Source organism: Callorhinchus milii, unplaced genomic scaffold (assembly GCF_018977255.1).
Source record: "Callorhinchus milii isolate IMCB2004 unplaced genomic scaffold, IMCB_Cmil_1.0 Scaffold5, whole genome shotgun sequence".
In the NCBI taxonomy this organism is placed as follows: Eukaryota; Metazoa; Chordata; class Chondrichthyes; order Chimaeriformes; family Callorhinchidae; genus Callorhinchus; species Callorhinchus milii.
Genome location: NW_024704746.1, coordinates 55,575,145 through 55,828,429, shown reverse-complemented (window position 1 = coordinate 55,828,429; position 253,285 = coordinate 55,575,145). Strand labels below are relative to the sequence as shown.

The 253,285-nt window shown below is 41.5% G+C and overlaps 5 protein-coding genes and 3 non-coding genes across 8 annotated transcripts in view; all 8 read left to right on the top strand.

The window, feature by feature from the left end:
* Positions 1-3,902: 3,902 nt before the first annotated feature.
* On the top strand, positions 3,903-54,438 carry LOC103189554 (mucin-19). Its single transcript, XM_042335447.1, has 40 exons — positions 3,903-3,988; positions 6,796-6,852; positions 8,745-8,849; positions 9,001-9,229; positions 10,819-10,936; positions 11,659-11,722; positions 12,711-12,793; positions 22,880-23,048; positions 23,723-23,848; positions 25,505-25,625; positions 25,718-25,856; positions 25,959-26,051; positions 26,134-26,206; positions 26,293-26,430; positions 27,869-28,021; positions 29,120-29,214; positions 29,682-29,808; positions 30,452-30,683; positions 31,095-31,150; positions 31,269-31,360; positions 36,037-36,185; positions 36,499-36,637; positions 36,841-36,945; positions 37,711-37,875; positions 39,398-39,637; positions 40,109-40,265; positions 41,948-42,070; positions 43,632-43,761; positions 45,791-45,819; positions 46,397-46,441; positions 46,750-46,779; positions 47,168-47,212; positions 48,948-48,992; positions 49,301-49,345; positions 49,733-49,777; positions 51,508-51,552; positions 51,861-51,905; positions 52,293-52,482; positions 54,073-54,117; positions 54,357-54,438. The coding sequence occupies exons 1-40, from the start codon at positions 3,940-3,942 to the stop codon at positions 54,436-54,438; spliced, it is 4,218 nt and encodes a 1,405-aa protein (XP_042191381.1). The 5' UTR covers positions 3,903-3,939.
* Positions 32,276-32,347, top strand: trnav-uac. Its single transcript has one exon. It is a non-coding gene; the product is annotated as a tRNA-Val (tRNA).
* A 2,732-nt stretch (positions 54,439-57,170) lies between the features above and the next one.
* LOC121848058 (mucin-2-like) lies at positions 57,171-80,304 on the top strand. The gene is made up of 13 exons (XM_042334825.1): positions 57,171-57,852; positions 60,723-60,876; positions 61,002-61,228; positions 61,958-62,144; positions 64,315-64,540; positions 65,801-65,970; positions 66,971-67,043; positions 68,012-68,109; positions 69,206-69,237; positions 69,809-69,919; positions 71,789-71,837; positions 78,411-78,516; positions 79,867-80,304. The coding sequence occupies exons 1-13, from the start codon at positions 57,403-57,405 to the stop codon at positions 80,030-80,032; spliced, it is 2,049 nt and encodes a 682-aa protein (XP_042190759.1). The 5' UTR covers positions 57,171-57,402; the 3' UTR covers positions 80,033-80,304.
* Positions 68,799-68,870, top strand: trnav-uac. Its single transcript has one exon. It is a non-coding gene; the product is annotated as a tRNA-Val (tRNA).
* A 25,930-nt stretch (positions 80,305-106,234) lies between the features above and the next one.
* Positions 106,235-126,642, top strand: LOC103189553 (mucin-6-like). The gene is made up of 4 exons (XM_007909984.1): positions 106,235-106,306; positions 114,058-114,111; positions 124,840-124,959; positions 125,689-126,642. The coding sequence occupies exons 1-4, from the start codon at positions 106,258-106,260 to the stop codon at positions 125,916-125,918; spliced, it is 453 nt and encodes a 150-aa protein (XP_007908175.1). The 5' UTR covers positions 106,235-106,257; the 3' UTR covers positions 125,919-126,642.
* Positions 126,643-131,728: 5,086 nt separating this feature from the next.
* LOC103189551 (mucin-19-like) lies at positions 131,729-233,687 on the top strand. Its single transcript, XM_042335446.1, has 82 exons — positions 131,729-131,867; positions 135,173-135,225; positions 135,611-135,683; positions 136,102-136,257; positions 136,929-137,023; positions 139,532-139,658; positions 141,370-141,449; positions 142,133-142,281; positions 142,394-142,532; positions 144,531-144,635; positions 144,742-144,930; positions 145,705-145,944; positions 146,046-146,202; positions 147,340-147,465; positions 148,794-148,935; positions 150,645-150,676; positions 158,256-158,291; positions 158,659-158,700; positions 158,958-159,005; positions 159,980-160,015; positions 169,253-169,288; positions 169,655-169,711; positions 169,806-169,853; positions 170,569-170,604; positions 171,122-171,169; positions 171,877-171,915; positions 172,286-172,342; positions 172,437-172,484; positions 173,193-173,231; positions 173,598-173,654; positions 173,749-173,796; positions 174,512-174,550; positions 174,917-174,973; positions 175,067-175,114; positions 175,836-175,871; positions 176,239-176,295; positions 176,680-176,727; positions 177,445-177,480; positions 177,847-177,903; positions 177,998-178,045; positions 178,545-178,580; positions 178,947-179,003; positions 179,098-179,145; positions 179,861-179,896; positions 180,263-180,319; positions 180,413-180,460; positions 181,175-181,210; positions 181,577-181,633; positions 181,728-181,775; positions 182,366-182,422; positions 182,517-182,564; positions 183,281-183,316; positions 183,683-183,739; positions 183,834-183,881; positions 184,594-184,632; positions 184,999-185,055; positions 185,149-185,196; positions 185,787-185,843; positions 185,938-185,985; positions 186,701-186,736; positions 187,103-187,159; positions 187,254-187,301; positions 187,891-187,947; positions 188,042-188,089; positions 188,819-188,854; positions 189,221-189,277; positions 189,372-189,419; positions 190,157-190,192; positions 209,703-209,738; positions 212,118-212,539; positions 212,961-213,132; positions 213,402-213,634; positions 214,772-214,955; positions 220,851-221,064; positions 224,435-224,613; positions 225,288-225,357; positions 225,499-225,605; positions 227,132-227,163; positions 228,687-228,797; positions 229,865-229,916; positions 231,268-231,370; positions 233,259-233,687. The coding sequence occupies exons 1-82, from the start codon at positions 131,729-131,731 to the stop codon at positions 233,419-233,421; spliced, it is 6,522 nt and encodes a 2,173-aa protein (XP_042191380.1). The 3' UTR covers positions 233,422-233,687.
* On the top strand, positions 149,067-149,138 carry trnae-cuc. Its single transcript has one exon. It is a non-coding gene; the product is annotated as a tRNA-Glu (tRNA).
* A 19,041-nt stretch (positions 233,688-252,728) lies between the features above and the next one.
* The window catches only part of LOC103189555 (mucin-19-like), a 29,387-nt gene continuing 28,830 nt past the window's right edge, over positions 252,729-253,285 (top strand). The window contains exons 1-2 of the mRNA XM_042335445.1: positions 252,729-252,777; positions 252,955-253,002. Coding sequence (XP_042191379.1) covers positions 252,729-252,777; positions 252,955-253,002 — 97 coding nt within the window. The remainder of the gene's footprint in view (positions 252,778-252,954; positions 253,003-253,285) is intronic.

Genomic DNA, 253,285 nt, shown 5'->3' with positions numbered 1-253,285 from the left:
ACACCTTCTGCCTCCACAAGACATTATCCTTTTTGGTCCCTAACCAGCCCAACCCTTCTTTTGACCATCATTTTACTCTTTATATGTGTATAGAAGATGTTAGTGTTCCCTATTATGTTACCCACTAATCTTTTCTCATACACTCTATTTGCCCCTCTTATTTCCTTTTTCTTTTCTTCTCTGCACTTTCTGTATCCTGCTTGAGTTTCTAATGTATTTTGAACCTGACATTTATTATAGCCTAATTTTTCTGTTTCATTTTAATCCCAATTTCTTTAGTCATCATGTAGCTTTAGATGCTCTACTTTTTCCCCTTATGTGTTTGGTCTGTAACCTAACCATCTCCTCCTTGAAGGTTTCCTATTGCTTGTTTACTGTTTTGCACATCGATCTTCCCAATCCACCTGGGCCCGATCCCTTTTTAACTCACTGAAATTAGCCCTCTTCCAGTTGAGGATCTTTACCTTTGATTGCTCCTTGTTCCTTTCCATAATTGCATTAAACCTAATAATGTTGTGATCACTGTTGTCCAGATGCTCTTATAATAATAATAATCCTTGCATTTGATATAGCGCCTTTCACGTCGGGAGGACGTCCCAAAGCGCTTCTACTGAAACCTGCTCCACTTGCTCCATGTCATTCACCAGGATTAGATCCATCACTGCTTCCTTCCTCATTGGACTGGAAACATACTGATCCAGAAAGTTTTCCTGCACACATTTCAGGAATCCTTCCCCCTCCTTGCCCTTTACACTGTTATTTTGCCAGTCTATGTTAGGATAATTGAAGTCCCCCATTATCACTACTCTATTGTTTTTACATCTTTCTGAACTCTGCTTGCCGATTTGCTCTTCAATCTCCTTCCCATTATTTGATGGTCTATCAGTGTGGTCCAACAGGTGGCACGTGGGCCGCCAGCGGCTGGGTGGGTGATTTTATGCGGCCCCGATCATCTCCAACATTCCAACCCGCTCCCTCCCTCCCTGGTGAACATCCTCCAAGGGCAGCGGCAGGAGCTGGTGGTTGGGGAGGATGCAGCGTGGAGACCCTTTACTGCAGTCTGTCAGGAAGGCAAGCGTGTCTATTACCAACCGCATCCTTAGCAACCAACCGCCGGCTCCTGCCACTGCAGATAATAACTTGGGAGAGAGAGGGGGGCAGAGGGATCGGGGGTGGGGGGAAAGAGAGGAGGGGGAGAGAGAGAGAGAGAGAGAGAGGGGACGGAAGAGAGAGAGGGGAAAGAGAGGAGGGGGAGAGAGGAGTGGCTAGAGAGGGGTGGGGGAAAGAGAGAGGGCAGGGAAAGAGGAAAGTGCGTGAAAGGTAAGAAAGGGAACGTGAGAGAGAGAGAGTGATTGAGAGAGGGAGAGCAGAGAGAGAGTGTGAGAGGAGGAGAGGAGGAGTGTGAGCTTGTGACAAGCAGAGAGTGAGAGAAAGTGTGAGGTGGGAGGGAGTGAATGTGAGGGAGAGGGGGAGCGAAAGAAACAGAGGAGGGCGATTGAGAGAGTGTTTGTGAGAGAGGAGGTGGTGGTGGGGGGAAGAGAGAATGAGAAGGGGGAGAAAGCGATTGAGAGTGGGGAGGTGGAATGTGAGAGGGAAGAGAGGGTGTGAGAAGGGGAGTGAGAGAGTAATTGAGAGAGAGAGAGTGTGTGTGAGGGAAGGAGAGAGTGCCTGAGAGAGGGGGGAGAGAGAATGTCCTCCCCCCTACCCCTCTCTGTCCCCTCCCCTCTCTTTCTCTCCCCCTTTTCCCTTGTCTTTTTCGCTCTTCATCCCACCTCCCCACTCTTCCCCCCCCTCTCTATCCTTTCCCTCACCAGTCCCAAGCAGTCCCTTTCCTCCTCTCCCCACTCCTCTCTCTCCCCTCTCCTTGCTTCCTCCCTCTCTCTCCTCCCCCCTCTCGATTGGTAAAGGACACGCTTGCCTTCCTGACAGACTGTTAGTAAAGGCTCTGCGCTGTGTTCTCCCAACTGCCGGCTCCTGTTGCTGCCCTGGGAGGATGGTCATTAGGGAGGGAGGGAGCAGGTCGGAATGTTGGAAATGGCTTTGTGCTGGAATGCGGCCACCGCAGCCAAAAGGTTGGACCACCCTGGTCTATAGTACACCCCAGCAGTGTAACAGCTCCTCTTCTGCTCCTTAACTCTAACTGTCTTTGATCACTCCAGCTCATCATCCTTTCCAGGGCTGTAACAGTATCTTTGATCAATACTGCCCCCCTTCCCCACTCTTTTTCCTTCTCTATACCTCCTGAATACATTGAGGTTGCACATGAACAAATGGCATTCATATAGCACCTTTCAAGTCAGAAATGGCATCCCAAAGTGCTGGGATACCACAGGCTTCCTGGACATCTTTTCTTAAAACCTTCAATAGGCTCAATAATCTAACTTTACAGTTGATATTATCTCTCTGGTACATTTGATCAACATGAAATACACTGCATGCTAACCACCAAGCTACAGGATTTGTGGAATCGTGCAGCATAGTGGATAGCGAGCTCACCTTATAAGCAAGAAAACCCAACTTTGAATCCCGGGTGGGCGATACCTTAGACAAATTTCCTTACTGCATATGCCTCAGATTACTTAGCAGTAAATAGGATCCCTGTTGTTTATTGATTGGTGGAGATAGTCAAAGAAAACAATTTGGTCACTTAATCCACAACTGTTTGTGGACACTGCTGTATGAAATTGGTTGCCACGTTTTGCCCACAAATGCGGAGTCAATCCACTTTACAGTATATTCTGTATTTTGAAATGACTCAATGATGTACTAAGGCGATATATCAAATGGAAGGATTATTATTATTAAATAATATTTTTACAATATTTGCTTTCAATTACCACGTTATAATTTTAATAAAGATTGCGCACAAACATTGCTGAACTTGTGTTGCTGGGAGTGATGAGCATATGTTTCCAGGTTCAGGCATTAATTACGTTGTTGCCGATAAATTCTGTTAATGTTCGTTTAACCTTGAAATAAAATAAACATCTGATCATTTAAACTTGAAATACGATAAATCAGCTAATACAACCTCTGACTGTAAGTGACAGAAATTGCTGTTCACTGTCATATTTCACTTTTGTTCTTTCCCACCATTTATGCAATTAATCCAAATTTCAAGAAACTAACAATCATTGTCAAGAAATATTATTTTTAATTTTGCTCATTCTCTCGGTGTTGGTGCAGTTAGAGGCTTGTTTGTCACAATTAAAAGGTAGAAAATCATTCTAATCATTTAATGACTTGGAATTATGTTACACCAAAGAAGGACGGTAAATATAATCTACACCATTTAGTTCAGATGGGCTTATAAAACAATTCAAGTAAAGTCAGAAAGAATGAAATTTGATAACTACAGTTGATGTGATCCCTAGCTACCGATTTAGGAAGGGGGAGAGTAATTCTCTCCAGGTGGAATAATTTATGATTAGGTTGAAAACTGGTCATTTATTTGTGTTTGTTTTTATTTAATTAATTAATTTTGCCCTACTTGAGAAGTACAATCCATCTTGGCAATCCTTAAGACTTTGGAACATGAAACATAAAACGTGCTCCTTTCATGTAGATGTTCTATTCACCACAATTAAGCTTTTGAGTTTTGTAATATGAATTTTATGTGACATTCAAGCATACAGAAAGACGAAAGGCTGCATTCACCCAATTCAAAAACAGTTCTGTGGTTTTAGTTCTGTGCATAATAATTAACAGAAAATATGGGTATATGCACACTAGGAAATGTACATTTTAACTCCAATGAGTCATTTGAATGAAAATATTTGATAATTATCTCAAACATTTCAACTTCCTCATTCTATTTAAATAGCGTGTCACATATAAATAGTTCACTGAGGTATAAAAGGCTTACACCAATGAGTTTCTGGTGTCAGCAGAACTCAATAGAATGATATTCATTTTCTAGCCCAGTCTCAAATCAATACAATGAAGTACACTGTGTTATTTGCTGCCTGGGTTCTTACCCTTTTCAAGGGTAAGATGTTTCCATCTAGTCATTCTCTTTTTAAAACATTTTGTCTGTTAAAAGACCTAAGGATCTATCTCTTTAACTATGCTTTTAGTCATCTCTAAATCTCAATTTATTATGTGCTTTGAGAAACCGTTTTATGTAATTGATAATTATTTTTTCACTTATTTAGATATTTACTAATTTGTTCAGTCAGTAATGTTTGTGATATTATAGACAACTTTGTAAAAGTAATACCCAAAGAATCTATTGTAAATTAACTTAAGTAAATTAAGTCTTGATCATATATTTTTTATCTTGCAAATTATTTTTATGAACACCTTATTTGACAACAATTCTGTATTAATACTTGTGACTTATTGCTCTAAGATATATTAAGAAAACCATATATTTCATTTAAAATTGAATAGATTTTTTAAAAATTTGTGTGTATTTGTTTCCTTCCAATTTTGACCTGCATTTCTTAAGGTGATTTAGGCTGCAATTTGGCTCATGGTACAAGTAGCTCAAATAAAGGTGTAGTTAAAGTAAATATAGTAAATGGATGTTGTCAAAGGGGAAACTGAAAGAGATCAAGCGATGCCAGTTGACTTGTCACTATGTAAAGTCAAGGCAAACAGGTTGCTGAGCTAAATCAGCTGAGTTATGATCCTCAAATGTCATACTCAGGTTGTACGGTGCTTCGGTCAGACTGCACCTTGAGTATTGCATACATTTCTCATTCATGATATAAAAAAGTGGGCTGTGCAAGTCCAAGAAGTTGTAGAGAGGAGAGCAATGAGGATGATCCCAATATTGGGATGAGCTATGAGCAACAATTAAACAAGCTAGGTTTTTGCAGTCTTGAAAGAAGATACCTCAGAGCAGGCCTCATAAAGGTGTACAACATTTTAAATGTGATTCGAAAAGTGAACCCATATCAATATTTTAGGCTGTATCAATACAGAAGAGCAAGAAGACTTAGGTTCAGAATAATAAGGGGAAATTTCAGGACAGACACCAGGAAGATTTTCTTTACCAGAGGGTAATCAATGATTGGAACAGGTTGCCAGGGAAGGTAGTAGAGGCCAGGACACAAGACTAATTTATAAAGCAGCATGATGCAGTAATTGGGGCATGGGGGTAATAGGGTGGGTATTCTGCTTTGACCTCATCAATCTTTCTGGTCTATCCCTCAGACTCACCAGTTCACAACCTAGGCATCATTTTCGACGCACAGCTGTCCTTCCTTCCCCACATCCGGTCCCTGACAAGGACCGCCTTCCTCCATCTCTGCCACATTGCCGAGCTCCATTCGTGCCTTACCCCAGTTGCAGCCGAAACACTCTTCCGTGTGTTCATCACCTCCTGACTCATCTTTTCAAATGCCCTCCTCGCCAGACTCCCCAGCTTCACCATCCATAAAATCCAGCTGATCCAAAACTCTGCCTCTCACATAGCTGATCCAAAATTCTGCACTCATCCATACTGAACACCGTCCCCCCCATCACATCAGTCCTAGCCAGACTCCACTTGGTCCCTATCGCCAAATGGATTGATTTCAAGATCCTCACGCTCGTTTTCAAATCTCTTCATGCCCGAGCACCTCCCTAACTCTTTGACCTGCTTAGCTCCCAACTGCATGTTCCTCATACCCTCCATTCCACCATTGGTGGCTGCACTTTGAGCCATTATGCCCCAAAACTCTGGAACACTTATTTTCTATCCAAAGCCTTGCCTCTTCCTTCCCAATCTTCAGATTGTCCCTGAAGACCTTCCTCTTTGACTGCGCCTATGGTCACCTCCCCCAGGTTAGGCATCGTGCTCTGCCACTGTCAAATGTTCTGGGACACTACCTTGAGGGGAAATATATAAATGCAAGTTGTTGTTGTTGAGATGAGATAAGATGGGCCAAGGGGCCTTCTTCATCCAGATCAATCTTGTAAACTTATCCTCTTGTGATAGTTTAACTTTGGAGCAGGTCATAAAAGTGTAAGAAGAGACTTCGTATTCAATCTAAAATGTTATACACAACAAATGTCACAACAAATGCATTTCCACTTCAAGGGAATTAATGCTAGAGGTTGTGTTGTGTTGGAGGTGCTGGCCTTCAGATAAGATGTTAACTGAGGCCTTCGTCCACCTGTTCAGGTGGTTGTTAAAGATCTGATGGAAATAATTATAAACAAGCAGCAAGTTGCTCCCGGTGCCCTGGTCAATAATCCCTTAAATAAAAAGAATGGTCATTCATTTAATAGCTGTTTGGGGGTCATTGCTGTGTGCAAATTGGATGTGCATTCACGTACAAAATACAGTCATTAAACACTTTACAGTACATCCTGTGAAACAGTTTAAGATGTCCTCCTGAGGTAAAAAGCATTACATCAAATATAAGAATTATTTACATTGCTATTAAGAGCTTTCCACTGCTTGTCCACCAAGAACCATATTAATTGATAGGGCTTCAGCTGGCAAAGGTAAGCTGAGTTGGAAGAGTGGGAACCTGAATGGGAAGAATTCTTGTTCCTAGTGACTGGTTTGTTCCTCCAACTCCTACCGATAATCGAGGCTAACTAGCCTGTTATCAGCAGTGTATTACTGGCCACCTGGTGCAGGAACCAGACGAATGAGAAAGTCACAGAGGATTGACTTGATCTAACATTCCCTTGCCTTGCCACACCACCTAGAGCCAGCTCAGCTCCAAGGAGATCCCACTTCCCTACCTCGCCACCAGGAGGATAGTCCAACCACAAAGATTGCAGAATATGTTTGAATTGTATAAATTTGTTTCAATTTGCTTCATGTCTGAATTATTGAATAAACTTTATCTTTAGGTAACATGGAAATTGCTGCCACTGAGTTTAGCAGAAACTATTTTGACACTTATTATGGTAAGTTGACATCGACAGGTAACAAACTTGTTTTATAATTTTACAACAATTAAACTTGCATGTATAAGGTTAGAATCATAAAATCCCTTTACGGGAGTTGAATATTACCATTATTTCCTCTTGGGGGCCTTGTGTTTAAAATTGTTTTTGCTCTTTTGTCTATCAAATCTATATTGTTTCAAAATATAACTTACAGTCTCCAATGATTAACTTGTTGAATCTGATCTTGATGTGCAGAGTTAGCTGCTCTCAGCTAATCAGTTATACACACCTAGAGGTAAGTAGGAACCCAGTTGTTACTTGATTGATGGATTGGTTTTTTCAAGGGTAATAGTCCCTTCAAAAAAAATAGCACTAATAATTTGGTCACTCAATCCACAAGCATTTGTGGGACATCGCTGTGTGCAATTGGCTGCTGAGCTTCGCCGACAAAATATGCAGTCAATTCACTTTGCAGTATATTCTGTGAAGTGCTTTCAGACGTCTTGAAGATATGATAAGGCACTATATCAAATTATTATTATACTAGTGGCTAGAAATGTTTTCCGTGTTTCTGGACAAGGCTAGAAAACTAGCAAGACTTCCCATTCATTATTAATCAGGTTATCATTAGCCAGTGACCTTTGGAAATTCTGTGTGTGTGGGTGGGTGGTGGTGGGTGGGGGGGTGGAATTGGGTGAGGACTGTGTTGAGCTGGCTCATATTGCACCCATGGTGGTATAGTCTACAATCAGATGGATACTTGATGGATGCCCCAGAGTAAAATGTTCTATTTCTATTGGAGAGGAAAGATGAAAATAGAATGGAAATCTAATCTCACTTGAAACCAAAATCTCACTTAAAAGTTTTCTGTAAGCATTTGGGATTCCCAACTATTTTCATTTGCTGTGTATTCAGTCTGAAAGTAAACATGTGTACATTAGGAAGGAGGATCCATCCATTGGCAAAATAAAGAAAGAAGGGGATCTAAAATTTCCAGTCAATCAGACAATGATGTCAAAAGAGTAGAGGAAGTATGTAATTGGATGAATAAGTTGCTGGTTAGAAAATATTGATCCAGAATTTTTTTCCAGAGATAGAACAGATAGAGTGTGGTCCATGATGGATTGGCAATTTACAGCCTAGAAAAATGTGACCTTGATGCTCCAAATGACTTTTCCTTCTCCGTATATGGTTTTATTAGTTGCTAACTTCAAATCAATGAGGTAAATTTTCTGTTTGAGGATCAACTTAAAATGATCTTCTTTGGAGATGAAAGGGAGAAGTAAGTAAGCACTCTCTAATAATAATAATAATAATAAACCTTGCATTTGATATAGCGCTTTTCACGTTGGGAGGACATCCCAAAGCGCTTCACAGAACACACTGTAAAGTGAATTGACTGTATATTTGTGGGCGAACGCGGCAGCCAATTGCGCACAGCAATGTCCCACAAACAGTCGTAGATTGAAAATGACCAATTTATTATTGTTTTTGGTTTTGGAGGGATTATTATTAGGCGTGTGGTATAAGGAAACTTGCCCAAGGTTTCGCCCTGCCTGGAATTGAACTCAGGTCTCTCGCTTGCAAAGCGAGTGCTCTAACCACTGAGCTACAGGACTCCACACTCTCTGTGGTCAATATGACTTCACACCTATTAAAGAGCGCATGGAGCTGAGTCTGAAATGGTTTTAGCGATTCAATAAGCTTACAGTGCCTGAGTTATTTATTAAATACAGTATTAGCGCATTCAGACTGAAATTGAATGTTTCTGCTGTAGGAAGGACACATTCAAGGATTGTTAATATGAATCTTTTACCAACACAGTTTTCTTTTTTTGTTAACTGCAGGTATGTTCACTGAAAAGTAATTTAATAATGGATTTTTAAAATAAACTTTATTTTTTTCCCTAGGATATGATGGGTCTATTGTCCACAGAGGCGTGAGATCATTGACTTACAATCATAAACGGTATGAGAGAGATGTCTTCTCATCTTACAGCAGGGATGGCAGCAAGAGTAAGTACAGACTCATCTCATTATTAAGATATTTGAATATTCAATGGTTTAACCTGTTAAATTATGAGGTGACTCAAATTCTATAATTATATCTTTCTTTAGTATTATAACATCTATGAAAGCAATTGGTATTTCTCCTTTTCTTTTTCAGAGATCTGCAACACATGGGGAAGTGGAGGATTCCGGACATTTGAAGACAAATTTTACTATTTGTCATCAGAATGCAAATTTGTAATGAGTCGCCAGTGCAAAGACAGTTCAGAAGATTTTAATGTACAAATCCGCCGTGGATCAAATGGCATCCTGGAACACATTTTCATGAAAATTGAAGGAGTCACAATTATTGTGGATGAAGGGATAATTTCTGTTAAAGACCAAGAGTGAGTTAAATTGTCTGGAAGAGAAATAATTATTTGCTCTTTTATTCTCTGTTCTTTATCTGCCTGTTTTGTAACATTTGATAACATTTTGCTCCACACCCCTCTGTTTACCTAAAGTAAGTAGAAACCTGGTTGTTAGTTGATTGGCGAATCATTTTTCAGGGGTAATAATCTCTCCAAAAAATTAATGATTTAATGTGGTCACTCAATCAATGACTGTTTGTGGGACACTGCTGTGCTGCATTTCGCCTCCAAAATACAGTCACTCCACTTTGAGATATCTCAAAGATGTGATAAGACCTAAATCAAATGCAAGCATTATTATTTTATTTTATTATTATTTTCATACACAGTATTAGGGAGAACATTTGATTTTCACCCTAATAATGTAACATTTGATGCGATGATTATCAAATTTTCAGAAATCTATTCCTGGCAATGTCCAAAATATTGAATAGCTGTGGGTTAAGAATGCTCCCCCTCTCCTCAATTGATGGAAATGGTTGACAATAAATTGCCCACCTCACCATTGAGCCTGTTACTCCATGAATCATAGATTCACAGTTTTTTTTCACCACAGAACATCGGTCCATTGAGTCTAAGAATTATCTCTTTACTCCCATTCCCCTACTTCTCCTCTTACCCTTTTATATTTTTTCCTTTCAATTACAGCATTTCAATGACAGTTCACAGAATGCCATCTTAACTCAATTTTAAAAATTCTATTAATTGTGACTTCTAATATTGGATTGCAAAATTCTCAGAAAAAAACAATTTCTAATCCTAAATGGTAATATGGAATCAGAAAGGCTAGCCACCTTTTACCGAATATTTAATTTAGCGAAATGTTGCTGCCTGCAGTTAGTAAACCCAATCCACTTCTCTAAAGCCATATATATGACAAGACTTAATGGATATCGGTATTGAGACCAGTGTTTGATAAGGTGGGGTGACTCACCTGGTTAATTCTTCTACTTTAGGAATTTGCAAATTTGAATTTAGACTCCAAGAGACTCCAATTAACTCCATGGAGTCCAATAATTATATGTATAGAGCTCGTGTCCTCTCCCGCACTAGCCTATGTGAGAGTTCAAGATCCTGGTCCTCACCTTCAAAGCCCTCCACGGTCTTGCTCCCTGCTACCTCTCCGACCTCCTAACCCCATACCATCCTGTTCACTCCCTCCACTCAGCGGGCTGGGGCCTGCTTCATGTCCCTTGCCTTGCTCGCCCCACTATTGGCGGGTGGGCCTTCCGCCAGTCTGCACCCACCCTGTGGAACTCCATCCCGCAGTCCCGCCATCTCGCCCCCTCCCTCGCCACCTTCAAGACCCGCCTCAAGATCCCATGGTACTATTTGAAGAGAAGGGAGTTTGTCCCAATGTCCTGGCCAGCAAATCCTCGGGATAAAATTGGTCTCTCATTTCATGGCTACATTTCATAGTAAAATCCTGTGAAGATCTTTGAGATGTTTTTGATGATGTGATGAGGTGCCACATGAAACATATTGATTATTATAATATTATTTTAAAAAGTTTAAAAAGTTTTCCTAAGCCTATGTTCAATCTGCTCACAGTGCTTTTTTTATAGGATAACTCTGCCGTATGATGACAAAATGATCAATATTCGTAGATACGGAACTCGCATTAGATTTTTAAGTCGGAAAGGTTTGATATCTGTGATTTGGAACCAGAAAGATGCATTGTCGGTAGGTTTGGTGTAAGGAGTTCTAAAAAGATTTTTATATGGATGGTTATACAGTATGTCTCTGCAATTCATGCCACTTGACAAGCTGAATGGTCTCCCGTGTTCTTATTGTTGTGTTTGCTCTGGTTTTGTAGAAGGTGAACTCAACCCAATCCAATTTATATCCTTAATGACCATATTGAGCCCCGAAACAATAGTTGTACAATAAGTAGGTGGTTTTAAACTTTGAGGAATATTCATGTAGCTGCCTATGTTGAGTGGATTCGATTATTCTTGAGAATAGCCACACTGAGTTTAAAATCCACCATGTTCTAACCTTTACATCAAATTAGATGTTTGTTAATGTGATACATGTTTGTTACTATTTAGAAATATTAGGGAAACAAAATGTTTGATTGTTTTCCTCATGGACTTTTTTAGCTTCTGTCTATTTTCAATTCACATTTTGGGGCCTGTGAATTTAACATGAATTTTGCAAAATGCAATTTACAAACTGTGGATGGTTGTTTTGAAAATGGAAGTGAACAACTGTTTGATAGGGCTAAGAACTGTTTCTGAAAAGAAAGTTGTGATTCACGCTGGCTTTACTCTGATTTGTATTTCACGTTTGGTGTTGAATCACTCCAAAATTCATTTCAGAACATATGACAGTGAATACTTACCGCTGACACATAAAAGGAGACAAAAAAACACCTAAAAGATTGAATCCATTTTGATTTTCAGGTACAAGTTGATGCTGAACAGAAAGTATGTGGTCTCTGTGGGAATTTTTCAAAAGAACCACCAGGTAAATTTTTTAAAATTTGGATGAAAATGTCCCTGCATCTGAAATGCAATATACACTCTCTCCCTGGAGAGACACACCTAATTCCAGAGATTATTAGGCAATGGTGATGAGAAACAAGCATGGGAATTCCCAAGTGGGGTACTGCTGGAGTTTAATCAGAGTTATTTGTCAAGCGAGGACCAACCTACATATTTTCTCTGCAAATTCTTTTCAACCTTGAAATTGTGCTACACATGGTTCATGAATGATTGCCTTTTCAGGTGGACATTAAGATTCCATGGTAATACAGTAAAACTCATATATGTGGTATTAGTCAGGATCATAACATCTAATATGACTTACTCGAAGTCCAAGTTCCAGGTAAACTGTATAAGACGTATAAAATCCAATTTAATCAATAATCTGCACATGCGTAATTCTATACAATACAAAATTTGGATAGCGCCTTTCACATCGGGTGGACATCCATACAGTCTTACTGGCATGTATGCGTTAGTTCGTCCCTGCAAGTACGTTGATGGCTCAAAGCTATGTTTGCCATGATTCAATGCATCACCCCATGCACACTTATCAGCAAGTGCTGGAACTGCATTGAATCGCAGGAATTGAAATTCTTCTGCACATGCGATGACAGATCAAGATTACGTTTCCCATGATTCAGTGCAGTCGGCCGGTAAGTGCGCATGTGTGGACGGGTCAGGACGTCATTTCCTGTAATTTAATATAGCCGGTAAGTGTGGGAGTAATGGAGGGTAGTAGGAGAGTTGGTGTGATGAGTTAGTAGATGATTAATACGAGTAGTGCAAGAAATATAAACTAAGTGGGAATCGGGTGAATGTGAAACTAGGTCTTTGATGAAACCAATTATTGGCTCTCTGTATCAATTAGAAACTTGTGTAAATGACATTCACATTTAAAAAAAATTATGAACATATTGATTTTAATAATACCACATAAAGACTATCACTTTCTTTTTGGGTGTTTGTAGATGTGAAATCTCTCCGAGAACACAAGATGGACGGTTCAGGCTGCTCTACTAAATTAAATCCTAGTAACTGCGAAAATGCCAATGTAAGTATATACTTTTACAAGAACAACAAATTACACTTATCTAGTGCCCTTCACGTGAGAAAGACATCCCAGGGCACTGGACAATGAGGGGTTTTGGACGCGAGCTGGGAGTTGGGGTCAGAAAGGGAGTGGGGTGGGAGGGTGGACCTATAGGAAGTATTTTAATATTTACAATATATTTTAACACCAAGTATGACCAGAGTAAAATCCGGCAATAAAGATTCATGAACTAGGGATTATTATCGCACAATGTGCTTCACAGAGTTGTTGCCATGATATGGTACATTTCTGTGCACTACAGCTATGAAATATGGGCCAACTTATAATAATAATAATAATAATCCTTGCATTTGATATAGCGCTTTTCATGTCGGGAGGACGTCCCAAAGCGCTTCACAGAACACACTGTAAAATGAATTGACTGTATATTTGTGGGCGAACGCGGCAGCCAATTGCGCACAGCAATGTCCCACAAACAGTCGTAGATTGAAAATGACCAATTTATTATTGTTTTGTTTTGGAGGGATTATTATTAGGCGTGTGGAGTAAGGAAACTTGCCCAAGGTTTCGCCCTGCCTGGAATTGAACTCAGGTCCTTCGCTTGCAAAGCGAGTGCTCTAACCACTGAGCTACAGGACTCCACGAGAAGAGAGAGATGCTAAGCGAAGACCCAGTACCTCCAACAGGCAGGGAGCCTTAGTATTTTCATTCAACATTGTTACACAATGCAGAAAAGCATACTGTGGAAGTACCATACAATCTACAAGGCACTTTGAGTATATAACAGCACTTTCAGAATGGGTTTATCTAGAATATTTTTTTCTTGGTGCCTGTCAAACAGGAGAAAAAATAATGTTATATAGAAATGTACAGCACCAGAACCAAATTGCAATGCAGAGGTTAAAAAAATGGTGCTGTTCAGAAATCTAGGGGTGAAATTTTCAATGGTTTAAGCCTGGCATGATATTATTTTTTGCCAATTGGCATTGCTCCTGTCTCGGTTCATGGAACGTTCCTTTTAAAACAACGTGCGATGAGTATTATAATAGATTCTAGCTACAATCAGATGCTTTTCTTAAATATTTGGTCTCTAGGGTTGACTTGCTGATGAGCGTAAAATTCATACCCTCCTTGGCCTCAGAAACATTATTTTACTGATCAGACTTGAGTCTTGGGAGTCTAGGCTGCTTGATAAGTTTCAACAACAACAAAATTACATTTATAGAGCGCCTTTCACGTCAGGAGGACATCCCAAAGTGATGAACAGTCAGTTGTCGGGACCCAAGCATGGGGGAGGGGTGGTGTAGGGGTAAGGCAAGGCAGAGAGGTGGGAGGGAGACCAAAGGCATGATCGAAGAGAAGGGTCTTGAGACCGGCTTTGAAGGAGGCAAGGGAGGAAGTGATGCAAAGGTTCTGTAGGATGGAGTTCCAGAGTGTGGGTGCAGAGAGGCTGAAAGCCCAGCCAATTATGATAGGGCGGTTTGGGCGTTAGACATGGAGCAGGCCGGTGCCTGCTGAATGGAGGGAGCGGGCAGTTTGATAGGGAGTCAGCAGGTCAGAGAGGCAGGAGGCAGCAAGGCCATGGATGGCCTTGAAAATGGGGATGAGGATGTTGAACTCGATCCTCTGGGAGATGGGGAGCCAGTTGAGTCGGACAAGGATGGGAGTGATGGGGTCACGGAGCCTGGTGCACAAGAGTACACAAGGTGCAGATCTGCAGTCTGTGAAGGGAAAAGTTTGGAAGGCCGATCTGGAGGGAGTGCCTTCAGCTCCCCTCTCGACTCTCTTCCCCCTCCTCGCTCCCTCCCTTCCCTCCCCTCACCCTGACCATTTCCCCCTCCTTGCTCCCTCCCTTCCCTCACCCTGACCATTTCCCCCCTCCTCGCTCCCTCCCTTCCCTCCCCTCACCCTGACCATTTCCCCCCTGCTCGGGTCATGACCCAACTGTGCAGCGCCTTGGGACGTCCTCCTGACGTGAAAGGCGCTTTATAAATGGAATCTTGTTGTTGTTGTTGTTGTTGAGTTTACATATTCGAGCCTTGATGTGCCGAATGCATTGATAAGTGTTTCGGCAGCCTGAGAGGTGAGGCAGTAGCGGAGTCTGGCAGTGTTGAGGAGGTGGTGGTGCAGTGCCAGTCTTGGCATAGATGTGGGGGAGAAAGGACAGTTCAGGGTCAACCAAGACACCCAGGTTCCTGACTGGCTTCGTGAGGTTGAGTGTGCAGTCGTGGAGGCTGATGCTGCCAGCGCCCGAGGTACGGAGGTGCTGGCACGAGTCAATCAGGAGGGCCTCGGTCTTGCTGACTTTGAGTTGGAGAAAGTTGTCCCTCGTCCAGGACTTGATGTCGGAGAGGCAGCCAGTCAGGATGTCAGTAGTCCTGGAGTTGAGGGTGTTGGCAAGGAGATAGAGTTGGGCGTCATGGAAATTTACAGCACAGGGTATCAATCAAGAAATCAGTGGAGCATGTAGGAAAGGTAAAGCGATAATAGTGGGTGATTTCAATCTCCACATAGATTGGGAAAACCAAATCGGCAAAAGTAGGTCAGAAGAAGAGTTCATTGAGTGTATGAGAGATAACTTTCTAGAGCAGCATGCCGAGGAACCAAGTAGGGGACAGGCCATCCTAGACCGTGTTTTGTGTAATGAAACAGGGCTAGTTGGCAGTGTAGCTATTAAGAATCCTCTAGGGCAGAGTGATCACAATATGATTGAATTCTGCATTAAGTTAGAGAGGGATATAGTTAAATCCGAGGCAAGTATTCTGAATTTAAATAAGGCTAATTTTGTAGGTATGAGGAAAGATTTAGGTAAAATAGACTGGAGAATAAGATTAAGAGGTAAAAATGCAGACAGACCAACAGTGACAAATATAGAATAAAATTAAGAGGTAAAAATGTAGACAGACCAACAGTGACAAATATTTAAGGATGTAGTGCAAAATTCTCAGCGGTCGCATATTCCCTTGCGGAGTAAGAGTACCACAGGGAAAGCAATTCATCCGTGGCTAACTAGAGCAGTTAGGGAAAGCATCAAATTAAAAGAAAAGGATTATAAAACTGCCAAGAAAAGTGGCAAATCTGAAGATTGGGAGAGTTTTAGAAACCAGCAAAATAAAACTAAAAAACTCATTAAGAGCGAGAAAAATGAGTATGAGGACAAGCTAGCTAGGAACATTAAGTCTGATTGTAAAAGTTTTTACAAATATATTAAGAGGAATAGGCTAGTGAGGGTAACCGTAGGTCCACTACAGTCAGAGACGGGAGAAGTTGTAATGGGGGAAAAGGACATGGCAGAGTCCCGAAATGGGTACTTTGCATCTGTCTTCACCCTAGAAGACACAAGTCTGCAACAATAGGGATGCACCAAAGGGATAAGGACAAGAAGCAACTTAGGGAAATCTTCATTAGTAGAGAATTGGTGGTAGGGAAACTGTTAGCACTAAAAAGTGACAAATCCCCTGGTCCGGATGGCTTGCATCCCAAGGTTTTAAAAGAGGGAGCTTATGAGATAGTGGAGGCCTTATGTCTGATCTTCTAAAATTCCTTGGATTTTGGAACAGTCCCCATGGATTGGAAGATCGCAAATGTCACACCACTATTTAAAAAAGGTGGAAAGGAAAAGATGGGGATCTATAGGCCGGTTAGTCTCACATCAGCGATAGGAAGAATTTTAGAATCGTTGATTAAGGATGTGGTAGTGCGGTATTTAGGGGAGTACAATATAATTAGGCCAAGTCAACATGGCTTTACAAAAGGGAAGTCATGTTTGACAAATCTCATAGAGTTTTTTGAGGATATTTCGAGTAAACTAGATAAGGGTGAATCAGTGGATGTGGTCTATTTGGACTTCCAGAAGGCATTCGATAAGATGCCACATAAAAGGTTAGTCCAAAAGATAAGGGACCATGGAATTGGGGGGAGCATATTAATGTGGATTGGGGAATGGTTAACGGGAAACAAAGAGTAGGGATAAACGGGTCCTTTTCGGATTGGCAGGATGTGACTAGTGGAATGCCACAAGGATCAGTTCTTGGGCCTCAGCTATTTACCATCTACATCAACGATCTAGATGAGGACATCTCGAAGTTAATATATCTAAATTCGCGGATGACACAAAACTAGGAGGAAGTGCCAACACAGAGGACGACATAAAAAAANTGCAGTGAGACATAGATAGGTTAGACGATTGGGCAGTTAGGTGGCAGATGAAGTATAATGTAGGGAAGTGCGAAGTCATCCACCTAGGTCGCAAAAACAGTAGAGCGGGTTATTTTTTAGAAGGGAAGAGATTAGAATGTGTTAGCGTCCAGAGGGACTTGGGTGTCCTTGTACACCAATCACAGAAAGTTAGTCTGCAGGTGCAGCAGCAATTAGGAAGGCGAATGGTATATTAGTATTCATTATGAAAGGATTAGAGTATAAGAGTAGGGAAGTATTGCTGCAACTGTATAGGACCCTGGTGAGACCACACCTGGAATACTGTGTCCAGTTTTGGTCTCCTTATTTAAGGAAGGATGTACTTGCCTTGGAGGGGGTGCAATATAGATTTATTAGGTTAGTTCCAGGGATGAAGGGGATGAGTTATGAGGATAGGCTGACCAATTTGCGCCTATATTCTCTAGAATATAGAAGAATTAGAGGGCATCTTATAAGATCATCAAAGGGCATGACAGAGTAGATAGTGGGAGATTATTTCCCCTGGTTGGAGAAACTATAACCAGGGGTCACAACCTTAAAATCAGAGGCCAGCCCTTTCAACAACAACAACAACAACAAGATTCCATTTATAGAGCGCCTTTCATGTCGGGAGGACGTCCCAAGGCGCTGAATTGAGGAAGAACTTCTTCACTCAAAGGGTGGTGAATATATGGAACTCACAACCCCAAAGAGCTGTTGATGCTCAGTCCTTGAACATATTCAAGACTGAGATAGATAGATTTCTTATTGCAAAAGGGATTAAGGGATATGGGGATAAGGCAGGGTCAGGTTATTAGCTGGAGTTAGATTAGAAGATCAGCCATGATTGAATGGCGGGACAGGCTCGAAGGGCGGAATGGCCTACTCCTGCTCCTACATGTTATGTTATGTTATGTTATGTTATGTTATGTTATGTTACCCCATGTCTGTGGATGATGTCACTAAGTGGGAGCATGTAGAGGGTGAAGAGGAGGGGACCGAGCACAGAGCCCTGAGGGACACCGCACGAGACAACAACAAGAAGAAGATTTCATTTATAGAGTGCCTTTCACGTCGGGAGGACGTTCCAAGGCGCTGGACAGTTGGATCGGGACCCGATCAGGGGGAAAATGGTCAGGGTGAGGGGAAGGAAGGGAGGGAGCAAGGAGAGGGTAGAGTCGAGAGGGGAGCTGAAGACACGGTCAAAGAGAAAGGTCTTGAGACCGGCCTTGAAGGAGGAAAGGGAGGAGGCGGCGAAGGCACTGGGGAATGGAGTTACAGAGCCTCGGGGCTGAGAGGCTGAAGGCCCGGCCACCGATGGTAGGGTGGTTGGGGCGGGGGATGTGGAGCAGACTGGAGCCAGAGGAATGGGGGGTACGGGCAGATAAGTAGGGGGATAGTAGGTCGGAGAGGTAGGAGGGAGCAAGGCTGTGAATGGTCTTGTAGGTGAGGATGAGCATCTTGAATTCGATCCTCTGGTGGATGGGGGCGAGTGGAGGTGAGCGAGGGTGGGAGTGATGTGGTCCCGAAGCCTGGTGCGGGACAGTACATGAGCTGCAGAATTCTGAATGACCTGCAGCTTGTGGAGGGAGGTGCCGGGAATGCCAGCGAGGAGAGAGTTCCCATAGTCCAGCCTTGAGGTGATAATGGCGTGGACCAGAGTTTCAGCAGCGTGAGGGGTGAGGTAGTGCCATAGTCTGGCAATATTCCGGAGGTGATGGGAGGCGGTGCCAGTTGTGGCGCGGATATGAGGAAGAAAGGAAACGGTGCAGGGTCTGGAGAAGCTGTTTGCTGCGATGAAGCGTAGGTGGTGTGGACCAGTCAAGGACAGAACCTTGAAGGTTGAGGTGGGAGGAGAGGTGGTGGAGGAGGATTAAATGGTCCATGGTGTCAAAGGCAGTGGAGAGGTTGAGGAGGACTAGGAGGCAGAGGGAGCCCTGGTCACACATGATCAGGATGTCGTTTGTGACCTTGACCAGCGCAGTCAGATGACAGGAAGAGGTTAATGATGTCGGCAAGTAGTGGAGCAAGAAGGTGGAGTTGGGATTTAAGGAGAGGGGTGGGGATGGGGTCCAGGGAGCAGGTGGTGGGCTTCATGGAGGATATGGTGGTGAAGACAGAGGATGGGGTGACAGGTTCAAAAGTATGGATGGAGGGATGGGTAGTTGTCGGAGTGTGGGCGGGGGGTAGGGAAGGGGTGGAAGTTGGGAGGGCAGTGGCAGCTGAGTGGATTCCCTCGATTTTGGACTCGAGGAAGTTCAGCATTTTCTCGCAGTGGGAGTCAGTGGAAAGAATCTGCGAGGCTTGGCGGGCGGAGGAGCGAGTTGGCAGTGGAGAACAGGAGCCTGGGGTTGCACTTCGCCTCCAGGATTAACCTGGAATAGAGGGACGATTTGGCCGAGGCAAGAGCGGAGAGGTAGGTTTTGATGAGGTCCAGCCAGATGTGCCGGTGGACCATTAGGCCGGATTTGAGCAGGTGTGTTTGGCAGCCCACACCTGGCCCTTAAGCGAGGGGAGGTGACTGGTGAACCAGGGTGTGGATTGGGAATAGGAGGCAGTTTGGGAGGTGAGGGGGGCAAAGGCGTCGAATGTGGTGGAGATGGTGCTGTGGAGAAGAGTAAGCGCAGCGAGTGGGTTGGTGCAAGAAGTGGGCCAGAGGGGGAGGAGTTCAGAGGACTCCACGGCAGCGGAGAGGGACTGCGGTGAGATCTTCTTCCACAGGCAGTAGAAGATGATGGTAGGTTTGAAAGCAGTGAGGAGAGGGATATGAGAGTTCAGGGAGGTGAAATGGTGGTCAGAGATGAACTTGTCAGTGATGATGACATCCAAAATGCTGAGGCCCCGGGTGATCACCAGGTCGAGCGGGTGACCGTGGGTGTGGGTAGCAGAGTGGATGTGGAGGGAGGAGAGAAGAGAAGTCTGAGGAGGTGGAGCAGGAGAGGGTGAAGTGGAGGTTGAAGTCGCCTAGGATGATGAGGCGGTCGGAGCAGAGGCAGATGAGATGAAGGTGGAGGAGGATTTTGGGGGGCCGGTTAACTAGGAGAATTTTTAGAGAGAGGGGGGAGGGATGTCAGAGGGTTAGGTGTTTGAAAGAGGGGAATGAGCCAGTGGAGTAGGAGGATAGGGCAAGTAATGCCCTGGATATGAGGGACACCCCACCACCACGGTGGTTGGGGCATGGGACATGGTGGTAGGTGTAGCCGGGTGGTGTGGCCTCAGTGAGGGGGAAGATGTCACCTGGGGTGATCCAGGTTTCAGTGAGGGCCATAATGTCAATGTTCTCATCGAGGATGAGATCATTGATGGCCAGGGTCTTGTTGCAGATGGAGTGGATGTTTTGAAGACCAATGTGGAGTGGACATTTGGCAGGGGAATATGTGGGATGGGAGGGGTGTGGTGGATTGGTTGGCAGGGAGGGTGGGGATGCCGTTGAGGGAGGAGAGATTAGCCCCCGGGGTCTGGGTCCGGGGTGGCTTGTAGCAGTGGTGGGAAATGTGGCTGTTGATGGACAGCCAACACTGAGTGCCGTGAAGTGCTCCCAGGCTGGAGCAGAGGGAGGCAGTGGGGGGTGTCGAGCAGAGATAGGAGGCAGGGAGGGTGAAGAGAAAGCAGGACAAAGCGGGAAACTTGCAGGGAGAGGGGCATTTTAAGGGAGGGCCAGCTCGAGTCAGGGGCGGCAGCCAAGATGCGCTTGCTGAAACGGGAAGTGGCAGGTTAATGGGACATTGTCAGCCTGCAGGAAGCTGTGGGGGCTAGGGATGCCACAGAGGGGGAGGGCGGTCATTGTAATTCATTTTTGGTCTTTTGGGTTTGACATTGCGATGGTGTCACTAATGATTTTTCTACAAATGCCCCAGCGGAGGATGGCTTACCTCGGTCAGGCTTTACACACTCATTACATTATATTATGAAAGTGGTGTACTGACACCTACTGACTATTTATGCCATCATAAAGTAACACCATGCTAGGCTTAAAATATTGCAAATGTTATCCCTCAAGGTGTAATTAGTAATATTTAATTACTAATTAATAATTAGTAATATTTCTTAACAGGCATAAATAAGGAACAATATATTGCCGAAACATCGCCAGACTACGGCACTACCTCACTCCTCACGCTGCTGAAACCCTGGTTCACGCCTTTATCATCTCAAGGCTGGACTATGGGAACTCTCTCCTCGCCGGCCTTCCCGGCACCTCCCTCCACACTGCAGGTCATTCAGAGCTCTGCAGCTCATGTACTGTCCCGCACCAGGCTTCGGGACCACATCACTCCCACCCTCGCTCGCCTCCACTGGCTCCCCATCCCCAGAGGATCGAATTCCAGATCCTCATCCTCACCTACAGGGCCATTCACGGTCTCACTCCCTCCTACCGCGCTGACCTACTATCCCCCTAATTACATGCCCGTACCCTCCGTTCCTCTGGCTCCGGTCTGCTCTACATCCCCCGCCCCAACCGCCCTACCATCGGTGACTGGGCCTTCAGCCTCTCAGCCCCTCGGCTCTGGAACTCCATCCCCCAGTGCCTTCGCCGCCTCCTCCCTTTCCTCCTTCAAGCCCGGTCTCAAGACCTTTCTCTTTGACAGTGCCTTCAGCTCCCCTCTCGATCTCTACCCCCTCCTCGCCCCCTCCCTTCCCTCCCCTCACCCTGACCATTTCCCCCCTGCTCGGGTTCTGACCCAACTGTACAGCGCCTTGGGACGTCCTCCCGACGTGAAAGGCGCTCTATAAATGGAATCTTGTTGCTGTTGTATATTAATTGTTATTACAAAATAGTGTCTTCGAAATCAGTCCTTAACTTTGGAAGAATACCGTATCTGTCAATAAACAGTTTTGACATTAAAAAAAACAGACTTAGCCCCAAAATGTTTATTCTCAGCCACTAGAATAGTTTTTTTTAACTTTGAGCTTTTATTTTTAGAATGATAAGATAGCATCTGGCAAAAAAAGTGTAAATTTTTTGCTCTGTGAGCCAGATTAAAGACTTTCTGGATTATTATGTGTTTAGCAAGACAACTTTTGAGAACAAGTTTATAATTAGAATCCTGTAGCTAAGTGGTTAGAGCACTCGCCTCGCAAGCAACAGTCCTGGGTTTGATTCCCGGGGAGGGCGAAATGTTGGGCAAGTTTCCTTACTCCACACGACTCTGTTTACCTAGCAGTAAGTAGGAACCCAGTTGTTAGTTGATTGGTGCATCACTTTCCCGGGGGTGATAATCCCTTCAAAAAGATTAATAAGAATAATAAATTGGTCACTTCAATCCATGCTGTTTGTGGGACACCGCTGTCCGCAATTGCCCTCCGAGTTTCGCCCACAAAATATAGTCAATTCACTTTACAGTATCAAAGCACTTTGATACGTCTTGAAGATGTGATAAGGCAATATATCAAATGCAAGGATTATTATTACTATTATTATAATTGTTATATTAGAAATAGCATCTTTCATGTTGGTGCACTTTTTTTTCTGGTGGACATCTCAAAGTGCTTCACAGGGTATACTGCAAAGTCTAGGCAAATATGTTGTAGTGTAGACTGTATGTTTTGTAGGCAAATACAGTAGCCAATTTCTGCGTAGCTGTATCCCACAAACTGCCGTGAAATGAATGACCAGTTTTGTTGGTACGGAAGGATTACTAATTACTTCAGAGGATGTTTGGCTATGACCCAGCGAGAAACTCGCACTTCTTTTTGAATGGTATGATGGGATCTGAACACCAGTTAGATTTGACCTTGGTTCTTTTCATTTGAAAGTTGAGATGAGGTCATGTCCCAACCTGGGGCTTGAACCCTCAACTAGAGTTCGATGAAGAAGATAGTTTACCCTGATATCAGACATCACAAATTTAGTATTCTGTAATAGGTGCCACTCAATGATCTTCTTTCCTGTGATTTTTTTATTCTTAGGCCTGTAGTAAAGCCTTTTCAGAATATTTTTATTCATGTTCACAAAAATATGAAGAAATATGCAAGAAGGATATTTGTAGAAAGGACATCAGCTGTACCACTTTTGAAGAAATTGAATACCGATGTACTGAGGATATCGAGTCCGGATGGAGGAAAGATTTAGATTGCGGTATGTTTTATGTTTTCACTCCAATTTAGAAATAAAATGTAAGTCAGAAAGTCTTCTAAAACATTACATTTTTACTCCAAACATAAAACAAGAAAGAAGACAATTCTACCCCCTGTTTTAACATGGCATCCTCTGCTGTGCCCAACATGTTATGTTCCACTGGTTCTGTTTCAGCAGCTGTGCAAGTGTATGTTCCATTCTTTGCAAGTTTGACCACAAAAGGTCCCATTCTCTCAACTTCCCCATGTTTGCCAACCTTCACTGGTTCTCTGTCTGCAACAGATTGATTCATTTGGAGTTCTCACTTCCATTTTCGAGTACGTAATGTTCTTCGGCTCTAAATCCCAGTCCAAAATTCTACTCTTCTTTGCTTTTAGTTTTCTACTCAACCACTGCTCATTTTACACCACTATACGAGGCCACATCTTTAGTCATCACAACTTGGTCCTCTGAAACTCTTTCAAACTGATTTTGCCACAGCTTCTTTCAAAAAAAACTTTTCCTTTTGACAGTTTCTTTGTTTTTAATTTACTTTTCAATTTCTCTCAAATCTTGCTTGGTGATCACCATTCTCTTTCTTTTATGTGAACAGAGACATATTATCGCAAGTTATTGTTTAGTTCAGGGATGTTATCAGACCTCAAGATGTGAAATAAATAACTTTTATATTTCAGCCGAATATATTTGTCCTGGAAATCAAATCTACAACAAAGCAGGTTCTTCTTGTGTTCAAACCTGTACTGATCCGAATCCTCTACTACATTGTGATAACGGTGTAATTACCTGTGATTGTCCAAAAGGTAATTATGCTTTCTTGACAAAAACATGATGGATTTGTACTTGATAACTATAAGCTTGATATCAATAATTGGAAAAATAAAGGAATCAATCAAAGCAGAAGAATCATAGAATGCATGAAATTATAATCTAGGAGGAATCCATTGAGGCTAGTAATGATCACATGAGATTAGAAAATAAGTTTACTTAGTGTTCGAAAATATGGAATGCATTGCACCAGACAGTTGATTGATTGAATCATTCGTTAATTGATGGGGATCTCTTGTGCTGTATTCATCATCTTGAGAGACATTCGTAGGGGGGGGGTGGTGGGTCTGACACTAACGTTTGCTTGGACATTGTCCTTTGGGACCATCTTGAGCAAAGGACACTGGTCATTCTTGTCCCTCTTCAATGGCAGCATGACCTCAATGCAAGTTATGTAAGTGGAATATAAGATGTATGTCCAAACAGTTCTCTTTCATGGTTTTGAGCACCTGTCTATGCAATGGAAGGGTTTCCTTTTAATCCTTGCATTTGATATAGCGCTTTTGGTTATTTGTGACGTCAAGGACCCATTAGTAAGACTCCTGGATTTGGGGAGGGAGGGCTCCAGCCCACACTCATCTTTTGTTGAGAAACCTAGAAGTGCAGTCAGCTTCACAACAGCCAATGCAGTTCACGACAGTCACATAAGCAGTTGGTTGGTAAGCCTGGCACATGGCATTGATCTTGGACCTCTAGAATAACAAGGTGACTGGCACATCACAAGCGGTCCTGTAAAGATTGTCCCTCAACACTGAAAGCTGATGTCCATCGAATAGCTACAGAGGAAACTCTGAGGCTTGGGATGATAACTGCTGAAAGGTGTGACTGGAATCCAGGTTTGTGAACACATATATCCAGACCATAGTATCCACCTTCATAGATGTACAAGGAAATAAGCAGCAACTGCTCAATGTCAACCCCTCCAAGTTGTGGAACTATTAATCAAAAAGTAGGGATATGTATCGGAGCTATGGGTAGGAGGATGCTCTAAAGCTGGCAATGCTCTCAAGTATTTCATGGTGAGTTGTGCTGCTCACCAGAAAACTCATAAGGAATTCACGATTCCTGCTATCCATAGAGTGGTGCCTCAAACTTGCAAATATAGGATGTCAAATGACCAACTAGTAAGTCAGACAGTCGCGGACACCATGCTTAAGAGTATTCAAACCAGACTGAGAGTTACGTATATTCTTGCCGCCACCACCACATGGAAATACGTATGAAACCCAAATATTGGAATGGGGTGTACCGGTTGGCGAGAGCCAAGGTTTGGGGACTTCAGTTTATGTATTGGGGTACTTCTGGAATTTAATTAACTAAAATCTCAAATCTTCCCTCTGTTTGTCAGTGAGGACCATTAGGTCTTTTGCTTGCAGGATTAATGGGAGCTTAGTGGAAAAAATCCTTGCCCCCAGTGACTGATTTGCCATCCCATGTCCTGCTGATAAGCTAGGCTAACTAGCAAGAAAATACTAGTTCTGGATTGAAACAGTAAATCTCCAATTTCAAAATGTTGTTGAAGCAATATCCAATCCTAAATGTCAAAGTTAGTTCTGGATTTTCAAATAAAAGTCATGCAATTTTTTCATTGTGAATAGACATACTTAGATGTTTTCTTTGATGTACTTCAGGCACTGTTCTTAATAACATAAAAAACAACAACCAATGCATTGACATAGAACAATGTCCTTGTGTATTTGGTGGAGTGATTTTTGAACCTGGGGAAACGAGGAATACTTCCTGTCAATCATGGTAATGACATAAATTTAAATCAAATTTAGATATTTTATCAAATGTCTTGAAAAATTTCACAAAAATATTGACTCGCTTTTTTTCCTTTTTAGCACTTGCAAAAGTGGAAATTGGAACTGCTTTGCTTTCAATTGCCCTGGAAGGTGCAAATTTGAAGAAGGAACATACATTACAACATTTGATCAGAAATGTTACAACTTGAGAGGAGATTGTTCGTATATTGCTGCATCTGTATGTGAGATTTCATTACATTTTTTGTAGATAGTATCTAAGGAGAACCAAAGCTAGTTGCTAGATTTTTGTTTAAATTTTCAAAACCTTATTTTTCTTCAGGCAAATGACTGGAGAGTAATCATCAAGATGCAGTTGTGTGAAAATGCAATGCAAGAGACATGTTTGGATACTGTTGAATTTATTAAAAATAAGGTAAAACATGTAAGATTATTCATTTCTACAATTCCAGTGCACTATATTTTACTTTTCTAAAAAAAANTGTTTTTTTTTACAGACCAGATATGAATTTACCAATGCCGGTTCAGTTTTATCTGGGAACAGCCTAGTGAGCCTCCCTCTGAAGCAGGGTAAAGCTAAATAACAAACAGACTATAAAATAATACATCAATATAATTCTTACACATTATATTAAACTAGAATTTATTTTTTACAGGTGAAATAATAATATTTCAACAGTGCTCAATGTTCATTCAGTTTGCCACAACATTTGGTTTGAAAATGCAAGTACAGATATCTCCAATCATGCAGCTCTATATATCACTACCTACAGATGCACAAGGAACGACAACAGGTTTGGCTAAATAATTAATAATAATAATATTTCTTGCCTCTGACATAGTACCTTATCATATCAATGAAACATCTCAAATCGCTTTACAGGAAAATAATATAATAATCCTTGCCACAGAGGGCTGGCTCGATTCTGACATTCCATTGCCAAGCATGTCATCTTGGAGCCAATCTTTGCATTTGATGCCTTTCATGCGCAATCTAGATGTCTGGTTCAATCCTCAGCTGTCCTTCCTCCACATCCGGTCTCTGACCAGGACCGCCTTCTTCCACCTCTGCCAGATTGCTCACCTCTGACTGTACCTTACCCCAAATGCAACTGAAGCCCTCGTGCATGCGTTTGTCACCTCCCTCTTGGATTACTCAAACGCACTCCTTGGCAAACTCCCCAGCTACACCATGGCACTGGCCTCCTGCTCGTCCCTCGTCCCTGAAAACCTTCCTTCTCAACCGTGTTTATGGTCACCTCCCCCACCTCCACTCACTTGGAGTCAGGCTCAGCCACTGTTAAGAGCTCTGAGACCCCACCCTGCGTGGAGGGCACTATATAAGTACAAGTTGTTGTTGTTGTAGGCTGCTGTGGATTTATGCTTTGCAACCATGGCATTTTAAACGTATTGGAAGTGAACAGAATAGAGTTTATTACCTACTCATATCATATGATCCTGTAGCATATTGATTAGAGCATTCATCTCGCAAGAGAGAGGACCTGGGTTCGATTCCTGGATTTAGTGAAACCTTAGCCAAGTTTCCTTACTCCACACACCTGTTTATCGAGCAGTAAGTAGGACCCCACTTGTTAGTTGATTGGCTGATTGCTTTCTAGGGTAATAATCCCTTCAAAAAAATAATAATAATAATAACTTGGTCACTCAATCCACATCTGTTTGTGGGACACTGCTGTGAGCAATTCGCTGCCTCGTTTTGCCAAGAAAATATACAGTCAATTCTCTACAATATATTCTGTGAAGCGCTTTGAGACGCAATGACATGATAAGACTCTATATCAAATGCAAGGATTATTATATTATTATGTATTATATACAGGGTTGTTGAAACTTTGGGAGTTCCATACATTTGGATGGTCCACACATTTAGCATACTGCATCATGTTTAATTTGTATCTAGTAATGTAATTTTACACCAAACACAGTAAATTGCCACAATAATTAACACCAATGTTAAATTGGTAAAATGCTATAAATTTAAACTGATTTATTGAATATCAATATCATTATTGTTGTCAAATTTAACAAGACTACTATTACTGCAGATCTAGCAATAAATTACTTTTAAGGTACAAACTTCATTAATCTCTTGAAAGAAAGTCAACTATAAAATGATTGTGTTGTCAAATCTGTATAGTGTCAGAATCTAATTAGAACTCTACTTTTTTAATTTGGGTGTTGGAAATGCAAGATTTTTTTTTCTGTTTCCAGGGTTATGTGGGAACTTTAACGGCAATGCAGATGATGATTTCACCTCTTCACAACAGATAATAGAACCAACAAGTGTTGCTTTTGCTCAATCTTGGGAGATTGGTGATTGCACTAAAGAAAGGGATCCTCCCTCTTGTATTAGTTCAGAAAATGGTAATGTTCCAATTAAATACTGTCTTTTGCTCCAATACAGAAATGTTTGTTTTATTCTATCCATTTAAGATAAGCGTTCTGTGTTCTTAAAAACTCGTCCTCCCGACGTGAAAAGCGCTATATCAAATGCAAGGATTATTATTATTATTATTATTATTATTGAACAGGGCAATGGCTTGCTCTTCAGGCCTTAAATATTGGTAAGTATTTTTGCGTGATGACAACAAAAGTCGAGATAATTTGTAATCTGGTTGATTGAAATTGGATCACCAGAGCTGTGCCGATACTGTTCATATGCAGTGAATGCAGAAGTGCTGACCAACTGACCCTGTTATAAGACAAGTTGGGATTTTATGGACTCCACCAGTGTGTTATAACAGGGCCTTACCTCAACTTGTTTATGAATGAGTGTATGTCATTTGTTAGTATCTCTGTATGAATTTTTGTCTTACTCTCCCTCACTTCCTGCCTCTGTCCTCCTCTATTTCCATATTCTCTATCCGTGTGTGTCGGTGTTCTCTGTGTCTCTTACTCTGTCTTTATATCCATTCTTCTCTCTCTTGTCAGTCTTCCTCTGTAAATCTATGCCACCTCTACTCTGTTACAAGTGGTCTCACACATGATTGCTCTTTGCCATATCTCTCTTACCAATTTAACATTGAATCAGTCACACTCTAAAAATCTATTTCACTTTTTTGTGTATGACGCACTCTATCTTGTCTTTTAGCATTCTCTAAACTTCCACTATTACACTCATTTCCACCTTCCATTCTTCTATGTCTCTTTAAGTCTTTCGTCCCGCACATTCACTTACACTCACTCTTTCTTATTCCATCTCCTCTTTTCCTTCACCTTCCTCTCCTTCCACCTCCTCTTCTTCCCGTCCGCTCTTCTGCCTTGTTGCCTCATCTCTGCCGTCTCCTTCCTCCATTCCACTCCTTCCCTCATCGCTCCCTCTTCTTAATCCCGCCTTCTTCTTTCCTGCCAGCTTAATCCCTTCTCTGTCTCCACCTGCTCTCCATTCCATTCCTCCCTTTTTTTCGCACTACCCCTCACTCACTTGCACACACTCATGTGCATGCTGGAATTCTATTGCAGAAAAAATCGCCAAAGAGAAATGTGAATCCTTAAGGGCTTTCATGGGTGTTTTCGTTGAGTGTCATTCTACAGTTGATTACACCAAATATTATGAAGTAAGTAACAATACTTTATGACTAATGGAGATGTTTTGTAAGGATAGTGCAATCATGGGTATTGACACAGATCATCCCTAACATTTGTGGAACATTAGTGCATGAATTAAATTAAAATCATAACTAGGTGTAAATTGTGGTATTTAATGTGAAAAGTATCACCTGCCTTTCAATAACTAAAGACTACCTCAGTGAGCATTTTGCTCTCTGCTCCATAACCTTGGCACAATGGTTGTGTTGAAGCTGATGTGCAGCTGCCAATGGAGTTGCTGCCACAGAACACAGTAGTTGGGCTAATTTCTATGAAGGGAATGTTTGTTGAAATGTATTACGTTTTTAAAAGAAATAAAAATATTTGATTTCTAAAAACTCTTGGAAATGGTACTTATTGCTGTTGTTTTGTAAAATGTATTTAGTGTCACTGAACAACTACTAAAATTATTGTTTTACCAACATTTGTTTTTTAGATATGTAAAGAAACTGCATGTGTGTGTCAAAACATTGACGAGTGCATTTGTGCTGCACTGGGGGCATATGCCCATGAATGTGCTGCACATGGTATAATTGTGGCAGACTGGAATGGAGATACTTGCAGTAAGTTATGTCCATGTCAATGTTAAAACATTTACTATTATTTTCACTACAGCACAATTTGAAAACAACACAGTGGAGTAAAAATCAGATAGAATGGGAATTGGAAATGTTGTATTGAACTTGTTGAACCAAATAATAATATTTGGCATTTGATTCTGTTATCAAAATGTTGCACAGAAGTCCACACGATTGTTTCTTTCTTGTATTGTGACTTGGATTTTACAGAAATATGGCAAAAAACTGCAGGAATTTCCAAAAGCAGCAAAGAGATCAGCGATGAAATTTGATAGTCTTTTGGTGAATTTGAATAATAATATTGGCCATATATTGAATCTTTGACAGCAAAATAGAAGTTGTTAGCAGATGGAAATGATTTGGCTCGTCATGATTTATTATTGAATCCACTTTTCAGCTTTTTCCCGATATCCCTTACTGTTTTTACTGCCCAAGTATTTATTGAGTTTGTTTTTGAACAATTATTCTTATCTAGCTTCAATATCCACATGTAGCAATGAGTTCCAAGCCCTAACAATCTCTTATTTAAGAAGTTCCTTCTACGCTTTTCCTCTTACTTTTCTGCTAATAATCCCGATGTTGTGCTCCTCACAAAAAAAAACTGACATGGTGTTATTGTTTTTTGAAGCAAAATGCCCTGAAACTCAGGTTTTTGGATACGACATGAGAGCCTGTAACCGTACCTGCAGATCATTGTCAGACGACGATTATACCTGTGAAGTTGAAGATGTTCCAGTTTATGGCTGTGGCTGCCCTCAAGGAAAGTACATGAATGAAAATCAAAAGTGTGTTGAAAGTAAAGACTGCGCATGCTACAAGAAAGGCATATTCTTTAAACCTGGATACAGCAATAAAAACTGGTAAATATATTACTTGCATTTCACAACAGTTGAATTAAATCATTGAATATAAAATAATAATAATAATCCTTGCATTTGATATAGCGCTTGTCACGTCGGGAGGACGTCCCAAAGCGCTTCACAGAACACACTAAAGTGAATTTATTGTATATTTGTGGGCGAACGCGGCCGCCAATTGCGCACAGCAATGTCCCACAAACAGTCGTAGATTGAAAATGACCAATTTATTATTGTTTTTGGTTTTGGAGGGATTATTATTAGGCTCTGTGTGGAGTAAGGAAACTTGCCCAAGGTTTCGCCCTCTGCGTGGAATTGAACTCAGGTCTCTCACTTACAAAGCGAGTGCTCTAACCACTGAGCTACAGGACTCCACTTGTTTATGAAATACATACAATTTTTTTTTCTCCTCAGCTATTGCGAAGATGGCAAAATGATTTGTGTTGAACCATCCACCACAACCAAAAANCGTAATCAAGTTTTACTCTTTTAGAATCATTTATTCAATGCTTCTTAAATCAGAATATATTTTTGTTATAAATAGTTATTTTGTACATTAATTGTTTAAAATATAAAATATTTTTCCAGCTAGCTGTCCTGGGAAGAGATATATTGACTGCGATTCTTCCTCAAGCAAGAACATTTGTAACAGGAAATGTGGCAAAATACATCTTCCATGTGTAAGTGATGTTGAACAGTACATTCAGTTTTACATTGGTGACGAGCTTCATAGAAAACCAAACTGATCAAAAATATTTGATTAACTTTATCTATAACCCACCTGAGCATTTTTAAAAATAACTATTTCTATGATCCCATTATTCTATAAGTAAGTTGAAGTGTAATATAGAATAGTGTATTTTCTACTATCCTTCTGCTACCTTGTTCTCCTCCCCTCCCGGTCTCTGGCACTTAAGGCATGACCTCCAGCCCCACTCACCCCCCCCCCCACATCCCCTCACCCCACCTGCGCTGTCTCCTGTAGCCTGCAGGCTGATACTGCCCTGCTGATTGCTCGCTCCCGGTCTCTGCGTGCGGCTTTTAGCCGCCCAAGCCGTTCCCCCTGAAAATGTTCCTGCTCCCACCTCCTACGCTCCGCTACTTCCACTCTATCCTTGTCTCACACTGCCCTCCTCACCTTCTCTCTCTCCTGGACCCCACCACTACCCCACTCTGGTCCAGACTGGGCATCCTCTGCCAGGCCCATTGTGGCTCCTGCCGCTGGTTGTCCCAGAGCAGCCACCCCAACTGTTCCATTGCTCACTCTCTCCATAACAACCGCCTCCGAAAGCAAATACCCCTTCCCCCTCCCATCCATACCCTCTCCAACTCTCCCTGCTCCTCAAACTCCATGGTTACTTCTCCTCCAAGACTCCAAATACTCTCTAGACCATCTCCCCATCACCTCCCCCTACCAGCAAACCTATCCGAATTTCTCTCCAAAATGTCCACTCCCTCTACAATAAAGCCCTTACTATCCATGACCTCATCCTGGATTTTGTTGTTGTTGCGCCACCTCCGCGGATATCACTGTCCTCCTCTCCTCCCTAAACCTCACCCTCCACATCAGCTCACCGACCCACAACTATTCGTGGAGTCCTGTAGCTCAGTGGTTAGAGCACTCGCTTTACAAGCGAGAGACCTGAGTTCAATTCCAGGCAGGGCGAAACCTTGGGCAAGTTTCCTTACTCCACATGCCTAATAATAATCATTCCAAAACCCCCCCAAAAAAAAAAAAATTTGTCATTTTCAATCTACGACTGTTTGTGGGACATTGCTGTGCGCAATTGGCTGCCGCGTTCACCCACAAATATACAGTCGATTCACTTTACAGTGTGTTCTGTGAAGCGCTTTGGGACGTCCTCCCGACGTGAAAAGTGCTATATCAAATGGAAGGATTATTATTATTATTATTATTAATATTCTGCACACTCCCTCGACCTCATCATCACATATGACCTTGACATTTCCAACCTGTCTATCACGGACAAGGTTATCTCGGGCAACTTCCTCATCTCCCTCTCCTCCCACGTCTGCCTCCCCTCCACCAAGCCCTCCACCATTTTGTTCCACACCTGGAAAAAGCTTACTCTTGAGTCCCTCACAAATGTCCTCTCTTCCTCGGACCTCCTCTCCCTCTGGTCCTCCACCCGCAGCGATCCTGATGCAGCCATCAAGCTGCTAAAGGACAGTCTCTCCACAACCTTCAATTCCCTGGCTCCCCTGAAATCCAGGGTTGTTTCCAAATCCACCCACTCCCCCGGTACAACAGTTATCGCCCCTCACTCAAAGTACAAACCTGGACGCTCGAGCGCAGATGGCTAGAAGTAGACTTCTTCACCTCAAAAATTGAAAACATCATTCCCCCACCCGCATGTCCCATTCTCCACCCCCACCCTCTCCCCCCCCCCACTTGCCCTCTCCCATGTCCTTTTCCACCCCACCCAGACCATCTACGCTGCCTTCTCCCTCCACCACGACTCCTGCCACTTCCCTGTTCTTACACTCTTTTGCCTTCATTCCTCCCTCTCACAATTACCCGATGAAGTTCGGCCCCCTTCCCATCCAGCTGCTGGTTACTCAATTCCCCCTTCTCCCCACCCCGCTGGCCAACAATGTTAATCAATCTCTCTCCTCAGGCTCTGTTCCTGAAAACCGCTGATATCACACCCCTCCTCAAAAAACCCATCCTCAATCTCTCTAATCTCTCACACTAACATCCCATCTCCAACCTTCCCTTCCTTGCCAAAGTCCTGGAATGCATTGTTGCAGGTCAACTTTGCTCACACCTCTCCCTCCACTCCCTCCTCGAGCCCCTGTAGGCTAGTTTTTGCCCTGCCCACCACACAGAGACAGCACTTGTCAAAGCCACAAAAAAACATCCTCTCTATCTGTGACCAGGGCTCCCTCTGCCTCCTCATCCTCCTGGATCTCTCTTCCGCATTCGACACAGTTGACCATGCCATCCTCCTCCACCACTTGTCTTTCCTCATCTACCTTTGTGGGACAGCACTTGCATGGTTTGAGTCCTACTTAAGCAACTGCCTCCATTTCATCTCAGCAAATGGTTTCTCCTCCTGCCCCTGCCTGGTCACCTGTGAGGTACCCCAGGGCTCCATCCTTGGGCTTCTCCTTTTCCTTATCTATTTGCTCCCTCTGGGTTATGTCATCTGCAGACACGGGGTAAACTTCCACATGTATGCGGGTGACTCACAAATCTAGTTTGCCTTCTCCAGTACCAACTCCAGGTCCACCGATGTTCTGTCAACTTGTCTGGCAGACATCAAGGTCTGTGTGAGGATAAACTTTATGCAGCTGAATATGGACAAGACGGAAGCCATGCTCCTTGGCTCCCATCAACGTCTTCACCCCTGCGGAACTAAACTCCTCAACCTCCCTGGGCTCTCCCTCAAACTCACCAAACCAGTGTGCAACCTAAGTGTCCGGTTTGACCCCCAGCTATCCTTCCTCCCCCACATACATACAGTCCCTGACCAGGACCCCCTTCTTCCACTTCCACTACATTGCCTGCCTCTGACTGTACCTTATCCCAAATGCAGCCGAAACCCTTGTGCATGTGTTTGTCACCTCCCGCTTGGATTACTCCAACGCACTCCTCGCCGGTCTCCCCAGCTCCATCATTCAAATTATCCAGCTCATTCAGAACTCTGCCGCCCACATACTGACCTGGAGCAAACTCCGTACCCACATCTCACCAGTTCTGGCCAGGCTCCACTGGCTCCCCATCACTGAATGGATTGACTTTGAAATCCTCACACTCGTGTTCAAATCCCTCCACTCTCTGGCACCTCCCTACCTCTCTGATCTCCTCGCTCCCCATTCCACCACCCGGCATCTTCACTTGACTGGCACCGGTCTCCTGCTTGTCCCTCGCACTCTGCCCCCCCACCATTGGAGGTCGCATTTTCAGCCACTACGCCCCAAAACGCTGGAACACTCTTCCTTAATCCATCCGCCTTGCACCGTCCCCCCTTTTTCAAGTCCTGCTTGAAAATTTTCACCCCGCCTCGGAGTCAGGCTCCCACATTGTTTAGCACTCTGAGACACTACCCTGCATGGAGAGCGCTATATAAGTGTAAGTTGTTGTTGAAGTCAAATTCCACAAAAAATGTGAGGAGGGAACCTACCCATACACATATAAAAACATACATGCCTACAAATATATAGTATTTTTTAAGTTCTTATCTACTGCGTCCTTACCAATTGCTGATCCTGACACTGCCATGACAGGACTGTTTGACATGGAGGGAGCGGGGGTTCTGAAGTTGGAAATGGTCTCAGGCCGAATGAAATCATCCGCCTAGCTGAGTGATAGATAGAGGGGAAGAGAGTGATTTTGAGAGAGAGCATGATAGAGAGGGGCAGAGAGAGGGAAGGAGAGAGTGAGAGAAAGAAAGAGTGTGTGTCAGAAGGTGGAAATGAGAGAAAGGGAAATAATGTATGTGAGAGAGTAATTGAGAGAGAGAGTGATTGAGCGATAGAGGTGTGGGGAGAGCGAGAGAGAGAACATGAGGGAGAGGGGGAAACAAAGAGTGTGAGGTAGAGCAGAGAGAGGGAGAGGAGGAATAAGGGTAGTGTTTCATTGGTCATTTTCAGAACAGGCAATCAGAGCATTTACTTCATCCTGTCCCCAACCCCCACCCCATCCTACTTCTGCAACCTTCCGACTTTCCTTTGCTTCATGCTCTCCCACCCCATCTGCCCCACTATCGCCATTTTGCCTCCGCTCTCTGGAGCTCCATTCCCGGAATCCTTCTGATTCGCTTTCTCCCCTCTTTCAAGGCAAATCAAGACCTAACTCTTTGGTCATCTTTTCCCCCTTCCCATCCCACCTCCCTCAGCTCCCACCTCCAGATCAGGTGCCCAGGCTGCAGTGTAGAGCTCTTTGAGACGTGCTTCCGATGTGAAAAATGTCTTGTGTAAATGCTGTTACGTTTCTGGAAAAGATACACAAAAGTACTGCTTATGTGGCCCATGAACATTTCTCAAATAGGGCATCCAAGCCTCGGCAGCCAAAAGGTTGGGCCAACCTACTTTAATATATTAAAACTGATTACAAATATATTTCATACTGGCAAAGCTTTGCAATTCTATATATACTCCTATCATTCTACACCAATAATTCACCCAGGATGCTCAATGAACACATACATACATGCACACTGTGTGGGAATGAAATCAACTCTACATTTCAGGGTTGTTACCAATTGTTAATCATTTCTGAGTACAAAAGTATGTTGGTGGTGAATGAGTATAATTATGCGAAGTACAAATCTCTTCATTCATTAAAAATCAGACAATGAAGATAATGCAAAATATGTTTTCTTTCACAAAGCCAAGTAAATGTGTACCTGGCTGTGCCTGTCCTGAAGGTCTTGTGGAAAATGACAAAGGAGAATGCGTTCAACTTAAAACCTGCACTTGTTCTTGGGGGGGGGAAATTTATTCTGCTGGAAGCACAATCAATCAGGACTGCAATAAATGGTGAGTTTAAATAATAATAATGGGATCGAATTTACAGTCATTCTTTCACAGAATTCCTCAATAAAAATACATGCTAGAATTCTAGTCGTCCTATTCATTCTGATTTGAGTCACCAGGAACTCCATTCCAGAAGTAGTTCATATAAGAGTGGGTTTCCATGGGTCCATTTACTGGAAGCAGTTTCCGTTTACACAATTTAAATTCCTTGTTAAGGAATCTTGTTAAGAAATGCTACACGTTAGACTCCGAAGTAATTTTGCTTGCTTGACATTGCAGAACATTGTTAAAAAAGACAACTTACTTTATATTGCAGTACATGTGAGAATGGAGAATGGAAATGCTCTAAGAAGCTGTGTCCGAAGACCTGTGAAGTTTATGGTGAAGGGCATTACAAAACATTTGATGGAAAAAGATATGCATTTGATGGCAACTGTCGATATATTTATGTTGAGGTAAGTTATGATGAAAAACATTTACCTCAAAATTTAATAGATCTGAACATTTAGAATCTCATTGATAGCCACCTTAAAGTGCATATTGTAGATTTCTGGTTAATGTTCTACCTTCTAAATATTCAGTAGGCACTAGTTGGTGTATGCTTTTAAAAAATATCAGTTTCGTTTTGTGGTTTAACCATACAAATTTAATTCCTTAGGACCAGTGCAAAGGAGAACTTGGTTCATTCCAGATAATAACAGAGAGCCTCCCTTGCTGTGAAAAAGGAGTGATTTGTTCACGAAGTGTCAGAATTTTAATCAAGGCATGTACTTTTATTTGCAATTATTAAATATGTGTTTGCTTTTCAATACAATATTTAAAAATTCATATTTAATTTGAACCATGTTTTCATTCATTCTCCACATATACCAGGCTACAAAGTATTTTGCCATGGACAAGATTAAAGTTGATATCCCTTTAAGATCATTTATTTTTAAAACGTTGTGACAATTGACAAATTTCAATAGGATTTTTCCTGTGCATTTTTTCACAGTATCACTCCCTCCCAAGCTATCAGCAGCTCAGGAACCTCGGGGTTCTGTTCGACCCTGAGCTGTCCTTTCTCCCTCATATCCGCACCACAACTGGCACCACCTTCATCACCTCCGGAATGTCGCCAGACTACGGCACTACCTCACCCCTCACGCTGCTGAAACTCTGGTCCACGCCTTTATCACCTCAAGGCTGGACTATGGGAACTCTCTCCTCGCCGGCCTTCCCGGCACCTCCCTCCACAAGCTGCAGGTCATTCAGAACTCTGCAGCCCGTGTACTGTCCCGCACCAGACTTCGGGACCACATCACTCCCACCCTCGCTCGCCTCCACTGGCTCTCCATCCCCCAGAGGATCGAATTCAAGATCCTCACCCTCACCTACAAGGCCATTCACGGCCTTGCTCCCTCCTACCTCTCCGACCTCCTATCCCCCTACCTACCTGCCCGTACCCTCCGTTCCTCTGGCTCCGGTTTGCTCCCGACGTGAAAGGCGCTCAATAAATGGAATCTTGTTCTTGTTGTTGTTGTTGTAGGACAAAGAAGTGATTCTGAAAGAAGATGAGCATATCAACTGCACTGATGATTTCTGTTCAGTTTACACCGTTGGACTCTATTTAGTCCTTACATTTTCCGATGGAATCACTGTAACATGGGATAAACGCACAAGGCTTTCAGTCACGTTGGATCCCCGTTGGAAAGTAAGTCTGGAGTTTAAATTATGATGAAGAGACTTGAAAGAAGGAAGGACGATAGAGTAGATTCGGATAATTTTTTTCACTGGTTGATCGGTCGATGCCAAGCGCATTAATTTCAAAATAACAAAGGGGGAGATTAAGAGGATTGTTTTTACACAGAGTTGTTAGGAGGTGAAATGTCCATCTGGGTGTGGCACTTAAGGCAGAATTTTTTCTATTTTCAGTTTTCAAGAGAGAACAAAATAGATATCTAAAAAGGAGTAATTTGCAGGAGTATGGGGAAAAGACAGATAAAAGGGATTGAATGTGGTCCTAGCTGGACAAGCAGTGGGAAAGCTTGCCAAACAGTGATACCAATGGCAAGCTATGCAGTTTTAGATGGTCAGACTCCGGCAGTACCCCAACGCACTCTCTGGGTTCCCCAGTTCTTGGCTCTTGTGCCTAATACTTTCCAGAATTAGGTAAACAGGATGCATCCGTCCAGCGAGAGAGTGCACACTCATGGATACACTCGCCACTTCACAGAGCCAATATGGAATCTTGGTGTTCTGTTTTATCCTTTGAATTGTACATCCATGCCATGACTCGTTCTACCTTCCCCCACTTCCTCAACATTGCATGCTCCACCACTGCCTCTCCTCTCAGTTTCCCGAGATCCTCATTCATGCATTCATTACATCCAGGCGCGACTACTCTAACTCTCTGCTCGCCAGATTTCCCAAACCATCCCTCCACAAGCTGCAGATTATTCAGAACTCTGCAACTCATGTCCTCTCCCTTAGCAAGCTCCGTGATCACCTCCATCCTCACCCGGCTCCACTCGCTACCTATCCCTCAGAATCAAGTTTAAAATCCTCGTCCACACTTTTAAAGCCCTCCACAGCCTTGCTCCTTGCTACCTTTATGAACTGTAAACACCATACCAACCTATCCCCTCCCTTTGCTCAGTGAACAATGGCCCGCTTCATGTCTCCTGCCCTGCTCTCCTCATCATTGGAGGTTAGGCCTTCAGCTTTTCTGCCCCCACACTCAGGAACTCCATACCAGTATCCCTCTGCCTTGCCCCATCCCTTGCTTCCTTCAAGGTCTGTCAGCCACCCTCCCCCACACCGTACCCTCCATGCAAACCGTAACTGTCCAGTATCTTGGGACATCCTTCCAATGTGAAAGGAGCTATATAAATATAATTTGTTGTTGTTGTCAGTGATTAATAAAACAATTGCTGAACTAAAATATGTTTGTAAGCTAATGAAAGATATACTAAGGAGCAGTTTCTTCACGTAAATATTGTTCATTGGTCAGCTCTGCAGATTGTTATGACTTACAAGCATACAGATCATAAGAAATGTCAGGTCAAATTACCAGTAAGGTTTTTGTTTAAGATGAGATTAATTTAAAATAACTATTACTGATGTTTTTGGTATTTCAAATGTCAACATTCTCACTCAATTCTTGTATTATCCTCCGGATGTGAAAAGCGCTATAGAAATGAAATTTTGTATTGTATTTGTCACTTTTACTTTAGGACAAAGTTTGTGGTCTGTGTGGGAATTTTAATCTTAATACTGAAGATGATCTAACCACAAAAGGGAATTACTTAGTGGCTGATGTTGTTGAGTTTGGAAACAGCTGGAAGGCTGATTCCATGTGTTCTGATGTGAGTGAACAAAAATTCCCTTGTGAAAGAAATCCGTATTGTGAGGCATGGGCACATAGAAAATGTGGCATAATTAAAGAAAGTACATTTCAACACTGCCATAAAAAGGTGAGAAACATCTTATTACACATTTATTACCTTTGATTTAACAATCTTTACTAGGCATATTTTATAACAGCAAAAATAAATACTGCAACTTTATATGTTTGAATTATAAAATACCATCCAATAATGTACTGTTCACATACTCTGCAACCGACAAAGCTGTGCAGCCACAATTACTGTGACATCAAAGGCACAAAGAAAATCTAATAGGCTACTGGATCCAGAAGACTCACAACTATGACAATCGCTATGCTTTTTTCCCATAATCAGTCACATACTAAAACCAGACATTTTGGATAAGTATGGTATGTTTATTTAGATATATTTCAATCACAAAAACAGTGGACACTCGTAAATTATGGACCTTTCACATATAACATGCTCTACTTATTTATTGCAAATATTAGAAACCTTCCAGCAAAGTGTATATATATATTGATATGTATTCTGATATTAGAACTATATATTTTTCAGGTCGATAATAAGCCATATTATGACGCTTGCATCCAAGAAGCTTGTGCTTGTGACATGGAGGGAAAATACCTTGGTTTCTGTACCTCTGTAGCAGTATATGCTGAAGCCTGTAATAAAGCTGGTGTTTGCATTGACTGGAGAACCCCAGATCTGTGCCGTAAGTATCAATTATTCTATTCATGAGTACTAGCAAGTGCTCCAGGTTTCACCCCCCCACCCCCCACTTTCCCATTGTAAGTAGATAAGGATAAAGCTTGTAATGTTTCAAAATTCACATGTGTGAAATTAACATCTTCAAGGCGGTAACAACCCTTGTAGGAACCATGTGTGTGTGGTCAGATAAACCATGGTGCTGGTTACAATCAGGCTTGGCTGCTTATTTCATTGTTGAATAATCTGTTTACCCCTACTGTGGCCCCTTACAAACAAATAATGATCACTTGTGAGCAAGATACCATAGGACAAGCCCCATTCAATGAATCATACCAATTGAAGATTATGGGAATCAGAGAAATATTGGTGGTGTACTTTCTGGTATCTGTCCTGAAGTTGCCCTTTACAGCTCTAAATCTATGTCCTCTATTCTATGGTCATGGTATATCCTGAAGTAAAGCAGCTTTGCTGTATATGTGCAAAACAATAAGTGATGTTGAAAGGCACATAATGTCCCAGAATTCAGATATTTTTAGCTTCCTACACAAAAATTGTGGGCACTATATGTTTTCCTGTTCAAACAAATTGACAATCAGGAAGCTGTGTGCATGTACAATAGAAAAACACTATTGTGGATCACTATAACATTAATTTATATTTTATATGTATATCTTCACTCTAAACAGCAATAAGAGAAATTTAAAAAGAAAATAGTACAAAAGGGGAAAATTAACTAGTTGGATCCTTCTTCAGCGACAGAGGATAAATTAGAATTCAATTCAAAATTGGAAGGAATAGTCATGTTCAGGAAGTCATCAGAAGTAAAATTAAGAGTAGAACCATTAGAAGTATTGCAAAATGGTTGAAGTAACTGAGTCCTTCAGGAATTGAAACAGGATTATGAAACTCCCATTTTAATGCATGGAGTGGATCAATGTTTAGCAATTCAGCTATACCACCTAAAGTGTGAAGGTTGAGTGCAATATATGCTATGATCTGAAGGAAGGTTATGAGTGTAGAATTGTTGGCAGAATTGGATAGATTTTGGTTAATGAAACAGCCTTGGGGATGCCCAAGTCAGTCAAAAAAGAATCAGAGATTTAACCATCCACCTCAACACCAATGTAACAAGGTGAGAGGAAACTTGATAAGCTGACAGTTCAGTGCATTGAAAATGAATTGCTGACTGTCCATCTTTGCTTCAGTTTTATAGGGCACTCCATCTAGTAACCTGGCACATATGGTCTGTGATGAATATTTTTGGAGTCCTGTGGCTCAGTGGTTAGAGCACTCGCTTTGCAAGCGAGAGACCTGAGTTCAATTCCAGGCAGAGGGCGAAACCTTGGGCAAGTTTCCTTACTCCACACGCCTAATAATAATCCCTCCAAAACTAAAAACAATAATAAATTGGTCATTTTCAATCTACGACTGTTTGTGGGACATTGCTGTGCGCAATTGGCTGCCGCGTTTGCCCACAAATATACAGTCAATTCACTTTACAGTGTATTCTGTGAAGCGCTTTGGGACGTCCTCCCGACGTGAAAAGCGCTATATCAAAAGCAAGGATTATTATTATTATTATTATTATTAATTTAAGTAAACCTAAGTTAGATTAAACACTCTTTATTTTCATGGGTATTGAATGAATCGCTGGTTAACACACTTTATTTTTGTTTTCCATTGCAGCTGTATTCTGTGACTATTATAACAAGGAAGGTGAATGCACGTGGCACTACAAAGCATGTGGAACTGAAATAAAAACATGTTTTCATAATACTATCACCAAGACATATTCTAAAGTGCTTGAAGGTCTCGTTTAAAATTATTTTCTATTTAGATTGTTGCTTTTGTTAACTGGGAAAATATTTCTCAGCTAATTTCAGCAGAGGATTGCTTGTGTTAAATATGTACTGAATGGAATTGTGCATGAGTTTAGAGGAGGATCAAATTTAAAATCCTCGTCCTCACTTTTAAAGCCCTCCAAGATCATGCTCCTCCCTTTCTCTGCGACCCCTTAAAATTATTCCAACCTGTCTACTCCCTCCGTTCGGCAGACATTGGCCTGCTCCATGTCCCTGGCCCTGCCATTGATGGACGGGCTTTCAGCTTTTCTGCCCGTAGCTTCTGGAATTCCATCCCTGAATCCCTCCGACCCGCCCCATCCCTCGCCTCCTTCAAGGTGCGCCTCAAGACCTTCCTCGTTGACCGTGCCTTCAGTCACACTCCCACCAACACTACCCCTTCCTTCCAATCCTCTTGATTCCAAACCCCAGGTCGGGTGCAAGTTCTTAATTATCCAACTCCTTGGGACATCCTTCCATTGTGAAAGGTGCTATATAAATGTAATTTATTGTTGTTGAGTTATCAAAACAGGCGAGAGAACTTGGGCTTTTGATGATTAAGACCAAAAGTATTACAGTATGTTACTTGTACGGAAGAATTAGAGAGAGAGTTGGAGGATTTTCATCACTTAAAAGCTTGTTGAGGTGTGGAATACTTTAACACAAGTGGCTATGAGACTCCAAGAATGGAACCAATCAAAGGGGAACTAGATAAGCTCCTGAGAACTAACAATGATAAGGATATGGAGAAAGCGCTGAAAAGTAGGTTAAATAAAAAGAGCGATTGTTTTAAAAGAAAAAACAAGTGGCAGTGGCAGATTTAGGCTCTCTGCCTAAAACCATCTGTTTCTATGTTTAAAACCAAACAATGTTTTTAGATAGATACAAAATGCAAATACAGTTTCAGATTTTGTATAGCTAAGGTTTAAACAAATATGTTGAAGAAAGAGCAGATTTATTTTATTTAAAAAATATTCAATTGTTGGCAGGAGGAGAGAAATAATAATAATAATCCTTGCATTTGATATAGTGCCTTATCACATCGTTGAAACTCTCAAAGTGCTGTACAGAATATATCATAAAGTAGGTTGACTGGGTGTATATATACATTATATATTAGATATTATATATATTGAAATAAATGAGAACACATAAACTGAATCGTTAGAATAAAACAAATGGTTAGAATACCATAATTGAAAGATTCAGATTATAAATATATTCCCAATTTATCTACAGTAGCTGCAGGATTTTGTGGGTGAGTGACAAGGGTGTCTTGTTGGCTGGATTGTGTGTGTGTGTATGCTGAATTGAGGATGCACTGTTAATTTATTAAATATTCTGTTAATCTTTCTTTGAGCATTACACATCACATGGTGCACTTTCTACTATTTTGAAATTGTATCTTATTTATTTTCTTGGACCATTATATGTGTATCTGTGGAACCTAATAAACTCTGAGCTAATTCATGACGATTCACAGGTAACAGTGCCATATTTGACTTCTGTTACTTTATTTAATTTTCTAGGTTGTTATCCAAAGTGTCCGGTTAGTGCACCGTACCTGCATGAATCTCACATGAAATGTGTTCAGTTGTCTGATTGTAACTGCATCTTTCATGGAAAAGTAATAGAACCACATCAAGTTGATGGCAACTGGTAAAGTATTCATAATTTGTGACTTTCTTTGTCATTAATCCTTATTGATATTGTTAGAAAAATCCAAATAAGAATGGATGGAATGGATTATATTGATTCTTTAATACTCAGAATCCCAATGGGTTAATACGCTTGGTTAATTGCCTGCTACACATTTTGTAGCCCACGCAGGCACGGCCATCGTCCCAACTATCTACTAGTTACGGTCGTACCGGACTCCTAATTTCTGCGAGTACCATGGCCACCGTCCCAACTATCTACTAGTTACGGTTGTACCGAACTCCTAATTTCTGCGAGTACCACGGCCACTGTCCCAACTACTTACTAGTTACGGTCGTACCGGACTCATAAACACGTCAACTGCCGTGTGTATTAATTCAGAGTATCCTGCCGAATCCCAAATTGTTAGAAAATAAAATCAGCCAAATCTGTAAGGAAATAACGACTAAAGCAACTAAAGTCTAATTCCTTTAACCAGATATCAGACTGTTTTATTATTATTCGTTCGTTATTCCCCAATATCCCGATGGGTCAGACCAAAGGCCGGTACAATCAACAGATCTTATAACAGAATAATACCACTGTAGATATCTTGAGTTCAACACTGTGTCATTACAGCACACAAGCTTGATTCTTCATGCTTTCAGTCTTCTTGCTTACAGCTTTCAATCTTCCATCCGATACCCTCAGTCCCAGTGTTTCTAGCTCTCAGTCTTCCATCTCCCGTATCCTTGTCTCTGCGGCCCGGGATGGCCCTATCTACCGTATCCTTGTCTCCGCAACCCGGGACGGCCCCATCTCCCATACCCTTGTCTCTCGTATCCTTGTCTCCACGACTCGGGACGGCCCCGTTCACAAAGTTAACGGAACTCTTATACTGATGTTCGTCCAATCATGGTGCGGACATCACCTGGTCGAAATCATGCTGGGTTCACGTGAACACCTCATGGGGTGTATGTGCCTCAGCACACATACACATTGTCCTTAAGACTCCTGTTATCTGATCTAATTGTCTAAGATAGAGAATTGATCAGTTTAGGGCTGTATCTGGTGCTCATTATTTTGTGGTGTGGGATCATTCGTACATTCCTTTTAGGTGACTGGTTATTTCTTATCAGTATCCCGGGATGGTACCAAGGCCCTCTAGTTTAAGCAACTTGCTCATTAGTTGCTATTCTTGAGGGTTGCCTTCTGTCGCTCGGCAGGCTCTGTCAGAATCTAGCGACTTATTGCTCAGTCGAGATCCTGTGTCGACTGGTACTTTGGACCGTTACCTCTGTGGCTTGTTGTCATTTACTGATAAGAGGTGACCCCCTGCCCCTGTCCGTTATTCTTTCAAAAACAGAGAAAAACAGATGTGTCCTATCCCATGACTGTCAGTCCAGTTGTCCCCCACACTTAACTTAAAAGTTAACCCGTTTGCAACATCTATTATGATTCTAACATTATACAAAAAGTGTAAATTCTAACAATATGGAACACGATGCTATAGGTGGACAGATTGATTTCAAGATCCTCACTCTCAGTTCCACTGTTTGTCGTCCTGTTTTCAGTCCATGAAGGGTACTATATAAATGCAAGTTGTTGTATAATTATAATGCAGCTGACTTCTAGAGCTTGATATTTTTAAAGTTACCAGATAATGGAAAGCTACGTGTTTTTACATGGTTAAACTTCAGCAGTACCCAATTCTATACTCGTGGCTCAAATCCTGGCTCTCACCAATCTGCACCTAATACTCTTTAGAATAAGGTAAGCAGGGTGTGTTCCTTAAGAGAGAGTGTGCATTTCATTCCAGAGTCAGGAAAATTTCCATGTGAACATGCAATACATATGTGGAATTCTCAGTCTGGTTTGGATACTCAAACACGATGATTGGGTGTTTCTGCTTGTGTCAGATATTCACCTGATGAAAGCAAAGCAATATCCATGGTCCATCAGCAGATGTAATCAATTACAGATGAATTATACGAAAGGAAACAATTTTTTTCTCATTGATCAAAGTATCCAAACATTTTATCTTTTGCAGTGCTTGTATTAATGGACGCATTACATGTGGTAAGTAATATTTATGTCGTCGGCAACTTCGGCCACCATCCTACCTCTACCCTCCCTGCTCTCCAAACCTCCTGATCCCAACCCCCTGCTCGGGTCCAAATCCCTGCCTGTCCAGGCCCTGGGACATCCTCGAAACGTGAATGGTGCTATATAAATGTAATTTGTTGTTGCTGGTTACTTTCACCTCTGCATATATCAACAATGTAGCAATTGAGTAAATAAAACTTTGTAAAAGTTCATGTGATCACTGATGCTGTGGACTACAGTGGACTTGCCTGTCTCAGGAACCAAACTACCAAGACCGTCATCGAGGGTTGGCTCGATTCCCACATTGCGTTGCCAGGCACGTCAGTTTAGCTCCAAGGAGACCTCGCTTATCTCCACTCAACCAACTCCCACCCCCCCCACCAGAAGAATAGACTTACTTTACCACCTTGCCTAAGATCATCATGAGTTTGCCCTCAATTGTGGGTGAAACTATGCCATTGTTCAACTCTGAGAGACAACTCCAAATGGAGGGTGCTACATAAATGCAATTTGTTGATGTTGATGTTATTTAATTTGTTTTCTTGTATAGAAACTACAACCCCAACAACTATTACCTCAAGCACTTCTACAACAGGTGAGTACTACAATTGATGTCAAATCTTCTGAAATATTAATGTCATTCTTGTATTGAGTTGTTAAATATAATTTTAAAATGTAAGATAGATTTGAAGACGTGTCTTGGTGGTTTCAATTTTCAAAACTGTTATTGATTTAACAGCTGTGCCTAAGATCACCAGATCACCTCCCGTTGCTCCTCAGTGGGGGAATAAACTCCGCCATTGTTCAGCTTCGAGAAGCAACCCTGCATGGAGAGCGCTACGTAAATGCATGTTGTTGTTGTAGTTGTAAAATGTAATGATTTAAATTTGTTTTCTCATATAGAATCCACAACCACAGCAACTACTACAACAGGTGAATAATGCGTTTTATGTCATATATTCTCTAATATGAATGTCAATTACTGTGCACAATTGGCTGTCACACTGTCCCACAAAAGAAACAGTCCAGTCACTTTGCAATATATTCTGTGAAGTGCTTGGAGATGTCTTGAAGATGTGATAATGAGCTACATGAAAGGCAAGGATTATTAACTGAAACCTCCTCACTCGTAGCTGTTAAATAGTATTTGACAATGTGAGAAACAGTTTAGGAGACCTGTCAACAATTATCGCCCTTTCTCTTTAGTTGGGTTGAAACTCCGCAATTGATCAGTTCCATGCAACATTACTCTGAATGGAGAGTGCATTATACATTCCGGTTGTTGTTAAATGGAATGATTTGAATCTGTTTTGTTTTGTAGAAGGTACAAGCCCAACAACTACAACCACAACAACTTCTACAACAGGTGACAAATTCATTTTATGTCATATATTTTCAAATAGTAATATTAAATTGAATCTATTAAAAGAATTGAGGGAAGAGATAGCAGAGGCACTATTACATATATATAATAACTCATTAGAAAAGCGAGCAGTGCCGAAGGACTGGAGGTTAGCTTATGTTGTACCTATATTGAAAAAGGGAGATAGAAGGGAACTATAGACATGTATAGTTACATCGGTGGTAAGAAAGATAATGGAATCCTTACTGAAGGAGGTAGTAGAAAAGCATCTAGAAACGGGAAACATAATCAAGAATAGTCGGCACGGATTTCAAAAAGGAAGGGGTAGCTTGACCAACCTCATTGAATTCTGTGAAGGGTTAACAGAAAGAGTAGACAATGGTAAGGCGGGAGATGTAATACATTTAGATTTCCAAAAGGTGTTCGATACGGTACCACATAACAGAATAATGAATAAGGTCAGAGCATGTGGTGTCAGGGGAAAAATTGCAGAATGGATAGCAAGCTCGCTTCAAAACATAAAACAGTGAGTAGTGTTAAAGGGTAGCTACTCAGACTGGCAGGGGGTGGCCAGTGTTGATCCTCAAGGATCGGTATTGAGACCACTGATGTTCACAATACACATGAATGATTTGGCCTCGGGAATCAGCAGTAGACTTTCAAAATTTGAAGACGACACCAAATTGGGGGGAATAGTTAATACAGAGGAGGCCTGCAACAATTGACAGCAAGACATTAATAAACTTCCTGAATGGGCATTTCAATGGTCTATTTTGGTAGAAGGAATAAGAAAGTCACATACATCCTGGAAAATAAAAACCTAAATGGCGTAGAGGAGCAAAGGGATCTAGGGGTACCCATACACAATTCACTAAAAGTGTCAAGTCAGCTTAATTAGGTCACACAAAAGGCAACCCAGGCTTGGGGTTCATTTCAAGAGAGATAGGAATGAAAAGCAGGGAAGTTATGGTAAATTTCTACAGAACCTGGGTAAGACTACACTTAGAATACTGTGTGCAGTTCTGGTCCTCACATTATAGATGGGATGTAGAGGCAATGGAGAGGGTGCAAAGGAGATTTACAAGGATGATATCATAACTGAGAGGTGATATCTATCCGGAAAGGCTAAACGTGCTCAGACTGTTCTCTCGAAAAGAGGAGGATAAGGGGTGCCCTGATAGATATCTTTAAAATTATGAAAGGTTTTGATAGGGAAGACGTAGGAAGATGTTTCCACTTGTGGGGGAGACCAAGAATGTGGAACATGCTACCACAATGAGTAGTTCAGGCAAATAGCATAGATGTATTTAAGGGAAAGTTACATGAGGGAGAAAGGAAAAGAAGGCTATGCTTGAAGGCGTAGTTGAAGAAGGGCAGGAGGAGGCTCGTATGGAGCATAAACAGCGGCATAGACCAGTTGGGCTGAATGGCCTGTTTCTGTGCTGTATATTCTAATGTATTCTAATGTAAATGTTATGCAAATTCTTTGAATATATTGTGAAATAACATTCGAAGATATGGGGTAGATTTGAAGATGTGGCTTGTCAATGCTATTTTCAAATTGATCAATGCCATTAACTGATAAAATAATCGTGCTTACAGTCTCCTCCCATTCTCCTCGACTTGGTATGAAACTCTGCCACCTTTCAGGCTCTCAGATGCTACTCAGAATGAAGGGTGCTATATAAATGCAAGTTGTTGATGTTGTTGAATAATTTGAATTTGTTTTCTTGTATAGAACCTACAACCACCAGCACTATTCCCTCAACAACTTCTACAACAGGTGAGTAATGCAATTGATGTCATATATTCTCAAATATTACTATAATTCTTTTAATGAGTTGTTAAATAACATTTGAAAATGTAAGATAGTTTTGAAGACGTGTCTTGGTGGTTTCCATTTTCAAAACTGTTATTGATTTAACAGCTGTGCCTAAGATCACCAGATCACCTCCCGTTGCTCCTCACTGGGGGAATAAACTCTGCCATTGTTCAGCTTCGAGAGGCAACCCTGCATGGAGAGCGCTATCTAAATGCATGTTGTTGTTGTGGTTGTTAAATGTAATGATTTAAATTTGTTTTCTCATATAGAATCCACAACCACAGCAACTACGACCACAGCAACCTCTACAACAGGTGAATAATGCGTTTTATATCATATATTCTCTAATATGAATGTCAATTACTGTGCACAATTGGCTGTCACACTGTCCCACAAAAGAAACAGTCCAGTCACTTTGCAATATATTCTGTGAAGTGCTTTGAGATGTCTCGAAGATGTGATAATGAGCTACATGAAAGGCAAGGATTATTAACTGAAACCTCCTCACTCGTAGCTGTTAAATAGTATTTGACAATGTGAGAAACAGTTTAGGAGACCTGTCAACAATTATCGCCCTTTCTCTTTAGTTGGGTTGAAACTCCGCAATTGTCAGTTCCATGCAACATTACTCTGAATGGAGAGTGCATTATACATTCCGGTTGTTGTTAAATGGAATGATTTGAATCTGTTTTGTTTTGTAGAAGGTACAAGCCCAACAACTACAACCACAACAACTTCTACAACAGGTGACAAATTCATTTTATGTCATATATTTTCAAATAGTAATATTAAATTGAATCTATTAAAAGAATTGAGGGAAGAGATAGCAGAGGCACTATTACATATATATAATAACTCATTAGAAAAGCGAGCAGTGCCGAAGGACTGGAGGTTAGCTTATGTTGTACCTATATTGAAAAAGGGAGATAGAAGGGAACTATAGACATGTATAGTTACATCGGTGGTAAGAAAGATAATTGAATCCTTACTGAAGGAGGTAGTAGAAAAACATCTAGAAACAGGAAACATAATCAAGAATAGTCGGCACAGATTTCAAAAAGGAAGGGCTTGCTTGACCAACCTCATTGAATTCTGTGAAGGGTTAACAGAAAGAGTAGACAATGGTAAGGCGGGAGATGTAATACATTTAGATTTCCAAAAGGTGTTCGATACGGTACCACATAACAGAATAAGAATAAGGTCAGAGCATGTGGTGTCAGGGGAAAAATTGCAGAATGGATAGCAAGCTCGCTTCAAAACATAAAACAGTGAGTAGTGTTAAAGGGTAGCTACTCAGACTGGCAGGGGGTGGCCAGTGTTGATCCTCAAGGATCGGTATTGAGACCACTGATGTTCACAATACACATGAATGATTTGGCCTCGGGAATCAGCAGTAGACTTTCAAAATTTGAAGACGACACCAAATTGGGGGGAATAGTTAATACAGAGGAGGCCTGCAACAATTGACAGCAAGACATTAATAAACTTCCTGAATGGGCGTTTCAATGGTCTATTTTGGTAGAAGGAATAAGAAAGTCACATACATCCTGGAAAATAAAAACCTAAATGGCGTAGAGGAGCAAAGGGATCTAGGGGTACACATACACAATTCACTAAATGTGTCAAGTCAGCTTAATTAGGTCACAAGAAAGGCAACCCAGGCTTGGGGTTCATTTCAAGAGAGATAGGAATGAAAAGCAGGGAAGTTATGGTAAATTTCTACAGAACCTGGGTAAGACTACACTTAGAATACTGTGTGCAGTTCTGGTCCCCACATTATAGATGGGATGTAGAGGCAATGGAGAGGGTGCAAAGGAGATTTACAAGGATGATATCATAACTGAGAGGTGATATCTATCCGGAAAGGCTAAACGTGCTCGGACTGTTCTCTCGAAGAGGAGGATAAGGGGTGCCCTGATAGATATCTTTAAAATTATGAAAGGTTTTGATAGGGAAGACGTAGGAAGATGTTTCCACTTGTGGGGGAGACCAAGAATGTGGAACATGCTACCACAAGGAGTAGTTCAGGCAAATAGCATAGATGTATTTAAGGGAAAGTTACATGAGGGAGAAAGGAATAGAAGGCTATGCTTGAATGCGTAGTTGAAGAAGGGCAGGAGGAGGCTCGTATGGAGCATAAACAGCGGCATAGACCAGTTGGGCTGAATGGCCTGTTTCTGTGCTGTATATTTAATGTATCTAATGTAAATGTTATGCAAATTCTTTGAATATATTGTGAAATAACATTCGAAGATATGGGGTAGATTTGAAGATGTGGCTTGTCAATGCTATTTTCAAATTGATCAATGCCATTAACTGATAAAATAATCGTGGTTACAGTCTCCTCTCATTCTCCTCGACTTGGTATGAAACTCTGCCACCTTTCAGGCTCTCAGATGCTACTCAGAATGAAGGGTGCTATATAAATGCAAGTTGTTGATGTTGTTGAATAATTTGAATTTGTTTTCTTGTATAGAACCGACAACCACCAGCACTATTCCCTCAACAACTTCTACAACAGGTGAGTTATGCAATTGATGTCATATATTCTCAAATATTACTATAATTCTTTTAATGAGTTGTTAAATAACATTTGAAAATGTAGGATAGTTTTGAAGACATGTCTTGGTGGTTTCCATTTTCAAAACTGTTATTGATTTAACAGCTGTGCCTAAGATCACCAGATCACCTCCCGTTGCTCCTCAGTGGGGGAATAAACTCTGCCATTGTTCAGCTTCGAGAGGCAACCCTGCATGGAGAGCGCTACGTAAATGCATGTTGTTGTTGTAGTTGTAAAATGTAATGATTTAAATTTGTTTTCTCATATAGAATCCACAACCACAGCAACTACGACCACAGCAACCTCTACAACAGGTGAATAATGCGTTTTATGTCATATATTCTCTAATATGAATGTCAATTACTGTGCACAATTGGCTGTCACACTGTCCCACAAAAGAAACAGTCCAGTCACTTTGCAATATATTCTGTGAAGTGCTTGAGATGTCTCGAAGATGTGATAATGAGCTACATGAAAGGCAAGGATTATTAACTGAAACCTCCTCACTCGTAGCTGTTAAATAGTATTTGACAATGTGAGAAACAGTTTAGGAGACCTGTCAACAATTATCGCCCTTTCTCTTTAGTTGGGTTGAAACTCCGCAATTGATCAGTTCCATGCAACATTACTCTGAATGGAGAGTGCATTATACATTCCGGTTGTTGTTAAATGGAATGATTTGAATCTGTTTTGTTTTGTAGAAGGTACAAGCCCAACAACTACAACCACAACAACTTCTACAACAGGTGACAAATTCATTTTATGTCATATATTTTCAAATAGTAATATTAAATTGAATCTATTAAAAGAATTGAGGGAAGAGATAGCAGAGGCACTATTACATATATATAATAACTCATTAGAAAAGCGAGCAGTGCCGAAGGACTGGAGGTTAGCTTATGTTGTACCTATATTGAAAAAGGGAGATAGAAGGGAACTATAGACATGTATAGTTACATCGGTGGTAGGAAAGATAATGGAATCCTTACTGAAGGAGTTAGTAGAAAAATATCTAGAAACGGAAAACATAATCAAGAATAGTCAGCACGGATTTCAAAAAGGAAGGGCTTGCTTGACCAACCTCATTGAATTCTGTGAAGGGTTAACAGAAAGAGTAGACAATGGTAAGGCGGGAGATGTAATACATTTAGATTTCCAAAAGGTGTTCGATACGGTACCACATAACAGAATAAGGAATAAGGTCAGAGCATGTGGTGTCAGGGGAAAAATTGCAGAATGGATAGCAAGCTCGCTTCAAAACATAAAACAGTGAGTAGTGTTAAAGGGTAGCTACTCAGACTGGCAGGGGGTGGCCAGTGTTGATCCTCAAGGATCGGTATTGAGACCACTGATGTTCACAATACACATGAATGATTTGGCCTCGGGAATCAGCAGTAGACTTTCAAAATTTGAAGACGACACCAAATTGGGGGGAATAGTTAATACAGAGGAGGCCTGCAACAATTGACAGCAAGACATTAATAAACTTCCTGAATGGGCATTTCAATGGTCTATTTTGGTAGAAGGAATAAGAAAGTCACATACATCCTGGAAAATAAAAACCTAAATGGCGTAGAGGAGCCAAGGGATCTAGGGGTACCCATACACAATTCACTAAAAGTGTCAAGTCAGCTTAATTAGGTCACAAGAAAGGCAACCCAGGCTTGGGGTTCATTTCAAGAGAGATAGGAATGAAAAGCAGGGAAGTTATGGTAAATTTCTACAGAACCTGGGTAAGACTACACTTAGAATACTGTGTGCAGTTCTGGTCCCCACATTATAGATGGGATGTAGAGGCAATGGAGAGGGTGCAAAGGAGATTTACAAGGATGATATCATAACTGAGAGGTGATATCTATCCGGAAAGGCTAAACGTGCTCGGACTGTTCTCTCGAGAAGAGGAGGATAAGGGGTGCCCTGATAGATATCTTTAAAATTATGAAAGGTTTTGACAGGGAAGACATAGGAAGATGTTTCCACTTGTGGGGGAGACCAAGAATGTGGAACATGCTACCACAAGGAGTAGTTCAGGCAAATAGCATAGATGTATTTAAGGGAAAGTTACATGAGGGAGAAAGGAATAGAAGGCTATGCTTGAATGCGTAGTTGAAGAAGGGCAGGAGGAGGCTCGTATGGAGCATAAACACCGGCATAGACCAGTTGGGCTGAATGGCCTGTTTCTGTGCTGTATATTTTAATGTAATCTAATGTAAATATTATGCAAATTCTTTGAATATATTGTGAAATAACATTCGAAGATATGGGGTAGATTTGAAGGTGTGGCTTGTCAATGCTATTTTCAAATTGATCAATGCCATTATCTGATATAATAATAGTGCTTACAGTCTCCTCACATTCTCCCCGACTTGCTATGAAACTCTGCCACCTTTCAGGTTCTCAGATGCTACTCAGAATGAAGGGTGCTATATAAATGCAAGTTGTTGATGTTGTTGAATAATTTGAATTTGTTTTCTTGTATAGAACCGACAACCACAACCACTATCTCCCCAACAACTTCTACAACAGGTGAGTAATGCAATTGATGTCATATATTCCCAAATATTACTATAATTCTTTTAATGAGTTGTTAAATAACATTTGAAAATGTAGGATAGTTTTCGAGATGTGTCTGAGTCATCGCTATTTTCAAATCTGTTACTGATTTGACAATCCTTTTTTTGTTCAGCCGCATGTCTGACACGTGCAGAAACCAATCACAGTGTTTAAGAGTATCCAACCCAAGCTGAGATTTCCCTGCCTCCCAGGTACACATGGAAATCCCAGCAAAAGATTGTTCGAATGGAATGCCTGGAGGGACGCATCCTGCTTATGTCATTCTGCAAATAACTAGGTGCCGGTTGGCAAGAGCCGAGGCTTGGGGTTCCAAAGCTTGCCTCTTGCCAATGTCTAGATGATATGAAAAAGTATTGTATCAAGTGCAAGGATCATTATTATTATTTACCACTTCATGTCCTGCAAGGACCACCTTACCCATTAGGTTTTAGGTGTGCAGTGTCATCAGGAGTTGAGTGGGATGACTCACTGCCACCTGTGACTGGTCTGCCCTTCTTGGTGCTGTTGATGAGCCAGGCTGTCATCATGAATTTTGCGAATGTTCAAGGGGTCACTCCTTGATGGCCATGCTGGGCACTTAATAAGGGATTCTGTTTCACTTGTCACTCCTCTTTCCACATAACTTCTCCCATTCTAGAAACTCTTGTAAATATTTACAATGTAAAATTACAACTCGTCCTATAAGATGGTGATTTGTATTGCAGAGGCCTTCTGCCCCTCCTGTGACAGGATAGGGTGGAAGACCATGGTGTACCCCGACAATAGACTCGAGGTCTCTGTTTTCTATGTGAGCATACTCACCCAATTTCCTCTGAGCGCCCACACCATTCACAGTCCTCTCGTGACGCAGGAGGACTTATACTTATCTTGCCACTCTGGATAAATAGTTGCTGAGCCCTTTTTCTTTGGAGTTATGAGTTATCAGGAGTTTATTCTCAAACAGTAATGTGAAATATTATCCAAAACCTCACATTGAGGTGTTAGATAACATTTTAAAAATATCTAATACAGAAGATCTGTCTCGGTCATTGCAAAGTTGTTGTTGATCCCACTGGTGAATGGTAATAGTCATTCAATTGTTATTCTACCTCTCCTTTCCTCTATTAAGTTAAGCACCTCAACCAGATTACAAACCCTCATTCTTCCATAAACTTAATTGTTGTTCTATACACATTTGGTATTGCTGGCATTGGACCTTGTTACTATTTCTAATATAATGTGATCATGTTCTCTTTGACCGAGCCTTCAGCTCCCCTCTCGACTCTCTTCCTCCTCCTCGCTCCCTCCCTTCCCTCCCCTCACCCTGACCATTTCCCCCCTCCTCTCTCCCTCCCTTCCCTCCCCTCACCCTGACCATTTCCCCCCTGCTCGGGTCATGACCCAACTGTGCAGCGCCTTGGGACGTCCTCCTGACGTGAAAGGCGCTCTATAAATGGAATCTTGTTGTTGTTGTTGTTGTTGTTGTAGATGTAACATGTGCATGCAGGCCTCTCCTCTATCTATCTATCTATCTATCTATCTATCTATCTATCTATCTATCTATCTATCTATCTATCTATCTATCTATCTATCTATCTATCTATCTATCTATCTATCTATCTATCTATCTATCTATCTATCTATCTATCTATCTATCTATCTATCTATCTATCTATCTATCTATCTATCTATCTATCTATCTATCTATCTATCTATCTATCTATCTATCTATCTATCTGTTGCATTTTCTTTATGCTTTTAACATCTAAAACAGTTTACATTCCATTGCCTTTCCATAAATGTTTTTCTTTTATTAATAATTGTCCAGGCCACAGACACAGATATTGAGAATATAATGAACCTGAAATATGTACAGTTTGCCTTGGAGGCAATTTTTTGTACTGTTTTTGTTATAGAGCGCTAATTAAGAAGTGGAACAGAAGGTTTCATTGGTTGAAGCCAGAATGGTTGACTCATTTAAGAAACAGCTTGCTGGTGCGATGGAAAGATGATCAGCCAGTTAGACTAATTTTTCCAAAGCCCCTTATTCTTCTGAAACTGCCTTAGTATGAGAAAACACGTTGATCGCATCAATTCAGCTCCTTCCACATATTTGGAAAACTTAACATATCTTCGACCTTATCCACCATATCTCTCCAGAAAATTAATGCAGTTTCCCTCAGAACTTTTAATAAAAATCATAGGTGTATAAATTCTGAGCCATGATATACACTTACTGAAGAACCAAAGGATCCCGCCACCAGCTAGCTTTGAAAGACAGGGCAACCTTTGAACAAAATGAGATAACAATTTATTGCATAACTATTTATCAGTTTAAATACTTCACAGGAAGTTTTTTTGTGCATGCATTGAATGTAGATGCAATCTGTTCCTATGCAAAATTACGACTTTGATTTAGCTGATTATGACAATTATGTATGAATGAAATAAATATTGGAAAAAGTAAATGAAATCACTGAATAAATGAAAATGTCTGTCAGTAATGTCCTAAGAAAATCTATTTAATGCAATGTACAATAATCTCAACACCTACAATTGTTAAATTGCTTGAAATGTGGTCTGTATCCTCACAATTTAACATACATTTTAGCTTTTTCTTCTCGTAGAGTGAAAATGTGGAACCTGCTTCCAAAATGGTGGTTGAAGCAGATAGTATAGATGCATTTAAGAGGAAGCTAGACGTGAGAGAAGGGAATAGAAGCATATGGGAGGGAGTAAGGAGCGGGTGGAGACTTGTGGAGTATAACCATCAACATGGATGGGTTAGGCCGAATGGCCTGTTTCTGTGCTCTACAGTCTATGCAAATCTATGTGCGAAACAAGCATCTCCACTTGTATAAAAAGCTCTCTTTTTTACACTGATTATTTGACATGCAGGTACCATCTTGAATTAGATTTTTCTATTTAATATTATTAGCATTAAAAAGGAATCTTTATAAACTACTAATTGTGCCTTTGTCGAGTATTTTCCAAATATTATTAATAATTTTCACTTTCTTTGCAGAAGTGTCTTGTGAAAATGGTGAATGGTCAAAATGGGTTAATAAATTTCATCCAACCTTACAAAACAGAGGGGATAAGGAAATACTGGATGACATTAGATGTCCTAACACTAATGATGTCTTCAGTAAAATTCAATGTGAACCACTTGCACATCTCAAGAAGCTAGAGGACAATGTCACCTGTGATTTAGAAAATGGGTTCATTTGCAGTGAGCCGACCTCGCTTGACAATCTGATGTGTCGAGACTACAAAATCAGAGTTTGCTGCTCATCTATCTCCACTACAACTCCAACCTCCACTACAACACCAACCTCCACTACAACACCAACCTCCACTACAACTCCAACCTCCACTACAACTCCAACCTCCACTACAACTCCAACCTCCAGTACAACTCCAACCTCCACTACAACACCAATCTCCACTACAACACCAACCTCCACTACAACACCAACCTCCACTACAACTCCAACCTTCATTACAACTCCAACCTCCACTACAACTCCAATCTCCACTACAACTCCAACCTCCACTGCGACTCCAACCTCCACTACAACACCAACCTCCACTACAACACCAACCTCCACTACAACTCCAACCTTCACTACAACTCCAACCTCCACTACAACTCCAACCTCCACTGCAACTCCAAACTGTAGTTGCAACAACATTGACAATCCAGAGGTAATTGCCATAAGATTTATCCAGTAGTAAACTGGGTGTTGAGAATTTTCTACAAAAAAATGTTACTTTTTGTTTTATTTCAAAATGTTTTTTCTTCTCACCAATTTTCAGCCACTTACGTTCTAATTTTCTTCCTCTGATTCCTCTGAACATCTAGTCCTTCTTCCTTCTACAGTTCCTCTGGGTGCAGGTTGCTATCTATAAATACAAAATATCTGTACTTTACAGCAATTATCTTTTCATTGATTTGACATTTAAATGTTATTAACATTTCATCATTCTATATTGATAAAGGTCGTGCATTTATTCTTTTTATAATCTTCCTGAAAAAAAACAGAGGTTCCATTGGTTCCAGTTAATTGTTCCTTCATGGAATCTTTCAGGAAGCATCTTGATTTCCCCCCGTTAGTTATTGTTACAAGATTATGATAGAGGTTCAGATGAAGAAGGCTCTTTGGTCCATTTTATCTCAACCTTTCAGAATACCCACTCCACCATCCTCCCATTTCAACATGTTCTTTGAATGAGTTCTGACCATGAGAAGCTGTTTCACCTTGTCCAAAACAGTAAGAACCAGAGGATACGGCCTTCGAATAAAAAGGGGCAAATTCAAAACCAATCTGCCGAAACACTTTTTCAGTTAGAGAGTGATAAATCTATGGAACAGACTCCCTTTGGAGATGATAGAAGCGGACACTATCAATTCATTCAAATGCAAATAGTTAATAATAATAATAATCCTTGCATTTGATATTGTGCCTTATCTTGGAAACGTCTCAAAGCGTTTCACACAATATACTGTTAAATGAGTTGACTGTATATTTCAGCTCCAACAGCATATGGAAGAGAAAGAACAGTTATTGTTTTGTGTGGTAATCCTTTATAAGAAACCTTTATCAGGACAGGCCTAGTTCTGAAATTACACATAAAACTTTAATTTATCTGAATTTTCAGATTATAATAATCCTTGCATTTGCAACTGATACAGTGCTTTATTTACGTCAAGACATCCCAAATTGCTTTTTCTTTAAAGTGTAGTGACTGTATTTATGAGTGAATGTGACAGCCAATTTGTACAAAGCAGTGTCCCACAACCATTCACCAGTCACCATTCACATTAAGTGAATGGTCTTTTTTTGGGCAATTCTTGGCCAGGACACCAAAAACTCCTTTTTTCTTTTCCAATACTCCCATGGAATCTTTAATACCCACCAGAGCAGGCAGACTGGACCTCAGTCTTATCTCATCTGAAGTATGGCACATTGGTTAATGCTGTGCTCCATCAGCACTGTCTCTGTGGCAATTCAGATCACAAATGCAAAATTCCAAAAATGAAGAACTGCTGCTTATGTCTAGAATTTCTTTGTTTATTTAAGAATTACAGAATTCATACTTTTGCATTATAACCACTAAAATGAGTATTATGGTATTAGCTGCCATATTAAACACACTACAGTTTTTAATGATGAATTCAAACTGCCAGAAGTAAGGCCAGAGATCAACATCTTGCAATATATCAAAGTGGAATGGGAAGCTAGAATTACCTGATCCACTTTATATAGCATTGAATTAGGCTAAAAAAAAAATGCACTTTAGCATTCTACGAATGTGTTTTGGAAGGAATCTCTAAAAGAATGTGCAAGATTCTCATCTATTTATTGGATTTGCAGGAATTAATCACTTGTTTGCTTAGTGCAAAAACTTAAAAGATAATAATAAATAATCCTTAATAATCCTTGCATTTGATATAACACCTCATCAGGTCTTCGAGATGTCTCAAAGCGCTTCACAGAAATATACTGTAAAGTGAATTGACTGTATATTTTGTGGGCAAAACATGGTAGCTAATTGCATTCAGCAGTGTCCCACAAACAGTTACTGAGATTGATTTGGATTGAGTGACCAAATTATTTTAAATATATTTTGAAGGAATTATTACCCCCCAGAAAAGCAATCTGGAAGGCAATAAGCAATCGACTAATAACCGGGTTCCTACTTACTGCTAGGTAAACAGAGGCATGCAGAGTAAGGAAACTTGCCCTACCTTTCGCCCTGCCGGGAATCTAACATAGGTCCTCTTGCTTATGAGGTGGGTGCTCTAACCACTGAGCTACAGGACTCCAATATTTGGGGCCTAAACGTACTTTATATGTCAATTAGAATGAAAGAAACTCATGTGATTAAATATTTTTAAATGTGTGATGCTAATTTAGGAAAATAAATTTGTTACAATGCATATAACGTCATTACAATGCATAGAACACCTAGTTCCAGATGACCAAAATACAATTCAACAACAACAACTTGTGTTTATATAGTGCCTTTCACCTGGGGTCGTTAACCTTGTCATTTTCCAATTGATGTGGGCTCATTAGATTAAATAGATTTTTACCATTTTATTATATTTTCTATTACTTTTCAATTTAAAAAAAAACTGTAGATAATGCAACGACAACTTGCATTTATATAGTGCGTCCTAGAGCATTTGACAGGGGCAGAGTCTGACCCCGAGCCAGAGGGAGAGGAAGGGCAAGTGACCGTAAGCACAATCAAAAAGGAAGGTTGAAGGGATTTGAAAATGAGTGAGAGGATCTTGAAATCGATCCGTTCAGGAATTGGGAGCCAATGGAGTCTAGCAAGGACTGTGCGGGTGAGATTCTAGGCAGCGGAGTTCTGAATTAATTGTATTTTGTGTATTTCTGTGAACTCAAGTTGATGCAATGTCGTTTTTCTCTATTGGTTTTACTGTTAAATAACTTAAGGTATGCATATTAATAATATTCACAATGAACATGAAGGTATTTTTGAAGGTAAGAATCGATATTCTTTAACCAATCTAACATTTGTATTGATGCATTAACTTTTTCTAGTGCATGTGGACAGAAGACTGTAGCATTAAAACATGTGTGAATGGAGAACCTAAAATAAATAGAACCTGCAATTCTACAAAGCCCGAATGCGACAGAGAAGAAGATCTTGTCAGTTATACAAATGAATGTGGCTGTGAATCAATGGAGTGTAACTGTTAGTATCATTTATCTTTTCAAATAACTCAACAGAAATTCTTGGATATGTTATTTAACATTCTGTATTGTATTTATTCTTTCCATGAAAAGAAAACTTTTCCATTTCATGTTTTCACATTTTAGGTGAATGCAAAGTTTATGGAGACCCACACTATGTGACATTTGATAATGTACACTACAGTTTTTATAAGAATTGCACATACATCCTTGTGAAAGAAGTCATCCCAAAACACAATTTTGGAGTTGAAATAGACAACTATATTTGTACAGAGGATAAGTCATGTCCAAAAGCAATAATTATTTCCTACAATAAATTCAAAATAACTGTTTCAACACTGGATCAGCTTACAGTAAGTATTGTGCATTTTTCTCTTGCATGCACAAAATATCATTGGGTCAGTATTGTAAATTGTTGGCCTAAATGATGAAACAAAAATAGAGATCACTGGGAACACTCAGCAGGTCAAGCAGCATCTATGGAGAAAGGAAAGTGGGTGTACGTTTCGGGTCCATGATGCTTCTACATGCTAAATTTGTTAGGGAGGCTAATTTGGTCCCGGCCTTCTCAGGATTAGGGATGGAAAATCTTGCTCCTGATCCTCTACAGCGCCCTCTACTTCTTGTTTGTGTGTGGGTAGGGAGAGATCAGGCTTAGCTATAACATTGTCTGCAATTGAATGGCCTGCAGGACTCGTATATGAACAATGTACTTGAAAAGGGTACCAGAGGGCAACAAGTGCCAGTGGGACCTTACCCCAGTAAGCAGAGGCTGGAACCAGGAGCTAAGAGGCATAGAGTAGGAAAAATGGAAAGTAAATTTTAAAAAGGCAGCTGAGGTGGGGTATCAAAGGTTAGACCGCAGTCATTTCTGAGCATTAGTTCTTTCCCTGAAGGGAAAAAAAGGGGAGAAAAATTTAAAAAAATTAATGTTTGGTTCAAAGAGCTTCATTTTCATCCCATTTCAAGGGCTTGTAATAAGCATCGTTAACTTGGTGTTGACCACCAAAATGATCAAATTTCCTGCTGATATTCCTCTGTAACTTTGGTGGTTTTAATAAAATTATCTTTTTATCTTACAGTTAACCATCAATAACAGAACTGAAAGCATTCCGTACAATTTGAACGGGTTTGACATTGTTAAACTGAGCCACACAAGCTTGCAGGTTTATATTCCTAAAATCCGAACAAAAATTACTGCTCGACGAAATAGATTTGTAATCAGCATTCCAGAACAACTCTTCTTGGATAATACCGAAGGACAATGTGGTATGTGCTTTGAATATTCTTTTTTTTAGAAACTAGGTGATCTAATTGTAAATCAAAATGCAAAATACTGCAGATGCTGGAAATCTGAAACAAAAACAGAAGTGGCTGGGAACACTCAGCAGGTCAGGCAGCATCTATGGAGAAAGGAAAATGAGACAACGTTTCGGGTCCACGATGAAGGGTCGTGTAAATCATATTACTATTATTATTAAATTATATCTTATTATTATTATTATATTTTTTAGTCAGATGCATACCTAATACATCACAAGATCACAAGATTGGTCTGGATGAGGAAGGCCCTTTGGCCCATCCAAACTCATCCCTCCAGAACACTCATCCTAACTATCAAGCTGCTTTCTAAATGTGTCTAATGTCCTAGTCTTTTGCTACAAATCTTGACGTTGATTACCCTCAGCGTAAAGAAACACTTCCTGATATCTGTCCTGAAATTACCTTTTATCCTAAACCAGAGTGGTCCAACTGGTAGTCCACCGGCAGCATCCAACTTGAGGGATAATTTTGTACGGCCAATGAACAATTTCCGCCTTCAGGCCCCCCTTTCCAACCCTCCCCAGTGAACCGGTCTCTCATTATAACAGCTCAATGTGCGAAGAGTGGAAATAATACCATTTGTTGCTGCAGTCTGTCAGGAGCTGAAGGGAAGGCAAGCGGGTCTCCTTACCAACTGCCGGCCCCTGGCGCTGCTAGATAGGAAGACACCCTGAGCCCGCAGCTGGGATAGCGGCAATTCCTGCTGCCAGATAGTGAGCCGCATGGCTAATTGAGAGAAACAGAGAGAGGAAGAGAGAGAGAGTGACTGAGAGAGGGAGAGGGAAGAGTGATTGAGTGAGACAAAGATGGAGACAGATTGATTGAGAGAGCATGAGGCAGAGGGGAAGAGAAAGAAACAGAAAGAGGGAGGGAGAGAGAGCAGAGAGGGGAAGTGAGGGCAGTGTTTTGTCTTAACAGACGATCGGAGTCTCCCTCGGCCATTCAGGAGGACCGAGGACACTGAGCAAATTACTGAATTACCGTGTGTTGCAGTTTCGTAACAGCACGCTTCCTCTTTCCCCAATACCTCCACATTCTCCCAATCCATCTGCTCTCTTTGTCCTGCAAACCCGGACTTGCTTCATGTCTCCCCATGCCATCTGCCCCACCATCGCCACCATCCCACTCTCTGGAGCTCCATTCCAGGAGTCCCTCCAACTTTTTCTCTCCCTCCCCTCTTTGACAGTACTATTGGTCATCTTTTCTCCTCCCCACCTCCCTCAGCTCCCACTCCCAGTTCAAGTGCCAAGCTGCCAGTGTTGAGCGCTTTGAGGTATACTTCCAACATGAAAAAAGCGCTGTGTAAATCTTATGTTTCTGGAAGGGAAACTCAAAAATATTGTTTATGTGGCCCGCAGATGTTTCTCAAATCTGGTATCTGGATCTCAACAGTTGGACCACCCTGTCTAAACCTATGCCCTCTTGTTCTTCTCTGTTACAGTAATGGTTTACTTTTTCAATTCTGTTTAAAATATTGGACACCTCTATGACGTACTGTCTTTGTTGTATTCTCTGAAGACCTAAGTACCCGAGTATCCCAATCATTACTCCTAGTTCATTCCTCTAACACTCGGGATCATCCTCATTTCTCATGCGATTCTGCCTCTAGGGCCCGGGTAGCCTCTATTACTATGACCAGATCTGTGTGCAGTGCTCAAGGGGTGGTCTGATCAGAGCACTATACAGCCTGAATATGACATCTGGGGATCTAAACTCAACTGATTTAGCAAAATAGCCGAGGATCCTGTTTACCTTGCTGCCTTTGACTGTTTTGACATAGTGAGTGACGAGTCAACTAACACCCCTAGATCTCTTTCAGTTTCTTCAATTCCATTCATGAAATACTTGCATTTCTAATTCTTGGATCCTATATGTAGTACCTTGCATTTATCAGTATTAAAATTCATTTGAAGCTGTCTTTGTAGCACTTTGCTGCCTTCTCTGATCTATAATTCCTCCCAACTTGATGTCATCTGCAAATTTAACTATTTTAAAACTAGGTCTGTGATGAAGTTTGCCATCTCTTAATCAAACGTAAAGCTGGCCGTGCTGATAAAATGTAAATGTAATCTACAAGATTTTATAAATGTTGAATGATTCCGTCCCCCTCTATTAGGTTCTTGCACACGTAAAAAGATCGGCGGTTGCAGAAGACCTGATGGAACTGTAGAGAAATCCACATGTTGTCCCACAGCTGCTCTTGATTGGAAGGTTCCTGACACAACGAAACCTCATTGTGCTAAAGATCCTACAAACGTAACTTGTCCTACACCAACAACGGCACCACTGACAACATCACCACCCGGACCTTGCTGCAAACTATGTGAACTCCTTCACCAAAAGTACGCAAAGCTATTCTCTAATTTCTTTCAAAATAAGTTATCAAAGCTTAATTTACACATCTGAGGATTATTTTGAGGGCCAATACGGTGTTGCAATATCTTAAACCCCTAAATTACCGTTCTACAAGAATATTTTTTAAAAAATGAAAAAAGTCATTTGGCATACCAACAACAACAACAACAAGTTACACGTGTACAGCTCCCTGCACATCGGAAAGACGCCCCAGAATGCTGGGTAATCAGGGGTTTTGAACCTGAGCTTGGAGTTCGGGTCAGGAGGGGTGGAGAGCAGGGTGGGTGGGGGTGGGAAGATACCTGAAGGCACGGTCAAAGAGAAAGGACTTTACACGGGATTTGAAGGAGGCAAGAAAGATGGTGAGGCAGAGGGATTGCAGGACAGAGACCCAGAGTGCAGGGGCAGAGATGCTAAATGCCTGACTGCTAATGGTGAATGGTGGGTTGGGAAGTGCGGGGGACCTGGAGCAGGCTGGTGTCCACCGAGGGGCGGGAGCGGACATGCTGATATGGGATTAGGAGGTAGGGGGGATCAAGACCATGGAGGGCTTTGAAAGTGAGAACGAAGGTTTTGGACTCGAATCTATGACGGATGGAGAGCCAGTGAAGCCGGATAAGGATGGGGGTGATCGGTTCAACAGCTTACATTTACACCTTTTGTGTAAAAATATAGCAGAGAGCTGGGCTAATATGATGGTGGACAGTTGGTGATGAAATAAGAGATTTAAAGATGTTTAAAAAGATATATAATTAGGATGTTTTGAAGGCATGGAAGTGGGGAGCAAGCAAAGTGGTTTTGAAAGAGATTCTGGAGGACAAAGGTCTCAACTACTGTTGATGGAGCAAAGGGAGTGGGAAGGAAGCAATAGGCCAGAGTTGAGAGTGCAAGGTGTAAAATAGGGTAAACAAGGACAAGCTGTTCCACTGGTGGGTGGGTTGGTAACCTGAGGGCACAGATTTAAAATAGTTGTTAAAAGAAACGGGGGAGGTGAGGAGAATTTTTTTAGCACAGCAAGTTGTTTGGATCTGGAATGCATTGCCTGAAAGGGTGGTGGAAGCTGATTCGATAACAACTTCTAAGAGAGGGGTAGATATTATTTGGGAGGACAGATTCACCATTCAGTTTGCAGGGCTATGGGGAGAAAGCGACAGAGTGGGATTGATTTGGGTAGCTCTTTTCAAAGCGTCGGCACAGATATGATGGGCCAAATGGTATGATACTATGAATTTTGTTTCACCATACAGGCCCTTTGAAAAATGCAATAAAAATGATATGGAGACATACGATAAAACTTGTGAGGATGACTGTCATTCTACTAATATTTGCTCAGTGGTTTGTGCAAATTTGGAGGCTGCTGCCTCAGAATGTCAAGGAAATTGTGTTGAATGGAGAAGTTATACAAATGGATTATGTGGTAAGAACTGTTAATATAGCACACTGTCAAATTTTATTCTGTTGAAAATTCTATACAAGCAATACTTTAATTATATGTCTATAAATAGAGGAATAAGTATACAATATACAAACTGACAGTGTTTTGAAACTAAAGAATTGTTACAATCAGAAATTGAAGCTCAGTTTCTTCATTACTTTATTTGTGAGATATTACCAGCTGAGACATTAACTGAGGTCCCGTTTGCGTGTTCAGGTGGATGTTAAAGATCCTAGGGCTTTATTCAAAAAGAGAAGGGAGTTTCTCCTGGTGTCCTGGCCAACAAATTCCCCAAAATAAAATTGGTCACTCACTTCATGGCAGTTGGTGGGATATTGCTGTGTGCAACTGACTGCCATGTTTTAGCCACAAAATGCATAATCAATCCTCTTTACATATGTCCTACGAAATGCTTTGAGACGTCAATGATGTGATAAAGCAAGGATTTTTATCATTATTACTTTTAATATAAAATAAATATTATTCCCCCTTACTCTTGTCTCTGAATCAGAAGATGATGGTTTCAAGCCCCACAGCGGGACCAGGATTTCACATAGCCCAAGCTGGCATTCCATGCAATATTGAGGGCTTGCTGCATTATCAGAGGTATCATCCTTTGGATGAGACATTAAACCGAGTCCCATCTACCTGCCCAGGTGGACGGTAAAGATGCGTGACCTTATTTGAAAAGTGAAGTGGGTTTCTCCTGATGTCCTGACAAACAATCCCCACTCCCAACACCCCCAAAAAATAGTCCTTCATTCATTGCTAAAGTGAAATATTGAAGACCTTCCTATCAGAAATCAAAATGCTATTGCCTGATTTGTTTGTTAGTGTTTATTTCCTTAAATAATCATTACTATTGCTGTATAAATTTTATGTATTTAAGCTCAGTTCTTTGATCAATAGTAATCAGAGAACCTTAGTAAAATGTTTTGGTATACTAAAAACAGCTACTCTTTTTAAAAAAAATCTTTTTAAGATTTGGACACCTGCGATGGAATTTTGACGTACCAGCCATGTCAAATGGAAACTGATGATAGATGTGAAAACAAGTATGTATGGCAGTTTTTATGTTTGCTGAATTCAGTTGTGCACAATAGGTGTTCCTGCTCTGAAAAATTAACTTAAATATATATAATTTTACTCTTCATTTGACAAACAATCATCTGCTAATTCTCTGCCAATGTTGTATGCTCATGTCCAGCACTTATGTAATAATGTAGCAGAATAAGGTGATTCACTTATTTAGTTTCTTGAATCTATAAGGCTACTACTCATGTATTCGAGAAAGTGGCATAGATTTTAACAGTGCTGTGATACACGGAAATGTTTTTATTTGTAATATACACTGTTGAAAGGAGAAGGTGCAACTCTGTGCAAATGTACTCAAACAGATGAAGAGAGAATTTCTAGTGAACTTCTTATGTTTGAAGTCAGTGAATGGGCTGGTCATCTTTTTTGAATCACCATAGGCTTTATACAAATAAGCTTAAAGTGAAGATTGATGAGTAGGTAGTAGAGGAGCTCCACTTATAACGTAGCCAATATGAGGTACTCATGGTTTAAGACCATCTCCTTAAATTGTGCTAGATAAAGGTCACATCTAAAGTTTAAGGAAAACATATGATCAAGAACTAGTTATGTTGGGAATAATAAACATGAATAAAATGCAAAATACTGCAGATCCTGGAAATTTGAAACAAAAACAGAGATCGCTGGAAACGCTCAGCAGGTCAGGCAGCATCTATGGCAAAAGGAAAGTGGGTCAATGTTTCTGGTCCATGACCCTTCATCAGAACCATGTTCTGACGAAGGGTCATGGACCCGAAATGTTGACCGACTTTCTTTTCGCCATAGATGCTGCCTGATCTGCTGAGTGTTCCCAGCGATCTTGGTTTTATAATAAACATGAAACCTTGTTCAGGAATTCAGTGGCAGAATATAAAATGTATTCAAGTTGTTGTTGCATATTTTAATTTTATCTTGATTGCAATGAATATTCTTACATATTTCTTTACAGTAAAGTAATACTTGGTCAGTCATTAAGCAAACCTATAGAAGGTTGCTTTTGTCCAAAGGGAATGAAATCATCCAACAATGATACATGTGTTCATACATGTAAGTTCTATTTAAGTTCAATTCATGAGAAAATATAATTTTACGTTACAGTTTGTATAATATTAAATATTTTAATAAGAAACTCATATCATTGTACTGCTTATATGGAGTCCTATAGCTCAGTGGTTGGATCACTCACCTCGCAAGCGAGAGAGCACACAACTTACTGCCTCTCCCTCCCCACCTATCAGAGTATTAAGCTCCTTTTTAAATTAGTCAAGTATCCTGGCCTCTAACACTTTTGCTGGCAAACTGTTTCAGTACCCTTACCTTAAAGAAAAATGTCCTCATATCTTCCTGAAATTTCTCTTTAGAATTCTAAACATAGAACAAAAAAAAACCACGGTTTGCCTTCCACCTTCCTGACAGTTGTATGCACATATGTCCCGAACTACCCATGTACTATATCCCATAATGTTATGTCCTAAAAGAAAACTATCTAATCTGTGTTTGAAGAAATCAACACTTCCTGCTTCAACTGTTTCCCTAGAGAGCCTGTTCCACATATTTACTATTCGTTCACTGAAATAGTGTTTCAGTCAATTTGTTCTGAATTTACCCCCACTTCAATCGCAGGCCGTGTCCTCTGGTTTTACTATTCTAGACTAATTGAAACCGCCTGTCATGATCTATATTGTCTAGCCCCTTTAGAATTTTAAAGACAGCAATCATATCTCCTCTCAAACTGGAGTCCTGCAGCTCAGTAGTTAGAGCACTCGCCTTACAAGCGAGAGACCTGGGTTTGATTCCCAGCAGGGCAAAATGTTGGGCAAGTTTCCTTACTCCGCACGCCTCTGTTTACCGAGCAGTAAGTAGGAACCCGGTTGTTTGTCGATTGGTGGATCGCTTTTCTTGGGGTAATAATTCCTTCCAAAAAAAAAATAATAATTTGGTCACTCAATGCATGACTGTTTGTGTGACACTGATGTGTGCAATTGGCTGCCGCGTTTTGTGCACAAAATACACAGTCAATTCACTTTGCAGTATATTCCGTGAAGTGCTTTGAGACGTCTCGAAAATGTGATCAGGTACTAAAACAAATGCAAGCATTATTATTATTATTACTTCAATAAAAGAATTGATTAATTTATTCTAGGTTGTGTGGATCATTCTGGAAGACAACGAAATGTGAGTGATAAGGAATTTATTATTTCTTTTATTGACATCTGAACGTAAACACAATTGTTTATTAAAAATATTGCACTTATAATACTTATATTTCTTACAATACTACAGAATGTCATTATTTTTCCATCTATTGCATCCTCTTCTACAATAAATCTGGGACCATTGAATAATTCATCAAACCAACTGCTTTGAACATACAGTTGTAAGAAAAATATTCCGCTCTAATATGTCACCTACCTCTACCTGGTAAAATGTGATAGATTTAAATTGCTGTGGGTTCTTTTTTTTTCACCATCACATTTTTAGTGTTGTTATAAAGAGTGTTGCTGGACATTAAACAATAATTGACAAAATTGGGTGCTTGATTTTTTTTAAAGAGCCTGGGTGATGTGATGGGAGCAGGGATTATAAATTAAATTTTGCACTCCACATCGCTATACTGCCAGAAGTAAATCAGCTGGCACAGCACAGATGGATAATGACAGCAGCTTTTGGACACCATTTCTTGTTGCTACCTTCTTCCTGAGTTTAGTGACAAGTTTATCCCATTGATTTTTTTTCTTGTTTATAGAATGGGGAGAAATGGCAGCACTTTTCTGATAATTGTACTATTTTGGAATGCTTCAGTTCTTCAGTTAAAGAAAACAAACTACACTGCAAAAATCAGGGTAACTGTCCTGAGGTATGTGCATAGATTATTTTTCTTTTAGTTGACAAACCTTTATTATTACAACAAGTTGCATTTTCTCTTTACACCGAGTAACATCTTGGAGCACTTAACAGTGCTTGGCAGTGCCAATCACCAAGCAGCCAAGGTGGTGGAGGAGGGAGATGACTTAGAGAGACAGCATCAGTTGGTAGAATTCTTGCTTCTGAGTCCAAAGGCTATGGATTTAAGAGGGATCTTTGAAGCTGAACTAGCTTCAAGGTAACTTGCCTGACCATGGAATGTTGGAATCGATCCAGCCCTCTGTGGCGGGCTCGATAGTCCGGTTCCTGAGCCAGGCGGGTCCGCAGTATTCCAGGACACTGCTGATGACAGCACAGCCAGCCTGGCTTGTCGGCAGGACCTGGAAGGGCAGACCAGTCATTGGGGCAGGGAGTCATCCCACTCAGCTCCTGCAAGCCAAAGTCCTAATGGGTTGGTAGTCCTAGCTGGAGAAGCAGCAGGAAAGCTTGCCAGACAATAATATCAATGACAAGCAATGTGGTATCAGCTATTTTAGACTCCTGCAGTACCTTAATGCTCACTCTGGAGTTCCCAAGCCTTGACTTTTGCCATCCTGTGCCTAATACTTTTTGTAATTAGATAAGCAGGATGCGTTACTCCAGGGAGAGAGTATGCATTCCATTCCAACAATCAATTGTGTAGATGGATGTATGGAATTCTCAGTTTGGTTAGGATACTCTTAAGCACGTTGATGGGTTTCTGCATGTGTCAGAGAGCTAGCTCACCAAAAAAAAAAAATTAAAGCCCCATGTTGGGACTGTGTTCATAGTCTAGGCTGAGGCTTCAGTACAATGCTGAATTGTCATAGGTGCCATTCTTCGAATGTGGTGTTAATACAGGTTCCAGTCCATTTATTTGCGTGGATGTGAAAGATCCTGTGGCTCTAATCAAAAAATAATTTTAAAATATCCTGGCCAATAAAATTGGTCATCCACTTTACGTTGCTGCACACAGATTGGCCACCACTTTTGTCTTCAAATACAGTGACTGCACTTTGCAGTAAATTCTATGAAGTGCTTTGAGACATTTCAACAACATGATAGGACACTATATGAAATGCAAGTATTATCATTAGTAGTGGCAAGCAGAGATGAACATTTCAATGAAAACAATTTTTGGTTTCTGCAGAAAGTTGCAATATGTAAATACTCAAATGTTGAATTCAAGAACCTGAGAATGACCTGTGTTTGACCACAATTAAGAATAAAAATATGAATAATTTGCAGAATGCTGATGATAAGGACAATAAATAAGAGTAATCTATAATATTCAGAGACCTGACTTGCCTGGGACTTTGACACAATATTGTTTGTCCAAAGGCTCCGTCTGAACACCACTTAAACTGTCTACCAATAATCCCTCTGTTAAATGAATCCATTGAACAATCAACATTTACTAGATAAAAAACTCATACTAAAATGGTGGTTGAAGGAGCAGTTTCCTAATGATCCTCCTGAAAGCATAACGATTCAAATACAATGCAAAGCTGCAAAAATCATTCTGTAGCTGTAACCTTCAGTCTTATGAAAAGTTGCCTGTACATCAATGTGCACTTCATGATTCTATCTTCCAGGCACACAAATTTGAGTAAATTCTACGCAAGTGTGGCAGATTTTGCTTACATTTATTGAGTGGAATTTAATGGACAGATGTACTAAAGTTCACATTTCCTATGCAGCTCTATAGTCACTTTTTCAATAAACCAATTGTACTTTCACTAAAAATTTCGGGACACTTCAACAACTTCATTATGACAATGATTAGAATATTATTTATTAAAATTATCAAGTAAATACTGTTTCTTATTAATTCTGTGTTTAGCCTCAAAGGAAATGGGATGAGCATCACTGCTGCTATGAATGTGTTCCAAGTAAGTCATTAAGGCTTGTAAACTTTCCGCATTCATATATTATTCTTTTCAATATTTTGTTTAAACAAATATTTTACTTGCATAATTTGAGTTCTGCTTAACAAAGTGTCAACAATATGTCTCGCCGAATGTTTTTCCTGCCGCCCCGTCCGGTCACCTGTGGGATACCCTAAGGCTCCATCCTCGGTCCCTTTCTTTTCCTTATCTACATGATCCCCCTTGGGGATGTCATCTGCAAACATGGGGTCAACTTCCACATGTACGCGGATGACATCCAAATCTACTTCTCCTACTTCTCCAGCTGGGACTCCCAGTCTACTGATGTGCGGTCAGCTTGCTTGGTGGACATCAAGACTTGGATGAGCACAAACTTCCTGCAGCTGAATGTCAGCAAGATGGAAGCCATACTCTTTGACTCGGTCAACATCTTGTCTCCTGCAAGTCTGAATTCAATCTTCCTGGGCTCAGACTCTCAGACTCACTGAACCCTTGCCCAACTTAGGCGTCAGATTTGATTTCCAGCTTTCCTTTCTACCCCACATCCGTTCCCTGACCAGGACCACTTTTTTCCACCTCTGTCACATTGCCCGTCTCCGTCCACAGCTTACAACCAAAGCAGCTGAAACCCTTATCCACGTCTTCGTTACTTACTGGCTGAACTATTCCAATGCCCTCCTCGCTGGTTTCCCCAGCTCCACCATATACAAAATTCAACTGATGCAAAATTCTGTCACCAGCACAAAACTGTACCCCTATTACACCAGTCCTTGCCAAGCTCCACTGGCTTCCAAATACCGAACAGATCGATTTCAAGATCCTCTCACTCGTTTTCAAATTTCTTCCTGCCCTCACACCTCCCTAGCTATCTGATCTGCTTACCCTCCTGCGACGGTTCTCACCCCTAAATGTATGCCCGTATTATGACAAAGCACTCGTTGTACTAGGTGCCTCTGTATAGATCCTTCTCTGTGACGTGCAAGTTCCCTCTCTGAGTAAAACTCCACTGAATGATAATTAACACAACATTCAGCCAGGGTGAGAGGGAATGGGAAGATTCCCATTCTTGTGCAATGCCTTATTGCACAAGAATGGGAATCTTCAGTTAGCGTCCTTCGCACTACCAAACAGCTGACTTCCGCAGTAACCTGTTTGTGTCTCTCCCTCCCTCCTCAAATTTAATAGAGACTCAAGATACACTGTATAGAAAACACAGCCGTGTGTTGTTGGTCTTTAAAACCCTACGCCTCACTTATACTGCCCGGAACAAGATAAACTTTGTTTATCTTGAAAAACTCTGACACCATAACTATGGGAATACCATCTTTACCCAAAGCTGGTCAACAAAGAAAAAAACAATCTTGAAATCTTGAGGTTTCAGGTCAGGCACATACCTCCTTAATGACACTAAAGGCGAAGAGCGACCCCGACTTTAACAAAGCCCCCTCCTTTTATATTTTTCCAGCTCCTCCCCTTTCCAATGTATCATTGGTACCTTTTTCTTCCATTTCGAATATCCTCCCCTTCCAATCTCTATTTTGGTTCCCACTCAAGACCCACGTGACCCTTTCCTGACTTTTCTGTTGCAAATTCACCCATGTCACAGACTTTGTGTTGTCAAGGCTGTACTGCTTTAAAATTATATTTTGGTCCCTAGACTAATTTCACTTCAAGTGAATGCATCTTATATTACACAAACTCTATGTACACAGACTATCTACAGTAAATATCATTATAAACAAAGTGGAGCATTAATTAAAACAAGGTGACCGTGACACCCCACTCCACCACCCACTGCCTCCACTCCTGGCTCTGGCCTCCACCTCGTCCCTCATCCCCTCTGCTCCACCGTCCGTGACCGTACCTTCAGCCACTACCCCCCGAAATTCTGGAACTTCCTCCCTCAATCCCTCTGCCTTGCCCTTCCTTCCCCACTCTCAAATCCTGCCTAAAGACCTTCCTTTTTGATTGTGCTTATGGTCACCTCCCTATTCCCTCTCACCCTGGCTGAATGTCAGACTTTGCCACTATCAAGTGCTCTGGGACTCTACCCCGCGTGAAGGGCGCTATATAAATGCAAGTTGTTGTTGTTGATTAATATTATTAAAGATCTGTAAAGTGTGCAATTACTAGTATGCTCTTGACAACTGCTCTTTGATAACTCATGACTTCCAGTGTGTTATATTTCTATGAATCCTGCATTATCTTCTGAACTGATTTTGATGTTCCTGCATCAACTTTACCACATTGGGTTTGAGATGTGATAAGGGGCTCATAGTGGGTGTTCTGGAGGAATGAGATTTTCTGACATATTGTTCTGTGAGTGAAGCCCTTGGGATAGGATGGACAATCTGAATTTTGGTAAAGGAGTCCACTTCATTGGAGAAAGATACAATCTGAATGTGACAACCTGGGGGCTTCTAAGAAAAGAAGTGGACTGAGTGAAGTCTTTCTGAATAGAGAAAAACATGATAAGCAGATACCAAAGACAAAGTGTAAGAGAATGTCAGGTTTGACATTTCGTACACCGTTATATATTGAAAACTTTATATTCCGCTTATAGCAACCTATAAAGAGTCATATTTCTATGTTGTTATAGAAAGTGCTATTTCTATGCAGCAAATCACCCTTATCCTGTGGTTCTTTATTTGGGATGGAACAATGTAATTTGAAAAAAAACTCAATGAATAACAATTGCAACTCTGTCTTATCCAGAAGTACCTACAAAACCTTTATTAAGTGAATTAAGCTTCAATTTGCTTCTTGAATTCTGGCTGCCCTTTATTTCAATTTTTAAAGCAATCATATCTCCTCTAAAACTGGAGTTCTGTAGCTCAGTGGTTAGAGCACTCGCCTCGCAAGCGAGAGACCTGGATTCTATTCTGGCAGGATGAAATGTTGGGCAAGTTTTCTTACTCCACATGCCTCTGTTCACCTAGAAGTAAGTAAGAACCCAGTTGTTAGTTGATTGGAATATCGCTTTTCTGGGGATAATAATACCTAAAAAAAATTATAATAATTTGGTCACTCAGTCCACAACTCTTTGTGGGACACTGTTGTGCGCAATTGGCTGCCACATTTCACAAATATACAGTCAATGCACTTTACTGTATATTCTGTGAAGCACTTTGAGACGTCTAGAAGATGTGATCAGGTGCTATATCAGATGCAAGGATTATTATTATTATCTTCTCCTTTTCAGCGTAAGCATGTCCAATTTCTAATCACTCCTCATAGTCTAGTTGCTCCATTCCCTAAATCATTCTGGTTGCTCTCCTCTGCTCTGTATCTTCTCGATTTCTCCCATATCCGTTTTGTACTACAGTGACCAGAACTGTATACAGTACTCTAAGTATGGTCTCACCACTATTTTGGTTTGCTATTGATCTTTTGATACATCCCAGCATCTGGTTTGCTTTATTCACTGCAACAGAGCATTATTGCAAGAGCTTCAATTTATTGTCAATCAGGACCCCCAGGTCCTTTTCATTTTCCATACATATTATTTTTCATACGTTCAAATAATAGTCCCTTCCTGGATTTTTTGTCCCTATGTGAAGTACTTTACATTTCTCCACATTGAATTTTATCTATCACCGGTCTACCCAATTCCCAAGTATGTTCAAATCCTCCTGTAACCTATCTTGTTCAGCTTTGCAATCTACCACCTTCATTAGCTTGATGTCATCTGTAAACCTAGTCACTGTGCTTGTGACTCCTAGTTCCAGATCATTTATAAAAATATCAAACAAAAGAGGTCCCAAAATAGACCCTTGTGGAAATCTACTGGTAACATTTTCCCAGTCTGATGACATTCCTTGTATCACCACCCTCTGGGTTCTGCCAGTCAACTTGTTACATATTCATTGTAATATACTTCCACTAATTCCCCCTTTACTTTCGGTACCAGCCTCTCAAGAAGAACTGTATCAAAGGCCTTGCTGAAATCCAGATGTAGAACATCCATAGTCTTACCCTTATCAAGCTCCCTGTCACACCATCAAAGAAAACCAGTAAATTAGATTGCATGACTTCCCCTTCATGATCTCACATTGGCTATCATTTATGATTTTATTTCTGTCCAGGTGCTCTGTGATTTTATCCTTAACAAGAGTCTCCATAATTTTACCCACAATGGACATCAAACTTATTGGGCTGTAGTTTCCTGTGTCACTTTTGTTACTTTTCTTAAAAATAGGAGTAACATCTACCTTTCTCCAATCCCCCTGCACCTCTTCTGTATTCAGTGATTTCTGAAAGATTTGTGCCAGTGTTTTTGCGACTTCCTCCCTTAGTTCTTTAAGGAGCCTCGGGTGCAATTAATCCAGCCCCTGCGATTTATTTACCTTAAGATTGCACAGTTGTTTGGCAATCATGCTGGTAGGGTTGCAACTTTACATCTGCGACACCCTTCAGTTCTCTTTCCAGATTAGATAGGTTACCTGTCTCCTCCTTAGTAAAAACTGATGCAAAAAACTGTGGAGTCCTGTAGCTCAGTGGTTAGAGCACTCGCTTTGCAAGTGAGAGACCTGAGTTCAATTCCAGGCAGAGGGCGAAACCTTGGGCAAGTTTCCTTACTCCACACGCCTAATAATAATCCCTCCAAAACCAAAAACAATAATAAATTGGTCATTTTCAATCCATGACTGTTTGTGGGACATTGCTGTGCGCAATTGGCTGCCGCGTTCGCCCACAAATATACATTCAATTCACTTTACAGTGTGTTCTGTGAAGCACTTTCGGACGTCCTCCCGATGTGAAAAGCGCTATATCAAATGCAAGGATTTAAACTATTATACACCACTCTGAGGTCCAACTGTTTTCAAAGGCCCCTATGAGTTATCATCGCACAAGACTGAAGAGTCCTAGCTTGTTTAATCATTGCCAATAGCTCATACGGTTAATACTGGAGGTCATCCTCATTGCTCCCCTCTGCACTGCCCCCAGGCCCTGTGCAGCCACTTGATGTTGTGGTCACCAGAACTGCATACGGTATTCAAGGTGCAATCTGACTACATCGCTGTACAGCTTTTGTATGACACCTGGGGATCTAAACTCAACTGATTTAACAATATATCCCAACATCCTGTTTGCTTTGATTATTGTTGACATAGTGAGCAACAGTTAACTATCACCCCTAAATCTCCTTCATCTTCCCCCTGGGCAAGTTGAATCCCATCCACAGTGTACTTTGTTTCCCTTCTTTGATCTTTTGATCTTAGCAGTAGTACCTTGAATTAAAACTTAATTTGCCAAGTTATCAGACCATGTGCATACATTATGGGAAAAAGCGGGGAGTGGGATTGATTGGATAGCTCTTCTATTTGGGCATGTTGAATGCCTCCATAGTTCCCAATAATTTAGAAAACACGGCTATTTTATTTCATTATTTCTGTTATCCTAGAATTATTATCTGCATTGTACTTTTTGTTTCAACAATTTCATCTTAATTGCACATTGGAATTAAATTTTCTGGCACGTTGCTGTAATGAGTTTGTCCTTCAGCAGAGACGGGGGGAAGTGGGGGGAGGGAAGTAATAACCTTTGAATAGTGCAAAAGAAGTCCAGAATTCCAAAACTTCTTTGGACAAAAGTGAAATTTGAATTTGACATTCAGGGGTTCCAAGGCAAGTAGGAGGAGGAGGGAATTATTTCTGAGTAGAAACAGAATGAAAGCCAGATGACATAGAACAGAATTAAGAGTAGGTAATATTGTGCAGAGGTACTCAAATGACAAATTTGGAGACTGAGGGTATTATTGGTGTATCACTTATGTATCTTGTTTTTCAAGCCACTTTTCTATTCACTAATCCATTTAACCCCTATTCCATGAATATTTACCTGAATATTTACCTGTCTTTTATCTTTGATGTTATCTTGTCAAATACATTTTATAATCAAAATAATTAATCGCCACTATGTTTCTCATGTCCACTAGTGGTATTTTCAAAAAACCTCTTCTAAGTTAATTTACAAGACTAGCTATGTTGAAGAAATACCTTTTTAATCCATTACAGAAGTTGAACACGTCCCAGACAGTCACTTTTCTTTTGATGAGTTTCATATCTATAGGAGTCTCTCCTCTATGCTACACTCAAAAGAACTTTCATGTGTGAAAGAAACAATCTTGTTATAATTTAGGCATTTGACATTTTAAGTTATTATATTGAAAGCTCCAAACTTGTTTGTATTTAATTGAATGACAAAACTGTCCAATGCAATCTTGGACTATAAGAAATGATTTTACAATTCTGTTCCAGCTCTGTAAGTACATCACACATCCCCTCACCAACGCAGGAGTCAATACGATAATAATAAACCCTTACACAAACACACAATACACACACGATAATATGTATGTGTGTATGTGTGTGTGTATATATATGTGTGTGAGGGTTACATATTTCACAATACATGCACCTGTGTATCCTTATAAATCTTCCAGAAGACCTTCTAGCAATATCTATTTTCTCAATATTCAGATGTTAAAAACATAAAATTAAAACTACTGTATATTGTAACTCAGTTACATTTTTGTAGTAGCTGGCTTGTTGTAATTTATGTATTTTTTTCTAGCTGGAAGATGTGAGACAATTGAATATAATAATACAATAAAGAAGGATAACTGCATTGCTGAAGTTGAAGTGACCAGATGTAAGGGGCGTTGTGATAGTTCCTCTGAGTAAGTTTACTTCAACATTCATATGAAAATTTCAATGTGAATCATTAAATATCTCTACTTCTGATAAATAAACAGCTCATTATTAGTAACTAACACAACTTGGCCCTCACAATAACCAGAAACTATTCTTGGGAGAGAGGGAAAATGGGAATACTTCAGGACTGTGTTGGCTCCAAGGTGACATGTCTGGCAATGGAATATTGGAATTTAATTGATTCATTATGGTGGGTTGGTAGTCCAATTGTTGAGCCAGGCAGGTCTGCAGGACTCCAAGCCACTGTTGGTGACAGACCAGCTAGCCTGGCTCATTAACAGGACTTTGAGAAAGGAGACCTAATTCTTGGGGCCCGGGATTCTTCCCACTCAGCTCCTGTTAACCCAGCAAGTCAAAATCCCAATGGGTGGGCGGGGGTGTTCCAATTGGATAAGCAGCGGGAAGTTTGCCAGCTAGAGCTCATAATAGCAAGCTATGTGATTTCAGCTGGTTACTCTCTGACAGTACCCCAGCAAACCTAATGGGGTCATCAACCCACATCTCTGTTCCTAATGTTCGGCAACAAAATATTTAGTTGATTCACTTTATAATATGAATTACTGTGAAGCGCTTTGAGACGTCTCGCAGATGTGACAAGGCACTATATCAAATACCAGGATTATTATTATTATTATTATTATTTTTATTAATACTTTCAGCATTTAAATTAAGCAAGGGTCATCCCTGTGGGGAGTCAGTATCCACTGCATATGAGGAACTCTATTTAATTTGCTATGGTTTCAGTGTGGATAATCTTAAACATGGTATGAGTTTCCATGAGTGTCAACACAAAAAATCTCATGATCTCATCTCTTAAGTTAGTCTTAGATTTTGATATCTGGTATAATAATAATAATAATAATAATCCTTGCATTTGATATAGCGCTTAGCACATCTTCAAGACGTCTCAAAGCGCTTCACAGAATATACTGTAAAGTGAATTGACTGTACATTTTTGTGGGAGAAATGCAGCAGCCAATTGCGCACAGCAGAGTCCCACAAATAGTCGTGGATTGAGCAACCAATTTTTTTTAACATATTTCATAAGATAACATATTTATTTTAATTCAATTAACATTTATTTTTGACTTTAAAACATTGTGTTATAAATTCCCTTTCTCTGAGCTCTGCAACTAATTCTGTTGCTTTCCATTTGGTACCACAGTTTTTTGAGGAGAAAAAGTTCAATTTACAATATGTAATGTATAAAAATGATAATAATCCTTCTGTTCGATTTAGTATGTGACTAATATGATGTGGCTGCCATACATCAATGCCTTTGGTCCATGATGATTACGTAATATGTTATTTTCCAGATTTGACTTTATCACAGATAGAATGTCTCATGACTGTAAGTGCTGTGAAGAGGTTGAGCAAGAGGAAAGGAAAGTCGACCTTATTTGCAATGAAGGACCTAATAAATCGTACAGTTATATATACATCAAGAAATGCAAGTGCGAAAATTGCGAACCGAAAATGTAGCAAAGTGAAATTGGAAACTGACATCAATAATATGCTTATGTATCTTGGAACTTAGAATTAAATCCTAATTTTGTTTCATTTATAATGTAATCTTTACTTGCTTTTGCCAAGTGTTGTAGGAAAACTAGACAAAAGACTCATCAATACAAAGTTTGCAATTTATTGCTTTCTGCAGTGGGATTCTGGGATCTTTAAAGATTTTATTTTACTTGTTAACTTTTTCCTGTATAAGCAGAAATCAAAATCAATAAATACAATTTCAAACAGCTTCAGTTATTAGTGTTTGCAATTTAGTTTTTGTGAATTCTGTTCCACCAATTTTCTCCTGCAGAATACCAACAATAACTTGTGTTTATATAGCTCCCTTCAGGAAGCACAAGTAATGAGAAGTGGGGGATGATAGGTGCCGTAGGCGCCATCAGAGAGGTAGATTTCTCGGTGAGGTTTAACGACAGGTACAGATAGGGGTGGAAAGACAGAGGGGTAGAGGGAGGGTATTTTAGAGGATAAAGGTGTAATTGCTGAAGTTTTGACCACCAATGGTGGCCCAAAGCTGATGGGAGAAAAGGGCTCAGCAACAACAACAAATTACACTTATATAGTGCCCTTCACGTTGGAAAGACATCCCAAGGTGCTAGACAGTCAGGTGTTTTTGGACCTGAGTTGTGAGTTGGGGTCAGGAGGGGTGGAGGGCAGAGTTCCAGAGCCTGAAGCCAGAGATGCTGAATGCCCGACCACCAATTGTGGGGCGGGAAGTGCGGAGGACCTGAAGCAGGCCGGTGTCAGCTGAACGAAGGGAATGGACAGGATGATATGAGGTTAGGAGGTCGGAGAGGTAGGGGGGAGGAAGATCGTGGAGATGTCAGACGGACAATTAGCCAGTTCATCAAAAGTCCTGGAGTTGAGGGTTCATGCAGCGAGATAGAGTTTGGTGTCATCTTCATACATGTGGAAATTGACCGCATGCCTGCGGATAACATCACAGAGAGGAAGCATGTATAGATTGAAGAGGAGGGGACCGAGGATAGAGCCCTGAGGGACACCACACATGACAATGGGGGGGCTGGAGGAGAACCCATTGGTGGATATGAAATGCAGATGATGGGAAAGATAGGATTGGAACCAGGCAAGGCTAGAACCATTGAGGTGGAAGTGAGAGGATAGGCGGTGGAGAAGAAGAGTGGTCGAAAAATAGAGACCGAGACAGGGTCAAAAGTGTGGAGGGAGGAATCGGTGGGGGCTGAAAGGGGAACAAGAGGTGGGGAGGGGGTGGCAGTAGAGGTGTTAGAGTTGGCAGTGTAAATCCCCTCAACTTTGGACTCAAGGAAATTCATCATCTCACATTTTTAGTGTTGGAGGAGAGGATGGCAGAGGCATGGGAGGGTGGACGGAGGAGTTGATTAATGGTCAAAAAGAGGATTCTTGGGTTCTCCTTAGCTTCCAGGATGATTTTGGAGTAAAAGGATGACTCAGTGGAAGTGAGGGAAGAGTAGTAGGTCTTGTTGCAATCCTGCCAGATTGCAATCCATTCATCCTGACAATGAACCGTTAAATTGTACCAGCTGCGTTTAGCATAACGCAGCTGAGATTTGAGGGAGCAGAGGTGACTGGTCCAACAGGAGGACGTACGAGTAGGAGGTGGTGCAGGAGATATCGAGAATGACTGAAAGAGAGTTGTTTAGAAGAGTGACCGAGGAGGGTGGGTCATTGCAGGAGGAGGGCCAGAGGGATAAGTGTTCAGATGCCTCCAGGGCAGTGGAAAGAGTATGGAGGGGGATTTTTCTCCGGGGGCAATAGGAAATGCATGTGGGGTGGGTGGCAAGAAGGGGGATGGAGGGGTTAAGGGAGATGAAATAGTGATTTGAGCAACTAGTAATCAAGAGTGCGTTAGGTCCTCCTGGGCCACAAGGGGCACTGTGACTGGTGCGGGAGCTCGGTGGAGGTTGGGTCTGCATACTCAGATGCATCGCAGAGGTCTCTGGTATATTGGAAGGTCAAGCCATGGCCTCATGCCCTATCCTGTCCCAGAGGCCTCTGGTCTATTTGAGGGCCGTACTGTAGCTTCCATCCTATCTTATAGGATGGGGTGGGAGGCAGGGTGGGAAACCATGGTGCAGGTCTCCAATAGACCAGAAACCTCTGCGATGCATCTGAGCATACACACCCAACCTCTACCAAGTGTCTGCACCAACAACAACAAAATTACATTTATAGAGTGCCTTTCACATTGGGAGGATGTCCAGTCACTGGATAGGGCATGAGGCCTCTAATGATGCAAGATGCCAATTTATAGGACTAGTTATCCAATCAATTTTTCATTGTAAGTACTTACATGAACTTCTGGAATGTGATGAGTTACATATCAAGTAAACCTGAGTCCCTTATTAACATTTTGCGTGAAAAGTGGCCAGGATATTCACAGTACGGAAACTCCCTCCTCATCGGCCTTCCCAACTCTTCCCTTCACAAGCTGCAGATCATCCAAAACTCTGCAGGTCGTGTGCTTTCACGTACCAGGTTCCGTGACCCCATCACTCCCACCCTCACCCACCTCCACTGGCTCCCCATCCCCCAGAAGATCGAGTTTAAGATCCTTGTCCTCACTTTCAAGGCCATCCATGGCCTTGCCCCTCCTACCTCTCTGACCTGCTGACTCCCTACCAACCTGCCCACTACCTCCGCTCATCAGGCTCCGGTCTGCTCCATGTCTCCCGCCCGACCTGCCCTACCATCGGTGGCCGGGCTTTCAGCCTCTCTGCCCCCACACTCTGGAATTCCATCCCACGGTCCCTTCGCCTCGCTTCCTCCCTTGCATCCTTCAAGGTTGGTCTCAACACACATCTCTTCAGCCGTGCCTTTGGTCTCCCTCCCAGCTCTCTGCCTTCCCTCATCCCTTCACCACCCCTTCCCCATGCTTGGGCCCCAACATATGACTGTTCAGTGCTTTGGGATGTCTTCCCGACGTGAAAGGCGCCCTACACATGTAATTTTTTTGTTGGTGTTGAGACAAAATCATCTTAAATTGAGCCCCACTGCATAGATTTTTTAACTTTAAATTTTGCATTAATGTTTTCTCAGCACTGTGAACAAATCATTCAGCCATGCCATAATACCTTTCAAAGCCTGTGTTTAGTGGAAAAAATATCCCTTCGGAAAAGTTATTTTATCTTTCAAAAACACCAGTAGTAGCTGAAAACAAAGGTAAACATAAAAAAACCAATAATTGCAGCTCTGATGTAGTAATTGTCAGCATTCATACATATTACATCATTAATAAATGCAGCTGAGGTACCTATTGTTATTATTGTTATCTGAGACATCATATCAACGGAGTCCCGTTTGAGTCATCACTCTTAAGACTTGATTAAGCAGCTGGTGATGAGTTAGCTTATTATTGTCATTAGTCTTGGACCTCAAGAACATCAAGGTTGCTGATACATCACAAGCTGTTCTGTTAAGGTCCCCCCAGCATGCTGAAGTAGATGTCTGACAGATTGCTGATGAGTAAACTCTGAGGATTGGGGCAGCAGATGCTGGATAGCATTACTTGGAGTTCAAGTTTGTGAACACACAGTGATTGGTTTGCAGATAGGTACTGCTTAAAGCTCTGCATCTCAAACTGGTGGAACAATCGCTTAATGGGAAGGGAAGTGTTCCTGAGTTGTGGGCAGAAAGATAATAGCATTGCTCTCACACTTTACATGATGAGCTGTGTTGCCCACCAGGAAGCTTGCAGGAAGTTCCTGGTACTTGCCATCCACATAGAGAAGGGTCAAATTTGCATATGTCAGATGTGAAATAACCAACTAGTGACTATCCTCCGGGGACGGGGGCAGGGAGGGGGAGGTGGGGGTGGGTAAGTGGGTTGTTCAGTTTGCCTTTGATACCTTTATGCATGGTGATGGGTTTCTGCATGTGCCACACACCCAACTGACCTAAATAATAGACTGAAGAGCCCTAGCTCATCTAAACATTGCTCATAGCTTATTCCTCTAACACTGGGGATTCATCCTCATTCCTCACATCTGCACTGCATCTGGGGTCTGGACAACCCTTTTATGTTATAGTGACCAGAAACTGTGTGCAGTACTAGTGTAGTCTGACCAGAACGCTATACAATCTGATTATGGTATATGGGGATCTAAACTGAACTGATTTAGTAATGTAACCTAGCATAATGATTGCCTTCTTTATTGCTGCATCGCACATCAGTTATTGCTGCAGAAACCGCTCAAAAGTGCGTTCAAAATTGGGTTTTAAAAACAGTTGTATACTTAAAATTGTGTTCAATATTTTGAGAATCTCAAAACTAGGCATATAATTCAGTTTTTTTTTGTAAATTTTGACCACCACCAACAACAAAATTACATTTGTATAGCGCCTTTCACATTGGAAGGATGTCCCAAGGTGCTGAACAATGAGTGTTTCGGACCTGAGCTGGGGGGCAGGATCAGGGAGGGTGGAAGGCAGTGGAGGAAGGAGGGTGACCGAAAGCACAGGGGAAGAGGAAAGTCTTGAGGTGGGTCTTGTAGGTGGCAAGGGAGGTGGTGAGGTGGAGGGACTGTGGGATGGAGTTCCAGAAGGTTGGTGGGGGCGGAGGGAGCAGGCAGGTTGGTATATGGTTAGAAGGTCGCACAGGTAGGTGGGAGCAAGGCCATGGAGGGCTTTGAAGGTGAGGACCACACGTTAGTTCTCAATAATTATGTGCATCAGATATTATTTAAACCCTACTATTGCAAGTTAACAAAAAAAACTAAAATAACCAACAACAACAACAACAACAACAAGATTCTATTTATAAAGCGCTTTTCACGTCAGGAGGACGTCCCAAGGTGCTGCACAGTTAGGTCTTGACCCGAGCAGGGGGGAAATGGTCAGGGTGAGGGGAGGGAAGGGAGGGAGCGAGGAGGGGGGAAATGGTCAGGGTGAGGGGAGGGAAGGGAGGGAGCGAGGAGGGGTAAGAGAGTCGATAGGGGAGCTGAAGGCTCGGTCAAAGAGAAAGGTTTTGAGACCGGCCTTGAAGGAGGAAAGGGAGGAAGCAAGGCGAAGGCACTGGGGGATAGAGTTCCAGAGCCTAGGGGCTGAGAGGCTGAAAGCCCGACCACCGATGGTAGGGCGATTGGGGCGGGGGACGTGGAGCAGACCGGAGCCAGAGGAACGGAGGGTACGGGCAGGTAGGTAGGGGGATAGTAGGTTGGAGAGGTAGGAGGGAGCAAGGCCGTGAATGGCCTTGTAGGTGAGGATGAGGATCTTGAAATCAATCCTCTGGGGGATGGGGAGCCAGTGGAGACGAGCGAGGGTGGGAGTGATGTGGTCCCGAAGCCTGGTGCGGGACAGTACACGAGCTGCATTTTTTGCCTTCTTGTTAATACTGCAATTTAAACTTCAGACGTCTTAGTCATTTTAATCATGATTTCTCAATGTTTTCATAAAGTGGATGACGTGATAAGTCAAATTACATAATTATATCACAGGTCTTCCCCCAATGCTGCAATTTCCTTCTTTTGAACAACCACAGTTGGATTTCAAATAGCCTATTTTTGGCTTTTATTTCTGGATACACACCAATTTAATGCAGGTAGATATAGTAAACAACCAATAGGCTGTATTAAAAAAAAAAATTTTGTCACTACATTTCAGTGAATACATTTAAAATCATTACATGTTTTTAATAATTAATGTGCAAAAACAAGTTATCACAAAATGTGAATTTTTCAGGAGCTCAAACTGAAACATGGGTTGTAAATTTGCTTACATGGTTACATTAATGCCCTAGTTAAGTAGTTGATCCTATTGCACAAGCATTTTCAATATCATTTGCGCAACAAGTCAACACTAAAAGGGTAGTATAACTGCAGTCTGAGTGGAATAATTTGATTTGAAATGCCGTTTCCAAAGTCACTTCTTATGGAATGAAACAGATTGCATTTTAACTTCTGCAAAGCTAGGATATTTTAAACAACAACAACTTGTGTTTATTTTTCATGCAGGGTAGCATCTTGGAGCACTGCACAGTAGGGAGGTTGGTTGCTGAGCAAGGGAGGAGAAGGGGGAGGGCTAAAGGCGCGATTGAAGAAGTAGATCTTAAGAACAGATATCAGCAAGGTTTTCTTCATGCTGAAGGTTATTAATAACTAAAACAGGTTTCCAGGAAGGGTAGTTGAGGCCATGAAATCCCTTCATGTCCTCATACCTCCCTACCTATCCAACCTGCTTAACCTCCCACCCCACTACCCGTTGCCTCCACTCAGCTGGCTCCGACCTCATGTTCGTCTCTTGTGCCCTCTGCTCCACCATCGGCGGCCATAACTTCAGCTACCATACCCCGAAACTGTGGAACTCTCCCTCAATTCCTCCTCCACTGTGAAGTGTTCCTGGATTCTACCCTGAGTGAAGGGTGCTATATCAATGCAAGTTGTTGTTGCATCACTTACAGTTTTTTTTAAATATTGAAGCGTAATAGAATATATAATGAAATGGTAAAAATGTATTTAGTCTATTGAGCCCACATCAATTGGAAAATGACAATGTATGTTCATTTTTGAAGTTTATAATGAGAAGGACTCCTCCAAGGCCAGAATAAAATAATGCTAAAGTAAATTTTATTAAATCTACAAAGTGGGGGAGGGACAGAACTATTGGCAGAGGGCAATATGCACACTTTTTTCTTGTTATAATTCTGATATCTGCAGCCATCAGCATTTGCTTTGTTTATAGTTGCAATTACGAGCCAAATCAGCTATTTATTTTTTTCTTCTCATTTATTCTTTTACTCCGATTCTGCTTTTATTTGCGATTATAAATTTTCTGAGCCAAGGGCCAAACACAACATGAAACAGTACAAAACTATACCCCTAGCAATAAAAATAACATAAATCAAGAATCCAATTATCAGTACAATCAGTATTCCCACAACTTAATGTTGTTTCAAGAATAACAAGAACATTTTTTTTTCATTTTTGTAACACCTTACCACATGAAAATGTCTCAAAGAGCTTAACAGCCAATCACTGTTGTACCATTTGTACCAGCATTTGTACCAGCCTCATCCCACGAGTAGGATGACCACACAGGCAAATGACCCATTAATCTGGAGAATATTTGTCCAGGACAAATTTTGGTAGAGTAGGTATGGAGAAACTGTTTCCACTGGCAGGTGGGTCGGTAACCAGGGGTCTTAGATTTAAGATAATTGGCAAAAGCATCAGAGGGGAGATGAGGAAAAACATTTTTACACAGAGAGTTGTTATGGTCTGGAATGCACTGCTTGAAAGAGTGGTGGAAACAGATTTAACAACTTTCAAGGGAATTGGATAGGTACTTGAAAAGAAACATTTGCAAGGATCTGGGGAAAGAGCAGGGTAGTGGGACTGATTGGGTAGCTCTTCCAAAGAAGGGGGAGGAATTGAGAGAGAGAGTTCCAGAGTTTCGGGTCATGGAGGCTGAAGTTATGGCCACTAGTGGTGGAGCGGAAGGCATGAGGGACAAACATGAGGTCGGAGACAGCCAAGTGGAGACAGTGGGTGGTGGAATGGGAGGGTAAGCAGGTTGGATAGTTAGGGAGGTTCAAAGGCATCAAAGGATTTGAAAACGAGTGAGAGGATCTTGAAATTGATCCGTTTAGTAATTGGACCCAGTGGAGCCTGGCAAGGACTGGTGTGATGGGGATATGGAGTTTTGTATGGATGTGTATCCAGACGGCATAGTTTTTAATTAATTGAATCTTGTGTATGCTGAAACTGGGGAGATCAGCAAGGAAGGCATTGGAACAGTCCACCTGGGACATGACAAAGGCGTAGACAAGGGTTTTGACTGCTTTTGTTGTGAGGGATGGATGGAGGTGGGTAATGTGGTGGAGGTGGAAAAATGTGATCCTGGTCAAGGAATGGATGTGTGGTAGAAAGGAAAGCTGGGGATTGAACCTGCCACACATGTAGGATTTCTGTAATTAATGTGTTAAATAATATCAATCTCATATGAGGGGAGCTAGTTGTGACTAGCTTTCGAAGAATATCCTTGCTCAAGGAGGAGAAACAAAAAACTGTTTATAAACAACCAACTGTTTTCATTCCTTATGGTCTGCAGCTGGAGAGAGCTATGTTGCATTTGTTTTTACAAAGGAACCATCTTGCAAAAGGCAATAGATGAAAGGTCACCTAATCAATGGTATAAATGGAGATCGATTTGAAAAAGGAGAGGAAGAAATTGAAACTTGGAGTTGCAAACCATATTCCTTCTTCTAAAGAAGGAAGATCAAGACTATGATTTAAACAACACTAAACGTATAATAATACCTGGATACTTTTGGATGATATCAAACTGGAAATTGTACAACAATACTTGGATACCTTTTGAGGACTTATATTTGGATTCAAATGGGACATTAAATTGGACACTGCTCCTCTATCTCTTCCACAGCATTTGGTTTGGTCAACTTAAATCATTGTGAACTACGGTATACATGGATACGTAAGCATAATTGGATGTATTCTTTTAATTACTTATACCATTATTGATCTGAATTAATAAGCCTTGATGAATTGTACAATATTTGTGTCAGTCATTACTTCATCGCTGGGTCACAAATTTCAATTAACCCTTACACACCTAAGTTTTGGATGTCATCCACATACACATGGAAGTTGACCCCATATTTTTTAAGTTAAAGTGAAAGTAAGTGTTCATACATTTGTACAATATGGGCAGAGGTAGAGGAAGTCGTAAGGTTAGAGGCTGTGGAGGGGGAGTGTGGGGGGAGTTTGTTCCAGGGGCCATAGGAGATAGGAATGAGTTGGGTGGCAGCACAGAGAAGATGATTTGCGACGAAGAGGAGTCTGGGTTCCTCGTTGGCCTCCAAGATGATCTTAATAATAATAATAACCCTTGCATTTGATATAGCACTTTTCATGTCTTCTAGATGTCTCAAAGAACTTCACAGAATATGCTGTAAAGTGAATTGACCATATATTTGTGGGCGAAATGTGGCAGCCAATTGCGCACAGCAGTGTCCCACAAACAGTTGTGGATTGAAAATGCCCAATTTATTATTGTTTTGTTTTGAAGGGATTATTATTAGGCGTGCGGAGTAAGGAAACTTGCGCAAGGTTTCGCCCTGCCTGGAATTGGAGTAGAAAGATGATTTAGCTGAAGCGAGGGCAGCGTGGCGGATTTTAACATGTCCAGCCTGATCTGGGTGCGGACTATCAGATTGGATTTGTGTCAGGTGCATTCAGTGGCACACACCTGTGACTTGAGGGATTGGAGGTGACTGGTGTACCAGCATTCTTGCAGGAATAGGAGGCGGTGTGGGAGATGACAGCGGCAAGCGTGTTGAGGGTATCATAGAGGGAGCTATGGAGGAGAGAGACTAAGGAGGTAAGGGTGTTATGGGAGTAGGCCCAGAGGGGCAGGCATTCAGATGACTCTAGGCTGGTAGAGAGAGAGTGGGAGCTGATTTTGTTTCCAGGGTAGGAAATAGAATTGGGTTGTGTGGCAGGGAGAGGGATGGAAGTGCTAAGGGAGATGAAATAATGGTGCAAAACATCTTTATTGTTGATGGTAATGTTCGAGACGTTAAAACCCCGGTTAATCACCAGGTTGAGGGAATGACCATGGATGTGAGTGGCAGAGTTACAGTGGAGGGAGTTGTTGTGAGAGGAGAGGAGGCAGTAAAAGTCAGCAGAGGTGGAACAACAAGGGTTGAAGTGGAGGTTGAAGTCACTGAATTTATTAATAATAATATTATTATTGAAGTCGCTGAAGATCAGGAGGTGTTCTGTTCTGGGAGAGGGGAGATAGGAGTGTGGAGATGTCGGAAAGGAACGTGTAGGAGGGTTTAGGGAGACAATAGATAGGAGAATTTTAAGGGTATTTACACCAGAAATTGATTAAGGTTAATCCTGAAGGCTGTTAGCCGTTTTAAATTATTTTTGGATCAATAATGCATAATAACTGGAGTTTAAGGTTTTCGTTCATTCAGAAATTCGTAATTAATTCAAAAATTAAATAAGAGTACACATAATTTATAGACAAAAATGTATAAATATAAAATATATACACTGCTTAAGAATCCTGAAACTCTTCTGTGAACAATATTTCAGAAGATCACAAATTAGGTAAAATGTGATGTTTATGAATTTGTTTCATTCGGAAAAAATATTAAACATTTCAGGAAACCTTATTCTAATCAGCTCCTTTGCTTAGCACTGTAAAGGTTTTTTGGTAACATTTTGGTAAGATTTTTCAATTTGCTATGGCAAAATGTAACTTTGCAAAAACAGTGCCATAAGCAGGATTAAAGCCAAAGTAAATAATAATGTTAAATGGGTGCTGAAATTCCTGTGGGAAAGAGATTTCCTCCCATCATTGATTCTATGTGAAGCACTCTTTAAAGAAACACATCAGCAATAACTGGACCTTAAAATTTGCAATGATTAATGTAATGTCAAATTTAAATTCACCAATGTGTACAACCATTCTTTTCCCTTGCAGCACTCTCACCACTTAGTCGTAAGAATGAGCCCCATGTCAGGATTTTGAATTCATATCGTCCAGGTTGACATGTCAATGGGGTGCACTGAGTATAGGAGGTGACATTCTCTGGATGCAATGTTCAACCAAGGTCACATTAAACTGTTCAGGTGGATGTTAAAGATCCTGTGGCACTATTCAAAAGGGAAGCAAGTTTCTTCTGCTTCATGGCTGTTCGTGGAACAATTGCTGAGTACACATTGGTTGCCACATTTGCTTACAAAATAGGCAAACTTTGCTTTACACTAAATCCTGTGAAGTATTTGAGATGCTTCAACCATGTGTTCAAGTGCTATATCAAATACAAGGATTATCGTTTACTGCAAGAGAGCATAGTTTTTAAACTTCACTAATGTCTATTGTTTCGACGATTCAAGGTGACAAGCACTTAAGCTCTGCTCCAAACTTACCTAAACATTATAATAATAATCCTTGCATTTGATATAGCGCTTTTCACATCTTCTTAAAGCACTTCACAGAATAGACTGTAAAGTGAATTGACTGTATATTTGTGGGCAAAATGCAGCAGCCAATTGCGCACTATATGTTGGTCTTTGAAAGACATTCTTCCTTCAAATATCAATCTTACTCCTTATTTTTTTCTGACCTGGGATGTATTGGAATCGTATTTTGAATTCTGTGATTTCCAATTATGAATATTTTTACTTTTTCTATATCATTAAACAATATTGTTTTTTTGGATGAAGGTCTTTCATTACATCTCGGCTGGATTTCACTAACTTCCTGCTTGTTGGGCTTCCTAACTCTTCCCTCTAAAAGCTGCAGATATTTCAGAACTCTGCGAGTGGCATCAGGCTCCATGACCCTAACATCCCCACCCTCACCTGGCTCCATTGGCTCCCCATCCTCCAGAGGATAGAGTTTCAAATCCTCGTCCTTGTCTTTGAAGCCCTCCAAGGCCTTGCTTCTCCGTACCACTGTGATCTGCTAACTCCAAATAGACCTCTCTGCTCCCTCTGTTCAGCGAGCTCTGGCCTGTTCCATGTTCCCCGCCCAGCCTGCCCTCCCATCAGTGGTTGATTTTCTGCTCCCACCTTTTGGAACTCCATCTCACAGTCCCTTTGCCTCGCCTCCTCGGGACCTTGGGATGTCCTCCTAATGTGAAAGACTAAACAAATCTGATTTGTTCATTGTGGTTGTTGTCATTTTAATTGAAAGTTGCTGCCATCTCTGGATGAAGAACCATTGGAACTGCAGCAGAATAGATTGTCAGTTACCCAGCAGAGCAGTGTGAGAGGAACACATGGCTATTTATTTTCATGAAAAAAGCGCCAAGTAATTTCTCCCAAATAGGTTGAAAAATCAGTTATTGTATGAAAAGGATGACTCTCGCTTTTGGTTTACCGGAGCCTTGGGACATCCTCCCATCATGAAAGACTTTACATAAATGCAATTTGTTGTTATAGTCCTTGGTGGAGCATGGAAATAATGCTTCCGGATCACTCCTAGTCAGTATTGTTTATAGTTGGAACTACAACTATTATCTTTGGCGTATTCTCCTTACCACTACACTTCTGCCCTGATGGTACAGATGCCAGGCCCCCGCACAAAGAAAATTGAACTCAGTTTATTTTTTGCCATTTACTCTCATCTTGGCAAAGAATCTTCATCTAGGAAGAGATAGCACAATCCAAATTCCTAACATTTCCTCCACAGATGCTGCCTGCCTGACCTGCTGAGTGTTCCCAGCGATTTCTGTTTTTGTTTCAGATTTGCAGCATCTGCAGTATTTTGTGTTTTTTTTCCTAACACTTGTGTAGCCCAGACTATGCAAACTGTGGGAGATACAGTCACGTCCTGATCAACCATGTATCTGTAAGAATAGAATACTACCATTGAATGCCTTCAACTTTCCCCTTTCTAATATGCTCCAATCTGTTCTTTGTCACGTGCTTTACTATGAATCTATTATATGTGTGCTATTTCTTTGAAATTCTACTTCACAAACTTATCATCAATTTACTTAATATGCAAGTAAAGGTACATTGTGTCTGCTGTAGGGAACAATGACTGATCTTCCTATGAGCAGTGGCTCAAACCACAAGTTTAAACAAAATTGGTGAGGTGCCTTAAAGTGACACAGGATTAGACTTATATAAACATAGAAATATTAAGCACAAAAGGACGCCATTCTGCCTATTATGTATTTGCCGCTATTCCCTCTTTTTGTACATACATTTTTTCAATCAATTCCTGCTCTGTACCCATTATCCTTAATAATTTTCCTGTTCGGGTCATTTATCTAGCTCCCCTGTGAATGATTTACCTGGTTTAATTGTTAGTACTCTTGCAGAAGGTTGTGACTTGAGTGACCAAATTATTATTATTTTTTTNGAAGGAATTATTATCCTTGGAAAAATGGTCTGCCAATCACTAACAATCAGGTTCTTACTTACTATTAGGCAAACAGAGGCTTGTGGAGTAAGGAAACTTGCCAAACGTTTCGTCCGGCCCGGGAATCGAACTCAGGGTTCTCGCTTGTGAGGCGAGTGCTCTAACCATTGAGCTACAGGACTCCATGGTTTGGCTGGCACTGAAACACAATGGAGACTTTTGTTTTTTAAAAAAATGAAAGGTTCTGCTTCTGCTATCCCTGTCATCTGCTTTTTCTTCATTTAACCTCTATCTTACCCAAGCATTTTCTATCTTTCAAGTTAAGTATTATATTTTCTATTTATCTGTTTTTACTTCCTGATAAACAGAAAAATCTCCTAGGAGGAAAGGCATAAAGTATGACCAGTAGATTTCCACAAGGCTGCATTCTGCTTCCCTGATTCTTATTCATGGATGGCTTTAAGGAGAATATCACAGAATCATCAGTACAGAAGATTGCCATTTGTGAAAAAATGTCTCCACCCGGGCAGATTGTCCTCCCGGGCAGGTTGTCCACTCATCCTCCTGACACAAAAGGCTCTTTACAAATGCAATTTTGTTGTTGTTTTATATCAGATAACAATAATAATAATAATCCTTGCTATTTAACATAGTGCTTTATCACGTCTTTAAGACTTCCCAAATCATTTTTACAGAATATACTGTAAAGTGAATTGACTGTACATTTTGTCCGTGAAACACGGCAGCCAATAGCAGTGTACCACAAACAGTTGTAGATTGAGTGACCAAATTATTATTATTTTGTATTTATTTAATTTTTTGAAGGGAAAATTACCCCCGGGAAAGCAATCCACTAATCCACTGACAAACGGGTTCTTACTTACTGCTACATAAAGAGAGGCATCTTGAATAAGGAAACTTTCCTAACCTTTTGCCCTGGCTGGGAATCGAATCCAGTCCTCTCGTTTGCTTTAAGAATGCTCTAACCAAAATGCTACAAGATTCCACGTATCCATAGCAGCGATGGATCAATTTTAATGTCCTTACAAAACAAAAGAGTATAAGTTTAAAAATTAATAAATTGGACTAGAAGTTAAAATATATGTTTTTGCCCTCTGAATACTGACATGTGGAGTCTAGCACAAGAACAATTAATGAGTCAATTAACTTCTGTAAAAATAATTTGGATAAATAACTGCATGAGAACCATATTGGTGATGTAGACTGAAATTAACAAATTATCCATAGGATGAAATTATTTTTGTGCTGCTTTGGAGTAGATTCCTGTCTCCAGTTATTCAAAGGAATGTTTTACAAATCATCTTGCTTAAACCTGTTGGAAATTATTTTGCACGGTTGGGTGTGACATCAAATGCACAAAACAGGCATTAAATCTGGGAATATTTTGATTAACATGACCCCTTTTCACATTAGTTTGTTTCTTTACCAACTGAGCTGTCAAGAGAGGATATCTCGCAGTCATTTAAACTGGAAATGCATCAATTTAAATCAAAACATTGAAAGATCTGTCCAGTGTCACATGGTGAAAGGATGCTAAAATTCACCTTGCCTTATATTTGTTCTGGGAAGGTGAAATATTGGATGGGGCCTGGAACAAGGTGATTGAAGACTGAAGCCACAATCTTCTGGAAGAGTGCTAACAATTAAACCAGGTAAATCATTAATTGTTTATTTCAAAGGTGTCAGAATGTGTGCTACATTAGTTAATCATTAATTGAGACCCTGCTGTGCGCAATTGGCTGCCGCGTTTCACCCACAAAATACACTGTCAATTTACAGTACATTCTGTGAAGCACTTTGGGACGTCTCAAAGACGTGATAATGCTCTATATTAAAAGGCAAGGATTATTATTATTAATATGGCCCAGAAACCTCTAAACATTCACTGGTTTTGGTAAATCTGTGTTCAATCGGCAGTGTGTTTTCAGCTTTTTCTTAATTGAATATTTCTTGATTTATGGTATAAATCAAGAAATATTCGATCACAAATATAAATTTTGTTGACTGACCAAAAAGATAGGCCGCCACTGTTCTATTTGATGTTTCAAGATAATTTTACTTCAATAAAATTATTTCAAACATCTGAGTGGCCTTTGGATGGAATAGTTAATTGCTCAAAAGATTGCTGAAATTGTTTTTTGGCTCGGAAGAGCATGAATTTTATCTCTTCTTAGCAAATCAAGCCTGGAAAATAAACATCAAGCCGATCCATTTCTGTAGAGCTTTCCAATTCACATAACAACAACAAATAACATTTGTACAGCAGCTTTCATGTCAGGAAGACATCCCAAGGCTCTGCACAGTCATTGATTTGCACACATGCTGGGGGTTGAGATCAGGAGGGGTGGAGGGCAGTGTTAGAATATACACTTTTTGTATAATGTTAGAATCATAATAGATGTTGTCAATGGGTTAACTTTTAAGTTAAGTGTGGGGGACAACTGGACTGACAGTCATGGGATAGGACACATCTGGTTTTCTCTGTTTTTGAAAGAATAACGGACAGGGGCAGGGGGTCACCTCTTATTCAGTAAATGACAACAAGCCACAGAGCTAACGGTCCAAGGTACCAGTCGACACAGGATCTCGACTGAGCAATAAGTCACTAGATTCTGACAGGGCCTGCCGAGCGACAGAAGGCAACCCTCAAAAATAGCAATTAATGAGCAAGTTGCTTAAACTAAAGGGCCTTGGTACCATCCCGGGATACTGATAAGAAATAACCAGTCACTTAAAAGGAATGTACGAATGATCCCACACCACAAAATAATGAGCACCAGATACAGCCCTAAACTGATCAATCCTCTATCTTAGACAATTAGATCAGATAACAGGGGTCTTAAGGACAATGTGTATGTGTGCTGAGGCACGTACACCCCATGAGGTGTTCACGTGAACCCAGCATGATTTCGACCAGGTGATGTCCGCACCATGATTGGACAAACATCGGTATAAGAGTTCCGATAACTTTGTGTACGGGGCCGTCCCGAGTCGCGGAGTCAAAGATACGGGAGATGGGGCCGTCCCGGGTTGCGAAGACAAGGATAAGAGAGATGGAGCTGTCCCGGGTCGCGGAGACAAGGATACGGGAGATGGGGCCATGCCGGGTCGCAGAGACAAGGATACGGGAGATGGGACCATCCCGGGCTGCGGAGACAAGGGTATGGGAGATGGAAGACTGAGAGCTGGAAACACTAAGACTGAGGATATCAGATGGAAGATTGAAAGCTGTAAGCAAGAAGACTGAAAGCATAAAGAATCAAGCTTGTGTGCTGTAAAGACACAGTGTTGAACTCGAGATACCTACGGTGGTAAGGTTCTGTTATAAGATCTGTTGATTGTACCGGCCTTTGGTCTGACCCATCGGGATATTGGGGAATAACGAACGAATAATAATATAACAGTCAGATATCTGGTTAAAGGAATTAGCCTTATTTCCTTACAGATTTGGCTGATTTTATTTTCTAACAATTTGGGATTCGGCAGGATACTCTGAATTAATACACTCGGCAGTTGATGTGTTTATGAGTCCGGTACGACCGTAACTAGTAAATAGTTGGGACGGTGGCCGTAGTACTCGCAGAAATTATGTGTCCGGTACGATCATAACTAATAGATAGTTGAGACGATGGCCATGCCTGTGGGGCAATTAACCGAGTGTATTAACCCATTGGGATTCTGAGTATTAAAGAACCAATATAATCCATTCGAATGAGTGTCTCTGATTTTATTTTCTAACAGCAGGGAGGGTAGAGAGAGGAGGGTGTCCGAAGGCGGGGACAAGGAGGAAGGTCATGAGACAGGCCTTGAAGAAGGCAAGGAAGGGAACAAGGTGAAGGGACTGTGGAATGGAGTTCCAAAGGATGGGGCAGAGAGGCTGAAGGCTCGACCGCCGATTGTTGGACGGACAAAGTCGGGGGACTTGGAGCAGGCCAGAGCCTGCTAAGCAGATGGAGTGGGTAGGTCGGTAGGGAGCAGCAAGGCTGCGGAGGGCATTGAAGGCGAGGACAAAGATTTTGAACTCTATTCTCTGGGGGATGGGGAGCCAGTGGAGCCCAGGGGCAGATTCCAGGTTTCTTTGAAAGCAACCATGGCAGTTCTGTCTCTTTACATCCAACGGAATCATGAAGCACATGGAATCTAAGTTAATAATGCAATCAAAGAGGGATGTTAATCTTTAAATAAGCATACTCCTTGCATTTGATACAATGCCTTATCACACTGTTGAGATATCTCAAAGCGTTTCACATGATTTACTGTTGAGTTTTGTGATTATGTATTTTATAAACGAACACCTCTGAAATAAACAATTAGCTTGTATTTGATATAGGCAAATGTAGCAGCCAATATGCACCAAAAACAATTAAATGTTTAAAAAATGGGGCTGGGGAATTTGTTCATTCAAATTAACAGTGACAATTCAAAAATTGAAGAAGGCAAAGACAAATAAGTACTAAATACTAAATGTTTAGGTTCTGTGTATCATGAAATCTGGGAATATTGCAGTTTAGAACAGATGCTCTTGTATGCAAGCTCTTAAGAATTTTGCTACTCTATGAAATATAATGTTTATGTGGAAATGTGCAATGAATGTACATAGGCAAACATGAGAAAGGGACCATGAACTGATTAACGAATGAATGGCATCATAGAAATCAGATAAAAAATAGCTAAAGTGGCTAAATCAAATTTAGCTAAGAAAAAGGCAGTGCAATGGTACAACCAGAAAAGTACAATGTGATTAATTGCTAAGAGGCTTAATTTATACTCCTAGCTTTGTCATCAAGAAGGGGACATCATGGCAGCCACAGAAAGGGAAATCGGAAGCAGTAATCCCAACTAATTGTGTTGCATTACTTTGGTACTGGCTTCAGACCAGAATTGTCAGAGTGGGTCACCGTGGTCCCTTAGGTACAGGTGGTGTGTGACACAGGAAGCTCAAGAAATAGGAGGGTAAGTAAATATCTCACAACTAATCAAATTTGTATGGAACCTTTTACACAGTATAAAAGAACAAGTCATATTGGTTGATAAATGTAGTGAAGGACACAAAATGAGGCAACAAGTGTAAATTGATAATTCAAAATAATAATCCTTGCATTTGATCTAGTGCCTAATAACATAAAAGTCTCAAAACGCTTCAAGGAAATTGTTGCTAAATGCATTGATATATATGAAAACTGATTGAGTTGTCTGTTTGTGCATAGCAGTCTTTCATAGGCATTAAGTTAATAATCGTAAACAATAATTTTATCCAGAGGATTGTTAGTTAAGCCACCGGGAGAAACTCTTTTCTTGAAAAAGTGCAATGGAATTTTAATGTCTATCTCCGCTTCAAGGAAATTGTTGCTAAATGCATTGATATATATGAAAACTGATTGAGTTGTCTGTTTGTGCACAGCAGTCTTTCATAGGCATTAAGTTAATAATCGTAAACAATAATCTTATCCAGAGGATTGTTAGTTAAGCCACCGGGAGAAACTCTTTTCTTGAAAAAGTGCGATGGAATTTTAATGTCTATCTCAACAGGATGATGGGACATAGTAATAATAATAATAATCCTTGCATTTGATACAGCGCTTTTCACGTCGGGAGGACGTCCAAAAGCGCTTCACAGAACAACACACTGTGAAGTGAATTGACTGTATATTTGTGGGCGAACGCGGCAGCCAATTGCGCACAGCAATGTCCCACAAACAGTTGTAGATTGAAAATGACCAATTTATTATTGTTTTTGGTTTTGGAGGGATTATTATTAGGCGTGTGGAGTAAGGAAACTTGCCCAAGGTTTCGCCCTGCCTGGAATTGAACTCAGGTCTCTCGCTTGCAAAGAGAGTGCTCTAACCACTGAGCTACAGGACTCCACATAGTACAGTGTCTCATCTGAATTATGGCACTACTAGTCCATCATGGAGCCCTATATCCCAGTGGTTAGAACACTTGCCTCACAAGCGAGAGACTTGAGTTTGATTTCCGGCAGGGCGAAAGTTTCTTTACTCCAACTGCCTCTGTTTACCTAGCGGTAAGCAGGCTCCCGATTGTTGTCGATTGGAGAATTGCTTTTTCATGGATCATAATTCCTATAAAATTCTCAATATATTATAAAATGCACACTCTCACCTTATAGAGTTGCACCCTGTTTACTTAATGCCAGAGAGTATTAGGCACAGGTTTGCAAGAGCCAAGGCTTGGGGCCCCAAACTGTGATCAGGGTCCTCCTGGAGTTTAAAAAGCTAAAGCATAGGTTGCCATTGAAAGCATTGGCTGACAAGCTTCCCGCTGCTTGTCCAGCTAGAACCATAGTCTTGCACAGTTAAGAGGGAGTGCAGAAGAATCCCTGCCCCTAATTTGCCACTCGAAGACTTGCCGATGAGCCAGGTCAGTCATCAACTATGCCTTGGAGTAATGTAGGCCCTTTTGGCTAAGGAACTACATAGACCACCACAAAGGATTGACTTAATTCCAATAGTCTGTTGGCAAGCATGTCACCTTAGAGGCAAGGAGGATTACTGAACAATGCATCTTGTATATAGCTTAAACACCTTCAATGCAGTGTTAATCTTCAGTTGCAGAACTATTGTTTTTGGAACATACATTAGAAATTAAATAAGCTTTGTCCTGCACTTTGGAATGTCGGTACAAATACTCCCAGTTTTTTTGTACTATCAAGATCACTTTTGAGAGACATCCGGTCACATTACAGTCATCTCTAGCCACATCCTGTTCTTATGCCACTTACTCAAAAAGATAAGAAACCAATTGGAAACATTAAAGATGAATAAAACTTTAAACAATGACATTGGCTGAACTAAGCAGAAAATATAATAAATTAACTGGTAATTTACATTCGAAATATCTCAAGAATAAAGGTCAGGTGAATGAAAGGTCTTTTGGAATTCTCTAATAAATTAACAGAGTGTGTAAAAGAGATAAACTCAGTAAACATAATATATTTAGATGTTTGGCAACGTATTTGACACAGTGCTACACGTAAAATTGTGTTAGCCTGTCTTAGTGCCTGTCTCACACTCTTCACCTCTGAGTCAGAGGGTTGTGGGCTTAAGCCCCACATTGGAACTTGGAATGCACAGTCACTCCACCTCACAGTAAATCCATCCTCCCAATGTGAAAGGCTCCATATCAAATGCAAAGTTTATTATTAATTTTAGGAATGAAAATGTAGAAGTTACTAATATCATCAGATGAAAATGTACAAAATTTTGGATGGTGTGTGTATATACAGAATAAATAGGAGAAAATATGATTTTACTATATGCAAATCATAAAGGAAAAGATCCACTAGAATAAAAGCAATAAGTGAAATGAGAATTAAACTGTATGATGATAATGAAAGGAAGAAGCCTGTATCTTTGGCCTGTTTTTGAGAAAATGATTGTGATATTGGTGTGGAGCTGAGGGAGAACAATCCCAGACCTGAAATGATGAGACTGCTTCTCTGATATTATCAGAAGAATCATTTGTATCTTTATCATTTGGAATAGGCTAGATTTGCAGTCTGCAGTCTTACTGAGTAAGTGTTTAAGAGCCCAGTAATTGGCCTATTTAGGTAGCAATGTATCCAAACAATCAAAGGCAATGAAATAAAGCTGCAGCATTTTTGGTATTCAAGGACAAGTGTTGTCTTGTTTCAAAGTTAATTGTCTCAAAGTGGCTACAACACAACCATTTCATCAAGGATCAAAAGACGTATAAAGTATCAGTGATCTCAAAAGCGCAGCCCACAGTATTATGGATCCCAAATCCCCAGCTCCCAGTACAGATAGATCCACAAATCTATTTCCCAGAAATACTTAACTGCAAAATAAAAATAAATAAAACATAAAATGAAAGTAAAACAATAATGCTCACTCAAGAGCAATAGCTGGCTCTGTGCTCCTGCCCCAGCCTGCATGCTGTGTCTGTTGGTTGCACCGGAAACAGGAAAGTTGGCATGCTTTTTTTAAATATAAAACCATTGGTAGTTCTGAAATAAAATAGTTTGTACATTTAGGTCAGTTGGGGTTTTCACTTTCACCATTCTTTCCTTCTCTACCACCTTTCCTGTCAACTCCACTTTCATGGTTCTTTCCTTTGCACTCTCCATTCTAGGTCCTCTCCTCTTTATTACCTACTTCCTCCCACTTGGCAGTATAGATCATCTGCATGCATGGGGTTAACTTTCACATGTATGCAGATGACATCCAACTCTATTTCTCCGCCTCCACCCTCAATTCCAGGACAACTGCTGTTCTGACCAATTGCCTGTTGCCTGTCAGACATCAAGTCCTGTCTGACACATTATCCTGAGAGATAACTTTCTCCAGTTGAATATCAACAAGACTGAGGCTCTCCTGCATGGTGCCTGTCAACACCTTTTTACTTCAGGCACTAACAACATCAGTCTGCACGGATGCACTCTCCACCTCATGGAGCCAGTATGGAACTTTGGTGTCTTGTTTGATTGCAACTGTCCTTTAAACCACACATCTGTGCCCTGACCTATTCAATTTTCCCCACCTCTGCAACATTGCTTGCCTCCATCATTACTTCTGTCCTTGGGCCATGAGACTCTTACCAACAACAAAAGCTTGCAACAACAACAATAGTGTCCTTCATGCAGGATAGCGTCCCTGAGAGCTTATCTATGCCTTCATCACGTGCATGCTTGGCAATATCAACTCTCTGCTCTCCCTACACAAGCTGCAGACCATCCAGATCTCTGCAGCTCGTGTCCTCTCTCACATTCGGCTCCACAAGCCTATTACCTCCATCCTCGCCTGGTTCCACCGGTTCCCCATCCCTGAGAGGTTTGAGCTCCTCCTCTTGGTTGGTACTGGTCTGCTTCACGTGCCCCACCTCATATGCCCAACCATCGTTGTTTCCATTCTCTGGAACTCCATCCCCAAATCCCTCCACCTTGTCCCTTCCCTTCAAGGTCCTGATCAAGACCTTCCTCTTTCGCCCACCACGCCTATCCCCTTGACCCATACCAAATCCAACCCCAGCTCTGGTGCAAAGTATCCAGCCCCTTGGAAAATTCAAGAAATGTAGAAGGCAATATATATCAATGCAATTTGTTATTGTTGTTTATCCAATACAGGATATTCTGCAAAGTGTAGCGCCTATGGTCACCTTCCTCCCCCTTCCCCTGGCTCGGTCCCGGGATCCGTTACTGTAAAGTGCTCTGAAAGGTCATCCGCGTGGAGGGTGCTATATAAATCCAAGTTGTTGTTGACTGTGCATTTTGTAAACAAATGTGATTTTGTGACTTTTCGAACCTGCAATATAAAAGTTATATTACGACCATAATGATATATGGAGAGAAGGTGAGGAAAACATTAAAAAGTTAAGGAGGTAATAGGACTCAATGGTTTGAATTGCCTTCTCCAGTTATTATGTTCTTAATTGTACTTACTGGATTTTACATGGTCACATGGTTACTGCACTTTCTGTGAAAAGGCAGAAATTACCACATCATTTCAGAAGCTAACAAACTGAAACAAGATAATGTACCAAATTTATTTATATTAAGTATACAAAACATCAACAATGTTATCAGCAAGAGGAATTACAATATCAAATTGAAACTATTTAACAGGTAATTTACGTGTTCAAATAAATCTGCCCTTTGTAAATCGAGAATTGAAAGTCCATTTTAAAATACTGAAAGTGTTCTATTTTTGCACTGTGTTTATGTCTCTGGATCTTGTAGACCTTTTCTTGCTGCCTGTATTTCGCCCACAAAAATATACAGTCAATTCACTTTCCAGTATATTCTGCGAGGCACTATATCAAATGCAAGGATTCTTCTTCTTCACATGTTGCTGTTGAGTATGGAGCCAATGCTTAGCTGACAAACAGGATTATCCTCCGTAGTGGTAGTCCGGTTCCTGAGTCAGGCAGGCACGCAATATTCCAGGGCACTGATGATGACAGCACTTTTTACCTGGCTCATTGGTAGGACCTGGAAGGGCAGACCAGTCACTGGGGGCCTGAAGTCAACCTACTCAACTCCTGTTAACCCTGCAAGCCGAAGCCCTAACATGTAGGGTGGTCCTAGCTGGACAAGCAGCAGGAAAGCTGGTCAGACAGCGATATCAATAGTAAGCTATGCAGTTTTAGCTGGTTAGACTCCAGCAGTATCCCAACACACAATCTTGCTGGGATCTTCAAGCCTTGGGTCTTTTGCAATCTGCACCTAATATTTTCCGGAACTAGGTAACCAGGATGCGTCCCTCCAGGGAGAGAGTACACATTCCATTCCCACAATCTGTCTCTGAGGGTTCCACGTGTAGGTGGGATGCATGGAATTATCAGTTTGGTTTGGATACTCTTGGTGATGGTTTCTGCGTGGGTCAGACACCCGGCTGACCAAAAATCCATCAAACAACAACAACTTCAGGTAAGATCTGAAGATGGGGAAGGAAGTGGCAAGGAGGAGAGATAAAGAAAGAGTGTTCCAGAGTTTTGGTGCGTAGTGGCTGAAAGCACGGCCACCGATGGTGGAATGGAGGGCAAGAGGGACATGCAAGAGGCAGCAGGTAGTGGGTCAAGTGGAGGCAGTGGGTAGTGGGTTGGGGAGTAAACAGGTTGGAGAGGTAGGGAGGTGCCTGAAAAGGACCTGAAGTCATGCGTCATTAAATTCTGTCATCATGGAAAATGTCCTTAATTAGATTTTCCACCAAATAATTAACTCAATTTTGTATATTTAATCCACTGTCAATAATCAGTTTAAAGTCCATATTCAACAATTCAACTTGGTGGTAAATGGAAATTAACCATCAACCAGGTCAGCCATTTACTTGTGGTGCTCAGAGAGCATTAGAATTAACAATAGTAGAAAGTAGACCACAAGCTTCTACAAGTCAAAGTGCATACCCTGTTGTGGTATTCTTTAGCACCATTAATGTATTGTCTGATTCCACAGTCTTGCTCTCCCCGCTTCCCAAAGCATAATGTTATCTGCAAATCATAGAATTATACAGCACAGAAGGAGGCTATTCGGCCCACTGTGCCCATTGAAAGCTGTTATCAAATTGGCTTCCACCACCCTTTCAGGCAATGCATTCCAGATCCGAACAACTCGCTGTGTGAAAAAAATTCTCCTCACCTTCCCCCTGGTTCTGTTGGCAACTATTTTACATCCGTGTCCTTTGGTTACCAACCCACCCGCAAGTGGAAACAGTTTCTCCCTGTTCACCCTATCAAATGCTCTCATAATTTGGAACACCTCTGTTAAATCTCCTCTTAACCTTCTCTGCTCCAAGGAGAATAACCCGAGCTTCTCCGGCATCTCCTGATAACTGAAATTCCTCATTCCTGGTACCATCCTGGTAAATCTCCTTTGCACCCTCTCCAATGCCTTGACATCCTTCCTAAAGTGTGGTGCCCAGAACTGAACACAGTACTCCAGCTGAGGCCTAACCAGTGTTTTATAAAGGTTCATTATAACCTACCACAGAATCTACCTGTGATAAAAGACAAGGCTGTATTATTTTAGAGTTTCATATTATCTTACAGGAGGCAGGGGGTATCCCCAAAATGGTCTCCCTCAGGCACCCTATTGCAACTTCGAACACACTTCTTCCTCTATGATTACCTTCTACTTCCTTTCATGATCACGCCTTACCCTTGATATTGTCTAACATTAGCTTTAAGCATTCTTTAATGTTACACTTTGCTGACTGTGGAAATCTAAAATGCAGTAATTGATTCTATTAGTTTCTAATTCTTGAGTTCAGGCATGAATCTGTGGCTTGTGTCTTCCATGGTTAAAGACCAAAAAGTTATCAGTTCATATTCTCAGTATCTCCTGTTCTCCTTCATATTCAACATTATTTCTGTCCCTTAGGTTTCAACTTCCTTCTTGTTATATTCCCCCAAATCTGCTATAGGTTTTAAAAAGAAGAAGCAACTTGCATTTAAATGTATGCTGCCTACCACACTGAAACATCTTAAAGAGCTTCTCAAATAAATAGTATGAAGGAATTGCATTTATAAAAATAATAATTCTTGCATTTGATGTAGTGCCTCACCACATCTTCGAGATGCCTCAAAGCACTTCACAAAATGTACTATAAAGTGAATTGATTTTGTGGGCGGGCAAATTTAGCAGCCATTTTCACTACTAGATATTACAAATAGACATAGCATTTATCAACCTGGAAGATTGGTGGCCAGGTTAATGGGGAAGCTCTTTTCGAATGGTGTCATGAAAGTATACATGAATAGGCAATGGTTAAAATCTTATCCAGAAAGAACAATGCCTTTAGACAATGCAGCGCTCCCCAGCACTGGAGCGCAAGCCAAGGCTATGAATTTAAATCCTTAAATGTGGGGCTTGAAACCACAACTTTCTGATGGAGAGGCAAAACTCATCCTAGCTGAGCCAAGCTGCCTACAAAAAAGTTGCAAGAAAATTATGACTTATTATTCCCTCTTGTGACACTTAATGTTAATCAAAGCAACTCTGGAAATGCCTACCATATCAACAGCATTTGGGGATTTACATTTTATTTTCCAATCATTCTGAACTTGCTGGTTTAAATATAAGGATTTCTAAAAATGCATAAAATCTGTACAATGGATTACAAGGAGAAACTATTAAAGTAATAAAATAGTATGAATGTCACATGAATGCAGCTGTAATTGCAACGGCATATTGATGAACGACTGTAGGAAAGGTTTACCCTATGTCTAATCCATATTGTTACTGTACTTGGGAATGCTTTACACTGATATTCTGTGAAAAAACATTTAAAAAGGTCCATTGTCCAGGACCAATATCCCTCACATTTATGAACATAAAACTCACCAAATTTGTAAAATATAAAATGGAGTTACCAGATTATTGTAAATTTCAGTGAGAGGTATCTGAACGGTTATTATGTTTTCCATTGTAAGTTTCTGGGTTTCATTCTTTAAAACGTTTTGTGCAGATTTACTTTTTTAGTAGAAAATTGTGGTCGAGTCCAATGGTATCCTGAATAGGGAATTTGTGGAACGAATCAGATTGGAACTTTGTTTTTGATGTTATAAAAAAATTGATGAATAGTTACCTTTTAAGTATGTGTAACTAACTTGTAGAAGCTGAAAATAATACTTACACTCATCACATGAAAAAAGATGTACATATTTTGAAGCCTTTTTGTATCAGTCATGAAATGGTTAAGTGACTGGCTACGTTTTTTTAATTTCCTCATTCCATTCAAATATGACTGTAAAGTGAATATAAAAAGAGCTGTAACAATGAATGAGCCAGTGGTGAGCAGAATTTACTATGATGATATTGCACTCCTACACACTCTCAGACTAACACAATGAAATACTCGGTATGTCTGGTTCTCTGGGTACTTTCCTTTTTCAAAGGTAAGACTTGTTTCTGATATATTATTTTACCTATTTTTTAAAAATGGAGCACTAAAATTATGCTTGTGATAGTGGGTATGTATACATTTAAGTAGTTAAACATTTATCCATGTAATCAGTGATACGTATGGCAATGGGAACTCCACATCGGAAAAACATCCCGGGGTACTGGACAGTCAGGGTTTTTTGGACCTAGCTGGGAGTTAGGGTCAGGAGGGGTGGAGGGCAAGGGGGTTGGGGGTGGGAGGGTGGTCGAAGGCATGGTTGAAGAGGATGGTCTTTAGACGGGACTTGAAGGAGGCAAGAGATAGGATGAAGCTCAGGGATTGAGGGATAGTTCTAGAATGTGGGGGCAGAGATGCTGAATGCCCAACCGTCAATGGGATTAATTACTTGACATTGATGTTAATTAAGGTGTCTACAAATGCTCTTGCTGAGATCACTAACTAAGTACATCTAGTGACTGAACTTAAAATGTTCTTCTGGTCTGCAAGGTTCAGCATCATGCCAATAACGCAAGTTCCCTAATAGGCAAATATTGCAGGTTTCAGTTATTTGATCTCCAGACATGAGAGCATCAGGTTCTGATTTGAATCCATGAGTGCAATCGCTTTCATCTTTTTCAGTAACTTGTCTAAACAAATTCTTGAGGTGGGGATGTAGGTTGTGGTTATCAGCAAAGCTAAGCAACCAGATTATATCTCACCAGTGAGACCTCAAGTTCTGGGCATTTTTCCCATTTTGAAAGCCTAAACTTTAATAGGCAGATGGCTCTAGTTGGAAAAATACTGCGGCAAATTTGTGATTAAGTAAAAATAATGGTTACCATTACTACTTTTATCATTCCACACAGTTCAATCATCGAATTCAATCATTGAAGGAGACCATAATTTTCCAAATGATTAAAACAAGCTACAACTGTGACTAGCACTTACTATAATTGTAATGATAATAGCTTTAACCACATTTTTTCTCTATTAGGTTATTTGCTTTTTGTTTAAAACTTTAAATAATTGTGAACAGAATGGGTACAATATTAATCAAAGATATGCATTGTCTGCAAACCATTAGTTTAAAAAATGATGTTTATGCGCATGTTTGCCTTAATTGAAAATGACTCTCTTCGGAATCAGAATATTGTGTTTTCTAGTTCCATGAAAATTTGAGCTCGTAATCCAGGTTGATGGATTGATATTGCAGTATTCAGTGAATGCTGCCTGGTTGAAAAGGTTAACCTTTCGATGAGATGCTAAAAATAAGAATCTAGTTGCTTGTTTGGCAACGTTAACTACCCCAAGAGGAGCAGAAAGTCTTCACAGCTTTTTGGCGGATATTGAAAGAAACCGAAAATAATTACATTTGATCATTTGTGCTAGTGCTGTTTATAGGCTGCTGATAGCACAAATTAGCTTGTTCAATTATCTACATATAACAACAAGATTACATTTGTGTAGCGCCTTTCATGTCGGGAGGAAGTCTCAAGGCGCTGGGCAGATAACAGCATTTCAGACCCGAGCTGGGGTTGGTGGGGGAAGGGAGGGGAGGGGAAGGGGGGTGGCCGATGGCATCGTCGAAGAGGAGGGTCTTGAGGCAGGACTTGAAGGAGGATAAGGAGGGGATGAGGTGAAGTGACTGGGAGATGGAATTCCAGAGGTTGGGGGCAGAGTGGCTGAAGGCTCTCCCGCCAATGGTGGGGCGGGCGGGACGGGGGCCATGGAGCAAGCCAGAGCCGGCTGAGCGGAGGGAATGGACGGGTTGGTAGGGGATTAGGAGGTTGCAGAGGTAGGGTGGGGTGAGGCCATGGAGGGCTTTGTATGTGAGGACCAGGATCTTGAACTGGATCCTCTGAAGGATAGGGAGCCAATGGAGTCGGACGAGAATGGGGGAGATGGGGTCACAGAGTTTGGTGCGGGAGATGACAAGGTCTGCAGAGTTCTGGATTATCTGCAGCCTGTGGAGGGAGGAGTTGGGAAGACCGACAAGCAGAGCATTTGCATAGTCGAACCTGGAGGTGATGAAGGCATGAACAAGATCTTCAGCGGCCTGAGGGGTGAGGTAGTTGCAGAGTCGGGTGATGTTACGGAGGTGAGGGAAGGCAGAGCAAGTCATGGCTTGAATGTGGGGGAGAAAAGACAGTTGAGGGTGGAACAAGACACCGAGGTTCCTGACTGGCTTGGTGAGTTGTGTGCAACCATGGAGGTTGATGCTGCCAGAGCCTGAGGCGCTGAGGCGCTGGCGCGAGCCAATCAGGAGGGCCAGGTCTTGTTCACATTCAACTGTAGGAAATTTGCCCTCATCCAGGACTTGATGTCCGACAGGCAGTCTGTCAGGACAGCAGTAGTCGTGGAGTTGAGGGTGGAGCAGAAAGATAGAGTTGGGTGTCATCCGGATACATGTGGAAGTTGACCCGATATCTGCGGATGATGTCACCAAGGGGGAGCATGTAGATATTAAAGAGGAGAGGGCCAAGGACAGAGCCCTGGGGAACGCCAGATGTGGGGACTGGAGGAGAAACCGTTAGAGGCAACAAAGTGGAGACGGTGAGAGAGATAGGAATCGAACCAGGCAAGGGCAGATCCGTGAAGATTGAACAAAGCGGAAAGGCGATATATGAGGATGAAATGGTCGACAATGTCGAAGGTGGCAGAGAGGTCGAGGAGGACAAGGAGGCAATGGGAGCCCTGATCACAGATGTTCAGAATGTCATTAGTGACTTTGACCAGGGCTGTTTCCGTGCTGTGGGCAGCGCAGTAGCCGGATTGGAGGGGTTCAAAGAGGGAATGGCGAGAGAGAAAGGAGCGGAGCTGAGACATGACGACTCATTCCAGGACTTTAGAGAGGAATGGGAGATTAGAAATAGGGTGGTAGCTGGAGAGGAGAGATGGATCCAGGGAAGGTTTTTTCAAGCTGGGGGTGATGACGGCTGTTTTTAGTGGGGTGGGAACTGAGAAGAGGTTGATGACATCGGACAGGAGAGGGACCAGAAGGTGAAGCTGGGAGACAAGGAGAGAGGTGGGGATGGGATCGAGGGAGCAGGTGGTGGGTTTGAGTTTGTGGACAGTTGTGGTAAGGGAGGAGGGAGAGATAGGGTTGAAGGAGTATAGGGTGGGATGGGTGGGGGGTGGGTCATGAGGGAGAGGTGATATGGGGTGGCTGTGGACGGGGCTGAGGTGGCTGAATGTATCCCCTCAATTTTAGATTCGAGGAAGTCCAACATCTCCTCACAGTTGGCGTTTGAGGAGAGGATGGGCGAGGTATGGGAAGGTAGACGGAGGAGATGGTTAGAGGTGGTAAAGAGAAGCCTGGAGTTGTCCTTTGCCTCTAAGATAACCTTGGAGTAGAAGGAGGATTTGGCGGAGGCAAGAGCGCAGCGGTAGGTGTGGTGAAGCCAAATCTGCCGATGGACTGGTAGTTTGGATTTGGTCCAGGCAGGTTCAGCAGCTCGCACTTGTGCCTTGAGGGAACAGAGATGGCTGGTGTACCAGAGGGATTTACGGGAGTATGAGGCAGTTTGGGAGGTGAGGGGGGCAAGGGAGTCCAGAATGGAGGAGAGGGAGTTGTGGAGAAAGGAGACCGATGCGGAGCGAACATTAGTGGTGGGAGTGTGGGGGGAATGAGGGATGTGAGGGGGTGGGCAGATGGGTTGGATGGGGATGTGAGTGAGGGAAGAAAGGTTGGCTCCCGTGAGTGGAAGTCGGGGCAGGCGGAGGGAGAGGAGGGTTGAACGGGAGTAGTGGAGGGAAAGGGACGGGGTCGGGAACATCTTGGGGAAACAGCTCAGGTCAATTGCGGCAGCCAATGTGTGCACGCTAAGTCTCGGAGCGGACAGGAGTGTTCAGCGAGCCATGGTTATCCCGCGGGGCTGGTGAAACTCAATGAGGAGATGGGGCAGTGATGTCTTCCTGGTGAGTCCTGGCCTCGAGATTCAAATGAGGCGGGCGGGATGACGTCACGCAGCAGCCGGTTGTTGATTGGCTGAGCCCTCAGAGTCTCAGATGGTGGCGCGGGCGCTGCTGGTGAGGACCAGCTGAGGCGGTGAGTCCCTCGTGAGTCCCTCCCCACGCCCCGGGCCCCTCCCCCTGCCCCGGGCCCCTCCCCCCACCCGGGCCCCTCCCAAGGCCCCTCCCCTGCCCCAGGCCCCTCCCCCTGCCCCACCCCCCTCCCCTCCCCCCACCCCTCCCCCCGGCACCGATCGCGTCCCAGGTTCCACTGGATGATGAGTCGCGAGTCCCGCCCGAGGGGCAGACTCCCAGCGTCGCTCCGGCCGCCTCGGGCTCCGATCCCGGGTAGGTCGCCTCCGTCTCCGACTCCACTCCAGGCTCCCCGGCCGCAGGAGACCTCGAGCCCCAGGGCTCCCGACAATCCACAGCCAGCCCCGTGCTCCTCAAGGTCCAGGAGCGCCTCGTGAACCCAGTCTCCTGACCGTTGCCATCTTAGATGAAGTCCTACATAGCAACACTCCTATGCAAAGTGGTGAGATCTTTAGGCATTAGAATCATAGAATTATACAACAACAATATTACATTTGTATAGCGCCTTTCATGTCCCAAGGCGGACGTCCCAAGGCGCTGGACAATGTACAACGTTTCAGACAGGAGTTGGGGTCGGGGGTGGCGGCTGGTGGCATGGTTGAAGAAGAGGGTCTTGAGGGCCTTGTAGGTGAGGACCAGGATCTTGAACTGGATCCTCTGAAGGATAGGGAGCCAATGGAGCTGGGCGAGAGTGGGGGGGATGGGGTCACGGAGATTGGTGCGGGAGAGGACACGGGCTGCAGAGTTCAGAATACATACATTACAGAAGGAGGCCATTCGGCCCATCCTGTCTGTGCTGGCTCTTTGAAAAGAGCTACCCAAATCGATCCCACTCCCCCGCTCTCCCCATAGCCCTGTAAACTTGTCATCCACAAATAATTTCCTACTTCTCTCTTAAAAGTTGTTATTCAATCGGCTTCCACCGCCCTTTCTGGAAGTACATTTCAGATCCGAACAACTCGCTGTGAAAAAATTTCTCCTCTGTTTCTTTTAACAACTATTTAAAATCATTGTCCTCGGGTTACTGACCACCCAAGAAATAGTTTCTTCTTGTTCACCTTATCAAATTCACTCATCATTTTGAAAATGTATGTCTGCTCTTAACCTCTGCTCCAAGGAGAATAATCAGAGCTTCTCTAGCCTCTCCTGATAACTGAAGTCCCTCAGTCCTGGTACCATCCTGGTAAATCTCCTTTGCACCCTCTCCAATGCCTTGATATCCTTCCTAAAGTGCGGTGTCCAGAACTGAACACAATACTTTAGCTGAGGCCTAACCAGTGTTTTCTAAGGGTTCAACATAACTTCCTGACTTTCATATTCTTTGCCCCTATTTATAAAGCCTAGTGAACCAGATGCTTTTTTAACAGCTTCATCTACCTGTCCTGCCACCTTCAAATATTTACTTATATGAACTCCGAGGTCTCGCTTTTACTTCACCCCCTTTAAGATTCTACCATCTAGCTTATGTTGTCAGATGGTAGAATATTGCCTTCTGTATGATATGGCATTATGGTGTGCCATATCAAACAGAATAATTGTTATTAAATATTCTAAGCAAACTTCTTCATCAACAAAAATCTGTTTGGTGATTTTGTTTTCTACTTAGCAAGGTGAAGATTGCATGTGGAAAATATACTCCCATCTCCCTCAGCCCCAACTCACTTTTTGAGTCATTGTCTTTCTCAAAGCATTGGTTTGATTCACAGCTATATAGAATTATATGGCATGGAAACATAGTTCCCTCAACAAAATACCATGATGTCAATCTTGGAAAACCACTTTTTTTGTACTAGCCATCCTTGTAACTTCTGCACTATTGTAGTCATACTTTGATAATGTTGCATTTTGGAGTGCAAATAACCATTGCATTATCTTATCCCTTACGGCAAATTTATAATTTCCCTTTCTGTATGTTTTACAGTCTCATTAATGGACTATTAATAGAGATAATGGAGATAATGGTTCGAACCCAAACATTTGTTCGTAATTTTATTGCTTAAGTTATTTTTTATTATCACATGGTGCACTATGTGATGATTTTGCACCAACCTTACTTTGGCTGTAGTGAACCTGTGATTGATTCATACTGTGAAGTCACCTCTCTTATGGAGCCTCAGAGGTGTGTCCAAATGCCAAACCAACATGAATTCAGTAGTACTGTGAACTTTGTACAAAATATATTGTCTTAAGGAGGGCTAAGACAGTTAAGAAGGTTTTTTTTAAAAAAGAATGCTGGTGAATCATCTTTCCTGGATTTATTTTCTATTTTACATAGTGCTGAAGTTTCATGCTTGACCATTGTCACACTCATTTGCCCATCTTTACAAATATTTCACCATCTATTAATGGTCCATTAGATGGCCTGTTTGTAAATAGTTATTTTGATTTATCCTTAACTTATTTTTCTCTCTAAGGTATTCATAAATTTTCTGTGGATTCCCTGTATTTATTGTTTTTATTTCAGAAACTATTTACTGTCTTTCTAATGTAAATTGAAGTATTTATTTACAAGGAACCATATTCATACTGCTTTCATTTTATATTATTATATTTGCTGTTAGAACAGGGTCAACCAGGGTATTGAACCATATAAATTACAATAGCATTACCATATTCACCTGATCTAAGTTCACATAACAAAAACAGCCTTATTAGAATGCTGTACATGAAAACTGCCATGAAAGGACATTACTTAAGAGTTGCAAAATTTGACTGCTGGTTACTGTTTTCAAGCCAGCTAGTGTATTTTAATACATAGCTAATCATACAAGCTGACAACTGAACTGTTTAAATATATGAAATAGTTTGACAGAAACAGGCTTTTATGAACAATGGTAACTCACAAATATGTCTGCATATATTCTGTGGAATATGCATTACAGGCTGCACTAGACAGATTGGAGAAATCCTTGAAATAAATGAGGTATTGAATTATATGATGCATTGCATGGAAATATCAATCAGTGTTTGCATATGTAGCATTTCATGGCTCATGAAACACTCACAAAATACACAGTGAATCCACTTTACAGTATATTTGGTGAAGCGCTTTAAGATGTCTCAACCATATGATAAGGTACCATTATTATAAAATTAATCCCAATGCTGAGATGCGAGTTAGAGAAATGAATCTGTTCAAACAGTTCCTTCCTGGTTGCTATCAGGTGAAAAAACAATGGTTTGATTTTAGGAATTGCCACATTATGTAACTCAATCAATAAGGTCTGCTCACAGAGCCATAATCTGGGAGTACATTTCCAGCACGAGTACACAAACAATAAATTGTTCAAATTGCTGCACAAACTTGAAATATCTTGATATTCCATGGGAAGAATTTATTTTCAACAAGTAGATTTTAACTCATACTTATTTAATAAATTACAAATATACTTTTTGTCGCGACTGCAAGGAACCATGCCTTTAAATTTGCTGACAACTGAGAGTTTTGGTACTTGATGGCATTTACAAAGGCACAGTCTCCAGTAGTTGATGAACTTCCAAAGCCAGCTGCCAGTGATAAATATCATATATCATATGATGCATTTTGTGCTCTATTATAATGAGCTAATAGCATATAGTGACAAACTAGTGTGTTGAATATTGAATCCTTTTTAAAACCTGCAGAAAATATTTTTTAAAAAACTGTCTCTGATTATATTCTAAATGAGTTGATTTATCATTTTGGATATATTGCTTAACATTGATCTTGATCTAACACAGATGATGTCTCTGCAAACAAGTGGGCTAAACAGAGCTATTCAGTGGCTACTTATGGTAAGTTGGAAATAGAATCAAAGTAATTTACAGAATAGTGATGACCCTGAAATAGGACATTAGTGGTAAGAACTAAAAATTAGAATGTAGAGTGGATGTGTAGAACCATTCAGCTGAGTAGCATGAACGGAAGGCTAGGAATGTGTACTATTTTAGCAGTATGGTATAAATTATAATAATATTGTTTAGAATCTGGCTTAAGTAATGGCAACTCATTGAATGGAAATAAAAAGAGGCTTATGATGAATATAGATCTCATAATAAATTACCCTCAAGAAAAAAACATTGGTCACTTTAACCCACGACTGTTTGTGGGACACTGCTGTGTACAATTGGCCGCCGCATTTTGCCCACAAATATACAGTCAATTCATTTTACAGTATATTCTGTGAAGGGCTTTGAGACGTCTCGAAGATAGTTATCAAATGCAAGGATTATTATATAATACGAACCAAACCAACAACAACTTGCATTTATATAGTGCCCTTCACCCGAGGTAGCAGCCCAGATCGCTTGACAGTGATGGAGTTATCAAGAGTTATTAATAGTTATTAATAGTTATTAATTATTTCTCTAACTGTATTAGTTTACCCCAGTGTAAACAATTTCTAGACGGCAGCATACCTCTCCTCCCAAGTGGTTTATTTCTCTTTCAGACTAGATCAGTACCATCTTTATTATGATTGACATTAATTTTTTGTAATGGCTAAGGACCCAATTGGTAACACGCTTTTTTTTTGACTGAGGAGAGCTTGCACTGTAGCCCTCTCTGGCAGTTAAACTCTAGAAAATAAATATTAAGTTTAGAAAAGCCTTACGAACTGCTCTAGCTCTAGAGCCTACAATGTACAATGCAAAATTACATCTTTTTAATTACAACAAAATGGCAGGTGACATTGACGTTTGGACGAGGAAGGATCCACCTACTGAGATGGGCTGCAGCCACCTCCGGGTAGCTCATGTTAGAATGAAGTAATACAAGAGATGCTTAACAAAATGCTAATTTAAACCAATATTCCTCATGTGGCCATGGAGTCCTGTAGCTCAGTGGTTAGAGTACTCGCCTCGCAAGCGAGAGATCTGGGTTAGATTCTCGGCAGGGCAAAAACTTTGGGTAAGTTTCCTTCCTCCACATGCCTGATAATAATCCCTCAAAAAAAACATTAATAAATTGGTCACTTCAGTCCATGACTATTTGGGCGACACTACTGAGTGCAATTGACTGCTGGGTTTCGCCCACAAATAAACAGTCAACTCACTTTAAAGTATATTCTATGAAGCGCTTTGAGACATCTAGAAGACTGAAAAGTGCTATATCAAATACAAGGGTTATTATTATTATTTTAGAAACATGGAATCATAGAATTTTATAGCACAGAAGGAAGCCATTTGGCCTATCGTGCCTGTGCCGGCTTTTTGAAAGAGCTACCAACTAATCCCATTCCCCCGCTCTTGCCCCATAGCCCTGCAAATTCTTCCTTTTTAAGTACCCATTGTCGAACCCAGTTGCTATGTGCGATTGCTCTTGATGACCTGAAGCTCAACACGCCCGAGTCAGTGCGGCATTTATTTAACAAGCTTTATTTCACATATATATATATGGGGTGCAGGGCAGTAGCAACGACTTCCTTCTAGTGCTGCTCCCTACTCTGCACACCAAATAGGTTAAAACATCTCATCTTTATACAGATCTCATTCAACAGTTCTGAGGAGACATTCTACATTGATTACTTTACAACGTCCTGTCTCGCAAGAGCTCTCGAGAAACATCACAAGGGTGTTAGATCTGTTTTAGGTCAACATGAGATAGTCACCTTATCTTTCAATAGGATGTTGTAAAGTTTTACAACAACATGCTTGATCTTACTTGCTCCTTTTGGCCTTTGATGCATATGGCCTGCTTAATTGCTAACTTTGCAGAATGTGCTGAATTTGCCTTCCACACTCCTCCCTTTTATCCCTGGGATAACCCTACCATGTTTTTAGCCCTCAATGGTACTGCTTTCCGAAAGTGTATCCGGAAAATCAAATGCCACCTTGAAGTCACATTCATCACATGTGGGAAATGGGCCATGGTGAGGGTTGACTTGGACCATGTTCATGGTCATCATGGTTTTTGTGGTCTTTTTGCAACACTGTGTGCAACACGTCAGGGCACACTTAGTGACGATAATAATAAGGACAAGAATTAGGCCTATTTCCAATAGAACCTGGACCGCACTGCCCAACCATCCTAGCCCCATACTTTGCAACCAATTACCCAGCCAATCCAATAACCCTCCTCCAGAATGTATAATGATATTACCCGCATCCTGCCCCGTTTGGTTGATCTCTCTGGTAATATTCGAGATAGAACCAGAAAAATCATCAATTGTTATGCAGCACTCAAGTCCGATGACCTTGCACACTCCTCCCGTCGCAGCCAAAACATAATCGAGGGCCATACGGTTCTGCATGGCATATAGACGAATCTCAGACATCTCTTTGTTAACGAGAGCCAATTCCGCAGATGTTTCAGAGGCCAATGAAGAGACTGCTTGAGAGAGAATGGCAATCTGGTCAAGGGCGCACATTACTCTGTAATTAGGGAGAAGAGCCCCGAGCATGCGATTCCACAGGAGCATCTGAATGTAGACATTCTGTAAGCGGAAAGGCTGGGGAGAATCCGCTGATAAAGAGTCTCCAAACAAACGTAAGCGCGCAAAAGCAAGGGGATACATATCTGAAAAAGGGACATCACAAGGAGGTGGTACTGGTGTGGAAGGCAAGGGGGACTCAGCTAGACCCTTGCGCCAGCCCTGAGGAAGTTTGACATAAATTCTAGTCCCATAGGAATCCAGGGCGTGAAAACACAAACTGGGTTTTGTTGGAAAACTGGGCGCGCTCAGTGGAATATAAACAAGATTCGGTAAAAGTACATTCATAATAAATGGAGCAGTAACACATTACCATGGAATTATTATGGACGGATTTACATTGACCAGAATCCTCAGGACAATTCAAATCGTCAGAGTATGAAGTATCCTGAGTATTTCGTAACAAAAAAACGAGCATTAAAGATGGGAGATCGCTCCTCAAGGGGTACATCAGTATAACAAATGGCGGATGAACAGGGCTCAGACTGGTCATCGGATATGATGAGGTCTCGGTTTAAAGATATTAGGAGTTGGTAGACACCCTCTCCTGGGATAAGAGAGTAAACATGACAACATAACAAGAACAATAAAACGCACGCAGAAAACAACTTCATAATGACACAAAGTCCATTCAAAAAAAAACGAGAAGGTGACAATCGTTAGGCCTTTTCGCAGTCGCTGGAGTTCGTCGTGGCTTGCTTGCAGTGGCTAGCGTGAATCCATGTAGATCTTTCTCGAACCTTTACAGTGGTGTGGGTCACCAATAGAATTTGGAACGGTCCTTCCCAGCGCGGGCTTAATCTGTTCTTACGTTTGAAGGTCTTGATGTAAACGAAATCTCCTGGCTGAAACTTGTGGCATTGATCAGATGCCGATGGATGTTGGGAGCGCTCGAACCTGCAAATTAAAGCTAGATAGGGTTTTAGTTAATGCAATGCAGTATTGCATGCCTTTCCTCGACAGTTTGGACAATTTCAACTTTAGCGTCCCATTAGCCCTTTCAACAGCCCCTGCAGACTGGGGATGATATGCACAATGCAGATGCTGTTTTATTTTCAACATTTTGCAAATGTCCTTTATTACCATGGCAATAAAGTGAGGACCATTATCGGAGGAAAGGCGAGATGGTACGCCAAATCGAGGAAGGATGTCTCTTAACAATATTTTGGCTGTTGTCGTGGCATCATTCTTCCTACAAGGAAAAGCTTCAATCCACTTTGAAAACATGTCTACAATAACCAGAACATATTGATACCCTTCAGCTTTAGGTAACTGAATAAAGTCCATTTGAAGGTGCTTGAAGGGACCCTGAGGGGGAGGATGGGACGCCGGAGTCACATCCTCAACCTTGCCTGGGTTAAATTTTTGGCATATTAGACAACATTTTACAATCTGCTGGAGGAAAGGGGTTAATCCTGGGGCAAACCATGACTTCGTTATCCAACTATACATGGACTGCGTTCCCTCATGGGTAAAATTATGCAACACATGTGCCATCCATGGGAACATTTGCCAGGGCAGGACTATCTTTAATTTGTTCGAGACCCAAATCCCTAGGTCGTTAATGAAACAATTTAGGTGGGCCCACTTTTGCTTCTCCTCCAGAGGGGCCTCATATTGGATCCAAAATATTTCATCACGCATCGTATCAGTAATAGCGGGGCGCTCGATAGCCTGTTGTAATGCCAATATTTTTACAGGCTTACTTAAAGCAACATGTTTTGCAGCAGCATCTGCATAAGCATTTCCCTTAGAGACTGGGTCAGTTTGGTTAGTATGGACCGCACATTTTATGATCACAATGGCTTTTGGCCGTAGTAATGCGGTGAGAAGACCTACTATAAGGTCTTTGTGTTTAATGGGGGACCCACTTGAAGTAAGAAATCCCCGGTTTTTCCATAGTTGGCCGAAATCGTGACATACTCCAAATGCATAGCGGGAGTCAGTGAACACATTGAGCGTTTGCCCTTCAGCCAATTCACACGCTCGCTTTAGAGCAGTTAGCTCTGCAGCCTGTGCAGATGTGGTGGAGGGTAACGAGTCGCTTTCAATAATGGTGGTAGCCGATACAATGGCATACCCTGCACAGGGCTGACCGAACTCATTCCTACAAGCTGATCCGTCTACAAACCATTCATAATCTGCATTTTGCAAGGGACTCTCCTTTAAATCTAAGCGTGGTTTTGTTTCTAAGGTAATGATTTCAAGGCAATCATGGGGTTCCCCTTCATCTTCTATGGGCACAAGGGTTGCTGGGTTCAGAACAGTGCAACGCTTAATGGTTAAATTTGGGTTGGATAGTAGACCCACCTCATACTTGCTGCTCCTGGCACTTGTTAAATGTTGAGTTGCATGTCGAAGCAGACATGACTCGACCGAGTGCGGGACATGCACGATAAGGGGGTGATTTAACGTCAACCCTTCAGCTTGCATAACTGCATAGTATGTGGCAGCAACAACTTTTAGGCATCCTGGAAGAGCGCTAGCTACCGGATCCAACTTGGTAGTGAAGTATGAAACCGGTCGCTGGCCTCCCCCATGCTCTTGAGTGAGGACTGCTTGCGCGAATCCTCCAACCTCATGCACAAATAAGTTAAACACTTTGTCATAATTTGGAATGCCCAAAGTGGGGGCGCTCTGTAAAGCCGTTTTGAGTTGATCAAAGGCTTGGTCTGCCTCTGCCTTCCATATTATGACTGGAGGTCGGTTTGGTCATTTCAGTCAGGGGTTTAGACAGTTGAGCGTAATCGCTAATCCACTGCCTGCAATAATTGGCCATTCCCAGAAAATGTTTCATCTGCCTGATAGTAGTTGGCTTGGGAATTTTCTTAATACTTTCTATTCTGGTAAGGGAGAGTTGACGAGTATCCTGACATAAATCGTGCCCTAAATAATGGACTTGTGGCCTGAGCCACTTTATGGCCTTTCACTGCCAATTGCTGCAAGAGGTACTTTGTATCCTTCTCACAAGCCTCCACGGATGGACTCGCAATTAATAAGTCATCCACGTACTGGATCAGGGTACTTTTCCCTGGGAATTTCAAATCATGCAAGTCATTCCGTAGAGTCTGAGAAAAGATAGTAGGACTCTCGCAGTACCCTTGGGGTAACCTAGTCCACGTATATTGTTCACCTTTATACATGAAGGCAAACAAGTAGTAGGACTCTGGGTGAATTGGAACCGAAAAGAATGCAGAACATAAATCGATAACTGAATAGCAGACCGAAGTGGCGGGAATGGCCGTTAGAATGGTCGCAGGATTACAACAACAACAACAACAACAAAATTCCATTTATAGAGCGCCTTTCACGTCAGGAGGACGTCCCAAGGCGCTGCACAGTTGGGTCATGACCCGAGCAGGGGGGAAATGGTCAGGGTGAGGGGAGGGAAGGGAGGGAGAGAGGAGGGGGAAATGGTCAGGGTGAGGGGAGGGAAGGGAGGGAGCGAGGAGGAGAGTCGAGAGGGGAGCTGAAGGCACGGTCAAAGAGAAAGGTTTTGAGACCGGCCTTGAAGGAGGAAAGGGAGGAAGCAAGGCGAAGGCACTGGGGGATGGAGTTCCAGAGCCTCGGGGCTGAGAGGCTGAAGGCGGTTGGGGCGGGGGACGTGGAGCAGACCGGAGCCAGAGGAACGGAGGGTACGGGCAGGTAGGTAGGGGGATAGTAGGTTGGAGAGGTAGGAGGGAGCAAGGCCGTGAATGGCCTTGTAGGTGAGGATGAGGATCTTGAAATCAATCCTCTGGGGGATGGGGAGCCAGTGGAGGCGAGCGAGGGTAGGAGTGATGTGGTCCCGAAGCCTGGTGCGGGACAGTACACGAGCTGCAGAGTTCTGAATGACCTGCAGCTTGTGGAGGGAGGTGCCGGGAAGGCCGGCGAGGAGAGAGTTCCCATAGTCCAGCCTTGAGGTGACAAAGGCGTGAACCAGGGTTTCAGCAGCGTGAGGGGTGAGGTAGTGCCGTAATCTGGCGATATTCCGGAGGTGATGGAAGGCGGTGCCAGTTGTGGTGCGGATGTGAGGGAGAAAGGACAGCTCAGGGTCGAACAAAACGCCGAGGTTCCTGACTGGCTTTGAGAGGTGGAGAGTGCAGCCTTGGATGCTGATGGTGTCAGCGCCTGAGGTGCGGAGGCGCTGACGTGAGCCAATCAGGAGGGCCTCGGTTTTTTGCACGTTGAGCTGAAGAAAGTTGTCTCTCGTCCAGGACTCGATGTCGGACAGGCAGGCTGTCAGGACATCGGTGGTCGTGGAGTTGAGAGTAGAGGAGGAAAGGTAGAGTTGGGTGTCATCCGCATACATGTGGAAGTTAACCCCATGTTTGCGGATGATGTCACCAAGGGGGAGCATATAGAGGGTGAAGAGGAGGGGACCGAGGACAGAGCCCTGAGGGACACCACATGAGACAGTACGGGGGGTGGAGGAGAAGCCATTCGTTGAGACGAAGTGAAGACGGTGGGAAAGGTAAGAGCTAAACCATTCAAGGACAGTGCCTTGAAGGTTGAGGTGGGAGGACAAGCGGTGGAGTAGGATAGCGTGGTCGACCGTATCGAATGCTGCCGATAGGTCGAGGAGGACGAGGAGACAGAGGGAGCCCTGGTCACAGATAGTCAGGATATCATTGGTGACCTTGACCAGGGCAGTTTCTGTGCTATGAGCAGCACGGAAACCTGACTGAAGGGGTTCAAAAAGAGAATGGGTGGAGAGGAAAGAGCGCAGTTGGGAGGCGACAACTCTTTCCAAGACCTTGGAGAGAAAGGGGAGGTTGGAGATGGGCCGGTAGCTTGATAGCTGCGACGCATCAAGGGAGGGTTTTTTCAGGGTGGGCGTGATGATGGCAGTTTTTAATGGAATGGGGACAGAGCCAGAGGAGAGGGACAGGTTTATGATGTCAGTGATGTGTGGGGCAAGAAAATGGAGCTGGGAGATAAAAATTAGGGACGATAGGGCAACATTGCATTACCACGTCGTTGATTGCTCTTAAATCCTGGACAAAGCGCCATCGCTTTCCATCTGCTTTAAGGACTGGTAGAATGGGAGTGTTACAGGGGCTACGGTATTTAATAATGATTCCCTGATTCAACAAGCTTTCTATTACTGCTCGTATTCCCTCCTCAGCCTCCTTTTTCAATGGATACTGCGCGCGGTAGGGAAGGGGTTTTTCTGGGTGCACCTGTACCTTAAAGGGTGCTGCCGTCAGTATCTTCCCCACATCATTGGGGTGTATGGTCCATAGGGCGGAGTTTATTTCTTTTAACCACTCTGGTTCTGCCGCCAGAAGAGGCAGAACATGGGAAGATGAATTGTGAGTGTGCTGAATAAACTCAAACATGGTCAAAAGTGAGAGGGGATCAATACACAGTTTATAAATCCGCAAGCACGAGTCGTATAAAATGTCAGGGCAAAGTTCGGTGAAATTTGGTGACCAGTTTGCCTTCCTGACCATTTGCCCTAAGTCCTTTGGGCTGAACCCATCCACTATTCTTAATGTTACATGAGAGTCAGAAGTATTACCTTTAAAATAAAGCTGCTCCTCTGTTGTCAGAGTACATGCAGCTGCAATACCCTGCGGTCCCAAATAGAGGAAATGAGCCTGAATAGTGGAAGCAACCGCGACATGCTCTTTGAACCGAGTTATGTCCACTTCCTTGTTGTCGACGTAGAAAGCCGTACAATGCAATCTGGAAGTAGGTGGTGCTAAAACATGCTCCAAAAAATAACATTCAAGAAGTGGCTCACTAACATAAAGTAACATGGTAGAATATAACACCTCAGGCTTTTTCAATGTCCAACAAAAATAACCTGGGGATTGTAGTTTCTGAGAGCTGGGAGAAACCAAGGAGCACAGTTCTGGGTACTCGCGTTCTGGTGCCAATAAGGTAATGCCATCCGGGGTACATTGGATGATTATCCCCATTTTACAGAGCAGATCTCGCCCACACAGATCAATTGGTAATTCGCTATTTACCAAAAACTGATGGTAACCCTCAATCGTACCGTCACCTATATCCTGTTAAGAGGGCGACTTCCTCAGCTGCATCTCTTTCCCCTCTTTCTGGTTTCTTTATCCTGGCCACCAGTAGCTTTGTTGCTGAGTTCTGCCGGCTGGCCAGAATACTCTGCGCCTGACGCTTTTGGCTTTCACAGACCCATAAATTAAGCGCCGCTATTTGTGGGGATAGGTTATGTTTCCTGCAGATACTGCTACCACACCCACTCTGCTCTGATTTGGCATGTACCGCTGCCTGAAGAGCGGCAATACGGTCTTTATTAAAGGACCCGTCTGGAGGACAGGAGCAAGGCTGGCCCTTAGTTAATTTAGTCCAGCTCTGCAGATAGCGAACACTGTGTTGGCCAAAATGGGTTTCCATGTAAGCCGCTGGAGTCCCCTTATCGCCCTTTTTAGCCGAGCTAAATGATTGTCCCATGGTATAGTTTAACAACGAAACAAGTGGTTGCCCCAACACAGTCAAAATACAAGCAATTATCTATTTCTATTTTCAACGGCCGATTCCTTATGCATGCAAGACTTTATCATACTTAAGACATCGAACTTATCAATTACAACTTATAATATTAGGGACTCGAACCCGTAGTCGACTTAATATTAGGGACTCGAACCCGTAGTCTACTTAACCTTAGGGACTCGAACCCGTAGTCTACTTAACCTCAATCCTAGGGACTCGAACCCTTAGTTTAACAACCTTAATATTAAACAACCTTAATATTAAACAACCGATATTAAACAACCGATCGGAGTTATAACTTTATCTGTGTCGGGCGGAAACACCAGCGGCCGACTTCCCTGAAGACGTCTTATCCATGTACTATACCTTATAGTACTAAACCGCCTGAAATTATTTAGGTCTAACAAATCTTTTGTTAGACCTAAATAACAAAAAATTGTTATTTAGGTCTAACCTAATCTAGACCTAAATAACAAAACAAAAATTTTGCACCTTTGATCGAAGAGGCTGGGAACGTTCGGCAACCGCGTCTCAACAACGCATCGGACACAAACAATGGTAAGAATGCTTACCTGTGCACGATGTTTGTGCCGATAGCTGCAGTCGTAGGAAGCCGAAGGGGAAACCCAGTCTTTCGATCTCGGTGGTACCTCCAAATTGTCGAACCCAGTTGCTATGTGCGATTGCTCTTGATGACCTGAAGCTCAACACGCCCGAGTCAGTGCGGCATTTATTTAACAAGCTTTATTTCACATATATATATATGGGGTGCAGGGCAGTAGCAACGACTTCCTTCTAGTGCTGCTCCCTACTCTGCACACCAAATAGGTTAAAACATCTCATCTTTATACAGATCTCATTCAACAGTTCTGAGGAGACATTCTACATTGATTACTTTACAACGTCCTGTCTCGCAAGAGCTCTCGAGAAACATCACAAGGGTGTTAGATCTGTTTTAGGTCAACATGAGATAGTCACCTTATCTTTCAATAGGATGTTGTAAAGTTTTACAACAACATGCTTGATCTTACTTGCTCCTTTTGGCCTTTGATGCATATGGCCTGCTTAATTGCTAACTTTGCACCAAAAGGCAGAATGTGCTGAATTTGCCTTCCACACCCATCTAATTTCCTTTTGAAAGCTTTTGAAATAGCTTGTTACCAATTGGGTCCTTAGCCATTGCAAAATATTAATGTCAATCATAATAAAGATGGTACTGATCCAGTCTGAAAGAGGAATAAACCACTTGGGAGGAAAGGTATGCTGCCATCTAGTGGTTGTTTATTCTGGGGTAAACTAATGCAGTTAGAGAAATAATTAATAACTATTAATAACTATTAATAACGCTTGATAACTGCATCACTGTCAAGCTTCTTGATTTAATAGTTCAAGGTACCTGAAGTGCAACATAATATAAAGCTATCTGTAACCCGGGAAACATACAGTATTGACAAATAATGTTTATATTATCATTAAATTTCAATATTTTCACAAATATGAAACCCAGGAATGCTAACTAATTGGACAAATTCCCACGGGTAACAGGTGTAGTAGTATAGTAGGAACAATTGTTCAGAAGATTACAATATTTAAATATTACACATTCTGTAGCCAAACTCATTTTGGTTTCCTTTAGACTTGGAGGGATCTTCTCTCAGAGAAGTCTTCAGATATAAAAGAGATACCTCATCAGAGTCATCTCGCATACTAGAATTGTCCAGTGAATTAGAATCAGCCGAATTGGATAATAGTCCTGGTAAGTACATATTTGTCTCATTATTAAGATATTGGAATGTTGAATAACATTATTCTTTTAGATCATACATATCCACTCATTAGTAATTGTTAGTTGTAATAAAAGTGATTGTTGGAATTTGGACAACAATCTAAGGATCTTGGATGGTTTGTTGATGACTATGCTAAATTATTGAGAGGCAACAATAAACCAGACAAAGGAATGCTGGGCTTTATTACCAAATCAGTTGCAATCATATCCTTAGAAACAATGTTTTAGCTGTTCAATGGTCTGGTCAGGACACAATAAAAATAAAGGAGCTGATCATATCCTAGAGGTAGTGCAGAACAACTAGTACGATTCACAGAATTAGCGGGATTAGCTTTGATGAACAATTAGATAAGATAGGCATTCAGCCTTGATAAAAGCCATATCAGCATGAATGTTAAAGAGTTATACAAGATGCAAAACACCAGAAAGTAATGCATTCAGATACACCAAGCCCCAGAAAAAGAGGACACAGGTTCACAGAGCACACATTGAAGGATAATTTAGGACATCCACCAGGAATTACTGCTTTATAAAAAGATTAATTAATAATTGGAACCCATTCTACCAGCAAGATTGGTTTCATTTCATTTAAGAAATGATTGAATGCTTTAACAGCAGCATGGGTAATCTGGAAGAATTGGATCAAATTGGCCACACTACTTTCTTCATTCAATATTTTCTTGTGATCTTTCATTCTAGGCACCTGCAGCACATGGGGAAATGGAGCTGTCAGATCATATCAGGATACATTTTATCATTTTACATCAACTTGCAACTACATGCTGAGCCGTCAGTGCGATGGAACCGCAGAAGATTTTAGTGTAGAAATCCGCCGATCAAATAGTACGCTGGAACATATATTGATACAGATAGAAGGAGTCCTCATTTCTGTGTTCAATGGCGCAATTAGAGTAAAAGATGCCTTGTAAGTTATATTATATGAGTTTATATTTAATTGCAAGATGACGGGAATAACTACTTAATTATCCCGTGCACCCCATCTCCCAGCGGATTGAATTCAAGATACTTGTCCACAATGAAATCCCTCCAAGGCCTTGACTGACCCTCAAGGATCTTCTGCAGCCCTACCCTACTCAGCTCTTCCCTCTTCTCAGCAAACACTTGCCTGATCTGCTCCAGCGTAACTCGGCGAGTTTTCAGCAATTCTAACACTGCTCTCGAACTTCAGCCTGGATTCCCTCCAACTCCCCTCTCCATTTTTAAAAAGTACTTTTGTCTTTGACCATGCTTTCAGTCATTTTATTCCCCCACCGCTCTCTCAGCAACCCCCCCACTTGGCTTGGGTGTAAAGCCAGATGTGTGAAACACTTTGAGGTGTTCTTCCAATGTAAAAAGCGTGGTATAAATGAAAAATATATTGTATTAATGAACAAACATATCTTTGTTGTCCAGTTCTCTACTTATGTGCCTTTGGTCACCTTCCTCCCCCTCCCTCTGGCTCGGTCCCGGGATCCATTACTGTGAAGCGCTCTGAGATGCCGTTTGGCGTGGAGGCGGTATATAAATCTAAGTTGTTGTTATTTCTCCTGGATTTATGCAGTAATAGGTTCCTTCCTATGATAAAAAAGCAAAAAACTTTTCAGAATGTTATGCTATTTCTTGTTTCTCTTTAAGTCTAAATAAAGTTCTTCAATCGTTATTGTTTTCATTTTGTAGAGTACCATTGCCATTTGATAACAAGGCAATCAGTATTCAACCATATGGAATTTATATACGGATTTCAAACAGAAAACATACAATATCTGTAACCTGGGATAAACACAATGCTTTGTCGGTAAGAACAATGCAACAATAATTTTAATACATTTTATATGCCATGCCATAACAGAGTGTTATGGAAATAAGAGTAAACAGCTGTGGATCAAAGGAATGAATGTTAATCAAAGAATCACACAACACTAATTAACCAGTTAAGACCACTCAACCAGCATGCGTCTCAATCCCTTTTTGGCCCAGAATTGTGTTACCACCTTTGGGAGCCTCTTCATTCAAACTGGTCCTCCCAATGAAGAGGACCTGAGGAGACTCTTGGGTGGAGAAGTGCTAAGTTCTTCTCACAGACAGGGCACTGTTATGAATGTCACACGGTCCTGGCTGTGAGGAACCACATCCACCCACCACATGATTGGCAAGTTCACTTGCTACCTCACTCCTACCCAGCTGAGCTGTTCTTCCAAAGCTCTCAAACAGGTGAATATATAATATCTAAGCAAGATGGGTACAAGACTAAGATATATATAACAACTTAATTGAAGAACTTTTAGTAGTCAGATCTAGAACTATTGACACTGGGAAAACAATAAATCAGGAAGCTGAAGGATATTGCTTTTATTTTTATTTCCATCAGGAGTAAAGGAATCTCCTTTGAGATCAAATTGCTAGAAGCTTTCTAAGGCTGATGCTTTGTATTTAGTTTAATTTGGTGATATGCAGTTATAATAGAATGTCACTTTCACATTTATCTCAAGATGTGTAATTTTGTATTGTTGATTCATGTTCTCCTTTGATTCTGTGTTTATAATGCTGAGAGTAAAATACTACTGATTTATACTTCATGTGCCACATAGCATTGAATTGCTGCTATAAAAAAAAGCAAATGGTCAATTTAACGTTATGCATTTGTGCAACTTACTGCAAGGATAGACTATTAGAATCATTTTTTAAAAAAATCTGTTAATGATTTAGTCATAGGATCACACTAAACTGCATGAACTGCACCGGCTCAGGATTTATATTGTATGTTCACTGGTGTATCACCAAATAATTATGCACACTACGTAAATAATGATAAAACACAGTAGTCTAATTCGACATTCAATGAAGTGAAATGAATGTAGCGCTTTTCAAATAATGTAAAAACTTTTAATGAAAGAGCATCCTTTATTTTCATATATTCTGATGGAAGCACCATCTCCATAAGAACTAAAGTTGCTGAACATGCTTACAACTTTATTATTTTTGTTTCAGATAACAGTTGATACTCAATATCGAGGGTTATTATGTGGTCTTTGTGGGTCTTTTGGAGAAGCCACTGAACCCAATTTTGGTAAAGTTGCCTGATTTCCAATGTGGTTCATAAATTAAATGACGGGACGTCCTCCCAACGTGAAAGGCGCTCAATAGATGGAATCTTGTTGTTGTTGTAAATATTCAGTTTATTATTCAATAGATAATTATAAATTCAATCTCACACATTCCCCTCCCCCTCCCCATCATCTGCTCCTACCACAAAACCCATCCTCTATTTCTTTCTCCCCATCTCTCCCTCCTCCCTCTCACCCACCATCACCTCAATGAAACCCACCATCTGCTGCCTCGACCCCTTCCCCACCAACTTGCTGGTCACCCAGCTCCCCCTCCTGTGCCCACTACTGGCTGATGTCATCAACCAGTCCCTCTCCTCTGGATCAGTCCCTGCCCCCCTCAAAACTGCTGTCATCACCCTCCTCCTCAAAAAACCTTCCCTAGATCCCTCAAACCCCAGCCACTACTGCCCTATTTCTAACCTGCCCTTCCTCACAAAAGTCCTAGAACACGTTGTTGCCAACCAACTCCCCGCACACCTCCTCCCACTCCCTCTTCGAACCCCTCCAGTCCGGTTTCCGCCCTGCCCACAGTACAGAGACTGCGCTTAGGAAAGTCACAAACGACTTCCTCTCTATCTGTGACCAGGGCTCCCTCTGCCTCCTTGTCCTCCTGGACCTCTCCGCTGTGTTCGACACAGTCGATCACTCCATCCTCCTCCACTGCCTTTCCTCCGTCATCCACCTCAGTGGGACCGCCCTCGCCTGGTTCGAGTCCTACCTCACAAACCGCCAGCAGTACATCTGCACAAACGGCTTCTCCTCTCGCTCCCATCCAGTTACCTGCGGGGTACCCCAAGGATCCATCCTTGGCCCCCTCTTCTTTCTGATCTACATGCTCCCTCTTGGAGATAACATCCGCAGACATGGGGTACACTTCCATGTGTATGTGGACGACACATCTCTTTGCGACCTCCAGTCCCCTGATGTTCTGTCAGACTGCCTGTCAGACCTCAGGACCTGGATGAGCGCAAATTTCCTTCAGCTGAACGTTGACAAGATGAAAGCCATACTCTTTGGCTCTCGTCAATGTCTAAAATCTCATGGTTCTCACCTCCTCCACCTACCCGACCTCCCCCTAAAGCTCTACGAACCCGTACGCAACCTAGGCGTCAGGTTCGATCCCCAATTATCCTTCCTCCCCACATCCGGTCCCTCACCAGTACCGCTTTCTTCCCCCTCCGACGCATCGCCCGTCTCCGCCAATAACTCACTCCACAAGCCACTGAAACTCTGGTCCATGCCTTTGTTACCTCTCGGCTGTACTATTCAAATGCCCTCCTCACCGGCCTCCCCTCTACTACCATCCATAAAATCCAGATTATTCAAAACTCTGCCCCCCGCATTCTCACCCGCAACAAACTACGCTCCCCGCTTACCCCAGTCCTTGCCAGACTGCACTGGCTGCCTGTCCCAGAGAGGATCGACTTCAAGATCCTCACCCATGTCTTCAAATCCCTCCACTCTTCTGCACCTCTACCTCTCTGACTTCCTCTCTCCCCAAAACAGTGCCCGTTGCCTACATTCCTCCGGGTCTGGCCTCTTCCTTGTCCCCCAAGTCCTCCGCTCCACAGTGCCTTCAGCCACTATGCCCCGAGGCTCTGGAACTCCCTTCCTCACTCACTTCGCCTCGCCCCCTCTCTTCCTATTTTCAGGTCTCGGCTGAAGACCTTTCTTTTCGACTGCGCCTTTGGTCACCTTCTTCCCCCTCCCCCTGGCTCGGCTCTGGGATCTGTTACTGTGAAGGGCTCTGAGACACCGTCCGGCATGGAGGGCGCTATATAAATCCAGGTTGTTGTTGTCAATCGTTATTTCCATGTTTGCTAAGCATTCATTTAATGCATTGAATAAATGAAAAAAAATTGCCTTTTTTTTGCTGTATGTTTTGCAGATTTACCATTTATTGTTTCGCACAAGTTGGAAACTCTCAGTAGTACCTGTACGACTAGCATATCAAAACAAATAACTTGTTTACAAAGTGAAGTAAGTCCTGAATTACCGGCTAGTATTTTGTGAGGCATTAACGCACAAGAAGTGTAACTTTGAACTAACCGAGATCTCAGCGCGTATTATTATTCGTACTATATTACCCTGTAAAGTAGGTATTTAATTTTAAATAATGTTGATAATTCTGGGCTGATAGAGTGTGCTTGCATTTTGCACTAATGACATTGGGACTTATTTTCCACTGCTGAAGAATTTTTTGAGTTAAATGCAGAGTTTCAATAATGTCGTAAGATAAGTAACACAATGTAGTGCTGATTGATGATGTATTTGAAAAATACTTGATTCTCATAGTAATAGAGTGTCATCCAGCAAGACTGCAGAAAAATCAAAACTTACTAATACTGCTTAAACCTTGAAAATGAATAATTGAGAAAGAAGTGCAAGATTCAGGCGTTATGAACATTTTAGATTTTGTTTTGTTTGAGACACCTGTCTTTTTGAATGGATTAATGGCAGTATCTGGCTTCATTTTGGAAATATCAAATTAGATGCTACTTTGCCATTAATAAGCAGTGCGTGAAAAGTGCAATACTTGAACAACCGTTTTGTGAGATTTGTGTGGCGGTCTTGATAGTCCTGAGCCAGGTTGATCCGCAATACTCCAGGGCGCTGCTGGTGACAGACCAGCAAGCCTAAATCAACAGCAGGACCTGAAGGGGAAGACTGCAGGCAGAGATTCTTCCCATTCGGTTCCTGTTAAGCTAAAGCTCTAATGGGAGGATAGTCCTAACTGGACAGGCATCGAGTAGCTTGCCAGACAGTGCTTTCATTGACATGCTGTATGATTTTAGTTAATGTATGCATAAACATTAGTTTATTACAAGGTGCTAACACATACAAATCTCCCAGGGGGACTTACAAGCACATTCAAGCATCTCTGAAAAAAAAACACATTTTAGCAGGGTGAATACAAAATTCAGCTGTAGAAGATAAAAATAGGAGCCACGTTTAGTCTATTGACAGGTTAGAACTTTAGAAAGTTAGAACCAAGGGTGAAGTTGAAAGAAACAGGGTTGTGAGTAGATTCCATGCTCATTATGTCCAAACAGTGTGACCCAGAAATAAACAAGACCAACAGGTTGCTTTGGTCTTATTTGATTTGATCTGATTTGAGTTCAGATTCCCAGATGGCAATACTCAGGTCAGGCTGCACTTGATGTGATGCATATGTTACAGTAAAGTTGTGAAACCAGGGATTTCATGAAATCTCTGAAATTTTCAGTAAAATTGTGAAACCATGAAATCATTGAACTTAGGAGTCAGAAGTACCAGCTGACAATCACCCACCTCAAGTAACCCCGCTACAGAAGCTTCAATCCCACCACTGAGTGACAGTGATGGGGCTACACACACTGCCTAACCCACCTCTTTTTCAGCTAGCACTTCTGCAGGACAACCCAGTCCAATCGAGGTCATCGAAACACCCACTACCAATGCACCTGTTTCTCCAGTCTCCGGTGCCACAGCCCCACCACAGCCTAGCCCTGTAGTCTCCATGTCCTCTATGGTAGAGATGTCCAGTGATCCTCCTATACAGACTCCTATTTCAAAAGTCCTGGAGATCACATGACCCAGATCAGAAAGAGAAGAGCTGCTACACACATGGCACAAGTATCCCAGGAGACAGGATGGTAAAGCAGAATCGGCTGGGTCTCCAAGCTGCTACACCTGGAGACAACGTGGCTGTCCCCATCACAGCAGTGGTCAGGGGTAGAGGGGATACCAGGGACATCCTTGGTGTTATCATTAATAGAGATTTAGTACAAGGTAGCAAGGTAGCAGTAAAGGCTGGCATCCTGAGAGGTCACTATTGCAAGGACCAATTTGACCTCTTCGCACAACGTTGTTAACAGAGCCTGCGCCAAACAGGAGAAGTCAGTGTCACTCTGTGAAGCTATCATTGCACCACTGTTTGTGATGGACAAGGCTTTACAAAGTGTAACTGCAGTCAGAAAAAATGTCAGACCAACAATTGTAAATGCTTCAAAGCAAAGCTAAAGTATAACTCCCAGTTGCATGGAAGCCTCAGTTGTATTAACAGATGAATATTTGACTCATCAGTGAATGAAATGTCGCATGAAGTTTATGGCAAATAAAATATGAATTTTCATAACGTATTATTTATTTGATGATAATTAAGTGTCAAGACAAGGTTATCAACATGATGAAATGATCACTCTTACACAAAATCTCTAACTCCTAATTTTAGTGATTTCATGGTTTCACAATTTTACTGAAAATTTCAGAGATTTCACAACTTTACTGTAACAGATACGGCTTTGGCCACTGCAAAATAAGTGTAACATCCTGCTGAGTAGAGTGGTGGAAGCGGAGTGCTTTGTAGTTTTCAAGAGGGAAGTAGATGGGTATATGAAGGAGAGGATCTTTAAAGGGTATGGGGATAAGGCAGGATGGTGGAATTGAAGTGATCTCCTTGTTCTGTTCGGGTGGACGTTAAAGATCTCCTGTGGCGCTGCTGGGAAAAGATACAGAAAGTTTCCTGTTGTTCTGGCTGACAATTGCCCTCCCCACTCACCCCTTGATAAAATTTCATCCACTTCAGGCCCCACTGCTGTGGGATGTTGCTGTGCGCAAATTGGCTGCTGAGTTCAATGACAAACCTGGTCACTGCAACACTTGACATTAGGCCCTGAATCAGATTATTATTATTATTTTAAATGTTGACACGACTGTTTGTGGGACACTGATGTGCGCAATTGGCTGCTGTGTTTCGCCCACAAAGTACACAGTCAATTCACTTTACTGCATATCCTGTGAAGCGTTTTGAACTGTCTAAATGATGTGATAAGGTACTATATCAAATGCAAGAACTGTTGTTTTTGGTGCAGACTTGATGGGCCAAATGGCCTCCTCCGTTACAGATTTCTATATATCTATGAGATCGCTTGCTCTTCTAGAGGTAATGCAGAGGCTGTTACCCATTGTTAGAGGAATAAACTATAAGAAATCATTAGATAACTTTGTGTGTTAACCTGGATCAGTTGGTAGCGCACTCACCACTATGTCAGAAGTTTGGGAATTCAAGCCCCATATCAGGACTTGGAACTTGTATGGTCTAGGCCGACTCTCCAATGTTGCTGGGGGAGTACTGCATTGTTGGAGGTGTCGTCCTTCAGATAAGATGTTAAACCCAGCTCCCATCTACCTATTCAGGTGGCACTATTTGAAAGTGAGTTTCTCCTGGAATCGGTCAACAATTTGCCAAACAAAATTGATAATTTGCTCATAGCTGTTTCCAGAACATAGCACAAATTGGCCATGGTTGACCACAAAGCAGTTACTCCTGAGCATATCCTGTGAAGCATTTTGAGAATTTCTCCTGATAGAAAAGGCTGTGTACCAGACATAAGGACTATTATACAAATTTAAAGATGTATATGCTTAATGTGACCATATAATGAATGTACTCAATAGAATTATATTATTATATCATTAGCATGCTGTATTTCTTAGTGACATTTTATTACAATTTACTTTCAGGATTGTTTCAAAATCTCTTTATATTTTATGTCCTGCATTGAAAATGACAAGATTAACAACTTCCTCAGTACATGTCAAAAAGATGTATGTGCTTGTCAAAATACTAGACAGTGTGCATGTGCTAATTTTGAAGAATTAGCGCGTCAATGTAGAAACTCGGATGATAGTTTGTGGAAAACATGGCGAGAAACTACAAATTGTTGTAAGTTAACTAGCATTTAAATTAGACTCCTAACTATATATTTTTTCAGTTATATTTTGCTGTTCACGATGATTTGTGGATGTGGAGTCCTGTAGCTCAGTGGTTAGAGCACTCGCTTTGCGAGCGAGAGACCTGAGTTCAATTCCAGGCAGGGCGAAACCTTGGGCAAGTTTCCTTACTCCACACAGAGCCTAATAATAATCCCTCCAAAACCAAAAACAATAATTAAATTGGTCATCTTCAATCTACGACTGTTTGTGGGACATTGCTGTGCGCAATTGGCTGCTGCATTCGCCCACAAATATACAGTCAATTCACTTTACAGTGTGTTCTGTGAAGCGCTTTGGGACGTCCTCCTGACATGAAAAGCGCTATATCAAATGCAAGGATTATTATTATTATTATTTTCCAGGTCAAAATCTAAAAGCTACATTTCCATTTTAGCATCTCCCACTTGTCCTGAAAATCAAATTTACAAGGAATGTGGTTCTGCTTGTATTGCAACATGTTCTGATCCTAAATCTCAACCTGGTTGTGATCATTGTGTAAATACCTGTGATTGTCCAGAAGGTAATTATAATTTATAGATTTATATGGTCTTACTATCCTTTATATCAATAAAATATGTTTTCTTATATATCATTTTAAAATATATTAGATGATTATTTTCTAGAAGTCATAACTTATTGTCCCATTTAGGTACTGCTTGCTATTTTTGTAAGGGATTCTGTAATCAGAGTAGCTTAAGCACATTGTTATCTGGGGAACAAATACATTTTTTTATCCGGAAAAAAATGTGAGCTATTGGTAAATTTCTAAGCATTGGTGGATTTCCATCGGATAGGAAGCAAACGTATCACATTGCCATTATACGTCAATATTTGCGGTTCCATAAAATTCTACCCCATCTTATGACAGGATGTGATTGTCAGTGAGTGCTTGCTCCTCGTGACTGCACCAATCACATGAAAGGTGATGTCATGGTCCAGAAAGTGAAATCACCAGTGAGTGATTGTGACTTTTTGGGCATATAGGAAGCCAGACAATTATTTGTTTTTGAAAAAGTATTGCAACATGAATAGATAAATGTCAAGATAAAAGAGGTACACTTGTTGTAAGTAGACTTACTTCCATATTTATTTCAATGTGCTTCAGGCACTGTTCTGGATAACATAAGAGGCACAAACAAATGCATCAGCAAAAACGAATGTCCATGTGAATATAGCAGAAGGATTTATGAATCCGGAGAATCAAGAAATACTTCCTGTCACTCATGGTAAGTGCCCTAATTTAGAGTATCCATGTTTGATTGATTTCAACTTTTAAAACAAAAATGATTGAATAATTAATGTGTTTTTGTATGTTTCAGCACCTGTCAAAGTGGGCAGTGGGATTGCTTCAGTCTTAATTGTCCTGGAATGTGTAAAATAGAGGAAGGATCCCATATTACGACATTTGATGGCAAATATTATAAGTTAAATGGAAATTGTTCATACTATGCTATTTTTGTATGTGAAGTATTTCAAAATTGATTACTTTTTGTGACTTGAATTATAGCTATTCAATTTTAGAAGTTAATGTCTATGTTGATATTGTTTTTCAGTGTTACATTTTAATTTGTCTTCACAGACTGAACACTGGTCAGTGATAGTTAAAATACAGCTTTGTCAACCCCTGCATAATCAGATATGTTTAGAGAGTGTCAAAATTACAAAATCGCAGGTAAATATTTTGTAATATTATTTGTGTGCATTTTCCAGTTTAATCTTTAAAATTCTATATGAAAATATATTTTTCTCTTTTATAGAATGAATACACATTTGACAAATATGGCACCGTTTACTACAATGGAATTAAAACAGAAATTATGCGAGCAGATGGTAAAAGTAATTTCAATTTATTTATCGGTCAATCAATAGTTAACATTTATGTAACTTGTCTTTTCATTTTCAACAGATGATATTACAATATTTCAACAGTCTTCAATGTATCTTCAAGCAATAACATCATTTGGGCTACAAATGCATTTGCAGATTTTACCTATCATGCAGCTTTACATCACACTACCTGAAGATGCCAAAGAAAACACAAGCACACAAGGTAGGGCTTGAAATGCATTTAATTGCAAATGCATGCATTGACTGCCAGGTGCAATGAATTGCTGATGAAAACAAATTGTTAAAGGTGTTGAAACAGAGAATGTAATCTGCAATATTTATAGTCAACTGAGTCAGATTGTTGCTGATATTAAATTAGCAAGAAAAAGTGCATTCTTTTAATGACTTTTTTATTTTCCAGGATTATGTGGCACCTTCAATGGTAACGCCGATGACGATTTTCTATCTATGCAGAGGGTTGTGGAAAATACGCATGTTGCTTTCACTGATACTTGGAAGACTATTACTGATTGTCCAAATCCAAATGTGATTTCTACTTGCTTAAGCATAGACAGCGGTAATAATTGTACTTGTATCTTTTATATTTATCTTCAGAAAGTGTGCTTATGTGGGGTTTCAACTAGTCCATCCAGTGAGGTTTTCATTTGAAGGTATCCAACGGATTTTATTGGAATTCCTAAAAGACATGAATAAAAGTCCATATTTAAACTATATAAAATTAATGAAAGTTGGCAAGCTCAAATGAAAATTGTCTTACGAGTAAAATAGAATTATCCAGGGCAATGTGAAGCTATTATCATTAGATTCAAGAATACGTTACAAGGGCATTTTATTTCAAATCAAAATATGTTATTCTAGCCCTGTGTAGCTCACTGGACACCCTAACTTCAAAAGGGCAGTGACATATTGGTCCCAGTTGAAATGAGAAGACTTAAAGTTTAAGTTATAAATAGAAACTCACAAGAGCTAAATTTGTATTCTTTGGAGAACAAAAGATTGGAAAAACAATTCAAATCTTTAAAATTCTGAAAACTTGGCTAATATTTATTTAAATTTTAGCACGCCACTACTTCAAGTGATTCAGCATAGATCACAGGTCCAACTTGAACCCCTCTTTGTCTGTTTGGCCTGATCATATACATTTATTGGAGTGTTGCTAAAATATTTTCTAACATAATATTTTTCTTTTAGCATTAAAAATAATTGCATCTTAAATTTGCCTTGCAGAATTCTACGCCAAATCGCAATGTGCCTACTTAAAAGATGTTTCATCTGTTTTTGGTGTGTGTCATCCAGTCGTGGATGTTGACAAATACTATGAAGTAAGAAATCTGGATAAGCCTTCACAAGTGAACATGTTTTTAATCAAAATTTGATGTGGAAATTGTATTCAGTTATACTGGGATGATAATGTACAGTTTGTTCCTGGAAATGTATTCATTTTACTGTTCGAGTCCTCATCAAGCTCAAGCTCAGGAAAGATATATTACTACTGGAGAGGATACAGTGCAGATTCATCAAAATCATAATAGGGCTTAATGGGTTAAATTGTGTGGACAGGTTGCATAAACTTGGTCTGTATTCCCTTAAATTAAGAAGATTATCATAGAATTATATAACACAGAAGGAGACCATTTGGCCCATCGTGTCTGTGCCAGCTCTTTGAAAACAGCTATCCAAATCAATCCCACTCCCTCTATTTTGCTTACAAATCTCTTGTGTGCGCTTTAGCAAACACCTTTTGAAAATCCATATAAACTACGTCAATTCCACTACCTTCATCCATACTCTCCGTTACTTCATCAAAAACTCTATCAGGTTTGTTAGACACGACTTGCCTTTAACAAATCCGTTTTGGCTGTCCTTTTATGAGTGAAAATTTATTTTGTCCTGAATTATAGTCTCTAGAGGTTTCCCCACTACTGATGTTAGGCTGACTGGCCTGTACTTCCCGAGTTTATCCTTCTGCCCCTTTTTGTACAGGAGAGTAACATTTGAAACCCTCCAGTCCTTTGGCACCCCTCCATTATTCAAGGAGGATTGAGGCCAGAGCCTCCGCTATTTCCACTCTTGCTTCCCTCAGTAACCTAGAATGCAACCCATCTGGACCGGGTGACTATCTACCTTGAGCACCATCAACCTTTGTAGTACCTCCTCTCTGTTTATTCTTATCCAATTTCTCAGCCCTCTTATAAAATACCTATTGGTTCCCTTTCATGTTACCCACTAATCTTTTCTCATACAATCTCTTTGCCCCTCTTATTTCCTTTTTCAGTTCTCCTTTGTATGTTCTATATTCTATTTGATTTAAGAGCTCTGAGATGCTACCCTGTGTGGGTAGCATCTCTTACGTTCCTATGCTCCTAAACTTAGTTGACTTCAAGCATACTAAACCTGCATTCCCCCTTCATATAAAGTTTGAATAAAGTTTGAGGCACAATTGTGATAAACACATAAGTAGTTTATTCAACTATAAGAAAATCATATATTTCTTCTGGTATACAGAATGAGGAAGAATCAAGATGCCAATTTTTAAGATTATACCATGCTGTCTATTCTGTATCTTAATACACAATCTCATATCTCTTCTTCAGCCTCATTATGGTAAATTGCTTATTCTTAATCCAGAAAATAACCATGATTTTAGGAACAAGTAAGGCAGTTTGAGCAAAACTCTCTCCTGATCCCTCCCAGAAGCCTGTGTCAACATTTTTTAGCATGCCGATAATGCTTTGATATTACTCTGATATTTTGGAAGTTTGATGAATACATATTCCATGACAGGAACTAATTTTGATCTTTATGTTTATAAAATGTTTGTCTAAATATTGACGTTGCTCACAGTCTGACATATGAATGCCTTTGCTTTTAGCAATATTGTTCAAAACATTGATAACTGTATTGATACCTCCTCAATCTCCAATCCACTACCCGGTGCCTCCGCTTAACTGCCATCAGCCTCCTGCTCGTCCCTTGCACCCTCCGTCCCACCATCGGAGGTCGCTCTTTCAGCCACTATGCCCCGAAACTCTGGAATACTCTCCCTCAATCCCTCTGTCTTGCCCCATCTCTCTCCTTTTTCAAGTCCCGTCTGAAAACCTTCCTCTTCAGCCGTGCTTACAGCTACCTCCACTGCCCGAACTCAGAGTCAGGCTCCATCACTGTTAAGCGCTCTGAGACGCTACCCTGCATGGAGGGCGCAATATAAGTTCAAGTTGTTGTTTTTCTCTTGCAAGGATGTATATGTTAATAATATACATTGCATACTATTTCACCTGTAATTGATAGATTCCTTATTGGCGTAAGGACGTAGCTAATGTCCTTAAAGACTCAATTTTGCATCCTTTCTTCTCTCAAAGAAATTTGGAAACAATGTATCCATTGTGACTTGAATCTGCATAGTGAACTTGTAAATGTGATCATAACTGATTATGTGTACCCACTCCTGTACCTCTCATTTCACTAAGAATACTTTAAAAATGAGAAATTAGAGTGAAAAAATTGTTGTGTGATATGATAATTATCACAAAATAGGGCATTGCATTCCTGGAGATGCCTTTCTCAATAATTGTTGCAAGGGAATCCCACCTTTACTTTTTTAAATTGTTTAGCTAAAAAAACTCATTGCAGCCATTGAGCCACCAGGCAATACTTTTGATTTTGCTACCCCACAGATCCTAGCATTTTACTGCTAGTTCAGGGAACACTAGCTTATCTTAAGTTGATATTTGGAGAAAATGGGGTGTTCACCCGAATCACATTTCAACTGGGAGAACTGCAGAAATGTTCCAAGATTGGCTGTTTAATAATATATTTGTGCTGTGTTTTAGATGTGCAAGGCTGTTGCCTGTAGCTGTCAGAACATTGATGACTGCATCTGTGCTGCAATGGGAGCATATGCTCATGAATGTGCTAAAAATAATGTGATCATGTACAACTGGAGAAGTAAAATTTGTGGTATGTTGTGATCTATGTGTGACCAATTATAAATGAAAGAGCATGTTTTCAGTTTTGTCACAAGCTCAGATTTTTGAACCATAAATTAGCTATCCTTTCAGAACCAATTCTTAAGTGATTTGTTCAGAACACGTAAGTTGTACTTTTACATGTAAATCTACTGTTACATTCCCCATCATTACCTCACCCTCTCTTTAATTTCTGAAATTTCCTTTCACTTTCTGGTATCGTTAAATTATGTCCCAGTGAAACCATATTCTTAAAGCAATCTATGAATTGGGATCCCATGGCACTATTCAAAAAGAATAGGGGGTTCCTCAGGGTGTCATTGCTCTGAACAAATTGGCTGCAAATATATAGTTACTATAATTTGCAGTATAATCCTATAAGGAGCTTTGAGACGTTTCAATGACAAGGCACTATATGAAATATAACGATTACCATTGTTGTTGATTAGTATTGTTGTCAACAGGGGCACTGAGTTCAGTTTAAGCCTTTAGTTATTGATTGTAAATTGTTATGTTTTTCATAACAGTGGCGTTACTAACATAATTTTGATATCCTTCCTTCATGAAAGAAAGTGACTGGAGTTTCCAGTATCTTGGAGAAATTACGTTTTTGTTTACTTCGTAATCAAAATATTTTAGAATCTATTAATGTTAATGAAACAAAAGGAAATTTTGGATTTAATTAGGATGGATTATTTAAATAACGTGGGTTTTTTGTAATGAACTTCTTAATTAACATCAAGATAAAAATATATTTGGAACTCTTTTTAAAAGAATATATCCACCAAACATTTATTTATTATATTATATTTGTTCCTAGGTGTAAGCTGTCCTGACACTCAGGTTTTTCAATATGATATGAAGGCCTGTAATCATTCCTGCAGATCATTGTCAGAACCAGATTTAACCTGCAAAGCTGATGATGTTCCACTTGAAGGTTGTGGTTGCCCTAAAGGACTCTACATGAATAAGAAAGGAGCCTGTGTTAATAGATCAGATTGCTCATGCATTGTTGCTGGCTTGGTTGTTGAAAGTAAAGAAAGTGTTGGAGTAAATGGAACAACTTGGTGAGTATGTTATTTCTGCTCTACAAAATTTGAACAGAACAGCTAAAGGCGCAAGGCTAAAACGTATGACTTTTCAAATGTTCAATTTGATGACTGTGTAGTAATGTGTAGTCTTTGAGACTTGAAGGCTGATTGGTAAAAAAAATATTATTTGGCTGGAGCAGATCACGGATTGTGCACTCTTTAACAGATCAAGCCTAGAAAATAAATATTAAATAAAAANTAATTACAATGCATTCTAGTGACTATAATTTGCAAACTATGCTTCTATGAACTCTAAGATGACAGTCTCAAAGAGTCCACTTGCCTGGAAGTTTGTGTTGCCAACTAGTGGTAATTTAATGTGAAACACTAAAAACCTCTTATTCTGTTGTGTTAATTAACACCGACGATAGTTGTCACGTGGCATTAATTACCACAAGAGCAATCAAAAAGTCATAAATTTTACAGCTTATAACTGTAACATTATTCATCTTAATTGTTTCTTCAGCTATTGTATCAATGGAGTGCCTGATTGCCATACTACAAGTAGCCAACCAGGTGAAGTATTTTTTAAGTCTCGTTCAAAGAAACTGGGTGAATCTTCATTCAAATGAAAACATTTTAAATTCTTCATAAAATACTATTTTCTTTTAGACTGCATTGAAAAGCTATTTATGGACTGTAGTGTTGTTGGCTTATGTAGGAAAACCTGCCGAACGCTAAAGACACCATGTGTAAGTTACTGCTTGTTATTGCCAACCAGTTTAACAGAAATATAAAAAACAGAATTTGATTGAATGTTATAATTATTGCCAGTGATAATTATAATGACCAAAAAATTGCGATCCAAACTGTTCTTAGCAATAGATGGGTTTGCGGGTGAACATTCTCAGGAGTTGGAATATAATTTGAATATAACTGTAATTTATAATGGTTTTATTTTTACTCTTCATTTTGGACAGTACCTTAACTCAACTGGGTTCCTTTGAAGGCGATGTCAAACAATTGACTCTAGATTTAGAATAAGAATTGGGCTTCATTATCGCAGAATAAGAAGCTGACAAAATTTAGAAGATGCCTAAACCATTTGGCCAAAGTTAAAGATTGTTCACTCCCAAACTTATCCAAAGTTAAAGATAGATTTGGATTGCAATTTTTCACAATAATTAAAATGTTGAAAATCCCACATTTCACCCCACAATTTAAGACTTACAATAAATGTGTCAGAATACAAAATACAGAGTCAATTCACTTTACAATATATTCTGTGAATCGCTTTGAGATGTCTCGAAGACGTGATAAGGTGCTATATCAAATGCAAGGATTATTATTGTAATCAATACATGTATGTTTGTTATACAGTATATCAATATGATTTCCATCACTTTGAAAGAACTAATATTATTCATTTTCCTAGCCAACTCCATGTGTACCTGGTTGCATCTGTCCCAATGGTCTTGTCGAAGACAACAATGGAAACTGCATTGCCCCTGTAGAATGCTCTTGTTCGTTTGGTGGTGAAACTTATCATTCTGGAAGCACAATTCGAAGTGATTGCAATAACTGGTGAGACAAATCAAATGTTAGAATTAAGTAAACCAAGTTAGCAAACAAAACAATGTAGCACTAATTGGATGACACAATTGGAGACAATTACACTGTATCATTTATATTCCAGCACATGCCAGGGTGGATCATGGCAATGCACTGAAAATCCATGCCCGAAGACCTGTCTTGTTTTTGGAGATGGGCATTATAGAACCTTTGATGGGAAAAGATACAACTATGATGGCAACTGTGAATATATTTTTGTTGAAGTAAGTTGCAGTTATAAATTTTTGACGTAAAATATTTTCATAGTGATAAATAAGACCCCACAAATATATAATCAATTCACTTTAGCCTGTTCCCTGGTTGGCTCCTCGGCATACTGATCCAGTTAAGTATCCCTAATACATTCTATAAACTCTTCCTCTATCATATTTTTCCCAATTTGGTTGTCCCAATCTATGTACAGATTAAAATCACCCACAATTAATGTTAGCCGTGCTCTTACAGAAACATATAAGATTCTTATGGAGCTTGACAGAGTAGACAGTGTGGAACTGTTTCCCCTGGTAGGAGAATCTATAACCAGGGTTCACAGTCTTAAGATTAAGGGTCAGCCTTTTCGAATAGAGTTGAGGAAACACTTCTTCTCTCAGAGGGTAGTGAATTTATGGAATTCACTACCCCAAAAGGCTGTAGATGCTCAGTCCTTGAACATCTTCAAGGCTGAGACTGATAGATTTTTTAAAAATAGAGGGATTAGGGGATATGGGGATAGGACAGGTAATTAGAGTTAGGTCTGAAGATCAGCCATGGTCTTATCGAATGGCGGGGCAGCTCGAGGGGCCGAATGGCCTACTCCTGATCCTAATTCTTATGTTCTTATGATTACAGTCTATTCTGTGAAGCACTTTGAGATGTCTTGAAAATGTGAAAAAGCAATTGCAAGGATTATTATTATTATTATTTATTATTTATTGTGCATGTATTTGATGATCTTTTAATGCTTATAGTTTACAAATTCAATACTTTTATATAATTAACAGCAATTTGTAAAAACTAATAGGAACTTGGAAAAACTGCACTTCTTAGTATAATGAGGTGAACATGAAAATAAACAAAAACATAGGACCACGGAGGTAGACTTTTTTAAAAAAAACACAACATTGTAGGCTTTCAATGAAAGCCCTAATTTTTTGTTTTTTAAGCTTTTATTGGATGTATGAGGAAATAAGAAGATTAAAATAATTTGTTTTTGAATAGCAGTGAATGGAGCAAGAAGAGGGATATTTTAATGAACGTAAAACATTGATGCTACCAATAATAAATTTCATACAAATTATTGTCATTTCTAATCTTACCCTGCTTAGACGAGTAGATAAGCTTGAATTTGTATCTATTGAAAAATTCTGAAATAATTTTACACGTGCTAGATTGTAGTTAAACTTTTTATAATATGCTTCATGATATGATTATACTACATTTCCTTCTAAGGGTAATTAATTAGAGAGGACAGGTCCTTATTTTATCCTTTCATGAAGCACAGAAATTGTCTCTGCCTTGGTACCTTCAAATCTACTGAAGGGTCTTTGGGTAGATCATTCCTCTTGTTCCCATAACGGAGAATCAATATTTGTATTTTTTAAAATTAAAATGTGCAGAAATGATTAATAATTAGCTGTTGCTGAAAATTGATCTGTGCCACCAGAAATAGTTTTCAGGATAATAATCAATGTTATCTCACATTTTGAGTTCACGGTGGACTCGGAGGCAATGTTCACCAAAGTCAAATACCCATTGCTAAATTATATGTATTATGATGACCTGGGCATTTGGCTTAGCAGCTTGAGATGTAATTTAATCGGAAGGCTGACACCAGGTTTAGCTTTAGCTCTTTTAGCTGGATAAAACAACTTGAACAATAATATGCACTTATTTTCTGTGAATCAGTAAGTAGAGGGCATAAGTTGAGGATTATCATCAGAGGAAAACCTAGGGATTTAGGATATGGAATGACTTGCCACAGAATTTTGTAAAAGCCAACACAATATTTGAAGGGTTTGAATGAGTACTATAAATAGAAAATATTACAGGCTGCGAGGAAAGAACAAGAACATTGTTTCAATGGGGAAGTTAGCAGTATACGATGGGCACGAGAACTGAATGGTCTCCTTCTTACTGTTCATATTGCATGATTCTATGGTCTGGCTGAGGCATCTACGATAATTTGAAAGTGTTCCATCATCCTATCTTTTTTTAATATTTAGGATGAGTGCAACCAAAAAGAAGGTACATTCCAAATACTGATAGAGAGTGTTCCATGCTGTGAAAATGGAGTGACATGTTCAAGAAACATCAGAATTATAATTGAGGTATTCAATTACGAAAATATTATAGTTATAAGTCAGCGGAAAGAAAATTAAATGTTTATTTACAGTGCCTAAAATTATACTAAGTGTGCCTATTTTTATCTTATAGGGTAAAGAATTAATAATGCTGAATGGAAATACAATAATTGAGAAGTTTCCAAATCAAACCCACTGCTCAGAGCATTCCTATTCACTTCACTCTGTTGGGCTCTATATAACTCTTACATTTTCGAATGGAATTACTATGATATGGGATAAACGTACAAGACTTTCAGTCACACTGGATCCAAAATGGAATGTAAGTGTGGATTGTTTTTGATTTGTTCATCAATACATAAAATGTATTCAGGCATTGGGAATAAATGTGAGTTCCAGTAGTATTTTTACATTTTAAGAAATGTTCAGAGTGATGCTTAAAGAGATGGATCATTCGATGCGTTTTAAAGATATGACCTAACATTATAAGGTATCAGTTATTACAGTTATTAATGATAACATTATACAAACTAGTGACTATCCTCCTGGGGTGGGGGAGGTATTGGGTGGGGGGGGCAAGGTGACATGCTTGGTTACAGAATGTTGGAATCGAGTCAGCCCTCTGTGGCGGTCTCAGAAGTCTGGTTCCTGAGCCAGCTGTTGGGGAACTGCTGTTGACAGCACAGTCAGCCTTGCTTATCGGTAGGACTTGGAAGAACAGACCAGTCATTGGGGCAGGTAAACATCTCACTCAGCTCCTATTAACCCTGCACATCAAAGCCCTAATGGATAGAGTGGTTCTAGCTGGAAAAACAGTCGCAAAACTTGTCAGACAGCAATATGCATGGCAAGCTATGCGGTTTCAGCTGATTAGGCTTCAGCAGTACCCCAATAGTATATATACACACATCATAATGAATTATTCTTATGCCAAAAACAATTCACCCAGAATGCTTCAATAGTTTGTTAATAAATCTGAATTATCATGTAAGCTTATTTATACAATATATTATTTCCTTGGATATCTGAATAAAATATAAAGCAATTATGTAATTTAAAATGATCAATTATTTTAAATTTCATTACTTTATTTAAGAACAAAATATGCGGTCTCTGTGGAAATTCCAATGGTAACGTTGAAGATGATCTAACTACAAAAGAGAACTCCTTGGTAACCAGCAGCATTGAACATGGAAATACTTGGAAGTCTATGCTGTCATGCTCCAATGTGTTAAATGACACATTTCCTTGTGACAGAAATCCATATTGTTTAGCATGGGCACAAAAGAAATGTGCCCTTCTAAAAGGTTCAGTGTTTGAACCCTGCCATTCAAAGGTGAAGCACAATATGAAATATTATATTTTTATGTTTATAAAACGTAATGTAAAGCTTATTTTGAAGTGAAATATATTCCAACAATATCCCACTTCTATTAGGTCGACTTAATGCCCTATTATGACGCTTGTGTCCAAGAGGCTTGTGCCTGTGACATGGAAGGAAAATACCTTGGTTTCTGTACCGCTGTAGCAGTATATGCAGAAGCCTGTAATAAAGAAGGTGCTTGCATTCATTGGAGAACACCGGAAATATGTCGTAAGTGCCAATTGCTATATCCACTATAAAAGTGAAGAATTGAATTTAAGAATTCATTAAATACACTTGATGGGTCAGTTATACTGCATCATGCACAAAGACCAACATGCATAAATAGAAATAAAATATTAAAGTCTTATTGCAAGCCCAAGTGTTGATCCAATGCAATAGGTCCTCCACACTAATATTGGGTTTGGACTGTGCCACCTGCTGCGCAGAGTCAAGTGGCAGTAGTGACACAAAAGCTACTGATGCAATATGTTCACCTATTGACAACAACATCAACTAGCATTTATATAGCGTTCTCATGCAGGGTAGTGTCCCAGAGTGCATGACAGCAACAGCATCATCTAATATTGGTGTAAGAAGTCATTCTCAAAGGTATTTTAGGTATTTCTCTTTCATTTTGAGCTCATCCATGAAGGCTGAACTGTCCAAAAATAGTCCAAACTTAAACCGAGCATCAGAAATAGGAGCATGACTTTTGGCAATGGTATTGCCTCTGCTTCTTCATAAGAACCTCACTAACTAACTACATAATTGAGAAGCAATAAATTTTATTGAATCTTGGGACATCCTCCTGAGCTGAAAGGCACTATACAAATGAAATTTTGTTGTTGTTGATGTAATTCAGACAGATTCAGTGGAGTCCTGTAGCTCAGTGGTTAGAGCACTCGCTTTGCAAGCGAGAGACCTGAGTTCAATTCCAGGCAGGGCGAAACCTTGGGCAAGTTTCCTTACTCCACACGCCTAATAATAATCCCTCCAAAAAAAAAAAAAAACCAACAATAAATTGGTCATTTTCAATCCACGACTGTTTGTGGGACATTGCTGTGCGCAATTGGCTGCAGCGTTCGCCCACAAATATACAGTCAATTCACTTTACAGTGTGTTCTGTGAAGCGCTTTGGGACGTCCTCCCGACGTGAAACGCGCTATATCAAATGTGAGGATTATTATTATTATTATTCAATCTCTTTCCCTAACATGGGAGTGCAATGCTCCAGGATTGCGATCAATTTGTTTCATATTATAACATATTTAACATGGATTGCAGAATTTATATTTACTTTAAAAAATCCTGAAACAACTGAAACTGCTGGTGATCTCATAACAACCATTTCTATTTTCATTGCAGCTGTATTTTGTGACTATTATAATGATCCTGATGAATGCAGCTGGCACTATAAACCATGTGGGACTATAACGTCAAAAACATGCAGCGACCATTACATCGGCAAGAAGTTCTCTGCAATACTCGAAGGTTGCATTTGAAGTGTAATCATTGTATCTTCTAATAGAATTTCTGCTCAATATATATTAGTGTTTATTTCCAAATATTTAACATTGTTTAGATTCAGATTATTGTCTAATGAGTAGAATCAGTGGATAAAGTAACCTGTGTTAAAATACCCGTTGCTGCACAATTAATATTCCTTGCACTTTTATAAAACATGAAAAACAATAGTCAACAAAATTCAGTTTGAACCTGCTCTCTCCTTGAACTACATAAAATGTTTTGCCCACAAATATAGTCAATTCACTTTACTGTATATTCTGTGCGCTTTGAGACGTCTAGAAGTTGTGAAAAGCGCTATATCAAATGCAAGGATTATTATTATTATATTCTCTTTAATGGACTGGATGCAAACCACAATGTTTCTAGTGGGTATGATCCCCAGAAAGACTCCATGAACTCAAAGGCACTCAAGCAAAACATTTTCCCTTCTCCACTATTCAAACCAAGCCATTTTCCCTTCATGGAAAACATGAAAATCATTAGATCCTGAGCAACATCAAATGATTATATTGAGATTCTGTTGTGTGTGTATATTACATAGCTCTGTGAATGGGTAGATAGATCTTCATTGATTTTCTACATGTGTTTTTTCTTGTTCAGATATTCATTACCTTGCAATTGTCTACATTAAAATTAATCTGCTGTTTTACCAACTGTTCAATTGATGCAGATTTCCTGGTGTGCTATTTATTCATTGGTTCCTTTTTGATCAGTCCAGTTATGGAATATATTGTTTTAATAGCTAGTGCCTATAATTTGGTTTACCTTAACCTTTAAGAGCCTCTGGGTTGGAAGGTTATGGTTCAAGGCCCACTTTGGGGTTTTGAGTCCATAGTCTATATCGGGGATGGACAACATGCAGCCTAACAGGCTGAAAATTGGCCATCCCAGCTCTTGACTGACACTTCACCTGCCTGTTCAGGTGGAAGCTAAAGCTTCCACAGCACTATTCGAAAAGAGAAGAGAGTTTCTTCCGGTGTCCTAGTTAACAATTCTCCATGAAATTTGTGGGACATTGCTATGTCTATTCATCTATAAATACAATTTACAGAAATGCTTGAGACAGTCTCGATGATTTATGTATTATGACAAGTGCAAGGATTATTTATTATTAGTTCTTATTTATTATTAGTTATTTTAAGAACAGCAGAAAACACATTCCAGATTAAGAACGAATAAAAGAATTTTTAATGTTCAGGCAAAATGTTCTCACAAGCCAAGGTTTGGAACTTCGGGCTTCGGAAGAGTTTATTCTCCATACCTTACAATGATTTTGTTTTTTTTTATTACAGGTTGCTATGCAAAATGCCCAGAGAATGCTCCTTATTTGGATGAAAACATAATGAAGTGTGTTAATTTATCTGACTGTTCTTGTTATTACAATGGACAAATACTGCAACCAGGTGAAACAACAAAGAATGATTGTGAAGAATGGTAAAGTATCCATAGTAAATAATGCAGCTTATTGTTTCTTATAATCTTAGGATGCAAGAACTCTGCTCTAAAAAGTTACATTTCTGGATGTATGTGAGCAGATTTCTTATAGGCTGGGGTGACACATGTGGAGTCCTATAGCTCAGTGGTTAGAGCACTCGCCTCTCAAGCGAGAGACCTGGGTTCGATTCCCGGCAGGGCGAAACCTTAGGCAAGCTTCCATACTCCACATGCCTGATAATAATCCCTCAAGGAAAAAAANTTATAATTTGGTCACTTCAATCCATGACTGCTTGTGGGACACTGCTGTGCGCAATTGGCTGCTGTGTTTCGCCCACAAATAAAAAATGCAGTCAATTCACTTTACAGTATATTCTGTGAAGCACTTTGAGACGTCTGGAAGACGTGAAAAATTCTATATCAAATTCAAGGATTATTATTATTATGTTGGTTTTCTGGCAGAACTTGTTATTTGCAACTTCCTTTTTGAATATTGCGTTTCAGAATGTTCCTTAAATAAAATATCCAAGTTGCTAAAATCGTTTAGGTCGAGGTTTATATTTTGAATGACATTCATTGAATTTGTATCAGAATTTGGGCAAACCAAATTTTTCATAATTCCTAATGTTGTCTGCCATCAGATATGAAACATTATCTTGTACTGTAAATATGTCACAAGGCAATCAGATATTCTCGGACTAGAACTTTTTGTACATTTCTTCATCATGTTCGTCTTTGGCATAGTTCTTAGATTATCAATCAATCAAAATTTCATTTGTATAGCGCCTTTGACATCGGGAGGCGCTGGACAATCAGTGTTTCGGAACTGAGCTGTGGGTTGGGATCGGGGAGTGTGGAGGGCAGGGGGTAAGGAGGATGACCAAAGGCATGGTTGAAGAAGACAATCTTGAGACGGGTCTTGAAGGAGGCAAGGGAGGGGATGAAGTGGAGAGACTGTGGGATAAAGTTCCAGAGGGTGGGGGCAGAGTGGCTGAAGCCTGCCCACCAATAGTGGGGTGGACGAGGCATGTGAAGTAGGCCTGAGCCTGCTGAGCAGAGGGTGCGGGCAGGTTGGTAGGGGGTTAGGGAATCACAGAGGTAGGGGGGGAGCAAGGCCATGGAGGGTTTTGAAAGTGAGGACCAGTATCTTGAACTATATTCTCTGTGGGATGGAAAGCCAGTAGAGTTGGGCAAGGATAGGGGTGATAGGGTCATGGAGCCTGGTGTGGAAGAGGACACGGGATGCAGAGTCCTGGATGATCTGCAGCCTATGGAGGGAGGGGTTGGGGCGGCCGACAAGCAGGGAATTTGCATAGTCGAGGTTCCAAATCGGCTCTGTGAGATGTAGAATGATTCCATGGAGGGAGATGCTGTCAGCACCTGAGGAATGGAGGCGCTGACGGGAGCAAGCAGGAGGGCCTCGGTCTTGTTGACATTCAACTGCAGGAAGTTATTTCTCATCCAGGATTAGATGTCTGACAGGCAGTCTGTGAGGAAGGCAATGGACCTGGAATTGAGGGTGGTGGCAGAGTGATAGAGTTGGATGTCATCTGCATACTTGTGGAAGTTGACCCCATGTCTGTGGATGATGTCACCAGTTAGCTGCAGTTTTTTTATACCAGCAGAAATTTTAATTAAATTACTCTTTTAGATAAAGTACATTTTTGCTACCCTGCTCCGCAAAAGACTAAGATGACTTGTTTTTACAGCATTTGCACGAATGGAAAGCCTGAATGTGGAGGTAAGTATTTTTTTTACTATTTACGGTATAATAAGCCTTCATATGTTATAGTGTGGTGCTTGCCATGTTAACTTTGCTACATCATGATATCAATACAAAATTACATTTGTTTAGCGCCTTTTATGTCAGGAGGATGTCCTAAGGTGCCTGACAGTCAGGGATTTGGACCCGAGCAAGTGGGTTGGAATCATGGAGGGTAGGAGGATTACTGAAGGCATGTTCTAAAATGAGGGTCTTGAGATGTCGCTTGAATAGCAGAGAACTCAATGGAGTGACATGGAAACAGAATGAGAAGGAATTGGGTGCAGAGGGGTTGTTGGGGGTGTTGGGGAATTGGGGGGAATAGGGGGTGTTGGGGGGGAATTGGGGGCACGGGGGAGGGGGGAGGGGCGCAGAGGGGGAGGTGGGCGCAGAGGGGGAATTTAGGGCCAGAGGAGGATTTGGGGGTGCCGGAGAGGGAATTAGGTGCAGAGGGGGAATTGGGCGGACAGTGGGAATTGGGTGCAGAGGGGGAATTAGGCACAGAAGAGGCTTTGGGTGCAGTGTGGGCGTTAGGCGCAGAGGGGGAGTTAGGGGGAATTGGGGAGAGGGAATGTTGTGTGAAGAAGGGGTGTTGGGAGAAGCGGGGCGTTGAGTGCAGAGGGTGCGTTTGGTGAGAGGGGTCGTTGGCGAGAAGGGGCATTGGGTGAGAAGGGGCGTCGGATGAGATGGGGCGTCGGGCGAGCGGGGACGTCAGGTGCAAAGGGTGACTTGGGCACAGTGGTGGGGTTGGTGAGCATGGGAATTGGGCGCCTAGTGGGAGTTAGGCACAGAGTGGGCTATGGGTGCAGCGGGGGCATTGGGCGCAGAAGGTGTGTTGGGTGCAGACATGGCAAGGGAGGCATTGGGCGAGAGAGGGTGTTGGGCAAGGGGTGGTGTTGGGTGAGGGTGTTGTTGGGTGAGAGGGGGCGTTGGGCGAGAGGGGTCTTCGGGCGAGAGGGTTTGGGCGCGGAGGGGAAGTTAGGCGCAGTGATGGAGTTGAGTGAGTGGGTGAGTTGGGTGCAGAGGGGGCGTGGTGCACAGAGGGGCATTGTGTGCAGAGGGGGCATTGTGTGCAGAGGGGGCGTTGTGCGCAGAGGGGGCGTTGTGCGCAGAGGGGGCGTTGTGCGCAGAGGGGGCGTTGTGCACAGAGGAGACGTTGTGCGCAGAGGGGGCGTTGTGCGCATAGGGGGCGTTGTGCGCATAGGGGGCGTTGTGCGCAGAGGGGGCATTGTGCGCAGAGGGGGCGTTGTGTGCCTAGGGTGAGTTGGGTACAGAGTGGGCTTCGGGGTAGAGGAGGTGTTGGGCGCAGTGAAAACATTGGGCGAGAGGGGGCGTTGGGCGAGAGGAGTGTTGAGCGAGAGGGGGCGTTGGGCACAGAGGTGGCATTGGCGCAGAGGGCTGTGTTCGGTGCAGAGGGGACGTTGGGTGAGCTGGGGCGATGGGCGAGCGGGGGCGTTGGGCGAGAGGGGATGTTGGGCGAGCGAGGGCATTCGGCGAGAGGGGACATTGGGCGAGTGAGGATGTTGGGCGGAGGGGACGTTGAGCGAGCGAGGGCGTTGGGTGAGCGGGGGCGTTGGGGGAGGGGGAATTGAGTGCAGAGTGGGAATTGGGCACAGAAAGGGTATTGGGTGCAGAGGAGGAGTTGGGCGAGAGGGGGCATTGGGTGAGAAGGGGCATCGGGCGATAGCAGCCATAGGACGAGAGGAGGCGTCGGGCGAGAGGGGGTTGGGTGTGGAGGGGAATTTAGGCGCAGTGGTGGAGTTGAGCGAGTGGGTGAGTTGGGCGCAGAAGGGGCGTTGTGCGCAGAGGGGGCGTTGTGCGCAGAGGGGGCGTTGTGCGCAGAGGGTGCGTTGTGCGCCTAGGGTGAGTTGGGCACAGAGTGGGCTTCGGGCGTAGAGGAGGTGTTGGGCGCAGTAGAAGCATTGGGCGAGAGGGGGCGTTGGGCGAGAGGAATGTTGAGCGAGAGGGGGCGTTGTGCGCAGAGGGGTTGTTCGGTGCAGAGAGGACGTTGGGCGAGCTGGGTCGATGGGCAAGCGGGGACGTTGGGCGAGAGGGGATGTTGGGCGAGCGAAGGCGTGGGCGAGAGGGGACGTTGGGCGAGTGAGGATGTTGGGCGAGAGGGGACGTTGGGTGAGTGAGGGCATTGGGTGAGCGGGGGCGTTGGGGGAGGGGGAATTGAGCGCAGAGTGGGAATTGGGCACAGAAAGGGTATTGGGCGCAGAGGGGTCGTTGGGTGCAGAGGAAGCGTTGGGCGCAGAGTACGTATTGGGCGCGTTGGGTGAGAGGGAGCGTTGGGCTGAGAGGGGTCAACGGATGAGAGGGTGCGGAAACGGTAAATAGGGCTGTGGCAAAAGCTTTAAACTAATAAGGTGGGGGAGGGATCAGAAGGAAATTACATAAACCCAAATCTAAATGAAATGGGAGATCAGAGTATAGGTCAGACAAAAACTAAGGAATAAGGAGAACATAAATGGTCAGGGAATTAATACAATTATAGAACAGAAGCGTGAAAAACCTGTCAAAATTAAACTGTCTGTACAGCAGTGTACACAACATTCAAAATAAAACAGGAGAACTAGAGGTAATAATTCGTAGTGAGGAACCAGATATAGCAGGGTTCACTGAAACATGGCTACAGAAAGAACAGGACTGGCCATTAAACATTGCAGCGTATAACATATTTAGAAAGGATAGAGACAGGAAAAAGGGTAGTGGAGTTGCTGTACTTATTAGGGATAACATCATGGCAGTAGAAAAAAGGGACATAGCTATCAATAAAATAGAAACAGAATCTGTGTGACTAGAGATAAAAAGATAAGAAGAGATCAATCACACAAATAGGGTTACTCTACAGACTACCTAATAGTGGAAGGGAGGTAGAGGAAGAAATATGCAAGCAAATTAGGGAAATGAGTAAGAGACAAAGAGTAATCATGGGGGATTTCAACTAATTGGCTAGAAGTAAGTAAGTAAAGGTGATAAGGGAATGGCATTCCTTCAAATGTGTACAGGACTCTTCTTACCCAGTATGTAAGAGGCCCAACAAGGAAGAATCACTACTGGATTCAGTAATGGGAAATGAACCGGAACAGATAAGAGAAGTAAGAATAGGGGAACAGCTAGGCAATAGAGATCATAACTTTTTAAGGTTTAAGATAAAGATTGAGAAGGACATGAGGCCGGATGGATTGCATCCGTGTATATTAAAAGAATCTAGGGAAGAGATAGCAGAGGCACTGTTACATATATATACACTAATTCATCAGAAAAGGGAATAGTGCCAGAAGACTGGAGGTTAACTAATGTTATACCTATGTTTAACAGTGGGATAAAACAAGCCCAGGGATCTGTCAGTTTAACATTGGTGATAGGAAAGATAATGGAATCCTTACTGAAAGGTAACAGAAAAACATCTAGAAACCAAATATATATAATAAAGAATACTCAACACGGATTTCAAGAAGGAAAGTCATGCTTGACCAATCTCATTGAATTATTTGAAGAGGGAACAGAAAGAGTAGACAGGGATAATGCAGTAGACTAAATATATTTGGATTTCCAAAAGGCATTTGATAAGGTTTCGCATAATAGACTAATGAGTAAGGTCAGAGCATGTGGAGTCAGGGGAAAAGTAGCAGAATGGATAGCAAGTTGGCTATAAGACAGAAAACAGAGAGTAGGGGTGAAGGGTAGCTACTCAGACTGGCAGAGGGTGGGAAGTTCTGTTCCACAAGGATTGGTATTGGGACTACTGTTGTTCACAATATACATTAACAATTTGGACTCGAGGATCGAAAGTACAATTTCAAAATTTACAAACAAAACTAAATTGGGGGTGTAGTTAATACTGAGGAGGACTGCAACACATTACAACAACAACAACAACAAGATTCCATTTATAAAGTGCCTTTCACGTCAGGAGGACGTCCCAAGGCGCTGCACAGTTGGGTCAGGACCCGAGCAGGGGGGAAATGGTCAGGGTGAGGGGAGGGAAGGGAGGGAGCGAGGAGGAGGGAAATGGTCAGGGTGAGGGGAGGGAAGGGAGGGAGCGAGGAGGGGGGAAATGGTCAGGGTGAGGGGAGGGAAGGGAGGGAGCGAGGAGGGGGAAGAGAGTCGAGAGGGGAGCTGAAGGCTCGGTCAAAGAGAAAGGTTTTGAGACCGGCCTTGAAGGAGGAAAGGGAGGAAGCAAGGCGAAGGCACTGGGGGATGGAGTTCCAGAGCCTGGGGGGTGAGAGGCTGAAGGCCCGACCACCGATGGTAGGGCGGTTGGGGCGGGGGACGTGGAGCAGACCGGAGGCGGAGGAACGGAGGGTACGGGCGGGTAGGTAGGGGGATAGTAGGTCAGAGAGGTAGGAGGGAGCAAGGCCGTGGATGGCCTTATAGGTGAGGATGAAAGACACTGAATGGGCATTTAATCAGCAAATTAATTTCAATATAGATAAGTGTGAGGTGGTATATTTTGGTAGGATGAATAAGGAGGTCACATACTGCCTGGAAAATAAGAATCTAAGTGGGGTAGAGGAGCAAAGGGATCCAGGGGTACAGATACACAAATCACTGAAAGTAGCAACACAGGCCATAAAAAAGCAAACTAAGCATTGGGGTTCATTTCTAGAGGGATAGAAATTAAAAGCAGGGAAGTTATGCTTAACATACATCGAACCTTGGTTAGCCCACTTGGAGTACTGTGTGTAGTTCCTGTCCCCATAGTATAGAAAGGATGTAGAGGCACTGGAGAAGGTGCAAAGGAGATTCACAAGGATGATTCCAGAACTGAGAGTTCAGTAGACAATTATTGATTGTTACTGATATGAGTCATATGATCTATGTATCCTTTTTTGCTAATCATTTACCATTGTGTGTTTTTTAAATTTTGTTATTTAATGCTTGACTATGTTAATCTACAAGTCAGATTTTTTTGGATTGGGAAAATAGTTTAAGTCACCAAAATTGAATTTCTCATCTATTGATTTATAATCGTCACTTTTTCTTTAGAAGACAAAATACTGACAGGCTCATTAACCAACAACAATGGTAGCAATATATTTCTGTACAACATTGCATTTCCTGTAGACCTGTAGCTCATTGGTTAGAGCACTTGTCTCGCAAGTGAGAGACCTGGGTTTGATTCCCGGCAGGATGTGATGTTGGGCAAGTTTCCTTGCTCCACATAATTCTGTTTACCTAGCAGTAAGTAGGATCGCTTGGCTGATCGCTTTTCCGGGGCTAATAATTCCTTGAAAAATTGAAAAATCAATGAATAATAATGAATTGGTCACTTCAACGGTGACTGTTTGTGAGACACTGATGTTCGCAATTGGCTACCGAGTTTTCCCACGAAATATACAGTCAATTCACTTTGAAGCCCACCACCTGCTCCCTGGACCCCATCCCCACCTCTCTCCTTAAATCCCAGCTCCACCTCCTTGCCCCACTACTCGCCAACATCACCAACCTCTCCCTGTCACCTAGCACTGTTCCTTCCCCCCTCAAAACAACTATTATCACCCCCACCTTGAAGAAACCTTTCCTTGACCCATCACAGCTATCCAGCTACCGCCCATCTCAAACATCCCTTTCCTACCCAAGGTCCTTGAGAGAGCCGTTGCCTCCCAGCTCTGCTCTTTCCTCTCCTCTGTCTCCCTCCATGAACCCCTCCAATCAGGTTTCTATGCTGCCCATAGCACGGAAACTGTTCTGGTCAAGGTCACAAACGACATCCTGATCATGTTTGACCAGGGCTCCCTCTGCCTCCTCGTCCTCCTTCACCTCTCGGCTGCCTTTGACACCGTGGACCATTCAATCGTCCTCCACCGCCTCTCCTCCCACCTCAACCTTCAAGGTTCTGTCCTTGACTGGTTCAGATCCTACCTCTCACACCGCCTCCACTTCGTCACAGCAAACGGCTTCTCCTCCAGCCCCCGCACTGTCTCGTGCGGTGTTCCTCAGGGCTCTGTCCTCGGTCCCCTCCTCTTCACCCTCTACATGCTCCCCCTTGGTGACATCATCCACAGATGTGGGGTTAACTTCCACATGTATGTGGATGACACCAACTCTATGTCTCTATCTCCACCTTCAACTCCAGGACTAATGGCGTCCTGACCGACTGCCTGTCCGACATGAAGTCCTGAATGAGGGACAACTTTCTTCAGCACAACGTGAGCATGACCGAGGCTGTCCTGATTGGCTCACGCCAGCGCCTCCGCACCTCAGGCGCTGGCAGCATCAGCATCCACGACTGCACACTTAACCTCACTAAGCCAGTCAGAAATCTGGGTGTCTTGTTTAACCCTAAACTGTCCTTTCTCCCCCACATCTGCACAATGACCGGCACTGCCTACCACCACCTACGCAAAATTGCCAGACTCTGCCACTGCCTCATCCCTCAGGCTGCTGAAACCCTTATCCATGCATTCTTCACATCAAGGCTCGATTACGGAAACTTCCTCCTCATCGGCCTTCCCAACTCTTCCCTTCATAAGCTGCAGATCATCCAAAACTCTGCAGCTTGTGTACTCTCGCACACCAGGCTCCGTGACTCCATCACTCCCACCCTCGCCTGACTCCACTGGCTCCCTATCCCTCAGAAGATTGAGTTCAAGATCCTCGTCCTTATTTTCAAGGCCATCCATGGCCTTGCCCACTCCTACCTCTCTGACCTGCTGATTGCCTACCAACCTGCCCGCTCCCTCCGTTCAGCGTGTTCCGGCCTGCTCCATGTCTCCCGCCCGACCCACCCTACCATTGATGGCCGGGCTTTCAGCCTCTCTGCCCCCACACTCTGGAACTCCATCTCACGGTCCCTTCGCTTTGCTTTTTCCTTTGCCTCCTTCAAGGCCGGTCTCAAGACCCTTCTCTTCGTCAGTGCCTTTGGTCTCCCTCTCTGCCTTCCCTCACCCCTACACCACCCCTCCTCATTGCTCGGGCACCGACACCTGACTGTTCAGCGCTTTGGGATGTCCTCCTGATGTGAAAGGCGCTCTATAAATGTAATTGTTGTTGTTGTTTGCAGTATATTCTGTGAAGCACTTTGAAACGTCTTGTTTTTTTTTTAAAAATGTGATAAGCCACTATATCAAGAATAAGGATTATTGTTATTTTCTTCAGCAGACCACATTTAATTACCCTTTGCACATATAGAGTGCTATAACAAATACTGGTAAATTTTTCATTTTAAATGATTATTTGGGGAGGACAAGCTTGCAGGGCTACGGGGAGGGAGTGGGATTGATTTGGATAGCTCTTTTCAAAGAGCCAGCACAGACACAATGGTCCGAATGGCCTCCTTCTGTGCTGTATAATTCGATAATTTTCCACTGATTAAAGGGTAAGCCTTTCTAATTTTAGGGATTTTATGATGGCAAAAGAGCAATTAATGCTTTACAATGTAAATATTATCTTTAAATTTCATATGGTGCATTTCATATTGGGAGGATACCTGAAAGCACTTCACATGGTTTACTGCACAGTGTACTTTATTTATGTGGGCAGATCGATTTTAAATAAATCATAACTGATTCTCCAACTATCCAATTAAACTCTCTTTTGCCTCTGGAAGAAAGAATAATTAACGCCCCAACGACGAGCACAGCAGGTAAGCAATATCTTTCTAGATACAACACTACATTGACTATCACTGAATAAGATAATTATTAGTTAAAGAATAATTTTATACCACTTTTTATGATGTTTGATTCCAATTTAATATTGAGCTTTTGAAGTTTGCTGTGACATCAAAAATAATCTTTTCGTATCGTGAAAGATTCCAGACCAAAATGAAACAGAATTACTGATCTGGAATCGAATTGCTGTGGAAGTAATCAAAAGACAGTGTTTTTCTAGACTTAGTGTTGTTCTTGGAATGTTTGATATTGAAATATATCCTATATTGATGCTGCTGCAAGATTAACAAGTATCAAATGTCTGCGAATACTGGTTTGAATCATTTTCTTGTTGTTTAGGATCAACAAGAACTCCGTCAACAACTGTTACCCAGTCAAGCGGTAGGAAATTTATCTTTTGCATGCAAATGTTTAATTTTTCACACAACTGCTACAAATGCAAGAATAAAAGTTGAAAATGTTATGATGTTTCCTGTAAAATAGTATTGAAGCAATAAAATATATTGTACCCATCTAACTGTATATTGCTGTTCTGTGATACCCATGAATCTCATTATTAGCCACAATAAAAAATATTTGTGTAGTTCTAGAGAGGAAATGAAGATCTAATGATTTCAATGATGCTCTCTCCATTTTAGGAACAACAAAAACAAGCGCAACTCCATTAATCCAATCTATCATCACTGGTACTTAATTTATATTTTTCTTTACCATATATTGTCTCTCACCCAAATTCTCTTTCACCAAAAGCTACAATTTATGAACTGATAGCACAGTAGACTATTATTGATTGTGACTGATATGACCTATGTTTTCTTTTTCGCTAATCATATACCATTGTGTTTTGTTAAATATTGTTATTTAATGCTTAACTATGTTCTTCCACAAGTCAGCTTTTTAGATTGTGAAAAGAGTTCAGGGTATACCAAAATTGAATGTTCCATCTACTGATTTATAATCCTGGCTTTTCCTTTGGAAGAAAGAAGAGTGACAGGCACATTAACCAACAACAACGATAGCAATATATTACTGTACAACATTGGAAATTTCTTCCCCAGAACACATGTACATTTAAATACCCTTTGCATATATATAGAGGAACATTAAATACTGGCATATTTGCTCTCTGAGATGCTACCTTGTGTAGAAGGCACTATATAAGTGCAAATTGTGCAAATTGTCTGTTCAATTTGAAAATGAAACGTCATTCATTTTCCACTTAACAGTAATAATAATAATAATAATGTCCCTTGCATTTGATATAGCGCCTAATCACATCTTTGAGACATCTTAAAGTGCTACTGTTACCCAGTCAAGCAATAGTAAATTTGTCTTCTGCATGCATGTCTGAAAGAGCTTCACAGACTATACAGTAAAATGAGTAGACTTTATATTTTGTGGGCGAAAAAGGGGAAGCCTACTAATGTTTGGGATATAATGATGGTGAAAGAGCAATTCATGCTTTGCAATGTTATTATTATCTTTACATTTCATATGGTGCATTTCACACTGGGAGGACACTTGAAAGCACTTCACATGGTTTACTGTACAGTAAATGTAAAGTACACTGTGCAGTTTGTGGGATGATCGATTAAAGTAAAAAACTTCATAGCTGATTCTCTAACCATTCATTTAAACTCTTTTCTTTGTCCTTGAGAAGAAACAACAACTAATGCCCCAAGGCCAAGTACAGCAGGTAAGCAATATCTTTCTAGATACAACACTACAATGACGTTCACTGAATATGACAATTATTAGTTGAAGAATAATTTTATACCACTTTTTATGATGTTTGATTCTAATTTAATATTGAGCTTTTGAAGTTTGCTTTGACATCAAAAAAAATCTTTTTCTATTGTGAAAGATTTCAGACCAAAATGAAATAGAATTCATGTTTCACACAATTGCTACAAATGCAAGAATATAATTTGAAAGTGTTATCTCCATTTTAGGAACAACAAACACAAGCAGAACTCCATTAATCCAATCTATCACCATTGGTACTTTTTCTTTTCCATTTATTGTCTCTCAGCCAAACTGTCTTTCACCAAAAGCTGCCATTTTTGAACTAATTGTTCAGGAGACAATTATTGATTGTGACTGATATACAACAAAAAAACAACAATATTACATTTATAGAGCACCTTTCACGTCGGGAGGACGTCCCAAGGCGCTGGACAATTGGTTCGGGACCCGAGCAGGGGGGAAATGGTCAGGATGAGGGGAGGGAGGGGAGGGAGCGAGGAGGGGGTAGAGAGTCGAGAGGGAAGCTAAAGGCACGGTCGAAGAGAAAGGTCTTGAGACCGGCCTTGAAGGAGGAAAGGGAGGAGGCGGCGAAGGCACTGGGGGATAGAGTTCCAGAGCCTCGGGGCTGAGAGGCTGAAGGCCCGGCCACCGATGGTAGGGCGGTTAGGGCGGGGGATGTGGAGCAGACCGGAGCCAGAGGAACAGAGGGTACGGGCAGGTAAGTAGGGGGATAGTAGGTCAGAGAGGTAGGAGGGAGCGAGGCCGTGAATGGCCTTGTAGGTGAGGATGACGATCTTGAAATCAATCCTCTGGGGGATGGGGAGCCAGTGGAGGCGAGCGAGGGTGGGAGTGATGTGGTCACGAAGCCTTGTGCGGGACAGTACATGAGCTGCAGAGTTCTGAATGACCTGCAGCGTGTGGAGGGAGGTGCCGGGAAGGCCGGCGAGGAGAGAGTTCCCATAGTCCAGCCTTGAGGTGATAAAGGCGTGGACCAGAGTTTCAGCATCGTGAGGGGTGAGGTAGTGCCGTAGTCTGGCGATGTTTCGGAGGTGATGGAAGGCGGTGCCAGTTGTGGCGCAGATATGAGGGAGAAAGGACAGCTCAGGGTCAAACAGAACCCCGAGGTTCCTGAGTGGCTTTGAGAGGTGGAGAGTGCAGCCTTGGATGCTGATGCTGTCAGCGCCTGAGGTGCGGAGGCGCTGACGTGAGCCAATCAGGAGGGCCTCAGTTTTTCACACGTTGAGCTGAAGAAAGTTGTCTCTCGTCCAGGACTCGATGTCGGACAGGCAGCTGTCAGGACATCGTTGGTCGTGGAGTTGAGGGTAGAGGAGGAAAGGTAGAGTTGGGTGTCATCCGCATACATGTGGAAGTTAACCCCATGTCTGTGGATGATGTCACCGAGGGGGAGCATATAGAGGGTGAAGAGGAGGGGATCGAGGGCAGAGCCCTGAGGGACACCGCACGAGACAGTGCGGGGGTGGAGGAAAAGCCGTTTGCAGAGACAAAATAAAGACGGTGGGAGAGGTAGGACCTAAACCACTCAAGGACACGGCCTTGAAGGTTGAGGTGGGAGGACAAGCGGTGGAGTAGGATAGCGTGGTCGACGGTATCGAATGCGGCCGATAGGTTGAGGAGGACGAGGAGGCAGAGGGAGCCCTGGTCGCAGATGGTCAGGATGTCATTGGTGACCTTGACCAGGGCAGTTTCTGTGCAATGGGCAGCACGGAAACCTGACTGAAGGGGTTCAAATAATGAATGGGTGGAGAGGAAAGAGCGCAGCTGGGAGGCGACAACTCGTTCCAGGACCTTGGACAGGAAGGGGAGGTTGGAGATGGGCCGGTAGCTTGATCGCTGCGACGCATCAAGGGAGGGTTTTTTCAAAGTGGAAGTGATGGTGGCAGTTTTTAGGGGAATAGGAACAGAGCCTGTTGGATACTGTTTTCAGTAAGAGTCTTCAGATGAATGAAAGTTTCAATAAATTTTATTCAGTCCTGCAAAATAGCTGCAGTCCAGGCACAACGTCTTCAGACACTCCTGGTTGCAGAGAGCTTGTAAAACCGGTTTAAGTTGGTTATCATATCTTAGCTCACTCATCACAGCCCAAATAAGGTCTTCTTGTTTGAGTTCAAACAAGGGTCGACCAATGGTCTCCCACAGAGCCAGAGGAGAGGGACAGGTTGACGATGTCTGTGATATGTGGGGCAAGGAGGTGGAGCTGGGAGATAAGGAGTGGAGTGGAGTGGGGATGGGGTCAAGGAAGCAGTTGGTGGGTTTCAGGGATAGGATGAGTTTGGTGACAGAGGGTGGGGAAATGGGTACGAAGGTGGGAGTGTGGGAGGGAGGGGGTGAGGGGTGGGTGGAAGTTGGAAGGGGAGTGACCGCGGAGCGGATTCCCTTGATTTTGGATTCAAGAAAATTCAGCATCTCCTCGCAGTGATATAAGCTATGTTTCCTTTTTGCAAATCATTTACCATTGTATTTTTTTGAATATTGTTGTTTAATGTTTGACTGTGCTAATCCAATTTTTTGATTTTTGAAAAGAGCTTACGTCACCAAAACTGAATTTCACATCTATTGATTGATAATCCTTACTCTATAAATAAAAAAAAGTCTTCCTTTAGAAGAAAGAATACTGACAGTCTCATTAACCAACAACAATGGAAGGAATATATTTCTGTATGACATTGCAAGCAGATTATTTTCTAGAGGGCGAGAGACTAGGTAGTGTTAGTATTCAGAGGGATTTAGGTTTCCTTGTACATCAATCACAGAAAGTTAGTATGTAGGTACAGCAAGCAATTAGGAAGGCTAATAGCATCTTAGCGTTTATTGCAAAGAGGTTAGAGAACAAGAGTAGGGAAGTCTTGCTGAAATTTTATAGGGCCTTGGTGAGACCGCACGTGGAATATTGTTTGTAGTTTTGGTTTCCTTATCTAAGAATGGATGTACTCGCCTTCGAGGGGGTGCAACGTACGTTCACTAGGTTAGTTCTTGGGATGAACGGGCTGACTTACGAGGAGAGGTTGAGTAGACTAGGCCTACGTTCTCTAGAATATTGAAGAATTAGAGGTGGTCTTATAGAAACCTTATAAGATTCTTAAGGGTCTTGACAGGGTAGACAGTGTGAAACTGATTCCCCTGTTTGGAGAATCTAAAACTAGGGGACATAGTCTCAGGATTAAAGGGCAGCCTTTTAGAACTGAGTGAGAACCTAGAATGACATTCTGAACTCTGTGATCAGGGCTCCCTCTGCCTCCTTGTCCTCCTCGACCTCTCTGCTGCCTTCAACACTGTCGACCACACCATCCTCATACACCACCTCACCTCCTTACTTAATCTTCATGGACCTGTCCTTGCCTGGTTCGATTCCTATCTCTCTCACCGTCTCCACTTTGTTGCCTCTAACGGTTTCTCCTCCAGCCCTCACGCTGTCACGTCTGGCATCCCCCAGGGCTCTGTCCTTGGCCCTCTCCTCTTTAATATCTACATGCTCCCCTTGGTAGCATCATCTGCAGACATGGGATCAACATGTATGCGGATGACACCCAACTCTATCTTTCTGCCTCCATCCTCAACTCCAGGGCCACTGCTGTCCTGGCAGACTGTCTGTAGGACATCAAGTCCTGGATGAGGGCAAATTTCCTACAGTTGAATGTGAACAAGACTAAGGCTCTCCGGATTGGCTCGCGTCAGCGCCTCAGCACCTCAAGCTCTGGCAGCATCAACTTCAACTCACCAAGCCAGTCAGGGACCTCAGTGTCTTGTTCGATCCTCAACTATCTTTTTTTCCCTACATCCAAGCCATGACCCACTCTGCCTTCCCTCACCTCTGTAACATCGCCCGACTCCACCACTACCTCACACCTCAGGTCACTGAAACTCTTGTTCATGCCTTCATCACCTCCAGGCTCAACTATGTCGGCCTTCCCCACTCCTCCCTCCACAGGCTGCAGCTAATCCAGAACTCTGCAGCCCTTGTCCTCTCCCGCATCAAACTCTGTAACCCCATCTTCCCCATTCTCGCCCAACTCCATTGGCTCCCTATCCTTCAGAGGATCCAGTTCAAAATCCTGGTCCTCGCCTACAAAGCCCTCAATGGTCTCGCCCCACCCTATCTCGGCAACCTCCTAACTCCTTACCAACCCGCCCGCTCCCTCCACTCAGCCGGCTCTGGCTTGCTCCACGTTCCCCGATCCACCCGCCTCACCATTGGCAGGAGAACCTTCAACCACTCTGCCTCCAACCTCTGGAACTCCATCCCCCAATCACTCCGCCCCACCCCCTCCTTAGCCTCCTTCAAGTTCCACCTCAAAACCCTCCTCTTTGACCATGCCATTGGTCACCCCCTTCCTCTCCCTTCCCTTCTCCCCCCTGACCCCAACTTGGGTCTCAAATGCTGTACACTGTCCAGAGCCTTGGGCCGTCCTTCCGACGTGAAAGGCACTATACAAATGTAATCTTGTTGTTGTTGAGTTGAGAAACCATTTCTTCACTCAAAGGGTAGTGAATTTATGGAATTCTCTACCCCAGAAGGCTGTGGATGCTCAGTCATGGAACATATTCAAGACTGAGATCGATAGATTTTTAAAAACTAAAGGGATTAAGGGATATAGGGATAGGGCGGATAAATGGAATTAGGTTAGAAGATCAGCAGGCTCGAGGGGCCGAATGGCCTATTCCTGCTCCTTCTTATGTTCTTATGCAATTTCATTCACCAGACCACGTATATATTTAAATACTCTTTAAACATATATAGTGCTATGTCAAATACTGGTATTTGAAAAGAAAACATCATTCGTTTTCCAATGATTTATAATAAGAATCCTTGCATTTGTTATATCACCTCATCACGTCTTCGAGACATCTGAAAGCGCTTCGCAGAATATACTCTAAGCAGGAGTGGGCAAAATACGGCCTGTGTCTGGCCCGTCAATGTGTCTAGCAATAAAAAAAATTATAGTTCATTCAGTCCCAGAAAGGATCAGTTTTAAATGCGTCCCATACGTTGCTTCAGCTCCCCTCTTGACTCTCTACCCCCTCCTCGCTCCCTCCCTTCCCTCCCCTCACCATTTCCCCACTCCTCGGGTCCCGACCCAACTGTCCAGCGCCTTGGGACTTTCGCCCGACGTGAAAGGCGCTCTATAAATGAAATCTTGTTATTGTTGTTGTTGCTTACTTTTGTCACAGCATCGACTTTTAATTGCTAAAGTTGTTAGTTTTTTTCTCCACGAATTTCGCATTTCAATCAGACCGAGAACTTCAGCCAATCACACTGCTTAGTTGTGCGCATGCTCCCTTAAATGTTGAAGCAGGCTGACTTCAGAAATTTACGGATTGGCAAATTTTCAAACTCGCGCACGGCAACTGCAGCTGACTCATATGTGTTGGCCACGACATGAGCAACGTAAAGCATTATTGCCACAGAATGTCAGTTCTAACTAGAATTGACGTTCGCCATTAATACTTTTCACTGAAGAAGACGTTACTGTGATTTATCTGTTTATTATTCGTTTGTATTTTTGTGCGCCAATTTGGTATTTATATCACCCATAAACCGTGAATGTTAATTTGAAATAAGTTTATCAAAGAAGCAACAAAGAATGGAGTTCTGAATTTTTTTTATCAGTGTGGGTGGAAAAGCTGTGTGCTTAATTTGTGGCAGTGCTCAAAGATTACAACTTGAATCGCCATTGTGAGAGCAAACGTGCTTCTCCCGAAGAAAAAGGAAAGAAAGCTGATGAGATGGTTGTTCGAATGCAAAAAGAGCAAAGCATTTTCGCAAACAATTTGCGCCCCAGGAAGAGGTTAAAAGAGTGAGTTACATGATTGCACACAAAATCGCTAAGAACAGCAAACGATGCTCTGAAGGAGAATTTATAAAGGAATGTATCGTTGACTCTGCCTCGATTTTATGCCCATACAAGAAAAAACAGTTCGAAAACATTAGCTTTTCAAGACGAACTATTGTGAGACATGTTGAGGATATCTCTGAGAACCTGTATCTGAAGTTACAAAATAAAGTAAGCAATTTTGCATGTTTTTCACTGGCACTCGATGAGAATTGTGATGTCAAAGACACAGCCCAATTGATAATTTTTAATCAAGGGTATCACCAAACATTTTGAGCTCACAGAAGAATTGGCATCAATGCAGTCAATGAAAGGTAGGACAACTGGAGAAGACTTTTTGGAGGCAGTAAATAAGTGTATCTTAAAATTTGGAGTGGAGTGGAAAAAATTGGTGAATGTAACCACCGATGGAAGCCCAAATCTGACAGGCAAAAATGTTGGGTTACTGAAAAGAATTCAAGATCAAGTCAAAGAAACAAATCCAGAACAGAATATTGTTTTATAACACTGCATTATCCACCAAGAGGTCCTCTGTAAGAGTGTTCTAAACCTAAGTAATGTCGTGGACACAGTTACGAAAGTGGTCAACTACATTCGAGCAAGAGGATTAAACCACAGGCAATTTGTAACTGCTTGAGGAATTGGAATCCGAGCACACGGATGTTCTGTATTACATGAATGTAAGATGGCTTAGTTTAGGAAAGGTCTTGAAAAGAGTGTGGGAACTGAGATCAGAGATAGATTTATTTTTGGATATGAAACAAAAAGTTTTGGATTTCCCACAGCTGAATGTTGCGAATTGGCTCTCTGATTTCGCATTTGCTATTGATATCATGGGCCACATGAATGAACTGAATTCAAAACTGCAACAGAAAGGGCCTTTGTGCACGATTTGTATTGCAGTGTCAAGTCATTTATGACAAAATTATTTATTTTATCGCGTCAGATATTAAACAGGCAGTTCGCCCACTTTCCAACTTTGCAGCAGATTTTGTGATCAAAGCCTTAAAAACTGTACTTCGTCACTACTTGACTTACATGCTGAATTTTCTTGCCAATTCCACGATTTCAATTTGATCGAAAATAACCTCTCTGTGGTCTCTTTATCTTTCTTATTTGATGTTGACAAAGCCCCATTTGACCTCCAACTCGAGCTTATTGACCTGCAATGTGATCCATTGCTTGCGGAGCAATTCAAATCAGTGCCGTTTCCAAGTTTTTATGCCTTTCTTAATGAATATACCTTTCAATAAATAAAGACTCATGCCCGGAGGATGCTTGTGTTGTTTGAATTAACATACATATGTGAGGAGACATTTTCTGTGATGAAATTCAATAAATCAAAACAAGATCTGTGATGACTGATGACCACCTTGCAGCAGTACTCCACGTTGCAACAACGGAGACGATGCCTGACTTCAATTGTCTGGTTAACGCACATCAGCGCTTTCATTCTTCCCATTGAGTGAGCTTCTCACATTCGCATCAATATGTGAATAAATGAATAAATATTTGAATAAATGCTCAATGATTTGTTTTTATTTAACCAAATTTTAATAAACGTCAATTATATAGACTTTATTTTATGCACGTACAATTGTAAGACTTGATTTTGAGCTATTATTAAGCATGTGCATCTATATTAAATGTGTGATCTGTGAAGCTTGCCAAAACTCATGAAGTGGCTCACCAGCCAAAATAATTGCAAATCCATGCTCTAAAGTGAATTGACTGTATATTTTGTGGGCGAAAAGGAGGAAGCCTCTGTAATGTTTGGGATATAATGATGGTGAAAAAGCAATTCATACTTTTCAATGTTGTTATTATCTTTACATTTCATAAGGTGCATTTCACATTGGGAGGATATCTGAAAGCACTTGACATGTGCAGTGTCACTTTTCACTGTACAGTAAATGTAAAGTACACTGCCTTTTTGTGGGCAGATCAACTTTTAAAAAAAATCATAGCTGATTCTCCAAACATTCAATTAAACTCTTTTTCCTCAAGAAGAAGCAACAACTAATGCCCCATCTATGAGCACAGCAGGTAAACAATATCTTTCCAGACACATCACTACATTGACTATCAATGAATATGACAATTATTAATTGAACAATAATTTCATATCACTTTTTTAAAATGTTTGATTCCAATTTAATATTGAGCTTTTGAAGTTTGCATTGACATCAAAAATAATCTTTTTGTATCAGGAAATATTCCAGACCCAAATTAAATAGAATCACTAATCTGGATCGGAATTGCTGTGGATGCAATCAAAAGAATGTGCCATCTAGATTTAGTGTTCTTCTTGGAATGTTTGATATTGAAGTATATCCTATATTCATCCCGCTGCAAGATTAACAAGTATCAAATGGCTGCAAGTAGTGGTTTGATGTATTTTCTTGTTGTTTGGGATCAACAAGAAGTCCGTCAAAATCTATAAGTACAACCACTTTTATCCAGTTAAGCAGCAGGAAATTTGACTTTTGCATGCAAATGTTTCATGTTTCTCACAATTACTAAAAATGCATGAATAAAAGTTGAACATGTTAGGATGCTTCCTGTCAATTAGTATTGTAGCAACAAAATATATTTCACCCAACTAACTGTATATTGCTGTTCTGTGAATTCCATGAATCTCATTATCAGCATTCCATTTATTCCATTTACCAAACTGTCTTTCACCAAAAGCTGCCATTTATGAACTAATTGTTCAGTAGACAATTATTGATTGTGATTGATATGAGCTATGTTTCCTTTTTGAAAACCATTTACTTTTTTTTAAATATGGTTATTTAATGCTTAACTATGTTAATCTACAAGTCAGAATTTTTTTGGTTTGTGAAAAAAGTTGAGGTCACCAAACTGAATTTCCCATGTATTGGTTTAGAATCCTTACTCTAGAATTAAAAAAAAGTCTTCCTTTAGACGAAAGAATACTGATGGGCTCTGTAACCAACAACACTGGAAGCAATATATTTTTGTATGACTTTGCAATTTCAATCACCAAGTCTATATTTATATATGTTTATTTATATATTTAATAATAGTAATATATCCTTAACAATGATAATAATCCTGCATTTGAAATAGCGCTTTTCCCGTCTTCTGCACGGCTCAATGCGCTTTACAGAATTTGTGAGCGAAATGCGGCAGCCAAATTGCGCACAGCAGTGTCCCACAAACAGTCGTGGATTGAAGTGACCAATTTATTATCGTTTTCTTTCCTGAGGGATTATGATTAGGTGTGTGGAGTAAGGAAACTTGCTGAAAGTGAATGAATTTCATAGCTTATTCTCCAACCTTTCATTTAAACTCCTTTCTTTTTCCTCGAGAAGAAACACCGGCTAATACCTCAACGCCAAGCACAGCAGGTAAGCAATATCTTTCGAGATACAACACTGCAATGACGTTCACTGAATATGACATTTATTAGTTGAGGAATAATTTTATACCACTTGTTATGATGTTTCATTCCAATTTAATATTGAGCCTTTGAAGTTCGCTGTGACATCAAAAATAATCTTTTTGTATCGTGAAAGATTCCAGACCAAAATGAAATAGAATTACTGATCTGGATTAGAATTGCTATGGATGCAATCCAAAGACAGCGTTTTTCTAGACTTAGTGTTGCTCTTGGAAAGTTTGATATTGAAGTATATCCTATGTTGATGCTGCTGCAACTTTATCAGGTATCAAGTGTCAGCGAATACTGGTTTGATGCATTTTCTGTTGTTTAGAATCAACAACAACTCCGTCAACAACAATAAGTACAACCACTGTTACCCATTCAAGCGGTAGGAAAATCATCTTTTGCATGCAAATGATTCATGTTTCACACAATTAATACGAATACAAGAATATCATTTGAAAATGTTATCTCCATTTTAGGAATAACAAAAACAAGCAGAATTCCATTAATCCAACCTATCATCACTGGTACTTAATTTATTTTTCATTTTCCATTTACTGTCTCTCAAGCAAACTGTCTTTCACCAAAGGTGCCATTTATGAACTAATTGTTCAGTCGACAATTATTGATTGTGATTGATATGAGCTATGTTTCCTTTTTGAAAATCATTTACTTTTTTTTAAATATGGTTATTTGATGCTTAAATATGTTAATCCACAAGTCAGAATTTTTTTGGTTTGTGAAAAAAGTTGAGGTCACCAAACTGAATTTCCCATGTATTGGTTTACAATCCTTACTCTATAATTAAAAAAAAGTCTTCCTTTAGAAGAAAGAAGACTGATGAGCTCTTTAACCAACAAGACTGGAAGCAATATATTTTTGTATGACTTTGCAATTTCATTCATCAAGTCTGTATTTATATATGTGTATTTATATATTTAATAATAGTAATATATCCTTAACAATGATAATAATAATAATCCTGCATTTGAAATAGCGCTTTTCCCGTCTTCTACACGGCTCAATGCGCTTCACAGAATTTGTGAGCGAAATGCGGCAGCCAAATTGCGCACAGCAGTGTCCCACAAACAGTCGTGGATTGAAGTGACCAATTTATTATCGTTTTCTTTCCTGAGGGATTATGATTAGGTGTGTGGAGTAGGGAAACTTGCTGAAAGTAAAAGAATTTCATAGCTTATTCTCCAACCATTCATTTAAACTCCTGTCTTTTTCCTCGAGAAGAAACACCGACTAATGCCTCAACGCTAAGCACAGCAGGTAAGCAATATCTTTGGAGATAGAACACTACAATGACGTTCAATGAATATGACCTTTATTAGTTAAAGAATAATTTTATACCACTTGTTATGATGTTTGATTCCAATTTAATATTGAGCTTTTGAAGTTTGCTGTGACATCAAAAATAAACTTTTTGTATCATGAAAGATTCCAGACCAAAATGAAATAGAATTACTGATCTGGATTAGAATTGCTATGGATGCAATCCAAAGACGGTGTTTTTCTAGACTTAGTGTTGCTCTTGGAAAGTTTGATATTGAAGTATATCCTATGTTGATGCTGCTGCAACTTTATCAGGTATCAAGTGTCAGCGAATACTGGTTTGATGCATTTTTTGTTGTTTAGAATCAACAACAACTCTGTCAACAACAATAAGTACAACCACTGTTACCCAGTCAAGCCGTAGGAAAATCGTCTTTTGCATGCAAATGATTCATGTTTTACATAATTAATACAAATACAAGAATATCATTTGAAAATGTTATCTCTATTTTAGGAACAACAAAAACAAGCAGAGTTCCATTAATCCAACCTATCATCACTGGTACTTAATTTATTTTTCATTTTCCCTTTACTGCCTCTCAAACAAACTGTCTTTCACCAAAAGCTGCCATTTATGAACTAATTGTTCAGTAGACAATTATTGATTGTGATTGATATGAGCTATGTTTCCTTTTTGAAAACCATTTACTTTTTTTNAAATATGGTTATTTAATGCTTAACTATGTTAATCCACAAGTCAGAATTTTTTTGGTTTGTGAAAAAAGTTGAGGTCACCAAACTGAATTTCCCATGTATTGGTTTAGAATCCTTACTGTAGAATTAAAAAAAAGTCTTCCTTTAGACGAAAGAATACTGATGGGCTCTGTAACCAACAACACTGGAAGCAATATATTTTTGTATGACTTTGCAATTTCATTCATCAAGTCTGTATTTATATATGTGTATTTATATATTTAATAATCGTGATATATCCTTCACAATGATAATAATCCTGCATTTGAAATAGCGCTTTTCACGTCTTCTACACGGCTCAATGCGCTTCACAGAATTTGTGAGCGAAATGCGGCAGCCAAATTGCGCACAGCAGTGTCCCACAAACAGTCGTGGATTGAAGTGACCAATTTATTATCGTTTTCTTTCCTGAGGGATTATGATTAGGTGTGTGGAGTAGGGAAACTTGCTGAAAGTAAAAGAATTTCATAGCTTATTCTCCAACCTTTCATTTAAACTCCTTTCTTTATCCTCGAGAAGAAACACCGACTAATGCCCCAACGCCAAGCACAGCAGGTAAGCAATATCTTTCGAGATACAACACTGCAATGACGTTTACTGAATATGACATTTTTTATTAGTTGAGGAATAATTTTATATCACTTGTTATGATGTTTGATTCCAATTTAATATTGAGCCTTGGAAGTTTTTCTGTGACATCAAAAATAATCTTTTTGTATCATGAAAGATTCCAGACCAAAATGAAATAGAATTACTGATCTGGATTAGAATTGCTATGGATGCAATCCAAAGACAGTGTTTTTCTAGACTCAGTGTTGCTCTTGGAAAGTTTGATATTGAAGTATATCCTATGTTGATGCTGCTGCAAGTTTATCAGGTATCAAGTGTCTGCGAATACTGGTTTGATGCATTTTTTGTTGTTTAGAATCAACAACAACTCCGTCAACAACAATAAGTACAACCACTGTTACCCAGTCAAGCGGTAGGAAAATCATCTTTTGCATGCAAATGATTCATGTTTCACACAATTAATACAAATACAAGAATATCATTTGAAAATGTTATCTCCATTTTAGGAACAACAAAAACAAGCAAAATTCGATTATTCCAACCTATCATCACTGGTACTTAATTTATTTTTCATTTTCCCTTTACTGTCTCTCAACCAAACTGTCTTTCACCAAAAGCTGCCATTTATGAACTAATTGTTCAGCAGACAATTATTGATTGTGACTGATATGAGCTATGTTTCCTTTTTGAAAATCATTTACAATTTTTTTTAAATATTGTTATTTAATTCTTAATTATGTTAATCCACAAGTCAGAATTTTTTGGGTTTGTGAAAAAAGTTGAGGTCACCAAACTGAATTTCCCATGTATTGGTTTAGAATCCTTACTCTATAATTAAAAAAAAGTCTACCTTTAGAAGAAAGAATACCGATGGGCTCTTTAACCAACAACACTGGAAGCGATAAATTTTTGTATGAGTTTGCAATTTCATTCACCAAGTCTGTATTTTTCATGTTTATTTATATATTTAATAATAGTAATATATCCTTAACAATGATAATAATCCTGCATTTGAAATAGCGCTTTTCACGTCTTCTACACGGCTCAATGCGCTTCACAGAATTTGTGAGCGAAATGCGGCAGCCAAATTGCGCACAGCAGTGTCCCACAAACAGTCGTGGATTGAAGTGACCAATTTATTATTGTTTTCTTTCCTGAGGGATTATGATTAGGTGTGTGGAGTAAGGAAACTTGCTGAAAGTAAAAGAATTTCATAGCTTATTCTCCAACCATTCATTTAAACTCCTTTCTTTTTCCTCGAGAAGAAACACCGACTAATGCCTCAACGCTAAGCACAGCAGGTAAGCAATATCTTTGGAGATAGAACACTACAATGACGTTCAATGAATATGACCTTTATTAGTTAAAGAATAATTTTATACCACTTGTTATGATGTTTGATTCCAATTTAATATTGAGCTTTTGAAGTTTGCTGTGACATCAAAAATAAACTTTTTGTATCATGAAAGATTCCAGACCAAAATGAAATAGAATTACTGATCTGGATTAGAATTGCTATGGATGCAATCCAAAGACGGTGTTTTTCTAGACTTAGTGTTGATCTTGGAAAGTTTGATATTGAAGTATATCCTATGTTGATGCGGCTTCAAGTTTATCAAGTATCAAGAGTCTGCGAATACTGGTTTGATGCATTTTTTGTTGTTTAGAATCAACAACAACTCCGTCAACAACAATAAGTACAACCACTGTTACCCAGTCAAGCGGTAGGAAAATCATCTTTTGCATGCAAATGATTCATGTTTCACACAATTAATACAAATACAAGAATATCATTTGAAAATGTTATCTCCATTTTAGGAACAACAAAAACAAGCAAAATTCGATTATTCCAACCTATCATCACTGGTACTTAATTTATTTTTCATTTTCCCTTTACTGTCTCTCAACCAAACGGTCTTTCACCAAAAGCTGCCATTTATGAACTAATTGTTCAGCAGACAATTATTGATTGTGACTGATATGAGCTATGTTTCCTTTTTGAAAATCATTTACAATTTTTTTTAAATATTGTTATTTAATGCTTAATTATGTTAATCCACAAGTCAGAATTTTTTTGGTTTGTGAAAAAAGTTGAGGTCACCAAACTGAATTTCCCATGTATTGGTTTACAATCCTTACTCTATAATTAAAAAAAAGTCTTCCTTTAGAAGAAAGAATACTGATGGGCTCTGTAACCAACAACACTGGAAGCGATATATTTTTGTATGACTTTGCAATTTCATTCATCAAGTCTGTATTTATATATGTATATTTATATATTTAATAATAGTAATATATCCTTAACAATGATAACAATAATAATCCTGCATTTGAAATAGCGCTTTTCACGTCTTCAACACGGCTCAATGCGCTTCACAGAATTTGTGAGCGAAATGCGGCAGCCAAATTGCGCACAGCAGTGTCCCACAAACAGTCGTGGATTGAAGTGAACAATTTATTATTGTTTTCTTTCCTGAGTGATTATGATTAGGTGTGTGGAGTAAGGAAACTTGCTGAAAGTAAAAGAATTTCATAGCTTATTCTACAACCTTTCATTTAAACTCCTTTCTTTTTCCTCAAGTAGAAACACCGACTAATGCCTCAACGCCAAGCACAGCAGGTAAGCAATATCTTTCGAGATAGAACACTACAATGACGTTCACTGAATATGACATTTATTAGTTGAGGAATAATTTTATATCACTTGTTATGCTGTTTGATTCCAATTTAATATTGAGCCTTGGAAGTTTGCTGTGACATCAAAAATAATCTTTTTGTATCGTGAAAGATTCAAGAACAAAATGAAATAGAATTACTGATCTGGATTAGAATTGCTATGGATGCAATCCAAAGACAGTGTTTTTCTTGACTCAGTGTTGATCTTGGAAAGTTTGATATTGAAGTATATCCTATGTTGATGCTGCTTCAAGTTTAACAAGTATCAAATGTCTGCGAATACTGGTTTGATGCATTTTTTGTTTTTTAGAATCAACAACAACTCCCTCAACAACAATAAGAACAACCACTGTTACCCAGTCAAGCGGTAGGAAAATCATCTTTTGCAGCAAATGATTCATGTTTCACACAATTAATACAAATACAAGAATATCATTTGAAAATGTTATCTCCATTTTAGGAACAACAAAAACAAGCAAAATTCGATTAATCCAACATATCATCACTGGTACTTAATTTATTTTTCATTTTCCATTTACTGTCTCTCAAACAAACTGTCTTTCACCAAAAGCTGCCATTGATGAACTAATTGTTCTGTCGACAATTATTGATTGTGATTGATATGAGTTATGTTTCCTGTTTGAAAATCATTTACTATTGTGTTTTTTAAATCTTGTTATTTAATGCTTAATTATGTTAATCCACAAGTCAGAATTTTTCTGGTTTGTGAAAAAAGTTGAGGTCACCAAACTGAATTTCCCATGTATTGGTTTACAATACTTACTCTATAATTAAAAAAAAGTCTTCCTTTAGAAGAAAGAATACTGATGGGCTCTTTAACCAACAAGACTGGAAGCAATATATTTTTGTATGACTTTGCAATTTCATTCACCAAGTCTGTATTTATATATGTATATTTATATATTTAATAATAGTAATATATCCTTAACAATGATAACAATAATAATGCTGCATTTGAAATAGCGCTTTTCACGTCTTCAACACGGCTCAATGCGCTTCATAGAATTTGTGAGCGAAATGCGGCAGCCAAATTGCGCACAGCAGTGTCCCACAAACAGTCGTGGATTGAAGTGACCAATTTATTATCGTTTTCTTTCCTGAGGGATTATGATTAGGTGTGTGCAGTAAGGAAACTTGCTAAAATTAAAAGAACTTCATAGCTGATTCTCCAACCATTCATTTAAACTCCTTTCTTTTTCCTCGAGAAGAAACACCGACTATTGCCTCAACGCCAAGCACAGCAGGTAAGCAATATCTTTCGAGATAGAACACTACAATGACGTTTACTGAATATGACATTTATTAGTTGAGGAATAATTTTATAACACTTTTTATGATGTTTGATTCCAATTTAATATTGAGCCTTGAAAGTTTGCTGTGACATCAAAAATAATCTTTTTGTATCGTGAAAGATTCCAGACCAAAATGAAATAGAATTACTGATCTGGATTAGAATTGCTATGGATGCAATCCAAAGACAGTGTTTTTCTAGACTTAGTGTTGCTCTTGGAAAGTTTGATATTGAAGTATATCCTATGTTGATGCGGCTACAAGTTTATCAAGTATCAAGTGTCTGCGAATACTGGTTTGATGCAATTTTTTGTTGTTTAGAATCAAAAACAACTCCGTCAACAACAATAAGTACAACCACTGTTACCCAGTCAAGCGGTAGGAAAATCGTCTTTTGCATGCAAATGATTCATGTTTCACACAATTCATACTCATACAACAACAACAACAACAACAACAACAAGATTGCATTTATAAAGCGCCTTTCACGTCAGGAGGACGAACCAAGGCGCTGCACAGTTGGGTCATGACCCGAGCAGGGGGGAAATGGTCAGGGTGAGGGGAGGGAAGGGAGGGAGCGAGGAGGGAGGAAATGGTCAGGGTGAGGGGAGGGAAGGGAGGGAGCGAGGAGGGGGGGAATGGTCAGGCGGAGGGGAGGGAAGGGAGGGAGCGAGGAGGGGGGAAATGGTCAGGGTGAGGGGAGGGAAGGGAGGGAGCGAGGAGGGGGAAGAATATAATTTGAAAATGTTATCTCCATTTTAGGAACAACAAAAACAAGCAGAGTTCCACTAATCCAACCTATCATCACTGGTACTTAATTTATTTTTCATTTTCCATTTTCTGTCTGTCAACCAAACTGTCTTTCACCAAAAGCTGCCATTTATGAACTAATTGTTCAGTAGACAATTATTGATTGTGACTGATATGAGCTATTTTTCCTGTTTGAAAATCATTTACTTTTTTTTAAATATGGTTATTTAATGCTTAACTATGTTAATCCACAAGTCAGAATTTTTTTGGTTTGTGAAAAAAGTTGAGGTCACCAAACTGAATTTCCCATGTATTGGTTTACAATACTTACTCTATAATTAAAAAAAGTCTTCCTTTAGAAGAAAGAATACTGATGGGCCCTTCACCAACAACACTGGAAGCAATATATTTTTGTATGACTTTGCAATTTCATTCATCAAATCTGTATTTATATATGTGTATTTATATATTTAATAATAGTAATATATCCTTAACAACGTTAACAATAATAATCATCCTGCATTTGAAATAGCGCTTTTCACGTCTTCTACACGGCTCAATACGCTTCACAGAATTTGTGAGCGAAATGCGGCAGCCAAATTGCGCACAGCAGTGTCCCACAAACAGTCGTAGATTGAAGTGACCAATTTATTATTGTTTTCTTTCCTGAGGGATTATGATTAGGTGTGTGCAGTAAGGAAACTTGCTAAAATTAAAAGAACTTCATAGCTGATTCTCCAACCATTCATTTAAACTCCTTTCTTTTTCCTCGAGAAGAAATACAAACTATTGCCTCAACGCCAAGCACAGCAGGTAAGCAATATCTTTCGAGATACAACACTACAATGACGTTCACTGAATATGACACTTATTAGTTGAGGAATAATTTTATGACACTTTTTATGATGTTTGATTCCAATTTAATATTGAGCCTTGGAACTTTGCTGTGACATCAAAAATAATCTTTTTGTATCGTGAAAGATTCCAGAACAAAATGAAATAGAATTACTGATCTGGATTAGAATTGCTATGGATGTAATCCAAAGACAGTGAATTTCTAGACTTAGTGTTGCTCTTGGAAAGTTTGATATTGAAGTATATCCTATGTTGATGCTGCAGCAAGTTTATCAGGTATCAAGTGTCTGCGAATACTGGTTTGATGCACATTTTGTTGTTTAGAATCAACAACAACTCCGTCAACAACAATAAGTACAACCACTGTTACCCATTCAAGCGGTAGGAAAATCGTGTTTTGCATGCAAATGATTCATGTTTCACACAATTAATACGAATACAAGAATATCATTTGAAAATGTTATCTCCATTTTAGGAACAACAAAAACAAGCAGAGTTCCACTAATCCAACCTATCATCACTGGTACTTAATTTATTTTTCATTTTCCATTTTCTGTCTGTCAACCAAACTGTCTTTCACCAAAAGCTGCCATTTATGAACTAATTGTTCAGCAGACAATTATTGATTGTGACTTTTAACAAACAACACTGGAAGTACTATATTTTTGTATGACTTTGCAATTTCATTCACCAAGTCTATATGTATCCATGTTTATTTATATATTTAATAATAGTAATATATCCTTAACAATGATAATAATCCTGCATTTGAAATAGCACTTTTCACGTCTTCTACACGGCTCAATGCGCTTCACAGAATTTGTGAGCGAAATGCGGCAGCCAAATTGCGCACAGCAGTGTCCCACAAACAGTCGTGGATTGAAGTGACCAATTTATTATCGTTTTATTTCCTGAGGGATTATGATTAGGTGTGTGGAGTAAGGAAACTTGCTGAAAGTAAAAGAACTTCATAGCTTATTCTGTAAACTTTCATTTAAACTCCTTTCTTTTTCCTCGAGAAGAAACACCGGCTAATACCTCAACGCCAAGCACAGCAGGTAAGCAATATCTTTCAAGATACAACTCTACAATGACGTTCACTGAATATGACATTTATTAGTTGAGGAATAAATTTATACCTCTTTTTATGATGTTTGATTCCAATTTAATATTGAGCCTTGGAAGTTTGCTGTGACTTCAAAAATAATCTTTTTGTATCGTGAAAGATTCCAGACCAAAATGAAATAGAATTACTGATCTGGATTAGAATTGCTATGGATGCAATCCAAAGACGGTGTTTTTCTAGACTTAGTGTTGCTCTTGGAAAGTTTGATATTGAAGTACATCCTATGTTGATGCTGCAGCAAGTTTATCAGGTATCAAGTGTCTGCGAATACTGGTTTGATGCATTTTTTGTTGTTTAGAATCAACAACAACTCCGTCAACAACAATAAGTACAACCACTGTTACCCAGTCAAGCGGTAGGAAAATCATCTTTTGCATGCAAATGATTCATGTTTCACACAATTAATACAAATACAAGAATATCATTTGAAAATGTTATCTCCATTTTAGGAACAACAAAAACAAGCAAAATTCGATTAATCCAACATATCATCACTGGTACTTAATTTATTTTTCATTTTCCATTTACTGTCTCTCAAACAAACTGTCTTTCACCAAAAGCTGCCATTGATGAACTAATTGTTCTGTCGACAATTATTGATTGTGATTGATATGAGTTATGTTTCCTGTTTGAAAATCATTTACTATTGTGTTTTTTAAATCTTGTTATTTAATGCTTAATTATGTTAATCCACAAGTCAGAATTTTTTTGGTTTGTGAAAAAAGTTGAGGTCACCAAACTGAATTTCCCATGTATTGGTTTACAATACTTACTCTATAATTAAAAAAAAGTCTTCCTTTAGAAGAAAGAATACCGATGGGCTCTTTAACCAACAACACTGGAAGCAATATATTTTTGTATGACTTTGCAATTTCAATCACCAAGTCTGTATTTATATATGTATATTTTTATATTTAATAATTGTGATATATCCTTCACAATGATAATAATCCTGCATTTGAAATAGCGCTTTTCACGTCTTCTACACGGCTCAATGCGCTTCATAGAATTTGTGAGCGAAATGCGGCAGCCAAATTGCGCACAGCAGTGTCTCACAAACAGTCGTGGATTGAAGTGACCAATTTATTATCGTTTTCTTTCCTGAGGGATTATGATTAGGTGTGTGGAGTAAGGAAACTTGCTGAAAGTAAAAGAACTTCAAAGCTTATTCTGTAAACTTTCATTTAAACTCCTTTCTTTTTCCTCGAGAAGAAACACCGGCTAATACCTCAACGCCAAGCACAGCAGGTAAGCAATATCTTTCAAGATACAACTCTACAATGACGTTCACTGAATATGACATTTATTAGTTGAGGAATAAATTTATACCTCTTTTTATGATGTTTGATTCCAATTTAATATTGAGCCTTGGAAGTTTGCTGTGACATCAAAAATAATCTTTTTGTATCGTGAAAGATTCCAGAACAAAATGAAATAGAATTACTGATCTGGATTAGAATTGCTATGGATGCAATCCAAAGACAGTGTTTTTCTAGACTCAGTGTTGCTCTTGGAAAGTTTAATATTGAAGTCTATCCTATGTTGATGCTGCTACAAGTTTATCAAGTATCAAGTGTCTGCGAATACTGGTTTGTTACATTTTTTGTTGTTTAGAATCAACAACAACTCCGTCAACAACAATAAGTACAACCACTGTTACCCAGTCAAGCGGTAGGAAAATCGTCTTTAGCAGCAAATGATTCATGTTTCACACAATTAATACAAATACAAGAATATCATTTGAAAATGTTATTTCCATTTTAGGAACAACAAAAAGAAGCAGAGTTCCATTAATCCAACCTATCATCACTGGTACTTAATTTATTTTTCATTTTCCATTTTCTGTCTGTCAACCAAACTGTCTTTCACCAAAAGCTGCCATTTATGAACTAATTGTTCAGCAGACAATTATTGATTGTGACTGATATGAGCTATTTTTCCTGTTTGAAAATCATTTACTTTTTTTNAAATATGGTTATTTAATGCTTAACTATGTTAATCCACAAGTCAGAATTTTTTTGGTTTGTGAAAAAAGTTGAGGTCACCAAACTGAATTTCCCATGTATTGGTTTACAATACTTACTCTATAATTAAAAAAAGTCTTCCTTTAGAAGAAAGAATACTGATGGGCCCTTCACCAACAACACTGGAAGCAATATATTTTTGTATGACTTTGCAATTTCATTCACCAAGTCTGTATTTATATATGTATATTTTTATATTTAATAATCGTGATATATCCTTAACAATGATAATAATAATCATCCTGCATTTGAAATAGCGCTTTTCACGTCTTCTACACGGCTCAATGCGCTTCACAGAATTTGTGAGCGAAATGCGGCAGCCAAATTGCGCACAGCAGTGTCCCACAAACAGTCGTGGATTGAAGTGACCAATTTATTATCGTTTTCTTTCCTGAGGGATTATGATTAGGTGTGTACAGTAAGGAAACTTGCTAAAATTAAAAGAACTTCATAGCTGATTCTCCAACCATTCATTTAAACTCCTTTATTTTTCCTCGAGAAGAAACACCGACTATTGCCTCAACGCCAAGCACAGCAGGTAAGCAATATCTTTCGAGATACAACACTACAATGACGTTCACTGAATATGACACTTATTAGTTGAGGAATAATTTTATAACACTTTTTATGATGTTTGATTCCAATTTAATATTGAGCCTTGGAAGTTTGCTGTGACATCAAAAATAATCTTTTTGTATCGTGAAAGATTCCAGAACAAAATGAAATAGAATTACTGATCTGGATTAGAATTGCTATGGATGTAATCCAAAGACAGTTAATTTCTAGACTTAGTGTTGCTCTTGGAAAGTTTGATATTGAAGTATATCCTATGTTGATGCTGCAGCAAGTTTATCAGGTATCAAGTGTCTGCGAATACTGGTTTGATGCATTTTTTGTTGTTTAGAATCAACAACAACTCCATCAACAACAATAAGTACAACCACTGTTACCCATTCAAGCGGTAGGAAAATCGTGTTTTGCATGCAAATGATTCATGTTTCACACAATTAATACGAATACAAGAATATCATTTGAAAATGTTATCTCCATTTTAGGAACAACAAAAACAAGCAGAGTTCCACTAATCCAACCTATCATCACTGGTACTTAATTTATTTTTCATTTTCCATTTTCTGTCTGTCAACCAAACTGTCTTTCACCAAAAGCTGCCATTTATGAACTAATTGTTCAGCAGACAATTATTGATTGTGACTGATATGAGCTATTTTTCCTGTTTGAAAATCATTTACTTTTTTTTAAATATGGTTATTTAATGCTTAACTATGTTAATCCACAAGTCAGAATTTTTTTGGTTTGTGAAAAAAGTTGAGGTCACCAAACTGAATTTCCCATGTATTGCTTTAGAATACTTACTCTATAATTAAAAAAAGTCTTCCTTTAGAAGAAAGAATACTGATGGGCCCTTCACCAACAACACTGGAAGCAATATATTTTTGTATGACTTTGCAATTTCATTCACCAAGTCTGTATTTATATATGTATATTTATATATTTAATAATAGTAATATATCCTTAACAATGATAATAATAATAATCCTGCATTTGAAATAGCGCTTTTCACGTCTTCAACATGGCGTTTCACACTTGACACTTGAGTACATCCTATGTTGATGCGGCTACAAGTTTATCAAGTATCTGCGAATACTGGTTTGATGCATTTTTTGTTTTTTAGAATCAACAACAACTCCGTCAACAACAATAAGTACAACCACTGTTACCCAGTCAAGCGGTAGGAAAATCATCTTTTGCATGCAAATGATTCATGTTTCACACAATTAATACAAATACAAGAATATCATTTGAAAATGTTATCTCCATTTTAGGAACAACAAAAACAAGCAAAATTCGATTAATCCAACATATCATCACTGGTACTTAATTTATTTTTCATTTTCCATTTACTGTCTCTCAAACAAACTGTCTTTCACCAAAAGCTGCCATTGATGAACTAATTGTTCAGCAGACAATTATTGATTATGACTGATATGAGCTATTTTTCCTGTTTGAAAATCATTTACTTTTTTTTAAATATGGTTATTTAATGCTTAACTATGTTAATCCACAAGTCAGAATTTTTTTGGTTTGTGAAAAAAGTTGAGGTCACGAAACTGAATTTCCCATGTATTGGTTTACAATACTTACTCTATAATTAAAAAAAAGTCTTCCTTTAGAAGGAAGAATACCGATGGGCTCTTTAACCAACAACACTGGAAGCAATATATTTTTGTATGACTTTGCAATTTCAAACACCAAGTCTTTATTTATATATGTATATTTTTATATTTAATAATCGTGATATATCCTTAACAATGATAATAATAATCATCCTGCATTTGAAATAGCGCTTTTCACGTCTTCGACACGGCTCAATGCGCTTCACAGAATTTGTGAGCGAAATGCGGCAGCCAAATTGCGCACAGCAGTGTCCCACAAACAGTCGTGGATTGAAGTGACCAATTTATTATCGTTTTCTTTCCTGAGGGATTATGATTAGGTGTGTGCAGTAAGGAAACTTGCTAAAATTAAAAGAACTTCATAGCTGATTCTCCAACCATTCATTTAAACTCCTTTCTTTTTCCTCGAGAAGAAACACCGACTATTGCCTCAACGCCAAGCACAGCAGGTAAGCAATATCTTTCGAGATACAACACTACAATGACGTTCACTGAATATGACACCTATTAGTTGAGGAATAATTTTATAACACTTTTTATGATGTTTGATTCCAATTTAATATTGAGCCTTGGAAGTTTGCTGTGACATCAAAAATAATCTTTTTGTATCGTGAAAGATTCCAGAACAAAATGAAATAGAATTACTGATCTGGATTAGAATTGCTATGGATGCAAACCAAAGACGGTGTTTTTCTAGACTTAGTGTTGCTCTTGGAAAGTTTGATATTGAAGTATATCCTATGTTGATGCTGCAGCAAGTTTATCAGGTATCAAGTGTCTGCGAATACTGGTTTGATGCATTTTTTGTTGTTTAGAATCAACAACAACTCCGTCAACAACAATAAGTACAACCACTGTTACCCAGTCAAGCGGTAGGAAAATCATCTTTTGCATGCAAATGATTCATGTTTCACACAATTAATACAAATACAAGAATATCATTTGAAAATGTTATCTCCATTTTAGGAACAACAAAAACAAGCAAAATTCGATTAATCCAACATATCATCACTGGTACTTAATTTATTTTTCATTTTCCATTTACTGTCTCTCAAACAAACTGTCTTTCACCAAAAGCTGCCATTGATGAACTAATTGTTCTGTCGACAATTATTGATTGTGATTGATATGAGTTATGTTTCCTGTTTGAAAATCATTTACTATTGTGTTTTTTAAATCTTGTTATTTAATGCTTAATTATGTTAATCCACAACTCAGAATTTTTTTGGTTTGTGAAAAAAGTTGAGGTCACCAAACTGAATTTCCCATGTATTGGTTTACAATACTTACTCTATAATTAAAAAAAAGTCTTCCTTTAGAAGAAAGAATACCGATGGTCTCTTTAACCAACAACACTGGAAGCAATATATTTTTGTATGACTTTGCAATTTCAATCACCAAGTCTGTATTTATATATGTATATTTTTATATTTACTAATCGTGATATATCCTTAACAATGATAATAATCCTGCATTTGAAATAGCACTTTTCACGTCTTCTACACGGCTCAATGCTCTTCACAGAATTTGTGAGCGAAATGCGGCAGCCAAATTGCGCACAGCAGTGTCCCACAAACAGTCGTGGATTGAAGTGACCAATTTATTATTGTTTTCTTTCCTGAGGGATTATGATTAGGAGTGTGGAGTAAGGAAACTTGCTGAAAGTAAAAGAACTTCATAGCTTATTCTGTAAACTTTCATTTAAACTCCTTTCTTTTTCCTCGAGAAGAAACACCGGCTAATACCTCAACGCCAAGCACAGCAGGTAAGCAATATCTTTCAAGATACAACTCTACAATGACGTTCACTGAATATGACATTTATTAGTTGAGGAATAAATTTATACCTCTTTTTATGATGTTTGATTCCAATTTAATATTGAGCCTTGGAAGTTTGCTGTGACATCAAAAATAATCTTTTTGTATCGTGAAAGATTCAAGAACAAAATGAAATAGAATTACTGATCTGGATTAGAATTGCTATGGATGCAATCCAAAGACAGTGTTTTTCTAGACTCAGTGATGCTCTTGGAAAGTTTGATATTGAAGTATATCCTATGTTGATGCTGCTACAAGTTTATCAAGTATCAAATGTCTGCGAATACTGGTTTGATGCAATTTTTGTTGTTTAGAATCAACAACAACTCCGTCAACAACAATAAGTACAACCACTGTTACCCAGTCAATAGGTAGGAAAATCGTCTTTAGCAGCAAATGATTCATGTTTCACACAATTAATACGAATACAAGAATATCATTTGAAAATGTTATCTCCATTTTAGGAACAACAAAAACAAGCAGAGTTCCACTAATCCAACCTATCATCACTGGTACTTAATTTATTTTTCATTTTCCATTTTCTGTCTGTCAACCAAACTGTCTTTCACCAAAAGCTGCCATTTATGAACTAATTGTTCAGCAGACAATTATTGATTGTGACTGATATGAGCTATTTTTCCTGTTTGAAAATCATTTACTTTTTTTTAAATATGGTTATTTAATGCTTAACTATGTTAATCCACAAGTCAGAATTTTTTTGGTTTGTGAAAAAAGTTGAGGTCACCAAACTGAATTTCCCATGTATTGGTTTAGAATACTTACTCTATAATTAAAAAAAGTCTTCCTTTAGAAGAAAGAATACTGATGGGCCCTTCACCAACAACACTGGAAGCAATATATTTTTGTATGACTTTGCAATTTCATTCACCAAGTCTGTATTTATATATGTATATTTATATATTTAATAATAGTAATATATCCTTAACAATGATAATAATAATAATCCTGCATTTGAAATAGCGCTTTTCACGTCTTCAACATGGCGTTTCACACTTGACACTTGAGTACATCCTATGTTGATGCGGCTACAAGTTTATCAAGTATCTGCGAATACTGGTTTGATGCATTTTTTGTTTTTTAGAATCAACAACAACTCCGTCAACAACAATAAGTACAACCACTGTTACCCAGTCAAGCGGTAGGAAAATCATCTTTTGCATGCAAATGATTCATGTTTCACACAATTAATACAAATACAAGAATATCATTTGAAAATGTTATCTCCATTTTAGGAACAACAAAAACAAGCAGAGTTCCACTAATCCAACCTATCATCACTGGTACTTAATTTATTTTTCATTTTCCATTTACTGTCTCTCAAACAAACTGTCTTTCACCAAAAGCTGCCATTGATGAACTAATTGTTCTGTCGACAATTATTGATTGTGATTGATATGAGTTATGTTTCCTGTTTGAAAATCATTTACTATTGTGTTTTTTAAATCTTGTTATTTAATGCTTAATTATGTTAATCCACAAGTCAGAATTTTTTTGGTTTGTGAAAAAAGTTGAGGTCACCAAACTGAATTTCCCATGTATTGGTTTACAATACTTACTCTATAATTAAAAAAAAGTCTTCCTTTAGAAGAAAGAATACCGATGGGCTCTTTAACCAACAACACTGGAAGCAATATATTTTTGTATGACTTTGCAATTTCAATCACCAAGTCTGTATTTATATATGTATATTTTTATATTTACTAATCGTGATATATCCTTAACAATGATAATAATCCTGCATTTGAAATAGCACTTTTCACGTCTTCTACACGGCTCAATGCTCTTCATAGAATTTGTGAGCGAAATGCGGCAGCCAAATTGCGCACAGCAGTGTCCCACAAACAGTCGTGGATTGAAGTGACCAATTTATTATTGTTTTCTTTCCTGAGGGATTATGATTAGGAGTGTGGAGTAAGGAAACTTGCTGAAAGTAAAAGAACTTCATAGCTTATTCTGTAAACTTTCATTTAAACTCCTTTCTTTTTCCTCGAGAAGAAACACCGGCTAATACCTCAACGCCAAGCACAGCAGGTAAGCAATATCTTTCAAGATACAACTCTACAATGACGTTCACTGAATATGACATTTATTAGTTGAGGAATAAATTTATACCTCTTTTTATGATGTTTGATTCCAATTTAATATTGAGCCTTGGAAGTTTGCTGTGACATCAAAAATAATCTTTTTGTGTCGTGAAAGATTCAAGAACAAAATGAAATAGAATTACTGATCTGGATTAGAATTGCTATGGATGCAATCCAAAGACAGTGTTTTTCTAGACTCAGTGATGCTCTTGGAAAGTTTGATATTGAAGTATATCCTATGTTGATGCTGCTACAAGTTTATCAAGTATCAAGTGTCTGCGAATACTGGTTTGATGCATTTTTTGTTGTTTAGAATCAACAACAACTCCATCAACAACAATAAGTACAACCACTGTTACCCATTCAAGCGGTAGGAAAATCGTGTTTTGCATGCAAATGATTCATGTTTCACACAATTAATACGAATACAAGAATATCATTTGAAAATGTTATCTCCATTTTAGGAACAACAAAACCAAGCAGAGTTCCACTAATCCAACCTATCATCACTGGTACTTAATTTATTTTTCATTTTCCATTTTCTGTCTGTCAACCAAACTGTCTTTCACCAAAAGCTGCCATTTATGAACTAATTGTTCAGCAGACAATTATTGATTGTGACTGATATGAGCTATTTTTCCTGTTTGAAAATCATTTACTTTTTTTTAAATATGGTTATTTAATGCTTAACTATGTTAATCCACAAGTCAGAATTTTTTTGGTTTGTGAAAAAAGTTGAGGTCACCAAACTGAATTTCCCATGTATTGGTTTACAATACTTACTCTATAATTAAAAAAAGTCTTCCTTTAGAAGAAAGAATACTGATGGGCCCTTCACCAACAGCACTGGAAGCAATATATTTTGTATGACTTTGCAATTTCATTCACCAAGTCTGTATTTATATATGTATATTTTTATATTTAATAATAGTAATATATCCTTAACAATGATAATAATAATAATCCTGCATTTGAAATAGCGCTTTTCACGTCTTCAACATGGCGTTTCACACTTGACACTGAAGTATATCCTATGTTGATGCGGCTACAAGTTTATCAAGTATCTGCGAATACTGGTTTGATGCATTTTTTGTTTTTTAGAATCAACAACAACTCCGTCAACAACAATAAGTACAACCACTGTTACCCAGTCAAGCGGTAGGAAAATCATCTTTTGCATGCAAATGATTCATGTTTCACACAATTAATACAAATACAAGAATATCATTTGAAAATGTTATCTCCATTTTAGGAACAACAAAAACAAGCAAAATTCGATTAATCCAACATATCATCACTGGTACTTAATTTATTTTTCATTTTCCATTTACTGTCTCTCAAACAAACTGTCTTTCACCAAAAGCTGCCATTGATGAACTAATTGTTCTGTTGACAATTATTGATTGTGATTGATATGAGTTATGTTTCCTGTTTGAAAATCATTTACTATTGTGTTTTTTAAATCTTGTTATTTAATGCTTAATTATGTTAATCCACAAGTCAGAATTTTTTTGGTTTGTGAAAAAAGTTGAGGTCACCAAACTGAATTTCCCATGTATTGGTTTACAATACTTACTCTATAATTAAAAAAAAGTCTTCCTTTAGAAGAAAGAATACCGATGGGCTCTTTAACCAACAACACTGGAAGCAATATATTTTTGTATGACTTTGCAATTTCAATCACCAAGTCTGTATTTATATATGTATATTTTTATATTTAATAATCGTGATATATCCTTAACAATGATAATAATAATCATCCTGCATTTGAAATAGCGCTTTTCACGTCTTCTACACGGCTCAATGCGCTTCACAGAATTTGTGAGCGAAATGCGGCAGCCAAATTGCGCACAGCAGTGTCCCACAAACAGTCGTGGATTGAAGTGACCAATTTATTATCGTTTTCTTTCCTGAGGGATTATGATTAGGTGTGTGCAGTAAGGAAACTTGCTAAAATTAAAAGATTCTCCAACCATTCTAGCTGATTCTCCAACCATTCATTTAAACTCCTTTCTTTTTCCTCGAGAAGAAACACCGACTATTGCCTCAACGCCAAGCACAGCAGGTAAGCAATATCTTTCGAGATACAACACTACAATGACGTTCACTGAATATGACACGTATTAGTTGAGGAATAATTTTATAACACTTTTTATGATGTTTGATTCCAATTTAATATTGAGCCTTGGAAGTTTGCTGTGACATCAAAAATAATCTTTTTGTATCGTGAAAGATTCCAGAACAAAATGAAATAGAATTACTGATCTGGATTAGAATTGCTATGGATGTAATCCAAAAACAGTGAATTTCTAGACTTAGTGTTGCTCTTGGAAAGTTTGATATTGAAGTATATCCTATGTTGATGCTGCAGCAAGTTTATCAGGTATCAAGTGTCTGCGAATACTGGTTTGATGCATTTTTTGTTGTTTAGAATCAACAACAACTCCATCAACAACAATAAGTACAACCACTGTTACCCATTCAAGCGGTAGGAAAATCGTGTTTTGCATGCAAATGATTCATGTTTCACACAATTAATACGAATACAAGAATATCATTTGAAAATGTTATCTCCATTTTAGGAACAACAAAAACAAGCAGAGTTCCACTAATCCAACCTATCATCACTGGTACTTAATTTATTTTTCATTTTCCATTTTCTGTCTGTCAACCAAACTGTCTTTCACCAAAAGCTGCCATTTATGAACTAATTGTTCAGCAGACAATTATTGATTGTGACTGATATGAGCTATGTTTCCTTTTTGAAAATCATTTACTTTTTTTTAAAAAATGGTTATTTAATGCTTAACTATGTTAATCCACAAATCAGAATTTTTTTGGTTTGTGAAAAAAGTTGAGGTCACCAAACTGAATTTCCCATGTATTGGTTTACAATGCTTACTCTATAATTAAAAAAATAGTCTTCCTTTAGAAGAAAGATTACTGATGGGCCCTTCACCAACAACACTGGAAGCAATATAATTTGTATGAGTTTGCAATTTCATTCAGCAAGTCTATATTTATGTATGTATGTTTATATATTTAATAATAGTAATATATCCTTAACAATGATAATAATCCTGCATTTGAAATAGCTCTTTTCACGTCTTCTACACGGCTCAAAGCACTCCACAGAATATGCTGTGAAGTGAATTGTCTCTATATTTGTGAGCGAAATGCGGCAGCCAAATTGCACACAGCAGTGTCCCACAAACAGTCGTGGATTGAAGTGACCAATTTATTATTGTTTTCTTTCCTAAGGGATTATGATTAGGTGTGCGGAATAAGGAAACTTGCTGAAAGTAAAAGAATTTCATAGCTTATTCTCCAACCTTTCATTTAAACTCCTTTCTTTTTCCTCGAGAAGAAACACCGACTATTGCTTCAACGCTAAGCACAGCAGGTAAGCAATAACTTTCTAGATACATCACTACAATGACGTTCACTGAATATGACAATTATTAGTTGAGGAATAATTTTATACCACTTGTTATGATGTTTGATTCAAATTTAATATTGAGCCTTGGAAGTTTGCTGTGATATCAAATATAATCTTTTTGTATCGTGAAAGATTCCAGACCAAAATGAAATAGAATTACTGATCTGGATTGGAAATGTTGTTGGTTTAATGGTTGAAGAATAATAAGAATAACTCCATTAATCCAATCTATCATCACTGTTACTTAATTTAGTTTTTCTTTTTCACTTATTGTCTCTCACTGAAACTTTCTTTCACCAAAAGCTGCCATTATGCTCTAATTGTTCAGTAGACAATTATTGTTACTGATTTGAGCTATGTTTCCTTTTGCAAATGATTTACCTTTGTGTTTTTTTAAATATTGTTTTTTCATGCTTGACTATGTTAATTCACAAGTCAGAATTTTTTTGATTTGCAAACCGTTTAGGTCAGAAAATTGTATTTCCCATATATTTTGTGCGAGAAAAGGGGAATGACTTTCTAATGTTTCTAATCAGCGCCTTGGGACGTCCTCCCGACGTGAAAGGCGCTCTATAAATGGAATCTTGTTGTTGTTGTTTTGGATATAATGATGGTGAAAGAGCCATTCATGCTTTTCAATGTTATTATCTTTACATTTCATATGGTACATTTCACATTGGGAGGACACCTGATAGCACTTCACATTGTTTACTGTACAGTAAATGTAATGTCCACTATGCAGTTTTGTGGGAAGATCAATTTAAAAAAAAATCATAGCTGATTCTCCAACCATTCATTTAAACTCTTCTTTTTCCTTGAGAAGGAACAACAGCTAATGCCCCAATGTCAAGCACTGCCGGTCAGCAATATCTTTCTGGATACAACACTACATTTACTATCACTGAATATGACAATTAATAGTTGTGCGATGGTTTTCGCCATTTGATGTATGTGCAAATTTTATTAACGATTTCGTACTAAGTAATCTTTGCTTCTCTCCTAACCCTGTCGGTGTAAGATCTTATTTCAAATATTTCAAAGATGAGTCAACCAAGTCAGAGTCACACACAGACAGTTATTCTCAGTTAACCCCAATGCCCGGTGACTGGAATGTCTTATTGGAGTCTGTTGGCACTAGTAGACCTCTGATGTTGACAACAATTGTTAAGAAGAAAAAACCTTTTCGAGTTCCAATCAAACACAGCCACTGTTTGCAACCAGAGTGGTGTTTATTAAACTCCAGGATCCGTCCAACTTCCCGATGGGCGTGGGCAAGTAAGCACAATCAATCAATTCACTAACAGAACAGTACTACCGCGTAATCGCTCCTCGTGGTCATCTACTTCTGACTTCTAGCTCTCAGTCTTCCATCCACGATAGGTACTGTCCTGGGCGCGCCGATCTTGGTCTGGCACGGTGTCTTAAGCTTGTGTCCATCCAATCATGGTGCGGACATTAGATCACCTGGCCAAAATCATGCTGGGTTCACGTAAACACCTCATGGGGTGTATGTGCCTCAGCCCACATACACATTGTCCTTAATTGTCTAAGATAGAGGATTGATCAGTTTAGGGCTGTATCTGGTGCTCATTATTTTGTGGTGTGGGATCATTAGTACATTCCTTTTAAGTGAGTGGTTATTCCTTATCAGTATCCCGGGACGGTACCAAGGTCCTCTAGTTTAAGCAACATGCTCATTAGTTGCTATTCTTGAGGGTTGCCTTCTGTCGCTCGGCAGGCCCTGTCAGAATCTAGCGACTTATTGCTCAGTCGAGATCCTGTGTCGACTGGTACCTTGGACCGTTACCTCTGTGGCTTGTTGTCATTTACTGATAAGAGGTGACCCCCTACTCCTGTCCGTTATTCTTTCAAAAACAGAGAAAACCAGATGTGTCCTATCCCATGACTGTCAGTCCAGTTGTCCCCCACACTTAACTTAAAAGTTAACCTGTTCGCAACATCTATTATGATTCTAACATTATACAAAAAGTGTAAATTCTAACAGTCCCCACCTTGATACCGAATGAACATGTGGTATCACAAAACTACAAAAAGAATATAATACAATGTCAGAAATATAATACAAGGTTAACAACTAGACACCTGGTTATTTTGTGCATATCTATAAGCTGTTAATAAGAAAGTATTATGAGGGTTTCCATCAAAGGGTTTATCATGGGAGTAAACATGGGAGTTCTGGATTAGTAGTATTACAACGCCAAGCACCAGGCCTCCAGTAATTCCATCCAGATCCATATTGATACAGAAGATCCGGTAATCACTCGGTTGGTGCCTGCAAAATACAAATGTAGCATATATTCAGTCATCAGTTTATCCTTTTCCTTTCTTTTCAGTTTTGAGTTGATTCACATGGTACCATTTAGTCAATTTAGAAGACAAACGCATGGCAATTAAATATACTGCCGGGCTTGCCTTTTCCAAAATTTCAAAAGGCCCTTTCAATCGCGGGTCAAAAGGAGATTCCTTTTTCCCGAACACGTGGACCATGACTTCATCTCCAATTTCATACTCCACATGGTTAACGGTAGTGTCAAATTGTTGCTTCATAGTTTGTTTCGCCTTACCAGTGTTTGTAGCCACAAACCTGTTGGTTTCCTGTATGATCTTTAGCATCTCTTTCAGTCATGTCTCCTCTGCAGTTCGCTGCAATTTAACATTACCCTCTAATTGTTCAAGGGCTTGTTTAGTCATCACTACTGTACAACCTGGTAGCCTCATTAAACGACCTGTCATCGCTTGATAGGGTGAAATGCCAGTAGTACCATGTGGGGTGGAGCAAATTGCCATTAGACACAGTGGCAATCCCTTCATCCATTGCGTGGGGTGATCTGCACAAAATTTTGACAACAAAACCTTTAATGTGCGGTTACTTCTTTCTACTACCCCTGAGGATTGAGGATGGTATGACACATGCAATTTGTGATCAATTTCCAGCAATTCCATCAATTTGGTAAAATCTTCGCCCGTGAAATGTGATCCCTGATCACTATCCAATATACCAGGGATTCCCCACCTGCAGATCACCTCACGCAATAAAATGCATGCAGCAGTGAGCACTGTGTTATTTTTAGTCGGGAAAGCTTCAATCCATTTTGTAAACTTATCAATAATGACTAAACAGTATTTGTAACCACCGGCAGCTGTGGGCAATGGTCCAATAAAATCAATCTGAATATTGGTCCAAGGACCCGAGGGAGAGGGTGCACTTTGCAATAACGCTCGATTAGTAGATCGAGGGGGATTCTGCTGGAGACACACAAGGCATGTCTTACATCGTTCCCGAACGTCATGAGACAAACCAGGCCACCAGACAGAGCGCAATAACTTAGTGATGGTTTTTGAAGGACCAAAGTGACCACCAGTAGGATGTGAGTGGTATAACTGAAACATCGCATCAGCACAATCTGGGGGAATACACACAGTGGAGATATCGTGCTTAGAATACATGAGAACAGGGGAGGCCAGAGAGTCCAGAGGAACATACAAATGGGTGTGCACTAGCCAATCATATTGTGGCTCGGGATGGATATCAAGTCCAGCAAGTTGCTCCTGGTGCCACTGCACGGCTTCGATGTAAGGCGGGTATGAATTCTGGAGTTTAATCAAATCAGTCAAAGTGGGCGAAGTCGAGATACTCATCACTGAGTGGGATGGAAGAGGGGAAGAAATCCATGCCTCTCCATCAAGAGCGGACTGGCGAGCAACGACATCAGCACGATTGTTCCTGTGTGAGTGTGGTCCAGTCTTTTGATGACCTGCCACCTTACCAACATACATCGGATGGGTGCGACAGAATATCTCATCAGCCAGACATCTCAGAAGTGATGCGTGAACCAACGCCTTTCCTGCAGAGGTACAAAAATTTCGGGAAGAGTACAAAGGTAGTCGTAACACAGTATTTACAACATAAGCGCTGTCGGACCATATGTTGGTAACCACTTTGGCAGTCCGGCGCACCACTTCAATGAGTGCAGCCAACTCAGCATATTGAGCAGAATGTAGTATGCAGTGGAAACCAATGTCACGATCAGGGAGGATAACGGAAAAAACAATGAATGCCTTGCCATCAACATGGAAGGAGGAGCCATCAATGTACACATTGGTGACAGGCTGCACCGGGGAAGCCTCCAGTGGGGACTTAAGGATCCCAGTATCGCTGAAGTTCAAGCACGGAAGAGGGCCACCGTCATACAACATCATCGGGGAATGAGGGTAGTCAGACCAGTAACAACCGATAAATCAGCAGCAGCCAGAGTGAGAGCCCATTCAATGAGTCTTTGCGAGGAGATAAGCGTATTGCCCGGTGGTTGCAGGAGACGAACGGGGGTGTGCGGAGAGTGAAGGATAATATTCTGGAGTCCAGTGATGTATTGAAAGGAGGTGACTGCCCAACACATGGCTAAAAGGTGATGTTCACACAGATCAAACTGTTTCTCCACACCAGTAAGAATGCGAGATATATATGCAATCGGGAGGTATCGACCTTCAAACTGCTGAGTCAAAACGGCTGCTAATGCAGTAGGACTTCCGGCAACCTCTAAGTGAAAAGGCTGATCAAGCTGGGGGTGCACCAAACCAGCAGCCTGCTTGTTTAAGTTGAGATACGGCTTCCGTATGTTCATCTGTCCAGTGTTCACGGAGATCATCAGGGATATTGCCTTTAACAAGGTTGTACAGCAGCTTGGCCAGTTCAGCAAATTGTGGGAGAAATTGCTTTTGGTACCCCACCAGTCCAAGGAAGGAATAAAGTGCAGTCTTGGTCACAGGCAGTGGGAGGCTCTGAATGATGTCGACCTTATGAGCAACAGGTCGAAGTCCCTCTGCATCCAGTTGTACACTGAGAAAAGAGACAGCTGGAACACACAATCGTACCTTCATGGGGTTCAGTTTCAATCCAGCTTGAAGAAGCACTTTCAATACCCGTTCTAGGAGAGTCCGATGAGTTTCCTGAGTATCAGAAGTTAGCAAAATATCATCAACATACTGGAGAATACTCGTACCATCAGGGGGAACAACATTACGCAGTGCCTGAACCATACGTTTGTGAAATATGGTCGGAGAGTTATGGAAGCCTTGAGGTAGAATTGTCCAAGTGTACTGTTGACCATTGAACATAAACGCAAACTTATGCTGGTCCTCTGGTTTTAGAGGAATGCTCCAGAATCCATTTGAAATATCCAGGGTCGAGAACCATTTAGCAGCAGACGAGATGTCCTTCAGAAGCTGGCTCATGTGACTTACAACTGGGGCACAAGCCGGTGTAATTTTGTTAAGCTGCCGATCATCAATGGTTAACCGCCAGGAACTATCAGGTTTCCTAACGGGCCATATAGGGGAGTTAGTAGTAAATATCCCTTCATGAATCACACCTTGTTCCTTTAAACTCTCAATTGTGGCTTGGACATAAGGTAAACTCTCTTTAGGCAAAGGGTATTGTTTACAGGGCTGATGGGTGGGACCATTAACCTCTTCAGTTACTGCCAGCCTCCCACAGTCGTGCTTGTGAGTGGCTAGGAGACCTGGAAACTGGGATAATAATGGACCAATCCAGGGGTGACTTGACTGAACTGGAGGGTGTGGGGTGGTCTTTTTAATAGCGCACACAGCATGCCGATCTAATATTTCACAAAACCGACCCTGACCAGGATGTTGATCTAACCATAAACAATGATTAGTATAGTCGAGCAGAGCATTACATGAGGTTAGTTCATCGCTACCAAGGATAGCAGGTTCAGTGGTTAAATTTACAGCAATTGGCTGTTTTAAAACAATCGATGCTTTACAAGTCAATTGTACAGGCAAAGGACGCAACACTTGACCATACATAGGGCTACCAGACACACAAGAAAATTCCAAACATTCACCTGTTAGGGGAGGAAGGGGTTGGTTGTCGAAATTAAGCAGAGTGGCTGTAGAGCCTGAATCTACCAAAATAGCATGGACAGTCCCGCACACCTTCATGGATATACACGGTCTCGGTCCCTTGTATTTCTTAAAGGGGACACACAACCGATTGCTCACTTGGCCGGCATCAGGGTGTGGGACCAAAACACGTCACTGAGGGCATGATCGGTTCCCATCGACTATAGCCGAGATAGAGCCACCTCAACGTCCCTGATTATGGCCTAGCTGAGTGAAGATTTCTTGGGTTAATGAACGGGTTAACTTTCGCTCCAGGTTCCTCTCCCATTGCTCATAGTTTTGCTGCTCTTGATCAGGTCTGGGGTCAGCATAAAAGTTCTGCTCTCTCTGTGCGCGGGGTCTGCACCCTGTTGGACAGTCCGGAGCCCAATGGCCCCGTTTACCACAGGTATCCCTTGAACTATCTCAGGGTCCCTGACTTCGGGGCTGCCCTCGGCTCGGACCATTATTCAGTGGTCTCCACAGCTCTCGCCCCTCCACCTGCCACACAGATTCTGTCTTTTCACTCTTAATAGTTTTCTGAATAGCCCCGTGACACCTAGTGGCTGTTCCCATCAGTTGATGAAAAAGGGAGGCGGGATTTATGCCTAACCCTCACAGCAGCAGAGGCATTCTTATTCAATTTCCTTAACCAGCATTTTTTATAATTAACAGAATTCTCGCATTGTTGCCGATTCATGGCATTCTCCTGATTAGCCGAATATAGCTACCACAGTCTGAGATGAAAAGCCAGGGGAGTTTCATTTGCCCCCTGCTTACATGAGGTCAAATCTTCAAGGGGGTTAGAGTGGGCAGCCAGCGCTCGCCTCACCTCTGCCTCGAAATTCTGTAAATTGGCCGGGGTAACGACTCTGCCTGGGATCGTACGAGGGTCTAAAGCTCCTCGGAGATCCGAGCTTAACATTGCCTTAAGTGTCCTAGCATAGTCGGCGGGAGTTAAGTCAGCGTTATCCTCTTTCCAAGTATCCCATTTCATTATCCAGGGTTGCCATGGGGTTCCTTGAGTTAATTAGGGCCCCAGCTGAGAACAATACGCTACCACATCTCCCAGGCTCAGGGAGGTGACAATTTCGTCCCGGCCCCCAGCATTCCCATTCGCATTGGTACACCGTGAAGTGCTGACCGGACAAACACGACCCTTTACTAGGGGTGGCCCTGACCCTTCATCCTCATTGTACTGCACTGCCTCTTCATCCAACTCTCCCCAATCTACATTATTATCGTCGGCATCCTGACAAACCCCATTTATCAGAGGCTTAATGTCACATACGGCCGCTACTAACCCTTGTCTCCGTTCGTTACCTTCCTTCTCTCCCTCTTCTCTTCCTTAACTCTTCTAACTCCGCTCGCTCCTGCCTACCTATTTCTTGGTAGCGCAGGGCTCCCCTCAAATCATCATTTTCCTGTCTCAACCTGGCAATCATTTCCTTATCTCGCAACCGTTTCTCCTTAAGCTCCTCGACCTCTCGAGATTTAACAGCCGTTAGATTTAAAACAGCGCCTTGATAGTTATAAATTCCCTGCAGGGTCGTATATCTCTCAGTCATGTCTTTATTCGCACGTTCTAAGTCCCTTTGCTCTAACTCCCCGTGCTCTTGCTGAACATAGAAGTCCGCCTTGTACTTTGCTGCCTGCTCTCTCGTTTCTTCCAGATCCTTCTGAAATCTTTCCTGTTCACGGTTTTCTCCTCCTGCCATATGCATCTTTCTTCTTCTATGTGTTGGCAACTCACGACAGTCCAGTATTTCAACAAAACCTTCTTCTTGCTATCACTCAACCTCCGCTGAGTGCCTAACTCCTCAATTTCTCCTACTAAAGGCTTATACCCTGTCGCGCCACTTGGGTGCGGAATATTCTCATCGTTCGCCCCCAACTTCAACTTCTGAACCGTTCTAATGAGCTTCCTTTCAAAGTTCACAGCCCAGTCACAACCAGCATTATTTCCCGGGGCCATAGTGCCAATTACTATCGGTCCCGGTCCCTCTCCTTACCCAGAGGTAATAGGGGATTTCCTTCCCTTGGTTTGGACTGACTTAACACCTATAGGGGAATAACTAAAAACTTAACATAAACTTTCGTCAAGGCTTGATTGTACTTACTCCGTCCCACTTTCCTGAACAATCCTGCCGACTACGCCAAATTGTTAAGAAAAAACCTTTTCGAGTTCCAATCAAACACAGCCACTGTTTGCAACCAGAGTGGTGTTTATTAAACTCCAGGATCCGTCCAACTTCCCGATGGGCGTGGGCAAGTAAGCACAATCAATCAATTCACTAACAGAACAATACTACCACGTAATTGCTCCTCGTGGTCGTCTACTTCTGACTTCTAGCTCTCAGTCTTCCATCCACGATAGGTACTGTCCTGGGCGCGCCGATCTTGGTCTGGCACGGTGTCTTAAGCTTGTGTCCATCCAATCATGGTGCGGACATTAGATCACCTGGCCAAAATCATGCTGGGTTCACGTGAACACCTCATGGGTATATGTGCCTCAGCACACATACACATTGTCCTTAATTGTCTAAGATAGAGGATTGATCAGTTTAGGGCTGTATCTGGTGCTCATTATTTTGTGGTGTGGGATCATTAGTACATTCCTTTTAAGTGATTGGTTATTCCTTATCAGTATCCCGGGATGGTACCAAGGTCCTCTAGTTTAAGCAACTTGCTCATTAGTTGCTATTCTTGAGGGTTGCCTTCTGTCGCTCGGCAGGCCCTGTCAGAATCTAGCGACTTATTGCTCAGTCGAGATCCTGTGTCGACTGGTACCTTGGACCGTTACCTCTGTGGGCTTGTTGTCATTCACTGATAAGAGGTGACCCCCTGCCCCTGTCCGTTATTCTTTCAAAAACAGATGTGTCCTATCCCATGACTGTCAGTCCTGTTGTCCCCCACACTTAACTTAAAAGTTAACCCGTTCGCAACATCTATTATGATTCTAACATTATACAAAAAGTGTAAATTCTAACACTATCCCCCGAAGTTCTTACTCCTTTTCTTGTTTAGAATACTACAAAGACTCAGGGGTACATCCCGTCAAAATAACAGCACTTTATTAAAACCTAGCAACCTTCGGCGAGCTTGCAGATAAGGAACACAACAATTTCAGATTTATAACAATGGGATATCTTACTAACTCTGTGCTGTAAGCAGCTTCTGCAACTTGGAATCTTACAGAACACATTTAGAGGGGCAGGCCTCCCCATTTCCCTTAAATAATATTATATGGTTATATATACATATTACTTACATATTAGAAAAGACTGTAAGAATAGGGTAACTGTGACATTTCCCCCTCTGAATAATTAATATGTTCGGAGAACATCATCTTGGTTATCAATCTGTAGGAAGAAAGATTTCAAAAGTCCAAAAAAGTGTCTCGCAAAACTTTCTGTTCTGTCATATTGCTCTCCAAGAATGCCCGTTGCTGTTTTCTCTCATAGTAAACTCCATGCATTTCAAGTTCAGCTAGAAGACAGAAACTTACACACAATATGTTGCTCACAGAGACTTATGCCAGTTACTACTATAAAGCCATATTCTTATGTATAACATAGGAAAATAGGAACAGAAGTAGGCCATTCAGCCCGTCGAGTCTGTTCCGCCATTTAATTTATTCATGGCTGATCTATATCTTTACTAGAATTTCAAATCCAATTTCCCACTTTCTCCCCGAATCCCTTAATACCCCAATTTTGATAATCAGCAGTCCAATCCCAAAATTTTGAATACGATTTCCAGATGTTCCTATTGAACATTTGACAACTGCATTTGACTGTCACCTCCTGGTGTTTATACAGTCCAGTTTTCCAATGGCTTCAGCATTCTCACATTCCTCAATACCTAAACCTGGAGAAAGGGGTTGGCTTGCATTCCATTGTCTCCCCAACATTCGTTTAGTTTAACAAACTTGTACTCATTTGATCTGGTCGGTCAAAACTGTTTACCTCTGGAAGTGAAGATTTTTATCGTTTTAGAATTCAGGAGTTTTGGCTGGTTTTGTGGAAGCTCTTTGTGAAACTCTCTCGTGAAGTCCCAGACCTGTCATTACAGGTGTCTTCCTTGTCACCATATCCCCCTGCTTGTAGTCACAAGTGTTCTCATAATGGTGACCTGTATTGGGCTGAGTTATGAGATCGACTAAAGACTCTTTAAAGTCCCAGCTGCGAAGTAGAGATTTCCATTGGCGTCTGCTTAAGTGGGGTAATCATTTGTCTTCTGTGGAAGAGGTAAAACGGTGTTAATCCTGGTCTGTCACTGAGAGGTTTATTGTTAAGCCCCATCAAGACCGAAGGGATTCGCTCGTCCCATCTGCGTCCATTCTGGATACATGCCTTTTTAAGGGCATTTTTTTATGAGTCTGTCAGTCTTCTCAACTTTTCCGGAACTATCTGGATGGTCAGGTACATGTAAATTATGTCGATTGCCCAGATTTCTGGGTTACCGACTTTATTATGTCCGCCGTGAAATGGCTTCCACAATCAGACTCGAGAGTTTTCATAACCCCGTTTCTGGGCATAAGCTGCTCTGTTATTGTCTGGAATATGGTTTTAGCCGTGAGCCTCTTGGAAAGGTAGGCCATGGTAAATCCAGTCATTTACAACAACAACAACAACAAGATTCCATTGATTGAGCGCCTTTCAATTCGGGAGGACGTCCCAAGGCGCTGTACAGTTGGGTCAGGACCCAAGCAAGGGGGAAATGGTCAGGGGGAGGGAAGGGAGGGAGCGAGGAAGGGGTAGAGAGTCGAGAGGGGAGCTGAAGGCACGGTCAAAGAGAATTTAATCAATAGCGAGCATTCGATAAAATACTCAGTTTGAATATTTCGTGGGGCTGAGCTTGGATTAATTTGAATGCACTGTATGCAACCCACCACGTATTTTTTAACCTCCCTCTTGATATTGAGCCACCAGTATTCCCTTAGAATTCCCCTGGTCCCTTTTATCCATTGTGGAGACTACCAGATCCCTCATGGGCCATCGTAATTAATTACCCCCTTACTCATGTAGGTGGAATACGTTGGTTTAAGGTCTCCCTTTGCCAGTACAACTTGGACCCCTCCACCAGAAGCTTTTTGTTTCTGTCCCAGAATGGAAGTTTGTCCATTTGCCCTGACTCCAGGGGTGTCACGAACTTAACTAACTCAGGGTCAGAAGTAAAATCGCAGTTTACCACCCTTGTCACTGATACTTTGGCAACCTGTGGCAGCTCATTCAAGTAGAATGCAGAACGAACAAGCAGGTCTGCTTGGCTATTGCCGATACAGTGTACTCCATCTTTTTGTTGTCTGTTAGATATCAAAAAGGTCACCCAGCATTCCGTTTAGGTAAAATCTGTTAAGCCAAGTTTATTCAAACAAAAATACCATTGAAGCACCCTTATTTCAGCAGTCAACCAGCAACGCCGCTAGACTGAGTGCTGCGAGTCCGGAACAGGGTTCTTTCTTAGTTACTTCAGTTATTCAGGCTTCTGATCTTCCATCACCGTCTGCTGGCACCGTTCCGGACTGCTTTCCACTTCTCTTTTTCGGCTACTTACAGTCAGTCGCCTGACATGCCATTACGTCCCGTATTTACATATCCAATCACTTTGTATTTTACCTAGCCTTATTCGGCGGTTTGTCGACCACCCGCCTCGTCCTTCCTAGGGCCCCTCTACCCACTTCTGATACAGTCATGTACTCAGGTTAATCAATCATTTGGCTTGGTGCCAGCCTGACTGATTCTCCACAAGTTCTTCCCTTTGTCCTGTCTAAGATAGGAGATTGATCAGTTTAGGGTTGTATCTGGTGCTTGTTATTTTATTATGTGGAATCATTAGTACATTCCTTTTAAGTGACTGGTTATTTCTTATCAGTATCCCGGGATGGTACCAAGGCCCTTTAGTTTAAGCAACTTGCTCATTAGTTGCTATTCTTGAGGGTTGCCTTCTGTCGCTCGGCAGGCCCTGTCAGAATCTAGCGACTTATTGCTCAGTCGAGATCCTGTGTCGACTGGTACCTTGGACCATTACCTCTGTGGGCTTGTTGTCATTTACTGATAAGAGGTGACCCCCTGCCCTTTTCCAAAGCTGTCTTGTTATTCTTTCAAAGACAGAGAAAACCAGATGTGTCCTATCCCATGACTGTCAGTACTTTCTCCATTCTACATTTGTTTAGTGTTCATTATTATTAGACTACAACTTCTATAATCTAACATGTCCAAGCATATGCCAAACTTGGATTCAAGGCTTCTGTTTTTTCTCCTCCCAATTCTGTTGCCAATATTGCTTGTGGAATAAGGGATTCCCCTTATGATTTGTCCAATTCTCTGCAGTCCACTTAGTTAAGTCATCCGTGTAGGCTCGACACACGTAGACTGAATCACTAACGATGATCACCTTTACGTCTAACGGAAGAAGCTTAAGTGCGTCCAGCAAAGCAGTTACCTCAGCAGCTGGTGCTGAAATACCTTTGCAGGAGATAGAGCAGCCACTCTGACTGCCCTATCCCCTCCTCTCGCCGCAAGGCTCACCAGTCCCCGACCACAGGGGTCAACCTCTCCTCTCTGATTCACATCCCTACCCTCCCTATCATTCCCACGCCTTATCCCCCACTTTCCATCACCAACTGTCCTTTCTGAATCGATCTACAAAATGTTTGTTCCCTCTCCAACCCTCTCCAACGTTTGTTCCCTCACCATCCAAGACCTTATCGTTGATGAACACATCGACATCCTCATCCTCACTGAAACCTGGATCACTCCAGGCGACACCTTCCCCCTGACTGAGACAATACCATCCAGCTACACCTTCCATCACACCCCTCGACCTAACCGCCGTGGTGGTGGGGTGGCTCTCATTTCCCGGTCCCCGCTTGGCCTTTCCTAGTACTTCTCTGGATCCTTCCCCTCTTTTGAGCACTTTACCCTCTATCACCCCTCCAACCTCTCCCTCAAAATTCTCCTCATCTACCACCCCCCCCCAAGCCCTCCCTCACCTTCATCCCTGACATATCCACCCTTCTATCTTCCCTATCCCTTTGCTCTGAACTCCTCCTCATCCTTGGCCAGTTCAACCTTCACTTCACCCCCTCCTGCTCTACCTCTGCTGACTTTTCCTCCCTTATCTCCTCCCTCAATCTCTCCTTGCACATCCACTCTGCCACCTACATCCGCAGTCACCCCCTTGACCTAGTGATCACTCGGGGCCTCACCGTCTCGGACCTCACCATCATCGACAAAAGTGATCTCGGACCATCACTTCATCTCCCTTATCTCCTAAATCCCTCTCCCCACCACCACCCAACCCACCTTTATCTCATACCGCCCCTGGAAAAAAAAATCTCTCAGCTGCCTTGGAGTCATTTGAATTTCTTCCCCTCTGGGCGTCCTCTCACATTGACCTATCCTCCTCGGTCACCCTTCTCCACAGCTCCCTCTCCTCCACTCTTGATTCCCTTGCTCCCCTCTCTTCCCGAACCATCTCCTACTCACCCAAATCACCCTGGTACACCAGCCACCTCCGCTCCCTTAAAGCACAGGTGGTTCCACTGAGCGCACCTGGCTTAGATCAAACCTAACTGTCCAAATGTGAGGCGATGTTGGACTTCCTTTCTACCCCACATCTTCGCCGTGACCCGCTCTGCCTTCCCCCACCTCCGCAGTGTCGCCCGGCTCTGCCACTGTCCCACACCACAGGCCTCTGAAACCCTCATACATGCTTTCATTACATCAGGACTCGACTATGCAAACTCATTGCTTGTCGGCCTCCCCAACTCTCCCTCCAAAGGCTGTAGATCATCCAGAACTCTGCAGCTCATGTCATCTCCTGCATTAGGCTCCCTGACGTTATTATCCCCATCCACACCCAACTCCACTGGCTTCCCATGACACAGAGGATACAGTTCAAGATCCTGGTCCTCACCTCAGAAGCCCTCCAGGGTCTTGCTCCCCTCTACCTCTCCGACCTTCTGACCCCCTACCACCCTGTTCACTTCCTCCACTCAATAGGCTCTGGCCTGCTTCACATCCCCCGCCTCACTTGCCCCACTATTGGCGGGTGGGCCTTCTGCCACTTTGCCCCCATCCTCTGGAACTCAATCCCACAGTCCCTCTGCCTCGACTCCTCACTCGCCACCATCAAGACCCATCTCAAGACGCTCCTCTTCAATCGTGCTTTTGATCTCCCTGCTTCCCTCCCGCCCTCCACCCTCCCCGACAGCGACCCCCAGCTCGGGGCATAACTCTGTCTGTCCAGCGCCTTGGGCCGTCATTCCAACGGGAAAGGCGCTATACAAATTTAATCTTGTTGTTGTTGTTGTTGTGAGGCAGGAGGAGTTTATGTGTAGGTTGAAATTGCCCATTATGAACAGATGTTCAGTGCCGAGGCAGAGGGATGAGAGGAGATGTTAGGGATGAAGGGGCCAGGTATATTCAATTTAGCGTTCAGATTGCCTACGAATGATGATCACAGTTTTAATGTTGTACTGGAAGTCTTATCACAAGTCAAAATACACTGAAACAATAGTTTGAAATATTTTCCTTGTATAGGATTGAGGAAAACTGAGTCAACAACCATAACTACATTTACTGATGTATCCAAGATTCGTAAGAATCACGTTTAGTACCTACAAAACTAATGTGTTCCTCAAACAGAATGAATTTAGTTGAAAGTTGTCAATGCATGTGTGTTCATGTAGACTTATTGACCAAAAGAGGTCTTATTGTTTGTGCTGATGAAATATTCATTCCTTGTTCCTATAATTGGTTTGATAATTGATAACGATCAACAAACGATAGCATGCCGTTGGTAACATGCCTGTATTTTAAAATATAATTCTATCCCATTTAGAACTGACAGCCACAACTCTATTTAGTGGAACCAGAGAAACTGGTAATTGATGTAATTTTGTACAAACACTGGTGTCCCTTGGAATTTATGCTGTGGTCTCAACTTTACATACTATATATAAATGACCTGGATGTTAGAAAAGAGGGGAGTTTATCTAAGTTTGCTGAGGACACTAAGTGATGTAGTAGACTGAAAATTACAAAGGGAATTACGTGGATTAAAGGCATGGGGAAAACGGTGGTGATAGAGTTCAAAATAGCAAACTGTAATTTAATAAACTTTGCATATTTAAATGATGGATGGGAATATATTTTGAAGGAAGCATGGGAGAGGAGGTTAACAATTCTAAGTATCTAACATTGTAACTAGTTTGCAGGTGCAGAAAACTGTAATGGCAAAATTATGGAATATTATGCAAGAAAGTGCAGCTACACTTGTACAGACTGGTGGTCAGACTGGTTGTATTCCATTTTGGGTGCCCTAACTTGGGAAGATTTAGCAATCTTTCGAAGAAGTAAGTTATTGTAAGTTAGCTATGATAAGCGATTGGGAAAACCTGGGCTCCTCCAATAGCTTATGTGATTGAGATGTTTACAATAATGAGAAAAGCAATATGGGGGTGATTCTTACCTCTGGTAGAGAGAACAAAGACAAGGGGTCAATGTTTTAAGATTAGAGCTAAGACAGAAGTTAAATCACAAAACATTTCTTCACACAGAAGATTATTAAAATTTAGAATGCATTTACTCCATAGAGGCCATAAAAATATCATCAAATGGGATGTTTAAAACAGAGATTGAGGTATTTGTCAAGAAATGTTATTAAGGTGTGTATTGAACAAAAGTTGGAGAAACGGGATTAGAAGATCTGCTATAGGTCTTCTATGATCTAATAAAATGACAAAACAGACTCAACAGGCTAAATGAGCCATTCTAACCCTAATATAATGTCTTTCACACAAATCATCTTTTATTCTTGCTGAAAAGCATTATGCTTTTACTGTTTAAAACGTACTGTTTCAACTTCATCCATAATAGCGTTTTAATGAGCATTATACATAGATACATAGAAACAGGAGTAGGCTATTCAGCCCCTCAAGCCTGATCCGCCATTTTATAAAATCATGGTTGATCTATACCTCAAGACCAGTTACCCGCCCTTGCCCAATATCCCTTAATACCCTGACCTAGCAAATATTTATCTACATCCATCTTGAAAATGTGAATGGATCCAGCATCCACAGCCTTTTGGGGGAGAGAGTTCCAGATTTCCACTAGCCTTTGGGTGAAAAACTGCCTCCTGATTTCACTCCTAAATGGCCTAGCTCTAATTTTAAGATTGTGCCCCCTTGTTCTGGATTCCCCGATCAGAGGAAATTGTTTTTCTGTATCAAACCTATCAAATCCCTGTATTATTTTAAAATCCTCAATCAGATCATCCCTCAATCTTCTGAACTCAAGGGAATAGAGACCAATTAAACAACCTGCCCTCATAATTCAACCCTTTAATCTCTGAATTCATTCTGGTGAATCTGTGCTGACCCCCTCCAGAAATATATGCTTACTGAGGTGCGGTGCCCAAACCTGAACACAGCACTCCAGGTGGGGTCTGATCAAGACTCTATATAGTTGAAGCATCATTTCCTCTCCTTTATATTCCAGCCCCCTTGAGTTAAAGGTCAACACCCCATTAGCTTTTTTGATAACTTTTTGCACCTGTGAGCTTGTTTTCAGTGATTTGTGAACGTGGATCCCAAATCTCTTTGCTCCTCCACAGTTCTTAGTTCTTCCCATTTAGAAAATATTCTGTTTTGCTATTTTTGGATCCATAGTGGATGACCTCACACTTTCCCACAATGATTTCCATCTGCCACAGTTTTGCCCATTCAGTTAATCTATCTAAATCCCTTTGTGTCTTCCTGCTCCTATCTACACAATTTACTGTGCCTCCTAACTTTGTGTCATCTGCAAATTTTGATATAAAACTCTTAATTCTTTCATCCAAGTCATTTATATATATATATATATATATGTAATATGGGGAATGACACTTGTCACGTCCTGCCAATCAGAGAATGATCCCTTTATCTCTGTTTCCTGTCTCCTAACCAATTACCAAGTCAGGTCGCAATGTTACCTTCAAATCCATGCACAAAGACCATCCATCCATCTATCTTATCTGCAATGTTAGTGACCTCCTCAAAAAATTCAGTTAGATTCATCAGATATGACCTACCCTTCATAAATCCATACTGACTCTCTTTGATGAGCTCATGCTTGTTCAAATGCTCATTCACTCTTGTCTCTGATGAGAGATTTCAGTAACTTCCCCACAACTGAAGTTAGGATACAAACAGAATTATATAGCACAGAAGGAAGTCATTAGGGACCATTGTATCTGGGCCAGCTCTTTGAAAAGAACTATCCAAATCAATTCGACTCCCCCGTTCTTTCTCCATAGCCCTGCAAATGATTCCTCCCCAAATAAATTAAATTAAATCCACTTACTACTCCAAAATTAAATCCACTTACAACTTCTCTCTTAAACGTTGTTATCGAATTGGCTTCCACCACCCTTTCAGACAGGTCTGTAGTTACCTGATTTCTCCCTCCTTCCCTTATCGAATAATGGACTGCAATTTCTTCCCCTACTTCCTTTAAAACCCTGAGGTGTAATCCATCAGGTCCTGGAGATTTGTCTATCTTTGGTCCTATCATATTATCCATTAGCATATTTTTATTTATATTAAATCCACTTAGTACTTCTCTGACTTATTTTTAGATTCCCTTGTACCACTGATAATTTGTCCTCTTCTTCTACTAAGAAAATGGAAGCAAAGTATTCATTCAATTCATTCATCCATTTCTTTATTGTCCATTATAGTCTCACCTACATTTATATTTAATGGGCCCACATTCACCTTTGCCACTCTCTTTCTCTTAATATATTTATAAAAACGTTTACTGTTGCCCTTGATATCCCTTGCAAGTTTTTTCTCATATTTCTTTTTGCACCTCTTATTACTTACATTGTATCTCTTTGTTACTTTTTATAAGTCTCCCAGTCTGCTGGATTTCCACTTTTTCTTGAATTAATATATTTATTTTAGTTTGATGCTGCCTCTTACCTCATTTGTCGACCATTGTTGTTGAACTACACAAGAGGAGATTTTGTGTATTAGGGGTATGTACTGGTTTTGTACTGTACCAAATTCTTCTTTGAATACTTCCCACTGTATGTCCGTGGGTTTATCCATTAACAGGTCAGCCAAGTTTACCGTAGTTAATTTATTTCTCATCGCTTCAAAGTTTGCCTTACTTAATTTTAAAATCTTGGCTTGCGACTCTCCCTTCTCCCGCTCAAACCTTATATCAAATTCAATCATATTATGGTCACTATTTAAAAGTTGTTCCCTTACCATTTAGTGGAGTCCTGTAGCTCAGTGGTTAGAGCACTCGCCTCGCAAGCGAGACCTGGGTTTGATTCCCAGCAGGGAGAGACCTTAGGCAAGTTTCTTTACTCCACACGCCTGTTAATAATCCCTCAAGAAAAAAACACAATAATAAATTGGTCATTTCAATCCATGACTGTTTGTGGGACACTGCTGTGCGCAATTGGATGCTGTGTTTCGCCCACAAACATACTGTCAATTCACTTTAAAGTATATTCTGTGCAGCGCTTTGAGATGTCTAGAAGACGTGAAAAGTGCTATATCAAATGCAAGGATTATTATTATTATTGTTACTGTCAGATTGTTAACTAATTCTGGTTTGCTACCCATCACCAAATCTAGTATGGCATGTTCCCTTGTCAGTTCTAAAACATACTGAAAACTGTCCTGAATACATTCTGGAAATTTGTTGCCTTGCCTACTTGAGTATTCTGATTTTCCCAGTCTATTTGAAAATTAAAATCTTCCTTTGTAACCATATTGCTTTTGCTGCAAGCTCCCCTGTTCTCTGTATTTATACATTTCCCCCCACTACATCACTATGGATTACACATGAAATAGAACCCTTCCTTCCCATGACTCTTTCAGCCACTCATTTACTTTTCCAATCTGTTTATCTCTGGGCTAATTTGCATGTGGCTCAGGTAGTAATTCGGAGATCACCACCCTTGAGGTCCTGTTTTTTAATTTAGTTCCTAGCTCCTGATACTCACTCAGCAGTTCTCTTCTTTCCTGTTCTTTCCAATGTTGCTGTCACATGGAGCAAAGACATCGTACCTGTTGGTCAGGACCAGTTCCTGTGGTTCCTCCTCTGACTCCACAAGGTTGCCCCTACCCTGCTGTATGTCAGTCACACACTTCTCTTCCTGTGCCCATCTTTCTCTATGTACTGTGACTGTGTTGAGGAGTAAACTGTCCAGATATTCCTCCCCCTCTCTTATGTGTCAGAGTGTCTCTAACATGCACTCCAGCTCAAAGACTCTGAGCCGGAGTGACTCAAGACGTTGCATTTCCCACAGTTGTGTTCATCCGAGACAGTCTCACTGTGTACAAACTCCCACATTCTCCCACACTGCCTGTGCTGCTATTTTCTACTAATTAATTGATTTTTTTAATGTGAGCACCTCCTTCCCTTTCTGCACCGAATTTGCACTCTCACCAAATTCCTGTTGTAGATGCCTACAAAGCACAGTTGACACCAAAACTGAATATCTCATCTACTGATGTTAGAATGTTTCCTTTTGCCTTTAGGACAACCAATTGCAGCCTTAATAACCAGTGTGGCAGGTAAATACCTTATTGTACAACAGTGATGCACTTTCACTGGAGTACAATTACCAAATATGCTTGGAATATACATCAATAACAATATCAATTTTATTTCAGAATCATTATTTGATGTGCATTAATCTTTACGTTTAGTGCAAGAAATTCTTCTAGTTGTGAAATGCTTCTGTTTATTTCTTGTGTTGCTTGTGCCTTTAATAATAATCCCTGCATTTGATTTCATTTGATTTCCGTTTTATGTTGAGAGGATGTCTCAACGCGTTTCACAGGACTTACTGTCACTTTTGTAAGTAAGTACAGCAGCCAATTTCCACAAAGTAAAGTCCTGTAAACAGACATTTCTTACTGATAATATTGTTTGTGTATGATAAGAATATTATCATATTCTTTGTAAGTTTTACAAAGGACAGTTGCATCTGACCTTCCAACAAGTGTAAATAGTTGTGGAGTTCTGTAGCTTAGTGGTTACAGTACTCGCCTTGCAAACAAGAGGACCTGGGTTCGATTGCTGGGCAGGGCGAAACCTTAGGCTAAGTATCCTTACACCATACTTACCTAGCAGTAAGTAGGAATCCATTGTTAGTTGATTGGTGGATTGCTTTTGGGGGGATAATAATCTCTTAAAACAAAATAGTAATTATTTGGTTACTCAATCCACTGCTTTGCACAATTGGCTGGTGTGTTTTGCCCAAAAAATATAATCAATTCACTTTACAGTATATTTTGTGAAGCACTTTGACATGTCTCGGAAGACATGATAATGCGCTATATCAAATGCAAGGATTATTATTATAAGAGAATAATTAAGAGAATTAACTTATTTTTCATTAGCAGCAAAAATTCCATCTCATAAGAACAAACATCAAGCTATGGTACAATGTTGACTTGCATATAAAATGTCCAATGATCTTTAAGTTAGAAAATTATCTGTTGAGAAATCATGAAGATGTAGTCCTTATAGATTTGAACAAAGAACTTCTCAATATATCACATCAACATGCCTTTTTTGTTGTCCTTGTTGTCATAGATTGGATTTGGGTTCCTGCATCTGAATGTATATTGGTAAAGATAGAAAAAAGCACATATCAGAAATACAGAGTCATAGATTGGATTTGGGTTCCTGCATTTGAATGTATATTGGTAAAGATAGAAAAAAGCACATATCAGAAATACAGATTTTCCACGAACAGAATATTTCTTAACAATAGTTCTAGATGTGTCGAGGCAGCAGAACAAGGGGGCAAAGTTTCAGAGCTGTGATTGATGAATTTAGGGCAAACCTTTATCTGTTTTCCATATTAATCAGAATTGAACTGATTCCCAGAAAAGGTTGTTGAACCCAAACGCTGAACTATTTTCAAAACAGCATAATGTTGTAATGGGAAAATAAGATTGGTATTCTCTGGAAGGGTGAGATCTAATGGCCTTCCTTATCTGAATCTCTAATTTGATCTTGTGCTGGTGGAATATCCTACCAACGCTCACTCACTACATTTATCTATGAGAAATTGCTCATGGGTCCTTGGATCGGGAACAAATTGTCCAGAAGAGAAAAACGTAATTCAGTACCCAATTTGAAAATCATACATTTTAAAAAAAAATAAACATTTAACACTTTCTTTGCCAATTTTAGAAACATTGTTTCAGCACCAAGTTGACCACATTCATTATTTGTGAGTTGGACTTGCCATCACAAGCTGCAGATTATTCAGAACCCTGCAGCTTGTGTCCTCTCCCATATCAAACTCTGTGAGCCGATTACTCCCATCCTCGCCTGGCTTCACTGGCTCCCCATTCCCTGGAGAATTGAGCTCAATTACCTTGTCCTCCCTTTTACAGCTCTCCACGATATTGCTCCTCCCTATCTCTGTGACTGACTAAGATGTTACAAACTTCTCCACTCCCTCTGCCCGGCAGGCACAGGCCCTGCTCCATGACCCCATCCTGCCCATTCCACAATTGGCAGTCGGGTCTTCAGCCTTTCTGCCCCCACCCTCTGGAACTCCATCCCTGAGCCCTTCCACCTTGCCTCCTCCTTGCCGCTTCAAGGCCCTTCTCAAGATCTTCCTCTTCAACCATGCCTTCGGTCATCCTCCCACTTCTAGCCCTTGACTTCCACCCCGCTTGATTCCAACTCCCAACTCAGGTGCAAACCTTTCACTAACCAGTGCCTTGAAACTTCACAGGATATACAGTAAAAATATAGCAGCCAGTTGCATATAGCAATGTTCCACAAACTGTCAAACATTGGTGATGATGACCATATATATATTTTAAAAATCATTTGCAAGCTTTGCATAAAAATATAATCAGCCCATGAAAATGTCATACCTTATTTAAATATCATATTCATTATTTACTTTGTATCTTGTTTTACAGGGATGTTTTGTCATGGTATATGGACTGAATGGATCAATACAAATGTGCCAAGTCTTGCAAAAAAAAATGATGAGGAATTATTGGATCCAATACGTAGCACAATCTGTAATTCTTCTACACATATTACTAACATTCAATGTGAATCTCTCAAGTTCCCCAATCTTCCAATTAGTGAAACAGAGGATAACGTAACATGTGATATAAAAAAGGGACTTGTTTGTAATTACAATGGACGGAATTCAGAGGATCACTTGATGTGCTTGGACTACAGAATTAGAGTATGCTGTGAATCTAGACAATCAACGGCAGCCACAACCAAAGATGCTAATTACATAATACATTCAAGCAATAGGACTACTATAAATACTGCAACTACCCCACCAACTGAAGAATGTTATTGTAATTCAATACCACGAAGAAAGGTAATACATTTTAAACCAATTTTTAAAAGATTGATGTGGTACTGGGCAGACGTTCAAAATTCATGCTTTCTAAGAACAATAATGAAAGAACTTCAGTGTCAGCTGGTTATTTTACATCAATCCTATTAAGTGATGGTTAGACAGACAGAAACAGGATCACTTGCTCGCTGATTCATTCACTCACTTTATACTCTCATTCGCTACTCACTGAATACTCAGTGACTTCATACTCAATACTTTCTCAATAATTTACCCACCAGTAATGTAACACTACAGCTTGTTGCAGTATTAATTGATGCCTTTTAGAGTCATACAAGTTAATTTGATTTTTTTCATGCACCATATGAAACTATTTTCAAAAGTACAAGAAACCTGATTAAAATGCTTTCTAACTCTAATCTTAACTTGTTTTTTTTCCTAGTGTAATGAAACATGGAGAGAAAACTGCACAACTTTTACTTGTGTGAAAGAAGAAACCTATAACATCAGCTATGACTCATGTGAAGTTTCTGAGAAGCCTGTGTGTCTCAGTGGTCTTGGACCCGTTAGAGTACCATCTGAAAATGGATGCTGTGCGAAATGGGAGTGTGACTGTTAGTATCTTTTATCTATTCAAATTATGTTTTTGTTGAACCCAAACCCGCAATATCTCACTTAAAATATTCATTATTAAACACTGCTCAATGTGAAATGGTGTTATTCAGTGTAGGAGGTCCAAGCTTGGGATAGACAAGTGAGGTATTGGAGGAGGACCAATATCGATGAAACTATCACAGTCTGTGTCTGCACCTACTGGAGACAAGGGAGAAAAATGAAACGTTTGAATGATTTTTTTTCTAAAATATTATTTATTTTATTTTAGGTGAATGTCAAGTATGGGGAGATCCACATTATCGTACATTTGATAGACTGCATTACAACTTTTTTGAAAATTGTACATACGTTCTTGTGGAAGAAATAGTTCCGAAATACAATTTTTCGGTTATACTGGATAATTATTTTTGCTTAAAGCAAGTGCCTAAATCTTGTCCAAAAACATTAATTATCTACTTCAAAGGAAATGTCTTGCATTTTTCAACTGGAAATAAAATTACGGTAAGCAGTACATGCTCTCGTTAAACACAAGTTACAACAACGTGGACTCTAATTAGTTCATCCAGGATTGAAAGACAATTTGAACACAACTGTGCACGTCAGTGTTTAACTCACTCGTTGTTAAACCTTCTGTAACTCAGTGGTTAGAGCACTCGCTTTGCAAGCGAGAGACCTGAGTTCAATTCCAGGCAAGGCGAAACCTTGGGCAAGTTTCCTTACTCCACACGCCTAATAATAATCCCTCCAAAACAAAACAATAATAAATTGGTCATTTTCAATCCACAACTGTTTGTGGGACACTGCTGTGTGCAATTGGATGCCGCGTTTCGCCCACAAATATACGCCAATTCACTTTACAGCATATTTTGTGAAGCGCTTTGAGACGTCTAGAAGATATGAAAAGTGCTATATCAAATGCAAGGATTATTATTAAGATTCTTCACTGTGACAAGATTTGGTATGATACATTCCAAGGCAGATAATTTAACTGTTACCTATCAGTCAATCAAGTGATCCACAGAAAAAAATCAAGTAATCTAATGTGATTGTTGGTTTAAATAAACAACATTTCTGTGGCACAAATGTGCATAAGACCAAATGTCACAGTAAAAGCACTTCAGTGTCCTATTTACCCTGTTGGGTGCAATTCATTATCTTTCATCAGTAAAGTGATTAGGAATAGGAAATCTGATTTATATTACATATTTAAAAATTCATGAAGGGCAGAAGGAGTAAGTGCTGAAATTTGTCATCTGGCACCAAGTGCAAATTCAAACTCTTATATAATGTAACATTAAAAAGCACTAGAGTCCAGCGTTCAAGACCTAAGAGGTTTAAGGGCCTTTAGGGGGGATTTTCTATTGAGCCAAAATGATTTGCATCCATTGAATTTATAATAATGTTCAATATTTTCTTGCAAAACCTTCCTCGTGAAATGGGCCCCAGTGTATCATAACAATTTTACAATGTCCCCTACAATGTTGGTTCAGTATTTTGGTTTAAATCTAGCTCAGGTGATTAGGGTAGACATTTTCTCTCTGCTATCTGCAAGAATATAAAAATGGAATTTATTTTATAGATAATTGTGATATGTCTGGTTAGTTCCTGAAAAATAAAATTATATTAATTCTCTTACAGGTAGCTGTTAATGGAATGCCTGTGAATTTTCCCTACAATTCACTTGGATTTAACATTTCAGAATTGGTTGGTAGCATATATATTTCAATATCTGAGATCCGAACAACCATTACTGGTTTTCAAAATAACTTTAGAATCAGAATCGCGGAAATTTTTTTCCTGAATAATACTCAAGGACAGTGTGGTATGTGACCCTAACACTTTCTGAATAAGTTACGTTAAGCAAATATTTACAGACATCATAAACCTCTCCCTGTCCACTGGTATTGATCCCATCCCATTAAAAACGGCCATCATCGCTCCTTAAAAAACCCTCCCTGGATCCATCTCTGCTCTCAAACTACCGTCTCATCTCCAACCTCCCTTTCCTCTCCAAGATCCTGGAACGAGTTGTTGCTTCCAAGCTTCACTCCTTCCTCTCCCGCCACTCCCTTCACAAACCATTCCAATCGAGTTTCTATGCCGCCCACAGCACAGAAGCAGCTCTGGTCAAAGTGACAAATCTGCCTCCTCGTCCTGCTTGACCTCTCTGCTGCCTTCAACACCACTCTATTCTCATCCACCGCCTCTCCTCTCACCTCAATCTTTACGGCTCTGTCCTTGACTGCTTTAGATCGTACCTCTCAGACCGCCTTCAATTCATCTCCACAAACGATTTCTCCTCTAGCACCCGCACCGTGCAGTTTTCCTCAGGTCTCTGTCCTTGGTCCCCTCCTCTTCAATATCCATATGCTCCCTCTTGGTGACATCATCCGCAAACATGGGGTCAACTTCCACATGTATGCGAATGACAATGTTAGATATCAAGAAAGGTCACCCAGCATTCCGTTTAGGCAAAATCATCGACATATTGAATAATACGTCCCGTGGGTGTTTGGGGGCACTGTTGTAAAATCGACGCCATCCGCTTATGAAATATGGTGGGGGAATTATGAGACCCTTGAGGCAAGCATGTCCACGTGTATTGCTGATTCTGGAAGGTAAACGCGAATTTATGCTGATCGCATGGGTCCAAGGGTATACTCCAAAATCCATTGGATATATCCAATGTGGAGAAAATCGTGGCATTGGCCGGAACTTCAGTCAGGACATTCTGAGTCTCACTGACAACGGGAGAGCATGGAGGGGTAACTTGGTTCAACTTTCGGTAGTCAGTGTTCAACCGCCAGGATCCGTCCGGTTTCTTAACCGGCCATATAGGAGAATTGGTAGTGAAGGTGCCTCTCCGGACAATCCCCTGTTGTTCTAGTGATTATAGGGTGGTGGCGATATAAGGCTGGCTCTCATGGGGGATGGGGTACTGTTTACAAGGTGGGTGCGTTGGCCGTTAATCGTTTCTTTGTCAGTTAACCGTCCGCAGTCATGTTTATGTTTGGCAAATAATTCGGCATACTGCGTAATCAAACTCTGGACCCATTTAAGGGTGCTGCTGATAGGGGCATACAATTCTGGCTTTTTAACACACTGAGTACTGGGTTGGTCATCAATTACACATACGTATGCTGTGATTTTGTCTTGCGGAGGGGGGTCAAAGGGCCCTATCCACAGACAGTGGTTAGAATAATCTATTGTCGCGCCGTGATTCCGCATATCACAGCTGCCTAGTATCCGAATTTTATTTGGCATGTTCATCAATAAAGGGTGCGGAATATGTAAATCAACCCCCCCCCAAGGTGGTTAAAATGGATTGCTCTGAGCAATTAATCCAACTTGTCTTGCCATCGTATCCAGCAATGGATATCTGTTTTCCCAAATTCCGGGAGTCAGAATCAGGGGCAGGGGAGTGGATAATGGTATGGGTAGCTCCCGAATCAACCAGCATAAGCTGTTTCTTATTCATATGTGTAGTGATGGCAATAAAGGGGCGGGAGCTTAGGGGTTCGTTAAATGGAATCCTATCCTCTATTGACCCATCACTGCAGGACCTTCATTGGGTGCTCGGCGCAGGTGCCTCCACACTAGCAGCAACAGCAGGCGCTCTGGTAGACTTGTTCAATAACTGAGTCATCATGTCCTCCAATTTGGACATGCACTTCACTACCTGAGACTCAACGGTGTGAGGCGAGGTAGAGCCTGGTCCTATCGGGTTCCTGCCATGGCTACCCTGTTTGTTGGGACAGGCTGGGTCATGGGCCCAATGTCCAGGCTGATTGCAGCTAAAACATACCCCTCGGTTTCCCCCACTGCTGTTACCTGGACGGGATCTTGAGCCCGATCCATATGGCCCTCTACCCCCGTGATTGCCCTCAACCCATGACACCTGGGGCTCCCCTCTAGGGTCCCCCTCGAACAGCGTACGGCGGCTATGTCTTCCTCTTCCTTTTTTAACTTGCACATGACCACCGGATATGCCCGATTTAGGTGTCCCATAAGGGCTCCCCAAGCAGTTCCCTCAGTATCATAGGTGGGCCCCAAGGTGGTACGCAGTACCTCAGGTCGCTTGTTAACAAATACTGTGCAGTAGGCGGCACTCATTTCGCATTGATTCTGGGTGGGAATGGCAGCCCCGTGAGTCTGGGTGACTGCGTAGATTCGCCAGTCTCTGGTGGAATGCCGCTGGGTGTTCCTGGGGCTTAGCAGTGGTTCTAGTCAAATCTACATGTGGATCATACCCCATATTCAGCGCATCACGGATTGCGTCTTGGATCTGCTGGACCAAAACCTGAGGCTCATGCCAGAGCCACTGATTCATTCGACCCTTAACATCGCTTTTTATGTTGGCCAATAAGACTCGAATACGGTCCGCATTGGTAAACTCATTGCCAACACGGTCTTCAAACTCTTGCCAGCGCTGCGACCATGTGGGAAGGGATAGGCTAGATTTCACCGGGCATCCTAACTCAGTTATAAGCTGCCTCAGCTCCGTAGATGACAAGGGAGTATACGTCTCGCTAGTACCAGTTATCGGTTTGGCTCCAAAGTTCCCGGGGCACCCAATTCGAGTGGTAGTTGTGAGTGCGCAAGCCTGTCCTTCGCTCTGCGGTGGCCCATACCCCTCATCCTTCTGGTATTGTGCCGCTTCCTCATTCAAATCTTCCCAATCTATCTCATCATCATCCCCCCCGGAAATCCCTCATACAGCACAGGCGTAAGCCCACTGATCCCTGCGTGCCTGTTTGTACTTGGCCACCGCCATTTCTTGCTGTCTAAGCAGTGTGGGGTTTACTGCCTGGTTTTGTTTATTGCCGTGGGTTATTCGGCAAGGCCCTGCAAGTCCACACATTGTTGTTGCAGCTCCTGTATTTTCAACTGCGCTATCTCGATTTCTTGGTTTAAACGGTTGTTATGCTTCTGTAAAGCCCCTGTCTGATGAGCTCCCAGCTGTAGGCTACTACATATTACTTCCAGGACTTGATTCCGCACACTTAACTTATCAATCACCGCCTGTTGCTCCTCCTGAGCCCTGATGACTTTCCCTTTTAAACTCAGTGTGCACCTCTAACGACTTAGATAACTGCTGCTGCAGCTTCCCGACATCACCATAACACGATTTTCAGCACTGTTTTAGCCTTATCACTCAACCTTCGCTTTGTGCCCTCTTCCTGAATACAGTGAACTATCCCGTGAACCCTGCCCCAGCTGCCCCCAGCTGCCCCCCAGCTGCCCCCAGCTGCCCCAGCTGCCCCCAGCTGGCCCCCGGCTGCCCCCAGCTGGCCCCCGGCTGCCCCCAGCTGGCCCCCGGCTGCCCCCAGCTGGCCCCCGGCTGCCCCCAGCTGCCCCCAGCTGGCCCCCAGCTGCCCCCAGCTGGCCCCCGGCTGCCCCCAGCTGGCCCCCAGCTGCCCCCCAGCTGCCCCCAGCTGGCCCCCAGCTGCCCCCAGCTGGCCCCCAGCTGCCCCCAGCTGCCCCAGCTGGCCCCCAGCTGCCCCAGCTGGCCCCCGGCTGCCCCCAGCTGGCCCCCGGCTGCCCCCAGCTGCCCCCAGCTGGCCCCCAGCTGCCCCCCAGCTGCCCCCAGCTGCCCCCAGCTGGCCCCCAGCTGCCCCCAGCTGCCCCCGGCTGCCCCCCAGCTGCCCCCCGGCTGCCCCCGGCTGCCCCCAGCTGCCCCCCAGCTGCCCCCAGCTGGCCCCCAGCTGCCCCCCGCTGGCCCCGGCTGCCCCCGGCTGCCCCCAGCTGCCCCATGCTGGCTTTCCACTTGCCGATATACCTCCTGTATTGGGCCGCGTAGCTTCTTGTTCAACCCTCTCTGGAGCTTCTCATGCCACCCGTAGGTCTCCATTGTAGCTTTTCTTGTAATCCTATCTACCAATTTGTTCTACTCTCAGTGGTTTTCAAATTCCGTTCCAACACTAACGAGTCGACACTCGATTAGTATCCCCTTACGAGTCGATGCTCGATTAATATCGTCAAGTCCTGACGGTATAACCACACATTTCCACGCTCGCAAGTCACACCGTCACGTCCCTCTGACGGTTACCGTGTTGGCTTAACAGATTTACTTCGCTGGGTCCCTGCTCGGGCGACAAATGTTAGATATGAAGAAAGCATTCCGTTTAGGCAAAGTCTGTAAAGCCAAACTTTACAAACTCTGCATAAAGTTACACCATATGGAGTGATTACAACAAAGCAATGCTACCGCGGGTCGAGACGTTTAGCAGCCGAAGTGCCAATCTGTCTTGTCTGGTTATTCAAGCTTTTGATCTTCCATCACGTCTTCACTTGTGCTGCTCCGATCTTTTTCTTCTTCTCGTTCTTTGTCCCTATCTTTATATTCTCATTCCACTCTCTCTATACCTTCCACCAATCTCTTGTCAGTCATTTACAATCTGTTATTTGTATATCCACTCATTGGTCTTGCTTTTACAATCTGTTATTTTACATACCCTCTCTTACACCATTCAATGGTTGGTGAATATGTTACAAACCCTCATTAACATATCCAATCACATGTTTCCTTCAACCCTCTTTCTTTGTATTGACTCCATAATTACATGATCACATGTTCCATCACCTCTCACCCATTTTGACCCATTGTTAGTATGTTAATTTTGCACACCTTATGCTAACAACACCCAACTGTACCTCTCTGCCTCCACCCTTGACTCCGGGACCACTGCTGTCCTGACAGAATGTTTGTCAGACATCAAGGCCTGGATGAGAGCTAACTTTCTTCAGTTGAGCGTTAACAAGATCGAGGCTCTTCTGATTGGCTCCTCTCATCACCTCCACACCTCAGACACTGATAGCATCACCATCCATGGATGCACACTCCACTTTACTAAGCCAGTCCAGAACCTCGGTGTCTTGTTTTACCCTCAACTACCCTTTCTACCCTGCATCCGTGCCATGCCCGCTCTGCTTTCCCCCACCTCCACAACATCGCTCGCGCCACCATTGTCACACACCACAGGCCACCGAAACCCTCATACATTCATTCCATTGCACAGTGCAAACTCCTTGCTTGTCGGCCTCCCCAACTCTTCCCTCCATAGGCTGCAGATCATCCAGAACTCTGCAGCCCTTGACCTCTCCCGCACCATGCTCCATGAACCTGTCACTCCCATCCTCACCCATCACACAGAGGATACAGTTCAAGATCCTGGTTCTCACCTTCAAAGCCCTCCATGGTCTTTCTCCCACTTACCTCTGCGACCTCCCAACCCCCTACCACCCTGCCCGCTCCCTCCGCTTAGCGGGCTCCGACTGTACTCCACCTAGCTTGCCCCACCATTGGCGGGCGGGCCACTCTGCCCCAACCCTCTGGAACTCCATCCTGCAGTCCCTCTGTCTCTCCCCCTCCCTTACCTTCTTCAAGACCCATCTTAAGACCCTGCTCTTTGACTGTGCTTTCGATCACACTGCTTCCCCCCTGCTCTCTACCCTCCCCAATCCCTACCCCAGCTCAGATCCAAATCTCTGGCCAGGCTCTTGGAACATTCTCCCGACGTGAAAGGCGCTATACAAATGTAATTTTTGTTGTTTGTTGTTGGATTTTTTAACAAACAAATGTTATGAATGTTAAGATTTCTCATCATGTTACGTTTTTAACTACTTATGTGTAACAAATCGTCATAATAGAAACATAATTTTTGCGTTAAGTATATTACATTTTAATATCAGTATTGTGATATTTTCTGTCTTATAGGATCCTGTTCTAGAAATAGAAATGATGAATGCATGAGAAGGAATGGAACAATTGAGCCTTCTGACTGTTGCCATAAAACTGCATATGATTGGAAGGTTGATGACCCCAATAAACCTTATTGTAAATCAGCCCCTACAAATGTGCCGTGTGTTCCACCTCCACCCCTCCCAGAATGCAAATTTGGGAAAACAGTGTGTGATGTCTTAACAGGAAGGTATGTGAATTGCTAATTTACCTTCTTTCAAGATAAATACCTTGTTATGTACTTGAGTTAAAACAAAAACAGAAGTTGCTGGAAACATTTAGCAGGTCAGGCAGCATCTATGGAGAAAGGAAAGTGAGTCAACGTTTCGGGTCCACGACTCTTCGTCAGAACTGGGGCATGTTGGGAGGGAGAAGCTTTTAAGGGCTAACGGCCAAGGCAAGGAAGACAAAGGAGAAAATGGGGTAGAGGACAAGGCATGATGGGTTAAAGAGGTGTTAATGATGCAAAACAGATTGCAAGAAGACAGGGGAATAGAGGTGTTAATAAAGCAAGACAAGGGGGGGTGGAAATTGCAACAAAATAGGCAGACCAGAGAGAGAAAAGGTTTGTCTGATGATGTGGTAATGGTCAGATGATGTGGTAATGGTCACAGAAGAGGAGGAGGGGGAAGGTGAGCTGTTATGCTATGAATTTGTTGAAATCAATATTGAGGGCAGAGGGCTGTAAGGTCCCTAGCAGATAAATGAGGTGCTGTTCCTTGAGCTTGCGCTGTGGCTCATTGGAACAGGGTAGGAGACTGTGGTCAGAGTGTGAGTGGGAGGGAGAATTGAAGTGGCAAGAAACCGGAAGCTCAGGGTTGTGCTTGTGGACAGAATGAAGGTGTCCGGCAAATCGGCCACCCAATCTGAGTTTTGTCTTCCTAGTGTAGAGGACACAACATCGTGAGCAGTGAATGCAATAAATTACATTGGTGGTAGTACATGTAAATCGCTGTCTCACTAGAAAACTGTGTTTGGAGCCCTGGACAGTGGTATAGTGTGTTCTGTGAAGCGCTTTGGGACGTCCTCCCGACGTGAAAAGCGCTATATCAAATGCAAGGATTATTATTATTATTATTATTATAGGAGGAGGTGAAAAGGCAGGTATTGCATCTCCTGTGCTGGCATGGGAAGGTGCCGGGGGGACGAGAGCAATTGTTGGTGGTGATGGAGGAATGAACCAGGGAGTCACGGAGGGAACAGTCGCTTTGGAATGCTGAGGGGGGAGAGAAAGATATGTTTAGTGGGTGAATCACGCTGGAGGTGCCGGAAATGGCAGAGAACTATTTGTTGGATGTTGAGGCTGGTGGGATGGATGGTGCAAATTTAGGGGGACCCTTTCACGTTCTGGGAAGAGGGGGGAAGGAGTGAGCTCAGAGGTGCGGGAAATAGGGCAGATACTGTCAAGGGCCCTGCCTACCACAGTGGATGGGAATCCTTGGTCGAGGAAAAAGGAAGACATTTCAGCTGCTCTGGTGTAGAGGATGGCAACGTCACAGCAGATGCAGCGGAGGCGGAGGAACTGGGAAAAGGGAATGGAGTCTTTACAGGAAGTGGGGTGGGAGGTGTAGCCCAGGTAACTGTGGGAGTTGGTGGGCTTATAAAAGATATCTGTTGATAATCTATGCCCTGAGATGTAAATGGTGAAATTGAGGAAGGGAAGGGAAGTAGGAAATGGACCATGTGAATGTTATGGAGGGGTAAAAGTTTTGAGTTTTATTGATTAAAGAGGTTTCAGATTAATAATTGCTGCAAACATTTTGTCAGGACAAGGATGTTTAGGTAAACTCCATTGGGTACTAGGAGTTGGTGATGCCTGACAAGAATGAGGTAAAGCAGGTGTGGATGCAGGAAAGAATATGAGCTGCCATGGTTTGGATATATTGGAGCTTATGGAGGGTTAGAGCACAGGAGAATATTGGAGAAATTTAGCAACAAGGTGTCAAAAACATTGATAGGGTTTCATTTTTTGGAGGGGATTAGATTAGCAGGTAATGTTGCAGAAATTGAAGCAATGGATCTTGGTCAACGATGAAGCAACACAAGGTCAAACTAATTAGTGCATAATAGGCTATAAATAGTCTAGACCAGGGTGGCTGCCATGGGCCAGATGCCCTAGGAAGGTCTCTCTACCTTATCTCTCACGCACTCTCTTCCTCATTCCCTCTCTAACACCCTTTTCTCCCAAACACACTCTCTCTCTCAATCACTCGCTCTGCTCTCTCCCTTCCTCTGGGTCTTTCTCTCTCCCCCCCCCCCCCCCCCCGGCTCACATTCTCACTCTCTCTCTTCCCGCCTGTTTCTTTCTCTCCCCTGTCCTTCACACTCTCAATCTCTCTCTCTTCTTTCTTCCTCTGTTCCTTTCTCTCCCCGTTGCCTTACATTCTCTCTTTCAATCACTTTCCCTCTCCCCCGCGTCAATTACTCTCTCTCTCTCAATCTCCCTTTCTTTCCCCTCACACACTTCCTCCCCCTTTCAATCACTCTTTCCCCCCACTTTCTCCAGTCTCACACACACACTCTCCCCCATCTCTTAATCACACTCCCTGCTCTCTCACTCTCTGTTTCTTTCTTTCCTCTCCCTCACATTCTCTCTCTCTCAATCCCCTTTTGTCACCTCTGACTCACTCTCTATTTCTCCCTTTCTGCTTCTTTCCCCTTTCCCTCACTCTCTCACCCTTCTCAATCACACTCTCTCCCTATCTCTCACACACTCTCTCACACACCCCTTTTCTCACCTCTCTCACACTCACTCTCAATCAGTATCCCCCCATTTCTCTACCTCCCCCCCTTTCTCTCCCTCTCTGTCATTCTCTTCCTCCCCCCNTTTCTACCCCTCACTCCTTTCTCCACCAACCCTTCTTTTCTGCCCCCACCCTTCCCATTTTCCCCACCACCCTTCTCTCAATCAGCTGCGCGGGTCACTATCTGATAAGGATAAGGAGACCCGTTTGGTCAGGTACCTCAGCTCAGGTACAGACTACAGCAATGGTCGGCATTATTTCCACTCTCTGCGGTGCATCCTCCCAACTGCCGGCTCCTGCCACTGCCCTGAGAGGACGGTTGGCAAGGAAGGGAGGAAGGGGTTGGAAATGGTCTCAGCCAGATAACATCAGCTGCCTGTTAGAAAGTGTAAATAGTAGAATATGCTACAACACAGCTCCATTTTAATGTGGGTTTGTTTATAACTCTTTTAGCTCTTGGATCCCAACATTTACTTAAGAAAAAATCCATCTGAAAAGACAGATGGGACATCAATGTCTCATCTAAAGGATCGCACCTCCAGCAATGCAGTAAATACCCACCAACAACTGGGGACAGTTCACACTTCAATCTTTTAAGAATAGATAGGAAAAAATTGACATTTAATAACAGATTTGAGATTGAATCAGTTGGGAAAATCAAAATTTTCAGCCTAATGTCTGACCTGGAAACTCTGGAACTGACCAGCCTCAGGAGGCAAATGATGCAATGTGGTTTGGGATTTTTTTAAATTTTAGAAATGAAATTTTTCAATTGTTCCTTAAGAATATTTTAACCATTTCATTGTGTTCATATAGTGTACTGGAGAAATGTAAAGTGGAGAAAGAACTTCAAGATTATTTTGAGGCTTGCCAATATGACCACTGCAGAATAAATTCTACAAAGATTGACTGTTCCAGTTTGGAAGTTGCTGCCATGTCATGTAAAGGAGCTGGGATATGTGTAGATTGGAGAAAATTTACAAATGGATCATGTGGTGAGTATTGTGCATGTGCAACATGATGAAATTCATCTTATAATAATAATAATCCTTGCATTTGATATAGCTCTTTTCACGTCTTCTAGACGTCCCAAAGCGCTTCACAGAATATACTGTAAAGTGATTTGACTGTATATTTGTGGGCGAACGCAGCAGCCAATTGCGCATAGCAATGTCCCTCAAACAGTCGTAGATTGAAAATGACCAATTTATTATTGTTTTGGAGGGATTATTATTAGGCATGTGGAGTAAGGAAACTTGCCCAAGGTTTCGCCCTGTCTGGAATTGAACTCAGGTCTCTCGCTTGCAAAGCGAGTGCTCTAACCACTGAGCTACAGGACTCCACATCTTGTTCAGGACAGCTGCATTATAATATTATTTCCAGTTAATCTCACTAGTTTTTTCATCATTCCTTTAAAAATTGTCTTTTTATCCCAATTTACTTCATTCAAATTGGTCAGATAATCTTACATGTAGATCTCACATGGAGATCATTAGACCCTTGAGGTTCCAAAATTTCTATATGATATGGATGCTCTCTGGATCACTTGTAAAAAAAAACAAATCTGCATTGAGTTTCTTGAAATATTGGGTTAAAAAACAATTCTATAACTGATATATCTGCAAGTTCTGCTGTAATTGTTCTGTGATTATTTTTGTATTATTTTAAGAATATGCCTGCCCTAAAGATTTCATCTATAAACCATGTGAACTGCATGATAACAATTATTGTAAAAACAAGTAAGTATTTTACAGTATATTCCTATTTCATCACTAATTTTTGAAAAAAAATTCAATCTCTTTTTTTAAATAAATTTAGCAAACATTTTGCATGACAATATTAAATTAATAATAATAACAATATTGTGTCCTTATTTTCAGTATTGTAATGCCTGGGCAGATCTTTAGCCCTGCTGTGGAAGGTTGCTTTTGTCCCAATGGAATGGTATTATCAGAGGATAAGACACAGTGCGTGACTTCCTGCACCAGTAAGTTGCTCTACAACAACAACAAGATTACATTTGTATAGTGCCTTTCACGTCAGGAGGACGTCCCAAGGCGCTGGACATTGTACAGCATTTCAGACCCGAGCTGGGGTCGGGGGAAGAAAGGAGGGGTGGAGAAGAGAGGTAGCCGATGGAATGGTCGAAGAGGAGGGTCTTGAGGTGGGACTTGAAGGAGCCTAAGGAGGGGGCGAGGCGGAGTGATTGGGGGATGGAATTCCGGAGATTGGGGGCAGAGTGGCTGAAGGTTCTCCCGCCAATGGTGGGGCGGGTGGGTCAGGGGACGTGGAGCAGGCCGGAGCCGGCTGAGCAGAGGGAGTGGGCGGGTTGGTAGGGGGTTAGGAGATTGCAAAGATAGGGTGGGGCGATATGGAGAGATTTGTATGTGAGGACCAGGATCTTGAACTAGATCCTCTGAAGGACAGGGAGCCAATGGAGTCGGGTGAGAGTGGGGAGATGAGTCACAGAGTTTGGTGCGGGAGAGGACACGGGCTGCAGAGTTCTGGATTAGCTGCAGCCTGTGGAGAGAGGAGTTGGGAAGGCCGACAAGCAGGGAGTTTGCATAGTCGAGCCTGGAGGTGATGAAGGCATGAACACGAGTTTCAGGGGCCTGAGGGGTGAGGTATTGGCGGATTCGGGTGATACGGAGGTGAGGGAAGGCAGAGCGGATCATGGCTTGGATGGACGTGGGGAAGAAAAGACAGTTGAGGCTTGAACAAGACACCGAGGTTCCTGACTGGCTTGGTGAGTTGTGTGCAGCCATGGAGGTTGATGTTGCCAGAGCCTGAGGTGCTGAGGCGCTGGCGCGAGCCAATCCGGAGAGCCTCAGTCTTGTTCACATTCAACTGTAGGAAATTTGCCCTCATCCAGGACTTGATGTCCGACAGGCAGTCTGTCAGGACAGCAGTGGTCCTGGAGTCGAGGGTGGAGCAGAAAGATAGAGTTGGATGTCCTCCGCATACATGTGGAAGTTGATCCCATGTCTACGGATGATGTCACCAAGGGGGAGCATGTAGATATTAAAGAGGAGGGCCAAGGACAGAGCCCTGGGGGATGACAGATGTGACAGTGTGGGGGCTGGAGGAGAAACCGTTGGAGGCAACGAAGTGGAGACGGTGAGAGAGATAGGAATCGAACCAGGCAAGGGCAGATCCGTGAAGATTGAGTAAAGCGAAGAGGCGGTGTATGAGGATGGAGTGGTCGACAGTGTCGAAAGTGGCAGAGACGTCGAGGAGGTCAAGGAGCCAGAGGGAGCCCTGATCACAGATGTTCAGAATGTCATTAGTGACTTTGACCAGGGCTGTTTCCGTGCTGTGGGCAGGGCAGTAGCCGGATTGGAGGGGTTCAAAGAGGGAATGGCGAGAAAGAAAGGAGCGGAGCTGGGAGCTCTATATTGATATCTGAAAATATTTCTTAATTATAATTAACATTTTAATAAACCGTTTAGCTAATGATCATGACTGAGCAAGGACAATAGACGTGTAGTTATGATGTCTTTCTTCCTTTCCTAGGATGTAAAGACAGCTCAGGAAATTTAAGATATGTGAGTATTTGAAAGCTGTTGTCGCGTCCTTTGATATTTGCACATTAGATTGGTAGCAAATTTTCCAAAACATTTGCTCCTGTGTCTCCAGCAGTAATGCTTTTTCTTCTAAGTGTCTGCTATTCACAGCTTTTATAGACTCTGGTTTAATCAGTGTGGTCCAACATTTTGGCTGCCGAGGCTGGATTCCCTATTTGAGAAAGATCCAGGGGGGGTCGCATAAGCAGTATTTCCCCCCCTCTCTCTCCCACCTATCTCTCCCCCCTCAAATCCTCTCTTTTCACTATCTACAATGGTAGGAACTGGTGGTTGATTGCTAAAAGACATGCCTTCCTGACAGACTACAGTAAAGGCTTTCTGAGCTGCGTCTTTCCAACCGCTGGCTCCTGCCGCTGCCTGGGAGGATGTTCACCAGGGAGGGACGGAATGGGCTGCAATGTTGAAAATGGTCTTGGGGTCGGATAAAATTACCCCTGGGCCGGATGCCAGTTGAACCACGCTGGTTTAAGTAGCTACAGAGTAATAAATACAGTAAAATTTATAAGTTGTATCAGTCGGGACCATAACGTTTAATATGACTTTTGCAAAGTCCTGGTTAAAGGCAAACTGTAAAATCGTATTAAAAACTGAATTTAATCAAAAATCTACACTGTGTAAATCGGTAAATCCGCATACAGTGACGGGTCTACATTTCACACAATTCAATGGTAGTCTTGTTAACTTTTAATTAAGTTTTCTGTACATGTGTTGACATATGAAGACTACATTTCCTGTGATTCAATCCAGCTGGCCAGTAAGTGTGCATGCTTTGATGGGTCTGGACACCATTTCCTGCGATTCAATGCAGTTGGTAAATGTGGGAATTAATGGAGGGTAGGGGAGTGGTGTTACAATTTAGGAGGTGGTTAATACAAGTAGGGCAAAAAAATCAAAGTGGTTTTGATAGGAAACTGAATGGGACTCAGGTGAATGTATGACTTAGGTGATTGATTATATGATATATAAACATATAAAGATGAAACATATGCAACTTTTACTGTATTTGAAAAGAGTCAGGAAAGACTTGTTATGCACTGGAGATTTCCTCTAAGCTAGGGAGATAAATAATCAGCCAGGACACCTGGTAATGATCACTGCACAACTTCTGGGAGTGCTTTGCAAGGATATAGTTGGATGCCAAGCCGGGGGGAGGAGGGGCAATATCCACTGACTCTTCCTGGAAAGTGTTCGTGGTGGACATTGAATATACAAGATTGGGCTCATGTCTGTGGTCCCATTGTCACATCCTCTCTGATGGTTCACACATGAAGCACGATTCCTGGGAGCCATCCATGGAACTCTACTCCAGCACTAGTCGCTACATTCAGAAGAAGGCAGCACATATTTAAAAAGTTAAAAGGAACACTATCATTTATTTTATCAGAATAATTCTATGGTGAAATAAATGCTGCTTTTTAAAACTTTATAGCAGTATAATTTAACGCCTTTTATTTTACTACAGTATTTGTGTTTTGCATTTCCAGGATGGAGAAGCTTGGGATCATCCGAATGATACGTGTGTTCACTACAAATGTAAAGATGGTACAATCACAGAAACAATAATAAAATGCTCACACCAACCTGCCTGCTCTGAGGTTCGTACAGTCAAGTGCACATTTATTTTTAGTCCATTTATTTTTTCCCATGACCTAGTTTAATGTAGCTATTAGATCTTTGGTTTGAGAGTATGTCTTCGTTTCCACGTTTCAGCATGCCTCAGATTACTGAAAATATGCCTGAATTTGCTACAGATTTGCTTTTTCAAGCCAGTTCAACCCTTTTGGAGACTGGTTTATCAGCATTCCTATGGCAGATTTTTTTTTAAATGTACTTTTGTCAACCTCAAAAGCAAGATGATTTGAACAAGAACCTCTTGACCTTAACTTTGATACTCCTAGACTGCATGGGATACCATTTTAACTCTTACGGAAGCAATTAATTGAGACATGAAGATAAAACGTACAATATATACAAAACAACAACAACAAGATTTCCTTTATAGAGCGCCTTTCACGTCGGGAGGATGTCCCAAGGCACTGGACAGTTGGGTCGGGACCCGAGCAGGGGGGAAATGGTCAGGGTGAGGGGAGGGAAGGGAGGGAGCGCGGAGGGGGTAGAGAGTCGAGAGGGGAGCTGAAGGCACGGTCGAAGAGAAAGGTCTTGAGACCGGCCTTGAAGGAGGAAAGGGAGGCAGCAAGGCGAAGGCACGGGGGTATAGAGTTCCAGAGCCTAGGGGCTGAGAGGCTGAAGGCCCGGCCACCGATGGTAGGGTGGGGGATGTGGAGCAGACCGGAGCCAGAGGAACGGAGGGTACAGGCAGATAAGTAGGGGGATAGTACTGATAAAACTGATTTGAATCAATAGGAGATAAAGTAACTTAATATTATAGTATGTAAAAATCCAAATGTCATAACTATTTTGCTCTACATTGACAATAATTCATTGCTCTTACCTAAAAATATAATTGATATCAATAGCACATTAGAAAATGAAATTGCTGTATTAATTTAAAGCGATTACTTGTAATTCCATGTGATTTGCATATTTTCACTTCTCACATTTAGTTCAGATGTGTTCGGTCTTGCAAAAATTTTCTGTCCTGCATAGCTATTTACATTGAACTAGCAGTCACAGCATTAACTATGATTTTCTGTGTTTTCAGTCCAATAAGAAATGGGATACAGTTCATTGCTGCTTTGAATGTGAAAATGAAGGTAATGACTTAGTGCTGCAATATATTTGTGTACGATTCTTCTCTGCAATATAGTAATGTTAGATTAATAGTTAAAATCAACACCAATGTCAGATTAAAAACAGAGGTCGCTGGGAACACTCAGCAGGTCAGGCAGCATCTATGGACAGTTTATAAGGACAAACAGAGAAGGGGGTGGGGGAAGAAAGACAAAGGGTAATGTTGATAATGCAAGATAAAAGAAGGCAATAGTGGGAGATTATAGAAATAAAAAATGTGTCTGAGACCCAGAGGACGTGCGAATGGTTATAGAAAAGGGGGAGGCAAGGCTGAGAGAAGAGTTGCTTGTCCACTCTCACCTCTTCGTTCATGGCTGTTCCAATGAAACACAAGCAACAGCACCTCATCTACCTCCTAGGCTTCGCTATTCAAAAGATCCAGCTTATTCATAACTCTGCCGCCCGCATACTGACCCGGACCAAACTCTGTACCCACATCTCACCAGTTCTGGCCAGGCTCCACTGGCTCCCCATCACCGAATGGATGGACTTCAAGATCCTCACACTCATGTTCAAATCCCTTCACTCTCTGGGACCTCCCTACCTCTCCAACCTCTTCACTCCCCAATCCACTACCCAGTGACTATTCAACTGGCACCAGTCTCCTGCTCATCCCTCGCACCCTCCACCCCACCATCAGTGGTCGCGCTTTCAGTCACTATGCCCCGAAACTCTGGATCACTCTCCCTCAATCCCTCCATCTTGCCCCCTCTTTCCCGTTTTTCAAAATCTGCCTGAAAACCTTCTTCGACCGTGTTTACGGCCACCTTCCCTCACCCCAACCCCCCCGGCTCGGAGTGAGGCTTTGCCACTGTTAAACGCTCTGAGTGTAAAGGGATTTAAAAGTGAGATTGAAGAAGTGAGTTTTAAATAGGGTACAGGGAGCAGTGGAGCCTGAGAAGAATGGACATGATAGATTTGCTGAGCTAAATATATGAAATGATACTGAATGCAGAATTCTGTATGAGCTGTCGCTTATGGACAGTTGAGTTTAGACAACCAGATGAAGAGAGTGCTGGAGAATCAAGTCTGATTAACATTGATTTGGGCTATGTTAGGGGTCGAGAAACAGATGTTACAAATCAACATAGCAATTAATCTTAACAACTTAAACATGGTTTGTAGAATAGCTTATTGGCATTATGGTAATGCACAGTGTTTGCTATTAATAAATATCAATTATCATTCATTTTGCTTTGAATATTTAAAATATATTCCATAAGAGTGAACAATTGATGTTTCCATAAATTCTTATAGCAATTTGTTTTACTAATTTTCTTTTACAATGCAACTTAATTTATTTTTCAACAATAGATAACTGCACCATTGAATCTCAACAAATTATGATTTCCAAAGATAATTGTTCAGCAGAACTTGAAGTGAACATTTGTCATGGGTATTGTAACTCTTTTGCTAAGTAAGTATTTTTGTTTTAAATTAAACAAGAATAACGAAATATTATTGACTTCCAATGAAAAATATAGGCTAATTTATGCAAATGCTAAAGAAATTCAAACAGTCTTCATTTGCTTGATTGAGGTATTATTTCCTTGAAACCTTACCATGTGAAATGCACAAAGTTGTCTATTTCTGGAAATTGTTTGTAAATATACATCAGTTGTACTTTCTGCTCTTCTGGTCATATTCTCAACAAGAATTTAGATTCCTTGTCTGTGTTGAGTAAGTGGATTTCAGCTGGATAGTATAGAACCACTACAATGGGCATTGATGCCCTGTTCCAGGGAGGAGGTAAAATGAGCCAGTATCCCCATAGAATATTTTTCAGTCACACTAAATGTGTGTCCAATGACAGCTGCTGTAAAGTAAGTGTGTGACTATTAGCTGAGGAAGAAATGGGCTCAGCTGTAATCCCACATTCTCTCACTGTGAACTATGTGCAAATAGAATGTCTCATGTCTGAAGAGTAGACATTTGGATAACATGACAAGATTAGTCTGGTGTTCATTGAACCATTTCCCAAGTGTGAGTCTGCCACTTCAGGGGAAAAACGTTAAGAGAAAGAAACATTTTTTAAAAATCCTTATGTTTATTAAAATCCATTTGATATTACTTTCCTCCTGATCTTCAATCTGAACATTTTTTTAAATTTGTACCCTAACACAAGATCATATGTTGGAGGAGGTTAATCCTTCTAAAGAGACTTTTGGGCAACATTAAGCTGGATAGTTAGGAGTTGGGTGGAGTATCATTTTGCATTGGTTGAAACAGACAAAGGGTAATGTAGTTTTAGGTTGGTTGAGGTCACAATCGGATGTAATGAAAGGAACACTTTTGAAGCCAAATGTTTAGAGAGAGAAACTCAATGAGTCCCAATAGGTGAGTGGCTTGGAATCCCAATATTAGAGGGACAAGGGTCACAGCTGCAGTACGGGCCCAAGTCCTGCCTGCAGAGTGGTCTTGAAACTTATGAAGAGACCAGTCCCTGACCAGCCTGATTCCCCAGCCCAAGTGAATACTAGCTCCCAATACTTTGGACATTTCGCCAAGCATGATTACTATAAGTGTTTTGCAACAGTAACAGCAACTTGTAATTATGTATCACCCTGTACTTGAGTTAGTATTTCGGAGTGCGTGCAGGCACCATATTTAACTGTATTGCTGTTTAGATCATGTTTGTTATATCTGTGATACATTTTGGTCTTGAACAGGTTAAACCTTCTATTCCATTCTTGGCACAATGGAACTTTGATACAGTTTAATTTAATGTGACTCAAATGTTGTATTGTGGAAAACTAATAGATTTTGCATATTGTGATGTATCATCATGCACAGAATCCAGCTGATCCAAAACTCTGTCATCTGGATACTCATCAGTACTAAACTCCATACCCACATCACACCATTCCTAGCCAGGCTTCACTGGCTCCCTATCGCTGAATGGATCGATTTCAAGATCCTGACGCTCGTTTTCGAATCCCTTCATGCCCTGGCACCTCCCTTCCTCTCCGACCTGCTTACCCCCACAATCCACAACCTGCTGCCTCTGCTCGACTGGCTCAGGCCTTCTGCATGACCCTCCATACCACCATTGGTGGCCACACTTTCAGCTTCTACACCGCAAAACTGGAACTCTCTCTCTCTCTCTCTCTCTCTGCCTTGCTCCTTCCTTCCCCATCTTCAAGTCACGCCTGAAGACCTTCATATTCCACCATGCCTATGGTCACCTTCCCTTCCCCCCAGGTTGGCGTTCTGCCCTGACACTGTCAAATGCTGTGGGAGGCTAACCTGCATGAGGGACACTTTATAAATGCAAATTGTTGTTATAAAATTATTATTTCTTTCAGAATTAGCCTGTACACAAATGACATGGATTACAACTGCCAATGCTGCCAAGAAAATGATGTTACAGTGGAAATAGCAACACTTCACTGTGTCAATGGAACTACTACAAATTATGAATATACTTCCTTGAAGTCATGCCAGTGCAATGTCTGTGAAATTAAGTAGCAAATGTCTGTTGTATGCAAGCAATTAATTTCTGGAACCTAGGACGATGATACTTGAAAGAGTGCATTCAATTTTGTCATTTCTGTCTTATTCCTATTAATCTCATGTCACTTGAAAGTAAACAGAAAGTCCTTCTAGGCATACATTAATTCTATATACTTTTCAAATTATTATGGGGTGGTGGAATATTTATCATATTTCTATTGTATATTAGAAATTGGTCAGCCTTTGTGCAGTTGGATTAATCAATAAAGATGTTCAGGTAAGAATGACTCCTAGTTTTATGAATTAGCGTTTATTTTTAAATGTACAAATACAAATATAAAAAAAACTTTGGATTATAATTAAGCAGACAAGTAATGAAATTACCACATATAAATTTTGAGACATTCCAACTTTAAGAAACACTCTAAAGAGACACTGTGTTTGCAAATAGCAAGTTATAGATACAATACAAAATCACATTTGAATAGCGCACTTCACGGCGGGAGGAAGTTCCAAAGTGCTGGACAGTCAGGGATTTGGATCTGAGCCAAGGGGTGGGGGAGTGGGGTAGTGGGATTGGGGTAAGGGAGGATAGAGGACAGGGATGGAAGGAGGGTGGGTGAAAGCACGGTTGAAGAGGAGTCTTGAGACATGCCTTCAAGGATGCTGGAAAATCCAAATAAGAGACACTCGCTCGAATGGATTATATTGGTTCTTTAATACTCAGAATCCCAATGGGTTAATACACTCGGTTAATTGCCCACAGGCACGGCCATTGTCCCAACTATCTACTAGTTACAATCAACAACAACAACAAGATTCCATTTATAAAGCGCCTTTCACGTCAGGAGGACGTCCCAAGGCGCTGCACAGTTGGGTCATGACCCGAGCAGGGGGGAAATGGTCAGGGTGAGGGGAGGGAAGGGAGAGAGCGAGGCGGGGGGAAATGGTCAGGGTGAGGGGAGGGAAGGGAGGGAGCGAGGAGGGGGAAGAGAGTCGAGAGGGGAGCTGAAGGCACGGTCAAAGAGAAAGGTTTTGAGACCGGCCTTGAAGGAGGAAAGGGAGGAAGCAAGGCGAAGGTACTGGGGGATGGAGTTCCAGAGCCTCGGGGCTGAGAGGCTGAAGGCCCGACCACCGATGGTAGGGCGGTTGGGGCGGGGGACGTGGAGCAGACCGGAGCCAGAGGAACGGAGGGTACGGACAGGTAGGTAGGGGGATAGCAGGTCGGAGAGGTAGGAGGGAGCAAGGCCGTGAATGGCCTTGTAGGTGAGGATGAGGATCTTGAAATCGATCCTCTGGGGGATGGGGAGCCAGTGGAGGCGAGCGAGGGTGGGAGTGATGTGGTCGCGAAGCCTGGTGCGGGACAGTACACGAGCTGCAGAGTTCTGAATGACCTGCAGCTTGTGGAGGGAGGTGGTGGGAAGGCCGGCGAGGGGAGAGTTCCCATAGTCCAGCCTTGAGGTGACAAAGGGTTTCAGCAGGGTTTCACGCTGCTGAACCAGGGTTTCAGCAGCGTGAGGGGTGAGGTAATGGCGTAGTCTGGTGATGTTCCGGAGGTGATGGAAGGCGGTGCCAGTTGTGGTGCGGATGTGAGGGAGAAAGGACAGCTCAGGGTCGAACAAAACGCCGAGGTTCCTGACTGGCTTTGAGAGGTGGAGAGTGCAGCCTTGGATGCTGATGGTGTCAGCGCCTGAGGTGCGGAGGCGCTGACGTGAGCCAATCAGGAGGGCCTCGGTTTTTCGCACGTTGAGCTGAAGAAAGTTGTCTCTCGTCCAGGACTCGATGTCGGACAGGCAGGCTGTCAGGACATCGGTGGTCGTGGAGTTGAGAGTAGAGGAGGAAAGGTAGAGTTGGGTGTCATCCGCATACATGTGGAAGTTAACTCCATGTCTGCGGATGATGTCACCAAGGGGGAGCATATAGAGGGTGAAGAGGAGGGGACCAAGGACAGAGCCCTGAGGGACACCACATGAGACAGTGCGGGGGGTGGAGGAGAAGCCATTCGTCGAGACAAAGTGAAGACGGTGAGAAAGGTACGACCTAAACCATTCAAGGACAGTGCCTTGAAGGTTGAGGTGGGAGGACAAGCGGTGGAGTAGGATAGCGTGGTCGACCGTATCGAATGCTGCCGATAGGTCGAGGAGGACGAGGAGACAGAGGGAGCCCTGGTCACAGATGGTCAGGATATCATTGGTGACCTTGACCAGGGCAGTTTCTGTGCTATGGGCAGCACGGAAACCTGACTGAAGGGGTTCGAAAAGAGAATGGGTGGAAAGGAAAGAGCGCAGTTGGGAGGCGACAACTCTTTCCAAGACCTTGGAGAGAAAGGGGAGGTTGGAGATGGGCCGGTAGCTTGATAGCTGCGACGCATCAAGGGAGGGTTTTTTCAGGGTGGGCGTGATGATGGCAGTTTTTAATGGAATGGGGACAGAGCCAGAGGAGAGGGACAGGTTGATGATGTCAGTGATATGTGGGGCAAGAAAGTGGAGCTGGGAGATAAGGAGTGGAGTGGGGATGGGGTCAAGGGAGCAGGTGGTTGGTTTTAGGGATAGGATGAGTTCAGTGACAGAGGGTGGGGAAACGGGTACGAAGGTGTGTAGGGGAGGATGGGTAGGAGTCGGAGTGTGGGAGGGAAGGGGTGGGTGGTGGGTGGAAGTTGGAGGGGAAGTGACCGCGGAGCGGATTCCCTTGATCTTGGATTCAAGGAAATCCAGCATCTCCTCGCAGTGAAGGTTGGAGGAGATGACCTGCGCGGGGTGGCGGGGGGGACGGAGGAGTCGGGTTGTGGTGGAAAACAGTAGCCTGGGGTTGTTCTTCGCCTCCAGGATTATCCTGGAGTAGAAGGACGACTTGGCCGAGGCTAGAGTGGAGCGGTAAATTTTGAGGAGGTCCAGCCAGATTTGTCGGTGGACCGTTAGGCCAGATTTGACACAGGTGCGTTCAGCAGCCCGCACCTGGCTTTTCAGTGAGCGGAGGTGGGTGGTGTACCAGGGGGAGGAGCGGGAGTAGGAGACAGTGCGGGAAGTGATGGGGGCAAGAGTATCGAGTGTGGAGGAGAGGGTATTGTGGAGGAGGGAGAGAGGAGAAGAGGGGTCGGTGAGGGTTGAAGGCCAGAGGGAGAGGAGTTCAGAGGACTCCAAGGCATCGGTTAGGGATTGTGGGGGTAACTTCTTCCAAGGGCGGTAGAAGATGGTGGTGGGTCTGGTGGAGGTGGGGAGGGGGGTGGAGGTGGTGAAGGAGATGAAGTGGTGGTCAGAGATGGCCTTGTCGGTAATAGTGACATCCGAGACACTGAGGCCCCGGGTGATCACCAAATCGAGTGGGTGGCCGTGACTGTGAGTGGGGGAGTTTATGTGTAAGGAGAGGTTGAGTGAGGAGAGCAGGGAAGAGAAGTCTGCGTCGTACCGGACACATTATTTCTGCGAGTACCACGGCCACCGTCCCAACTATCTACTAGTTATGGTCGTACCGGACTCATAAGCACATCAACTGCCGAGTGTATTAATTCAGAGTATCCTGACAAATCCCAAATTGTTAGAAAATAAAATCAGCCAAATCTGTAAGGAAATAACGCTAATTTCTTTAACCAGACATCAGACTGTTTTATTATTATTCATTCGTTATTCCCCAATATCCCGATGGGTTAGACCACAGATCAACAGATCTTATAACAGAATAGCACCACTATAGATATCTTGAGTTCAACACTGTGTCTTTACAACACACAGGCTTGATTTTGATTCTTCATGCTTTCAGTCTTCTTACAGCTTTCAATCTTCCATCTGATATCCTCAGTCTTACTGTTTCTAGCTCTCAGTCTTCCATCTCCCGTACCCTTGTCTCCGCAGCCTGGGATGGCCCCATCTCCCGTACCCTTGTCTCCGCGACCCGGGACGGCCCCATCTCCCGTATCCTTGTCTCCACGACCCGGGACGGCCCCGTTCACAAAGTTAACGGAACTCTTATACCGATGTTCATCCAATCATGGTGCGGACATTAGATCACCTGGTCAAAATCATGCTGGGTTCACGTAAACACCTCATGGGGTGTACGTGCCTCAGCCCACATACACATTGTCCTTAAGACCCCTGTTATCTGATGCTTGTTATTTTGTAAGGTGGGATCATGAGTACATTCCTTTTAAGTGACTGGTTATTCCTTATCAGTATCCCGGGATGGTACCAAGGCCCTCTAGTTTAAGCAACTTGCTCATTAGTTGCTATTCTTGAGGGTTGCCTTCTGTCGCTCGCCTGTCAGAATCTAGCGACTTATTGCTCAGTCGAGATCCTGTGTCGACCGGTACCTTGGAGCATTATCTCTGTGGGCGTGTTGTCATTTACTGATAAGAGGTGACCCCCTGCCTTTTTCCAAAGCTGTCCTGTTATTCTTTCAAAAACAGAGAAAACCAGATGTGAACTATCTCATGACTGTCAGTCCAGTTGCCCCCCACACTTAACTTAAAAGTTAACCTGTTCGCGACATCTATTATGATTCTAACATTATACAAAAAGTGTAAATTCTAAGAAGGAGACAAGGGAGCAAGGCGAAGGGAATGTGGGATGGAGTTCCAGAGGGTGGGGGCAGAGAAGCTGAAGGCCCAAATGCCGATGGTGGGGCAAGCCAGCAGGGGACGTGTAGCAGGCCGGAGCCCGCTGCGCGGAGAGAGTGGTCAGGTTGATAAGAGGTTAGCAGGTCACAGAGATGGAAAGGGGCAAGGCTATGAAGGGCCTTGCCACTTTCTACTTTGAACGCCTTATTTTACCTTTGATCAAGATACATTAACTGAAATAACAATTTTCAAAGCAACTGGAATGACAGCACAGTTTCTATAAAGTTTCTATAAAGTCTCAGAACCCAGCAATAACTTAACTGTACAATAAAAGTTTTCAAAATGCTGAACTGCATAGATGATGTCAGTGCAATAGTCGAACCGAGGTTCAATCTGCCTGTTCAGGTGGATGTTTAGGATCCCATGGCATTATTTGAAAAGAGAAGGATCTTATCCTAATGTCTTGGCCCCAAATAAAATTGGTCATTCACTTTATGGTTGTTTGTGGGACACTCCTGGGTATAGATAAACTGCTGCATTTACCTACCAAATACATAGTCATTACACCTTACAGTATACTGGAAAGCGCTTTGAGATGTCCTCTGGACATGGAAGAAATGTGAAGATATTATTAAGCAGATTTCTTGGTTTGCTACAATTGATATGATATAAGGGTGGGATGATCTGTATTATAGGGCTTAATTTTCAGTGTTACTTCACTGATGTAAAATAAAGCTGTCAGAAACCTGCAGTTTTAATGGTTTGTTGCGTTCCAATCCTAAAGCTGCTATTTTTTCAACCTGAAAGTGAATGAACTTTATTTTGTAAATTGTAGGTGCTGTTTTTATTTAATATTCTAGGTTGTTTTTACTTAATATTCCTTTTCCATGGTTCATTTGGCTAAGAGGGCCGAAATCTGTGCTCTCCAAAGCAAAAAAAAATGCTTTTAGTGATTGGCTCAGGTTTGGACCTAGCCAGCTCAATAACTAAAAGATAACTGTTTTGACCTGGGAGGCTTTTCAAGTATCAGCAAAAGTAAAATTTGTGTTTACTCAAACATGAAAATAAAGCAGAGATCACCATTACTTATTATTAATAATAGCATTTGATACAACACAAACCACAACAAATTACATTTGTATGGGACCTTTCACGTCGGGAGGATGTCCCAAGGCACTGGACAGTCTGGGATTTGGACCTGAGCAGGGGTTGAGATCAGGAGGGGGGGGCGGCAGGGAAGGTCCTGAGTCCTGTAGCTCAGTGGTAAGAGCACTCGCTTTGCAAGTGAGAGACCTGAGTTCAATTCCAGGCAGGGCGAAACCTTGGGCAAGTTTCCTTACTCCACACAGAGCCTAATAATAATCCCTCCAAAACCAAAAACAATAATAAATTGGTCATTTCCAATCTACGACTGTTTGTGGGACACTGCTGTGCGCAATTGGCTGCCGCGTTCGCCCACAAATATGCAGTCAATTCACTTTACAATATATTCTGTGAAGTGCTTTGGGACGTCTAGAAGACGTGAAAAGTGCTATATCAAATGCAACGATTATTATTATTATTATTAAGGTAGGGGTTGGAGGGTAGCCAAAAGCGCAGTCGAAGAGTAGGGTCTTGAAACGTGTCTTGAAGGAGGCAAGGGAGGGAGTAACACAGGGACTGTGGGGTGGAGTTCCAAAGAGTGTCAGCTGAGAAGCTGAAGGCCCAACTGGGCAAGGGACGTGAAGCAGGTTGAAGCCTGTTGAGCGAGGGAGCGGACAGGTTGATATGGTGTTAGCAAGTCACAGTGGTAGGAAGGAGAGTTTTGAAGGTGAGAATGACACTTTTGAACACTAGTTTCTGGGGATTGTAATGTTGCGGAGGTGGGAGAAGGCAGAGCGGGTCATGGCATGGATATGGCTTAGAAAGGACAGTTGAGAGTCAAACAAGATACAACAACAACAACAACAAGATTCCATTTATAAAGCGCCTTTCACGTCAGGAGGACGTCCCAAGGCGCTGCACAGTTGGGTAATGACCCGAGCAGGGGGGAGATGGTCAGGGTGAGGGGAGGGAGGGAGAGAGGGAGTGAGCGAGGAGGGGGGAAATGGTCAGGGTGAGGGGAGGGAAGGGAGGGAGCGAGGAGGGGGAAGAGAGTCGAGAGGGGAGCTGAAGGCTCGGTCAAAGAGAAAGGTTTTGAGACCGGCCTTGAAGGAGGAGAGGGAGGAAGCAAGGCGAAGGCACTGGGGGATAGAGTTCCAGAGCCTAGGGGCTGAGAGGCTGAAGGCCCGACCACCGATGGTAGGGCGATTGGGGCGGGGGACGTGGAGCAGACCGGAGCCGGAGGAACGGAGGGTACGGGCAGGTAGGTAGGGTGATAGTAGGTTGGAGAGGTAGGAGGGAGCAAGGCCGTGAATGGCCTTGTAGGTGAGGATGAGGATCTTGAAATCAATCCTCTGGGGGATGGGGAGCCAGTGGAGGCGAGCGAGGGTGGGAGTGATGTGGTCCCGAAGCCTGGTGCGGGACAGTACACGAGCTGCAGAGTTCTGAATGACCTGCAGCTTGTGGAGGGAGGTGGCGGGAAGGCCGGCGAGGAGAGAGTTCCCATAGTCCAGCCTTGAGGTGACAAAGGCGTGAACCAGGGTTTCAGCAGCGTGAGGGGTGAGGTAATGCCGTAGTCTGGCGATGTTCCGGAGGTGATGGAAGGCGGTGCCAGTTGTGGTGCGGATGTGAGGGAGAAAGGACAGCTCAGGGTCGAACAAAACGCCGAGGTTCCTGACTGGCTTTGAGAGGTGGAGAGTGCAGCCTTGGATGCTGATGGTGTCGGCGCCTGAGGTGCGGAGGCGCTGACGTGAGCCAATCAGGAGGGCCTCGGTTTTTCGCACGTTGAGCTGAAGAAAGTTGTCTCTCGTCCAGGACTCGATGTCGGACAGGCAGGCTGTCAGGACATCGGTGGTCGTGGAGTTGAGAGTAGAGGAGGAAAGGTAGAGTTGGGTGTCATCCGCATACATGTGGAAGTTAACTCCATGTCTGCGGATGATGTCACCAAGGGGGAGCATATAGAGGGTGAAGAGGAGGGGACCGAGGACAGAGCCCTGAGGGACACCACATGAGACAGTGCGGGGGGTGGAGGAGAAGCCATTCGTCGAGACAAAGTGAAGACGGTGAGAAAGGTACGACCTAAACCATTCAAGGACAGTGCCTTGAAGGTTGAGGTGGGAGGACAAGCGGTGGAGTAGGATAGCGTGGTCGACCGTATCGAATGCTGCCGATAGGTCGAGGAGGACGAGGAGGCAGAGGGAGCCCTGGTCACAGATGGTCAGGATATCATTGGTGACCTTGACCAGGGCAGTTTCTGTGCTATGGGCAGCACGGAAACCTGACTGAAGGGGTTCGAAAAGTGAATGGGTGGAAAGGAAAGAGCGCAGTTGGGAGGCGACAACTCTTTCCAAGACCTTGGAGAGAAAGGGGAGGTTGGAGATGGGCCGGTAGCTTGATAGCTGCGACGCATCAAGGGAGGGTTTTTTCAGGGTGGGCGTGATGGTGGCAGTTTTTAAGGGAATGGGGACAGAGCCAGAGGAGAGGGACAGGTTGATGATGTCAGTGATATGTGGGGCAAGAAAGTGGAGCTGGGAGATAAGGAGTGGAGTGGGGATGGGGTCAAGGGAGCAGGTGGTTGGTTTTAGGGATAGGATGAGTTTGGTGACAGAGGGTGGGGAAACGGGTACGAAGGTGTGTAGGGGAGGATGGGTAGGAGTCGGAGTGTGGGAGGAAGGGGGTGGGGGGTTGGTGGATGTTGGAGGGGAAGTGACCGCGGAGCGAATTCCCTTGATCTTGGATTCAAGGAAATCCAGCATCTCCTCGCAGTGAAGGTTGGAGGAGATGACCTGCGCGGGGTGGCGGGGGGGACGGAGGAGTCGGGTTGTGGTGGAAAACAGTAGCCTGGGGTTGTTCTTCGCCTCCAGGATTATCCTGGAGTAGAAGGACGACTTGGCCGAGGCTAGAGTGGAGCGGTAAATTTTGAGGAGGTCCAGCCAGATTTGTCGGTGGACCGTTAGGCCAGATTTGACACAGGTGCGTTCAGCAGCCCGCACCTGGCTTTTCAGTGAGCGGAGGTGGGTGGTGTACCAGGGGGAGGAGCGGGAGTAGGAGACAGTGCGGGAAGTGATGGGGGCAAGAGTATCGAGTGTGGAGGAGAGGGTATTGTGGAGGAGGGAGAGAGGAGAAGAGGGGTCGGTGAGGGTTGAAGGCCAGAGGGAGAGGAGTTCAGAGGACTCCAAGGCATCGGTTAGGGATTGTGGGGGTAACTTCTTCCAAGGGCGGTAGAAGATGGTGGTGGGTCTGGTGGAGGTGGGGAGGGGGGTGGAGGTGGTGAAGGAGATGAAGTAGTGGTCAGAGATGGCCTTGTCGGTAATAGTGACATCCGAGACACTGAGGCCCCGGGTGATCACCAAATCGAGTGGGTGGCCGTGACTGTGAGTGGGGGAGTTTATGTGTAAGGAGAGGTTGAGTGAGGAGAGCAGGGAAGAGAAGTCTGTGGAGATGGAGCAGGAGGGGGTGAAGTGTAGGTTAAAGTCGCCCAGGATGATGAGGCGATCAGAGCAGAGGCAAAGAGATGTGAGGAGTGTTGAAATGTCAGAGATGAAGGTGGGAGAGGTTTTAGGGGGCCGGTAGAGGAGGAGGATTTTAAGGGAGAGGAATGAGGGGTGGGAGAGGGTGAGGTGCTCAAAGGAGGGGAAAGAGCCAGTGGAGTAGGGGATAGGGCAAGTGGTGTCCTTGAGATAAGGGCAACACCACCGCCACGGCGGTTGGGGCGGGGGATGTGGTGGGAGGTGTAGCCGGGTGGTGTGGCCTCCGTGAGGGGGAAGGTGTCGCCTGGGGTGAGCCAGGTTTCTGTTAAGGCCATGATATCAACGTTCTCATCAAGGATGAGATCGTTGATGACCAGGGCCTTGTTGCAGAGGGAGCGGACATTTTGCAGTCCGATGTGGAGGGAGCGGTTGACAGAAGGGTGTGTGGGAGGGGAGGGGGGTCCAGGTTGTGAGGCAGGGGTGGGGGGAATGGGGATGAGGGAGGAGAGGTTGACTCCCCGGGTCTGTGTCCGGGGTGGGTGGCGAGTGTGGTGGGGAATGGGGCAGTCGGTGTGGCTGCTGCTGGACAGCCAACGCCGAGTGCCACGGTGAGCCCGGCGGAGGATTCCCAGGCTGGAACAGAGGGAGGTTGTGGGAGGGTCAAGTGGGGATAGAAGACGAGAGGGACGGAGAGAGAGGAGGAGAGAGCGGGAGAGATGCAGAGGGGGAGGGTTTGGGGGGAGAGAGGAGGGGGGCGGGAGGGAGGGGGTGAGGGGGCTCGGGTCAAAGCGGCAGCCATAGTGCGCACGCGGGGACCGGGAGCGAGCGGTCAGGTGGATGGCATTATCCCGTAGATTGGGGCAGCGAACGCAACAGGACCATAGTGGGCTCTGATGTGAGCCCTGGGTGGGGGGGGCGCAGAGGGTTTTTTTTTTTTTTTTTTGCGCGCGCACGCACCTGAAAACTAATCTATGACGTCAGCAGTTCCCCTGCTCCGCCCCCACACCGCCCAGCCACCCCCCCGAGCTGAACTCGCTCCGGCGTCGAGTTTAAGTACCTGGGTCAGTAGGCCCAGGCTCCTCCCCGCGCTGTCCTGCCGCCGCTCCCCGACTCCAAGTTCCCCTACCAAGGTTCTGGACTGGCTCAGTGAGGTGGAGTGTGCATCCTTGTATAGTGATACTGCCAGTATCTGAGGTGCAGAGATGCTGATGGGAACTAATCAGGAGAGCCTCGGTCTTGTTGACGTTCAACTGGATAAAGTTAGCTCTCATCCAGCACTCGATATCTGACAGACATTCTGTCAGGACAACAGTGATCCTGGAGTCGAGGGTGGAGGCAGAGAGACAGAGTTGGGTGTCATCAATATACACGTGGAAGTTGACTCCACGTCTGCGCATTATGTCACCAAGAGGGAGCATGTATATGTTGAAGAGGAGAAGACCAAGGACACACCTTCAAGGAATGCTGCTGTGTGGGGGCTGGAGGAGAAGCCAATTGTGGAAACAAAGTGGAGATGATGTGAAAAGTAGGATCTGAGCCAGTCAAGAACAACAACAACAACAAAATTACATTTGTATAGTGCCTTTCATGTCGGGAGGATGGCCCAAGGCCTGCACAGACAGAGTTATAGATCCGAGCTGGGGGTCGGGTTGGGGGAGGGTGGAGGGCAGGGGGGGAAGCAGGGAGATCGAAAGCACGGTCGAAGAGGAGGGTCTTAAAGTGGCGAGGGAGGGGACAAGATGGAGGGACTTCGGGATGGAGTTTCAAAGAATGGGTGCAGAGTGACAGAAGACCCACCTGCCGTTAATGAGGCGAGCAAGGCGGGGTATGTGAAGCAGGCCGGAGCCCGCTGAGCAGAGGGAGAGAACAAGATGGTAGGGGGTTAGGAGGTCGGAGAGGTGAGGGGGACAAGACTGTGGAGGGCTTTGAAAGTGAGGACCAGGATATTGAACTGTATCCTCTGTGTGATGGTAAGCCATGGAGTTGGGCAAGGATGGGGTTAATAGAGTCACGGAGCCGAGTGCGGGAGAGGACACGGGCTGCAGAGTTCTGGATGATCTTCAGCATGTGGAGGGAGGAATTGGGGAGACCGACAAGCAATGAGTTTGCATAGTTGAGCCTCGATGTAATGAAGGGGTGTGTGAGGGTTTCGATGGCCTGTGGTGTGAAACGGTGTTGGAGCCGAGCGATGTTGCGGAGTTGGGGGAAGGCAGAGCTGGTCGTGGTGCAGATGTGGGGTAGAAAGGATAGTTGAGGGTCAAACAAGACCCCAAGGTTCCGGACTGGCTTAATAAGGTGGAGTGTGCAACCATGGATGGTGATGCTGTCAGCGCCTGATGTGAGGAGGCGCTGACAGGAGCCAATTAGGAGAGCCTCGGGTCTTGTTGACATTCAACTGAAGCAAGTTAGCTCTCATCCAGGACTTGATGTCTGACAGACATTCTGTCAGGACAGCAGTGGTCCTGGAGTCAAAGGTGGAGGCAGAGAGGTAGAGTTGGGTGTCATCTGCATACATGTGGAAGTTGACCCCATGTCTGCAGATGATGTCACCAAGAGGGAGCATATAGATATTGAAGAGGAGGGGACCAAGGACAGAGCCCTGAGGAGCATCGCATGAGATGGTCCGGGCGCTAGAGGAGAAGCCATTTGAGGAGATGAAGTGCAGGTGATGTGAGAGGTACGATCTGAACCAATCAAGGACAGAACCATGACAGTTGAGGTGAGAGGAGAAGTGGTGAAAGAGGATAGAGTGGTCAACGGTGTCAAAGGCAGTAGTTGACAGCACAGAAACCTGATTGGAGGGGTTTGTAGAGGGAGTGGCAGTTGAAGAAGGAGTGAAGCTGGGAAGCGACGACTCATTCCAGGACCTTGGAAAGGAATGTTGGAGATGGCGTGTTAATTGGAGAGCCGGGATGGGTTCAGGGAAGGATACAATGCCTTCCACATTGAGAAGCCAAGTCAGTGTGCTTCACAGGGTTTACTTTTCTGTGCTTCGGTACGCAAAAGCAGCAGCTAATTTGTACACAGCAATGTCCCACAAACAGCTATTAAGTGAATGATCAATTTTATCTTGGGGATCGTTAGTAAGACAACAAGAGAAATTCTATTCTATTTTTGAGTCATATATTCTATGTACTGAACAGGCAGATGGGACCTTGGTTTATTGTTTCATCCAAAGGATGGATTATTACTCAGAAGCAATTAGAGCCAATATTTAACAAACTTGTGCTGAAGTTTTACTGCAAAGCAAAGCACAACAACAATTTAAACTGTCTACTTCAGATCAGTTTTACTGCAAAGAAAACAAGAAGCAACCCATTTCTAGCATGAAAAGAATCACAGTTGATGCACTAATAAATTAAGAGTGATTCAGGGTGTTCCAATAAATCCTAAAAACATAATTTGTAGCATAATTTTCACATGGTCTAGCTGGCTAATAGACCATTGCCAGCTGGCTCACTGGCAATGAGCCAAAAATCATCTCACACATTTATAATGTTTGATAAACATACATTACCTGTCTGAAAAATACAGTACATCATTTATAGGGTGGGAACACGGATGTTTGTCAAGCAAGTAAATATTTTAGAGATAAAAAATGAGAATTAGTATATATTGGATTCTCTTTGTGACCAGTATGATGTTTAAACTTCAACATGCAAATATGTACTATAATAATAATAATAATAATCCTTGCATTTGATATAGCGCTTTTCACATCTTCCAGACGTCTCAAAGCGCTTCACAGAATATGCTGTAAAGTGAATTGACTGTAATATTTGTGGGCGAAACGCGGCAGCCAATTGCACACAGCATTGTCCCACAAACAGTGGTGGATTGAGAATGACAAATTTATTATTGTTTTGTTTTGGAGGGATTATTATCAGGGGTGTGGAGTAAGGAAACTTGCCCCCAGGTTTCGCACTGCCTGGAATTGAACCCAGGTGTCTCGCTTGCAAGGCGAGTGCTCTAACCACTGAGCTACAGGACTCCTCCACAGTTTCCACAGTTTTATTATATTTGTGTGGCTTCCGCTTTATTGAATATCCTCCCTAGCCTTGTCGAAGGGGACACAAATTTCAGCTGCACCCAAGATCTATCCTCGAACTAGTGAGATAAGCATTGTTTTCTCATATGTACGATTGACAAGTCCCAAGTAATTTGGAAGAAATAAATTGCAAACCAGGAATTTTCATTTCTCAGGAAAGTAAATGATACTAACAATCTCAACACTTGTGAAATTTCCAATTGTATTAGTTTAATCATGAAGCTACTAGAAGGATAAAACTATATATACACAACATTTGTGAGATCAACCTTTGATTTCATCCTTCTAGAAAACTGACTGTATCATCTTCCCAATACGGAATAAAGGCTTTTTTTAAAAAAATTAGTCCAGTGTTTCCCCAGTGTTTTAAGCATAAACTTAACCAAACTGCCCTTCCTAGCTAGTGCCAATCCTTAGTTGATCTCTATGTAAGGAAAAATTTGCTTGGAATCTGTCCTGAAATTACTCATTGCAACTCTAAATCTATGCCCACTTGTTCTACTGACTTGGTGCAGACTGGTTTTGTTCTGGTTTTACTTTTTCAATCCCATTTAAAATTTTATATACCTCTGGAAGATCCCCTCTAAAATGTCTCCTTTCAAGAGACATGTTTCACATCTGCAAAATTTTCATTCATTGAACTTCAAATTTATGAACTTCAAAGAATTATTTATTTAACACGAAATATACAAATAATTATTTGAATCCAAATCTCATTCAATTAATGCAGGGAGAAGGGTATTGAATTGGAGGATGGAGTTCCAGAGTGGGAGCAAAATTAAAACTGAGGGTCAAATGCTTGTGCACTGATAATGATGCAAATAGGGTGGGGGACATAAGTCAGTATTTGCTAAGCAAAGAGCGTGGTCAGGTCTGCAGGATTCATAGAATCATAGAATTTTACAGTACAAAAGAGGCCATTTGGCCCATTGTGTCTGTGCTGGCTCTTTTGAAAGAGCTATCCAAATCAATCCACTCCCCCGCTCTCTCCCCATAGCCCTGCAAACTTGTCCTCCCCAAAAATGATTATCTAATAATAATTGTTATTGACCACCCTACCCATTAGGGCCCTGACTGCAGAGTCAACAGGAACTGAGTAGGTTGGCCCCCAGCCCTCAGTGACTGGTCAGCCCCTCCAAGCCCTGCCGACGAGCCAGGTTGGCCGTGCCATTACCAGCAGTGCCCTGGTTTGTTGGCGGTTACTTGTGGATTGGAGTCCTGTAGCTCAGTGGTTAGAGCACTCGCTTTGCAAGCGAGAGACCTGAGTTCAATTCCAGGCAGGGCGAAACCTTGGGCAAGTTTCCTTACTCCACACGCCTAATAATAATCCCTCCAAAAACAATAATAAATTGGTCATTTTCGATCTACAACTGTTTGTGGGACATTGCTGTGCGCAATTGGCTGCTGCGTTCGCCCACAAATATACAGTCAATTCACTTTACAGTGTGTTCTGTGAAGCGCTTTGGGACATCCTCCCGACGTGAAAAGCGCTATATCAAATGCAAGGATTATTATTATTATTATTATCCAGTGAAGTTGAGTGTGGGTGTGAATGATAGTTCATGGGCTGCAGAGCTCTGGATCGCATCCAACTTGTGTAAGAAAGAGCTGGGGATCCTGGTGAAGGCATTGGCATGGTCAAACCTGGACTTCATGAAAGTGTGAATGAGGGTCTCGGTAGCCCAGGGAGAGAGGTAGTCTTGTGTGCAGCCTGGTGTTGAAATATACTGATTATATACGATTATCACCTCGGGATACATTGATATATTGATAGCAGCAACCGAATGTTCCAGAAGACTTGGGAGTTAAAAGTGGATAGGTTGAGGTTAGCTTCTAATTTCATATTTTCATGCGAAGATGTTCACTCCTCTGAGATAATGAGCAATTGGGTCCTTCAGCACAGATGTAAGAACAATGGACCACAAAAAGAAAAGGCTACAGCCACAGACACCTGCCTATCTGAATGCTGAGTAACAAGCAGGCTGTGGGAGGCTGCCCAGAGGTTGTCCATATCTCTCTCTGTGCAAAGCAGCCTGCGAAGGGTGGGGGCTATCTCTGTGACAAGGGAAGGTGGAGTTAGAAACAAATAAAAGATGTAACTTTGAAATAGTTGGAGTTGTGTAGTCTGTTGCTTAGTATATCTGTATAAGAGATACAGTGTAGCTGATTTGTCTGTTCCATAGTTAATAAAACCTATATTTGAAAGTAATGTGGTATCAAGTAAATTTGTCTACACAGGATGTGGGCTTTGAGAGGCAGTTCGGGGCCAAACAAGACACCAAGGTTCCATGAAGTGGAATGAGCATTAATGCAGGTGAAAAGGCAAGCATGAAAGCCATATCTACGTTTAATTGAAGAAAGTTAGAGCTCATCCAGAACTTGATGAGCTGTAAATTTCCATTGCTCTAAGTATCTTTTTTAAAAGTAACTTGATATTTTAGTTTCTGATCTATGTATTGGCTGTGTTGAAACTGCTGTATGTGAATCATCTTGTTTGAACAAATTAATTAATGAAAAGGAACAAGAATATATTATTCAGTAGTTGGTAACACGGATACTCTCCAGGAGAGTAAATGTTTTGTAAAAAAACTATGATGTTAATTTCCCATGACAAACTTCTAACACATTTATGTAGCATTTTAGGGATGGGGGGGTGGGGGTTGAATTACAAACCAACATCACAGCTGGGGGATTTCCACTTCAGGCTTTTGGAATTTAGGAATTCTAAACTGGTTTCCTTCAAGGTTATTACCTCTAGAAGAATTCTGTATCAAAATTTGCATGATTACTTAAACATATATTCATGAACAAAATGACAGCCAGATTCACAATTTCTCAGGACAATTTTAATTGATATTTACTCCACATTAATTTTATAATGTCAAGATTGGCTTCCCATCTAATCCAATTTTATGGGATTACACTGTATTTGTGTCACCTATAATACAGACACAAGATTTGTATCAAGGAACTCTTTTGTCCTATTAACAAGCACTAATGAAGGCTGTTTTCTAATTCATTAGAATGATTTGGTTATGTGTGACAAAGCTTTTCCTCATACTATCAGAAACATCTAATCAATTTTTTTCTTTTTACTTTTTATTCATGGGTGGGGGAAGGGGGTTGGTGAAGGAGAAAAGATGAAGAGGGGGATTTGACAATCAAAAATAATAAATTATTAAAAATAAATTAGAACAAATGCAATAGAATTTGAAGAATAAGAGTAAAACGTTTTTCATTAAATTCTCATGTACCAGTCTACATTATTTTTTGAATGTCCCACATTTTTAATCAAGTATTTTAGAATGAAAAATTAAATGTGAAACTGTACAACAATAACAACTTGCAATTATATAGTGCCCTCCACAAAGGGTAGCATGTCAGAGCGCTTAACAATGGCGGAGGCTGACTCTGAGCTGAGGTGTGGGTGGTGGCCAAAAGCACGGTTGAAGAGAAATGTTTTCAGCCGGGACTTGAAAAGGGGGAGAGGGGGGGCAAGGTGAAGGGATTGAGGGAGAGTGTTCCAAAGTTTTGGGGTGTAGTAGCTCAAAACGCAACCTCTGATGGTGGGGCGGAGGGTGCGAAGGACGAGCAGGAGGCTGGTGCCAGTTGAGTGGAGGCACTGGATGGTGGATTGAAGAGTGAGGAGGTCGGAGAGGTAGGGAGGTGCCAGAGTTGAAGGGATTTGAACACGAGTGTGAGGATCTTGAAATCGATCCATTCGGTGATGGGGAGCCAGTGGAGCCTGGCCAGAACTTGTGAGATGTGGGTACAGTATTTGGTCCAGGTCAGTATGTGGGTGGCAGAGTTCTGAATGAACTGGATCTTTTGAATAGTAGAGCTGGGGAGACCAGCGAGGAGTGTGTTTGAGTAATCTGATTGGGAGGGGTGGGGGAGAGTGATGACAAATGCTTGCATGAGGGTTGTGGCTGCATTTGGGTTAAGGTACGGCCGGCGGTGAACAATGTGACAGGTGGAAGAAGGCGGTCCTGGTCAGGGACTGGATGTGGGTGAGGAAGAACAGCTGGGGGTCGAACCGGATGCCTAGATTGTGCACTGGTTCGGTGAGTCTGAGGGAGAGCCCAGGGAGGTTGAGTTCAGATCCGCAGGAGTGAAGACATTGACAGAAGCCAAGGAGTATGGCTTCTGTCTTGTCCATATTCAGCTGCAGGAAGTTTGCTCTCATCCAGGGCATGATGTCTGCCAGACAAGCTGAAGGAGGAAGGTAGATTTGTGTGTGATCCGCATACATGTGGAAGTTTACCCTGTGTCTGCGGATGACATCGCCCAACGGGAGCATATAGATAAGGAAACAAAGAGGGCCAAGGATAGAGCACTGGGTACCCCACAGGTGACCGGGCAGGGGCAAGAAGAGCAAGAAGAGAAAGCATTTGCTGAGATGAAATCAAGACAGTTGATTAAGTAGGAATCTATGCTTGAAATATTGAGCAATATTTGGCAAATTTTAAGATGTTTAAGATTTGTGTCTCCATTGATTCCTGTAAAGAGAATATAAAAAGCCCTATAAGATATACTGATAGATAATGTTTTCACAGAAAAACTATTAAAAAAGTGTTGTAATTAATTTGGTTGATGTACTGATAGTTCATAATGCCTTCCACTGAACCTATTTGATATATATTTAAATACAATTCAATGGAATTACTTGAGCCTAGAAAAATATGTAATTATTGGGTGGGAATGCAGAAGTGCCTTAAATAAATATTTAAGGGGAAAAATGTTCCATTGTATTTCTCATTTCCTTGTTAAAGAATCAATAAAATAAATGATAAGGCTTTGTTTTCATTGGCAACATTGGTTAATATTATATCACCATTATTGATAGTATCAGTGGATATTATTTTCATAATTTTAACAAAATTACCTGTGTTCCCAGACATTTTGATAAGAGGTGGCTTTGTATTTTTTTTAATATATTGAATTTATTCTTTTACTAGCTGTACCCATTGCAGCTACGCTTACAGCCAAAGGATCCAATATGGAATGTAGACTGACACACAGACAGACACACAGACAGACATTTCATCCTTATACTCATCTAGGAGGACTCCTGTGGGAGGACTCATTTTGGTCTTTCTGTTCTTTGAATGGGCAACTCATTTTGGCTCGTTGTTGCAGTCCTTTCAGCATTGAAGTGCAGCCGTGCTATTCTTTGTTCTTCAGTTTCATTTAATGGGCTTCTCTCTTTTATCGAAGAGTTTTATGTATCCTTGAAAGGATTGATTTTCACTTAGGCATCTTTGTAATGATCAACATAAATGTATAATTTATAATCACTGGGATGTCCTCCCAACGTGAAAGGCGCTTGAAAAATGTAATTTTGTTGTTGTTGCTGTGGCTTAGCTTCGTCTGTGTTCTTTATTTTCTTCCCGCAGGAAGAAAACAACAAGTAACAACAACGAAAAACGCAAAACTGAAATACATTTTTGGTCATAACTCATGAACAATAAGAGATACCTGAAAACAAATATGCCCATGTCACTCCTAGATGCAAGTCCTTTCCGATGATGTGTAAATCATGTCTTTACGTCAATCAGCTATTCAGATCCTTCTTGAAATACAGACAGACAGACAGACAGACATTGTCATTTTATTAGTTTAGAAGATAGATAGAAGATAACTTTCATATGTAGAGCCCCTTGCAAACACTAATCACTTTCCATCTACCTTGTTTATCATATAATTCCCTCAGTGCACAATTCATGGTACATTACAATTTCCCAGCAGTTCTTTCTATCTTCTCTTCCAATGTCGATCATTCAAAGTATCTTTTGAAACATTCACCTTTTTCAATTTACTTAAGATTCATCTTAAGATTCTTGAGAGGATTCTTATACACCAACATGGGGTTAAGGTTGTAATAGATTATGTACTTAATTCTATAGAAAATTGAAAATGAAAACACATATATATATAAAAATGAATAGGTTAAAAAACCCAGAAATTAAAACATTCAAAAAGCTAAAACAAAGGTTCAATACTCAGAGGGTTAAATTCACTGTCAAAATTAAAAGGTGAAATGTTCAGCAAACAATTTGTTATGACTTCCATATTGTATTCAAATTCAATTAATGAGTGGATGTATATAAAGCAATGCAAGTGTCTGGAAGTAATAGTCAAGCTGACATTTGTGTCCCAATTCCAAACTAGTGGAATGGGAAACTTTGTGTGGCTTGTTCTCTGGGCTCTGTTCATCTGTAAAGGTATTTTCTTTCACCTTTATGAAATTGAGATAATAATATATAGTTGTATATCAGTGCAAGATAAATTGAAGATCCAAAATCTTTGTTGTAAATATAGGATTGCTCTGGTTGTTTTATTAATATCTTACTATTACGTTTTTATGATATGAAGTAAATTTATTTTTTGAAACTTTCCAGCTGATGCCTCATCCAGGTTTGCTCATGGTTCCTCATTGCACAGTTATGGTAAGTTATCATTACCTTATTATTATTCATTATGATTCAGTTATACTAAAAAAAAAGTCAATTCACCTTACAGCATATTCTGTGAAGCGTTTGGAGACGTCTCAAAGACGTGATGAGGCGTTATATCAAATGCAAGGATTAGAAGGAATCGCATACTTTTAGAACTCAGAAGAATTAACCTTTCTTGTTCTTTAATTGATTATGATATTAAATAAATTTATTCTTTGAAACTTTCCAGCTTCATCAGCCTTTTTCTTTAATTGACATCCCAGCGCCTTGGAAC

What these genes read in the sequence shown, in the direction of transcription:
- LOC103189553 (XM_007909984.1), top strand. Translation starts at nt 106,258, where the DNA reads ATGAAATACTCGGTATGTCTGGTTCTCTGGGTACTTTCCTTTTTCAAA. An exon ending in GGTACTTTCCTTTTTCAAAG is followed by an intron (nt 106,307 to 114,057) that starts GTAAGACTTGTT and finishes GATCTAACACAG; the next exon opens with ATGATGTCTCTGCAAACAAG. An exon ending in CTATTCAGTGGCTACTTATG is followed by an intron (nt 114,112 to 124,839) that starts GTAAGTTGGAAA and finishes GGTTTCCTTTAG; the next exon opens with ACTTGGAGGGATCTTCTCTC.
- LOC121848058 (XM_042334825.1), top strand. Translation starts at nt 57,403, where the DNA reads ATGTGTCGAGACTACAAAATCAGAGTTTGCTGCTCATCTATCTCCACT. An exon ending in CAACACTGGATCAGCTTACA is followed by an intron (nt 61,229 to 61,957) that starts GTAAGTATTGTG and finishes TTTATCTTACAG; the next exon opens with TTAACCATCAATAACAGAAC. An exon ending in TGATACATGTGTTCATACAT is followed by an intron (nt 68,110 to 69,205) that starts GTAAGTTCTATT and finishes AATTTATTCTAG; the next exon opens with GTTGTGTGGATCATTCTGGA.
- LOC103189551 (XM_042335446.1), top strand. Translation starts at nt 131,729, where the DNA reads ATGGTAAAGCAGAATCGGCTGGGTCTCCAAGCTGCTACACCTGGAGAC. An exon ending in TTCAACGCTAAGCACAGCAG is followed by an intron (nt 190,193 to 209,702) that starts GTAAGCAATAAC and finishes TTTTGCCTTTAG; the next exon opens with GACAACCAATTGCAGCCTTA. An exon ending in GCTCAGGAAATTTAAGATAT is followed by an intron (nt 227,164 to 228,686) that starts GTGAGTATTTGA and finishes TTGCATTTCCAG; the next exon opens with GATGGAGAAGCTTGGGATCA.